At 40.9% G+C, this 238,315-nt stretch overlaps 7 protein-coding genes and 3 long non-coding RNA genes across 11 annotated transcripts; 1 reads left to right on the plus strand and 9 right to left on the minus strand.

The window, feature by feature from the left end:
- Nucleotides 1-68,884: 68,884 nt before the first annotated feature.
- rbl1 (retinoblastoma-like 1 (p107)) lies at nucleotides 68,885-92,627 on the minus strand (the record flags this gene model as incomplete). Its single annotated transcript, XM_079579230.1, has 22 exons — nucleotides 92,371-92,627; nucleotides 85,445-85,578; nucleotides 85,119-85,322; nucleotides 83,504-83,568; nucleotides 83,251-83,379; nucleotides 82,227-82,387; nucleotides 81,696-81,760; nucleotides 81,427-81,586; nucleotides 80,814-80,980; nucleotides 79,684-79,796; nucleotides 79,502-79,605; nucleotides 77,248-77,385; nucleotides 76,935-77,099; nucleotides 76,686-76,848; nucleotides 75,436-75,648; nucleotides 73,344-73,537; nucleotides 73,046-73,222; nucleotides 71,772-71,843; nucleotides 71,603-71,690; nucleotides 70,991-71,130; nucleotides 69,185-69,349; nucleotides 68,885-69,079 (listed from the first exon to the last, which is right to left on the minus strand). Exons 1-22 carry the CDS (start codon nucleotides 92,560-92,562, stop codon nucleotides 68,885-68,887), a joined length of 3,204 nt encoding a protein of 1,067 aa, XP_079435356.1. The 5' UTR covers nucleotides 92,563-92,627.
- A 3,176-nt stretch (nucleotides 92,628-95,803) lies between these two features.
- Nucleotides 95,804-128,917, minus strand: LOC306980076 (intermediate filament protein ON3-like). 2 transcript variants are annotated; one of them, XM_079579314.1, is made up of 10 exons: nucleotides 128,591-128,917; nucleotides 108,293-108,501; nucleotides 105,167-105,227; nucleotides 102,836-102,931; nucleotides 102,588-102,752; nucleotides 100,810-100,935; nucleotides 98,281-98,424; nucleotides 98,033-98,109; nucleotides 96,152-96,198; nucleotides 95,804-95,924 (listed from the first exon to the last, which is right to left on the minus strand). In XM_079579314.1, exons 1-10 carry the CDS (start codon nucleotides 128,891-128,893, stop codon nucleotides 95,815-95,817), a joined length of 1,338 nt encoding a protein of 445 aa, XP_079435440.1. In that variant the 5' UTR covers nucleotides 128,894-128,917; the 3' UTR covers nucleotides 95,804-95,814. The 2 variants fall into 2 exon arrangements, with proteins under 2 accessions (XP_079435440.1, XP_079435439.1); XM_079579313.1 differs by having other exon boundaries at nucleotides 98,024-98,109.
- Nucleotides 128,918-130,724: 1,807 nt separating this feature from the next.
- Nucleotides 130,725-138,131, minus strand: LOC306979441 (deoxyribonuclease-1-like; the record flags this gene model as incomplete). The annotated part of the gene is made up of 9 exons (XM_079578392.1): nucleotides 130,725-130,825; nucleotides 130,913-131,021; nucleotides 131,955-132,051; nucleotides 132,308-132,462; nucleotides 134,743-134,855; nucleotides 136,306-136,418; nucleotides 136,498-136,584; nucleotides 137,887-137,981; nucleotides 138,051-138,131. The coding sequence occupies 9 exons, from the start codon at nucleotides 138,129-138,131 to the stop codon at nucleotides 130,725-130,727; spliced, it is 951 nt and encodes a 316-aa protein (XP_079434518.1).
- A 3,512-nt stretch (nucleotides 138,132-141,643) lies between these two features.
- Nucleotides 141,644-150,285, minus strand: LOC306979442 (deoxyribonuclease-1-like; the record flags this gene model as incomplete). Its single annotated transcript, XM_079578393.1, has 9 exons — nucleotides 141,644-141,744; nucleotides 141,831-141,939; nucleotides 144,264-144,360; nucleotides 144,617-144,771; nucleotides 147,031-147,143; nucleotides 148,601-148,713; nucleotides 148,793-148,879; nucleotides 150,041-150,135; nucleotides 150,205-150,285. The coding sequence occupies 9 exons, from the start codon at nucleotides 150,283-150,285 to the stop codon at nucleotides 141,644-141,646; spliced, it is 951 nt and encodes a 316-aa protein (XP_079434519.1).
- Nucleotides 150,286-155,299: 5,014 nt separating this feature from the next.
- Nucleotides 155,300-164,601, minus strand: sec13 (SEC13 homolog, nuclear pore and COPII coat complex component). Its single transcript, XM_079579332.1, has 9 exons — nucleotides 164,465-164,601; nucleotides 164,212-164,256; nucleotides 163,538-163,653; nucleotides 160,743-160,894; nucleotides 160,496-160,629; nucleotides 159,407-159,540; nucleotides 159,212-159,332; nucleotides 157,153-157,299; nucleotides 155,300-155,490 (listed from the first exon to the last, which is right to left on the minus strand). Exons 1-9 carry the CDS (start codon nucleotides 164,465-164,467, stop codon nucleotides 155,380-155,382), a joined length of 963 nt encoding a protein of 320 aa, XP_079435458.1. The 5' UTR covers nucleotides 164,468-164,601; the 3' UTR covers nucleotides 155,300-155,379.
- A 465-nt stretch (nucleotides 164,602-165,066) lies between these two features.
- On the plus strand, nucleotides 165,067-187,427 carry cand2 (cullin-associated and neddylation-dissociated 2 (putative)). The gene is made up of 24 exons (XM_079579224.1): nucleotides 165,067-165,193; nucleotides 167,703-167,846; nucleotides 167,936-168,090; nucleotides 169,866-169,989; nucleotides 171,651-171,708; nucleotides 171,803-172,001; nucleotides 173,743-173,848; nucleotides 173,938-174,077; nucleotides 174,186-174,487; nucleotides 176,551-176,692; nucleotides 176,974-177,092; nucleotides 177,906-178,058; nucleotides 178,852-179,073; nucleotides 180,182-180,388; nucleotides 180,485-180,672; nucleotides 180,877-181,033; nucleotides 181,213-181,353; nucleotides 182,299-182,438; nucleotides 183,663-183,838; nucleotides 183,909-184,004; nucleotides 184,081-184,250; nucleotides 185,783-185,947; nucleotides 186,048-186,155; nucleotides 187,065-187,427. The coding sequence occupies exons 1-24, from the start codon at nucleotides 165,126-165,128 to the stop codon at nucleotides 187,293-187,295; spliced, it is 3,711 nt and encodes a 1,236-aa protein (XP_079435350.1). The 5' UTR covers nucleotides 165,067-165,125; the 3' UTR covers nucleotides 187,296-187,427.
- A 1,340-nt stretch (nucleotides 187,428-188,767) lies between these two features.
- Nucleotides 188,768-189,435, minus strand: LOC306980137. Its single transcript, XR_013794000.1, has 3 exons — nucleotides 189,343-189,435; nucleotides 188,952-188,992; nucleotides 188,768-188,882 (listed from the first exon to the last, which is right to left on the minus strand). It is a non-coding gene; the product is annotated as an uncharacterized lncRNA (long non-coding RNA).
- Nucleotides 189,436-189,954: 519 nt separating this feature from the next.
- Nucleotides 189,955-215,979, minus strand: LOC306980133. The gene is made up of 4 exons (XR_013793996.1): nucleotides 215,823-215,979; nucleotides 215,441-215,749; nucleotides 213,585-213,893; nucleotides 189,955-190,024 (listed from the first exon to the last, which is right to left on the minus strand). It is a non-coding gene; the product is annotated as an uncharacterized lncRNA (long non-coding RNA).
- LOC306979721 lies at nucleotides 191,668-192,583 on the minus strand. The gene is made up of 3 exons (XR_013793957.1): nucleotides 192,515-192,583; nucleotides 191,849-192,034; nucleotides 191,668-191,780 (listed from the first exon to the last, which is right to left on the minus strand). It is a non-coding gene; the product is annotated as an uncharacterized lncRNA (long non-coding RNA).
- On the minus strand, nucleotides 195,693-223,177 carry LOC306979444 (uncharacterized protein; the record flags this gene model as incomplete). Its single annotated transcript, XM_079578396.1, has 5 exons — nucleotides 223,079-223,177; nucleotides 212,806-212,850; nucleotides 198,296-198,385; nucleotides 196,021-196,061; nucleotides 195,693-195,950 (listed from the first exon to the last, which is right to left on the minus strand). The coding sequence occupies exons 3-5, from the start codon at nucleotides 198,342-198,344 to the stop codon at nucleotides 195,693-195,695; spliced, it is 348 nt and encodes a 115-aa protein (XP_079434522.1). The 5' UTR covers nucleotides 198,345-198,385; nucleotides 212,806-212,850; nucleotides 223,079-223,177.
- Nucleotides 223,178-238,315: the final 15,138 nt, after the last annotated feature.

Raw genomic sequence — 238,315 nt, forward strand, 5'->3', positions numbered from 1 at the left:
TTTTGTCACTTTCTGTCATTTTTTTTGGTCATTTTTTTGTCAATTGTTTTGTCAATTTTTGTCACATTTTTGTCACATTTTTGTCAATTTTTTGTACATTTTTTGTGACATTTTTGCCATTTTTTCATACTTTTTTTGTTCATTTTTTTTCCATTTTTTGTCACATCTTCATCATTGTTTTCGTCTCAGTTCTGTCGCTATTTTGGATTGGGGTAAAGCCAAACTGGAGAAAATGTGCTCGGTTCAGGTGGGAGTTAAGGGGTTAATATTCGAGGTTTCTAAAATGTATCTTACGAAAACCTTTTACCTTTAATTGTACTGAACTCGGCGTTATCACTGGAGGAATTGGTAGCTGTAGAAAGTTTTTAAAAAATTAGGCACCAGGATTTACAGTTGTCTAAAATGTGTCGTGAAAACTAGCTTGTTCTGCTGCCCCTATATGGAGGTATTACAGCAATGGAGGGAAATGGAGGGCAATGGTGGCCCCTATCATTGCGGTGATGAAGCAGAGCAACCAGCGGCCACTGATTTGTATCTATTGCCATCCTGTTTGCTCGTGTCATCAGGGAAGAAGAAGAAATCCACGGAATAACCTGGTCATTCAGGTCGTCGGCTGATCTCGTTCTTCGGTGTCGCTGAGCCGAGACCTGACCCACTGCAGCTACCCCAGATCATAACAACGTGTTAAATCGAGGTGGCCAATTTGTCTTTGGTCAGAAAGTGCACAATGGACTTTTAATCCTTGCTTAAAACAGTTGCAACAAAGCCCATTCTGCGACTCGCTGCTAATAACCCATTAAAAAGCTGTTACCCTGGTTCGTGCTGATTGGGTGAAAGGAGGAGAACAGTGAGGGCTGAGAAACCGCTGCCGTTCTGTATTTTCACGCTCCATTTGTCTGAAGAGAGTAATGAACGGCCCACAGTTGTCAACATCCATTTGATATAATTGAGTCTTTAATGCACTCCGAAATCACCAGTTTCGTGCGAGCGCTTTGAGCGATGGAGATGTAATTATCCGCAATTAGGCTCCAATTAGACACACTTTGAGTTTTAACATTTTTCAGATTTGGATATCCCCTCATTTTGACTCTTTTCTGAGTTTTTTCCCCCCATGAAATGTGGAGTCATTCATGGTAAGAATTGGATCTTTTGGGGTTTTTTGTTCTTCACAATTACAAAAGTTTAAGTTTAATGGTTTTCTATAGCCCAATATCACAACAGAAGTCGCCTCACAGCTGCACCAAACATTAAGGCAATAAAACAGAGCAATAAATATGACAATTCAAAGTTCAGGTGAATCCAGGCAAATATAATGTCCAATAGGAGGTAGCGACGAGCGGCGTGGGCGTCCCCCGTCCTTAGACTCTCCAGCACGGTGAGGAAAAACTCAAAAACCCGGCAGGAGGAAAGAGAAACCTTGGGGAGAACCACAGAAGGAGAGATCCACTCCCATGGACGGACAGGCTATAGAGACCCAGGGCCGAAGGATCCCTCAGCAGACGGGCCAAGATCACAGACCGTCCAGTCCTCAGATTCCAGAATGCAGGTTCCTCCGTTCGATCTAGACAGGCACTCCCGAGGGGGGGGGGGCAGGAGACACCATGTGAATAGTGATGAACAGACTACAGATAAATTAAATATTGTATCATAATAAGACAATGCTTCTGCTGGATGTAACAAAGTAAGAAGAAGAGGATAGCGCTCACACTGCAAAAAGTAATTAACTAGACTAGTATAAACATCTCAATTTGAGCACAATAATCCAATTTTTTGTTGTTTTGACTGATTAAGATGTTGTTGGGCATCTGTCCTTGATTATTTCACTTGTTCTGAGATGTTTCTGACTCATTTCAATACATTTCGTTGTAGCATGTGGGTGACCTATTGCCCTCTTCACCGTGGTTACCGCATTCCAGAGATAACCAAAACCCCCACTTCAAGACGCGTCTTCACTCTTGTGAATGGCCTACCAGATTGAACACAGTTCGGGACAAGAAAAAGACTGTGACGATCTTTCCTTTAGACTTCACAACCAGACGAGAACTCTTTATTGACCTTCGAATTGGACTAAAGACTGAATCTCAAACATCCGATTTGAGTAATAAGCCAATTCTTTAATTCACGGACAGTGAGAATGAACTCAACCAATCTGTTCTAATGATGAATTCTTCCCCAGGTCAACAAAGACGCAATGTACAAACATACTGTCGAAATGTTGTTTGGAAAGTTGTGAAGTTGTTAATGTGTTTATCGCAATAGAAATGTATTTCTTGAATTCTCTCCCAAAGACATTCCCACTTGGGATCGTCATATCGAGTTACGGACTGAATTCGACCGATTGGTCGAATCCACGGAGAAAAAGGGGCCGCCCCCTTGGTATAAAGGAAGGAGAAATAGCCAGAAACTCCCCTTACCCTTACCCTTGCTCTTCTTTTCTGAAACCGCTTCTGAGTTGGAAGGAGGAGGAGAAAGAGACGGCAGGATGAGCACATGGCTAACATCCCCCGCTGAACTCTGACCTCTCCTTTGTCTCAGATGGACCACAAGAACTTTAAGTTTGAGCCCGTCGTTTGACGTGATTTGTAACTATCTGTTACTTCTTTTAAGAACATTTGCATTTTTCCTACAAGACAACAACATTTTTGATCGCTGAGCTTTCAGCGAAACCAATTTGAGTCTAGCTGGTCAATCCAAACCCCAAGGCCCCGAGGAGCTGGAGAGAGACCCCCCGCCTCGCCTGCATCAGCTGAGATAGCCATCCGAGAGAAACCACAGGACGTCGGTCACCAGGACTTTGGAAGCCGGACCACAGTTGGAGTGGAAAGCCTTTCTCTCACGGTCGTAAGCTCATAGACCTAGCTCAATAAGACTCACATAACCTCTAACCACCTTACTGACTCTCAGATACAATTTTAGAACATTTTATCTGATTATTCATCCTGTTAGCCTTCTAGGTTATTCTGTTTGCACTTTAATATTTAATGCCGTCTGTTAATTGATTTTGATCATTAAACCTCCATAAACCACAGTTTGCTTTGGTAATGTCTATGTTTATTATTCCAGAATAAGGGTCCATGTGTACGTCCAAGACCTCATTTCCTTCAGATAAATCTGTAGTTTAGCCTCCTATTCTTACTTTATTTTGTTCGCTTTTAGAACTGGTGCCCCGTTAAATTTTAAGGCTAATCTACAACCTATTAATTAATTAATATACAAATTAATTGATTAATAAACCCTCATACCCTACATCTATTTGGCGCCCCCGTGTGAGCCGTCATAAACTCTATCTGTTATTAATGATCACTGATCATTCCAAAGCAAACTTTGAGGTTCAATCTTATCAAAAAGTTGTTGAAAAAGAAAGAAAAATGCATTTTAAAGGTGTCCATTGAAAACAAAACTCTCTGCGCAACTCTCTCTCAATGCTACCGTTTATAGGTTGCAGCACATTATTTTAAATGTGACTTTCAAACATGCATGTTCTCTTTGTGCTATCAAAAGCACAATTCTCAAAGGCCTTAAGGTAACCAAATTTTAATAGCTGCGAATTTTCCAGTATTAAAAATTACCTGTATGTTGCAGTAAGTAATATAATTTGTCTGCGAGTTTTCCAGAAATTGTAACTTTACACTGCATTGGTGTTAAAACTGTTCTCCCCTCCTGCAGGAGCTCAGATAACACCCCTAAGACCCCCCTCCTTACAGCTCTGGTCAAGAGGAGATGCCTCCACTGGCAGCTTTTGGCGCCAAATGAGTCAATCATTCCCCAGAGTGGGCCGGTCTTAATGACATCACTTCCTTAGAGCCCGCCTACCGAAGGCTGTGCCACTATCTCTGCCCCCTACCGTGAAGGAGGAGACAGAGGCAGAAGTGATTTTTAAGTGAGCTTTGATCACAACGCTCTCTTCCAAGTAAGTAAGCTTTACTTGAGTAACTTAGACAAGAAAACTTAAACTATAAACACATTCAGTTGTACCTTAGTTTACTGTTGTTTTATTGAAAATAAAGCCAAAACATTGTCCTTTTCCATCTTTAACAGTTACTGTACTGTTCTTCCTTCTCAAGACTAACACTTGTCTTCGGCTTTAACTGGTCTTTTCTGATTGAGTCTAACTTAATGACTTGTTTTGTGGCCACACTACAAGCTCTTATTTGCCTTTATCTAGACCAATGCTCAGCCTTGCAATTTAAATTGCAATCTCAAATTGTAACGCATACAATTTTACAATTTTTAAGCTAAAGGGCTCAATTCAAATTTACCCTCTCTAAGTAAAACTTAGTGAATTTTCATCCACCTCTTGAAATCAATTTTAACTGACTGACTGCTGGACAGTCACCAATCAGTTAAGTCAAATTTTGATATTGAATTTAATTAATTAATTTGATTTTAATTCAATAATCACTCTCCATGTCCATGTCCTTTCTTCTCATTCATTTTTGTCTCATTCCCCTTTCATGTCTTGCTTCATTCCATCTATCAACCCTGGTTTTAGTTAAGCACAATTAAAACTGGTTTGTTTCATTGTGACCCACAGAAGGTCAAGTCAGACTTTAAAGTTGTCAGACCTTTGATAAAGCAACATGCCTCCTGGAAACTTAAAGAACCTGTCTACAGCCGCTGTCTACAGACCAGGCCAGGGAGACGTCCTTGACTGTGTAGACAAAATGCAGGGAACAGATCCCTCTGAACTTGAATCCATAATTACATCTTTAGTAAGTATAACATCACTTACAGGAAAACAAGAGGAGAATCTGACATTGTTAGCTAAAATGGCAGTTGCAATGCATTTACAACTTAAACAAACACAAGAAGCATTGACAGACACAAGGAGACAAAATGATGAACTTGCATCACAAAATGCCTCTCTCCAAGAAGAGAATGCAAAGCTTATGAATGACAAAGAAACTAAACATCTAGAAAACCAACAGCAAGAGGTAGGACAAAAACTCTTCGAGCAAGAGCAAGAACTGAAATTTGCAGATTCAGAACTTGACAAAACTAGCAGAACGCTCTCGGAACGAGAAGTGGAGCTAGTGACAGCCCATGCTGAGCTAGACAGGACGACTCAGAACCTTAACAGGTCTGAGTGCCTTCTCAATAAAGCCACCCTAGAGGTAAGAGATTTAAAATCGGAAATTTTGATTCTCCAAGAAAACCAAGAAAAGGACAAAACAAAACAAACTCACATTCAGAGCCAGCTTACAGCAGCTCAGATTAAAATAGATCACACGACGCTACAGCGCACGATCAGTGAGGAAGAAAAGAGCTTTAAAAGAGAGCAAGAAGATCCTCCTGAAAAAGGAGTAAGATCTCAAGTGTATCCCCCGGGAACACTTCAGGAGAAAACAAATAAGTTCTTCAGGGACTTTTCTCCCCCACCTGCTTTAACATTGAACCCCAAGCCACCGCACCTGCAGCGGTTGGACAGGCTCATCCCTGAGCCACCTGATCAATGTTATGCTTCACAGGAAACAAACGATCCCGTCAAGATCTCCACTGGTGAGTTTGAGCGTGGATATCGTGTTCCAATCAAAGATCTTGACAGAATTGCACAACATGTCATTCGCTTTGATCCCAAGTCTGATGGTGCTAACGACACAAGCACCTACTTAAATGACATTGACTTTTACCTGCGTAGATTTCCAGACTCTACGGCAGAAGATAGAATTTACCTAATCAGGTTTACTTCAAGTAGAAATGTGGGAAGTTTCATTGATAGACAGGCGCGTCACACAAAGGCAGACTATGGTCGCCTTTGCCAAGCTCTCACAAAAGAGTTCTCAAACTGCCTGACTACTGGCCTAACTGCAGCCTTAAATGTGAAGCAGACTCGACAAGAGTCTCCACAGGCTTATTACTGCAGACTGCGCGATGCCTACTTTAGTTCAAATGAACTTGAGATGGAGGAAGATCTCCACTTTAAAACACTTTTTGTTCTAAATCTTCATCCCACAACAAAGTACCACCTTGGCATCACCGCAGATCCCGCTACTCAAACGAGCTACCAGCTTCGTGAACTAGCGATGCGTGCTTTCATGAAACACAAACAATCGATGATAAAACATCCAGAACCTTCCCCAGTTCTTAATCTCGAGTTAAAGAACTCACAACAGATAAGAACACAAAACTGCAAGTCAAGCAGTTCAAACATGCGTTCTTCTCCAGAAAAGAAACGCAGAAGTGAAGTAAAACCGGCTCAATGTCAACAGACAAATGAGAAGCATAAGCAAACGCTGCTCTCCAGCCCTGAACTTGAGTGTAGGCAAAACCCCGCCTATGGCAAACAGTGCCAAACAAAGCAGCATCTCCAACAGGGGGGTCATTACACTCATCACAGTAAGAACAGAGAAAATCGGGATAGCACAAAGCATCTCCGAATACACAAAAATTCTCAATTCTTCTCGTCAGGAGAACCTGAAAGAAATCAGAATCATGGCTGTCAAAACCAAGTCAGTGAACTTGACAGCTCAGCTGATCTGACTCACTTCAGTGATGAAAATGACACTTTTATTGAACAGACTCCAGACAATGATGGTAAAGCTGAGCTATCCTCATTAGCCTCTTTAATCCATCAGAGCTGTGATAAAATGTCAATTAAACAACCTTTCAAACGTTTTCTGTGTAATCTCACTGAAAAAGGTTTGGCTGAAAAATTTTACATGCCAACCACTATTGAGAATGCTCTCCAAGAGGAAGCAATGCTTGACACAGGTGCTGACGTCAGCATAATGTCAACCTCTCTTTTTAGTGAAATTCAGGAAGCACTACAACATAAAAGAAGAAAAATAAATCTTCACTCTTGCTTCCTTGAAATCCAGCCATATGCAGACATTCAAACTGCATTCACAGAAATGGCGTACATTCGCTTGACAATTGGACCGATGACAGTGGTCCATCCATTCTTTGTGTCTCCACTTGATATGATGCCTCTCCTTATCGGAAAGGATCTCCTCAATCGATTTGAGCCTCTTATTGATTTCAAAGAATCAATACTCTATGCACAGGTGCTGAAACCTTGGCCTTTCTCACATCCAAGAAACTATGGTGAGATCTTTCAGTGTGCCACTCTAACACATACACCTGTCTCAAAACATAGGGACTACAACCACAAGAAGTCAGGTTCTGACCCAACTCAGTCTCAGAACAGCCTCTGGAGATCCCAAACCAACTTCTTGTGCAGGGACACAGCTCTACCTGAGCTGAACTGTCCACAAATGCACCCAGAGAAGACTCAAGGTCACCTTTGTGACCCCAGACAAAACAATGAACTTCAAAGGTCATTGAAGATCTTATCCAAGCAGGCAGTCATTGATGACAACGCTGTAAAGGCTAGCCTTGAACCCCAGCTCACCCAGCCAGGTTCTGTTCAGCCTTTTCCCACCCTTCCCACCCTATCTTCTATTGTGGCCCCTCACGCTGCCTCATTGAACACCTCAACCCCCTCCTCCACCCTTTCTGAGCTTCCCTGCTCACACTTATCAGACCTTGCCTCACCTCGGTCTGATGCCTTCTCCAATGTCGTCCCTAACACAGACGCTGCTTGTGAACGATCCTTACCTCATGTTTTCGGCCTTTGGTCCCGCCAACGGATCCAGCCTGGCCCGGACACACTCACTTCTCTTATGCTCATGGTGCACCCGAACCACAGGGGGGTAGCGCTGGCTCAAGCACATAAATCCTCTCTGTCGGCCCACAAAGGCACTCAGACAATGCGAGAAATAAGGCAAAAGGAATCCTGCTGCCCACATGCATGTACAAATGCATATGATAAAGGCACGATTAACAGGTCAACCTGCAGCCAATGTCAGACATCAGGTCTGAAGAAATGGGTAAAGCCCACAAACCAAATGTTTGGAGACAAACAGAACGATCTCCAAAAACAGAGACACTTAACACCTGCCATTACCAAACCAGTATGGCATGGTAAGTTATCAGGGAACAAGGTAAGTTATCGCAACTGCCTCCAAGCTCTGAAACAAAACATCTAGTCCACTGGACAGATGAACTTGGTGCTCCAGATGCACACTTGTAAATAAACAGGAAACACAGCTCCTGTTTGTAAATAGACACTAGCCAGTCTATTCAGTGTCAATAGCAATCACTAAAGTTTTTCAATAGCAATTCCTTCTCTAACCAAAGGGGGGAGCTACTTTAAACTTTTCACTAACCTCTGCTATCCTCTATGCATGCTGTCATAACTATTGAGGCTTTGTTTTCAGTTTGATTGCAGTTAAACTCTGGACAACAGAATACAATTCAATCAGCAGTCAGTTGTCAATGCTCAAGTATTGCTTAAGACTCTCCAATCCATTGTGCAAAATCTTTTGTTGTAAAGAAAATCTTGGTGAACTCGCAGCCTTAGATATCAGCAACTCTAGAGACTTTGTTTTCAATGGACCGCCTCAGTAAATTTAGCGCTTCTACCGCTTTTCCAAATTTAGGTGTCAAACCTGAACCCTTAGGACTTAAGTCGTGCATAGTTGCACACAATGCAACACATATAGCCTTTAGCTAACATTGTAGCCACAGCAACAAACACGTAAGGCTAAACCTAGTCTGTAAATAGACTAGCCTATTGCTACACACATTTAGCCTAATATTGCCACACGGTTAGCAAACTCCTGAGCCAACTCTGTGTCAATGGACATCGGGCATCGTCTTCAGTCAACGGCCATCCCATCACATCACGGAAATGGCGTGCCAACCTCCGCCGTAGGGTGGAGCCTGCCACGAAGGGGGGACTGTAGCATGTGGGTGACCTATTGCCCTCTTCACCGTGGTTACCGCATTCCAGAGATAACCAAAACCCCCACTTCAAGACGCGTCTTCACTCTTGTGAATGGCCTACCAGATTGAACACAGTTCGGGACAAGAAAAAGACTGTGACGATCTTTCCTTTAGACTTCACAACCAGACGAGAACTCTTTATTGACCTTCGAATTGGACTAAAGACTGAATCTCAAACATCCGATTTGAGTAATAAGCCAATTCTTTAATTCACGGACAGTGAGAATGAACTCAACCAATCTGTTCTAATGATGAATTCTTCCCCAGGTCAACAAAGACGCAATGTACAAACATACTGTCGAAATGTTGTTTGGAAAGTTGTGAAGTTGTTAATGTGTTTATCGCAATAGAAATGTATTTCTTGAATTCTCTCCCAAAGACATTCCCACTTGGGATCGTCATATCGAGTTACGGACTGAATTCGACCGATTGGTCGAATCCACGGAGAAAAAGGGGCCGCCCCCTTGGTATAAAGGAAGGAGAAATAGCCAGAAACTCCCCTTACCCTTACCCTTGCTCTTCTTTTCTGAAACCGCTTCTGAGTTGGAAGGAGGAGGAGAAAGAGACGGCAGGATGAGCACATGGCTAACATCCCCCGCTGAACTCTGACCTCTCCTTTGTCTCAGATGGACCACAAGAACTTTAAGTTTGAGCCCGTCGTTTGACGTGATTTGTAACTATCTGTTACTTCTTTTAAGAACATTTGCATTTTTCCTACAAGACAACAACATTTTTGATCGCTGAGCTTTCAGCGAAACCAATTTGAGTCTAGCTGGTCAATCCAAACCCCAAGGCCCCGAGGAGCTGGAGAGAGACCCCCCGCCTCGCCTGCATCAGCTGAGATAGCCATCCGAGAGAAACCACAGGACGTCGGTCACCAGGACTTTGGAAGCCGGACCACAGTTGGAGTGGAAAGCCTTTCTCTCACGGTCGTAAGCTCATAGACCTAGCTCAATAAGACTCACATAACCTCTAACCACCTTACTGACTCTCAGATACAATTTTAGAACATTTTATCTGATTATTCATCCTGTTAGCCTTCTAGGTTATTCTGTTTGCACTTTAATATTTAATGCCGTCTGTTAATTGATTTTGATCATTAAACCTCCATAAACCACAGTTTGCTTTGGTAATGTCTATGTTTATTATTCCAGAATAAGGGTCCATGTGTACGTCCAAGACCTCATTTCCTTCAGATAAATCTGTAGTTTAGCCTCCTATTCTTACTTTATTTTGTTCGCTTTTAGAACTGGTGCCCCGTTAAATTTTAAGGCTAATCTACAACCTATTAATTAATTAATATACAAATTAATTGATTAATAAACCCTCATACCCTATATCGTCCTTATTTCAGGTCATTTTCTTTTCTTATCTCATTGGCAATATTACTTTCTTCTTATTATTATTATTATTTCAAGCGAGATTTACCCTAGAACTGGTCTGAAATGTCCTCAAACAAGCAAAGGAAACTTGGTCCGATCAGGAAAAGTGTCTAAATGAGCGAAAACCGCTCAAAACAAGAAACATTTCCTCAATTCCAGTCATTTAAGCCAATGCTTGATATTTACTTTTTGCAGTGCAGTGGACCATACTTCCCGCAGCATTCAGGAAAACAGGAAAAGCGTTCCTTATGCTGTTTAAAAGTTTACTTGAGATAATTGTCCCACCGGGGAGGCGCTGTGGGTCCCGCACTTTGGCTTGACAGAACCAGTCTGGCTTCTAAAGATTCTGAGCATGTGGTTTTGCACTGTGCTGGTCAAAGGTTTCAAAACACTTTTCACGTATTGGCTTTTCTTTATTTTTGGCACTTATTTCTTGTGTGTGTTTCTCATTGAAGACACTAAACTGAACAATGTAGGAAACAAAAGGGTTGAGAATGTGATTTATATTCAAAATTCTTGCCATTTTCTCAATGAGCTTCATAAGGTCGTCGCCTGAAATGGTTAAACAGTGAAGTCAAAACAGTTTTCTATATTGTGAAGCCCGATGAGAAAATGTCAAAAGTGCAAAGCAAAGTGAATCTATTTGGCTTTTTATTGCGTAAAATTCCATATGTGCTGAACCATAAATTAAAGCCTTCGTTGAGAATCTGCAATGTGTAGCCTTGAAATGAAAGAAAAAGCAAAACATGAAATAGCGTTTTCGAGCTTTTGACTGGTCCTGTATGTCCTCAAACTTGTGCTTTCATTTGAACTTGTACATTAATGCCAGAGGTTTCCCAAAGAAAGAAATGTTTTCAATTTTAATCCCCGGCTTCACAGCATCATTTAGTTCTCAAAACAAACATTAATGGCTAAATCTGTGAGTCAACCTGTTGCTCGCCCCTGATCAGAGAGTTAGGATTCGGGTGAGGTTTAGGGCTATGATTAGTGTTAAAGTTGTGTTTCACTCACACGGATCTTACACATAGTTTTAGAAACGAGAATGTCTTGGCTTTTGAATGAAGCATCGCTCTGGCAGATGGGATGTAAACTCTCCTGTCAATGAGCTTTGAGATTTTGTGAGATTTTGTTCCGAAATGTACAGGATTTAATTGATCAGAAACTGTCATATCGGCTGCGGAGGAGTTGCAGAGTTATGCAGTAGCTACAAGAAAACTGTAGCGTTTTGGAACATTTGCGCTACAGCTGCAGGATTCTTGGAGCGTCTGAATTGGAAAAAAAAAGTTGCTCTGCGCCCTGTGAAATGTGCTTCTTTCTTTTGGACTGAGCTGTGGCGACACAAGGAGCATCATCAGGAGGTAAAGACTGACACACGATGGAAATGTCTCCTTAAAACTCAGATCAGACCTGGTGTTGGCGGCATGTGTGGTTTATTTATGGAAAACTGTTGTTGTTTTGGGGTTCGGGGTGTGCACTGCAAAAAGTGAATATCAAGCATTGGCTTAAATGACTTGAATTGAGGAAATGTATCTTATTTTGAGCGGTTTTCACTCATTTAGACACTTTTCCTGATCGGACCGAGTTCACTTTGCTTGTTTGAGGACATTTCAGACCAGTTCTAGGGTAAATCTCGCTTGAAATAAGAAAGTCAAATTGCCAATGAGACAAGACCAATTTTCTTACCCCATTGGCAAAGAAAATGACCTGAAATGAGGACGAAATGTATTGAAACGAGTCAGAAACATCTCAGAACAAGTGAAATAATCTAGGACAAATGCCCAACAACTTCTTAACTAGTCAAAACAGCTCAAATTTGGATTATTATGCTCAAATTGAGATGTTTATACTGATCTAGTTAATTACTTTTTGCAGTGTGCGCGTTGATCTATCAAAGTAAACCCGTGCGTAACCGACGCTCAAACAGACTTTTCAAGGCAATTTCGCTTTTGTTTTCAATTTGACGTCGATTCTAGGGAAGAAGACAAGGCAGAGCGATGTAAAGAGGAACATAATGTGACGATTGCCATAGAAGAGCAGCGCGAGTGCTGCTTGTAATGAACCACGTCTCAGGCCGACTGAGATATCAAATGTAGAGATATCAATTTGAAGATCCCGCGTGATTAGAGTGAACCTGGCCCCCCATCATACTCAAATTTAAATGAAAAACATGTCAGTCGTTTGTGCTACGTTTGTGCTGTTTTGTGCTGTAAAAATGTTCGTTTGTGCTGTTACGTTTTTTGAGATATTGATGATTGTTTTATTGGTCAGATCTGAGGTCACCCTGCTCGTTAAAAAGCTCCAAAACGGGTCAAAAAGGCGTCACCGCTTCCTCTACATCTGTGCCGTTTTGTGCTGTAAAGATTTCCATTTGTGCTGGTTCGGTTTTTAAACTACTACAAACTTTAGAGCCTTGAGGCGTTCACCCTCGTCCTCCTCCACGGCAACACACACTGCATGCAAAAAACGATCATCAATATCTCAAAAACGATATAACAGCACAAACAAAGATTTTTACAGCACAACACAGCACAAACGTAGCACAAACGATTGACGTATTTTTCATTTAAATTTGAGTATGATGGGGGGCCAGGTTCACTCTAATTCCCGCATGTGCTATGTTGCGTTTAGAGTTGCGCACGGACTGATCCAGTCACAAGATCTGGCCCATTGTGAGTTATCTTACACAAAAAATGTGTTATATTTAGATGCAGATAAAGTGTGGCGGTGTGTTATTTTTTTCATTCTTTTTTCCATTCACAGCCCCCTCTGTTTCTACTATTGTAGTAAAAAATATGGCTGCTTTATTCACTTCTGTCGTGGGGGAATTCAGAACAATGGAGCAGAGCAAACTTCCCTCGACCTGCGCCCGCTGTCCTCGTGTCCCGCGGTGTTCAGTGCAATGTGATAAAGCAGCACGCGCCCGTATTTTAATGAGGTCTTCTCCCACGGGACGCCGAGCCCCTCCCTCCCCCTCTGCGTGGCGGAGCAGGCGTGTTCCTGGTCGTGGGTAAGATACGGCGGTAGGTCTCATTATAGTTTGACTGTGGATCTCTGCTCTGCACTGAGCTGTCAGTCACAGGCCGCAGGCAGTGAATGGAGACATCAGCTCCTGGCTACACTTTTCACCGCTGTGTTTTTGAGCAGACGCTTTCAAATCTTTGTGAAGAAAAAAAAAAGTCATACTTGACGACATTATTAAGTTTTGTGCGCAGTGCAAAGTAAAAATAAAAAGCTCTATTTTTAAGCATTTTAAACAGGATTCTGATGGTGGAGAGAGAGGACTGAAACTACAGCTGCCAGTTATTAGCAAGAAGTAGTTCATGAAGAAATGTGGGGTCGGCAATGTCAGGCCCAGGAGCAAAATACATCCATCGAGCAGAGAACCTTCTTAAACCCTAGAGACCCCTGATCAGGGGGCAGTTTTTGTCTGGGCACTTGGACACAAGGGGGCGCCCTTCCAACCTTCTTAATGTAAATATGAGTTGACTTTCTTCAGAGTGAGACTTTAGGTCACACACCATGAGTGACAGTAACATGAGGCTAAATACAGTGAGCTCTTTGTTTGCAGCAAAAAGTCTGAGGCCTCGTTGCTCTTCAGTCACAGACTGAGAAGTGAAGAAGGAAGTCATGGAGCTTCTGCTTTAGACAGAACTTCAGACTCCTGCTGGATATAAGAGTTATATCATATTCTGAAACTCAAATATGTAGTAAAAACATATAATATATGGAAAATCATGTATATAATTAAAAAAATAATTATTTCCTCTCAATATAAAAAAAAAAAGATGTCATCTGTATCTGATGTAGAGTCATGTTTGTCCCAGTTCCCCTGAGTCGTGGTGGGTCCTGGTGGACCATGACAGATGTGGACAGGACTGTGGTAGATCTACTTTTACTTTGGAGAAAATAGTTACTATAGTAACTGTTGAAGAAATGAACCTCACGAGCTTCTTCTGTAACATCTGTCCACATCAGTCCTGCTGCACCTCGAGGAACTGGGACAAACATGACTCTACAGCAGATACAAATGACAAGTTTTTTGTTGTTGTCATATTTTAATTATATACAGAATTTTCCACACTTATAACAAAGGAACACTTGAATTTCAATATTTTATTGCTACATCCAGCAGAAGCATGAAAGTTCTGACTAAAGCAAATTCTCCATGACTTCCTTCTTCACTTCTTGGTTTGTGACTGAAGAGCAATGAGGCCTCAGCCTTGTTACTGGTGTCTGACCTACAGTGTAACTCTGCAGCCAATCAGATCACAGAGAATCACAGTGGGTTGGGCTGAAATGTGACCAAACGCCAAGATCCAAGATCTGAGACTAAAACAATGAAACCCAGGACTTAACAGGTTAAATTAATAAATAGAAATAATGCGCATGTCAGAGATCAAATACCTGTCAAAGTTATCTAAAAATGCTAAATCATTCCCCTTCAAACCCTCTGTTAGGTCATACATGATGTGAACCATTAGCCTCGCTAACGCCAGACTAAAATCACAAGTGATATTTAGTCTGGGGACGCCAATTCATTTCCTCGTAGGACAGGTGTGGTTTACGATCGTCCAGAGCCGTTTATTGGGCGATACGAATGTCTGTCATGCGTCTGCACGAGGCCACAGCCAATCGTATCATCGTATGAGATGACGTATGACGCACTCGCTGTAAACTTTTGAGCTGAAACTATTTCGAACACAGTCTAAAGCTCGATCAAAAAATAGCGTCGCATCTGCTGCTGTCATGTTTGATCCGTAAATAAACTTTCTTTTTTTAAATCCGTAAATAAACTACAAGCTTCCGTATATCGAATAGCGCGTCATCATCTTGCCGTCCCTCCTCGTTCTGTGATTAGTTCCCAAATCCATGCGATAATTTCGGCCATGGTCCCCAGGCTCAGTTCCAAATGATTCGAGCGCACACAGCGGTCTGGGGTTAGCCAGGTTAGTGAACCATCGGGATTTTCAAAAAATGGAGCATTACTTTAAGTGACAATTGACAGGTTTGGCCCCTGGACTTGCAAACCTTCCTTCCCCGGCTTTAGGAACTGTCGATTTCCGCAGTAAAACATGTCCACACATTTGGCTCACGTGCCCAGGGGCTGCAGACACAGACGGCATTTTTGGAATCGCCCGTGGTCATGTTCGAAGCAGTCAGAGGAAAAGAAAGGAAGAAACAAACTAACTTTCTGTCATTTCTCCATCATGATGCAACTTTATATGCAAAACAAAAGTTGATATTTGTGCGTGTTTGACCTTGTAGTGACCCCGCCGCTGCATGAGTGGACATGGCGCCTTTACTTTCGGGGGCGCTCCAGGATCAGTTGTTTTCACTGCTCTCACCTGAAAACCAACAACTTTATCAACTTTTTCCACATAAAAAGTTGCAGAATGTAGCTACCTTTAACAAACACTGAATTACGAACATATTTCCTACTAAATGAAGATACAGAGACATAGAGAGGAGAGAAGTGGTTCAACAGCCCGTAAATACCAGGAAGATAATGTTAGCTTCATGCTACGTGTTGGCATATAAATACAGAAGTACCAATTGAAATCACCGTAGTTAAAGTTTTGATAAAAATAATGTTTAAAACAATAAGTATCGTGTTTCTGGCTACAGACCGGATGCCCATATATAGAACTTCCGGACAGATGGCGCCTCCGGGACGTCCAGGGTAGTGACATCAGCCTTAGCCTCAAGACAAAAACATCCACCGTTATGAACACAGAGGTTTCCCCCAGTGAAGTTGTTTCTTCTCACGTGATATTTTTAATGTGCTCCAGTCACATCTGAACTTTTACTCACTGTCCTTTACGAAATCAGGAGCTATCGCTTCATTTCTGTGGGACCTGCTCATTTTTAAAGGAACAGGCCACCGTTTTTACATACTGAGATATGTTCTTACCTTAGCTTTGACGAGTTCTTTAGGACCTGTCTGATCTTCTCCCGTGCCTTCAGTCACGTAAACACAGCGCAGACGGCGTTAGCATTTAGCCTCTCCCTCTCTCCTCTACAGCTCCAAAACAGGTCAAGATAGAAGCTACCAAGCTCTTCCACGTTTTCCCTATTTAAATATGGTTACGTGAAGTGTTCCACTACAAAGTATAATTACACAAAATTAAACAATATGGATTTTCTAAGCGGATAAAAGGGGGAACTATATTGTAAGGCGTAATAATACCAGGAGTAATTTGGCATCCGCACAGTAAAGTGAAGATTACTGCGCGGATTTCAAACTACTCCTGGTATTATTACGCCTTACAATATATTTGTAAGAAAATCCACATTGTTTAACTTTGTGTAATTATACTTTGTAGTGTAACACTTCACGTAACCATATTTAAATAGGGAAAACGTGGAAGAGCTTGGTAGCTTCTATCTTGACCTGCTTTGGAGCTATAGAGGAGAGAGGGAGAGGCTAAATGCTAACGCCGTCTGCGCTGTGTTTACGTGACTGAAGGCACGGGGGAAGATCAGACAGGCCCTAAAGAACTCGTCAAAGCTAAGGTAAGAACATATCTCAGTATGTAAAAACGGTGGCCTATTCCTTTAATGGGAAGCGATAGCGGACGGGAAGGACAGCGCTGGGGTTGCTGTCCAGGCGGAAATTCCCTGCTGTATATCGGCCGTTAGTCAGGTTCGCTATGTGGTTTCGCTGGATTTATGTGGAAAATACCAAAACTATACATTTTTTTAAAACTTTATTAAATAAGCTATGAGAAAAACATCAAAACAAACAAAAAAAAGTGCGACAATGGCGATAATAAATTAAAACAAACATTTAAATGAAGAGTAAAAAACGTGGTTTAGCAGAAATTTACGAAATCTGGCAGAAAATTACATTTAAAAGAGTCAATGAAACCCTGTGTCATATGTTTTATGGCGTTGCCGTAGCGATGACCAGAACTCTCAATTTACTCTAGTGGGAAAATGATATAATTGCACAATTTTACTAGCCTGGCAAACGCCAGACTAAAATCACAAGTGATATTTAGTCTGGGGACGCCAATTCATTTTCTCGTAGGAGAGGTGTGGTTTACGATCGTCCATAGTCGTTTATTGGCCGATACGAATGTCTGTCATGCGTCTGTACGAGGCCACAGCCAATCGTATCATCGTATGAGATGACGTATGACGTACCCGCTGTAAACTTTCGAGCTAAACTAGTCAGAACAAGGTCTATGGCTTGATCGAAAAATACCCTCGTGTCTGCTGCTGTCATGTTGGATCCGTAAATAAACCTTTTTTTTAAAATCCGGAAATAAACTTCAACTTCCGTATATGGAATAGCTCGTCATCATCTTGCCGTCCCTCCTCGTTCTGTGATTGGTTCCAAATCCATGCGATGATTTCGGCCATGGTCGAGGCTGCTGTGCAGTTCCAAATGATTCGAGCGCACACAGCAGCATGGGGTTAGCCAGGTTACAATTTTACCAAATGACAAGGGCAGATGGAAACATTGTTTTTTCTCATTTCTTGTACCATAAGGTAGTTTTCATCCTCTCCATGAACAGTGGAAATCTAAACACAGTGAACCGGACTGTGCCCACTCAAACCGCAGGGAGTTTTTTTAATCATTTGTTTTTGTGTGGCCACTTTAAGATCTTTGGGGCCCACCAGACAAAACTTCTGGGATGCGATGAAGTCATTAATAATAACCTTCTAGTCCACGGCAACTCAAATAAGGAAACTGCCTTGTTTGTCCAAAAGTGGTGACATAAGTTTTGTTTTGAAAATGTGTCTTCACAATTCTGACTGAAAATCTGACTTTAAAACAGCCCAGGTTGTTTTAAAGTCCTGTCCATCACAGTTTTACTCGATGGCACTCCTACGTTCAGCTGTGAGCTGTCCATCAGTTTTCTGTTCAGTCCAAACCACAGCAGCTCCTGGAGCAGCTCAGGGCGGGCAATGGAGCAATGTCTCCCCCTATTGGTGAGAGGCGGAAACGGCAGATGAGCGCGAGGCTTCTAGTATATTTAGTCTTTTTAACCTCTTAACTCCCGCCTGAACCGAGAGCATTTTCTCCAGTTCAGCTTTACCCAAATCCTGTAGGCCAGTGTAACACCTCATTTGAAAGCTAAGACCTACAAAACTCATCTAAATGGATTTTTTTTCCTCACGTGATCAGATTTTTCCCCATAATTTTTTGGAGGGGTTTTCAACTAAACTTTTTTGTAATTTTTTTGTCAAATAGTAAATTTTTGGTCACATGTTCATAATTTTTTCAAATTTTTTGTCCTTTTTTGCCACTTTTTCATCATTTTTTCATCATTTTTTCGTCATTTTTTTGTAAATTTTTCGTCATTTTTTATAATTTTTTTGTCAATTTTTTGTCAATTTTGTGTCCTTTTATTGTTCTTTTTTGTGACATTTTTGCCACTTTTTCATCATTTTTTGTCAATTTTTTGTTAATTTTTTGTCCGTTTTTTGTCCATTTTTTGTCATTTTTTGTCCGTTTTTTGTTTAAGTTTTCTCACTTTTTTGTCACATCTTCATCATTGTTTTCGTCTCAGTTCTGTCGCTATTTTCTCACCTTTTTTCTAGAAGCTTTTGGATTGGGGCAGAGCCAAACTAGAGACGGAAGTGAGCGGGGAAGTCTTTAGGAGTTACTGCGCGGACGTTTTGCTCCTCGTATCATTACGCCTCACAATATAGTCCCCCTTTTTATCTGCTTATAAAATCGACATGCTACATTTCTGTGTAAATATACTTCGCATGAAAACACTTCACGTAACTTTATTTAAATAGGGAACACGTGGAAGAGCTTGGTAGCTTCTATCGTGAGCTTTTTTGGAGCTGTATGACATGTGGGAGAGGCTGCGTATGTGCTCCGTTTGCCTGGCAGAGCGCACGGACAAAGACCAGACGGGGATATATTAACTCGTCTAAAGTGAGGTTAGAACATATCTCAGTATGTAAAAACGGTGGCCTGTTCCTTTAATGTACCCGCCCCTGGAGATACTCAGTTTGAACATGATATATAAAAACACGGCACATTTTTTGATCATTCCCCATTAAAAAGTACAAAGTAGTTTAACCCCTTAACTCCCACCTGAACCGAGCACATTTTCTCCAGTTTGGCTTTGCCCCAGTCCAAAAGCTTCTGGAAAAAAGGTGAGAAAATAGCAAACAGAACTGAGACGAAAACAATGATGGAAATGTGACAAAAAAGTGAGAAAACATTGACAAAAAAGTGATGAAAAATTGACGAAAAAAGGTCAAAAAATGGGACAAAAATGTGAGAAAAAATTGACCAAAAAAATTACAAAAAATGTGACAAAAAATGACAAAAATGTGATAAAAAATTGACTAAAAAATTACCAAAAAATGACCCCAAAAAAAGACCAAAAAAAGACAAAAATGTGACGAAAATGACAAAAAAAATGGCACAAGAAATTGAAAACAAATTGAAGAAAAAATGTAAAAAATGTGACAAAAAAATGACAAAAATGGGACAAAAATGTGATAAATATTTGACAAAAAAATTACAAAAATGTGACAAAAAATTACAAAAATGTGATTAAAATTTGACCAAAAAATGACAGAAAAATGACACACAAAAAAAGACAAAAATTTGACAAAAATGACAAAAAATATGACAAAAAAGTTACAAAAATTAGTTGAAAAATGATGACGTGAGGAAAAAGATCCTCTCGGTTCAGGCGGGAGTTAAGAGGTTAAGAGTCAGAACAGTATTTAAAGAGAAAAATGCTGAACTTGTTATAGCTGTTATTCATATCATTATTACTTGATGCAGTTCATCATTGTATTTCACATTCACACGGGGACTGCTGAAGTGCACGCGTGTTTGTTATTCAGGACAGGTCTTTCAAAAGAACCACTGAAACTGGGGGAAGAGGAATCTGAAATGAAAATGATCAGCACATCCCAAAACCACCAGGTGTGTTGCGCCATCAAATATTAATCTGAGCATAAATATTTCATGTTGGAAATCCAAATTCTGTCTCTGTGCTGCGGCTGCATGTGTCAGGAAGAGGTTACACACAGAATACTTCCTCAACGCCTTCATATTGTTGGGGTGTTTTTTATGTTTTTGCTCGCGGGACTATTTCTCTCGAGGGTGGACCGTCGCAGTCCCAAAGTTTGATCGTGATACCAAACAAATGAGCTACGGAGCTGGTGAAATCTTACTAACTTATTTCATAAACCTTAGTGTGGTGTTATTCATGATGAGCAACATTAGCATCAAAGTAAAGAATGTGTTTTTTTAACCACAGACGATGCACAGGAGCAGGTTCACACGTCGCGGACAGGCAGCGGCGGAAAACTCGAGGGTAAAGTTCACATTCACTGTAAAAATATAGTACGAAGTTGTTGTTTTTCCAACTTGGAGGTCAGGTCATGTTCCATATACAGGCTGGAAATCTGACCTGTCCACTCTGCCATCGAGGACTTGCCAGAGATCTTCTTTTTTTTTTACAAACTTCAGCAGCTCGAGTCCTGACGAAGACCAGGAGGCGGGACCACATTACACCAGGTTTAGAATCGCTGCATTGGCCCCGTGTGTTTCAGGATCGATTTTAAAGTTATTTTAATGTTTTTTAAATGTCTTAATGGTCTTGATCCTTCGGTAACACTTTACATTACGGGCCGGTAAGTCCTTGGTACTTACAGTGGTATATACTAGTAATAATATTGGTACTTCTAGATACTTATTGTGGTACTTACAGTGGAAATTCTAGGTACTTGTGGTGGTACTTAAAGAATACTATAGTGAGAATTACAAGGTGTGTACTAGAAACAGTGGTAACTCTTAGTAAAGGTTGTACTTCTTGTTTTCCCTGTCACACAATCTTAGAAATTACTTCTGTTTGCAGAAGTACCTCATTTACTACCTATGAATTGCTGCTGTAGCATCCTTGAATTACCAGTAAGTACCCTAGTAAATAGAAGTACAACCTTCATTCCTAAGAGTTACCCCTGTATCTCTTAGTGATGAGAGATACAGTGGTAACTCTGTGACTCCCAAACCCTAACCCCAATTACTAGTAATTACCACTTTTAGTGCCACAATAAGTACCACTGTCATAACTAGTAATTACCACTGTAAGTACCATGGACTAACCGGCCTGTAATGTAAAGTGTTACCGGTCCTTCTTATCTTTCAGAACTGCTTTTACCTTCTGAACCTTCACGGCCCCTTCGCTCCTCCTCAGGGGCCTCCTAGTTATTCCTAAAGTCAACAAAAAAACTCAATATTACGGCCCTCGCCTCTGGAACCACCTGAGGAGGAGCTCAGGGCTGAGGAGAACGTTCATGTTTTTAAGAGCAGCTCAAGACCCACCTTTTTAGCTTAGCTTTTAACTGACTAATCTATTTATTTAGGCCTAATATATAAAATATATATATGGGAGGTTGTCCCAGGCGCATTGTTTTAAATGTTGTAATCTGTAAAGCACTTTGTGATACCTTTCGGTATGAAAAGCGCTTTATAAATAAAGTTTGATTGATTGAAGAGGTAAGAAAAGCACTTCCTGGTTACATAGGGCCACAGGAGGAGCTTGGGGTACAGCTCATGAGACCCAAAACGAGACCAGCCCAGTGTTAATTTTGACAACATATTTAGGCCCGAGCAACGGACACGCAGTGTCCCGCGAGGGACTAATTAAAACCGTTAACGGGGGACGAAAACGCAAGAATTCACGTAGCAAACGTGAACCGATTCGCAAGTAACAGGGGTCAAAACGTAGTGCTCCGCAAGCTCTAATTTTGGGTGGGGTTCGCGAGAGAGAATAATAAAAGATGGCTCTGTGGCGCCCCCTCAAACAGGCAGTTTACATTGACCCAATGGAGGAGGTGTCGAAAAAAAAATCATCGTACAAAAGTGACATTGGCCAAGGACATAGACCACGTCAGGACATGTCAAAAATGATATTATGACCCCGCCCTAAATGCTACAGGAAGTCGGCCATCTTGGCCCGAACCTCAAACCTTCAAAATCGTACCTCTTGAACTTCTGGCCCCTGATCCCCGAGCTTTCGATGGAAAGCCTCCAATTTTGGCCAACGTGTCCCAAACCCATGTGGCTTTCAAAATCATCAATTACATTTTTTTTAAACTATTGGGCGTGGTCATGACAAGGCCGCAACTGAGAGGCCATTTTCAGCAAATTTCAAAGCCTCATATCTTTCACAGACTTGGCCGGATTGGAACGGACCCAATCCGGCGCACGTGCACATTCCCCACCTGGACCTAATGCTGTGCACACGCAGCCGCTAGCGCCAAAAATGACCCACTGGCGCCCCCTCAAAGTTTTGACTTTAAAAATTCATATAAAAAAAACGGGATGGTATGGAGGTGTGGAAAAAAATCATACAGACCTTGTCTGTGATGGGGAACAACATATCCAAACCACGGCTCTCTGAGTAATGTCTTTGTGGGAGAAAAATAATGGCCGAAAAATCGTTTCCATTATTATTATTATTATTATTATTATTACGTCTTTGATCTCAATTTTGACCCCCTGAACATTAACGAAAAGTCAATTTTTTTTGACCAAAGGTTCAAGGTTGGTGTAAAATTAATTATTTTGATATTCGCAAGACAACACTTTTACCAATGCCTCAGTGGCGCCCCCACAAGCATGCCCCCAATTCATTTGGAAGCATGCATTTTTTGGCCTAAACCTTTGTCTTTGAGTACAGTGATAGAGCACATCAAGACAAACTTAAAACATCATTATAACTCCGCCCTCTGACAAACAGGAAGTCGGCCATATTGCATTGAAAATTGTAACCGGAATTTCTTAACCTGATATTTTGTCAAGTCACTCGAAGGGTTTTGGACCAAATGACATCCAACTTGGTGAGTGCAATCTAGAGGTGTAGAGCTACAATAATCGAGCTCTTTTGTTCGGATATCTGTTACGGTTTGTCTCTACCGCTCTGCCAAAAATCCTGCTTTTTTCCCGCCTCTTTGATGACAACTCACAAGGGCATGCAAATTCCAATCACCCTCTTATTTGGACCACATAAGCCCCTCTGTGGATCGTACTGATTACCCTTGATAATTGTACAATTTTCACAAAAATAGCGCCCCCTACCTATACCTTCAAAATTACACTTGCACGAAAGTGAAAACAAAGGTGATATTCTGATTCAGCATGTCACACTGATCAAAAAAGTCTATTACAACATGCCTCTATCTCGCTTACTTTTTTATATAATTAGGCCCGAGCAACGGACACGCAGTGTCCCGCGAGGGACTAATTAAAACCGTTAACGGGGGACGAAAACGCAAGAATTCACGTAGCAAACGTGAACCGATTCGCAAGTAACAGGGGTCAAAACGTAGTGCTCCGCAAGCTCTAATTTTGGGTGGGGTTCGCGAGAGAGAATAATAAAAGATGGCTCTGTGGCGCCCCCTCAAACAGGCAGTTTACATTGACCCAATGGAGGAGGTGTCGAAAAAAAAATCATCGTACAAAAGTGACATTGGCCAAGGACATAGACCACGTCAGGACATGTCAAAAATGATATTATGACCCCGCCCTAAATGCTACAGGAAGTCGGCCATCTTGGCCCGAACCTCAAACCTTCAAAATCGTACCTCTTGAACTTCTGGCCCCTGATCCCCGAGCTTTCGATGGAAAGCCTCCAATTTTGGCCAACGTGTCCCAAACCCATGTGGCTTTCAAAATCATCAATTACATTTTTTTTAAACTATTGGGCGTGGTCATGACAAGGCCGCAACTGAGAGGCCATTTTCAGCAAATTTCAAAGCCTCATATCTTTCACAGACTTGGCCGGATTGGAACGGACCCAATCCGGCGCACGTGCACATTCCCCACCTGGACCTAGTGGTGTGCACACGCAGCCGCTAGCGCCAAAAATGCCTTTAATTGGCTTTTAAGTGGCTTGTAAGTGGCCCGCCCATCCTCCGTGAGGATCGCCAGAGGTCTTAGCCTGGCACCATGATGGCCTCTGTCAGAGGTTTCTCCTGAAATTCGCCAGTTTTCCAAATTTCCCCCTTTCTTCACAAAAACTACACTTTTGGACTCGTATATACTTAAATTAACCCTCTGTCACAGACAGAAGCTTTAATTTGGACGTTTTTGCCTCCAAATTCACTTTTTTCTCAACTGTACAATCACAGGAAGTTCAATTTCACTGTTTCCTGTCCGTCTCTCTGTGTGTTCCTCATAATATATGGGTCTCACCAAATAATTGCTTCAATATCGAGGGTGCTGCAGGGCTGAAACCCCCTCTCAACGTTTCTTTGGGCAGCCAGGAATTTACCCCAATTACAAAATGATACAATATATTATTTTCTAAACTGTTAATACGTTTCCTGCAAACACATAAGTGCGGAGTCTCTCATGACATTTATTTCACATCCGCTGTTTTTTTTTCAGCTGAAGTAGCTCCATTGGTAGAGAGCTGGGTTAGTGTACAAGAGGTTGCTGGATCAAATCCCGACCTTGACTCTTTTTCATTTCTTTTTCTTTTGGACTCAGCACTTTCTGAGAAGAACATGCATTGTCACCAATGGTTCCACACTCATTAAAAACAGGGAAATGACCCCTCAAGTGTGTTGCTGGGATCAAATTTCAGCCTGTGAATTTAGAAAACCCAAGCAGTCATCAGGCCCATGTTTGCATGGAATTACAGTTCAGTTATAGCATGGTTGTCTCAAGTGAAGGAGGTAGCTAGTCCAAACACAACCTTGACACTTTAATATTGCCTTCACCTTTTCCATTGCCCGCTGCACACATTGTCACAGCCTAAAACACATGATTGCGGGACGTTTCCTAGAAGTTCCTGTGCCTGTGTGACGTCGTAGCTTGAGTGTTGGATTCCCAACCATTATGTTGCTGGATCAAATCTGACTTTAACTTTTTTTTTTTCTTTTTTTTTACTGCGCTTATGGTCCCACCCTCATGAAAAACGCTGTCAAAATATGCGTCACTAAAGAGAAAGAAATGTGGGGATAGTAGGGAGACAATTGAGGCAACACTGGGGAAAATGTCCAAAACAATCAGGGAAGTGTCGGGGGGTGTGGGGTGGGGGGTTGGGGGTGGGGGGTGGGGACATGACCTGAAAAATTCTAAACTGTAAATCCGTTTCTTGCTAGCACTCAAGTACGGGATCTCTCATGACATTAATTTTACATCTGCTTATTCATTCATTCAACCTCAGTAGCTCCATTGGTAGAGTGCCGAGCTAGTGTGCAGGAGGTTGCTGGATTAAATCCCAACCTAAGCGGTTTTTATTTCCTTTTTCTTTTGGACTCAGCACCTTCCGGTAAGAACATGCATCATTGCCTATGGTCCCACACTCATTAAAAACGGGGGAAAAAACCTCTCCTCCAGTGTGTTGCTGGTACAAAATTGCAGCCTGGGAATTTAAAAAAGCCAAGCTGTCAACAGGCCCATGTTTCAAGTGAAGGAGGTTGCTAGTCCAAACACAGCCTTGACACTTTTCTATTGCTTTCACCTTTTACATGGGCCACTGCACACATTGTCACATGAGTACAGCACGTTTCATAAGATTTGCTGTGCCTGTGTAGCGTTATTGCTTGTGCATTGGGTTTCCAACCATGAGTTTGCTGGGTCAATTTTGACCTTTGCTCTTTTTTTTTTTTTTTACCGCACCTACGGTCCCATTCTCATGAAAAAATGCTTTCATATGCGTCACTAAAGAGCTAGAAATGGGGGGATCGTAGGAAAACAATTGAGGCAACACTAGGGAAAATGTCGAAAACAATCGAGGAAATGTATGGGGGGGGCATGACTTGAAATTGCCTCTCTCCTCCAGTGGGATGCTGGGAACTAACTTCTGCTCGATAACTTAGACAAAAGTAGCGCACATCAGGATGAAACTACTATGGAGCTACAGCTCAGTGATAGTGTGCTTGTCTGTGGTGTAGGAGGTTGCTGGTTCAAATATGGCTGTGACACTTTTCTAATGCTTTCTCTTTTCTTGCCAACATTTTAATAGGATTATAATACAGTGAAGTCTGTCTGTGATTTTAACAGTTTATACAGTGTTAAGAGTTTCTACAATTTCGACAGTTTTTACAGTTTCTGCAACAAAATAGGGATTTTTGCAATTACAACACAATTATGCCACTACATAGGGATTTTCACAATAGCACTATAATGCAATTAAAGGGACTTTCGCATATAATGCACTGTAATGCAACTTAAAGGGACTTTCGCATATAATAAACTGTAATGCAACTTAAAGGGACTTTCGCATATAATGGACTGTAATGCAACTTAAAGGGACTTTCACATATAAAGAACTGTAATGCAACTTAAAGGGACTTTCGCATATAATGGACTGTAATGCAACTTAAAGGGACTTTCACATATAAAGAACTGTAATGCAACTTAAAGGGACTTTCGCATATAATGGACTGTAATGCAACTTAAAGGGACTTTCGCATATAATGGACTTTAATGCAACTTAAAGGGACTTTCGCATATAATAAACTGTAATGCAACTTAAAGGGACTTTCGCATATAATAAACTGTAATGCAACTTAAAGGGACTTTCGCATATAATAAACTGTAATGCAATTAAAGGGACTTTCGCATATAATGGACTGTAATGCAACTTAAAGGGACTTTCGCATATAATGGACTGTAATGCAACTTAAAGGGACTTTCGCATATAATAAACTGTAATGCAACTTTAAGGGACTTTCGCATATAATGGACTGTAATGCAACTTAAAGGGACTTTCGCATATAATAAACTGTAATGCAACTTAAAGGGACTTTCGCATATAATAAACTGTAATGCAACTTAAAGGGACTTTCGCATATAATGGACTGTAATGCAACTTAAAGGGACTTTCCCATATAAAGAACTGTAATGCAACTTAAAGGGACTTTCGCATATAATAAACTGTAATGCAACTTTAAGGGACTTTCGCATATAATGGACTGTAATGCAACTTAAAGGGACTTTCGCATATAATAAACTGTAATGCAACTTAAAGGGACTTTCGCATATAATAAACTGTAATGCAACTTTAAGGGACTTTCGCATATAATGGACTGTAATGCAACTTAAAGGGACTTTCGCATATAATAAACTGTAATGCAACTTAAAGGGACTTTCGCATATAATAAACTGTAATGCAACTTAAAGGGACTTTCCCATATAAAGAACTGTAATGCAACTTAAAGGGACTTTCGCATATAATGTACTATAATGCAACTTAATAGGGATTTTCGCGTCAAAATGAGCGAGTTCAATCATGGGGCTCGCAAGGACCTAGTGTGATGAAGAGGGAGGGGAAGAAGGGAAGGGAAGAGAGCGGAGGTGGTAGCAAGGTATGACAGCGAGCGAAGGGGGTCGCAAGGGACGAGAGCGAGCGGGGTGGTCGCAAGGGACGAGAGCGAGCGGGGTGGTCGCAAGGGACGAGAGCGAGCGGGGTGGTCGCAAGGGACGAGAGCGAGCGGGGTGGTCGCAAGGGACGAGAGCGAGCGGGGTGGTCGCAAGGGGGGAGTGCGCCAGGGGCGAGGGCCTTTATCGCCGCGCGCGGCTTTAATTTAATTTACTTTTAATCTTTTGACAAAAAGGTAATTCGATTTTAGTCTAGTTTTAGTCGACTAAAATTGCAAGTAAATTTAGTTGACTAAAATTAAGACAAATTTAGTCGACTTTGCATTAGTAATGTTCATTATAATCATATTTAATCTTGTTCCTCTGCTTCATGGAGCTGCTCCACATGAACAAAGCTCAGAGCTGCTCCTTTGGCAGAGAATTTACATGATCTGAGGCTCTTTCAGACGCTCAATAGAAGTTTGGATGATTTTAGTCTCTCCTTTTCATTTTTATTTAGTCTTATTTTAGTCGACTAAAATATCTGGACATTTTAGTCGACTAAAATATCTGGACATTTTAGTCACAGTTTTAGTCTCATGAAAAACTTTTAATTTAGTTTTAGTCCAATTTTAGTCGTCAAAAATATCACTTTGACTAAAATTAAGACTAAATATTTAAGTCGACGACATTAACACTGGACCAGCCGTCTGGGTCGGTCGCTGCAGTTCCCCATGAAGGTGAACACCCACCTCTCAGCGGTTCACGCACATGTGATTGGGTTTGAGTCTGCTGTGAGCAGAAACATGCTGGTTTCGCCCCTGGTCCTCACTCAGCTGTGACCAGGGGCGTGCTGGGACCTCATCTCGGCCCGGGAATTTGGAGAAGATCGGCCCAGAATTATAGCTCAGTAATGGTGCGCTGGTCTCTAGTAAAAGAGGTTAACGGATCAAATACCACTTGGACAATTTTCTAACAATCTATCTTCTCACATGGGCAGCTGCACACACAGTCTGAGCTGGTCCAATCACGCACCAAGAGTCGGAAGCCGTCACCTGTCACCACCACGCACTCTTCCAAAACATTAAATATGGCGGCACGGCGACCAATACGCTGTTTTCTTTATTTGGAAAATATTAAATCCCTAAAACCAGAGCAAGAAACAGCGTTGGAAGCGTGAAAAGGGACGTTTATGGAAAGGCTTCCTGCCACTTGTTACTGCGATGTATCTAGCTCTAATTGGTTGATGCCGTCTGTCAATCACACCCACCAGGAAATCGTTGAGATCATGCTTACTCCCAGCCTGATACAACCCCACAATCAGCACCAACCCAGCCAGCAAAACAATCTGCATGGGTTTGCTCACCTGGGTTATAATATATGTGGGTTGTCCGCAGTTTCCATGTGGGCCCCATGTGTTGGCCCATGTCAGACTTAACCCTTGACCCGAAAGTCACTGAAGATTTTTGTAAAAAGAAGCAGAAAAAAATATGAATGTGTGGTTATTTTAAGGCTCTTTTTTGGAGTGTACATTTTTTGACATTAGGGTCTTGAAAGGGTGCAAAATCAAGGGCCACACGAGGGATAAGTGTGTAAAGGTCCAGCCCATATGCCCCTGAGAAGAGTCAAAGCAATTCAAAGTTTACTGAAACATACAAACAAAAACTAACCCAAGTATATTTTGGATCAATGAAAATGAAAATGTGATTTTGTTGCTTATAAACTAAAACGAAATATCTAATATAAAGACTTACTCCACACTGATCAAACAGGACGTCTGCTTCTATTTATCTGTGGAAAAACTACATAAATAATAAATTAGAGATGTCACGGTTACCGGTGTGGCGGTAAACCCCGATAAGAATGTTGACGATAATAATTACCGTCTTGTTTTTGAAAAAATATGTTACCGCGGTGAATTACGGCGCCCGCGGTTTAGGCAAAGTGAGCCTCATGAGGCGCCGTCTCATCTGCTGAAGCTGCCGCAGGCGACTCTGTAGCTACAACCAAAACTGAACTTTCTCGAAGCTGGAATCATGTCCGACACGACAGCGCAGGATCAGCCTCAGAGACCGAGCCTGAAGTCTGGACATGTTTTGTGTGTTTTAAGAAGCTGAAGGACAGTTGATAGAGGCAGTTTCACTGTTTGCGGAACGTGCAGGAAAAAGTGTCTCTAAAGCAGCAAGACATCGAACCTCTGACTCTCCTGCGTGACCGTCACAGCTCTATAGCAGTAAGCTAACGTTAGCGTGACCGTCTCCCTCTATAGCAGGAAGCTAACGTTAGAGTTTTAGCTGAAATGCTGATGTGGGACTTTGGGTTGAGGGAGAATGTAACGAGTCGCCCCATAATGCGGCTGCAGCGCCACCGCCAGCATAAGCCGTGTCCGGATACCTCCGCACAATGACACAACGGGGCTCCCAGTGGCAGATTCACTCTCGCCGCAGTTTTATGAATTTAATAATGATCACTGTCTGAGGCATTTTCCAAAATCTGCAAAGCGAAAGCTCACTGGAAGAACACAAACTGAGAACAATATTCCTGATATAGACGGTTTATCGAGTTTAAAAATATTCTTCGTTTCTGGCGCTATAAATAGTCCATGTAACACCCTCGAAACGATCAACAACTCATCGTTATAGTTCCTTTACTTTGATGTGAAAAGTTGCACTTTTGATAAGGCTTTGTCTGTATTTTTTTTATGTAACATGCACTGTTAAACTTTTTTGAAACTATTTCAGTTTGTTTAGGACGATCAATGCTTTCTGAACATATTAACACACATTAAAAAAAATACCGCAATAATACCGAAAACCGTGATAATTTTGGTCACAATAACCGTGAGGTGAAATTTTCATACCGTGACAGCCCTATAATAAATATGTTATATATTTTTTTACATATACCCACAATTGTTTCGATTGTTTTTTTTTTCAAATTGAATAAAGTAATAAGTAAAAGTCAGTGATTTAAAAATGTCAGCAGATTCATGGACATTCATGGAATCTGCTTGATAGTGTTGCTTTAAGGCAATGAGAATCACGACGGCTCATCCTGAAATATGTGACTTTTTTTTCCTCCCAGTTAAAAACAAATTCACCTCCGTGAACAGATGTGGAAATTCTCAGCACTTCCATCCCCGTTTGCTTAAAGCCAATCCAACTCCACAAACGGCTGTGCCAACCCTCGCCGCTCAGAGCGAGAGCGGCTAATCTGGCCCTCGCTGTCAGCAGACGCCGCCACAGCCAAGTTGGATATTTCTGAAAGTCGCTCTCGTGCGCGGCGGGGAAAACTCATCTGGAGGTTTTGAAGAACGTCGCTGAGAAGTCCGGACCTCGTCTCTGCCAATCTGCCTACAGAAAAGTCTAATCTCCAAGAACGTGACGGACCGGGCTATCTTCAAACTGCAGGAGGCATAAGCCGGGAAAGGACAGCGTGTGGACAGATAAGAACATCATGTGACCGTCCATGTATAGGGTTTGTTTGTTTTTGGACAGGTGGGCGGTGATGTCGTAATAAACATAACATGGAGTTGTGTTATGAGCCAATCGAGTTGCAGGGTCTCACGTGCCAAACTCGCCCCCCAAAATGTAAAAAAAGAAAAAAAAAAGACACTTTACCTTTTGTGCAACGTCCTGCCACGCCGACACACACATGGGCCGACGAGAACATGACCCAAATACAATTCATGTCCAATAAAACTTTCCTAACGCCACTCTGTTTCTGTGAGTCTCATACCTCAATGAACACAGAGGTTTCCTTTTTAACATGTAGTTTTTAAATAAGTACTAAGTAACTTGTTTTTCCATAGTCCCTCTGGGGAAAACACAAGTGTTAATGGAATAGGCCACCGTTTTTACATACTGAGATATGTTCTTACCTTAGCTTTGACGAGTTCTTTAGGACCTGTCTGATCTTCCCCCGTGCCTTCAGTCGCGTAAACACAGCGCAGACGGCGTTAGCATTTAGCCTCTCCCTCTCTCCTCTATAGCTCCAAAACAGGTCAAGATAGAAGCTACCAAGCTCTTCCACGTTTTCCCTATTTAAATATGGTTACGTGAAGTGTTCCACTACAAAGTATAATTACACAAAATTAAACAATGTGGATTTTCTAAGCGGATAAAAGGGGGGACTATATTGTAAGGCGTAATAATACCAGGAGTAGTTTGGCATCCGCACAGTAAAGTGAAGATTACTGCGCAGTAAAGTTTTTTGTCATGTTTTTGTTGTTTTTTCCACCGCTTTTTTCATTGCTTTGTCGTCACGTTTTCGTCACATTTTGTTGTGTTTTTGTCACTTTTTTGTTGCTTTTCCAGCACATTTTTGTTTTTGGATGCTTTTCTTTTTAGCTTTTAGATTTGGGTAAAGCTCGGTTTCGCCCGGGGGTGAGGGTAAGGTAAAGTGAGACGCCGGACCGGTGGCCCCAGAGCCAGTGGCCCTTCGGTGCCCCTGCATGACGCTCATGTGCATAAAGCCCATTGTCCAAATGTCAGAAAGCCACAGAGCCCTGTTTGCATTGCCAGATTCAATGACTACCAGCTCGTAACTACTTGAAATATTTGAAGCAAGTAAAGAAAACCCAGCGGGTCTTCATTGTTAATAATAATAGTAAAAATGTCCAACACTTAGGCAAGGCAAGTTCATTTGTAGAGCACAATTCATACACAAGGCCATTCAAAGTGCTTCACAGTTGCATAAATACAAGAAAACAAATAGAATCAACAAAAACATCAACATAAAATTAATCAATTACAGTAAAAGGCGAGAGTGCAGATAAAATACTTTCAGTCATATGCACGGGCAAAAAGAACTGTTTTCAGCCTGGATTTGAACATTGTCAGAGTTGAGGCCTGTGTCACATCCTCATGAAGACTGTTCCAGATTTTAGCTGCATGAAACTGAAACGCAGCCTCACCGTGTTTTGTCCTGACTCTGGAACCACCAGGAGGCCCCTCCCTGAAGTTCTCAGGGCCCGAGATGGTTCATACGGCTCTAACATGTCAGAGATGGACTTTGGAGCTAAACCATGGAAACACTTGTAACAAGCAGAGCTGTTTTAAAGTCTTTTCTCTGAGTGACAGGAAGCCAGTGCAGAGACCGGAGCACTGGACTAATGTGGTCGTATTTCCTGGTTCTTGTCAGGACTCGAGCAGCAGCGTTCTGGATGTTCTGCAGCTCTGACAGCTCGTTTAGAGAGGCCAGTGAGCAGCCGGTACAGTCGTCTAACCTGCTGGAGACAAACACATGGATAAGTCTCTCTAAGTCCGGTTTTGACACTATTCCTCTGATCTGAGCCATATTTTTCAGATGGTAAAAAGCTGCTGATGTTATTGCTTTGATGTGGCTGTTTAAGTTCAGGTCTGAGTCCATGATCACTCCTAGATTTCTAACCTGATTTTTTGGTTTTAGAGAGAGAGACTCGAGGTGACTGAAAACACTTTGTCTTTGTGCCTAAAAAACAATGATCTCAGTTTAGAGTTTAGAGTTTAGTTGGAGAAAGTTGTTTTGCCTCCACACACTGATCTGTTGGATGCAGTAACAGAGAGTATCTACAGGCCCATGTTCACCTGTATCAGTGACACGTACAGTACAGTATATCCTACAGAATCGTGAGTTTCTCAAGCGTTACACTGTAGTCATTATTCATCCGCTCAAAAAAAAGTCTTCAAAAACTCCAGTATATTCAGAACGCCGCGGCCAGGATCCTGACGAGGACGCCTAAGCACCAGCACATCAGCCCAGCCCTCCGTGACCTCCACTGGCTCCCGATCGGTCAACGCATCAAATACAAAGTCTGCCTGCTCACCTACCAATGCATCCATGGACACGCCCCGGACGATCTCACTGAACTCCTCACCCCTCCGCCCCAGAGCTGTGGGAAGATATTTTAGTTAGGGGGCGCTGAGGGACAAAATTTACCCCCAAAATACTTTTTCTGTGCATGAATCCTATTTATTAAGCTCTTAACTCCCGCCTGAACCGAGAGCATTTTCTCCAGTTCAGCTTTACCCAAACCCTGTAGGCCAGTGTAACGCCTCATTTGAAAGACCTACAAAACTATATTGATCTTTTTCCTCATGTCAGATTTTTTTTCACTTCTTTTGGCAGTCGTGTCATTCTTGTCAAATTTTAGTGACTTTTTTTTGTCACTTTTTCGTCAAATTATTCGCAATTTTTTTGTCCATTTTTTGTCCTTTTTTTCACAGTTTTTAGTCAAATTTTTAGTCAAATTTTTCTCACTTTTTTGTCATTTTTTGTCACTTTTTTGTCACTTTTTTGTCATTTTTTGTCAATTTTTTGTCAATTTTTTGTCACTTTTTTGTCACTTTTTTGTCACTTTTTTGTCACTTTTTTGTCACTTTTTTGTCACTTTTTTGTACATTTTTTTGTCACTTTTTTGTCACTTTTTTGTACATTTTTTGTACATTTTTTGTACATTTTTTGTCCATTTTTTGTCCATTTTTTGTCACTTTTTTGTCACTTTTTTGTCCATTTTTTGTCACTTTTTTGTCCATTTTTTGTCACTTTTTTGTCCATTTTTTGTCCATTTTTTGTCACTTTTTTGTCACTTTTTTGTCACTTTTTTGTACATTTTTTGTCACATTTTTTTTCATTTTTTCGTCAAATTATTCGCATTTTTTTGTCAAATTCTTATCACTTTTTCGTCCATTTTTTCTCAATTTTTCTCACTTTTTGTCAAATTTGTGTCCGTTTTTCATCAATGTTTTCTCACTTTTTTCACATTTTCATCCCTGTTTTCGTCTCAGTTTTGTCACTCTCTTCACACCTTTTTTCCAGAAGCTTTTGGACTGGGGTAAAGCTGGAGAAAATGTGCTCGGTTCAGGTTTTGTGTGCTTTTATTATTGAAAATAATTATTCAAAAGTTTAACAGCAGTAATTAACGTTTATTCCCAACCACAGAGCTGCCCCCCGCTGCCCCCCACTGGTCCATCAACCTGTTTTTTTTTTTTTTACAGCTACAATTAAACATTATTTGAAAGATGTGGAAGCAGCAGATAAAGCTTTTTCCGCGACTGTACGTCTGTCGTCGGCGGCGCAGACGTGATGTTGCCAGCTCCCTCGACTGTTTCTCTCTTTGATGTCTTTATACCGTCTTTATGCGACAGCTTGAGGGATTAGCTCCGGCTGCGGCGCGCGGGGGAAATCTCTGAGGGACTGGGGGGGCTCGAGTCGGAGGAGTGGACCGGAGCGGCGAGGGAGTGCTTAAACGGTGAGTGTGAACGTGCGAGAGAGAAACGGCGGGATTAAAAAGGCAGAATTTATGACAAAGTAAGGATGTGGCGCCGCTGGAGAAAGGCGGCGAGCAAAAATGTCAGGAGAAAAGGAAAAAAAGAAACACCGCACATACAACAAAAGCTTATCTCACGTCAGCCGAGTAACAGCCCGATGACTCCTGAAGACTTTTGGAGGAACGTTCTGTGGACTGAGTTTGAGTTTTGGGAGAAAGTGTGGCGTATTGTGATGGGATGCTTTGCTGAACAGTTTGTTGTGACTCTATCAGGGAACGTCCTGCCAACAGTCTGTGCCGTCAAGCTTAAGCGCTCCTGGGTTATGGAGCAGGACAAAAATCCCCAAGCAAACAAGTAAGTCCCCCCTCGGAATGGCTCAAACACAGCAAGATGTTGGAGAAGCCAAGTCAAAGTCTGGTCTTAAATCCAATCGATGTGCTGCATGTGGTGTGACCTTAAACTGGAGCTTCATGCACAAAAGAGAGAGTGGGCCAAACTTCCTCCACGATGAAAACACAAGTGGAAAAAGTCATCACTGGTTTTCACAAATGCTTGATTTCAGTTAATGCTGCCGGTTATGAAGGTCCCGAACCGTCACACTGGACCTGGACACTCCCTCTTTCAACCACAGGTACTGTTGCCTTGGCACATTCACGTATTTTTGAGTAATCTGTAAGAACTCTGATGGCGGCCATTTTAGGGATAGGTTTGCCTGAGTCCTCCTAGGAACGCCCCCACCTCCTGGAGACGCCTCCGAGCTTTCGTCACCGGCCGAGTAACCGACCACTGCTCCTCAGCAGAACCCCCTCCCCACTGATGCCACAGACAGGGTGTGGAGGGGGCGTGTCGGAAAGGGTCAGAGGTTCTTAAAGAGACAGAGGCCTATTTCAAGACATTCACTACAGCCATTTTGAGAGAGACATTTTATACAAGGCAGTTATTCTGATTTACTGCATTTACAGACCAGCAGAAGGTTTGCTCATCATTGTAGTGTGATATAGACTGGTGCTATGGGACTGATAAAAGCATAATACCCCCTCTTTAACACTTTATTTTACACTACCCTTGACACATTGTACCTGCCACATTTTGTACAAGGTAATGTTCAATGTAACAATGTGCAATAACATGTACCTGCTACATGCTCAAGCAGGGGCGGACTGGGACTGAAAAACAGCCCTGGACTCTGGTCAGCCTGGTCCAAATTAGCGTAAATGCGACACTTCCACAAAGTCCAGTTCAGCTTTACCCAAATCTAAAGGCTTCTTGATTGGAGAGCAATTGAAAGCTAAAATCTAGAAAAGTGACGGTAACTTTTTGTCATGTTGTCGCTGCATTTTTGTCATGTTTTAGTTGCTTTTTCAACACCTTTTTGTGGCTTTTTGGCCTGTTTTCGTCACTTTTTCGTCACTTTTTCGTCACTTTTTTGTCACTTTTTCGTTGTGTTTTCGTCTCTTGTTTTTGTTGTTTTTTCATCGCTTTTTTAATTGCTTTGTCGTCATTTTTCGTCACATTTTGTTGTGTTTTTGTTGCTTTTCCAGCACATTTTTGTTTTTGGATGCTTTTCTTTTATGCTTTTAGATTTGGGTAAAGCTCGGTTACGCCCCAAGCTCTTCCACGTTTTCCCTATTTAAATATGGTTACGTGAAGTGTTCCACTACAAAGTATAATTACACAAAATTAAACAATGTGGATTTTCTAAGCGGATAAAAGGGGGAACTATATTGTAAGGCGTAATAATACCAGGAGTAATTTGGCATCCGCGCAGTAAAATGAAGATTACTGCGCGGATTTCGAACTACTCCCGGTATTATTACGCCTTACAATATAGTTCCCCCTTTTACCCAAACCTAAAGGTCTTAATACATTATGAACCTCCAAAGTGCAAATACACATTATCCCATTGTGTACGTATAGGTACAAGTTACTACATTGTTGCAGAGCAGATTTCATTGCGCTAAATTTAGTTTGGTACGATGTATGAAGGTAAAGTAAAGTGTGACCTTTTTCTTCTATTTTTCGGTCGAATGTTTGTAAAACGTTTGGGATTTGCTGTGCGTGAAAACAGAAATCATTGGGTAACTTTATGAACAAAACATCCATCCTGTTAAGTCGGCTACTGCTTGTTCAAACTAAAATGAATTCTCCCAATATTCTACTAAATAAATACTCATCTAATTTGGACCATAGACATTGAGTAAACAAGAAGCTGAATAACCAATGAATGAGAACAAATGAACAAGGACACAGGAACCTTCGCACTGACTGCTCTTAGCTTTCATCACAGCCGGATTTAATTAACACTATCTTAATTGAAAGCACACACCATTCGGAGAAAAAGGCAACAGGCTGGAAAAGACGGAGAGGGAGAGAATGGGCAGAGGACGAATCTCATCTGAAGAGGCTTTAATTAAACGGCCTTGTTTTTGTTTCTGGGTGAATTTGTATGAAGCTCGTGTTATTGCCACGGCAGGAGGACGCAGACTGCAGGCATGTCGTCCCGGGTTCTGAAGGCGGAGGTCACTTTCGCTTAGATTTGCTGATAAAGTGATGCTTTTTGTTGTAATGAAGTCACTTGCGCTGAATCTGATAACCAGACTTTTAATTTGCCAAATGCAGCGGGGCTTTATTCACGGTATGAAAACTCATTAGGCCGCCACAAAGATTCAGAGCAATCGAAACAGAGAATAAAGATATCAGTTTAATATGTGTATTAGGTTGGCAACGACTCTGCAGACCATGGTGTCTCTCTGACAAGTAGAATCCATTCAAAAGGGGAAGCTGTGAAACACACACAAAATAGATGAATATATACTGTAGACCAGGGGGAGGCAGGTTTGTTTGGTGGAGGGCGATTTGCTTCATGGCTAAAACGCCAATGGGCCCAAAGTAAAACACATTTTTTTTCTACAAATATAAGTTTTGCAAATCATGTATTATCCAATGGGGTGTTTTGCCAGGAAATATGAAAATATTGACAGTATTTTTCACGAGTCCTGCATCACATAGTTGGTCTCTAATTTATGAATAAATGTTCTTTCAAAATTCCCCTCCTGGAAGCGCCACCTAAACGTGGTGGAGGGGTTTGAGCACCCGAATGATGGGGGCTCTGTTGTCTGGTAGGGTCTCCCGGGGCAAACAGGTCCTGGGTGACGGGTCAGACAAAGAGCGGTTCAGAAGCCCCTTATGAGAGACCAACAGGCCCGGTTAGAACCATGAGGCCGTCCTTCTGTGGACCCATTACCTGCAGGAGGAGCCATAAGTGGCTGGGCGGCTCCGGCGGCAACGGACAAGTGAAGGAAAATGGATGGATGGATGTTCTTTCAAAATTCTCTTGGGAGACAATTTTATGCTGGAGGGCCGAATCTTAAAGAGTCTGAAAATGTAAATGTTTTTTTTTAAGTAAAGTAAGTAATAATATATCCCTATAGATACAGACGGCATCTCTGGAGTCGCCCATATATGGTCATGTTTGAAAACAGTTAAGGGGGAAACAATTTGGAGAAAAATCTAAACTTTGTCTAATTATTCAAAAACTACTTTAACAAATGCTGAATTATGAATATAGTTTCTACTAAATAAAGATACAAAGACATGGGGAGGAGCAAAGTGGTTCAACAGCCCATAAATACATAAGTAATGGAGAATGCTAATATGAGCTTCATGTTAGCATCATGCTAATGCTAACGCTAGCTAGCGCTTGCTATGACTGCCGTTTTTTCACTTCAACAGAACAATCTGCTGTGAAAAAAAAAACATCCATATGGGCCCGATTTACACTGAACTTTATTTGTATCTGAGAAATAAGTTTATATTTTGCCAGAAAATGGCAAAAAAGATTGAAAAATTGTGTTTCCCTAAAGATTCTATTTTCCCCCTTCACGAGGCCACGCCCCCTTCTATGATGAGATGCCGTCTGTATCTATGGAAATAGACCGGAATCTAGTAATCTTTGAAAAGAAGCATACGATAGTCCAAACGTGAATATATAAAGACATACATTATACATTTTCTAGATTCATTAGTGTAAAAATCCTCATTTACATTTCAAGTTTGAAGTATTTCTTTCACAGTATCTTTCGACTGTGAGTAAATCTCTAAGTGAAAAAAGCTTCTTGTAAATTCATTTTCCTATATTTGTTTCTAATTGTGGGGTATGTTCTTTTGAAATGAGAGCACATGAATTCTAAATATTGAAAAGAACCCCCTGCAGTAGGTTTTTGCCTCCCCAGGACATTCCCTGCACCTTTGGTTGAAAAACATCAACATTGCTGCTAAGTTCTGTCTCTGAAATTAGCAGAGGTGGGGGTAAGTCACTAAATGCAAGTCTCGAGTCAAGTCCAAGCCGTGAAGGTCAAAGTCCCAAGTAAGTCCAAGTCAATCGGTCATGGGCTCAAGTCAAATCAAGTCAAGTCAAGTCATAGCTTTTGTCAAGTCAAGTCAAGTCTTGCTTTAGCCGTCAAGTCCCCTCAAGTCACAAACGCCAGCGTGTCTACTTTTCATGTGTTTAATCTTGAAAATAACAAGTGCTTTCTCAAGATACCGTAATTTTGAAAATTTAGGCTAAAATCAAACTTTTAAAAACTCATGGATTTGAATTTAAAGTCTAATTAATATTTAAACACCACAACATTCAAAATATATGTATTATAAATAAACAGTCTATGTACAAAATTACTGGGACAGCATTTTAAGGAAGGGGGCCCGGGGGGGGGCGACTTAAAAAATATGAAATGTAGTATTTTAAACATGAGAATATTTTTATTTTTGTTAGTTTCTGGCAGTTCTTCTGTCAGTGGTTCCCCTGTAATGCCCCAGCCCCTGTATACTCGGATTCGCCCCTGCTCAAAATAGATTCCGTGTAGCCTTCAGTCCCGCTGTCACTGGGCTGTGCGGATGCGTAAAATAGTCACTAAATGCTGTAAACTTTGTGTGAACGAATTAAAACATTGAAAAGCCCCAAGATTCCTGCTGATTAATCAGCTCTTACTTATCGTCGTTCTGGAGGCTCCGTCTGCGCTGTAGGTCCAGCCCATTGTTTCAAACGTTTTCCTGTCCGTAAATCTCCTCCTCTTCACTGTCTTTAGAAAACTTTTAATGCATCCAAAGAAATATTTCCTCCTGCCTTTTCCCGCTGTATTGATTAGAAGCCTGTGTTGGGAAACCGAACACGCATGTGGCTAATGACCATAATGTAAACAAAGATGCGCCACTTTTACGAAACGAATCCTGATCTTTCGACAGTTTCACTCAAATAAATAAAACTATAAAGTCACAGCGAGTCATTGAGAGTCATTGGCCTCAAGTCCAAGTCAAGTCTCGAGTCACAAACAGCGAGTCCCAAGTCAAGTCAAGTCTTTTCGGAGCTTTGGTCAAGTAAGTCTCAAGTCCCGAAAATTTAGTCTGTCTCCCACCTCTGGAAATTAGCGATTAGGCCACAACTTTTTGTTTTGTCCCCACAAGTAAACAAACATCCAGCTGTAACTTCTGTTCAGACCAATAACATCCTGCACAGCCGAGCCTGTTTAAATCACTGTAAAATATAGAGAACCAGCTCCGCAAACAGGCCATGAAAGTGCCTGTGGTCGATGTACGAGTCCACACACGGCTCGATGACAGAATGAGAATAAGTGCTGGACCCAAAGGTGGCCCGGCTGTCCCTGTGTTATATATCACTGTCGACACGGTTTAGCCTCGAGCGTGCCCCGATATGCCAGTCCCATCACAGAGCGGGACATCTCCACAGCGGTCGGGGAGCAGGGGGGGCAAGTGTGAGATGTTTAGCCCGCGGTAATAAGGCTCGTCCCAAGGTGTAAAGGCGAGGTGTCGGTGGCAGTTCACTTCAACAGGGCACATTATTATGACTATTACATTTTCTTTGGGCGCTTACCCTCACTTGCTTTGTAGTAGTAGGAGAACAGGTGACGGGTCGGACGAAAGGCGGCTCAGAAGCCCCTGTGATGAGTGCCCGGCAATGGATACGTGAGATGTATGGATGGATTTGTTATTTCTATTTGTGCTTTTTCATAAAGATGGAGGGACACACATGGGAGGGACACACTGGGACACACATGACTGAACCTACTTATTTCTCAGACTCATTAGCCAAAAATGCCGCACCTACTGCTAATAAAGTATTATTGTCGGTACTTCCGGGGTTGGGTTAGTGTAGCTGCTGCGCCATTTGCAGTTTTTTGTAGTTTCTCACACATCTACGACCCCGGAAGTAGAGCTGTGACATCACCACTTAAGACAATAAAAATAATAAACCCAGAGTAGAAAGGGTCCATTAAATGACACATGACGCCGCTCATTAATATGAATGACGTCATCAAAAGTATCGATTTGGAATAATCGGAATAAAAAGTATCGGTATCGTCCCGTTAAACATCGCGATATATCGGAAAATTGATACATTGTCACACTCCTAAAATCATTCCCTTAGTCACTAAACTGGTTTCCAAAAAGTCCTTTTTAGAAAGACCACAACCAGCTTTTTCTATTTAAAAAAAAATTCCAAGCCAGGGTTTAATTAGTTTTATACCATTGTCTGGGTGAATACTGGATTCTGGCTGGTGCATTATTTTGGTATAACCGCACACGTAGTCCGGTAGTTAAATCACTGGGATATCACTCCGCTGTGGCATCGCCATAGCAACGCATGACACAGCTGAATCAGATAAAGGCGTAATTAGTGACTGACAGGAACGTATGAGATGGATTTTGTGTTAATTTCAACGTTTTTGGCCAAAACAAAATGTTTGCTAAATGTTTGTAGAGGAGAGTGAGCAGCTAGGTTAGCTACTGTTAATAACATATGAGCTTTACATTTCTATTGAAAACGGTTAAGGCTATTCATCATTTTCAGGCGTACATAAAATGATCCTGCATTGAAGCATATTTGTCTGGATTAGTAAAGTCAAACATAAAAGTTTGAGTTGGGGGGGCCCAGGTGTGAGCGACTCCACCGCAGCTGTTTCCATAAACAGTTGAGCTGGTTGAGCTAGCTAGCTTTAGCTTCAGGTTAAACAGCGTAAAAGTGAAATAACTCCTGCCCACGAGTGCCGCATATCGGTGTTTACTTCCAGGGAAAAGTGTTTCCGGGTTAGTCCTGTTGTGTTGTGATTCTGTGCTGATGTTGTGTCGTTGAGCCTGACTGAGATCCTCGTAATAGCTGCGGAGAATGACTCGCTCTGAGACCAGCCTGACCGGCTAATAACACACAGAAAATAGTCCCGTAGTCTGGCAGATTTAGTGACTTTAGTCAATGAAAAAAACATTTATTATAAATGTTACGTTTGTGGGACTCTGGTATAAGCGGATTAAACAACGAGGAGCCGCGTTAGACGTTATAATGCAGGAGGAACAACACTTCACTGCGCGTCGTGGTGTTCTTGACTCCGCGTCGTGCATTATAACCGTCTAATGCACAGCTCCTCGTTGTTCAATCCCTACTTTTTCAGCCCCACAAAAAAAGGCTAAAACTTAGTTGCTAAAAGTAAAAACACATGTTACAACGTCTCCCACAATGACAAGGACGCAGCTGCTCAAACATATTTACCTTGCTTAAGTGGTTAGAAAAAAACACAAAATCATAAAGAATGGGCTAATTCAACTTTATTTCATAATTTAAGAGCTCCAGTTAATTGCTCTGGCGCGCATTTGAAATAAATCACAGCCGTATTTTACGCCGTAGAAGGAATAACGCCTCAGCCCTTATGTTCGCGCTGTATCTCCTCTCCGTCCGAGGTCGTCCTCTTTGGCGCGCTGCCTGCAGACGACCGACACCTCATCGTCGGCCAAATCCCTGTCACTCCCAATGCGGAGGGTCCCAGTCACATGACCTCGCCCCATCCATCTTCACCGACGACCTCCTCCTGTAATGTTGTTGCTAATGTTTCACTCCGCAGCTCCTCACAGCCCCATTAGGACTCCATGAAGCGCCGTGTTCAGGAAGATGGATGCCGTGGCAGCTGTTGGGCTAATGTGCATGCTCCCTGATTACAAATAGGCCGTTTTAGCACAAGTAATGGCTTCTTTCCTATAATTGCTTGTAGTTTATTTCGGCGCTATTAGTCAAACTGAAACGCAGATTCAATATTAACACAAGGCTAAGTGGGTTTGGTTAGTTTTTGTTTTTTTTTGCTGAATAGCCTGTAAAAAGTGGTCATTTGTGCTCACAGTGTAATATGCAGATAAAATGATGGAAGTTGCTCGCAGAATAAGTAGCCCTTTTTGTGGTTAATCTTAGACGAGGTGCGCTCTGAATCAGCCTGAATGCACCGTCAGGAGGAATCACTGCTGAAGAATTCACTCTAAGACTTCACGGGACAAAGGGTGAGATATGCTCAGGGGAAAAGTTCTACAATTTAAGTCCAAGAAAGACGTCGCCTTCATGCCGGGGCGGACTGGCCATGTGTCCGTTCTGGAAGAGCACAGAAGGGCCACTACTGGCTCTAGGGCCACCGGTCCCGCCTTAACCGAGCCTTACCCAAATCTAAAAGCTGAAAAGGAAAGCATCAAAATAGCGAGAAAAAAGAGGATGAAAAGAAAACAAAAATGTGCCGGAAAAGCGACAAAAAAAGTGACAAAAAATGTGATGAAAAGTCAACAAAAACACGATGACAAAGCAACGAAAAGGCCACAAAAGCATGACAAAAACACAACAGAAAATGATAGAAAAAATGTGACAAAAACAGACCAAAAAGCCACAAAAAAGTAATGAAAAAACAACAAAAATATGACAAAAAATGCGGCGACTTGACAAAAAGCTACAATCACTTTTGTCGGTCTCAGCTTTCAAATGAGGTGTTACACTGTTGCTCTCCAGTCGAGAAGCTTTTGGATTTGGGTAAAGCCAAACTGGAAAAAATGTGCTCCGTCAAAGAGGGGGTATTCTGCTTTTTTCAGTCACATAGCACCAGTCTATATCACACTACAATGATGACAAACCTTCTGTTGGTCTGTAAATGCAGTAAATTAGAATAACTGCCTTGTATAAAATGTCTCTCTCAAAATGGCTGTAGTGAATGTCTTGAAATAGGCCTCTGTCTCTTTAAGAACCTCTGACCCTTTCCGACCCGCCCCCTCCACACGCTGTCTGTGGCATCAGTGGGGAGGGGGTTCTGCTGAGGAGCAGTGGTTGGTTACTCGGCTGCATTGCTGCAAAGCATTGCAAATGAAAATTTAGAGTGAATGTAATATGTCTAAAAGAGACTTGTAGTCTAGTGATGCGCGGGTCAGGGTTTTTTTCAACCCGCGGGTCCCGCATTTGGAGCAGGTTCTAACCCGCCCCAGCCCACCCCGCAACGTTGTTCTATTTTTACAACCCGCCCCGCCCCGCACCCGCAACCATTAAATATTACTCGTTACAAATATGATCCGTATGAACAGCACCGGCGTGTCATCGCGCTCGCTCTCGCTTTCTCTCTCCCTCCGAAGAGCGCTGGGCCAGAGGGAGAGAGGAAGAGAGCAGAGGTCGGCCTAATGCGAAGAAGTCACACACAGTCGCACATACGGTGGACAACAGGAGACATGAGCTCCACAAAAGCGTTCTCTGGATCACAAGCACACTGCTTGTTTTATGAAAATCTGACGTATATTTACGCCAAAAACTTGCTGTAAAGACGACGGAATAAGTTGTGACTGAATTCAATGAATGCGCGTACGGAGGCATAGTGTGCCCGCGACCGGCATTTTTTGACCCGCCCCAACCCGCCCCGCGATCAAAGGAGAATTCACGACCCGACCCGAACCGCGGGCAGACCGCGGGGCCCGCGGTGGAACCCGCAACCCGCGCATCACTAATGTAGTCGGCTCTACAGCAGGTTCAAATCAGCTAAATCCCATCATAATGAATAGGGACAAAGTTCCTTTGAATCTGGAAGAAGAGCGATTGCATCATCACTTAACAAACGTATGGCACGTTTCCCGACTGCACAAAGGTCGAGTCTCCAGTCTGTGTTTGGAAACACAGGATCGGGCACCTGAAGTGGGGCTGTGCAAAAGTACCTCATGTCACAGTCAAAATGGGGATGGGACCTAAATCCTTGAGCGGAAATGGAACTGAAAACATAAAGAAACTATTTCAACGACAGACAGGGCTGGACTGGCAGGAAAAATCGGCCTGGGACTTGTGGGTCAAGACTGGCCCTAAAAAAAAAAAACAAACAGTCATATTCAATGCAATAGTTGACGTGATGAGAAAAACAAAAAGCCCTTGAACTAAAACAGTATGAGCTACGAATCGAGGACAATCGCTGCATGTTGTTTCTGCTGAATTCAAGCTGAACCCTCATAGCATCAACACTTTAATCTTGTTGTTTACAACTTGATGGAACTTTTGTAAAATTGCTTAACAATCTTAAAATGTGCGTTGCGTTAATGAGGTCACAATAAACTATTTCCTCTTATATTCGCAATGTGAGGGGCATGAGTGTTATGTTCCAGAGGCCCATCGCTCATTATACGAGATTATCTGGGAACCATAACTCAAGAAAGCGCCACCAGAGGGGTATAAGATGCGTCACATCCCTCTAGTGGAGGAATTGTGTAATTGCATCTATGTAATGATAGAAATTCCAATAGCTTTTGGCGCTAATTGTGGGCCAGTGTCAGGTATTGCGGGGCTTATCTCTCGATCTGACCGGCCCAACCGGCCCAAAAGTACGTCGGCCCACCGGGAAAACTCCCGGTTCTCCCCAGGGGCGGACTGGCCATATGTCCATTCTGGAAGAGCACAGAAGGGCCACTGGCTCTAGGGCCACCGGTCCGGCCTCTCACTTTACCTTACCCTCTACCCCCGGGCGAAACCGAGCTTTACCCAAATCTAAAAGCTTAAAAGAAAAGCATCCAAAAACAAAAATGTGCTGGAAAAGCAACAATAACACAACAAAATGTGACGAAAAAATGACGACAAAGCAACGAAAAAACAACAAAAACATCCACCTTCAAGTTCCTTCAACCAAACGCCGAACCATGGGGGACAGAGCCTTTTGTTCTGCTGCCCCAAGGCTTTGGAACAGCCTCCCCGTGGAGTTGAGGAAAACAAAAAACCTGGACTTTTTTAAAGCTAAATTGAAAACTTTCCTTTTTAAGAAAGCCTATAATTGTTGATGTTTTTAATGGGTGTGTTATCTTATTGCACTCTGAGATTTTCTGAATGAAAAGTGCGTTACAAATAAAATGTATTATTATTATTATTATTAAAAAAACAACGAAAAACAAGAGACGAAAACACAACAAAAAAGTGACGAAAACACAACAAAAAAGTGACGAAAACACAACGAAAAAGTGACAAAAGTGACGAAAACACACCAAAAAGTAATGAAAAAGCAGCCAAAAGCAACTAAAACATGACAACAATGCAGCGTCAACGTGACAAAAAGTTACCGTCACTTTTCGAGATTTTAGCTTTTAGCTTACAGTGTTGCTCTCCAGTCAAGAAGGTTTTAGATTTGGGTAAAGCCGAACTGGAGAAAATGCTCTCCGTTAAGGCGGGGGGGTATGGTTTTTATTTTTTGTAGACAGGGACAGTGCACAATTTAACATTGACCAAAAGGAAAGATGCTTTGTGCCAGGTTATAGCAAAGATGCTAATTTCCACCTGTCGTCCCTGGGCAGGTTGATGCTACAATACGAAACTGGGTAAGAGGTTTTAACATATGTATTTGTGGAAGTGTCGCATTTACACACAGTCCAGGTCTGTTTTTCAGTCCCAGTCCGCCCCTGGTTCTCCCGATGGCCAGTCCAGCCCTGACGACAGACGCCATTTCAAAGATCTAGACTAGGGATAATTTGCATCAAGGTGTAAAAGGTTTAAACGTAAGATTTTTGTTTTCCTACTAAATTATTCTCATATTCACTGAGCCAATATTCCCCCCCGCCCTCCATCTGAAATTATAACATTAAATTGAAGAATATCGTGAATGCATCCTCTCGTCATCATCGTTATCCGGGCTCTGAGCGGAGGAGGAGGATCGTTAGAGGAAGCGGAAACGAGAGAAGCCCACAGACCTCATCATCAGCGCACACATCCACTGTTTGTTCCTGTGGCGCTGTGAGTGGGAGCCCCTGGGCACTCGCTGCACGGGCTAAAGCAGGTTAAAATGGTCTTCAGCACCGCAGATTGCTTTGGGAGGATGTTCGACTCCGGGGAAGCAACACATTTCTGTCAAAGGAAAATGAACTGGCGCAGGCTGTTCTCGTAATAGCCCGACGCTGCAGGAGAAACGGTTACGGGGACAGTAGAGGGGCTGTTGTTACTGTACCATTTCATTGTATAGATAGATCCTGTTTTAAATGACGAAGCCAGATTAGGAGGACCTTATTTATATGTTTTACTTTATTCATTCTGGGGTAGAATTGTGTTATTCCTATAAGCGTCGTCACATCTCCCTCCCACTCAAAGGTTTCTATTCTCTTCACATGAATCCTCGGCCTCCCACACAGCTCTCTACGGATATTATCAAAATGTCACCTGCATTCAGGGTTAAAGACTGTCAGGAGCCGAGGGGATTATCCTCTGAGAAGATGAGGCGAGGGTGGTCCAAGTGTGCAGTGTTTTTGAAATGTACTTATTTAGACTGGGATAAAGCCAACACAACAGCGCTTTGGCATCAATGCTTTTGCAAAGACAAGACGATGGCTCAATTGTTGAAACAAAAAGGCGCACAAAAAGGTACACAGGTATACAACTCAAGAACACAATAATGCTGTATTTGTATTTTTGAGATATTGCCAGGTTACCTCACTGTGTGCTGCTTCACTTCCTAATAATAATAATAATAATACATTTTATTTGTCGGCGCCTGTCAAAACACCCAAGGTCACCTTACATGAGCTACAATGATCAAATCATAACAAAATAAAACACATCAAAGTAAGTAGCTAACTTTCAATAGGTGGGTTTTGAGGCAAGATTTAAAAAGGGGAAGAGAGGTCGTTTGTCGGAGTTCAGCGGGGAGTGAGTTCCAGAGGTTTGGGGCTGAGCGGCTAAAAGCTGGAGCACCCATGGTGGCTAAGTGGGCAGTGGGTGCAGACAACTGAGGGTGCAGGAGGGAGGAGGCACATGAAGGAGCTCAGTGAGATCAGGAGGGGCCAGGTTATTGAGAGATTTGAAGGTGAGGAGAAGGATCTGATGTTTGATGTGGAGCCAGTGGAGCTGCTGAAGAACTGGGCTGATGTGATGAGTGGATGGAGTTCTGGTGATTATTCGGGCGGCGGAGTTTCGGCAGAGCTGGAGTCTGTGGAGTGAGTTTTGGGGGAGACCGGAGAGGAGTGAGTTACAGTGATCTAACCGGGATGTGACAAGACTGTGGACCAGAATGGCGGCTGTACTGGGGATGAGGGAGGGGCGGAGGCGGGTGATGTTCCGGAGATGGAAACATGCAGAACGGGTGATGTTGCTGATATGGGCCTGGAAGGAGAGAGTGCTGTCCAGGATGACACCCAGACTCTTAACCTGAGGGGAGGGCTGTTGAGTTGTCAATGTTGACGGAGACGCTGTCAGTTCTGGATAAGAGGAGGACCTCGGTTTTACCGCCCACAGCGCTGACCGAGCCACGCGAGCTCCTGTTGCGCGCATGGTTTTGTGTGTGGGGGAGTTTGCAGGCGAGAGAGCCCGGTGGTTAACTGGTGGAGGGGTTGGTGAAAGCAGACTGTGTCATGTCTGGTGTTTAAGTTCTTGTTTTGTTATTTAGTCATTCTGTTTTATTTTGAAATCGTACTTTTTGTTTCTCGTGTCAGACTTCCTTCCTGCCCTTCCCTGTTTCCCCGCCTGTGTGATTACCTGCCTCCCCCCTAATGTGTTACACCTGTTGTCTTTGCCCTCCCCGCCCCTTTAGTATATATTGTCAGAGTCTTTCCCTTTGTCTTTGTCAGATTGTCTTTGTCCTTATGCAGGTTATCATGTCATTTTGTTCTCGTATGTTTTAAGTTTTTGACACTTGTGTTTCTTTGTCCTTGTGCAGCTCCTGTGGGAATTCTTTGTTTGCTTCCTTGTTTTTGACCACGGCAATAAAAGATTTTGAGCCACGCATTTGGGTCTCTGTGCTAAACGTGATAGACTGGGCTTTATTCATTGAAGTTTTCATTTTGGCTTCAGTCCCACAGCCTTATAGTCGAGCTACAGCCTTTGAATTTCAAGAATATCAAGAATATCCTATATCCTATAGGTCTATTGCTTGTTATTTCAGTAACATTTATATTCACAGTTTGGTTTATAATCTATTTAATTCTCTGATACATTTAATAATAGTAATCGTATGTGACGGGCTATTTTTTTCAGCGCATGTAATTGGCTATTCCCCACACCTGCTAAAAAAATACAGTAAACCCACTAGAAAATTGAAGACTACACCACTGTCTCCCTGGACACCAACACAAACATCCATGATCAAATAAATGGTGTGTTTTCTTCTCTTTGTTGGGTCTGGTGTCTGGTTATAAGGGTAAAACACCAATGATCTCCAGAAGTATTTCAAAGCCCTGATAACTGCGCAGAAGGAGCTTTAAGAAAAACCAAACCGGTCCGTGTGTCGCAGCCCCCTGCCCGCACAGCCAGACCCTCTGTGCCCTTTTGAACGTGAACAAAAGAGGAAGAAAGTGGCGCCCGAATCTCCCCGAGTGAACAGATGTCTGGACCGCTCGCTCGGCCTTGCACTGTCTGAGCTGCTTTTTTTTTTTTGGACAGATTTAGTGAAAGCTGTTACGAAGTGTCCCTGAGCGCCTCGGGCATCAACACCTGCTGCGACGCGTTCAGGTGCCTCCGGAGACGTGCGGATGTTCGAGCACAAAGCCCCGTGTGATGTGAGGCTAAGTCGACAAGAGGCAGTTTCAGGTTAGGGGCAAATGAATGGAGTCAAGAAGAGTAAATGTGTTTAACCGGGAAAACAATCAAAACAAATAAACATGAAGTAGGAAACGGCAGCACGGCCCTGTCGCCGCCCACTGCTCCTTTACGAGTTGCCCCAGCGAGGTCGAAGGATGGGTCAAATGCGGAGGACAAATTTCCCTATACGGGGACAATAAAGTAAACCTTAAAGGGATATTTCAGGAATTTTGACATAGGGCCTCATTTCCTAGTTACCCAGAGTGTTGCTGATTTCTGGAGATATTTGTTTTTCTAATTCATGCAGTTCTTATATTTGAAGGGTTTCGTGGCGCTAGGCTAATGCAAGGCTAGCGCATTTCTATGGTATCAGCTAGCCTGCATTAAAAACAGTGTGACCCGCTCCACAGAGCACCTGAGGCCAATCACTTATAACACCAGACTAACCATATAAATGTCTGTGTCGATAGAACAATTTTTGGAATATAACTGACCTGCATCACATGAATGATCACATTTTGAGGGACTATTTTCTAGCAGATCACTCCGCCGCTGCGTAGCTTATACAACCACGAAGCTGATGCTGCTCAAATGTAAGTTATTTTAAATGCAAAATGGTTGACATTATTCTATCGACACCTGTGTTAATTTCGTCGACTAAAATATTTAGTCTTAATTTTAGTCAAAGTGATATTTTTGACGACTAAAATAAGACTAAATAAAAATGAAAAGGAGAGACTAAAATCATCCAAACTTCTATTGACCGTCTGAAAGAGCCTCATATCAGGTAAATTCTCTGCCAAAGGATCAGCTCTGAGCTTTGTTCATGTGGAGCAGCTCCATGAAGCAGAGGAACAACATTAAATATGATTATCATGAATATTATAAATATAAGTCGACTAAATTACTCTTCATTTTAGTCGACTAAAACTAGACTAAAATTTTTTACTAGGCAAGGCAACTTTATTTATACCGCGCATTTCGTACACAAGGCCACTCAATGCGCCTTTGGTGTAGGTCTTCCACTGCCAGTAACGCCGTAAGTAAACAGCAGACCTAGATTACAGAGGCATTTTAGTGCAGTGACAAAAGAAGATTAAAAGGTAGAGAAAAGGGCTGCAGGACAACTCCATCACAACTGGTAACAGGGTCTAAACGGGTCAAGTCAAATCAAATGCATTTCAATGACTAAGCATGTATTTATGTATCATTTCGAAAAAGTCTGCATCCATTCCAGTAAACCAGTGGACAAAAATGTATGTGCAAATGAATGTGTTTGACCTTTTCACATCGAACTGTGAAATAAGAATCATGTAAAAGAAAAGTCTTAATCTTGACTAAAATTAAATTTTAGTCATTACATTTAGATGAGGATCAGCACCTCCAAATCTGAGGCCATGGTTCTCCACCCGGAAAAAAGGTGCTTCCCCTCTACAGGTCTGTGGGGAGTCCTTACCTCAAGTGGAGGAGTTCAAGTATCTCGGGGTCTTGTTCACGAGTGGGGGACGGATGGAGCGTGAGATGGATAGACGGATCGGTGCGGCGTCAGCAGTGATGCGGTCGCTGTATCGGTCTGTCGTGGTGAAGAGGGAGCTGAGTCGGGGCAAAGCTCTCGATTTACCGATCGATCTACGTTCCCGCCCTCACCTATGGTCATGTGATTTGGGTAATGACCGAAAGGACAAGATCGCGAATACAAGCGGCCGAAATAAGTTTCCTTCGCAGGGTGGCTGGGGGTGAGGAGCTCAGTTACCCGGGAGGAGCTCGGAGTAGAGTCGCTGCTCCTTCACGTCGAAAGGAGCAGCTGAGGTGGCTCGGGCATCTGTTCCGGATGGCTCCTGGTCGCCTCCCGCGGGAGGTGTTTCAGGCATGTCCTAGTGGCACAAGGTCCAGAACAGCTGGAGGAGGTGTGTGTGGACCGGGAAGTTTGGGCATCTCTGCTGAGACTGCTGCCCCCGCGACCCGGCCCCGGATAAAGCGGAAGAAAATGGATGGATTGGATGGTTACATTTTAGTCAAAAGACTAAGACTAAATTAAAATATGTTGTCAAAGTTAACACTGATCGACACAGACATTTATATGGTTAGTCCGGCGTTATAAGGGATTTGCCTCAGATGCTCTGTGGAGCGGTGTATTGATGTATTAATATGAACTTTTTTTTTTTTTTACATAAAAAGTTGCTTAGTGCACCTTGAAAGCAGTACTAAGTAACGTGTTTACCTTAATAAATCCTTTTCTAGTCCCTGTGGGGGTAATACAAGTGTTTATGGGATGATTGGAGGGTCTTTCATCTCCCCCTGGTGTCTCTGGACAGAAAAGCATGTTTGCAACTTCACTGCCACCGGTCCGGAGAAAGCAATACACACTAATGGAATCACGAAGAAGAAGCTAACATGCTAATGGGCAAAGCTAACTGCGGGCTAAAGTCACTTTAAACAGTATTTACAGCCAGGTTTGAGTGAAAAAAAAAAAATTCCGTTGTGTAATTGGATGCACAGTGACCCTCTCCTCCTTCGCCTTTCCTGTCAGCGTAGTATTTACTCTCCAAGACAATTTGTTAAGTTAAAAAATCGTAACTTGCTACTACACCTGCAGTTGCGCTTATGGCCTCTACGGGGAAGAGTTACTTAGTACTGCTTTAACGACCACAAATAATGTACCTGAATTATTACTCTAGTTACTTGTATATTACAGATTATAATATCACTCAGTAAAAAGCAGGGTACTGTGTGATAAAGCCACTACAGTCACTTAAAAAACAAATGTCTAGTTGTACTACTCACAATCAATCAAAGGATCAACAGACTCTATAAAACTATAAACCGCAGCTTCCATATATTGCAAATCTGCGACAAACCCCGAGTCTCTACAATTCCAGTCCCCAAATCCACATCGCTTTGAACCTCATCTAACTGTGTGTATTTTCCTGCACAAGGGCACAGCAGGTCCAGATAATACGATGTGTGTCAGAGAGGTTACAAACTGCAATACTGCCCCCTGCTGGCCCCGCGCCGTGACCCCTGAGTGAGGTCTGCGCACAGAGGGGGCAGTAATGTGCGAGCGCCCCGCGGGGGAAACAGTCAAGGCTGAAATGGAACAGAAGAGAGGAATAAAGGGACGACGGAGAGGAACAAGTGCCACATAGGAAGTCCGCCATTTGGGTTAACAGTTTGCTTGGACTCGTTTGAATAGTACAAACACATACATATGGCTTTTTTTAACCTGTTAAGGACCACCTATTTTGATGTACTCTCGCCTGGCTAAATTAAACAGTTAAAACAACATACTTTGTCCAAATTGCTTATGTGAACCATCATAGGAATCAGGACAAGAAGTAGCTTCTTTGTACATTGAGAAGGACATTGTGACAAAAACATGTAAAAAGGTTCATTAGTTATAAAATTAATAAAAATATAGCTTTTTTATATATCGAAAATTACACATAAACTGAAATGTCTTTCCTGAAAATATACTTCATAGCACACACTCCAAATTGAGCACAGTGTTAACCTTACTGGTGCTCAGCATGTGTGCAAAATTTCAGAAGTCTAGGTCCAAGTATGTTGGATTTGTAAACTTTTCAATGTTTTGGTGCTATATCTCATTAGCATTGCGCACAAACCTCTCCAAAGTGCCAAATGTTATAAAAGCAAAAATATTTTCACAAATGTGTCAAACAAAGTAACAACAAACCTCCCAAAAATGGACTAAATCAAAGCAAAATGAAGTGGGTGATTTCTTTTCCATATTTATCTCAGTGCACAAAGGTGCGTCAGTCACAGCTTCCCCCGAAACAAAATGGCCGCCTTGTTTATTCAGAAAAGAGCTTTTACACGTCTTCATTCACTGTTGATCTGGACTATGGCAGATTGTTGGACAGAGACAATGGACGTCTACACAGATGTACCACTGTCCACTGTGAAATCAATGGCCCTGTGGACATTTTAGACAAGTTTGTGCCTAAATGCTAATATAACGTGTGGCTAACATGTGGCTAACATGTGCTTCTGGCACCCACTGAGTACTGCCAGCACAAATATCAATGTATTTCTTTGGGAAATGGCTCATTTTGAAGAGAATAGTCGTTAGGATTAAGGGAACAGAACTGGAATTGCCAAAATGTTTGTTTCCAAGAAGATTTTCTCATTTGTGGTATTTGAGTATTTTGTTGAAATTTTTGTTGAATTATATTTTACTTGAGTATTTTGGACCAAAAAATCCAGTCAACCTATGATTGGACCACAAATAATTTAATATGGATAAGAAATGCTTAATTTCAATGCCAGATTTTCATGTTTTTTTTAATTTTTCTGTCCTTAATTAATGTTTTGATTTAAGTGATGGTGTTCCATGACTGGAATAGATGTTTTCAGGACACTTGACTGTTTAAAAATCTGTGCCACATGTCTATATTGGCCGAAATATAATTTCACCATCATGTAAAATTTAAAATACAGCCTTCCAATAAGTCTGATTTTATCATATGATTAGTCGAAATAATAGCTGATTTTGGGGTAAATGTGTTGAAAAGCGAAACTGATGCAGATCCTTTTGTCCGATCTTATTTTCCTCTTCAGAAGTGCGAGTGGAGCCGCAGTGAGGACCCACAGAGTCTGGGATTGAGAGCGGGAGGGGGCCACGTCCAAATACTGCAATTACAACAACGGGTCAGAACTGCAGGGTCAAACGTCACACCCACAGCAGCAAGGTCAGGCAACAATTTCACTGTTCCCCCCCAGGGCGTCTGCAGAGGGCGGGCTCCCGGCCTGGATGCCCTGGGTTAAACTGCCCTCTACTGGTGGAAAATGATCAACTGATTTTTAGTTACTAATCTATTCTGGCAACAGGTTGTGCTTTCTTACAAGGAAAGGCAGATTTATTTATACACATTTCATATGAAACAGCAGCTCGATGTTCCTTACAATGCACTGATACACAATCTGGAATAACTAAACAGTAAAAGTAGAAAAACAGAAGTAAACAAGATCAGGTGTTTCCAAACTTTTCAGGCCACGTCCCGCAAAATCACAGGACCCTCCGATGTAAAGTGTGTTACGATGAGTTCAGGTGCACAACATTTAAAATCCGGTTTTGATCGTATGTTTTGGTATTGGGCTTGACATGCTGTTTTCAATCACATTATGAATGATTGTCTTTCCTGTGAACCGGCCCGTCAGGTCCAATCAGGAGGCAGGGGCGGGACTTAAATGTTTACTTTTGAAATCTCTCACTCTTCGTTTTGAAATCTCGCTGCATGGATCTCCAACCAGTTGCTCGTGAGCGACCACAGCTCTCCAGTCCTTTTTTGGAGCTCACCAAATGTTTTCTACCTTTTGATGCGCACTTGGTAAGCTGCACTTCAGATGTATTTTCTTTTTGATCTCAACATTTTGAACCAAATCTGAAAACATTTGTTTTTAAAGTCAAGCATAAGGAAAAAGTTTGACAAAAGGAGCTGAACAGGTTAAAATGTTTGGAGACCCCGTCACTTTAAATGAAGTTTATGTTTTACTCAAATGTATTGATACTTCAAAATAGTGAATAAATGAAAAACTTTACTGTCATTTTACAATTGTACAACAAACTTGTACAGATCAGATGTTGGGTTAGTCCTGAGATGCTGCGACTCCAGTGTGGGCCAACCTGACCAGCATGTTTTTAGGGAAACGGGAGCAGACATGAGGAGAACAAACTTCAAGATCTCACAGCTTGACACAGCGATGAAGCTACAGCTTATAAGATCCTTTTCACCACTTGTGTGGTCTAGCTGTGAGTCTTGCCCGGATACCTCCTCGTTTCCTGTAGTGACACCAAGTGTCTTCTCTTCAGTGTGGACTGTGGAGCTGTAGGTCTCAAATGCAGCTCTCAAACAACATTTCCAGAAGTATGTCTGTGGAGGCTCTCAGTCGTACAGGCGTTGTCCATCTTCAGTGAAGGTTCTTGAGTCGTCTTCTGTAGTTGAAGAGTCGAATGTTTCGCCTCTCATCCAAAAGGCTTCGTCAGCACACTAAGGTTCAGTTCAGCTCTCAGCTCAGATAAAGTTTGTAAAGAAGAAGAACCCCTCCATGAACAGGAATGGAGGACTCTGGTTTCATCTTCCTCCAGGGTACAGAAAGCTCTTAAGGCCCATACACTTCGAGGGCCCTGTCATGCTAAAGAGGCTGAAACTCAGCCCAGGACGGATCAATAGGCCGGTAATTAGCAGTGATCAGCTGAGATGAGGGTCGTTCAGACTGAAACATACGTGTGATTTAGGGCGTTAGGACCTACAGACCTAAGACTCAAAGACCGTTAAAAGACGTGAGGGAATAAGCCGAGCTGAACTCCTCCCTGTGGTCTTTATCTGGGCTGCGGGCTGAGCTGAACCGTAAGTGCGTTGATGAAGCCTTTTGGATGAGAGGCGAAACGTTTGACACTTAAACTACAGAAGATGACTCAAGAACCTTCATTGTAGATTTCAAGAAGTAAAACGTATAAAACTATTTCTAGAAGTATAATTTCTCAAATAGTTTCTTATGGACATGTGCTGTAAATGCAGCTGTTTACAACCTCTGTGTGTGGTCAAAGCTGCCACACAAATCTCATATTTGTAAAAGCTTTCAAATAAAGACTAAAGAATAGTCTATGTCTACTCCAGTGTAAAAAACAGACTGGAGTTACTTTAGCTTATTTGACAGCCGTTATATGAAGAAGGATGACGGCTGCTTCACTGCTCCACTTCCTCTCACTTTTTCAATTGGAGTTTCCGCTGCTCTCAACTTTGAAATGAAAAAGGAAGACCTTAATCCTCCAGGTGATTCCTATTTCGTTTTTCAATTACCAAAATTCTGCCAATTTTTCCCGGAGGCTTTTGCTTTGCGGTCTCCATCGAAGGCTCTCTGTGGCCAGTGCTAAACAAACTAGGGCCTTAGGCGTCTTTCCCAAAGAGGAAACAACAGTCTGTGGATTTGTCAGGACAGCGACGCGGCCCCGGATAAAGCAGAGGAAACTGGATGGATGGCAACAACAGTCTGTCGTGGTCCAGAGTGATCCAACCAGAAGCTGTGGACTGTCAATTTGCCTCAAATTGAAAAGTTTGATTTTAAGAGAAGTTGTACAAGTGCAATGACAAACCAACACACCTGCACGATTACACTTATTAGGCAACGAAATCCAGAGAAAACAAATCTTAGTGTTGAAGAATGTTCTAATAATAATGATCATAATAATGGTCATTGGTTTTATAGAGCGCTTTTCTGGACACTCAAAGACGCTTTACATTGCATTATTTATTCACTCCATACTGGTGGTGAGCTACTATTGTAGCCACAGCTGCCCTGGGGTAGACTGACGGAAGCGAGGCAACCAGTCTGCGCCATCGGCCCCTCCGACCACAACCAACCACTCACTACATTCGTGCTACTACACAGTCTTCCATCCATCCAAGCACCAACCCTTCCCTGCTTAGCCTCCAAGGTCTGACAGGATTGGGCATAGGCAAAGGCGGCGTGGCGTGGTTCCTTTTGTAGGACAGAAGGTTTGTTTTACTAGTTTCGACCACTTCCTTTGATCTTCCTCAGAAGAGCTTGCAATTTTTCTTTTTCCCAAGATGTGAAAGGCCACATTTGCACATCGACTCCCTGATTGGTCAGATTCGTACTAACACCTGAAAGACACCTTTTGTAAACTTAACTATCCTAAATCTTAGGATTAGGGTATAAGGTTAGTTTGGATTAGTTTAAAGGTACACTGCGTAACATTTTGGGCTATACTGGTGCTGGAGACGTACCCGCTCCCGGCAAAGTTTACAGTCATATCTTCAGAGGGGTGAGCCTCATAAATGTTTGTTTGTGCATTTATGAGGTATTTTTGTGTGTGTTGTACGCACAGTAAAGTGAAGATTACTGCGCAGTAAAGTGAAGATTACTGCGCAGTAAAGTGAAGATTACTGTGCGGATGCCAAACTACTCCTGGTGTTATTACGCCTTACAATATAGTTCCCCCTTTTATCCGCTTAGAAAATCCACATTGTTTAATTTTGTGTAAGAAGAAGAAGAAGATCTTTATTTATATAGCGCCTTTCACAGACATATAGTCACAAAGCGCTTTACATGAGACAATTGTACATTCCCTCCGTATTCGGTGATGGTAAACTACGTTTGTAGCTTCAGTTTCCCCTTGGGGAGACTGTCAGAGGCGCTTTCGCGACTACACACGTCTGCGCCAACGGACCCTCTGACACCACCATACATTCACTCACACACATCATTCATCCTGGCCTATTGTGCATGTTTTTAGTGGTAGGGGAAACCGGAGTACCCGGAGGAAACCTACACAGACACGGGGAGAACATTCAAACTCCACACAGAAAGGCCCCGTCCAGGTGGGAATCGAACCCGGACCTTCTAGCAGTGAAGCGAGAGCACTAACCGCTGTGCTACCGTGCCGTAATTATACTTTGTGTGGAACACTTCACGTAACCATATTTAAATAGGGAAAACGTGGAAGAGCTTGGTAGCTTCTATCTTGACCTGTTTTGGAGCTATAGAGGAGAGAGGGAGAGGCTAAATGCTAACGCCGTCTGCGCTGTGTTTACGTGACTGAAGGCACGGGGGAAGATCAGACAGGTCCTAAAGAACTCGTCAAAGCTAAGGTAAGAACATATCTCAGTATGTAAAAACGGAGGCCTATTCCTTTAACCCTTCCTCATATCAACATGATGCTGCTGCTTCTTCCCCTCTTTCCTCAAATTAAAAGCAAAAGTAAAGTATCACCAAACTGGCTTTAGCTCATGCTCCGGTCCCATATTTAATTAAATTCCCCCAAAACCATTAATCAAATACTGTAGCGTTCTCCTCACGGGGAAAACGTGTGAACAGATCCAGGAAGAAATTAGACCGTGAGCCGTTGTTTCACAGCGGATGTCAAATTTCCGAGATTAAGGTCGCACGTGAGTAATTTGTCTGGTGGAATAAGTTGCGGGGCTGATAACTCTGGTGATTACATGTGCAAATTAAATCTTGTAAGTGCAAACAAAGATGGATGATGAACGAGGGAGGCCGAGGACTGAGAGCCTTAATGACTGCATGACCTCCACGACCTTCTCCGTATGCAGGCTCCAGCAACAATTAAAACAATTATTACATTTGAATAGCTTTTATTAGGATTGTATTGTCTCACAATTCCCATTTATTTCATTCTAAACTACTATTCAGCTTATTCTGGAAGTTCGCCATGAATCTCCTATTAGTTAAATCAGTTACTACATGAATAGAGTTCGGGAATGTGATGTCATATCGCTAAGCATCATGGGATTAGCAGCAATTGTAAAGAGATTTTCAAAGTTAAAATACTGGAGTTATTGTTCACATTGAAACACTTGGACACCACAGTGAGTTACATGAATTTACCAGCAGCTGTTCCACTGCTTTTTTTCTTCACTTTTTATACTGTTTTTATCTAATGTTAGTCTATAGATAATGTATGCTACCAGCTGCAAACATGGCGGATCTCCATGGTAACTGGGGATTTTACCGTGCACAGAAACACTGCAGTGTTGACGTGTCGGTGCAAAAGAATATCGGACATTTTACACAAATCAATCTACTGAACATCAGATTATAGCGACAAGGTTCAACAGCCCATATTAGAATTTAAGCCGCAAGCGGCATCGAACGGCCCTCGTGGGCCGTGCCTCCTTTAGCGCCTCTATTGCCGCGCCATAACCCTACCAAGGGCGCCAGTGTGGCCACACTGCATTTTATTGCCCTGATGTGCCATTAATCTTTGCGAGTAAACATCTAAGCTACACTTTTAGCCTCTCCATATGAATAACCTTTTCAATTTCATAACTAGCATCAGACGGCCCTAAAGGCCGTATTTCCATGACCACTGTCCACAAGCTAGGTCCTAAAGAACTCGTCAAAGCTAAGGTAAGAACATATCTCCGTATGTAAAAACGGTGGCCTATTCCTTTAAACAGAAAATAAAAATGCACCAACATATTTCAGCGAGAACAGGTCTTCCTACATTCTCTGGTTTGCAAATTGCTCCAGTATGAGTTGCACTTGCTTTAGCTACATTTCCAGTTCCTCGGGACCAAGAAGTTGCTCCCCACATGTCGACAGCCACATTTTAGATGCCATTTATTTTTATTCTGAACGTGTCGAACATAATCTGCAAACATCCATGTAAATATAGAAGGAAACAAGTCATTTTCTAAACTATGAAATGTCTTGGCAACTCACTTTCCACCCAAGTCGCTGCTCCACAAGTAACGAGTTAATTTACAAAAACAGCCTAAAAGTGCCATTGGAGGGAAAAAAGAAAATCAAAGCTTGTACTTTTCTCTTAGTGAAGAAGTGTCTTATATTGACCGGAGCTAATTTAGAGCCATAAACATAATATTAAGTCACTTGTTCTTTATCAAATCCGCAGTTTGTTTCTCAAGGGCCACCATTTTTATCAATGGTCTGTCAATGGTAAAAGCTCAGCTACATTTACTCAAGTACAAGTGCTTGAGATAATAGTAGTAGTTGCATAATTTGGTACTTTTTAACTTCTATCCATCCATCCATCCATTTTCTTCCGCTTTATCCGGGGCCGGGTCGCGGGGGCAGCAGTCTCAGCAGAGATGCCCAAACTTCCCGATCCACACACACCTCCTCCAGCTGTTCTGGGGGGACCCCGAGGCGACACCAGGCCAGCTCGGAGACATAGTCCCACCACCGTGTCCTGGGCCTTCCACGAGGCCTTGTCCCACTAGGACATGCCTGGAACACCTCCCGCGGGAGGCGACCAGGAGGCATCCGAAACAGATGCCCGAGCCACCTCAGCTGGCTCCTTTCGACGTGAAGGAGCAGCGACTCTACTCCGAGCTCCTCCCGGGTAACTGAGTTCCTCACCCGATCTCGGAGGGTGCGCCCAGCCACCCTGCGAAGGAAACTCATTTCGGCCGCTTGTATTCGCGATCTTGTCCTTTCGGTCATGACCCAAATCTCATGACCATAGGTGAGGGTGGGAACGTAGATCGATCGGTAAATCGAGAGCTTTGCCCTCCGACTCAGCTCCCTCTTCACCACGACAGACCGATACAGCGACCGCATCACTGCTGACGCCGCACCGATCCGTCTATCGATCTCACGCTCCATCCGTCCCCCACTCGTGAACAAGACCCCGAGATACTTGAACTCCTCCACTTGAGGCAAGGACTCCCCACCGACCTGAAGAGGGGAAGCCACCTTTTTCCGGTGGAGAACCATGGCCTCGGATTTGGAGGTGCTGATCCTCATCCCGGCCGCTACACACTCGGCTGCAAACCGCCCCAGTGCGTGCTGAAGGTCCTGGTTCGTTGAAGCCATCAGAACAACATCGTCCGCAAACAGCAGAGATGAGACTCTGAGGCTCCCAAACCGGACACCCTCCGGCCCCTGGCTGCGCCTAGAAATTCTGTCCATAAAAGTAATGAACAGAACCGGTGACAAAGGGCAGCCCTGGCGGAGACCAACACGCACCGGGAACAGGTCTGACTTACTGCCGGCAATGCGAACCAAGCTCCTGCTGCGGTCATACAGGGAACGGACAGCCCTTAGCAGAGGGCCCCGGACCCCATACTCCCGGAGCACCCCCCACAGGGCACCACGAGGGACGCGGTCGAACGCTTTCTCCAGATCCACAAAACACATGTGGACTGGTTGGGCGAACTCCCACGAACCCTCGAGTACCCGATGAAGGGTATAGAGTTGGTCCAGTGTGCCACGACCAGGACGAAAACCGCATTGTTCCTCCTGGATCCGAGGTTCAACTATCGGCCGGATCCTCCTCTCCAGCACCCCGGAATAGACCTTACCGGGGAGGCTAAGGAGGGTGATTCCTCTGTAATTGGAACACACCCTCCGATCCCCCTTCTTAAAGAGAGGGACCACCACCCCGGTCTGCCAATCCAGGGGCACTGTCCCCGACCGCCACGCGATGTTGCAGAGACGTGTCAGCCAAGACAGTCCTACAACATCCAGAGACTTAAGGTACTCAGGGCGAATCTCATCCACCCCCGGAGCCTTGCCACCAAGGAGCTTTCTCACCACCTTGGTGACTTCAGCCCCGGTGATGGGCGAGCCCACCTCCGAGTCCTCAGCCTCTGCTTCCTCATTGGAAGACGTGACGACGGGATTGAGGAGGTCCTCGAAGTACTCCTTCCACCGCCCGACGACATCCCCAGTCGAGGTCAGCAGCCCCCCACCCGCACTGTAAACAGTGTTGGTGAAGCACTGCTTCCCCCTCCTGAGGCGCCGGATGGTTTGCCAGAATCTCTTCGAGGCCGACCGATAGTCTTCCTCCATGGCCTCCCCGAACTCCTCCCAGACCCGAGTTTTAGCCTCCGCGACCGCCCGAGCCGCAGCACGCTTGGCCTGCCGGTACCTCTCAGCTGCCTCAGGAGTCCCACAAGCCAACAAGGCCAGGTAGGACTCCTTCTTCAGCTTGACGGCATCCCTTACTTCCGGGCGCCACCACCGGGTTCGGGGATTGCCGCCGCGACAGGCACCAGAGACCTTACGGCCACAACTACGAGCAGCCGCATCGACAATGGAGGAGGAGAACAGAGTCCACTCTGACTCCATGTCCCCCGCCTCCCCCGGAATCTGGGTGAAGCTCTTCCGGAGGTGGGAGTTGAAGACCCCACTGACAGAGGGATCCGCCAGACGTTCCCAGCAGACCCTCACAACACGCTTGGGCCTGCCAGGTCTGACCGGCTTCCTCCCCTGCCAGCGGATCCAGCTCACCACCAGGTGGTGATCAGTTGACAGCTCAGCCCCTCTCTTCACCCGAGTGTCCGAGACACGCGGCCGGAGGTCAGATGACACAACTACAAAGTCGATCATCGACCTCCTGCCTAGGGTGTCCTGGTGCCACGTGCACTTATGGACACCCTTGTGCTCGAACATGGTGTTCGTTATGGACAAACTGTGACTAGCACAGAAGTCCAATAACAGAACACCACTCGGGTTCAGATCGGGGAGGCCGTTCTTCCCAATCACCCCCTCCCAGGTCTCACTGTCGTTACCCACGTGGGCGTTGAAGTCCCCCAGCAGAACAATGGAGTCCCCAGTCGGAGCACTATCTAGTACCCCTCCCAGGGACTCCAAGAAGGCCGGGTACTCTGCACCGATGTTGGGCCCGTAGGCCGAAACAACGGTGAGAGACCTGTCCCCGACCCGAAGGCGTAGGGACGCGACCCTCTCGTCCACCGGGGTGAACTCCAACACGTGGCGGCTGAGCTGGGGGGATATGAGCAAACCCACCCCAGCCCGCCGCCTCTCCCCGCGGGCAACTCCAGAAAAATGGAGAGTCCAGCCTCTCTCCAGGAGTTGGGATCCGGAACCCAAGCTGTGCGTGGAGGTGAGCCCGACTATATCTAGTCGGTATCTCTCAACCTCCCGCACAAGCTCAGGCTCCTTCCCCCCCAGCGAGGTGACGTTCCATGTCCCGAACGCCAGAAGCTGTGCATGCGGACCAGGTCGTCGAGGCACCTGCCTCTGACTGCCACCCAGTCCTCTCCGCACCCGACCCCTACGGATCCCTCTGCGGGTGGTGGGTCCACAGGAGGGCGGGCCCACGTCGTCCCTTCGGGCTGGGCCCGGCCGGGCCCCGTGGGCAGAGACCCGGCCACCAGACGCTCGCGTTCGGGCCCCAACCCCAGGTCTGGCTCCAGGGTGGGGCCCCGGCTGCGCCATGCCGGGCGACGTCACGGTCCTTGAATATTGTACGTCCATAGAGGTCTTCTGAACTGCTCTTCGTCTGACCCGTCACCTCGGACCTGTTTGCCATGGGAGACCCTACCAGGGGCATAAAGCCCCAGACAACATAGCTCCTCGGATCATTCGGGCACTCAAACAACCCCACCACGTTAAGGTAGCAGTTCATGGGGTTGCTTTTTCATTACTTTGTTTTTTTGTGGCGTGTTTTCGTCACTTTTTAGTCTCTTTTTTTGTCACTTTTTCGTTGTGTTTTCGTCTCTTGTTTTTCGTTGTTTTTTTGTCATGTTTTTGTTGTTTTTTCGTTGCTTTGTCGTCATTTTTTCGTCACATTTTGTTGTGTTTTTGTTGCTTTTCCAGCACATTTTTGTTTTTGGATGCTTTTCTTTTATGCTTTTAGATTTGGGTAAAGCTCGGTTACGGATAAGGGTAAGGTAAAGTGAGAGGCGGGACCGGTGGCCCTTCTATGCTCTTCCAGAATGGACATATGGCCAGTCCGCCCCTGAATGGAGACGAAAAATGAGAAAATGAGGATGTAAATGCAACAAAAAAAAATCAAAAAGTGACCAAAAAAAATGACAAAGAAATCAGCCAAAGAGCAGCAAAAAGAGACAAAAATGTGACAAAAGAGAAATAAAAAAGTTGGGGAAAAAAGTGGCAAAAATTAAAGTAAAAAAAAACTTTCAATGTGTTAGGCTTTACTCAGGCCTATTGGCAAAGAGGAGAGAATGCATTTGGTTTAGGCAGGTGGTAAAAGGTGAAAAACAATACTTGTGCCACTGTGTTTCCATAGGTCCATAGGTCTAGATCTCTCTTTTTTTTAATAGTTTAGATATAGATAGATAAAGATATAGATATAGATAGATAGATAGATAGATATAGAGATAGATATAGAGATAGATCAGTGTTTTTCAACCTTTTTTGAGCCAAGGCACATTTTTTTCATTGAAAAAAATCACGAGGCACACCACCAGCAGAAAATGTTAAAATGTTTAACTCTGTAGCCTATATTCAGTCGTTCTCATCAAAGTGTCTTGAATAGGAACACCGTATTGTCTCGCTCGCCACAGTGTCTCAATGCCTCACTAATTCTCTTGTCTCAAAGAAATTAACTGCCTGATATGGAAGAGTGTTATATGGGTACTCTGCCGATCACTAGACAGCACAGACACTCGAAAACAGTACATTATTTGGGGATGATAATGCATTTGTTTTCAAAAAACCAACTAGGTGAAATTGGATAATTTCCCAAGGCACACCAGACAATATCTCACAGCACAGTGGTTGAAAAACACTGAGATAGATAGATATAGAGATAGATATAGAGATAGACAGATATAGATACAGATATAGATAGATAGATATAGAGATAGAGATAGACAGATATAGATACAGATATAGATAGATAGATATAGAGATAGATAGCTGGATAGATAGCTAGATAGATAGCTAGATAGATAGATAGATAGATAGAGATAGACAGATATAGATACAGATATAGATGGATAGATATAGAGATAGATAGATAGATAGATATAGAGATAGACAGATATAGATACAGATATAGATAGATAGATATAGAGATAGATAGATGGATAGATAGATAGCTGGATAGCTAGATAGATAGATACAGATATAGAGAGATATAATTTGTCATAATGCCCCATACACCATCATTTGATCCATATACATTCATATACAAACAAATAAACACTAAAAATTGCATGAAGGAAATTTATTGCAAAATTAGTTTTACAGAAAATAGTTGTGCTTTTTTGAAACATGAATGTGTAAAGACATTTCTCATTATTGCTGCATCGAGAGAGAAAAAAAAGAAACTATTTACACCGAATAGAAACTCAAACTCCTCCTCCTTATGAAGACATGGATTAGTGGAACAGTCTTAAAAGGTTGTGTAGATGCTACACAAATGCGCTGTCGATCCAGCATCATCGCACACAAGAAACATGACACAGCTCAAACTGGCGGAGAAGTAAAACAGCAAAAATATTAAAAATCACACATTGTCTTGCAGCACAAAGAACTAACAGACATTAAAACTTGATTTGTTCACTTGATAGAGACAACTATTTACAAACATTCTCAGAAATGATCAAAATATCACAGTCCGTCAAACTAGATGCGTTTTTGATATAAAAATATCACAAATTGTAAAATGGTATTGCTGTTAATACTGCACTTATTTTTGGACTTATTACTTGGCGTGAGAAAAGCTAAATAAAACAAAAAACTATTAATAAATTGGGTTTCAAGATGGCTGGATATGTTTCTAATTCTCTTTATGTCATGAAGGAAAGCTCTCATTCTTAACATTTCCACATAAACTCAAATATGATGCGCTTCAAGTCATGTTTATTTGGTGATGATTCTGCATTTTATATCAAACTTTTGATACCTTGAACCTTCGACATTATTACACATATTTTGCATGTTAAGTTGTAAACAGTGTTAGCTTTTTATCCGGCGTTTCTCTAATTATTATTATTAAGTTTCGTGGAAGAATGTTGTTAGAAAGAATCAGGGTTTTACTGTTACTCAAGTGAAGTGGCATTTCTTTGAAGAGAAGTTGAAACGAAACATAAAAGTTGCCATTTTTTATATGTTCTGAAACATAAATGACAAAGGAACCAAGGAAATCACTCATGGCCCTCGTGTACAGTACGGTTGCACGGTGACAGTTATGGATTAGCCTCTTTTCATGTCACATCCAGGGCCCATTTCCAACAAAGAACAATAAAAAAAAAAAAAAAAGAAATATTAGAAAAATACTTTTAAAGGGTCTATCTCACCAGCTTTAGGGCTGCAACTAACGATTCTTTTGTAATCGATTAATCTATTGATTATTTTTTACGATTAATCGCTTGGCTGTGAATGGTGTAGGAAAATTGTATTTATTTACTTATTTTTTATCACATTATAGCTTAAGTGGCGCTGTTTGAGGATGTGTTGATGGAGTAAACTAAAGGGAAATGTTTTTTGAAGGCTCTATTAGTGAAATTTACAATGTTCAAAACACTACAGACCCTTAATATAAAATCAAAGTAGGTTTTTATCAAAAATACTACATTCTTTATGTCATTTTTGCTCCAATTTAGTCTGTGTGAACCAGAAAACGATTAATCGATTACTAAAATAGTTGTCGACTATTTCAATAATCGATTAGTCGTCGATTAATCGATTAGTCGTTTCAGCCCTAACCAGCTTGGAGACTAGTTGGACACTCGAGTTGCCGTTGGTCGTGGTGATGTCTCCGAGACGTCCCCTGAAGCTAAGCCGAGTCTCCAGGTTGTCTCGGTGAAAACAGTCAAGTTCTATTCCACAAAGACTGCATGAAGACTTGGAAAAAGTCTCCATGTTTTCTCTGCATGGTCTCCGAGAGGTCTATGCAAAGAAACTCCATACGTCTCTTTGAGGTCTCCTTGGTGTCCGACAGGTCTCAGAGACATTGCAGGAACTTCACAGAAACGTCTCAGACCTCTCGGAGACCATGCGGAGAAATCAAATATGTTCATTTTCACTGAGACAACCTGGAGACTTGCCTTATCTCCAGACGACCTAGGCGCCAATGCGAGTGTCCAGATAGTCTCGGTGAAAACAAACAAGTTTGATTTCAGTGGAGAGACTTCATGGAGACTTGAAAAAGTGACGCGGACACTTGATAATTAGATGGAGTTTAGAAAAAGCCTCTATGTCTTCTCTGCATGGTTGTCTCCATACGTCTCTTTGAGATCTCCTTGGTATCCGACAGGTCTCGGAGACATTGCAGGGACTTCACAGAAACGTCTCACACAACTGTTTGATATTGCGTAGACCTGTCAGAGACCATGCGGAGACTCTGCTAAAAATCAAACCTGTTCATTTTCACTGAGACAACCTGGAGACTTGCCTTATCTCCAGGCGACATCTCCGTGACCAGCAGCAACTCGAGTCTCCAACCAGTCTTCAGGCCGAGATAGGACCTTTGTATGCGATCAGTTACAGAGAAATGGAGTTTCCGCAACTCTCTCTGGTGAGACAGGCCCTAAAATTCAATGTAAGGGGAACATTTTAAGTAAAATCGTAAAGGCCTTATACCTGAGATTCTGTTCTGTTCAGTAGACTGTATTAAGATGGTCAACCAAATTGTCAATATGTGTCCGAAGTGGAAAAACCTTTTCATTCCAGATTTTAACACCACAGAACAACCACAACCGTAAAAATACCTATTTTCGTCCGATATTTAAGCTAAATGTGACATAATGGTGACGTCCCCTGGAGATAAGGCAAGTCTCCAGATAGTCTCGGTGAAAACAAACAAGTTCTATTTCAGCGCGGACTGCATGGAGACTTGAAAAAGTGACAAGGAGACTTGAAAACAAAGATGTGTTTAGAAAAAGTCTCCATGTTTCCTCTTCATGGTCGCCGGGAAGTCTACACTGAAATTGAACTTCACTGAGACAACCTGGAGACTTGCCTTATCTCCAGGTGACGTCTCTGTGCCAAGCAACAACTCAAGTCTCCAACCAGTCTTCAGGCCGGTGAGACAGGACCTTTGTACGCAGTCAGTCACAGAGTTGTGGAGTCTCCGCAACTCTCTCTGGTGAGACGGGCTCTAAAGTTCAATGTTGTAAGGGCCCTACACCTGACTTCATATCTTAATACAGTCTACTGAACAATAACAGTAAGGTCAACCAAATTGTCAATATGTCCAAAGTGGAAAAACCTTTTCTTTCCAGATTTTAACACCACAGAACGACCGCAACCGTAAAAATACCTTTTATCGTCAGATATTTAAGCTAAAATGTTATGTCATGGTTTGATTTGCTGTTAATAAGTTTGATTTCAGCGGAGACTGCAGTGAGACTTCAAAAAGTCACACTAGAAAACTAGATTTGTCTAGAAAAAGTCTCCACATGGTCCCTGCAAACCTCTTCTTTCCAGATTATAACATCAAAGAACAACCGCAATCATAAAAATACCTTTTGTCGTCAGATGGTGAAGCTAAAATGTGATGGAAAAAGGTAAAAATGAGATATAGGGCCTTTAAATATATCAGTGTATTAGCTGTTCTGGGCCTAATTGGGTCGCTTAACCGGTCACATGCATTTTCATTATCTTTGGTTTGGATTAACAAGGCCATACAAGTTGTCATGTAGGAAAAAAGGGCCAAAAAATTTGAGAAAAAGAAAATTAAAGAAATGACATGTTGTACTGCAGTTACTTCAGATCAATCCAATGCTACTTGGGCCAATCTGATTCCGGAAGTACATTATCCATTCATTTTTCCCACAGATTTCATGTGTAGGAATAACAGAGGCTGATCAGTTATGTGGCATCTACTGCAGTGACATCATCAACCCCAATATTGATCTGAAACTTTATGAAGCAAAGTTATAAAAGCGTTTTCCCGTATTTTTCCTCATTTAAAAATAGTCTCACTAGTGGCTTCGGTCGTTCTTATAAACTTATCTTTCCATTTTCTTGAAGTCTATGGGGAAAATTAATGGGATTTTTACTTAATAGAACCAGAGCGGGCGTAATTGTTGAGCTCCACACCCGAATACAAAATAAATAGATGGAAAAAGTCACAGTGTTTTGCCTCTCAGTGACTCTGCCTCTCCGACACCACGTCCTGGAGCCGCTTCAGCAGGACGTCGGGGCTGCTGCCGTTCTCCGGACACGCCCTCTTACTGGGGGAGTCGCACGTGGACGACATCATGATCTCGCCGTCCACGTCGAAGGCCCGCTTCCGGCTCACGCAGCCCTGGCGGAGCATGCGGTTGATGTCGGACAGCTCCTGGTGGGCAGAGGGCGGGTTTCGTCAGGACAATGTTTCCCACTACCTCAGCGTTCAGTTTTCACGCCTCACGGTTTGCTAAAGCGAGGATTGGCGAGCGTTTACCTTGGAGGGGCTGCTGTTGATGCGGTAGGTGTAGGAGTTGGGGGACAGGCAGCTGGGGGAGTTCTTGTGAGGGGAGACGTACAGCGAGTGTCTTTGGGACACTCTCCGTGGAGACAGCGGCTGGGCCCGGACCGAGGGGAACGGGGAGAGCGGCAGGGCGCCCGACTGAAACGGAGCAAGAGGCGGGAAAATGTGTTAAATCAGAGTTTCTGCTTTGTGAACATTCAGTCAAACAGGGGAATGAGGGGACATTTTTTCGAGGTTGATCGATATGGATTTTTCTCAAGCCGATGCTGGTGCGCACCACTGATATTTATTTATATATCTTGTCTGTTAGGGAGATCGCCGTGTCGTTGAATAGATAATAATAGTTCTATGGTGGGTCAAAACAGCATTGCTTCTGTGAAAAGATCGGCACTGTAAAAGATCTGTGATTTAAATAAACAGCTCTTGAAGTTCGGAAAAATCAGCTGTCTTAATTCTATGCTTATGGCCTGGTTTCAATTTGTAAAACAGCCCGAGGCACTTCCAGGTCCGTGCTGCCCCTGCGGACAAAACAAACACCCCCCCTGGGCGTCTGAACAGACGTCATGTTTGCTCCGAAAGCTGTGAAGAAGGAGCTCTTTCTAACCTACTCTGGACACCTGTTCTTTTTTCTTACCTGATAATGCCACAGAGAAAAGCGCTACAGGACTTTATGTAACTTTAAAAGTACGGTATTCCACTTGATACTGGTGTTAATCGTGGGCCAGCGCCCTCTAGTGGCGTCAAATTCTATAAATGTTGGGGACGACGTGAGCCCGGCGCCATTCTGTCAATGCGCAGCCGAGGTAAGGTCACGATTGTTGGGGTGTCTGTTTAAGTTTTATTTTTACGTTTAATTATCGTTTGTATGATCGCCGTATGATAGTCGCATTATTAAGGACAATTTTTTGTTATATAATTTCTACATTTTTATTTAATGACTTGTTGAAGGACCACTAACGGTTTATAACGTGTACCCCCCCCCCACTAGCTGCTACGAGTGTTGGTGTCCCAGGTTCAAGGCTGACCAGCCGTTTTGTCTGTTGCACAGATCACTAAAGAACCCTTTTAAAACAACCCCGTCTCCTGGCCGTTACTAACTAACACAACGCAGAGTCATCCACGTTACACTTATTCAACCTCCCTAAAGAAGAGGACACTCGCCAGAAGTTGGAATTTCTCTTTGGGATTCAGCGACTATCAGCCAAAATAGTGCTTTTCTGTGACCGTCTCTTGATGAACCTTCGCCAGAATCAAAGTGGATTAACTTTTATAACCAACGCGATTCCCACAATAAAAACACCCGATGGAGCGGCCAGGACAGAGTCAATTAAAACGTGTGTTAGCTTGTGTGTGTTAGCCATTTATGAAGCTGTGTAGCAGATGTCAACTCCGTATAACTGCATCCTGAAGTAATTTCACTTTTTGCTGTGGTATTTATATTTCTACTACGGTAAAGTTGCATGAGCGGAAAGAGGGGGGGATTTTTTTATCACAAAAATTAGTGCCCCATAGTGGTAGTGGTACAATATATCATTTAAATGCCTATACTTTACTTTGGAGTGGCTAAAATAGCATGATACAGATCCTTTAAAGCCCTGACTGAGTTTAGTGGCATTGGAAAATAACCAAATATCGGCCAATATGTGCACAACTCTCACAAACATACTTTCTTAAGAAAATGTGATGGCTTAATCTTAATCCTGGCTAAGTCTTTGCTTTCATCCAGTTCTATGTCCGGTCACTAAAATGATTCAGTTAAAATATGGACTTGAGCTTTACCTTGTTGTTGTCGTGAGTGGCGTATCGCAGCGCAAAGCTCTTCAGCTTCAGCACAAACACGGCGTTGTAAAACTGGATGAGGTCCGCGCGCTCCTCCTCCGCCGGGCCGTTCTCCGAGCCCTGACTGCTCTTCTCTGTGGCTGCAGATAAAAAACACAAACACAAACACATAGAGCCATTATTTGGAAACACTCAGAGGCAACAGCGGTAATGGCAGTCTCTTCTAGTGCTTGTGGGTGTTATTTATCCAATGTTTGCAAGATCTGACATTAGGTCGTCAAAAAGATAATCGGTGTACAGTTTTAATGCCCAAATACCACATTTTAATGTCCAGAATGCTGAAGAAAAAGAATTAGACAAAATGGGAAACCTTTGAGCAATAAATGTGGTCAATATCAGCCAAAACTGCAGCTGAATTATGTTTTAGGTCACATTTTTGGTGAAAAACAGATTTAATGCCAGTTTGACTCCAATGTAATGCTTTTTAATGACTTTCAATAATGAATATTCATGATAAATCTTAAACCTTTAAACTATCATCTATTTAAAACAATATAGAAAGACATGATCATATTAGTGATAGATGGATGAGTATTATGTGGAGTGTCTTACATTCTCCTCCAGAGGTCGGGTCCACCTCCATGTTTTCATCAGTCACCTGCTCTCGAGTCGTTCGGCGAATCAAAACGCTCCTGTAAACCTGCACAACCCGCCGTACAACATCACAACTTTAGAATCAGACCAAAAACTCAGATTAAACAGCTGAAGGTTTGGTGCTTACGTGGCTGTTGGCCTGAGGTTGGCTTCGGTAACACTTCATGATGTCCTGGAAGGTGTTTGCCTCTTTGGTTACCTATCCAATACAAGAAATATAAGTACAAACAACAATATACGAGAGTAAATTGTGAATATGGGAGCTTTCAAAGCAACTTTATTGTCACACATTTTCCTGTACAAGTACAACCTCAGACATTCATTGGCTTTCAAAATACACCATCAAAAATAAATAAAAACTTTGGATTAATTTGCCAGATATTACATAGACCTGGGGTGGGCAATTCATTCTCATAAGGAGCCACACAAGAAGCCTGAGCTGAGTCGGAGCCGCACCAACAATAGCTCAAACTTATTCTGCAACTTTCTCCTATTGTCCATTACACTAACTTGTATATTTCGAATATCTGGTACTGGTATTTATTTTCTGAAAATATTCACTCATATCAAGCCAAGGACACGCATGTATGTGCATCGTTATTTAGCTTATTCAGCTTCTTATACTCGATCCATCTGACGTTTTTCTTACTCTCAGTGTTAGATCTGGATAAAACGTCAACTCTCTGCCTGCATTATGTTTGAATACATTGTTTATAATATGTCGTCTACATTACAATAAATAAATACGTGTGGGAACGTGACGCTCCACCAATCAAAAGCCTCGTAGTAGATCATGGGACTCCCGAGCATCCTGGGTAATGTAGTTCTAGGACGAAGGCTCGCAGTTAAACTAGATGGATCTCATTCATGCTTTTTTCATCTGCGTCTGACTTTGCGGTCGCTTTAGAACCACAGAGCTGGATTTAGCCCGAGCTGACGTAGTTACGGAGTTAAAGACTTTATTCCAAATCAATACGGTCTCAAAGCAAGGGGCGTTTTACTTCCGGACCGGAGAGGAGGCGGGACTGTGGAGCTCTATACAACTCTATGGGAGAAATACAGTTTTTGCAAGAAATCTCCAAAATGAAAATGAACAAATGTTTTTTCTCATCAGTATCTGACAGTGATTGGATTCACAAAACCGCCACATTATTTGTATATCTGAAAGTCTTTTCTATTGGCCAACATCATGCTCCTGTTTTCGAATATTGCCACATCTTTCGGACGCCTTTCAGAGAAAATAATTGGACATATGTGATGATAGAGGAGACGATGAACTTTGATACAGTATTTGTTTCATGTGGATTCCTCCAGTTGTCAGTTGCTCCACCTCAATTTTAAACAATGGGTTCTTCAGAATGTTATGACGTCGCTTATGTCATTAAAGGACTCTGTTCTTACTTTGGAGATGATGTAGATGCTGCAGAGGAGCAGCTGGTCCAAGTGTCTGTCCTTCATCAGCTCCGTGCAGTGGACCAGGACGTGTTCGAAACAAGTCCAGACCTTCCCCCTGAGCTCCGAGGAGATGTCCAGCTTCACGCTCAGGTCCCGCAGGCGCACGCTGGCCAAGTGGTACACCTGCACGAGCGAGGAACGCAAACAACGAGCTCTTAACTTCTGTCCCAAACTCCCGTATGTTTTCGATGAGGATGTAACATTTGAACAGGGTTAAAAGCTCAAAAAGTCGATCTTCCTTTACCTTCCTGAAGAACAGAGCCAGAGAGCCGGTGCGCCGCGGCCGGCCACTCCCCGTCTGGGCGTCGGAGGAGGCGGGGGCGGGGGCGAGGGTGATCCGGCTCGGGGAGGCCGTGAGCAGGAAGTGGGCGGTGACGGTGTTTGTGGGGTTCACCTGCTGCACTGGGATCAGCGTGATGGTCCGGTCTGAGTTCACGCCTGAAGACGATCGAAACAACAACAAGAGATTAAAAAATGGTGCATAAAAACTAGGGCTGTGGAGCTTTTATTTATTCTGATACTTCAACGGTGCTTGGTTTACGATGAAGTTACTTTTCCTGGTACCTACAGAACATCATCCATCATCTAAAGCAGTGGTTCTTAAATGCTGCGTCGTGGGAACGTTTTCAGTAGTGATGTCCAAAAAAACTCAGCGCTCCGGAGCTTCTATTGCTCTTCCTGAAGCAGATTGCTGTGAAACACTGCGTCGTTGCCTTTTTCAGTAACACCTGGTCACGTGACTCGAAAACTGCTTCATTCTGTGAGTCATGTATCGTGTCTTGAAGCGGGTCGTCTGCTCAGAGCGTCTCACTGAGCTGCCTTTAGCGGCGAGGCGCTAAACAACGGAGGTTTCCTTGTCCATATAGTGATGTAAATCATTAGAGCTAGATAAATAAATGTGCTGTATTTCCCCCATTTCCCATTTAACTGCGTTCATGTGGAGAAAGTAGCTCTGAGCCAGCCAGAATACATTTTATATGTTGTACATTTTCTCATTCTTTACAAAGTCCTGCTTTTGAACATACCGTAAATGCTCTAATACTGGCCTGTATTCCATTAGCGGCAAGGTCTCTTAACAGAGGCCGGGTTCGCGGCTGGCGGAGGCACATTAAAGCCGGTCTCTAAAACAGGCCGGGGCTTTTATTAGAAACTATAGCAGTAGAAATATTACCCATGTTAGGAATTTGTCTCATACTGGTGTAAATGAAAACTCACGTGCAGGAAGTAACAAACTGAACCCGGGCCGAGGGGGACGCTGCGGAGGAGCTGATCCGAGCGTAACTTTGACACAGATTTAGCCACTTTTCAAACCTCCTGTGACGATATTTGGAAACAGGGGGAGAGTTGTGTGACCCTCCAGGGTTTTAATAAAGTCTCCATCGCGTCTTCAAAGCACGTCCAGCTGCTCCGTGTGCAGGTCAGTCCCACGCCTCAAAATAACTCCTCCCATCAGCGCGAGCGTCTCGTCTTCTCTCGGGTCAGTCTCATGATCGATCACAAACACAAACGCTCCGTCTAAACTCGCCTTTACACAAGATAACAACAAATAATCCGGTCCGGTAAAAACGAAACAGAAACCTGCAGTGACATTGATGTCAAAGCTCCGCTAACAGCAACGAAACACTTCCTGTTGTCCCGACAAAATAAAAGGCGTCAATGTTCCAGCCGCTGGGAGAGGGTTTGAAATGTTCATTAATGAACCTAATATTTTAGGTGCAAATGGACACAAATCTCGTTTTTCTTCATTTTCCTGGTCGTCCGTTTTGCTCAAATAGAAATAAAGGCCTGTCTCTAATTGTGGCCTGGTTCCAATAAAGGCCTGGTCCTAGATGCCCTAGAGTAAATAAAGGCCCCGGCCTATATTAGAGCATTTACGGTATACTAAAGCAGGCATGGAGCAGATCAGGCGAGGGAAACGTAAGGAGCGCCATCGACAGCAAATAGTGCCAAAATTAGCTCTGACTGAATGAAGTAAAAAGATCGCACATTGATGTCCTGCCTTTGAGCAGTAAAGCCGCAGGGGACTGAGGCCCCGCCCACTGGAGCTCCGTGAAGCACAGACCGCAGAGAAAATTATTCCTATAGTTGCCAGCAGAAGGAGCCCCAGTCAAGATTTTCAGCAGCTCTATTCGCCTGCATTTCATCGTTACCATTTAATACATTTTCAAATTATAAAACGCAAAATATCAAAGCTGAGGACCCCAAAATAGGGTTTTTATTCTTCTATTCTATTCTTAGAGTATTTCATAGTGTATCTGTATTGTTATTTTATTATTCTTGCTCTAATAAAAAACAAACCAGGTCTAGCTCTCGGCCTCACTCGGGTCCGGTCTTACCTTGCAGGACCATGGTTCCCGGTGAGCTCGGGGTGGCGATCTTGAGCGTACTGGTGGTTCCGAACGTTAGCCTCTTAGCGGGAGACGGCATCACGCTCCCGTTGGCCTTCGCCCCCGACGACGGAGGATCATCGCCGAAGAGACGGCGTTTGGCACTTCCTGCGGCGGGAGAGCTGTATCTGTCGTGCACGGTGAGCGGGGAGGCGGGGACGGCTGGAGAAACAAGTCAGAAGACGCAGTGTAGAATGAGAACACCATAGTTTGGGTATTTTAAGGCGAGACACTTTAGGTGAAAGTATTGATTTTTCACAGTGGTCGAAGTGGAGATTTGTATCTATTTTCCTCCCTTTACATCTTAGTTTTCATGTCAGATATAAAAATAACAAAACTCCCCCGCATGATGTTTATTTTATGATGTTTTGTCTGCGAGGTGGGGGCGACCCGGAAGTAGCTGCTGCGCCGCGTAGAAAGGCCGTCTTTCCCGCGGGTTTTCATTCATAAATATTGACAGATTTTACATCCACGTGTCCTGCTAAGGGGCCCCGTGATGACGCTTTCACCCAAATATGGTGTTTTTCCTCCTACGAGACGCTGGAGCGGAAGAGTCGAAGAACGGGCCGAGCATGCGCACTCGCTACAAAACTTCAGGGCTGGTTTTCTCTGAATGAGAGAAGCCGCACTCGGGCAGAGCCTGAGCCCTTATAGAAGCTCCCACAGACTCCACACTTTACAGGCTGAGACCTGACGATATTTTGAAGGTTTTTTCAGAGGGATTTTTTAATATCTAATTCCTAGCCTGATTTATTCAACTTTGAAACCAAAAACCAGGCGGAATTTGAGTTTTTACAGATTTTTTCACTGATGATTAGTTTATTGAAAAACTAAACAAAATATCCAAAATCCCCTCTGAAAAAATCTTAGTTACTAATATGTCAATAAAATAAAACCATAAAATCTAATCTGGCTCAATTCATTATTTTCATTTCGTTGCCCAAAATATAGGCAATTTTGGCCATTTTAATGCTCAAAATGCCTTATTTTTATGTGAAAACATAAAATGACAGAAAAAGTGCAATACATTTTTTTGTCATATTTATATCTGTGATGTTCAGCAAAAGTTTCAAATTGACATCTCTACATTTATTTTTTTTCCCTATTCACCTGCAGTGTCTCGCCTTAAGTAGTGAAAATACTTTAATGCCACTTGGAATCCAATTTAATGCTTTATAATGACGTTTACTGGCTCTTACTTTTGATGGTGCTGCCGATGGTGGTCCTGAACTCTCTGATCCGTGGGTGGATGATGGGGGACAGAGCCATCATGGGGAGGTGCGTTTGTTGCGGTGTTGGGTTTGAGGCTGTGGACCCCGAGGAGGCGGCGGAGCCATTGTCCAGGCTGGAGGAGAAGTTCACCTGAGAGAACACAACAGATATGTATACAGAAAAAGCTTTGCCTCTTGTGATTTTTTTTCCCTTTGGTTTGAGGATCTGCCCCGTACCTCCTCCACGGTGGGGACCTTGTTGCCTGCAGCTTGTAGCGCGGTCCACAGGGCGGAGTCTGAGCTCCAGGCGCGACTCTCCAGGACCTGCTCCTCGATGGAGTTCAAGTGCTTCACCATGTCCCGGGACAGGCCCTCCTCAGCGCGGATGAACACCTCGATCACCTGCAAAAAGAAGATAAGACTAAAACAGCAGCACGACAGCCTTAAAAGAAGTTGTTGGTGGTCTCTGTTTTCATCCTTGTACTCGTATGGGGATAAAGGTAAACACAACCATCACCATCTTACTATTTACAGGAGTATTTTTAATGACCTTGAAGAAGTAGAAGGGCGGTAGTTTGAAGATGTCGATGATCCAGGGGAAGATCCTGGGCGAACTGTAGGCGAACAGCACCACCTCCAGACAGCAGGCCATCAGCGAGCAGTGGAAGATGTCCTGCTCCAGCAAAACCTGCAAAATACACAACGTTAGATGTTTTATCGTCATGGATGTTAAAGTAATAGGGCTGCACAATTATGGAACAACTATCTAACTGCAATTTTCAAGTATATTTGAGGGTTTAGTGCAGAGGCCGTAAAAAACATGCAGCATCACTTTATAAGGTGCGAGAAGCCAAACAGGAAATGGGGGCAGGCACCAGACGTCCCTTACTGTAATGGATATTACATTGAAAACTCGTTTGCCCCTCTAAGTCATTGTCACTCTAAGTGTACTACACTGTACATCATATTTTCGCCCTATTCTGAATGTAGGAACTGGCTCCAAAAACCCAACCAAATTGCTAGCATGAACAAGCTTCATGCTAACAATGGGGAAGCCACCCACACTTATGCTGCGTCCACACCAAACGCGTTTTGGGCGTTAAAAACGCGCCTCAAGCCCGTCGTTGGACGCTTGCGCTTACTAAAGTCAGACGCTTGTCCCGCGTCAGCTCAGAGTCTGTTCGTAGCCATCTTGGAAGTAGCTGTTGCCTGAAATAAACCTGCTAGATCTCATTGTTGATTGAAAGTCTGCAATAAACCACAAATGTGTGAAGGCGGCTCAGTGTGTGATCGTCATAAAGCTGCTCTAGGTCGTTACGGATTCATTGACGTTATTAGTGCTTAATACTTGTTTTCATGGGAGAAAATCGTAGCTCAATGCCAGCTAACTGAGCTAACAAGCTATGGTTTTCTCCCGGAGCTAATTGTAGATGATGTGAGTAATAAACTACAACATCAGCCAGCCCAGCTCAGTGTGTGATCAATGTTCTTTATTGACTTTATTTGTGCATATTTCTTGTTTTCACGTGAGGACCGGAGGTTTAGCTTAGCATTAGCTTTCTCCGGTGCTAATGCTACAACAGGCATCCTCGAGGCCCAAACACATTCCCAGCGCAGATTCAGCCACTGAAATAAGTTTTCTTGTCGCCGCTTTTAATCCTGGTGTTTAGATAAAGAAACACTGATGTGTCTTTGTTAAAGTCCCAGAGCTGCTGTAGCTCCGGTTCACAATGAAGCTAAACGTTCGTGACTTGTGACTTGTTTACATCTGTGGGGCCGGCGTAGAATCTGCCCCGGTGGCTCAACTACAACGTACGTCACTATGGGGAGAAAGCTCCTGATTGGTCGACGCTCGCGAATTTTGCCAGAGTTCAACATTTCCCAACTCGAGCGTCGGCCGCGCTCGACGCCCTGGAGGCGCGTCAAAAGCTTACCAAAACGCGCCGCACCGGAGGCGCGTGAGGCGCTGCGGGACATCTTGACGCCTCCCGGAGGCGCGTCCTCCATGTATTTTAAATGTAAACCTGACGCTTTGGAGGCGCCGGCCGCGTTTGGTGTGGACGCAGCATTAGTCCGTTGATTTTCTACAGTGTATGGTTTAATGTTTTAAAATAAGGATTCATTTCACAGTGTGTGCACGTTTCAACCTCTTAACTCCCGCCTTAACCGAGTGCATTTTCTATAGTTCAGCTTGACCCAAATCCACAAGGTGCACAGCCAATAGGCCAGGGTACGGCCTCATTTGAAAGAAGCTAAGACCTACAAAACTCATCAAAATGGATCTTTTTCCTCACGTTGTCGTCACTTTTTTGTAACCTTTTTTCTCCATTGCTTTTTTCTTGTTTTTTTTTGTTGCTGTTCTTCATCACTTTTTGGTCATGTTTTTTGTCGCCTTTATGTCACTTTTCTGTTGCTCTTTATTGTTGCATTTTCAGCGCTTTTTGGTCTAATTTTTGTTGCTCTTCTGACACTTTTTTCAAGAGGCTCTGAGCTTTGGGTAAACTGCCCGAAACCTGACGTATCCAAAAATCTGCTGTAATTTTATCGATCCAGCAACTCTTTAGACAGAGATGAGCATGTTTTTTGCTCGTCTTATACAATGAGAAGGTCCGCAGATCAATGGTCAATGCAGTGAAAACTTCAACTGGGCGCATCTAGGAGAGGTTTTCCTGTTCCCCAAACCTTTCATTCAGTGCTTTCTTACAATAAAATGTTACTTTTCAAGGTTGAAATTGAGCAGAATGGAACTTGCAGAAGAAAGTACCATCTTTGGCCTAAATAAAAAAGCTTAATAAAACGTTTACACTCATGTCTTTCCCCTGCAGCCGCTTCGACTCCTGAACCATGACGTTTTCCAGGATCTTGTAGTAAAGGATCTCGGCCAGTTTCAGTCGATTTTCTGCAAAGTCTGAAAAGAACAGTTTTATAGATAAACATTCCACAGGTTTTAGGTTTAGAAACATTGCCCCGTGTGTGTGGGCGGTACCTATGTGTGATCCCGGAGTGTCCTCGGAGTCGTTGGTGTAATGCTCTTTGAAAGTTTGTCCCAAACTTTTGACTCGAGACAAAATGGAGTCTGTGGGGTCTCTGGTGCAGGACCTACAACCACAAGACGACATGAACGACTAGAAACCGGGCACAAAATTGGTTTGCTACTTACGACCATTAAAGGTCCTATATCCTGCAAAATCGACTTTTTGGAGCTTTTAGCCATGTTGTTATGCCATTTCCTTATTAAAAACACCCCCAGAGTGGTTTTTGGCCTCATGCACGCAATTCTCAGCAATCCTCCTGAATCCTGCTCCCAGCTGCTAACCCTATCCAAAAACTGCTCCGCCCTCTCCTGGTGAACGACTGACCTGTTCAGTTGTGTCGTAACAGCGGAACGGAAGTGCTCGGCGTCTAATGTAATGTTTTAATTCTATGCTTATGGCCTGATTTTAATTTGTAAAACAGCTTTTTCATTATTTCTCTGGTAAGAAAGAAATAAAGAAAAAAAAAAGGATGTGCCCGAGGTGCTTCCAGGTCAGCTGGGGCCAAAACAAACGCATCCCCTGAGCGTCTGAACAGACGTCAAGATTTTTCTCCGGGATTCGACAACTCTCACCAAAATATTGTTTTTCTGTGACTGTCACTGATGGATGTTTGGTGAAACTTCGCCAGAATCAAAGTGGATTAACTTTTAAAGCCAACGCGAGTCCCATCATGTAAACAGCGATGGACCAGAGCGGTGAGTTTATCAAAGCGCGCGTTAGCTTGTGTGTTAGCATATTAGCTTGTGTGTGCTAGCCATTTATGAAGCTGTGTTGCAGATGTCAACTCCGTATAACTGCATCGTGAAGTAACTTCACTTCTTGCTGTTTATTTATATTACGGTAAAGTTGTATGTGCGGAGAGAGGGGGCGGAGTTAACTGAATCGAAGCGTTGTGTCTTCCGGGTTTGAAAAATACCTCCAGAAAACACTTATATTTATCACAAAAATGAGTTCTTCATAATGGTAGAGGTACAATATATCATATACATGCCTATACTTAACTTTGGAATGGCTAAAATAGCATGATATAGATCCTTTAAAATCTTCTGTCTAATAAGAAAACACAACAATATGAACCAACTTGAATATCTGCACGAGGTTTTCACTGGGAGACGTCCTCAAACGGGCCACCATACTCTGCAGCCGGCTGACGCTCTGAGTGGCGGACGACACGGGCGTGACCAGCAGCTCCTTCTCTTTCAGATAAGCTCGTCCCGTGAGAGGCGTAGAGGGCGCCAGAGAGCCGGACTGTGGTGCAGAGGAGAGGCGTTACAAACATTACTGACTTTGTGAAATCCGCGCAGTAATCTTCACTTTACTGCGCGGATTTCGAACTACTCCTGGTATTATTACGCCTTACAATATAGTTCCCCCTTTAATCCGCTTAAAAAATCCACATTGTTTAATTTTGTGTAATTATACTTTGTAGTGGAACACTTCACGTAACCATATTTAAATGGGGAAAACGTGGAAGAGCTTGGTAGCTTCTATCTTGACCTGTTTTGGAGCTATAGAGGAGAGAGGGAGAGGCTAAATGCTAACGCCGTCTGTGCTGTGTTTACATGACTGAAGGCACGGGTGAAGATCAGACAGGTCCTAAAGAACTCGTCAAAGCTAAGGTAAGAACATATCTCAGTATGGAAAACCGGTGGCCTATTCCTTTAAAACAAGTCTGAGTGAAGTACCTTTCCCACGTGTTGTTGAAGTTGATTGTGCGACGCTGCGTGGACGGATTCATGCACCACTTTTCTGGGCGTCCCGATCTCCTCGTCAGCGTCCGCCCCGAGAAACACTCGCTCATCGAAGTCCCCCACCGTCAGGACGTACTCCTCGTACTCCCGGTTTAAGGCTTTACTGAAAGACAAAGACAATTCCAGTTTATCCACATCCCCCTCGTGCCTTCATCTTATCCAGAAACGAGAAAGCGTGTCCAGAAATAATGTAGTTATAATGTGTGTCTTACTTGTTATCGATAAAGAAATGAGGGTCCAACAGGTCGGTCAAATAGTCCTCGTTTCCTCTCAGAATCTGAAAGAATTAATAAAAAAACAAAGTCAAGGATGGTTTAATTCGTAGTACACAGTGCACCCAAGTGGTCACAAATAGAAACATTCGATTTATGGTTATTTTTACAACCACTAATGGCAGAAAATACATTATTGAGAGAAAAGAGTTTGAGTCTGTGCAGTTTCTCTTGTATTTCTGACAAACGTATGCAGGAAAATAGTCATTATTGTCCAAGAAGCTCAGATTTAATGCCAGCTTGAAGCCAACAGAATGCTTTAAAGGCATTCAAGGTCTTAATTTAACTACTTTTAATGCTTTAAGAAAAAAAAAAAGAAAAAAAAAAATGGTTTCAATGACTCTAATTTCATTTATACCAGAAATAATCCTGATTATTAGTTTTACAATAAAGAGGCGGCCGGGGCGAAGAAGCACAAGTCACTCTCAGACAACATTCTACAAATATTTTCACGCATTGTCCTGTACCTACCCCTTTCTGGAAGAGCTTCTGGACGTAGGGTTTGAAGTAGTGCTGCTTGATGCCTTTGGCCTCCACCACCAGCCCGTCATGAAGCTCACACAGTCTGTCCAGAACACAGGGAGGCGGCTCGTCCAGGATGGGCCCGTCTAGTCTGTACTGGGGCGGGAGACCTGGGAAAACAGCCACAATATGAGGTTTAGTTATAGTTCCTGCCAGTTTATATTATATTACATTTTGTTCTGTTTTTTTCTCTCTACCGTGACTAGTTAAAGGAATAGGCCAGCGTTTTTACATACTGAGATATGTTCTTACCTTAGCTTAGACGAGTTCTTTAGGACCTGTCTGATCTTCCCCCGTGCCTTCAGTCACGTAAACACAGCGCAGACGGCGTTAGCATTTAGCCTCTCCCTCTCTCCTCTATAGCTCCAAAACTGGTCAAGATAGAAGCTACCAAGCTCTTCCACGTTTTCCCTATTTAAATATGGTTACGTGAAGTGTTCCACTACAAAGTATAATTACACTAAATTAAACAATGTGGATTTTCTAAGTGGATAAAAGGGGGAACTATATTGTAAGGCGTATTAATACCAGGAGTAGTTCGAAATCCGCGCAGTAATCTTCACTTTATTGTGCGGATGCCAAATTACTCCTGGTATTATTACGCCTTACAATATAGTTCCCCCTTTTATCCGCTTAGAAAATCCACATTGTTTAATTTTGTGTAATTATACTTTGTAGTGGAACACGTCACGTAACCATATTTAAATAGGGAAAACGTGGAAGAGCTTGGTAGCTTCTATCTTGACCTGTTTTGGAGCTATAGAGGAGAGAGGCAGAGGCTAAATGCTAACGCCGTCTGCGCTGTGTTTACGTGACTGAAGGCACGGGTGAAGATCAGACAGGTCCTAAAGAACTCGTCAAAGCTAAGGTAAGAACATATCTCAGTATGTAAAAACGGTGGCCTGTTCCTTTAAAGGACACTTTTAGACATGTTGCTATTATTTATTTTGCACATACAACTTAACTCGCTGACCTTTGAACGTGGGGTTGATGAGCTCCTTCCTGTTGGAACAAACCAGGACGTTGCCAAAGATCAGGTCCAAGCAGCAGAGCAGCAGGTGATAGGAGTTCACCAGGTCATCGCCGATCATGCGGAAATTACCTACAAACGCCAAAAACAAAACACCAATTAGGGGGGATAAATATTTCAGGAATAACCAAAGAGAATTAAAAGGGAAAAGAAGAGACAAACATTCAGACGTGAAGGACTGTATAATGTTTCATACCTTTGGTGTAAACAAACAACGTCCAGCAGAACTTGAACACATCGCTGATGTGACAGGGCAGCCGTCTGGAAACATAGAAGGTGCTGAATTAGAAATAAAAGAGCAACTCATGTCAACTTTATACATGCCTTTCAGTCATGTGACTTTTGTTGTTATGGCAGCCATTTTGAATACCGAAGTAGAATAATGCAGTTCTACAACAAGTAACAATATCTCTAAGCAGGATGTAAATAAAAGACTGACAAAACTGACTGACTGTGGTATTCTTATTTACTCATAATCATTGCGTAAGAAGAAAAAAGTTAAAACAGGGCCCCAGAGACGCACGTTTATGTGAAGAAACCAGTGAGTCAGTGTTTAAGCTGCTCAAGCTGCTAGCATGCTACCGGTTAGCATTTAGCTTCAACAGCTCAGCTCTGACCTCTCCAAGAGAAAGACCTGAACCACACTCCAAACCCCCAGCTACAACATGTGACAGAGGTCAGAGCTGAGCTGTTACTGTTGTATTTTCTCAGTGTTCATTGATGTGAACCATTGACAGTTGGTTGACAGTTGCTAACCGGTAGCATGCTAACGTCTTGAGAAGCTTAAACACTGACTCAGACTGAGACTCTAAACTGTAAAAATCACAGAGAAAGGTTTTCCGTTTCTCTTTGATGTGTTAATTTAGTCTGAGGAGTGAAGCAGATCTTGAGTAAATCCTGCTGTAGCTCGACAGACTGAGCTGCTACATCTGTGCCATATTTGCTGTTTTCTTCACATAAACGTGCGGCAGTGTTTAACTGTTATCTTGAGCAATGATTACAAGTACATAAAAATGCCACTGTCAATCAGTTGTCTTTCCTTTTCATCCTGAGTATAGATATTGTTACATGTTATAGTACTGCATAATGCTACTTCGATATTCAAAATGGCCGTCAGAACTATGCGTGATGTCACTGGAAACACGTACTGATGTGTGAGGCTCATATTAAAGCCCTGACTGAGCTCCTTCCAGCGCAAAAAACATTTTTAAATACATTTTATGTCTTTTTTTTCTCATTTGTCACATTTTTTTTGTCTTTTTTTAAATACATTTTTTCGTCAATTTTTTTGTAATTTTTTTTGTCACATTTTTATCATATTTTTGTCATTTTTGTCACATTTTTGTCAATTTTTTTTAGCACATTTTTGTCATTTTTTCGTAATTTTTTGGTCCATTTTTTAATCACATTTTTGTCATTTTTTGGTCATTTCTTCTCAATTTTTTGACATTTTTGCCACTTTTTCATAAATTTTTCGTCACTTTTTTTGTCACATTTCCCCCCACATTTTTTGTCTTTTTTAAAATACATTTTTTGTCATTTTTTTAAATACATTTTTTGTCATTTTTTCATCACTTTTTTGTCACATCTACATCATTGTTTTCATCTCAGTTCTGTTGCAATTTTCTCATCTTTTTTCCAGAAGCTTTTGGACTGGGGTAAAGCCAAACTAGAGAAAATGTGCTTGGTTCAGGTGGGAGTTAAGGGGTTAATCCACCCTGATGTTTTATCTCTATTGTTCAATTTCATACAATTTGACCAGTTTTTAGCCTAATCTGCTCCACACTGCGCCCCCTCCGTCAGTGCCTCACCGGTGCTTCCTGCTGCGTGGCTGCCGCGGCGGCTCGGCTCCCTGCGGGTTCTGAAACATGTCCATAAAAATGGGCTCGAACTTCCTGAAGATCACGGTGGAGACCTCAAAGTTCCTCTCCAGGCGGTCCATCCTCAGCCGGAAGTCCTGGGAGAGGTTCGACATGTCCGCCCACTTCTTCATCTTCGAGAAAAACTGGATCAGGCTGAAGAGAAAGAGGGAGGGAGGAGAGGCTTTACAATGGAGGCTTTTTATCAATCGGCTTGTTTGATCGGGATGTTGTTGTTGTGATAAAGCTCTCTTCTTGTTGTCTGAATAGAGACGCACCTGAGTTTGGAGGAGCGCAGGATCCTGGTCAGAGACACGCAGTTTCCCTCCATCAGGCCTTTACCGACGGTGGGAACGGAGCCTTTCCTGCAGGCAGCGTACAGAGAGCAGGCCAGCCAGTGGACCACCTCCCCCTGGAAAGACAACAAATATTCTGAGAACTGGTACGAGAATGGTCTGTATCTTTTCTACACTTTTCCCTCAGCTTCTTGCTTTCGGAGATGGCTGCCCTTTCTGTGATATAAAAATACAGTAACGTTTGCAACAGGGTGGATTCTAGGGCTGTGTTGATCATCAAATGCAACTTGAAATCATGCCTGAAACGATCGCATGTTGTAGCTGCATCTTGGAGCTGTTAAATCCACCAAGAAAGTGAATGGTCGGGCTGTCACAAAAAGTACTACCGTAAATGCTCTAATATAGGCCCGGGCCTTTATTTACTCAAGGGCATCTCGGACCAGGCCTTTATTGGAACCAGGCCACAGTTAGAGACAGGCCTTTATTTCTATTTGAGCAAAACGGACGACCAGGAAAATGAAGAAAAACGAGATTTGTGTCCATTTGCACCTAAAATATTAGGTTCATTTATTAATGAACATTTCAAACCCTCTCCCAGCGGCTGGAACATTGACGCCTTTTATTTTGTCGGGACAACAGGAAGTGTTTCGTTGCTGTTAGCGGAGCTTTGACATCAGTGTCACTGCAGGTTTCTGTTTCGTTTTTACCGCGGACCGGATTATTTGTTGTTATCTTGTGTAAAAGGCGAGTTTAGACGGAGCGTTTGTGTTTGTGATCGATCATGAGACTGACCCGAGAGAAGACGAGACGCTCGCGCTGATGGGAGGAGTTATTTTGAGGCGTGGGACTGACCTGCACACGGAGCAGCTGGACGTGCTTTGAAGACGCGATGGTGACTTTATTAAAACCCTGGAGGGTCACACAACTCTCCCCCCGTTTCCAAATATCGTCACAGGAGGTTTGAAAAGTGGCTAAATGTGTGTCAAAGTTACGCTCGGATCAGCTCCTCCGCAGCGTCCCCCCTCGGCCCGGGTTCCCGTTTGTTACTTCCTGCACGTGAGTTTTCATTTACACCAGTATGAGACAAATTCCAAACATGGGAATATTTCTATGCTATAGTTTCTAATAAAAGCCCCGGCCTGTTTTAGAGACCGGCTTTAATTTGCCTCCGCCAGCCGCGAACCCGGCCTCTGTTAGAGACCCGGCCGCTAATGGAATACAGGCCAGTATTAGAGAATTTACGGTAAGTTAATACGCACTTATTCTGAGATTTCCTGTCTTTTTTTTTTTAAACATAATTCAGTGGCATCAATTAGTCAACATTAATATAATTTAGCCTCAATACATCAAAGTTTAGACTTTCTTATAATTATTTGTACATGTTCATAAATGTTCTTAGTGGGGACCATGCTTATATTATCCAGGGCATAGATAAATTTCCTAAAGCATTTTACAAGGTGATACTTTGTGAGAAGCGTTTGAGAAACAATGTCCGAAGCAACAGTGAAACGTGTTCCTGCAGTTTTTGACAGAAAAGATCTATTTATAGAAGTTACAGAAGTTGACAAACTACACGGTCGCGATGATTCACCCTTATATTCTGACACAAGGTTAATTTAAAAGATCAAAATTCGATGCACTCTTTTCTACTTTGAAAGAGCAGGAAACGGAGACGTCTCTTGACAAAACTACAATGTTATTAAGTGCGGGTCGGTCTGTTCTTATCTGTGACGCAATTGTTCGTGTTGACGACGTCTGACTCACAGAAACAAGTGAGGACGTGTCAGGCCGTGTTCGGAGAGGATGAAAACTGAACATTTCAACAACTAAACGGACAATAGCATTAAAACAGTGTCTTATGTACAGAAAGATGAATGAAAATGTGTCTATCAATGAAACACACTTCATGTTTTTGTCATTTATCTATCGATCTAATCACAAAAAACATCCAATATAAATATAAATAAATATTTTGCTTATGAAAAAGGTTTGTGTTTGTATCAGTTTAACTGTTTAACCCCCTCCTAAACTGAGCACATTTTCTCCAGTTTGGCTTCACCCGAATCTAAAAACTTCTTGAAAAAGGTGGATGGAAAACATGGGTGAAAATGTAACAAAAGAGGAGCAAAAACGTGACGAAAAAGCGATGACACAGTGACAAAAATGTGTGACAAAAACGCAACAAGAAAGCAAAAATGAGCAACAGAAAAGTGCCAAAAATGTGAGGAAAAAAGTGCCAAAAAGCAAGAAAAAAAATGACAAAAAGGTGATGAAAACCCAACAAAAAAGCGATGGAAAAAAAGGGTTAAAAAAGCAAGGGAAAATATCAATTTAGATAAGTTTTGTAGGACTTGGCTTTCAAATGGCCTATAGGCTGTAATCTGACCAGGAGAAAATTAGGGCTGAAACAACTAATCGATTAATCGACAACTAATCGATTACTGAAATAGTTGTCAACTATTCCAGTAATCGATTAATCGTTTTCTAGTAAACACAGACTAAAATTGAGCAAAAAAAGACATGACAATTATGTATTTTGGATGAAAACCTACTTTGTTTTTAAAGTTAGGGTCTGTAGTGTTTTGTACATCTTAAATTTCATAAATATCTGTCTTTGTCTCGTCCAATCAGAAGCAGAATTAGCACAAAGAGCCTCCTACAAACGTTTACTTTAAGTTTACTCCATCCACGTGTCCTCAAGTGGCGTCACTTTAGCTTATGTGATAAAAAAGTTGAAAAAAAATACTATTTCCACGCACCTTTCACAGCCAAGCGATTAATCGATTAATCGTAAAAATAATCGGTCCATTAATCGATTACCAAAATAATCGGTAGTTGCAGCCCTAGAGAAAATACATCTGGTTAACCTGTTCAGGACCACAGCTGGCATTGTTGGGGTCATGTTTTTTTGCCAACAATGTCCCAGACGCCATGAGTGACAGTAACATGACACTAAATACAAGAGCTCTTTGTTTTCAGTAACGAGGCTGAGCTCATTGCTCTTCAGTCACAGACCGACTGGTGTAGAAGGAAGTCCTGGAGAACTTTATACGTGTGCTGTGGGGTGGAATTCTGAATCTAAAATATCAAGCAACAAATTAAATATAGGAAAAATAAATTATGAGATTTTTTTCTTTTTTTAAATCATTGAGGCATAAAAAGGTTCATCAGTCCTGCTGCACCACGACCCAGGAACTGAGACACGCGTGACTCTAAAGCAGATGCACGTTTTTCATGGTAATTAATCTGAGCAATAAGAAAAACTATTTTAGAATAGGGCTGCAACTGACGATTATTTTGGCAATCGATTATTCTACCGATTATTTTTACGATTACTCGATTAATCGCTTGGCTGTAAAAACTGCATGGAAATTGTATTTTTTTCAACTTTTTTATCACATAAGCTAAAGTGGCGCCGCTTAAGGACACGTGGATGGAGTAAACTTAAAGTAAACGTTTGTAGGAGGCTCTTTGTGCTAATTCTGCTTTCTGATTGGACGAGACAAAGACAGATATTTATGAAATTTACAATGTACAAAACACTGCAGACCCTACCTTTAAAAACAAAGTAGGTTTTCAGCCAAAATACATAATTGTCATGTCTTTTTTGCTCTATTTTAGTCTGTGTTTGCTAGAAAACGATTAATCGATTACTGAAATAGTTGACATTGACAACTATTTTAGTAATCGATTAGTTGTCGATTAATCAATTAGTTGTTTCAGCCCTATTTTAGAAAGTGAATTACTCTTATATAGCATCTTTCCATTTCCTTTCACTGTATGAACTCTGAAGTCTCAGTAGTGATTCTTACATCCAGCAGAAGTATGAAAGTTCGGTCTGAAGCAGAATCTCCATGACTTCCTTCTTCACCTGTCGGTCTCTGATAGACTGAGGTGCAATGAGGCCTCAGCCTTTTTACAGAAAACAAAGAGCGGGTCGTATTTAGAGTCATGTTTCTGTCACTCATGGTGTCGGACTGAAGTGTAACTGAATAATTAGCACAATAATGGCTGGAATAGTCCCTGATTAGAGGTTAAAGTGCACCTTATCTACATAAATAATAGGGGTGTAACGGTACGCTAAAATTGTATTCGGTTCGGTTCACGGTTTTGGAGGGTTCGGTTCGGTTAATTTTCGGTACAAATAAATAAGAACTAACAAAATTTTTCTTTTGAAAAGCTGCCAATACACAATAGAATTCTTGCATAAAATAAATAAAAGTGACCCATTTGGGTGATATTTTAAATAAATTGCACTCTTATAATGAGAGTTACTGTAACTCATGAGAACCATGTGGATTCAACTCAACAAAAAGGCCACAGTGAACGGCTTTTTACTCTCGTCTACTCGCCAAACTACTGTCCTGATACTCTAGACTCACCAGACACAGTAAGAAGAGGGTTTAAATGAGAGTGAGGCCCAGAGCTGCAGCCCAGAGTCTGCGCAGAGAAAACATGAGAGCTGCGCCCGGGACACAGGTGACATGATGCAACCGTGGAGGAGCCGCGCATGAGGCGAAGCACCGGGAGACAGACGGCCGAGCGGGACACGAGCGGAGAAGCACTCGCGCTTTGGAAGAGACAGGGGGAAGGTGGTCAGTCTCTCCTGCTCATTCACTTGCAGACTACTCCGTTTTGGTGTTATATGTGGCGAAGTAGGCGGAGGAAGCTGGAAGAGCCTGTCCCCGTAACAACGCGTTGATTAATCAGTGAAGCAACACTACGCACCTTGCGTAGTTTGTGTATAGGAAGAAACGGCTCTGAGCGCTGGCATAACTTTTTGGCTGAAGTGCGGACGTGATGGGATATTGTAGCGAGGCTCAAGACTTTTAATCAAATACTTAAAGCCAGCGCCTTCAACGACTGTAGTTTCTCTCGGCTACTCATGCAGCTTCAATGTACGTCACTCAACAGCGTCCGTGCGGAAACTCGCGTAGGAACTTTGTTCCGCGGCGCTTAATATGACGCTAATAATAAATTTACATTATTTAATGAAAATAATACACCGAAACGGTACGCAAGTGGACCGAACCGAACAGGCCGAACCGAACGGTTCAATACATCCCCGTGAACCGTTACACCCCTAATAAATAAGAACGTGTTTTTCACCCAACAGATTGCTGAGTATATTATGTTACCACTTGGACATAGGGCTGCTCGATTATTGAAAAAATAATAATCACAATTATTTTTGTCATAATTGAAATCATGATTATTCAAACGATTATTTGTTGCCTTTAAAGCAGTACTAAGTAACTCTTCCCCCTAGAGGCCATAAGCGCAACTGCAGGTGTAGTAGCAAGTTACGATTTTTTAACGTATTAATTGTCTTGGAGAGTAAATACTACGCTGACAGGGTTACTGTGCATCCAATTATACAATGGAAATATTTTTTTTTCACTCAAACCTGGCTGTAAATACTGTTTAAAGTGACGTTAGCCCGCAGTTAGCTTTGCCCGTTAGCATGTTAGCTTCTTCTTCGTGACACCATTAGTGTGTATTGGTGACTCCGCACCGGTGGCAGTGAAGTTGCAAACATGGTTTTCTGGCCAGAGACACCAGGGGGAGATGAAAGACCCTCCAATCATCCCATAAACACTTGTATTACCCCCACAGGGACTACGAAAATAATTTATTAAAGTAAACACGTTACTTAGTACTGCTTTAAAAAATAGTCTATCTTTATTTTATTTATTTATTAAACAAAACACTATGATGATATTTTATGTTTTCTGGACCGTCATAAAAGTACAAATGATTTCAAGTACGCCTTGATTAAAGAGAGGTCCCTGTTTCACACCTGCGCAAGTAAACTGAGCAGCGCGGCCTGATGACATCATCACACAGCGCTGTTTGTTTTTATGTCAGACAAAAGCATGAGCCGTGGCACATGAAAAGCGAAGGGAAAATAATCCCAGCGCCATGAAATAACGCAAGTCTGCTTTGCAAAAAAATAAATAAATAAATAAATTGTAATCGATTTTTTGCGATTATGCTAATTTTGTAATTGTTTACTGTTGTAATCGAAATCGTAATCGAATTTCGCTTAACTGCACAGCCCTACTTGGACACTAAAAATCATAACCTTTGTTAAAGCCGCACCGCGTAGAATTTTACCCAAAAAATAAAATTTAAATACAAGCTTCTATTTTATGACAGATATTTTCAGCATTGAAAAATATCTCAAACAAACATGTGATTTTGCTGTGAGCGGCTCAGCTCTCCTAACACATGACATAACTTTACCGGGAGTGGGTACGTCTCCCGCTCGTTTCCATGGAGATGTGACTAAAGTCAGCAGGATTTGAGATTTACACAGGTCTGGTCCTCATCCAAATCCATTCTTTGATCACCCACTGCAGAAATAGCATTTTCTGTGTCGAGCTGATCGTTATAAAAATGTTTTGTACTGATGGCAACAGTATAGTCCAAAATGTTACGCAGTGTGCCTTTAACTTACTATCCATTAAAGTCTGGCGTAATTCTAATATAGAACAAATATAAAGGTCAACAAAGTTCTGATGCCTTTGCAAATCCAGTTATCCGGTTTATAATATGTTTGGCGAGTTGAATCTGGACGTCGCTTGTTTTGACAACCCCGACTCGCGTGTCACGTGCGCATAAAACTACACGTTAACAAAACGTCCAAAATGTTCAGAGAAAGGAGTTCAGATGGAAACACATCTGAAAAGCTGGTACTTCTACATATTTTATAACTCTAAGAAGCTTCATAAAGGTCCAGACTCAAGCCCATCGTTTTGTTGTGTGTGTGAAAGGGAATCTCTGAACAAGCAGCTGATGATGTTGGGACGTCCCTCTCTCGGATCTTGCATTTGCTCTTAAAAATCTGATTTATTTCCCTAACACGTGCAGAAATGAGAGCGGGTGCGGTGTTTGTATGTCCGTACCTCCAGCGTGTACGTATTCCAGATGGTCGAGAAGTTCTCCATGGCCTCGGTCGCCGTCTGTTCGTCCAGGTTTAACTCTTGACAGAGCGCCTCCAAACTGCTCCGGGCCGAGCTCTCCTCCATCCTCCCGCAGTCCGAATCCGACGACTCCTCTCCCCGCATCCGTGCCCCGTCGCCTCCGCCGACTTTCATCAACTTTGAAATCCCCCCGATGTGATAAAAACCCCCGAAAAGAGGCGAACCGAGCGGCCAAAACACACGGGACCCCCTCACGCCAGCGGTATAACAACAACACTGCGTGCACTTCCGCCTACACTACCCACAATGCAGCGCTTTGGCGCGAAAACCGAAGAGCGTCGGCCAATCACGGGCGCCGCTTGCCCCGCTCACTCCTCCCCCTCGTGGGCTCCGGTTCTTCTTCGATTGTTTTTCCCATAAATGCGGTCTCCACAGCGCCCTCTGCTGGATACTGCGGCTAACTACAGTATTACAGACCACGTGGAGAAGAAAAAGTAGACTTACAGGGAGTCTCCAGCTCGTCTCCATGGAGATGTTGACAAAAGGCAGCCAAATATGAGATTTACCATTCTTTGCAACTATTCTTAGCATAGAAATATAGATAGAGTCCAAAATGTTTTACAGAATGGCCACATTTTTGTACTGTTAGCTCTTTTGTTTAAGGCAGTAGTTCCCAAAGTGGGGTCCGGGGGAAATAATTGATTTTGAAAGAAAAAATAAATGTATTTGCAAAAAACAGTATTTATGTATATGTAATTTTAGCAGTAAAATAAAAAGAAATTACTTAAATTATTGTAAATTATAATTATTGGGGGCCTGATACTATTTCTTATCAATAAAGTTCGGGAATGTGCTAAGCAGCAAAAGATACAGACGGCTTCTCTGGAATCGCCCATATATGGTCATTTTTGAAAACAGTTAAGGGGGAAAACAACTTTGAGAAAAATCTAAACTTTCTCTAATTATTCAAAAACTACTGTAACAAATGCTAAATTATGAATATAGTTTCTACTAAATAAAGATACAAAGACATGGAGAGGAGCAAAGTGGTTCAACAGCCCATAAATACATGAATAACGGAGAATGCTAACTTCATGCTACATGTTAGCATCGGGCTAATGCTAACGGTTAGCTAGAGCTTGCTACAACTGCCGTTATTTCACTTCTTGCTGCACAATCTGCTGTGAGAAAATATCCACGTGGGCCCGATTTACACTTGACTTTATTTATGTGATAAATAAGTTCATATTCCACCAGAAAATGGCAAAAAAGAGGGAAAATTGTGTTTCCCTAAAGATTCTATTTTCCCCCTCGGCGAAGCCACGTCCCCTTCTATGACGAGATGCCGTCTGTATCTATCGTAAACTAATGGAGATTTTAAAAGTTAAAATACTGGAGTTATTGTTCACATTAAAATACTTGGGCACCACAGTGAGTTCTATGTATTTACCAGCTGTACCTCAGCAGATAACGGTGGAGCAGAGACAGACTTGAATGGTAAAACAAGCGCTACGTTTCGAGTTCATGTCTCCGGGTCCCGCACCGATGGTAAATAAACTTCTCCTGCATAAGACATCCAGACTCCTGCCTGTTCTTCATCAATCCTCTTGGACGCCATTGTTCAATCTCTGACCAAAGAATAATCTCCAGCGTGTTTTTCACACGAAATGTTTAATATCAACTGTGTATATTTGTGTATGTATGTGTTTGCTTTAGTTTGTGATTTCTAATTTCAGCAAAAAAGGGCTCCATGTAACGGCCGCCCTTGTAAAATTCATAGCTGTGAACGTGTTCATAACAATGGCAATTGCTGGGTTGCAGGTGACATCACAGCGTTCTAAAGGCCAATACTATTATATAGAGGAAAAATTATTTTGTTTTTGAGGAAATTTTTGGTCTTGTACAGAGAGATCATGAACCCAGTGACTGATATTAATGATCATTTTTGTAATTCACAAATTTTCTTTTGAGCTATGACTTGTGAAAGTGTAATGCTGTTAATAGGAACATCTGGCTCCTGCCCTCCGTTGGGTCCTGTGACATCATCATATTCTAGAACCTGCAACCCAGCAATAAAACCTATTCTGATTCTGATTCTGATTCTGATTCTGATTCTGAACACTGTCCAATGTTGACTAAAGGAAACCACTATTAATGCGAAGGCTACTTGACCTTTGAGTGACCCAGCCGCTGTATAGTTGGTGAAACATGAAACATCTGAGTTTTTGTTTAGGTGTCATTAAAAGTTGCATGATGCATCTTTAAAGAGACTAGATGCAAGTTTGTCATTTTATACTCACTACTAAATTAGTGATTATGAACTGTGATACAGTAATATATTGTTTACATTGTTGCGTGGCTTTTGTATGTTAATGTACTTTTCTTTTTCTTTAATGTATTTCTTTTTGTTTTTCTATGTGGACCCCAGGAAGAATAGCGACAGCTCTGCTGTGCTAATGGGGATCCCATCAATAAAATAAAATAAAATAAATACTGCCACCTCAGGTCTTATGTGTAACTGCAGCTTCTATATTAAGCTCGTGCATGACGGCACTTCAGACCAGAAGTAACAGGTCATGGCTGGAACATGTAGGGGGAGGAAAATACATATTTTTTACATTTTTAAACTTTGTATAGACCCATTAAGATAAACATTAAAAATGAGAGATAAAATAACAGTTTAGGGGACAATATTCTTTATGCATGCCCTATAATCGTACATGCCCTTATACATCTAACTTCTGAGTTATATGTTTTATGTTGCACGAGCGCACCGAGAAAAACCTGTTCTCAAACAATGGCAATAAATACAATTCTGATTCTGAATATTTTTGTTTACTTTGATCACTTATGCTCTTGCTCAATAAATAAGTTATGTAACCTGCGTTTTCCTTTTGCAGATTGTATTAGTATAGTGTTATGTTACAGGACTTTGGTCAAATGAGATTGAATAGATTAGGCTAATTATTGTCCATATGTTCAATAAGCCGATTCAAGTCATGTTCTTGTTTGTTAGTTTTCATAAATGTAGAGAAAGTAGCCGACTTAAAGAAAAACAACACAGGCCCAGATACTCAGTTTTATTATATGGTCATCCATTACTACGCAAACATTGGGCTATGGAAAAAAAAGACACCTACTTTCATAACACATAGGCTGTATAGCGCCTTATACAAAAGGTTTACGTCTAATAATACAGTAATAAGAAGTATTCTGTTTATTCTATTGGCCTTGGCTGATATAGTGCAGGCCTCTTTAATAGTTAAACCCTGTTAAGTGACAGCATCAAGCAAGTTTCATCACTAGCGGATAATCTTGTATTGATTTTAGCCTAAATCTGCTTTTACAGAATTTCACATTTTGAAACCTAAATATGCGTTTCTTTAACACAATCGCCCCAAATGTGTGTCTTTCCGTCATTATCTCTCAGTGAAAGCTGAATCTGCTGTTGTCCCTGGTCTCTGTGGTCTTTATGAGCAGCTTGGGCAGAGGGGAGACGCTCTGACTGCTGTAGCCGTTAGAGCTTTTAGCGGGACCTGCACACAGACAGGACAGAGGCCAAGAGGTGGGGTGTGGAGGGAGGAAGAAGGGGGTGGAGAGAGCGAGAACCAAAGAAAAGCCAATCAGTGACAAGCACGCGTCCCAGCACGTAAACATTAGGGGTCGTTTTATGTCTATTCAGATTCACATCAAAGCTATGTTATAGGTGTAAACAGGTGTAGCTCTTTGGTCTCGCTGTGGTCCGTGTCTCCGGGTCACTTACTGTAGCTGGAGACGGACTGGATGTTGAGGATGGACTGCTGGCCCAGCCTAAAACATAGAAGCAACAATGAAAACATTTACGCTGCTTTTAAACTAACCAAAACGCAGCAGAAAATCGCTGATGTGTCTTTAAAGTCCCACTGCGGAACAAAAACCCGAGCAGCCCTGGACTCTGACCAGCCTGGCCCAAATTAGGGTAATTGTGACACTTCCACAAATACATATTTTAACCTCTTACCCCCGCCTTAACCGAATGCATTCTGTCCTCTTTTGACCCACAAAACTGACCTTTTTCCTTGCGCTGTTGCTGTGTTGTGTCACCTTTCGTAATTTTTTTTTTTCCTTTTTCATTTTTGTCACATTTTTGTTGAGTTTTTGTCACTTTTTGTTGCATTTTTGTTACTTTTTGGTTGAGCTTTTTGTCACTTTTTGTTGAGTTTTTGTAACATTTTTGTTGCATTTTTGTTACTTTTTGGTTGAGCTTTTTGTCACATTTTTGTTGAGTTTTTGTCACTTTTTGTTGCATTTTTGTTACTTTTTGGTTGAGCTTTTTGTCACTCGTTGGTTGAGTTTTTGTGACATTTTTGTAGATTTTTTGTTACTTTTTGGTTGAGCTTTTTGTCACTTTTTGTTGAATTTTTGTCATATTTTTGTTGCATTTTTGTCACTAGTTGGTTGAGTTTTTGTGACATTTTTGTTGAATTTTTGTAAATTTTGGTTGAGTTTTTGTAAAGTTTTGTTGAGTTTTTGTGACATTTTTGGTTACGTGAAGTGTTCCACTACAAAGTATAATTACACAAAATTAAACAATGTGGATTTTCTAAGCAGATAAAAGGAGGGACTATATTGTAAGGCATAATAATACCAGGAGTAATTTGGCATCCGCGCAGTAAAGTGAAGATTACTGCGCGGATTTCGAACTACTCCTGGTATTATTACGCCTTACAATATAGTCCCTCCTTTTATCTGCTTAGAAAATCCACATTGTTTAATTGGTGTAATTATACTTTGTAGTGGAACACTTCACGTAACCATATTTAAATAGGGAAAACGTGGAAGAGCTTGGTAGCTTCTATCTTGACCTGTTTTGGAGCTATAGAGGAGAGAGGGAGAGGCTAAATGCTAACGCCGTCTGCGCTGTGTTTACGTGACTGAAGGCACGGGTGAAGATCAGACAGGTCCTAAAGAACTCGTCAAAGCTAAGGTAAGAACATATCTCAGTATGTAAAAATGGTGGCCTTTTCCTTTAAGAAACGTATTCACCTTATTATTTAGAACGTGATTGAACTGTTTTGTAACTGTTGCCGGGCTCGGTGTACGTAATCACTTTTTAACGGACACCCTCCAGCCAATCAGAATCGAGTATTCACCCAGACCATTGTATATCGACTTTTAATGCTTTTAAATACTGCACGGAAACCTTAATAAAAAGTAGATCATGAGAGCTTGTTTAGCAGAAGCAGAATTTTTTCCTTCCTATATATATTACCCTTTCTCGTACTGCACATTGTGTTCTCGATCTTGCGCCTGGGGCAACAACAGCGTTAGTGCAGGCCAGTGTGACAAACATATTGTTTATTTTTAGTCAATGTTTAGTCAAACAATTATTTTCAATTTCTTTCCATTTTCGTCTAGTTTTAGTCGACAAAATTAACACAGACAAGGGTGATATCATTTGTTCATGTGTTGAATGTTTGGACACGAGCTGAAGAAAGCTTCGAGTCCACTCATTAGTTTTTTACGTATTTCTCATTGGGACAAACACCAGTTAAATTGAATAAATGAGCGTATTTTTATCATTTATTGGGCGATATGTTGCGCAGTGTGACTTAACAAGAGAATAATAATGCATTGAAGTAAATGGACGACTGACTGGTTGTACCTGTCCTCTTCACCTTCCAGGAGCTTCCTGTAAGTGGCAATCTCAATGTCCAGAGCCAGCTTTAGATTCATGAGGTCCTGCGGGTCAAAACAAGAACACTGTGGGTAAAAATGCGGCATCAGAAACCAGAGACTAATGTGGCTGATGGAAATAAGTCTATCCTAAACACATTGGAACAGATTTCATGTAAGTTTGGAAACACTTTGAAGCCTGTAGTTGTGGCGCTCGTCTGATGCTGCGTCACACACCTGGTACTCGCGGAGCTGGCGGGCCATGTCCTGCTTGGCCCTCTGCAGAGCGTCCTCCAGGTCTCTGGTCCGAGCTTTGGCCTCCTTCACAGCCAGCTCGCCTCTCTCCTCCGCCTCGGCCAGCTGGTTCTCCAGACCGGCTCGCTGGGGACCACAAGGGGGCAGCAGTGAGTAAGTTACATTTACTTAAAGCTTTTTCAAGATTTTTATGACTCATGGGCTTTATTAGTCAGAACAGTTCAGTGTGAAAGGGGATGAGGAAGGGAAACAACTGTTGGAGCTGGGAGTTGAACTCACAACACTGTAGATGGCACAGTGTCAAGCAGTCATGTGTTGCCCTCAAAATCACTTAAAGGAGTAATTTGTTTATCCCTCTGGGGGTAATACAAGTGTTAATGGGATGATTGGGGGTCTTTCATCTCCCCTGGTGTCTCTGGCCAGAAAACCACAATTGCAACTTGACTGTCTCTGGGTCGGAGTCACCAATACACACTAATGGTGTCACGAAGAAGAAGCTAACAGGCTAACGGGCAAAGCTAGCTGCGGGCTAACTTAAACAATATTTACAGCCAAGTTTGAGTGAGTGAAAAAAATATCTCCATTGTGTAATTGGATGTACAATATCCCTCTCTCCTTTTGTCTTTTCTGTCAGCGTAGGATTTACTCTCACGGACAATTAATGAGTGAAGAACCACAACATGCTACGACACCTGCAGTGGCGCTTATGGCCTCTAGAGCCATGAGTTACACGAGTACTGCTTTAACGAACAACTCAGCACCCCCTTCTGCAAAATACAATTAGCATTTATAATAATTTAAGGTGGAAAACATAAAAAATATGGTTAATTATGTCCAACTTTGGGAACCAGTACAAGCTCCTCCTCCTCCTCACCTACAAATCCCTCCATAACCTGGCCCCGCCCTACCTCACCGAGCTCCAGCAGCAACATCAACGCAGAGGTGGGAGTAAGTCACTAAATGCAAGTCTCGAGTCAAGTCCAAGTCGTGAAGGTCCAAGTCCCAAGTAAGTCCAAGTCAATCGGTCATGGGGTCAAGTCAAGTCAAGTCAAGTCATAGCTTTTGTCAAGTCAAGTCTTGCTTAAGCCGGCAAGTCACCTCAAGTCACAAACGCCAGCGTGTCAACTTTTCATGTGTTTAATCTTGAAAGTGCTTTCTCAAGATATAGCGATTTTAAAAAATTTGGCTATAATCAAACTTTGTAAAATCTCATGGATTTAAAGTTTAATTAATATATAATTACCAAAAAATTCAAACTATATATATTTTAAATAAACAGTCTATGTACAAAATTACCAGGACAGCATTTTAAGGAAGGGGGCCCGGGGGGGGGCGACTTAAAAAAAAAAATGAAACAGAGTCTTTCAAACATGAGCTGCTTTTCCTTGTAGTGTGAAATATAAATATAAAATAATATTTTTATATTTGTTAGTCTCTGGTGGTTTTTCTGTCAGTGGTTCCCCTGTACTGCCCCAGTTCCTGTATACTCGGATTCGCCCCTGTTCAAAATAGATTCTGCGTAGCCTTCAGTCCCGCTGTCACTGGGCTGTGTGCAGATGTGTAAAATAACCTCTAAATGCTTTAAACTTTGTGTGAATGACTTAAAACATTGTAAAGCCCCAAGATTCCTGTTGATTAATCAGCTCTTACATCGTGGTTCTGGAGGCTCCGTCTGCGCTGTAGGTCCAGTCCATTGTTTCAAACGTTTTCCTGTCCGTAAATCTCCTCCTCTTCACTGTCTTTCGAAAACTTTTCATGCATCCAAAGAAATATTTCCTCCTGCCTTTTCGCGCTGTATTGATCAGACGCTCCGTCTGGAAACCGAACACGCATGTGGCTAATCACCATAATGTAAACAAAGATGCGCCGCTTTTACTAAATGAATCCTGATCTTTCGACAGTTTCACTCAAATAAATAATAACTATAAAGTCACAGCGAGTCATTGAGAGTCATTGGCCTCAAGTCCAAGTTAAGTCTCGAGTCACAAACAGCAAGTCCAGAGTCAAGTCAAGTCTTTTTGCAGCTTTGGTCAAGTAAGTCTCAAGTCCCGAAAATTGCGACTCGAGTCTGACTCGGGTCAAGTCATGTGACTCGAGTCTCCCACCTCTGCCACCCGTCGCCTCCGCTCAGCCGACTCCAACCGCATCACTCCCATCGCCCGCACTAACCGCCGGACCTTGGGGGACCGAGCCTTCGCCCTCGCCGCCCCCACTCTCTGGAACTCTCTCCCACAGCCCATTAGAAACTCTGACTCAATACCAACCTTCAAATCAGTGCTCAAAACCCACCTGTTCAAACTAGCTTTTTCCTAAACCCCCTTTTTGTTTTATACCCCATGTAAAGCGTCTTTGAGTGTCCAAAAAAGCGCTCTACAAGTCTGGTTCAGATCATCAATCCTCCCAGTGAAATACCCACCGCTTTTGTGACGACTTTACCTACGTCTGGAAATGAGCCGTCTCTCAAAGAGTAAACTTGTGGACACTTGTAGATCCATTTCCACTTGTTCGTACCTGAGCTTTCACAGCCTCGATCTCGCTCTGCAGGCGGCTGATGAGGCGGTTCACTTCGGCCAGCTCTCCTTTCACGATCCGCAGCTCGTCTCCAAACTGACTGGCCTGCACCGACATCTGGTCAAACTGGAGGAGAAACAAAGAAACACGATGCAGATGGAGGCCATTTTGAGAACTTCTGAAAGGTGTGTCAGCGATGTTTTGTAATGACATTGGACTTAATTTGACATCACTTAAAATCCTTATACCGTATTTTCCGGACTATAAGTCTTCTGTTTTTTTATTCAAATATATCATTTCACATGCCGCTAGAGGGCACTGCAGGCTCATCGAGCAGCAGAAAGAAAGTTTGGAGTGAGCGAGAAGCGGAGGTTACTCTTAGAGAAGAAAACAAAAGAAAGCTAATCACGGGCTAAAAGCTAGAGCCACAGGTAGAGGAACGAGTTCCCCAAATGAGAGCTTGAAAAACATGTTGCCGGGAGAGGCTTGTCAACGGTGCAGTTACGCCTCCGTGTCCAGGTTGTTGCCATGGCGATTGTTCAGAGGATGAAGATTTCAATGGATTTAGTGATTTGGAGTGAGATCGAGAGTTTGGTATGTTCTTGTCTCTCTTCTTCTATGCTATAGTTATCTGAACTGTTTATGTGACACCGATTTAGTTATGCGTCATGTACCATCAATGTGTCAGGTTAGCAGAGACATAGATACAGACGGCATCTCTGGAATTGCCCTGTTAAGGGGGAAAACAATTTTGGAAAAATGTAAACTTTCTCTAATTACTCAAAAACTACTTTAACAAACGCTGAATTATGAATATAGTTTTCTACTAAATAAAGATACAAAGACATGGAGAGGAGCAAAGTGGCTCAACAGCCCATAAATACATAATGCTACATGTTAGCATCGGGCTAATGCAAACGGTTAGCTAGCGCTAGCTAGAACTGACGCTTTCTCACTTCTACAAAACAATCTGCTGTGAAAAATTGTGTTTCCCTAAAGATTCTATTTCCCCCCTCGGCGAGGCCACGCCCCCTTCTATGACGAGATGCCGTCTGTATCTATAGGCGTTTTTTGGCTAGTGCGTCTTACACTCCGGAGCGACTTATTGTGCGGAAAATACGGTACACAGGAGTGAGCGATGAGGACCGGCACATTTTATTCTTTTTGCATGGAGAATATAATTATAGAAATATATGGGCGTGTTCGCAAATACAAACAGACCAAGTAAAGCTTTTGCACAACTTCAATTTGGACACAAAAAACTGACTTAAAGGCACACAGCACAGCATTTTACTTATAAAATTGAAATACTAGCATTTATTTTGTGATAGATCATTTCATCATTGGAAAAATACCTAAGTATGTACAAAACAAACATGTGTTTTTGCTGTGAGCGGCTCAGCTCATCTAAGACATGACTGTCTTTCAGTTCATTTCAGTTCAGTTTATTATGAATATACAGTAAAAACATTTAAATATTCGTTCAAGGAATAATGCATAATCATAAATGGGACTTTACCAGGAGTCGGGACGTCTCCTGCTCGTTTCCATGGAGATGTGACTAAAGTCATTAGAATTTGAGATTAAAACAGGTTAGGTCCTCATCCAAATCAATTTTTTGATTATTCCCTGCAGTAATAGTATTTTTCTGTGTCGAGCTGGTCAATATGAGCATGTTCTGCACTGATGGCAAGAGTATAGTCCAAAATGTTACACAGTGTCCCTTTAAAAGTGCAACATAATGACATTTTAGAACCTAGAACATGTGTTGCCCTTACTTTGGTCTTGTACCAGGCCTCAGCCTCCTCCCTGCTCCGGGCTGCGATCTCCTCGTACTGAGCTTTGACCTCAGACACGATCTGGTCCATGTTGAGGGTGCGGCTGTTGTCCATCTGCACCACCACAGACGTGTCCTTGATACTGGCCTGCAGCTCACGCAGCTCCTACACCCGGGACACGGGGCCAAACACAATCAAACACTGTATATCTTACTTATATTATAGAACACTCTCCGAAATCAGAGCACCTCCTCGTAGACGCTGCGCAGGAAGTTGATCTCATCGGTCATGGCTCCCACTTTGTCCTCCAGGTCTGCCTTCACCAGGTAGGCAGAGTCCACGTCCTGTTTACACATAAACCACTATAAGCATGGACTTTGTTATTCGCCTGCATTTACAGATAAGTGGTAGCATGTCATAATTTCGGAAGGAGGGCAGGTGCCAATATTAATCTATGGGAGAGGCAGATCTTTTGAAAGAAATCTCCAAATAGAAGATCCACAAATATTCAACCTGATCATTGTTTGTGTGGAATTGAGTCCTTAAAGGAATAGGCCACAGTTTTTACATACTGAGATATGTTCTTACCTTAGCTTTGACAAGTTCTATCTAGTTCTAGCATTTAGCCTCTCCCTCTCTCCTCTATAGCTCCAAAACAGGTCAAGATAGAAGCTACCAAGCTCTTCCACGTTTTCCCTATTTAAATATGGTCACGTGAAGTGTTCCACTACAAAGTATAATTACACAAAACTAAACATTGTGGATTTTCTAAGCGGATAAAAGGGGGGACTATATTGTAAGGCGTAATAATACCAGGAGTAGTTCGAAATCCGCGCAGTAATCTTCACTTTACTGTGCGGATGCCAAATTACTCCGAGAAGACAACTGACCTTTTCCAGTTTTTGAGGCGTAATAGGTCGAGTTATATTAGCAATTACACCAAGTAAAAAACCTCAGCATTTTGACGTTGCGCAAAAATATTTCTGTTGCTCTAACAATCTAGACTTTATTTCTTTCCTCTGGACACAGTAGACACACACTTATACTTACTTTTTACCTGTATTTTAAACACATTTCGTCAGACTGTTAGTTGTCGGTATTTGTGTTATTGGAGGAAAGTGCATAAGAGGCGTTAAGTAAGGATTAAACAACGAGGAGCCGCATTAGACGGTTATAATGCACGACGCGGAGTCAAGAACACCAGGACACAGTGGAGTTACTCCTGCATTATAAGCGTCTAATGCGGCTCCTCGATGTTTAATCCGCTTATACCAGGGTCCCACAAACGTAACATTTATAATAAATGTTTTTTTCATTTACTAAACTCACTAAATCTGCCAGACTACGGGACTATTTTGTGTGGGTTATTAGCCGGTCACTGAAGGCTGGTCTCAGAGCGAGTCATTCTCCGCAGCTATTACGAGGATCTCAGTCAGGCTCAACGACACAACATCAGCACAGAATCACAACACAACAGGACTAACCCGGAAACACTTTTCCCTGGAAGTAAACACCGATATGCGGCACTCGTGGGCAGGAGTTATTTCACTTTTACGCTGTTTAACCTGAAGCTAAAGCTAGCTAGCTCAACCAGCTCAACTGTTTATGGAAACAGCTGCGGTGGAGTCGCTCACACCTGGGCCCCCCCAACTGAAACTTTTATGTTTGACTTTACTAATCCAGACAAATATGCTTCAATGCAGGATCATTTTATGTACGCCTGAAAACTATTGAAATCATAATTTTAACATTACTATGTTTAAATTATATTATAGATGAATAAGTATGCCAGTGTGATCTCCATGTATGGGCTTCGTATGTTCAACTTTCAACTCGCATTGGAATGCTTTTACGTCAAGGAGTGTTTTTCCTCTATTAGGGCCCCCACATGTATGTTTATCCTGGACATAGCTGGTCTCTAGCAGCCTCTCTGAGAGAAGCAACCTTATTTAGAAATTTGGACTTGAGCCTATCGTCTTTAAGGAGACGCCCTATACGTAACCTCATTTACATACTATGATATAAACCCATGTCTACCGTTTATTCTTTGTGAAACTGTGTTTATACTCTGCACTTTTCTCCCAGTAAATATCCTCAAAACTTCACTCCACGCACGGGTCTCTTGTCTTCCTTCACGCCATGATTTCAACTATGAATAGTGCCTTAACCGTTTTCAATAGAAATGTAAAGCTCATATGTTATTAACAGTAGCTAACCTAGCTGCTCACTCTCCTCTACAAACATTTAGCAAACGTTTTGTTTTGGCCAAAAACGTTGAAATTAACACAAAATCCATCTCATACGTTCCTGTCAGTCACTAATTACGCCGTTATCTGATTCAGCTGTGTCATGTGTTGCTATGGCGACGCCACAGCGGAGTGATATCCCAGTGATTTAACTACTGGACTACGTGTGCGGTTATACCAAAATAATGCACGCTTGTTAGCACCACCAGCCAATCAGAATCGAGTATTCACCCAGACCATGGTATGAAGGGAGAGAACAATAGTTTGTACAGTGAACCACAATAGGACAGTATCGCGTTGCCGACCACACCTGTGAGAGTCAATGACACTGACCTTCTTCAGGATCACAAAGTCGTTCTCCAGGTTGTTCCTTTTGTTGATCTCGTCTTCGTATCTGGCACAAACACACACAAACACACACAGGGATAAAGGGCAGGTTTTACTAGACATGACAAAAGCGTGACATTTTCAAGAACAGCGTCACAGCGTAAAGTGTAAAACAACTCTTTTTCTTTAAAGCAGTCGGTTTTCTGGATGTTTAGAGTGAGTAGAACAAATAGCTTCTGTCGGTGGTTCTGAAGGAATCTGAGGGCAGCAAGATATGATGAGAAAAACTGTGATGTTGGACTGAACTATCTCGAATACTGTATTATTGCAACATTTTTACTAAACCATTTAAACACAGAAGATTCCATTAGAGGTCGACCGATATGGGTTTGTCTCAGGCTGATGCCGATTTTTGTGGATTTTGAAGGACTGATGTGCACTGCCTATTCAATCAATCAATTATTCAATTCAACTTTATTACGAACTCGAGGTCCAAAGAGACAGAGTGACATCACAAACAAACAACACCAAAAATACACAAAAAAAATGAATCAGTTACTTTAAAAATTCAGCTATACCAGTGCCTCCACATCCTCGACTGATAGCAAAGAGCACTACAGGTGACATCAACCATTGAACTATCGACTGATTCTTGAAAATGTCTTGTTTATAATCTCGTTTATAATCTCGTTTAAGATGCTTCTAAACTGTAAAATGTGTCAGTGTTGATCTGAGACTGCAGGGTCAGCTTTATTAGGGGCACGGGGCTGATTTATTCAGGACATTCATATTCAGGTACTTTAGAAGGAGCTCATTTGAAAGACAAAAATCAGCAGATTTCAAAACAAAAAATGGTGAGTCTCTATCTCTATAAGAAAAAGTCACCAGCATAAAATATCTACAATAGGTGTACAAACATGTAACCGAGTTTCACTGCGATTTTTCTCAGTTCTGGCCGGTGCTGTTGCTGGTTCTGGGCCAGTTCCAGTTTCAGAACCGGTTCTTTCGTTTTCCACTGAAAAAACGCTGGCTCTTGGTTCCAAAATCTGGTGCCGGTTGGGAACAGGTTAAAAGCTGGACAAAGAAACGAGCACCAGTGATGTCAGCAGCTGGGGCAACAAGCAATCTATAGAGTTCGGGAAAGTCTACAGTTACCATGGAGATCGGCCATCTTTGCAGCTGTTAGCATACATTTCCATTGACTAACATTAGCTAAAAGCAGTCTATAAAGTGGAGAAAATAGCCGTGGAGCAGCGCCGTTAGCTGCTGAGTTACTGCTGGTAAATACATCTAACTCACTGTGGTGTACAAGTGTTTTAATGTGAACAATAACTCCAGTATTTTAACTTCTAAAATCTCCATTAGTTTACAATTGCTGCTAATCCCATAATGCTTAGTGATATGACGTCACATTCCCGAACTCTATACGAGTTAGTTTGTGCTTATAACTTCCTGGAGAAGCCAAAACAGTCTCTGTGGAGGAAACTGTTGTTTTGCTTTATGCTCTTTAGCTAAAACAAGAGTTAGAAAGAAGAAATCAAAATGTTAACGGCTGCTGTGACAGGAACATAAACTTATCTGTATTTATAACGAGAAGTGGCTGTAGTAAGATGTTTCTATCCATGTTTTATGTTGACTTCCCAAAGCGTTGCTATGACAATAGGCACAGCTCTCATTTTGGTGGAAAACCAAGTCAGTGTGGAACCAACCCGGCACCAGAACCAGCTCTGAACCAACACCTTGGTGGAAAAGCCCTATGTCTGAGCTCTTTCCAAAGGAAAGTCCCACTTCCGGTTCATGAGATATCGGCTGATTGCTGATATTGTAAAATACCCAAATATCAGACCTCTACATTCCATTAAACTTAAAAAAGTAAATGTTAGCCATTTTTAAAACAAATCATATAAAAGACTGAATCAGGCCAAAACAATGCTAAAATTGAACTTAATTAGGGAAATCATGACTAAAACCAAACTTTTGTCCATTTCTAAGCTCGTATTTTTTTTGTTTTATCTAAAAATGGGTCAATTTCTATCAGATAAAAGAAGAAATTTGCAATATATTGTTGCTTTTTGCAGTGATAATCATTATTTGGCGACATATTGTGGTGCTTTAATGACAGGCTACAACCAAACAATAAATTTCTCAATTTAGTGTTAAGGCTAGTCCAGGTTAAACCACAATTGAATCATGAGCAAGGCCGTGGGAACCCAGGGTGCTGAGGGCGCTGCAGCACCCCCTGGTGGATAGTTTGTGAACTGCAGGCAATATTAACCCCTTAACTCCCACCTGAACCGAGCACATTTTCTCCAGCTTTACCCCAATCCAAGAGCTTCTGGAAAAAAGGTGTGAAAATAGCAACAAAACTGAGACGAAAACAAGGATGAAAATGTGAAAAAAGTGAGAAAACATTGACGAAAAACTGACAAAAAATTACAAAAATGGACAAAAATTTGACAAAAAAGTGAGAAAAAATTTGACGAAAAATGGAGGAAAAAATGGACGAAAAAGTGATACAAATTTGACAAAAAAAATGTGAATAATTTGACGAAAAAGTGACAAAAAAGTCACGAAAATTTGACAAAAATGAGACGACTGCCCACCAAAAAAAGTGATGGAAAAAAATCTGATGTGAGGAAAAAGATCAATTTAGTTTTGTAGGTCTTTCAAATGAGGCGTTACACTGGCCTACAGGATTTGGGTAAAGCTGAACTGGAGAAAATGCTCTCGGTTCAGGCGGGAGTTAAGAGGTTAATAAACAGGATTTATGCACAGAAAAAGTATTTTGGGGGTAAATTTTGTCCCTCGGCAACTAAAATATCTTCCCACGGCTCTGATCATGAGGATGACTGAATAAAAATGAATCATTTTGAATATACAGTAAGGATTAAGCCTTCAATTTCCACACATTAACAGTTTGGGATGTTTGGGTTTCTGAAGAGTAGGGACATTCAGTCAATATCTTCAAGCCAATTGGACAAAGATTAGAGCAGTTTCTAGCGTCGTCATATTTGCTTTGGTCGAGCTGACTAGATACTTGACGAGACACTTTTTTTGAGAGCTTTTGAACTCAGAATCCTTCATCTCTGGAGTAACACAGTTTGATCAGACGTGTTTGTGGTTTTCCTGTACTTGTGCTTGTAGTCCTCCACCAGCCCCTGCATGTTCCGGAGCTCTCCGTCCAGCTTGGTCTTGTCGTTGTTGACCAGGTCCATCTGGCGCCTGAGTCCGGCCATGTACGCCTCGAACAGGGGCTCCACGTTGGAGCGGCCGACCCCGTGGCCCTGCAGCAGCTCCAGCTTCGTCTCCAGCATCTTGTTCTGCTGCTCCAGGAAACGCACCTGTGAAAACACGCACACTTTATAGGCGGGTTCTTAGTTTTTAAAGCAAGCAATTCTATTATGTTCGACTTTATTGTTATGAATCGGTACAGGGCCGTCAGCAGATTAATTGGGGTCTAGGGTGAGAAGAGTTCACAAGCCCCCCCCATTTTATATATTTTTAATAGAAAATGGACTCCTCGCCCTGTCTTAGGTATTTATTAGAAACCCAAAGGCCACGGACCTCACTTCACATGTTTAAAAAAAGGCACGATGCGTTACCAATGGCATTTTTCCGTCACTTGTAACATTCCTTAAGTAAGGATTAAACAACGAGGAGCCGTGCATTAGACGGTTATAATGCACGACGCGGAGTCAAGAACACCACGACGCGCAGCAGAGTAATACCAGGAGTAATTTGGCATCCGCAGAGTAAAGTGAAGATTACTGCGCGGATTTCGAACTACTCCTGGTATTATTACGCCTTACAATATAGTTCCCCCTTTTATCCGCTTAGAAAATCCACATTGTTTAATTTTGTGTAATTATACTTTGTAGTGGAACACTTCATGTAACCATATTTAAATAGGGAAAACGTGGAAGAGCTTGGTAGCTTCTATCTTGACCTGTTTTGGAGCTATAGAGGAGAGAGGGAGAGGCTAAATGCTAACGCCGTCTGCGCTGTGTTTACGTGACTGAAGGCACGGGTGAAGATCAGACAGGTCCTAAAGAACTCGTCAAAGCTAAGGTAAGAACATATCTCAGTATGTAAAAACGGTGGCCTCTGTCTCTTTAAGAACCTCTGAGCCTTTCCGACACGCCCCCTCCACACGTTGTCTGTGGCATCAGTGGGGAGGGGGTTCTGCTGAGGAGCAGTGGTTGGTTACTCGGCTGGTGACAAAATATTGGAGGCGTCTCCAGGAGGTGGGGGCGTTCCTAGGAGGACTCAGGCAAACCTATCCCTAAAATGGCCGCCATCAGAGTTTTTACAGATTACTCAAAAATACGTGAATGTGCCAAGGCAACACTTCAGGCATGTTTTTAATGAGGGAATGACAGAATAACATGATGGAAAGCTTGAAAAAGTCGATTTTGCATAATACCCCCCCTTTAACAGATTCCTGACAGGACATGACAGTTCCCAATGCCCCACAGCTGCCCATAGAAGCCCATAGAAGCCCGTAGCAGTGCAGGACAATATTCGTGACCATGCGTAATAATTCATGCCATAATCAAAACACATGGTAACAGTTTATAACAGTTTGCAACAGTTTGTGACGGCGCATGATCCTCGGTCACGCACGGCGTACATGAATCGTCGTCATTATGTGTGTCATTATTAAACCATTACAAATGTACAGATTTACAATGAAGTGCCAGAACAATAAAATTACTTAATTACTGTACATTTCATTTTGGAATATAACACCGTCAAAGCAACTCCCGTCTCTTTTGATTGTACAGTCATGTCTTTTGTCATTTTGCACATCATTGAGTATAAAATCATCTCCTTCCTGAGCGGCGTCATTGCTCCGCGTTTATCTGGGAGATATTTGTGTCTCACGTTGCCGTCGGTCGATCCCTCCATTATCCCGCCTCCCGCAGCACAAAGCCCCAGTGTTCGGGCCCTTCTCTGAGAGCAGACCTGACCTCTTTATCAGGTTACAGGAGCACAACACTCCCTCAGTGCACCGGCCCGGGACAGCGCGGGGGAGTGGGGGTTTAAACAGGCCTTTGCAGCTCACCGGGCCTGAAAGTCACTGTGATGCTTTTAAAGACCAGAGGAATGTGGCGCAATATCTGCAAATGATCTCAGAAATGTAAATCCAAAATAAAATTCAAAATAAATAAGTGTTTTCAAAGCTCGAGCCACTTTTGTCACTGTTGCTGACAGTGGCTCAGATGGCAGGGCTGTTCCAATGCCAACGCTTAACTTATCTTGTCTATGTAGGGTTTATACAGGAACTTCAGATACAACAACCAAGTTCAAGCAAGGATTAAACAACGAGGAGCCGCATTAGAAGGTTATAATGCACGACACGGAGTCAAGAACACCACGACACAGTGTTGTTCCTCCTGCATTATAACGTCTAACGCGGCTCCTCGTTGTTTAATCCGCTTATACCAGGGTCCCACAAACGTAACATTTATAATAGATGTTTTTTTCATTGACTAAACTCACTAAATCTGCCAGACTACGGGACTATTTTGTGTGGGTTATTAGCCGGTCACTGAAGGCTGGTCTCAGAGCGAGTCATTCTCCGCAGCTATTACGAGGATCTCAGTCAGGCTCAACGACACAACATCAGCACAGAATCACAACACAACAGGACTAACCCGGAAACACTTTTCCCTGGAAGGAAACACCGATATGCGGCACTCGTGGGCAGGAGTTATTTACCTTTAACGCTGTTTAACCTGAAGCTAGCTAGCTAGCTCAACCAGCTCAACTGTTTATGGAAACAGCTGCGGTGGAGTCGCTCACACCTGGGCCCCCCCAACTGAAACTTTTATGTTTGACTTTACTAATCCAGACAAATATGCTTCAATGCAGGATCATTTTATGTACGCCTGAAAATGATGAATAGCCTTAACCGTTTTCAATAGAAATGTAAAGCTCATATGTTATTAACAGTAGCTAACCTAGCTGCTCACTCTCCTCTACAAACATTATTCAAACATTTTGTTTTGGCCAAAAACGTTGAAATTAAACAAAATCCATCTCATACGTTCCTGTCAGTCACTAATTACGCCTTTATCTGATTCAGCTGTGTCAGGCGTTGCTATGGCGACGCCACAGCGGAGTGATATCCCAGTGATTTAACTACCGGACTACGTGTGCGGTTATACCAAAATAATGCACCAGCCAATCAGAATCCAGTATTCACCCAGACCATGGTATAATGCTTTTTAATGCACTTTTAATGCATTAAAACAAATCTGTGCATATTTTATCTCTTGTAGAAAAGCATTATTACAATTAAAATGTCACACTGATGTCTTTTATCACCAGTAACTCCGTATAACAGAATTCATTTGTTTGTTTTTACATTATGAGACAACTGAAAGATGTGGTGAAAAGTATCAGTTTCGGTTGTAGACTAGACACTTCCTTAAGTGCAAATTTTTTTTTGATTGAAAACAGCATATTTTACTGAAATTAATCCAAATATTAATATACAAAATCCCAAACTAACCAGATTTTAAATGTTGTGGACCTTAAATGATTATAAATGCTCATTACGTTTTATAAATGGGGGGATTTTGGGGATCGCGGCTTGAACCGTTTGGGAACCCCTGGACTAGACAAAGCTTTGACACAAATTTTCAATAATATCGCTATAAAATTTCTTTCTCACTTATTTGTTTTCTTTCAAGCGTTGAAAATATTTTGTTGTGTCATCTTTGGTCAAACCCAAGGACCGACCATAAATGGTTCTGCAACCTAGTCCCAGCCCATGCACCATTTGAGAACCATCCATCCATCCATCCAATATTATCCATCCAACCAACCAACCAAGAAGAAGAAGAAGAAGATCTTTATATATAGCGCCTTTCACAGACATGGTCACAAAGCGCTTTACATGAGACAATTGTACGTTCACTCTATACTCAGTGGTGGAAAGCTACGTTTGTAGCTTCAGTTTCCCCTGGGGGAGACTGTCAGAGACGCTTTCGCGACTACACACGTCTGCGCCAACGGACCCTCTGACCACCACCATACATTCACTCACACACATCATTCATCCTGGCCTATTGTGCATGTTTTTAGTGGTAGGGGAAACCGGAGTGCCCGGGGGAAACCTACACAGACACGGGGAGAACATGCAAACTCCACACAGAAAGGCCCCGTCCAGGTGGGAATCGAACCCGGACCTTCTAGCTGTGAAGCGAGAGCACTAACCGCTGCGCTACCGTGCCGACCGACCGACCGACCAACCAACCAACCAACCAACCAACCAACCAACCAACCAACCAACCAACCAACCAACCAACCAACCAACCAACCAACCATCCATCCATCCATCCATCCATCCATCCATCCATTATTATCCAACCAACCAACCAACCATCCATCCATCCATCCATCCATCCATTATTATCCAACCAACCATCCATCCATCCATCCATCCATCCATCCATCCATGCGCTACCGTGCCGACCGACCAACCAACCAACCAACCAACCAACCAACCAACCATCCATCCATCCATCCATCCATCCATCCATCCATCCACCCAATATTATCCATCCAACCAACCAACCAACCAACCAACCAACCAACCATCCATCCATCCATCCATCCATCCATCCATCCAATATTATCCAACCAACCAACCAACCAACCAACCAACCATCCATCCATCCATCCATCCATCCATCCAATGCAGTCAGTCTTATAATATGACACAAATTATTATTATCGTTCATCTCAATATAAAAAGTGCAATGTTTTGTGAATTAAATGTTTTCTCCCATTTCTATTATCTTTAACATTCACCTGTCTCTAACGTCTAGGATAAGATTAAAGTGGACATGTTTTGCAGGATTGCCTTTCTGGAGCTTTAAACTTCATACACGCAGTTTTGAATAATCTAATTTAGCTTGTACTTCCTTTGCAATTGTGTCAATGTTAAAACAACCAAAATGTCCTCCGCATTTTTAAAGCCCATAATCCAACATTATATCGATTCTGAGCCGCTCTGTGTTCAGTGTGTTCATCAGGCCGTGCTGAAACTGTAAACCACGCTGTGAATCGAAACTGAATGTTTGTTTTTGAATAAGTTATTCTTACAGCTGCCAGCAGGAGGAGCCCCAGGCATTCATTTTTACTATTTAATTTTACAGAGACATCATCTAACCTCTTAACTCCCTCCGAGAGGATCTTTTTCCTCACGTCATCAGATTATTTTTCCACCATTTTTTTGTTGGGTGTTCAACTCATTTTTGTAACTTTTTAGTCATTTTTTCATCCATTTTTCATTCACATTTAATCTCCTTTTTGTCAATTTTTTGTTAATTTTTTAATCACATTTTTGTCATTTTTTTAATCAATTTTTTTCAACTTTTTAGTCATTTTTCATCCATTTTTAATCTAATTTTTGTCAATTTTTTGTCAATTTTTTAATCACATTTTTGTCATTTTTTTAATCACATTTTTGCAACTTTTTAGTCATTTTTCATCCATTTTTTAATCACATTTTGTCATTTTTTTGTCAATTTTTTTATCACATTTTTGTCATTTTTTCATCAATTTTGGTCAATTTCTTGTGACATTTTTGCCACTTTTTCATCAATTTTTCAGCACTTTTTTGTCACATTTCCACCATTGTTTTCGTCTCAGTTCTGTCGCTATTTTCACAGCTTTTTTCCAGAAGCTTTTGGACTGGGGTAAAGCCAAACTGGAGAAAATGTGCTCGGTTCAGGTGGGAGTTAAGGGGTTAAAATTACAAAATGTTACCAAAACTGAGACACACAAAGTAATGTCTATTTTGAAGCCCCACATGCAGGATATGTCCAATTTAAAGTACGTTTTCTTGTCAAATCAACATAACAACACAATTGAAATTACTCTCCCGATGAACAAAACTAGGGGGAGGGAGTCTACGCATTTCCTTATTGGATTTGCCCTGGATGACCGCTCCACTGACCTCTCTGCATGAGGGCCTCTGCTCTTAAATGTTTCAGTGTCCCGGGACAGGCCACCTGGGCCGGGGCGATAGGGTTGCACTCAGAGAGGGGCGCATTTTACAGGAGGCAATCAAGCTTTGTTTTGAATAATTCATCAACAAGCAAAAGGTAAAGTCGAATTCATTGAGAGAGAAAAGAGAGAAAAGTTCAACAGTAGTGCGTCGATTTCATAAGATTGATGAGATTTCTGCAAAAAAAATTGACTTAAAATAATAGTTCATTGCGTCAATTTATTGTTGTAGTGGATTTTCTCCCCAAATTATTGATTAAGAGCCACAATCAATTTTGATGAGTGTGTTTGATATGTAAATGAGGATAAAATCAGTATAATCTGGGTCAAAATGAGTAATGACTCCAGATTAGACTTTGTTATAGCACATATTTTTGAACATTGTGCACTGCAAAAAGTAATTAACTAGACTAGTATAAACATCTCAATTTGAGCATAATAATCCAAATTTTGTTGTTTTGACTGGTTAAGAAGTTGTTGGGCATTTGTCTTTGATTATTTCACTTGTTCTGAGATGTTTCTGACTCGTTTCGATACATTTCGTCCTTATTTCAGGTAATTTTCTTTGCCAATGGGGTAAGAAAATTGTTCTTGTCTCATTGGCAATTTTACTTTCTTGTTTCAAGCGAGATTTACCCTAGAACTGGTCTGAAATGTCCTCAAACAAGCAAAGTAAACTTGGTCCGATCAGGAAAAGTGTCTAAATGATCGAAAACCGCTCAAAACAAGATACATTTCCTCAATTCAAGTCATTTAAGCCAATGCTCGATATTTACTTTTTGCAGTGTGACCCCAATTAATACATAAATTAAAAACATAATAAACATTACAATGAGGCGCCTTGTGTTGACATATACTGTATGATCATTTTGTGCCATCCATTGTCCCCTGGTGAGTCTCTGTGCACCTGCGGAGATCCAGTGATGTGAACTGACTACAATGGCGCTATTGTGAGAGTGTCAGAGACGCCGTGAGAAAGACGAGACGTGGCTCCAAACGCAGTATCGCTGACCGACTTTAGCGACCAGCCACGGAGCCCTTTGGACACGAAGAAGCCCCGATTCACTGCGCAACAATCCGGCTGATGTTATGTCCAATTTTGACTTAATGTGAGGATTTCATACTTAATGACGGGCAAGAGACACTGTTCTGTAGTTCTCTCGATCCAAAAGAGAAATATTACCCCGTTATGTCAATGATTTCACCTTGTTGAGCCACTTTAACAAGGAATTATTTTACTTTTCACCATTTAAGGGGAGACACTACAGGCAAAACTCAATTTTTTCAGTTTTCAGGTTTTGGGCCAAATTGGTCTCTGAACATATAAGCTTTCACCTGGAAACAGAAAATATGCCTAATCTTCACAATAACATGTTTAAATATTGCGCTGATTCAATGTTCCCCCATAGACTTATATGGGACAATGCAATTTCAAGGGCCTTTTTCTCAAAACACATTTTTTTGTCATTGTGGCGACACTATGTCCACGTCAGTCGGACCTAAAGACTTTTCCAGCCTTGGACTGAACAATATTTGGAAGATTTTTTCAGAGGGATTTTTTATTATTTAATCCTTAGCCCCATTTATTGAGTTTTGAATGTCAAGAAAATAAGGCGAAAATTACATTTTTATAAATTTTTCCACTAAAAAACAGCTTATTTTAAAACTAAAAAGAAATATCCAAAATCCCCTCTGAGAAAGTCTTGGTAACTCATTCATCAATAAAATGAAACCATAAATTTGAATGTAGCTCTATCCATTATTCAGAATTCGTCGCCGAAAAGATGGGAAATTTGGGGCATTTTTAGGCATAAAACACCTCGTTCTTATATGAAAAGATAAAATGACAGAAAACTTGCAATGTATTTTTTTTCCCCTCACATTTATGCCAGTGATCGACAGCAAAAGTTTCAAATTGATATCTGTAAATATACATTTTTTCCCTATTCACCTGCAGTGTCTCGCCTTAAATATTGAAGGCACATAGAATGCTGTGATCTGCCGTTTCTGTTTGCGTTTCTGTAGTTCACTAGATCCACTTTTGTCATGATCCGATACGTATCACAATACTCAGGGGCCGATCCGATACGTACTACGATACAGTAAGTAATTAGGATAAGTTTTATGTTTATGCCTTAAAATGTGCAAAAAGTCATGTGTCCCAAGTTTATAAACCAAATGTAATTTGACATGTACTGAAGTGTTAAAGGGACTATACGGAGTTTAAAAATGTTAAAATTTATGTATTTTCCTCTCCCTACATTTTCCAGCCATGTCCTAATATGTAGAATGAGCTCAGACCTGTTCACCACAACTGCCTCTAAAACCCTGCACAGTCACTCAAAAAGGTGTTACTTCGGGTCTGAAGTGCCGTCATGCGCGAGCTTAATATAGAAGGTGCAGCTACACATAAGACCTGAGGTGGCAGTAGTGAGCATAAAATGGCAAACTTGCATCTAGGCATCTTTAAGATTGAAAAAATGTATTAACACAAAATGCAAAAAGGTGCCGTGTAATCGCTACTGTCCTATCTCGAGGACAGGACGTACTTTGTTGAAATTGGCAACTGTGTCTCAGACAAAATTGCCATGACCTGTGGAGTCCCCCAGGGGTCAATCTTGGGACCTCTCTTATTCAACATGTACATGCTTCCATTGGGTCAGCTAATAAACAGCAACAACGTGTCGTACCACAACTATGCAGATGACACTCAAATCTACGTGTCACTGACGGCTGGTGAACATGGGCCTGTAGATACACTCTGTCACTGCATCCAACAGATCAGTTTGTGGATGCAAAACAACTTTCTCCAACTAAACTCAGACAAAACTGAGATCATTGTTTTTGGCCCACAGGCACAAAGACAACGTGTTATCAGTCACCTTGAGTCTCTCTCTCTAAAACCAAAAAATCAGGTTAGAAATCTAGGAGTAATCATGGACTCAGACCTGAACTTAAACAGCCACATCAAAGCAATAACATCAGCAGCTTTTTACCATCTGAAAAACATTGCTAAGATCAGAGGAATAGTGTCAAAACCAGACTTAGAGAGACTTATCCATGCATTTGTCTCCAGCAGGTTAGACTACTGTAACGGCCTACTCACTGGCCTCTCTAAACAAGCTATCAGACAGCTACAGTACATCCAGAACGCTGCTGCTCGAGTCCTGACAAGAACCAGGAAATACGACCATATTAGTCCAGTGCTCCGGTCTCTGCACTGGCTTCCTGTCACTCAGAGAATAGACTTTAAAACAGCTCTGCTTGTGTACAAGTCATTTCATGGTTTAGCTCCAAAGTACATCTCTGACATGTTAGAGCCGTATGAACCATCTCGGGCCCTGAGAACCTCAGGGAGGGGCCTCCTGGTGGTTCCCAGAGTCAATAATAAACACGGTGAGGCTGCGTTTCAGTTTCATGCAGCTAAAATCTGGAACAGTCTTCACGAGGATGTGAGACAGGCCTCAACTCTGACAATGTTCAAATCCAGGCTGAAAACAGTTCTGTTTGCCCGTGCATATGACTGAAAGTATTTTATCTGCACTCTCGCCTTTTACTGTAATTGATTAATTTTATATTGATGTCCAGAGGAGAAGGAGCGACAAAAACAGAGGTTAGGTAACTTACTTTTGAACGAGCAAGAAAAATAGTGCTCAAGACAGAGCGAAATAGTGCTCAAGACAGAGCGAAATAGTGCTCAAGACAGAGCGAGTCAAAACAAGACTTAAAAATGGTGCTCAAGACAGAGCAAAATAGTGCTCAAGACAGAGCGAGTCAAAACAAGACTTAAAAATAGTGCTCAAGACAGAGCGAAAGAGTGCTCAAGACAGAGCGAGTCAAAACAAGACTTAAAAATAGTGCTCAAGACAGAGCGAAATAGTGCTCAAGACAGAGCGAGTCAAAACAAGACTTAAAAATAGTGCTCAAGACAGAGCGAAAGAGTGCTCAAGACAGAGCGAGTCAAAACAAGACTTAAAAATAGTGCTCAAGACAGAGCGAATCAAAACAAGACTTAAAAATGCATATAACTGAAAGTATTTTATCTACACTCTTGCCTCTTACTGTAATTGATTAATTCTATGTTGATGTTTTATTGATTGTATTTGTTTTCTTATATTTATGCAACTGTGAAGCACTTTGAATTGCCTTGTGTATGAATTGTGCTCTACAAATAAACTTGCCTTGCCTTGCCTTGCCTTGGAAAACAGATGTATTTTGTGTTTGTTTTCTTGAATCTTCATAATTATTTATTTTTTATGAGTTTTTATGGTATTTTCTTCTTATATATATAAAAATGTTCACATTTTCACATTCACGTCTTGTTTTTCATCATTCATGTTACGACCGACATGAATCAAACAGTTACTCGGTACTCACACTACTCACGTGATATTTTCTGCAAAGTACTTGGTATTTTGGCCACTACGTTTTACATCTATTTGAGTAAAATTATTTTAAAGTAACGTTACTATTGCCTGAGGAGGAACCTGGGTGAACGGAGGAACCTGCATTCTGGAATCTGAGGACTGGACGGTCTGTGATCTTGGCCCGTCTGCTGAGGGATCCTTCGGCCCTGGGTCTCTATAGCCTGTCCGTCCATGGGAGTGGATCTCTCCTTCTGTGGTTCTCCCCAAGGTTTCTCTTTTCTCCTGCCGGGTTTTTGAGTTTTTCCTTCCCGTGCTGGAGAGTCTAAGGACGGGGGACGCTATGGATTAATTAATCTTGTTTCAATTTATAAAACCTTCGCAGAGGTCATAACTTGGACTGACATGTGTTTTCTGTCTTGTCCTCCTTAGGTAAAATGTTTTCGTAAATGTTCTTGTACTTTGGTTCAAATGATTATCTAACCTATAGGGTTAACGATTAATGGTTAAGAAAACATGTTTTGCCCAGTTCTCTACACTTCTCTGTGTTTAAAGTCTGAGAGTTGCGTATTATCTGTGTTCAGGGGTCGAGAGCTGTGTGTCGTTTTGGGACACGACAGCCAAGCCTATATAAACATTGGATGTGCAACTGGTCTTTAGACTTCCGTGTTACGTCCGTAGAAGCATGTTGAGCTTTAACATGTATTCTGTGACATCTGATTGAATAAATGACCTTAAGAAGGAAACCATTCTCCTGAGAGTGATTTCGATGCGGACCGGAGCAGATGGCGAACTTAGTTACGCACCTTTTTAATTCTTAACAATTTGGTGACCGCCGACTTGATATTTTTGTAACAAATCGTCCGTAGACTTTTTATAACGCGAGTCCGACGGAGCAGCCCTCCATCTCCGCTGCTCACACGAAGGTACAGAGGTCCAACAGCGCAGCCCATCCCATCCCCGCGGCTCTCACGAGAAAGTTCCAGAGGTTACCGGAGTCTCCGTAAAGATCCCATCCCACACGACAGGCCGGCAAAAGGAGAAGGTGACGCAGAAACCTATTTGTAAAAAATTCTGTCAATTGGTTTAAAAACAAATTTTGTTGTTGTGGGTTAAAGAGGGGCTTTACGTATACATTTTCGTAAATTAATTAATAGAATAAACTAGTTGTATCTTTTTTTAAGAAAAATAATAAGAAAACACTTGAATACCGTGCTGATTTTTTTAAAGTAGCTACAAGAAAAGAAAGAAACAAGGGCTTTTTGGGGCACGAGAGAAAAATAAACAGGAGAAAAGCAAAGTACCGTGCTGTTTTTAAAATGTTGTTTTTTGGCACGAGAGAGAAAATAACAAAAAAATATTATACAGCTGTATAATTATAACAGACTGTAGGTTTTTTAAGAAAAATAAATAAAAACAATATAAAAATAACTGAACGTTCATTTTTTAAAGAGTATAAGTAAATAAACAGTACAGGGAAAGTGTAGGGACAGATGATAGTAGGCTATAGGCGTTTATTGCAAAAAAACTACATTAAAAGATACCATATGTTTTGTAATAAAAAGTGTAAATAAATAGATAATAAAACAGTGTAAAAATAAATTAGTAATAAGAATAATAAACGTAAAAATAGCATAAAATTAGTAATCAAAATGACCAACAATTAGTCTAAAAATAGCAATAGATTTATTTAAAGAAAAAAATGTGTACATGCTGTTTGTTGCTGTGATTGTGGCTTTGTATGTGTGTATTGAGTTATAGTACGTAAAGCATGTTCAAAGAGGTGTGACAAGAGCCTTGTTATTGAACGCGCCGACGTTTGAGCGTCTGCCTGATAAGAAGGCAAGAGAAAAAACCTAGACGATAAATTTGATCTACATGTCCAATCTAGATATACATGGTTTGAATAATCCAAATAACAAGATATACTGTATAAGCGTGGTTGTGTGGAGGAGAACAGTATTGGGCGAGTGCTTGGAGTTTTGACGATGCATTTCGGTACTGGTGGTTATGGCTTTGAAGCGCTGGGTCTGTGTCGCATGCAGCTGTTCCGGAGGCGTGGCTTGGTTTGCGCTGCTTGGGTTGTCATAGGCTGCGTTTGGCAAAAGGTAAACACATTTGAGTTGCCTTTGGCGGAATGTAGGCTGTGGCTCCTCGTGTGGTGTGACGTGGCTGTGTTTTTGGGGCACTGGTGTGCGATGCTTGCTCGTTGCGTGTTTGGAGCTGTGATAGCTGGTGTAGAAATGTATTGCAATGTTTTTGGATGGCTTGCCCATTGTTGTTCTGACCTACACAATTGCGTAAACTAAAAATATTAAAATAGAAAATAAATTAAAGAGTAGCCTTCCCCATTCTCTTGTATTTTGTAAAAACATATTAAAGTATATATATTAGATAGTTTCCCCTCCCCTCGTCTCCCACAGTGACCATGCTGTGGGGAAAATCATAGCTCCTCCCCTGCTCTGACGAAGCATGTTCCTATAAAGGTCATATGGGCGGGATCTGCAGTGTAGACTCGGCCCTTGTGTGACGTGTACAATGATGACAGTCCGACTTTCAGTAAATGATTGAGACTGGAGGCGATATGGAGTTACTACAACAGTGGCAACCTCTAGTGTTGTGAAAGAAAAAGAAAACAGAGCAGTCAGCGTCAAGTGGTGCAGTGTGTGTTTGATTCAGATTGAGTGCATATAGTTTGAGAATAGCTTGACAATCTTTTCTTTCCTCATTTGCACATAAGGATGTTTTTGTGGCTTGAGTTGCTTGCTTTGTGGTGACTGATGTATTTCCCTATTTAATCTTAATAATATGTATATGCTTTGGATACTAGAATAATCAAGCTTATTACTTTCATACTTAGGTTATAAGTAAAATGAGATAAATTATGATAAAACATATAAACAAAAAACATTATTTTGTTTAATAATAATAATAATAATAATAATAATAACGATAATAATAGTAATGATAAAATTAATATTAATAATTATTAATAAAATAATAACAATGGTTTCAAATTTTATGATCATAAATGTTTTATAATAACGATAAGTAAAACTGACCAGTGCGATTTTCTGTTTCTTTTAGATAAAACGTAGGAGACAAGATAGGGCGAGACTAAAGGACAGCCCATCCATGAATATTCAAACATTCCTGAGGTAAAAATTAACAATAACAAAACAAAATAAGAGATCCAAAATAATTAGCAATCCATTTTTAGCAATCCATTTAATAATTAAAATTGATTAGTTAAGTTATTTGATTGATTGATTGATTGATTGGTTAATCGATTGACTGACTAATTAATATAAAATAAAAACAAACAACAAATTTAAATAAATAAAATAAAATAAAACAAAATACATAGATAAATAAATAAATTAAATTAAATAAAGTAAAATAAAATAAAAACTTAACTTGATTAAAGCTTACATATGTAGTAAAAGATAAAAACATTAGTATAAAGGATGTCTCAAATTACCACACAAAGCCAATTGATATTATTTTGGAACAATAAGATTCTGCAAAATGAACCCGATCCTAAAAAGGCCAAATTCAATCGCTCTATTATACAAGATCTACTGAAAAAATACGCCCAAAAAGGCTTGATCCACAGAGGAAAGAATGTGATTGCACCAACAGAAGACCAATGGAGAAGTATCATGCAATACCACGAAGGAAAAGTCCTTCACTACAAGACCCATTCCATCCGTACCTTCCGGGGAAGAAGACTGAATGAACTAAAACTCAAAGACCATCAGAAGAAACAAGCCCAAGCTCGGAGGATGCAAAAATGGGCGAAGGAAATGCTGGAAAGGCAAGAATTAAGAGACTTGTCATCAATCCTTGTAATGAAGCCGACGGATGAAGATAAAAAAGTGACATTTAAAACAAAGCCTCTCCCGAAGAAGATTTTGAAGACACCCTCAACAACCGTTTACACAGTGGAAGGAGACAAAGGACACGGATACAACACACGCTCACAACAATCTCCAACACGGCCAACCTCTCCAATAAGACATGAACATGATGATTATGCATCCGGGGAAGATGAGAAAGGTGAAGTGGAAACTGAAAGAAAACGCCGTGGATTAACCCCACGACAAGAAGATGCAAAAGCAGAACCACGATCAACAGACTCTGCTACAGTCTACCCATTAAGAACAACAGACAATCGACAAGTGCTGTATCAACCATTTACACTTAAAGATTGGAGTGCCTTGATGCTGATGTTGCCAAAACTAACAAAGGGCGGAGTCCCATGGCTGAGAGCACTTCTTAAACATACCGCAGGAGACATATTATGTTGGAGTGACGTGCACGCTGCTTTGACAAAAGCTGCAGATGAAACAGTCGCACATAACGTCAAACGTGCAGTGGAAATTAAAGTGCGCATGAACTTGCAGAAAACTGTTTCCATGCACATGTTTCGAAACGCACTAGAAGAAGAATTAAAAACAAGATTCCCGTGCATCATGACTGATGAACTTATGTCACTGCAGATGAAAGATGATGAAGATTACTACAGCTACAAACAACGTGCTAAAGCCCTGTATCATGATGCAACAGGAGAGCCAATCCAACCAGGAACTGGCATAACAGTCATGTTCTATTCCACCTTGGTCAAGGGAATGCCAAAATCAGTGCAGAATGCATTGAGTGATGTGATTGGCTTATATACTAAGACTGAAGAAGAATTTGATGCACATTGCAACCACAACGTCACCAAGTGGTTGAACAACAACAAAGAAACTGACTCTAAGAAGAAAGAACTTGAGTTAGCAGCAATAAAACTACAATTGCAAAAATTGCAAACACAGTCTGAAGACATGAAGAAAGAAAAGACGTCTAATGTTATGACAGTCAAACAAGATCTCACTGAAGGAGATGCGCCAATAACAACTGAGCAATTGGCAACTGCCATCAAGATGGTGATGCAAGCACAAGGGACACTGTACAACACTGTACAACAAAACCAGCCTATCTATTACACCGCCCCATTTGTTAACACTCGAGAAGAAGAAGAACAGGAACAGGAAGAGGGCGAAGCAGCTTTGGACGAGGACAATATCCATTGCTGGTTGGATGAGAAATGGTTGCAAAATGACAACTGGTCTTACCATCAAACATGAGCCACTGAAAACAGTGAGGTTGGCTGTGCAACGCTTGACAAATGCTGATAAGAATCACCATTCAAGAAGTTCTACCCCTGGGGTTCCAGGGGAAGAAGAGAGGGAAGAAGAGAGGAAAATACAGAGAAGAGAGGAGAAATAAAAACAAGAAAAAGATATAAAACTTAATGGGGAAATAGAAACAAGAAAAGATATATAAAAATAATCATTAAAATTTTGATTTTTAACTTTTTGCCTTATCTATCCTTATACCTCTAACACTTTTTGAATACATTCATTAGGATCAAAATTCAAAACCATATATACACAGAAGTTTGAATCATTATAGTATTCACTATAATTTTGCAGTACGTTAAATTAATATTTTTTGGATGTAAAACAAAGCATATTTGAATAATACTCTTGAAAAATAAAATGGGGTGCAAAAGAAGATCTTACATACTTAAGGCTGAGCTAAAAGACATTGTTGCATATAATTAAATATCAGATGAACTGCCGGATGAATCTCTTCCATTACAGGACAAGGACGCACCTGTAATTGGAGAGGCTGGAACTTGGTAAGGACTGTTGAAAAGAGACTGGTCATTACCTAAGAAAGAGATCTATGACTGTATCTCTCCCACAAGCTGAACCAAAGGTACTGTAATTCACAAAAACACCATCCAAGTACAGGAAAAGACACTTTTAGAACCAAGTAAAAGAGCATGTGCTAGTAACCTCTGCTCTAGGGAACACAGAAGACCGAAGCTACGTCAGATTAAGGAGTAAGTGCTTGTAACCTCTACTCCAGGTACACAGATGATCGTGGTCACATCTTACATCTTACACGTGACCAGAAGAAGCTGTTTCCATCATGAACATTATAAAAGTAAATCCACTTAAGATGAGTCGCTCTCAATGTATGGTGATATGTCTTAATGATATCAAATGTGTTTGTGTTTAGCCTATTGATGTTGTTTAGAGAACGATTGGAAATGAGTCCTGAAAATTTTACCAAAAGTTTATTTGTCTTATAGCTTTATCCATCCATCTTGGCATCAGCAAAACATTGACTGAAGGCGACATGTCAATTCCATTTGAGACACCGGAAGCCCTTCTAAAAAACGTAGAATGCAATGCCCAATTAGATCTATTAACATGGCCATAACGAAAATGATGATGACTCAAATTGAATTTCAAAATTGATAAAATGCTTTGGTTTTAATCCAATTATTTGAACATCACTACTGAAGATGGGTGTATAATTCTATAATTTTAAAAGAGAGATAGCAATTTGCGTCTCAATGTCAAGTGCATCAAGATGTTATGAATGTTTTATTTTTTAGTGATTACCTGTATTCAGGTAATCAAGAGAGGAAATTATGGATTAATTAATCTTGTTTCAATTTATAAAACCTTCGCAGAGGTCATAACTTGGACTGACATGTGTTTTCTGTCTTGTCCTCCTTAGGTAAAATGTTTTCGTAAATGTTCTTGTACTTTGGTTCAAATGATTATCTAACCTATAGGGTTAACGATTAATGGTTAAGAAAACATGTTTTGCCCAGTTCTCTACACTTCTCTGTGTTTAAAGTCTGAGAGTTGCGTATTATCTGTGTTCAGGGGTCGAGAGCTGTGTGTCGTTTTGGGACACGACAGCCAAGCCTATATAAACATTGGATGTGCAACTGGTCTTTAGACTTCCGTGTTACGTCCGTAGAAGCATGTTGAGCTTTAACATGTATTCTGTGACATCTGATTGAATAAATGACCTTAAGAAGGAAACCATTCTCCTGAGAGTGATTTCGATGCGGACCGGAGCAGATGGCGAACTTAGTTACGCACCTTTTTAATTCTTAACAACGCCCACGCCGCTCGTCGCTACCTCCTATTGGACATTATATTTTCCTGGATTCACCTGAACTTTAAATTGTCATATTTATTGCTCTGTCTTATTGCCTTAATGTTTGCTGTGAGGCGACTTCTGTTGTGATATTGGGCTATACTAAACCATTAAACTTGAAACTTGAAACCTGAGTAAACATTTTTGCTACTCTACCACTTATAGCAGGGGTTCCAGCAGCTGTAGTTGTTTTCTTTTGTTTGTTCGAAAACAACAATGGATGAATTTTGGCATCAACAGAAAAGAATTTACAAGCAAAAGGATCTCTCTCAAAATCTCTCTTATTTGTTTTATTTGTTTTATTTCACATGTTTGAAACTTAACACTAGTGTAACAGTGTTTTCTTGTTTTTTTTGTGTGTGTCTTTTCTGTGACATAGGAAGCGCCCAGTTCCAGTTCCACCCTCTCAGCCCAGAGCGGATCTGACTGTGGTTTTGCCCCATCGAGGCTGATACTGACACCACATAGTGACGCATTAAGGATTCCAGCCTAACCTCACTTTCGGACATCGGCAGAGACTTGTTTGATCTGGTATCACTGGTTAAGCTTTCACTGTTTTGTTGTGCTTAAAGTTTTACTGAATTGAATGGACGGCACCTTTTGCACCTCTGAAAATAGAACATATATTCAATATTTCTTTCACAAATTGATTGCCTTTTGTTTTGGCATAACTGGTGCCAGATGGGTCCTTGCTTAATCCAGGTTTATGAACTTCTTCTACATAATTCCTAGTCAGAATCCTGTCTTATATCTGCCCTTTACTTGACATTTGTCTTGAACGATTTTGGTAAAAGGGCAATCAAATTCCAACTTGACTCTAAATAGAACATGCATTTGAAACCCCAAAACACATGTGAAAGACCGAGCTTAGACTAAATTGCGTCTAAACAGGGAGAAAACTTTTCTAAACCAGAAAAAAACACACAATCTAAATGCATTACTAAAGCATAAATTATATTATGTCTATTTTAAAGGGGGGGTATTATGCAAAATTGACTTTTTCAAGCTTTACATCATGTTATTATGTCACTCCCTCATTAAAAACATGCCTGAAGTGTTGCCTTGGCACATTCACGGATTTTTGAGTAATCTGTAAAAACTCTGATGGCGGCCATTTTAGGGATAGGTTTGCCTGAGTCCTCCTAGGAACGCCCCCACCTCCTGGAGACGCCTCCGAGCTTTCGTCACCAGCCGAGTAACCAACCACTGCTCCTCAGCAGAACCCCCTCCCCACTGATGCCACAGACAGCGTGTGGAGGGGGCGTGTCGGAAAGGGTCAAGAGGTTCTTAAAGAGACAGAGGCCTATTTCAAGACATTCACTACAGCCATTTTGAAAGAGCAATTTTATACAAGGCAGTTATTCTAATTTACTGCATTTACAGACCAACAGATATAGACTGGTGCTATGGGATTGAAAAAAGCAGAATACCCCCTCTTTAAATGACTATGAGGGAAAAATTGCGGATAACTCTTTGAACCCCTGAAGAAGCCAGTTTCCCATCCAGGGGTACGGGGACCCCCGGGCACTTAGTATGAGGTACTTGGAATTAGTGCAGGTTAATATGAATTTTGAAATGAAACCTATTTACGTGATATTTTGCAGTAAAATAGATTTATTACTGATTAGACATAGTTATTACTAAAAATGAGAGTTTTGGTTGGTCATTAGACATAGGTACTTAAAATATAAAATAAAGGTCCAATGATCACTTGAGACAAAAGAGGTTGGGAACAACTGGTCCATGTCATGAGATGTCAATTTGAAACTTGTGCTGTAGATGACTAGCATAAAAATGAGGAAAAAAATGTATTGCAAGTTTTCTGTCATTTTATGTTTTCACATAAAAATAAAGCGTTTGATGCCTATAAACTGCGTAACTATACTGTTGCCGGCAAAACAAAACATGCTCCTAATGTCCAGCTCAACACAGAAAATGCTGTTACTGCAATGTGTAATAAAAGAGTGGATTTGGATGAGAACCTAACCTGTTTAAATCTCAAATCCTACTGCCTTTCGTCACATCTCCGTGGAAACGAGCTGGAGACGTACCCACTCCTGGTAAAGTTTACAGTCATATCTTAAATGTTTGTTTATACATTTATGAGGTATTTTTCAATGATGAAAATATCTGTCATGAAATAAATGCTTGTATTTCAATTTATTTATTGGGCAAAATTCTACGCGGTGTGGCTTTAAATGTATGGTTTTATTTTGTTGACATATTAGTTACAAGTTTCAGAGGGTGACTTTGGATATCTCGTTTAGTCTTAAAATAAGCAGTATATTTGTGGAAAAAATGGTAAAAACATTGAAACATCACCTTGTTTTTGAAATTCAAAACTCAATAAATCAGACTGGGACATTAAAAAATCCCTCTGGAAAAACACATCACTATATTGTTCGGTCCAAGGCTGGAAAGTGTGAAATCTGTGCTACTTCTGTGGAGATAATATTGTTGCACTAATGTGACTAACTAAACACACTTTTTTTTTTGTTTCCAGGTGAAAGTTTATATGTTATGAGACCAAATTGGCCTGTAGTGTCTCCACTTACCAGGAGTAATTCGAAATCCGCGCAGTAATCTTCACTTTACTGTGCGGATGCCAAATATAGTCATGCAATATAGTCCCCCCTTTTATCCGCTTAGAAAATCCACATTGTTTAATTTTGTGTAATTATACTTTGTAGTGGAACACTTCACGTAACCATATTTAAATAGGGAAAACGTGGAAGAGCTTGGTAGCTTCTATCTGGACCTGTTTTGGAGCTATAGAGGAGAGAGGGAGAGGCTAAATGCTAACGCCGTCTGCGCTGTGTTTACGTGACTGAAGGCACGGGGGAAGATCAGACAGGTCCTAAAGAACTCGTCAAATCTAAGGTAAGAACATATCTCAGTATGTAAAAACGGTGGCCTATTCCTTTAAAGCCTGAGTACCTGATTTTTTATGTTCAAACAACAAGCTTAAATCCCAAACATTGTTACTGCAACATCCAGCACCCGCCCTCCTTCCTGACCCCCTCGCACGCACCTTATCGATGAAGGAGGCGAAGCGGTTGTTGAGGCTCTTGATCTGCTCCTTCTCGTGGGCGCGGCTCATGGACAGGTTGGGGTCTATCTCCAGGTTCAGCGGGGCCAGCAGGCTCTTGTTCACCGACAGCGTGGCCAGCGTGGCGCCCAGCCCGTGGTGGCCGTTGGCGTACAGCGAGCTGGAGCTGAGGGACACCCCGCTGAAGCCGCCGGCCCCCGACCCGAAGCCGCTGACCCTCCTGTTGCTGCCGCTGCTGCGGACGGAGGCGCTGGAGCTGATGCGCTTGGTGCGGCTGAGGCTCATGGTGGAGAGAAAGGGGAGAATGGTTAAAAAAGTGTGGAAAGTAAAAGTCACTTCTCACCGGGAAAAGAGCAGGCAGGACTGTGAGGTGGACAGTGTGAAGGGCTCAGGTGTCCCCCGTCGGTTTTAAAGCCGGGATCGTGGGTGGAGTCAGGCCGGTGTCAAATGAACGGGTCATTGCAGACACCGTGGAGGAGGGACAGTATTGTGTTGCGAGATAGAGGTGGGAGTAGAGTCAACCAATTCTGGAGGAAAATAAAGCTACGACGGGAGATTGAGACACTGCACAGATATGGCAACAAATATCCATATGTGGACAATAAAGTTAAACCTTCTTCATCTTCACTTCATCTCAAACCCGATGAAGTGACTTGGTTTGGTCACAAATCGCCTGCTTTTGTTTAGTCTGGCTGTTTGAATTTGACTTTTATTTTTGACCGGCCTGGATGCTTTAGTGTTTAGTTGGTTAACCTGTTAAAGCGCTGAAATCATTTTTAGTCTCAGTTCTTGGATCTTGGCGTTTGGTCACATTTGAGCCCAACCCACTCTGAGTCTCTGTGATCTGATTGGCTTCAGAGTTACACTGTAGGTCAGACACCGTGAGTCACAGTAACATGATGCTAAATCTCTTTATTTCTGTAAAAAAGCTGAGGCCTCATTGCTCTTCAGTCACAGACTGAGAAGTGAAGAAGTCACTCATGGAGATTCTGTTATAGAACACTTCTACACTTCTGCTGGATGTAACAATAAAAGATTGAACTTCAAGTATTCCTTCGTAATAAGTGTGAAAAATCCAATATATATATAATATATATATTGGTTAATTATTAATGACTCTCATTCTACAGAAACAAACCCAGGTCATTTGTATCTGCTGTAGAGTCATGTTTGTCCCAGTTCCTCTGAGTCGTGGTGCAGCAGGACTGATGTGGACAGATGTTACAGAAGAAGCTCATGAGGTTCATTTCTTCAACAGTTACTATAGTAACTATTTTCTCCAAAGTAAAAGTAGATCTACCACAGTCCTGTCCACATCTGTCATGGTCCACCAGGACCCACCACGACTCAGAGGAACTGGACAAAACATGACTCTACATCAGATAATAAACATGGATTTTTTTAAAACCTGTAAAAGCATCAATTGTGTGATTAAAAATAAAAAATAATCCGAATTCAGAAATAATCAGAGTTGAAATAGAACTGTCATTTTATTCTTTATTGATTCACTACATACTTTAGTTTTACAATTCTCAGAAGAAGTCTGCAGTTCTGTCTAAAGCAGAAGCTCCATGACTTCCTTCTTCAGACACCATGAGTGACAGTAACATGATGCTAAATAGTAGTAAAATCTGGAAAATAAGAACCTTCAGGGCGAAACCTGTCGGTACTTATTTTCCAGATAATGACCAGCGTTCTATTCACCTTATTCCGGACGTTCGTGTGGGCGCCGCCATGAATTGTGCCCGCCCCATTTCTCCTATGTGTTAACACAGGACTGGAGAAGTCCACATAAAATCAGTCACTCCACGAAAACAAAGCCGTTTTCAGGCCGCACAGAGAAACTGCAGTGTCGACATGTCGGTGCAAATGAACATCGGACATTTTACACAAATCAATCGACTAAACATCAGATTTGAGCGGAGAATATTTTCCCTCGTTCTCCGTTAAAATGAACGGGCTTCGCGCTCGACCGGGAGTGTCTGGACAACGAGGTGCCGAGACAACGCAAAAAGTGGCAAAAGTGGGCGGGGCGGAATAAGGTGAACACATTATCCCTTACATAAGGCACGACTCCTCCTTGTTCAATCCTGACTTAATGCTACATCTCAGTCTATCATTTAACACGTCTCCTCTCGGCCGGTGATCCTGCAGAGCACGGTCCTCTCTTCCGCATTGCAGCTTTCTTTTTGGGAGCTGACCGCTTCTTTCTGCCTCCTGAAAAAAAAAACCTGGGCGTTACATTTTGAACATCACATGTGCCTCACGTTGCTTCGTCTACAGTGTCGTGTAAGTGCAGCAAACCTCGACTGTTGTTTATTGCTGGGGTTTTCTTCTTCCAGGGCACGGCGTGTTTTCCTGGGCCAGTTCTCAGCTTCACCTCCACGGGATAATGGTCACTGATGCTGAGAGCCTTTAGGAGAATAAATGTAAATAGTTTTAATTCATGAGAACATCTAATTTCCCTCATCTATTCCTCTCCCAATTTTAACAGCAGAGTGTTGGCAAGGCAACATAAAATTAATCAAATCAAATCAAATCAAATCAAATCATAAAAAGGCCAATAAGCTGGGACTCAAGTCTTTTAATTAACATTGACTTATTGAACTACATTTTCTGCAAATTTTGTGCACTTTTGAGGTCTCCCAGGTTAGAGTGTGGTACAATTGTGGATGGTATTTCACATAAAGTGTTATAGGCTGTTATATAAAGTGAAATCCGCGCAGTAATCTTCCCTTTACTGTGCGGATGCCAAACTACTGGTATTATTACGCCTTATCCGCTTAGAAAATGCACATTGTTTAATTTTGTGTAATTATACTTTGTAGTGGAACACTTCACGTAACCATATTTAAATAGGGAAAACGTGGAAGAGCTTGGTAGCTTCTATCTTGACCTGTTTTGGAGCTATAGAGGAGAGAGGGAGAGGCTAAATGCTAACGCCGTCTGCGCTGTGTTTACGTGACTGAAGGCACGGGGGAAGATCAGACAGGTCCTAAAGAACTCGTCAAAGCTAAGGTAAGAACATATCTCAGTAAGGAAAAACAGTGGCCTATTTCTTTAATACAACATTATAGGCTGGTGTAGCCAATTTCAGATGAAGAAGTTACATTTTCAGCAACCTAATATACAGTCGAGCATAGTAATGTTGACTTTTTGGCTACTTCTCTCCTAAATGACAAATTATTACTATTATTTATAAGAACAAAAACACAGCTCAGTCGTTTCCAAAAGTGCCCTGATGTTCATGGGCCTATGTCAGCCTGGGCCCTTAGAATCTTTCGCACTTTTCACCCCCCTTCGACGCCCCTCGTAAGAAACACAATCAATAAGTCATTTCACGTACTGTGTCATCGTCCAGTTTGAACTCCTTTTGGAAGTTAAAAGTCTTGGCTGAACCTGGTACAACAGCGTTCAGCATCTTCTCTCCATAGACGACAATCCTGTAAAGCAAAGACACACAGCAGTCATTCGGAAAGTATTGAAACTGCGATTAGACGTGTGTTTTTTTTGTGCTTTATTTCGTTTTAGCTCATATTTTAGACACATCCAGAACCGTTAACATGAGAGAGGAGACTCAATTATGAACTGCTAATGCTGAAATCATGACAAGAAAACACTTCAAAATCCAATAGTGATTAATGGAATAGCTTTAATACATGTCCATAACATTGATATAAATGTGTTTTTGTGAATGACCTGTCGTAAGTGTGGTTGTTATGGTTACTGCTCGTGGTGTCCACGTCATCTTGGATCAGCCAATGGTAATCCTCGGAGCGGATTCTGAGCGTTTCAAGTTTCTTTTGGGAGAGATAGCGTCCGTCTGCGTTAAAGTCGCCCAAAATCACTATGTTCTGAAAAGACATCACACAACAATGATGAGATATGAACAGGCCCACCTTAATGTACCCATAGGCCCCGGGGCTTAAAAAGGGGGTATTATGCTTTTTTCAGTCCCATAGCACCAGTCTATATCACACTACAATGATGACCAAACCTTCTGTTGGTCTGTAAAGGCAGTAAATTAGAATAACTGCCTTGTATAAAATGTCTCTCTCAAAATGGCTGTAGTGAATGTCTTGAAATAGGCCTCTGTCTCTTTAAGAACCTCTGAGCCTTTCCGACACGCCCCCTCCACACGCTGTCTGTGGCATCAGTGGGGAGGGGGTTCTGCTGAGGGGCAGTGGTTGGTTACTCGGCTGGTGACGAAAGCTCGGAGGCGTCTCCAGGAGGTGGGGGCGTTCCTAGGAGGACTCAGGCAAACCTATCCCTAAAATGGCCGAGTTTTTACAGATTACTCAAATATATGTGAATGTGCCAAGGCAACACTTCAGGCGTGTTTTTAATGAGGGAATGACATAATAACATGATGGAAAGCTTGAAAAAGTCCATTTTGCATAACACCCCCCCTTTAAACAGAATTGTAGGCCCCCCTCCCCCCCCCCCGATAATATTTTTTTAATCCATGTTGATAATTTCTCGTATTGATACGGTTCTTTATCGTTTCGCTCATCAATTCATTACAAAATAGGCTATGAATTATAATATGTGCTTCTTTTTAATTTAAACATAGTAAATTAACCTTTTCAGACTTAAACTTCCTCAAAGCATTTTTATAAAGCTAGTGAAGAATGGTTATTAAATTAACGTGATTTAAAGCTGTTTCAGTGGCAGACGCTCTATTTTTATGAACGAGGGTCGAAGGATGTTTTCAGTCCTTCAGCGTCGTAGTTTCTGAATGATACGAGCGAGCGGCTAAAGCACGTGTTTCAGCTCGTGTGCTTTGTTTTGGTTCTTAATAACGTAGCAGCTGCTCGTATAAGCGAATATAAAGAGGACAGATTCAGACGGGCTCATTACAAAGTGCAGTGCAATTTTTTTTTTTTTTTCCTGTTTTCTGTGCTCATGTCAGGAAGAAATATTTATGTTGCAAGTCATACGGTCTACACACAAGTTTTTGCCACCCCCCCCCTTTTTCACCCGTTCCCTCCAGCCTGTTTGCCCCCCACCCCATGCCACACGTCTCAAAACCCAGACAAAACCCAGAAAACTAAAAAAAAAAAAATTAATAGATACATCACAGCTATGGCAACAACACTATACAGACAGATTGAAAGATAATAATAATAAAGAAAGAAAAAAGAAAGAAAAAAAGAAAAAAAAAAGTCACGCGGTTCTGATGGATTACTCATCAGAATCGGTTCTCCTTGTAGATATACTCGTTGCTGCTCCAGTGGTGGGACAAGGAGCCACTACAAGGAGGCTGGAGGCTATTCCTCTCCCAATTTTAACACTAAGAAATGTATTTATAGCAGAGTGTTGTAGTTAGACAGCCCATAATACGTATATAATGGCCAATAAACTGGGACACAAGTCTTGTAATAAAGATTGATTATTATTGGAATATATTTTCTTCAAATTTGTAGAGAATTTGTTGCTCCTTGTAGATATACTCGTTGCTGCTCCAGTGGTGGGACAAAGAGCCACTATGAGGAGGCTGGAGAACCACATGCGGCTCCGGAGCCGCGGGTTGCCGACCCCGTGATAGGCCCTTGAGCACGGTAGGCCCCTGGGCTCCAGCCCCTGCTAGCCCGTTGGTTAAAGCGGCTCTGGATATTAGTTGCAAAGCCATGGTAAACCACATTTGTGCTGCAGCCAGTACAAGTTGGAAAGTAACTCGATCAACGTGCACGGCCTGGCCAAAAACAAAAGGCTCACGCTCGTTGAACCACCTTCAGCTTTGATTTCTTTCGCTGTGGTCAATAAGCTACTGCAATGTTGAAAGATCCAGTGTTGCAAAAATGTTCACCAAGATCTTGCATTGATGATGGGAGAGTGTGACCACTGCGCTCCAGCACATCCCAAAGATTCTCAATGGGGTCAGATCCGGACTCCCTGAACCACTTTTTCACAATGTGAGCGCAATCGAATTCTGGCATTGTCATCTTGGAACATGCCCGTGCCATCAGGGAAGAACTTCAGGATGTTCATATCGTCAGCTGATCTCATTCTGAGCACTGACAAACAGCAGCGACCCCAGATCATGAAAGTTAAATTCAGGCAGACACTTTTTCATGGTCAGGCAGTGTGTGTTTCAGTTCAGTGGATTCACTTCCTCTGTGATCCAAACTCACATCGTTTCCCCAGTAGCCTCTGACGGCTTGAACCACGTCGTGCAGCTCGTCCAGCTCCTTCAGGGAGTCCTCTGGTTTTGTGTGGACGGGGATCAAAACGAGGTCTTTCACAGCTAAAGGGAAAAACATGAGACTCAAGATTAGGTCAAGATTCTAGACATAGACATAGATCTATCTGACTTTTTTTTTTTTTTTAGCTTTTTTTCAAAAATCTTGCACTTTGTACCTACACCTGCTGGAGTCTGCCTCCACTAGAAAGCATTTTTGTTCATTTGAACTATAGTGCTTCCTGCATTTGTTCGCATCATAGATATAATATAATAAACATGAGTGGGTCCCATTCTGCCCCAGTCATTGAAAAAGGTCCCCGAGTCCTGTGTGAACCTTAATGGCCGCTCTGCCTCCTCCCACGCAAAAAAGGCGGGAAGCCCTGCACTCACGGGGCGGGCGGAGCCTCCACAGAGCTCCAGAGCTCGATTGACAGGCTCTGGAGCCAGTCAATGCGCTGAAAATGCTTCCAAATTTCGACTCTTTGGAGCCCGGCTTTTAAAGGAATAGGCCACCGTTTTTCCATACTGAGATATGTTCTTAGCTTAGCTTTGACGAGTTCTTTAGGACCTGTCTGATCTTCCCCCGTGCCTTCAGTCACGTAAACACAGCGCAGACGGCGTTAGCATTTAGCCTCTCCCTCTCTCCTCTATAGCTCCAAAACAGGTCAAGATAGAAGCTACCAAGCTCTTCCACGTTTTCCCTATTTAAATATGGTTACGTGAAGTGTTCCACTACAAAGTATAATTACACAAAATTAAACAATGTGGATTTTCTAAGCGGATAAAAGGGAGGACTATATTGTAAGTCGTAATAATACCAGGAGTAGTTTGGCATCCGCACAGTAAAGTGAAGATTACTGCGCGGATTTCGAACTACTCCTGGTATTACTACGCCTTACAATATAGTTCCCCCTTTTATCCGCTTAGAAAATACACATTGTTTAATTTTGTGTGTGTTGTGTGTGAGGGGGAGAGGCTAAATGCTAACGCCGTCTGCGCTGTGTTTACGTGACTGAAGGCACGGGTGAAGATCAGACAGGTCCTAAAGAACTCGTCAAAGCTAAGGTAAGAACATATCTCAGTGTGTAAAAACGGTGGCCTATTCCTTTAAGCCGTTCTTGGGAAGTTTGAAGTCCCATTATAGAATCAATGCTCCCAATTGTCACTTGGAGTCGGCCCTAACCACAAGGGGGCGGTATTACAGCGATGTCAGCTCCCCGCCATAAGGACCATACAGAAGCAGCTCCTCGCCCATAATATTATGTGTACTGTACACCTTTTGATTCATTGCATCCATGTTTTAAACTGATATTTGAGCCCCAGGAAGACTGTAGAAGATAACGTGGTTCCAAATAAAGAAAGAAAACATAGAAAGAAGAATATTACTGAAAGATATTGTTTTAAATACCTGTTTTGCATACGCACTAATAATATATAAGTTCTAAAACGCAAAATACAAAAGCAAGTGTCCCAAAGTCTGCTAAAAGCCAGATGAACGTAGACTTGTTTGAACTTGCTTTGGGACAGCTGAAGTGCAGAGCAAACGGTTCTCGGGCGAAAGCATCTTTATCTCCAGGCTGATCATCCGCGTACTGGTAACACGCCTTCAGAGCCGCCTCATCCTCTCTGAGACACACACAGACAAATACACCGTCAGACCTCCCTCTCCCCAGACACTTCCTCTACACCTCAATAATACAGTCACCTGTAGAAGCAGACAAACTGCTCCTTGTAGGTGCTGCGTCCTAAAGGGCGACTGGACACCATCGAATAGGGACGACTCTTGCTCGAGCTACAGATACATGAAGACAAAACAGTTACATGATCCAATGATTTTCTACTTAGAATTTTACTTTTCCTAGTTTCAACTATTGTGCATTGCTTGAGCTAGTTAGTTAGTTAGTTAGTTAGTTAGTTAGCTAGTTAGTTAGTTAGTTAGTTAGTTAGTTAGTTAGTTAGTTTAAGGCCTATGGTGAATGTTTGCTGTATCAAAAAGAAGCATGTTATGTGCACAGTCATTATTTCCGTAATAAAAAACAAACAAATAGAATTTAAAAGCAAATACACATTATAATAACGAAACCTGTTTTAGCCTTAAAAAATGACACTTAACTCATCAGGAACAATTCATTGGTTAAAGGGACAACACGGAGTTTAAAAATTTAAAAAATATGTGTTTTCCTTCCCCTACATGTTCCAGCCATGTCCTAATGTGTAGAATGAGCTCAGACCTGTTCACCACAACTGCCTCTAAAATCCTGCGCTGTCACTCAAAAATGTCTCACTTCGGCCCGAATTGCCGTCATGCACGAGCTTAATATAGAAGGTGCAGTTACACATATGGCCTGAGGTGGCAGTAGTGAGTATAAAATGACGAACTTGCTTCCAGCCCCTTTAAAGAAGGGGTATTCTGCTTTTTTCACTCACATAGCACCAGTCTATATCACACTACAATGATGACCAAACCTTCTGCTGGTCTGTAAATGCAGTAAATTAGAATAACAGCCTTGTATAAAATGTCTCTCAAAATGGCTGTAGTGAATGTCTTGAAATAGGCCTCTGTCTCTTTAAGAACCTCTGAGCCTTTAGACACGCCCCCTCCACACGCTGTCTGTGGCATCAGTGGGGAGGGGGTTCTGCTGAGGAGCAGTGGTTGGTTACTCGGCTGGTGACCAAAGCTCGGAGGCGTCTCCAGGAGGTGGGGGCGTTCCTAGGAGGACTCGGGCAAACCTATCCCTAAAATGGCCGCCATCAGAGTTTTTACAGATTACTCAAAAATACGTGAATGTGCCAAGGCAACACTTCAGGCATGTTTTTAATGAGGGAGTGACATAATAACATGATGGAAAGCTTGAAAAAGTCGATTTTGCATAATACCCCCCCCTTAAACTCCCTATAGTCCCATTTATTATTAAGTGTTACCGAAATTCCAAACAATTATAATACATGCTTCAAAGTAATTTTAATTTTCAATCAATCAATTAATTTTCATTTTACACTGCAGTATATACTTCTTTAATGTCAGTATGGCTGATAGTGTGACAGGTTTACTGCATCTGAAAACCTCGTCACCTTGATGATGTTGTGCACTCACCGGAGGCTGTTGAGCTTCTCGAGCAGCGTCTTCATGGCCTCTCCACTTTTATCGACCACCTCCAGGACGACCACCACACTGTACCGACTCAGGACCTGCACCCACGAACCCCAAGCAGACTTTCACTTTGTGCCACTTTGGGCTAAAGTGATAAATAAAGTTACCTTGGTCAAATACCGGAGCACTGTTTTGTCCGTGACTTTCTTGATTCCCAGGTTCCTGACATTGAAGGCAGCAATCTTCATTTTGACTAGAAGTTGAACATCAGAATGCAAGCAGCCAGCATGAAAGTGTATGGAAATGAAGGATACATGAACAACAAAGTAAATACAGAAACACAGGGGCGGACTGGCCATATGTCCGTTCAGGAAGAGCACAGAGGGGCCACTGGCTCTTGGGCTACCGGTCCCGCCTTAACCAAGCTTTACCCAAATCTAAAAGCTAAAAAGATTTTGATGCTTTATCAAAATAGCGAGAAAAAGAGGATGAAAAGTCAACCAAAACATGAGAAAAACATATAAAAAAATCATTAATAACACAACAAAAATACGACAAAAATGTGGCAACGTGACGAAAGGTTTCCGTCACTTTTGTAGGTCTTAGCTTTCAAATGAGGCGTTACATTGTTGCTCTCCAGTCGAGAAGCTTTTAGATTTGGGTAAAGCCCAGTATAAAAAAACATGAATCTAAAAGGAATTCCGTGGAGTATGGTGTGCCACAAGGTTCAATTTTGGGACCATTATTATTTATTATTTACATTAATGATTTTGCTTCTGTTTCTACGACCACCTTTCCTGTTCTTTTTGCTGATGATGCCGATCAAAAAAATAATAATAAAAAGGCGAACTGGGGAAAATGCACTCGTTAATGTTAAGGCGGGTGGCTTTACCCAAATCAAAAAGATTCTTGGGAAAAAAGCACCAAAAATGTGACAAAAACTCAACAAAAATGTAACAAAAACTCAACAAAGATTCTACAAAAATTCTACAAAAATTCTACAAAAATTCTACAAAAATTCAACAAAAATGTAACAAAAACTCAACAAAAATGTGACAAAAATTCAACAAAAATGCAACGAAAATGTGACAAAAATTCAACAAAAACTCAACAAAAATTTAACAAAAATTCAACAAAAATTCAACAAAAATTCAACAAAAATTCAACAAAAATTCAACAAAAATATGACAAAAACTCAACAAAAATGTGACAAAAACTCAACAAAAATGTGACAAAAATTTAACAAAAATGTGACAAAAATTCAACAAAAATGTCACAAAAAAGAAAAAAAGAAGGTCAGTTTTGTGGGTCTTAGCCTTCAAATGTGTTACACAGCCAACAGAGGACAGAATGCATTTGGTTAAGGCGGGTGGTAAGAGGTTAAAATATGTATTTGTGGAAGTGTCACAATTACGCTAATTTGGGCCAGGCTGGTCAGAGTCCAGGGCTGTTTTTCAGTCCCAGTCCGCCCCTGCAGAAACATAACTACATTGAAAAATATGCAAATATGTTATCTCAAAATGTGTTTAGAGAGTCATCAACACACTAAGCAAAATCTCATCTTTCAAAACATACATTCAACAAGTTCCCACTGCCATTTACTCCAAGTTAACTGTACTCATAATTTGATCCTCTTAGTTCATAAACATAGCAGTGATTATTATAGACACAGATAATCGAAATGACTCACCAAAAGTGTTCGAATGTGATGTTAGAAACAAACTGAGCAGTTCTTGTGTAGAGAAGTAAAACGGTGAGAGAAAAAATATGTATAAACCACAAAGAGGAAGCGTCTCTGTCTCTGTCTGCTCATCATCGCTTCCTGAGTGCATTAAAGCTCATGCTGTGTTTTCATGCTAACGCCCGGGACAGAGTTTGGCAATATATGCATGTAATCACAATGTGGTAAAAGTAAAACAGTGCTTGGAGAAAATGTTACTGACGCCATAAATTGTGTGAAGCCAAACATAAAATCATGTGATGTGATAATCGTGATATTTACAAAGAAAATTCCAGGAAAATGGCATGAAAATACAGAATAACAAAAGTAATTCTAAAGAACAAGGAGCTCCAGATGGTCTACTTCTATTTTACAGATCGAAATGAAGCATTTGCCGCTTATACACTGCGTTCCAAATTATTATGCAAATTGGATTTTTGTGTCAAAAAGGTAAAAAAAAAAGCAATAATAATGAAACTCATGGATGGTATCGTGTCTTGGGGCTCTATGAATCACTGACATTAATCTCAGAGACCTGGGATTATTAGTTGTCAGGTTAAGCCCAGTTAAGGGAAAAACTACTGAAAAAGGGTGTTCCACTTTATTATGCAGATCATCATTTTCAAGCAATATGGTAAAGAAAAAGGGACTTTCTGCTGATGAAAAGTGTGAAATAGTTGAATGCCTTGGTCTAGGTATGAAAACCTTTGATATTTCATGAAAGATTAAGCTTAATCATCATACAGATAAGAGATTTGTGGATGATTCAGAGCACACTCCGTTTGTGCCGATAAAGGCACAATATGGACGGTTTCTGCCAGACAAACACATCAGATTAGGAGAACAGATGCTACAAAGCAGCATACAGGTATTTGAAGCTGCTGGTGCCTCTGGAGTCCCCCAAACATCAAGGTGTAGGACCCTCCAGAGGCTGCAGTTGTCCATAAACCTTCTATCCGGGCCTCCCCTAAACTGTTAATTGAAGCTGATGAACAGAAACGGCTGCAGTGGCTCAGAAATACATGAGGACTCATTTTCAAACAGTCTTGTTCACTGATGAGTGCCGTGTAACCCTGGATGGTCAACTCAATGGAGTAGTGAATGGTTGGTGAATGACCACAATGTCCCAACAAGGCTGTGACGTCAGTAAAGAGGTGGCGGAGTCATGTTTTGGGTCAGAATCATGGTGAGAGAGCTGGTCGGCCCCTTTAGGCCCTTTTAGGCTCCCTGAAGGTGTGAAAATGACCTTTGAAAAATATGTGGAGTTTTTGACTGACAACTGTCTTCTATGCTACAAAATGAAGAGCCGTGCTTTCCCGAACAAAATCCTCTTCATGCATGACAACGCACCATGTCCTGCTGTAAAGAATACCTCTGCATCACTGGCTGCTATGGGCAAAAAAGGAGAGAAACTCATGATGTGGACCCCCTCGTTCCCTGACCTCAACCCTGTTGAGAACATTTGGAGCCTCAACAAAAAAAACTTCTATGAGGGTGGGAGGCAGTTTTCATCCAAACGGCAGCTCTGGGAGGTTATTCTGACATCCTCCAAACAAATCCAAGCAGAAACTGTCCAAAAACGTACAATTTTAATGGATTTAAGCATTTTAAAGCTGCTATCACACAAGGGCTCCTATGTTAAAATATAACTTGACCTGTTAATATTTTTTTGATTGAAATAGCTTTTGATTTCAGTAAATATGACCTCCTAATGCTACAAATACAACAAATGACCATTTTCAGTTAACTACAAGCTTTAAAATGTATTGAAACGATGAGTTGCATAATAACTTGGAACAGTGGATTTTGAGGTTTTTACTATATTTATTTTTGAAAAAAATACTGTTATCACTAGGAAATTTTTTCCACCACATTTAAATGATCCTCTACCAGGTAAAGACTTAAAAATTATGCTGACTCTCATTTGAGTTGACAATTTAGAAAATCTTAGAAAAATGTCATTTGCATAATAATTTGGAACGCAGTGTAACGCACGGCTCCTCCTTGTTCAATCCTGACTTAATGCTACATCTCAGTCTATCATTTAGCACATCTCCTCTTGGCCGGTGATCCTGCAGAGCACGGTCCTCTCTTCCGCATTGCAGCTTTCTTTTTGGGAGCTGACCGCTTCTTTCCGCCTCCTGAAAAAAAAACACGGGCGTTACATTTTGAACATCACATGTGCCTCACGTTGCTTCGTCTACAGTGTTGTGTAAGTGCAGCAAACCTCGACTGTTGTTTATTGCTGGGGTTTTCTTCTTCCAGGGCACGGCGTGTTTTCGTGGGCCAGTTCTCAGCTTCACCTCCACGGGATAATGGTCACTGATGCTGAGAGCCTTCAGGAGGATAAATGTAAATAGTTTTACCTCATGAGAACATGTTTTTTATTTATTTATTTATTTGATAGGGACAATGCATATTGATGAACAGTTGCACATGAGCACTGTAAATATGCCAGATTATAGTGGGGATGCTAGTTTCCATCTGTCGTCCCGAGGCAGGAAACACATACACAATTTACAATTTACAAAATGTGACAACAATAAATGCAGTAACAACTAAACGTGTTCACAGGCCTGGTTTTCCTTTAGCCACAGTTTAAAACGTGCTTTAAAAGTGGCCAGAGTTGGAGTCTCTCTGACTGATAAAGGGAGACTATTCCAGAACCTGGTGCCTTTTACAGAGGGCACAGTCTGTCCAGAGGAAGTTCTCCTGTGTGGAACCTCACAGAGAGCACAGTCTGTCCAGAGGAGGTTCTCCTGTGTGGAGCCTCACAGAGAGCACAGTCTCTCCAGAGGAGGTTCTCCTGTGTGGAACCTCACAGGGAGCACAGTCTCTCCAGAGGAGGTTCTCCTGTGTGGAGCCTCACAGAGAGCACAGTCTGTCCAGAGGAGGTTCTCCTGTGTGGAACCTCACAGAGAACACAGTCTGTCCAGAGGAGGTTCTCCTGTGTGGAACCTGACAGTCTGTCCAGAGGAGGTTCTCCTGTGTGGAACCTCACAGAGAGCACAGTCTGTCCAGAGGAGGTTCTCCTGTGTGGAACCTCACAGTCTCCTCCAGCTGATGCCCTGGTGCCCGTGATCCCACTAACAGACTTTGGTTTGATGTAATCCTGCAATGGAGGTGGAGCAAGTCCATGCAATACTTTATATACAAGGCAACCATATTTAAAATTAATGAAGTTTTCAAAATGGAGTAAATGATGCTTCTCTAAAACAGTGCAGTGGTGAAAGGAGAACGGTTTCTTGTCCAAGATTTTTATGGCTTTTTTAAAAAGAGACTCTGTTGGTTTGAGTGTTGAGTGTACCAGCAGCAGTGACCATGTGGTTATACAATACTCTACATGAGACAGAATCATGGAGTGTAAAAACATTCGGGCCGCAGACAGAGACATAAAGGGTCTCACCTGTCTAAAATTTGCTACATTAAAATGAACAGTTTTAGTGACCGTTTAACATGTTTCTTAAATGTCAGGGTTGGGTCCATTGTCAGTCCCAGGTGTTTGAACTCAGTGACGAGGCTGCAAAAATATCAAGCATTGGCTTAAATGACTTGAATTGAGGAAATGTTTTGAGCGGTTTTCACTCATTTAGACACTTTTCCTGATCGGACCAAGTTCACTTTGCTTGTTTGAGGACATTTCAGACCAGTTCTAAAGGTAAATCTCGCTTGAAATAAGAAAATAAAATTGCTAATGAGATCAGAACAATTTTCTTACCCCAGTGGCAAAGAAAATGACCTGAAATAAGGACGAAATGTATCGAAACGAGTCAGAAACATCTCAGAACAAGTGAAATAATCTAGGATAAATGCCCAACAACATCTTAACTAATCAAAACAACAAAAAATTGGATTATTATGCTCAAATTAAGATATTTATACTAGTCTCTACTCCATCCAGGAAAACATTGGACTGTTTTAAATCAGTTGCTTTTTTACTGAACATCATACAGACTGTTTTCTTTTTAAGTTGTGAACATGATTCCTTGACCCACTTTTGGACATCGGTCATGGCAGATGTTAACAATTTTGAAACTTCTTGTGTAGATTTTGCTTGCACGAAAATTACAGCATCGCCTGCGTAGAGCTGGACATTGACATTGATCTAATTCCCCTCATCTATTCCTCTCCCAATTTTAACACTAAGAAATGTATTTATAGCAGAGTGTTGTAGTTAGACAGCCCATAATACGTATATAAAGGCCAATAAACTGGGACACAAGTCTTTTAATAAAGATAGATTATTATTGGAATATATTTTCTTCAAATTTGGTGCACTTTTGAGGTCTCCCAGGTTAAGGTGTGGTACAATTGCGGATGGTATTTCACATAAAGTGTTATAGCCCATCTTAATACAACATTCTAGGCTGGTGTAGCCAATTTCAGATGAAGAAGTTACATTTTCAGCAACCTAATATACAGTCGAGCATAGTAATGTTGACTTTTTGGCTACTTCTCTCCTAAATGACAAATTATTACTATTATTTATAAGAACAAAAACACAGCTCAGTCGTTTCCAGTGGGATCTACAATATGTAGTAATTAAAATATGCATCAGCAGAAAAGTGCCCTGATGTTCATGGGCCTATGTCAGCCTGGGCCTTTTCACCCCCTTCGACGCCCCTGGTAAGAAACACAATCAATAAGTCATTTCACGTACTGTGTCATCGTCCAGTTTGAACTCCTTTTGGAAATTAAAAGTCTTGGCTGAACCTGGTACAACAGCGTTCAGCATCTTCTCTCCATAGACGACAATTCTGTAAAGCAAAGACACACAGCAGTCATTCGGAAAGTATTGAAACTGCGATTAGACGTGTGTTTTTTTTGTGCTTTATTTCGTTTTAGCTCATATTTTAGACACATCCAGAACCGTTAACATGAGAGAGGAGACTCAATTATGAACTGCTAATGCTGAAATCATGACAAGAAAACACTTCAAAATCCAATAGTGATTAATGGAATAGCTTTAATACATGTCCATAACATTGATATAAATGTGTTTTTGTGAATGACCTGTCGTAAGTGTGGTTGTTATGGTTGCTGCTCGTGGTGTCCACGTCATCTTGGATCAGCCAATGGTAATCCTCGGAGCGGATTCTCAGCGTTTCAAGTTTCTTTTGGGAGAGATAGCGTCCGTCTGCGTTGAAGTCGCCCAAAATCACTATGTTCTGAAAAGACATCACACAACAATGATGAAATATGAACAGGGCCACCTTAATGTACCCATAGGCCCCGGGGCTTAACAAGGGGGTATTCTGCTTTTTTCAATCACATAGCACCAGTCTATATCACACTACAATGATGACCAAACCTTCTGTTGGTCTGTAAATGCAGTAACTTAGAATAACTGCCTTGTATAAAATGTCTCTCTCAAAATGGCTGTAGTGAATGTCTTGAAATAGGCCTCTGTCTCTTTAAGAACCTCTGAGCCTTTCCGACACGCCCCCTCCACACGCTGTCTGTGGCATCAGTGGGGAGGGGGTTCTGCTGAGGAGCAGTGGTTGGTTACTCGGCTGGTGACGAAAGCTCGGAGGCGTCTCCAGGAGGTGGGGGCGTTCCTAGGAGGACTCAGGCAAACCTATCCCTAAAATGGCCGCCATCAGAGTTTTTACAGATTACTCAAAAATACGTGAATGTGCCAAGGCAACACTTCAGCCATGTTTTTAATGAGGGAATGACAGAATAACATGATGGAAAGCTTGAAAAAGTCCATTTTGCATAACACCCCCCCTTTAAACAGAATTGTAGGCCCCCCTCCATGTTGATAATTTCTCTTATTGATACGGTTCTTTATCGTTTTGCTCATCAATTCATTACAAAATAGGCTATGAATTATAATATGTGCTTCTTTTTAATTTAAACAGAGTAAATTAACCTTTTTAGACATAAACTTCCTCAAAGCATTTTTATAAAGCTAATGAAGAATGGTTATTAAATTAACGTGATTTAAAGCTGTTTCAGGGGCAGACACTCTATTTTTATGAACAAGGGTCGAAGGACATTCTCAGCGTCGTAGTTTCTGAATGATACGAGCGAGCGGCAAAAGCACATGTTTCAGCTCGTGAGCTTTGTTTTGTTTCTTAATAAAGAAGCAGCTGCTCGTATAAGCGAATATAAAGAGGACAGATTCAGACGGGCTCATTACAAAGTGCAGCGCGGATTTTTTTTTTTTTTTTTCTTTTCTGTTTTCTGTGCTCATGTCAGAAAGAAATATTTATGTTGCAAGTCATATGGTCTACACACAAGTTTTTGCCTCCCCCCCCTTTTCACCCGTTCCCTCCACCCACCACCCCCATGCCACACGTCTCAAAACCCAGACAAAACACAGAAAACTAAAAAAAAAAAAATTAATAGATACATCACAGCTATGGCAACAACACTATACAGACAGATTGAAAGATAATAATAATAAAGAAAGAAAAAAGAAAGAAAAAAAGAAAAAAAAAAGTCACGCGGTTCTGATGGATTACTCATCAGAACCGGTTCTCCTTGTAGATATACTCGTTGCTGCTCCAGTGGTGGGACAAGGAGCCACTACAAGGAGGCTGGAGGCTATTCCTCTCCCAATTTTAACACTAAGAAATGTATTTATAGCAGAGTGTTGTAGTTAGACAGCCCATAATACGTATATAAAGGCCAATAAACTGGGACACAAGTCTTGTAATAAAGATTGATTATTATTGGAATATATTTTCTTCAAATTTGTAGAGAATTTGTTGCTCCTTGTAGATATACTCGTTGCTGCTCCAGTGGTGGGACAAGGAGCCACTACGAGGAGGCTGGAGAACCATATGCAGCTCCGGAGCCGCGGGTTGCCGACCCCGTGATAGGCCCTTGAGCACGGTAGGCGGCCCCTGGGCTCCAGCCCCTGCTAGCCCGTTGGTTAAAGCGGCTCTGGATATTAATTGTAAAGCCATGGTAAACCACATTTGTGCTGCAGCCAGTACAAGTTGGAAAGTAACTCGATCAACGTGCACGGCCTGGCCAAAAACAAAAGGCTCACGCTCGTTGAACCGCCTTCAGCTTGGATTTCTTCCGCTGTGGTCAATAAGCTACTGCAATGTTGAAAGATCCAGTGTTGCAAAAATGTTCACCAAGATCTTGCATTGATGATGGGAGAGTGTGACCACTGCGCAAAGCCGGCTCCAGCACATCCCAAAGATTCTCAATGGGGTCAGATCTGGACTCCCTGAACCAATTTTTCACAATGTGAGCGGAATTAATTCTGGCATTATCACCTCGGAACATGCCCGTGCCAACTTCAGGATGTTCATATCGTCAGCTGATCTCATTCTGAGCACTGACAAACAGCAGCGACACCAGATCATGAAAGTTAAATTCAGGCAGACACTTTTTCATGGTCAGGTGTGTGTGTTTCAGTACAGTGGATTCAGGACGTTCTCACTTCCTCTGTGATCCAAACTCACATCGTTTCCCCAGTAGCCTCTGACGGCTTGAACCACGTCGTGCAGCTCGTCCAGCTCCTTCAGGGAGTCCTCTGGTTTTGTGTGGACGGGGATCAAAACGAGGTCTTTCACAGCTAAAGGGAAAAACATGAGACTCAAGATTAGGTCAAGATTCTAGACATAGAAATAGATCTATCTGACTTTTTTTTTTTTAGCTTTTTTTCAACAATCGTGCACACTGTACCTACACCTGCTGGAGTCTGCCTCCACTAGAAAGCATTTTTTGTTCATTTGAACTATAGTGCTTCCTGCATTTGTTCGCATCATAGATATAATATAATAAACATGAGTGGGTCCCATTCTGCCCCATTCATTGAAAAAGGTCCCCGAGTCCTGTGTGAACCTTAATGGCCGCTCTGCCTCCTCCCACGCAAAAAAGGCGGGAAGCCCTGCACTCACGGGGCGGGCGGAGCCTCCACAGAGCTCCAGAGCTTGATTGACAGGCTCTGGAGCCAGTCAATGCACTGAAAATGCTTCCAAATTTCGGGATGATAAACTCTTTGGAGCCCGGCTTTTAAAGGAATAGGCCACCGTTTTTACACACTGAGATATGTTCTTACCTTAGCTTTGACGAGTTCTTTAGGACCTGTCTGATCTTCACCCGTGCCTTCAGTCACGTAAACACAGCGCAGACGGCGTTAGCATTTAGCCTCTCCCTCTCTCCTCTATAGCTCCAAAACAGGTCAAGATAGAAGCTACCAAGCTCTTCCACGTTTTCCCTATTTAAATATGGTTACGTGAAGTGTTCCACTACAAAGTATAATTACACAAAATTAAACAATGTGGATTCTCTAAGCGGATAAAACGGGGAACTATATTGTAAGTCGTAATAATACCAGGAGTAATTTGGCATCCGCACAGTAAAGTGAAGATTACTGCGCAGATTTCGAACTACTCCTGGTATTATTACGCCTTACAATATAGTTCCCCCTTTTATCCGCTTAGAAAATCCACATTGTTTAATTTTGTGTGTGTTGTGTGTGAGGGGGAGAGGCTAAATGCTAACGCCGTCTGCGCTGTGTTTACGTGACTGAAGGCACGGGTGAAGATCAGACAGGTCCTAAAGAACTCGTCAAAGCTAAGGTAAGAACATATCTCAGTATGGAAAAACGGTGGCCTACTCCTTTAAGCCGTTCTTGGGAAGTTTGATGTCCCATTCGAATCAATGCTCCCAATTGTCACTTGGAGTCGGCCCTGACCACAAGGGGGCGGTATTACAGCGATGTCAGCTCCCCGCCATGAGGACCATACAGAAGCAGCTCCTCGCCCATAATATTATGTGTACGTACACCTTTTGATTCATTGCATCCATGTTTTAAAATGATATATGGGCCCCAGGAAGACTGTAGAAGACAACGTGGTTCCAAATAAAGAAAGAAAACAAGAATATTACTGAAAGATATTGTTTTAAATACCTGTTTTGCATACACACTAATAATACATAAGTTCTATATAAGTTCTAAAATGCAAAATACAAAAGCAAATGTCCCAAAGTCTGCTAAAAGCCAGATGAACGTAGACTTGTTTGAACCTGCTTTGGGACAGCTGAAGTGCAGTGCAAACGGTTCTCGGGCGAAAGCGTCTTTATCTCCAGGCTGATCATCCGCGTACTGGTAACACGCCTTCAGAGCCGCCTCATCCTCTCTGAGACACACACAGACAAACACACTGTCAGACCTCCCTCTCCCCAGACACTTCCGCTACATCTCAATAATACAGTCACCTGTAGAAGCAGACAAACTGCTCCTTGTAGGTGCTGCGTCCTAAAGGGCGACTGGACACCATCGAATAGGGACGAATCTTGCTCGAGCTACAGATACATGAATACAAAACAGTTACATGATCCAATGATTTTCTACTTTTCCTAGTTTCAACTGGTGTGCATTGCTTGAGCTAATTAGTTAGTTAGTTAGTTAGTTGGTTGGTTGGTTGGTTAAAGGCCTATGATGGATGTTTGCTGTATCAACAAGAAGCATGTTATGTGCACAGTCATTATTTCTGTAATAAAAAACAAACAAATAGTATTTAAAAGCAAATACGGTAACACATTATAATAACGAAAGCTGTTTTAGCCTTAAAAAAATGACACTTAACTCATCAGGAACAATTCATTAGTTAAAGGGACTATACGGAGTTTAAAAATTTAAAAAAATATGTATTTTCCTCCGCCTACATGTTCCAGCCATGTCCTAATGTGTAGAATGAGCTCAGACCTGTTCACCACAACTGCCTCTAAAATCCTGCACTGTCACTCAAAAATGTCTCACTTCGGCCCGAATTGCCGTCATGCACGAGCTTAATATAGAAGGTGCAGTTACACATATGGCCTGAGATGGCAGTAGTGAGTATAAAATGACGAACTTGCTTCCAGCCCCTTTAAAGAGGGGGGATTCTGCTTTTTTCAATCCCATAGTCTATATCACACTACAATGATGACCAAACCTTCTGCTGGTCTGTAAATGCAGTAAATTAGAATAACAGCCTTGTATAAAATGTCTCTCAAAATGGCTGTAGTGAATGTCTTGAAATAGGCTTCTGTCTCTTTAAGAACCTTTGAGCCTTTCCGACACGCCCCCCTGGTGACGAAAGCTCGGAGGCGTCTCCAGGAGGTGGGGGCGTTCCTAGGAGGACTCAGGCAAACCTATCCCTAAAATGGCCGCCATCAGAGTTTTTACAGATTACTCAAAAATACTTGAATGTGCCAAGGCAACACTTCAGGCATGTTTTTAATGAGGGAATGACATAATAACATGATGTAAAGCTTGAAAAAGTCAATTTTGCATAATACCCCCCCTTTAAACTCCCTATAGTCCCCTTTATTATTAAGTGTTACCGAAAATACAAATCAATTATAATACATGCTTTTCATTTTACACTGCAGTATATACTTCTTTAATGTCAGTATGGCTGATAGTGTGACAGGTTTACTGCATCTGAACACCTCGTCACCTTGATGACGTTGTGCACTCACCGGAGGCTGTTGAGCTTCTCGAGCAGCGTCTTCATGGCCTCTCCACTTTTATCGACCACCTCCAGGACGACCACCACACTGTACCGACTCAGGACCTGCATCCACGAACCACAAGCAGACTTTCACTTTGTGCCACTTTGGGCTAAAGTGATTAATAAAGTTACCTTGGTCAAATACCGGAGCACTGTTTTGTCCGTGACTTTCTTGATTCCCAGGTTCCTGACATTGAAGGCAGCAATCTTCATTTTGACTAGAAGTTGAACATCAGAATGCAAGCAACCAGCATGAAAGTGTATGGAAGTGAAGGATACATGAACAACAAAGTAAATACAGAAACACAGGGGCGGACTGGCCATATGTCCGTTCTGGAAGAGCACAGAAGGGCCACTGGCTCTAGGGCCACCGGTCCCGCCTCAACCAAGCTTTACCCAAATCTAAAAGCTAAAAGAAAAGCATCAAAATAGCGACAAAAAGAGGATGAAAAGTCAACAAAAACATGAGAAAAACACTGACAAAAAAAACTACAAAAACGTGACAAAAACACAACAGAAAATAATTAATAAAACAACAAAAATATGACAAAAATGTGGCAACGTGACGAAAAGTTTCCATCACTTTTGTAGGTCTTAGCTTTCACATGAGGCGTTACATTGTTGATCTCCAATCGAGAAGCTTTTAGATTTGGGTAAAGCCCAGTATAAAAAAACATGAATCTAAAAGGAATTCCGTGGAGTATGGTGTGCCACAAGGTTCAATTTTGGGACCATTATTATTTATTATTTATATTAATGATTTTGCTTCTGTTTCTACGACCGCCTTTCCAGTTCTTTTTGCTGATGACACCGATCAAAAAAATAATAATAAAAAGCCGAACTGGGGAAAATGCACTCGTTATTGTTAGGGCGGGTGGCTTTACCCTAATCAAAAAGATTCTTGGGAAAAAAGCACCAAAAATGTGACAAAAATTCAACAAAAATGTAACAAAAACTCAACAAAAATGAAACAAAAACTCAACAAAAACTCAACAAAAATGTAACAAAAACTCAACAAAAATGTAACAAAAACTCAACAAAAATGTGACAAAAATGTGACAAAAATTCAACAAAAATGTGACAAAAACTCAACAAAAACTCAACAAAAATGTGACAAAAATTCTACAAAAACTCAACAAAAATGTGACAAAAATTCAACAAAAATTCAACAAAAATTCAACAAAAATGTGACAAAACTCAACAAAAATGTGACAAAAATGTGACAAAAATTCAACAAAAAGTGACAAAAATTCAACAAAAATGTCACAAAAAAGAAAAAAACTAAAAAAAAAACATACAAAAGGTGACACAACACAGCAATAACGTGAGGAAAAAGGTCAGTTTTGTGGGTCTTAGCTTTCAAATGTGTTACACAGCCAAAAGAGGACAGAATGCATTTGGTTTAGGCGGGTGGCAAGAGGTTAAAATATGTATTTGTGGAAGTGTCACAATCACGCTAATTTGGGCCAGGCTGGTCCGAGTCCAGGACTGTTTTTCAGTCCCAGTCCACCCCTGCAGAAACATAACTACATTGAAAAATATGCAAATATGTGATCTCAAAATGTGTTTAGAGAGTCATCAACACACTAAGCAACATCTCATCTTTCAAAACATACATTCAACAAGTTCCCACTGCCATTTACTCCAAGTTAACTGTACTCATAACTTGATCCTCTTAGTTCATAAACATAGCAGTGATTATTATAGACACAGATAAGCAAAATGACTCACCGAAAGTGTTCGAATGTGATGTTAGAAACAAACTGAGCAGTTCTTGTGTAGAGAAGTAAAACGGTGAGAGAAAAAATATGTATAAACCACAAAGAGGAAGCGTCTCTGTCTCTGTCTGCTCATCACCCGCCTCAAAACAATCCGCTTCCTGAGTGCGTTAAAGCTCATGCTGTGTTTTCATGCAAACGCCCGGGACAGAGTTTGGCAATACATGCATGTAATCACAATGTGGTAAAAGTAAAACAGTGCTTGGAGAAAATGTTACTGACGCCATAAATTGTGTGAAGCCAAACATAAAATCATGTGATGTGATAATCGTGATATTTACAAAGAAAATTCCAGGAAAATGGCATGAAAATACAGAATAACAAAAGTAATTCTAAAGAACAAGGAGCTCCAGATGGTCTACTTCTATTTTACAGATCGAAATGAAGCATTTGCCGCTTATATATTTACGCAGAGTGGAAAAGGTAACAATTATTTTGCTCAAGAGCCCAGATACAAGTAGAAGTAAAAAGTATTGTATGATATAAGTACAACTACTTCAAAAAGTTACTCAAGTACATGTACTTTAGTGAAAGTTACTGAGTACTACCCACCTCCAGTGTTAATTTTGACAACACATTTTATTTTTGTTTTAGTCTTAGTCTTTTGACTAAAATGTAATTTAATTTTAGTCGAGATTTAGTCAAAAAAGCTTTTCAATTTTAGTCTAGTTTTAGTCGACTAAAATTGCATTGATAATATTCATTATAATCATATTTAATCTTGTTCCTCTGCTTCATGGAGCTGCTCCACATGAACAAAGCTCAGAGCTGATCCTTTGGCAGAGAATTTACATGATCTGAGGCTCTTTCAGACGCTCAATAGAAGTTTGGATGATTTTAGTCTCTCCCTTTCATTTTTATTTAGTCTTATTTTAGTCGACTAAAATATCTGGACATTTGAGTCACAGTTTTAGTCTCATGAGAAACTTTTAATTTAGTTTTAGTCCAATTTTAGTCACAAAAATATCACCTTGACTAAAATTAAGACTAAATATTTTAGTCGACGAAATTAACCCTGCCTGCCTCTGGTTTTTAAAGGAAAACCCCTGCTTGAGATCTGCAGAGCGATCAAAAAATACATGCAGTGTAACTAACATTTCCAATGTATTTAAAAGTGATAGTCTGTAAGATTGCAAAGTGATGAGCGCGTGAGAGTAAAATTTGCAAGTAAACAATCAAGTTCCTCCCATTCCTGGACAAACGTTAAAAAGTAAAGGATCAATATCCCTCCCCTTTGCTCCTGATTGGACCTGATGGGCTCGTCTCATTGGTCAAAGTGAAAGCCCGGGGATTCTGATTAGTTGCTGAAATCAGCAAAGAAAGGGATTTAGATATTTATTACATTACGTTAAAGCAGTACTATATAACTTGTTTACCTTAATAAATCCTTTTCGTAGTCCCTCTGGGGGAAATGCAAGTGTTAAGGGATGATTGGGGGGTCTTTCATCTCCCCCTGGTGTCTCTGGCCAGAAAACCGCAATTGCAACTTGGCTGCCACCGGGTCGGAGTCTAACTGTGGGATAGCACCACTTAAACAGTATTTACAGGCAAGTTTGAGTGAAAAAAATTATCTCCATTGTGTAATTGGATGTAAAATATCCCTCTGTCCCTTTGTCTTTTCTGTCAGCGTAGTATTTACTCTCCAAGACAATTAATGAGTAAAATAATCACAACTTGCTATGACACCTGCAGTGGCACTTATGGCCTCTAGGGGCAAGAGTTACTTAATACTGCTTTAAATCGCAGGGCCAGCCGGTCCATTATACACAATCTATTGAAGGACATTTAAACTTACAGACTATCACTTTAAGAGCTCCTGTGTTCCTAACTTAAAGGAACAGGCCACCGTTTTTTCATACTGAGATATGTTCTTACCTGAGCTTAGACGAGTTCATGCTTACCTGTCTGGTCTTTGTGTGTGCGCTCAGTCACGCAAAACGACCAAAGCTGTTAGAATTTGGCCTCTCCCAATATGTTCCTATAGCTCCAAACAAAGGTTAAGTTGGAAGCTGCCACCCTCTTCCACGAGCACAAAGACCTGACAAGTATGTATCAACTCATCTAAGCTCAGGTAAGAACATATCTCAGTATGGAAGAACGTTGGCCTGTTCTTTAAAAAAAACTGTTCTGATTTTATCAATATGAATTTTTTTTCTTCTTTTTCATAGAAAACGGCATCAAGACCCACCTTTTTAGCTTAGCTTCTAACTGACTAATCCATTTATTTAATCCAAATATATAAATACATATATGGGAGGTTGTGCCAGGCGTATTGTTTTAAATCTGTAAAGCGCTTTGTGATACCTTTCAATATGAAAAGCGCTTTATAAACAAGGTTTGATTGATTGATGGTCAAAACCTGTGGACTACTTTCTTCACCCGCAGCAAGGCTTAAAAAAAAAGGCTGATATGTTGCATACATTAATGAGAGGGTTCGAGGTTGATATTCTCTAAAGCCAAATGTTACATAGAAAGAACCACCCCAATACCTATGGCTCCATCTAGTGGCCCAAAATTATGAACATTAGTCAGGATACAGTGGGGGGTCAAAGTATTTGGCCAAAATCCAATAGAAAGTCTATGAGGAACAGACATAATACTTTTTTCCCCACTTTAGTTATATTGGAGTAAGTTGGACTGACCAAAAGTAAAATACCTCTGACAGAAATCAAGCATCTCCAAATTGCATTAGAAAAGATAAAGCGTGTGAGAAACCTTCAAGCCACGGCGCAAGAATAAAACTTGGGTTAAAGACACACTACACTGTATAACATTATCAAATATTTAATTACAAACAAATATGAAAAACATCCCTGGCTTTTATTTTGCATTTGAAAACATCAGCGTCAAATGAAATTTCCACCAGAGACATAAAAATACACATCATCATCCGCACACATTGTTCCGTCTGTTTATTACATTTATTGCGTTTTTAATGATGTTGTGGTCTCCTTTCCTTTATTAGTTTTATACTTAATTCGGTGAAGGATCTTGAGAGCGAATATCTGTGGAGGGCTCACAAAAAAACCTACTTACTTACATTACATTCACAACATCTTTGAAAAACGCCTCCTTTCTTTAACAATGTCACCAATGTTTCAATATCTAAGGTTTTTCTGAGCAGTAAGTGAAGATTTGGCAAGTTAAATATACTATATTTGGGGTATATTCATTAAAAACTGAAGACGAGATAAAAGATGAGCGTAAGGAATGTTTGACACAAGCAAAGCAAGATCTCGGATGGGTCAAAATTTAAAGACACGAGCGATGGGGTCGAGGTCCAGGCAGTGTATTTTTGTATTTATGTAATTGGCTGCATCAGGAAGGACATGTGATAATCTGAGCAGAATTATTTAGACAATTTATTGACATGCGCTTGCCCTGTGTATCATGGAGTGCGTCTGATAAAACCATGCCTCGGTATTTCTGTCAAAAAGATGATCAATCAAGTTTGTTTTGATGTACAGGAGGGTGTTCAGTCCCAGAGTCCAGTTCAGATCGATTTGAAAGTAAAGGCCCCGTTTTATTGTCACTGCTCGTTTTGCTGCGTGTCTGCGATGGTGGACACGGCGCCCTGGCCTTTGCTGACGTCGCTGATGCAGGCCCACTGACCGTCCATGGATTCTTTCCAAAGAGTCACCTTGAAAAAAAACAAAAAAGAAAAAAAAATAGACAAAATTAGCCACAATGTGTCAGTATAAAACAAAAAAGGAATCTGCTTTAAAGAGGGGGTATTCTGCTTTTTTCAATCACATAGCACCAGTCTATATCACACTACAATGATGACCAAACCTTCTGTTGGTCTGTAAATGCAGTAAATTAGAACAACTGCCTTGTATAAAATGTCTCTCTCAAAATGGCTGTAGTGAATGTCTTGAAATAGGCCTCTGTCTCTTTAAGCCCTTAACTCCCACCTGGACCCAGCACATTTTCTCCAGCTTTACCCCAGTCCAAAAGCTTCTGGAAAAAAGGTGTGAAAATAGCAACAAAACTGAGATGAAAACAAGGATGAAAATTGACAAAAAATTGACAAAAAATGTACCAAAAAATTGACAAAAAATTGACAAAAAATTTACCAAAAAATGACAAAAATTTGACAAAAAAATTGAGAAAAATTTGACGAAAAATTAAGGAAAAAATGGACGAAAAAGTAACAAAAAATGTACCAAAAAATGACAAAAATTTACGAAAAATTTACAAAAAATGACAAAAAATTTACAAAAAATTTACAAAAAATGACAAAAAATGGAGAAAAAATTGACGAAAAATTGAGAAAAAATTGACCAAAAAATTCAAAAAAAATTTACGCAAAAGTGACAAAAAAGTCAAAAATGAGATGACTGCCCAACAAAAAAAGTGATGAAAAAAAATCTGATGATGTGAGGAAAAAGATCAATGTAGTTTTGTAGGTCTTAGCTTTCAAATGAGGCGTTACACTGGCCTACGGGATTTTGGTAAAGCTGAACTGGAGAAAATGCTCTCGGTTCAGGCGGGAGTTAAGAGGTGGTCTGTAAATGCAGTAAATTAGAATAACTGCCTTGTATAAAATGTCTCTCTCAAAATGGCTGTAGTGAATGTCTTGAAATAGGCCTCTGTCTCTTTAAGAACCTCTGAGCCTTTAGACACGCCCCCTCCACACGCTGTCTGTGGCATCAGTGGGGAGGGGGTTAGTGGTTGGTTACTCGGCTGGTGACGAAAGCTCGGAGGCGTCTCCAGGAGGTGGGGGCGTTCCTAGGAGGACTCAGGCAAACCTATCCCTAAAATGGCCGCCATCAGAGTTTTTACAGATGACTCAAAAATACGTGAATGTGCCAAGGCAACACTTCAGCCATGTTTTTAATGAGGGAGTGACAGAATAACATGATGGAAAGCTTGAAAAAGTCAATTTTGCATAATACCCCCCCCCTTTAATTTAATACATGCACCAAGGCCTAAATGTTTTGCAGGTTTTCTTCAATCATTTCATACACAAAGAGAAAATGCATCTATAAATGTGACTTGGTTCGCCAAAAGAGTAAACTAATGTGATGGTAGACATGAACAGCACCTTTGGGAAGATACTGTAGGAGGCCCAAAATGGACAAGGATTAAACGACATCAAACAAAGTCTCATGACATTGAGGACTTTCTCCAATATCCCATACAATCCCCTGAGCCTTTTTGATTTTGTTTTTGCAAAGAAAAACAATGAGCTTTTTATGCATCCCAGTAGCATTTCTACGATACAGCAAAGACCCCCCACGTCACTATAAAAACATCAAACAAAGATAACACATCCCTTTAGTCTGTTTTCTGATATTACCTTATTATCTCCTCCGGACACAGCCAGGATGTTGCCCGTGATGGACCAGCTCACGTGCCACACCACGTCATTGAACTTGTGCAGCAGTTTGGCCGTCCACGTGTTTCCTGCTGGGTCGTCACAAGTCCAAATGAACACGCGGCCGTCCTGGAAACAAAGCAGAGCAAATGTATTTATTTATGTTATTATGGATATATATATTTCACTAACAGCGTGAGTTCGTTAACAAACATACTATAGTGTTTGTTTTAGCAGCTTTGACTGACGGAAGTTACTCATGAACTTAATTTAAATAAGTCATGGATTTTGTCCAAATTATAAATGCTGGAATATCATTTAGAACCAAGCGGAAAGCCCAAACATTACACATTAAAGGTGCATAATGCAACTAAAAAAAAGTTGACATTAGTGTGTATTTGACCTTGTTGTGACCTAGCGGCTCTACAACGCTCCAGGATCAAAGGTTTTCTGGTGAGCGGCTCCTTCAGCAGTAAAAACCTTCCAAACTACTGATCCTGGAGCGTCATAGAGACCACTGAGGCGCCATGCTGACCACTCACATAGCCATGGCTCACAACAAGGTCAAATACGTACAAACATACCCTTTGTTTTTCCCAACTTTAACACATTGACACTAGACACTCTAACACACCTTACGTGTGGTTTTGGTAGCTCTGTGATGAACAGAACTGAAATAAATGACCAAAAACGTGTGAAATGTCACGATCTGGGCCTTTAATCACAACACGGCATTCGAATGTTATTTCTGCATTTGTGTCCAATCGTACACTTTCGCGGGTATGCCATTAGGTGGCAGTCTCTGAAGTTTCATGTCTGGAAGGGAAAATGAAAACGGGGATGAGTCCACCTTATTAAAGGTGGACTCATCCCCGACGCCTGTTTCACACCGCACGCGGATTCGTCAACGAATTGACGAGCGAACCAGCCTGCGCTAGCATTCGCGAGCCGCGCTTCAAGTCGCGCCCTGTTGTTCAGATGGGAAATCTCTTGTGTGTACAGACAGCACGCCGAGGCGGTGCCGAGGGAAGCGGCTCGGGACGCTGCCGCCTCCGCTCCCAAAACCAACAATGGAACTCGAGCGCATTTCTTTCGCGTGTGGGCTGCGCAGCGAAGTGGCTTTCAACACCAAAATGAGCAAAATACACTTTATACGGCAATTTCACGTCTATCCAATCATGTACTTGTAATACATAAGGAAATACACTTCAATATAACTTTAGGCATATTAATAACATAATTTTCCATGCCTACTTTTTTAAATTCTTTTTTTTATTTGATTTTTTTTTTTAAAACACATTTTGCACGTTCAGGAGACATATCAGTTGTATTCCTATCTTATAATTATTATAGTGTTGCTTCAGAATAAACCACGAGACGTTGTTTTGAGTCCAATGCTACTCTAGGCGCTTTGCCCCCGCTCCGTGGCGGTATGATACACGCCGCTCGCCGCGAGGTAGTTCTGCCGCAAAGGGCGCTCGGCTCTGAGCTCGGCGTGCGGTGTGAAACAGGCCTGACTCGGATCATCATGAAAATCAGGGGAGGCCACACGCCAGGCCAAAAACATAATGAGGATAAAGCTCCATCTCCACCACGGGCCAGGCCGAGCGTACTGTTGGTGGTACTGTAAAACTATATGTACTTCACACAAGTCCTTTGAACCGGAAATACAAGTATCAGAATCTCAAATGGTGCATTTTTCATAAAACACATACATATCTCCATTTCTAATTTAAAAAAAAAGCCTCTGTTTAGCTTTTGAATTCTCAGGAACTAAGGCACGTAGAATTAAAGGGTCTTCACCTACTGAGAGCTTAAGAGTCTCATCTTTCAAACGAGCCATGGCATCTGCCCATAGCTATAACATGGAATATGCTGTGGTGCTACAAATATCATGATAAATGGTCTGGGTCTATCTTATGCTTGAGAAAAGCTGTCATTAACAATCTACAGTTTAAATTATGGGCTACTTTAAACAACACCCACACACAGAACAGTAATGAAGGTGGACTGTTTAAAAATCGTACTAGTTAAATCATACCTGGGAGCAGCTGGCGATGGTGCTGGTGGGCAGGCCAATGGAGGGAGCCCAGCCCACATCTCTGACCCAGTCACTGTGGGCCTCCAGCTTCTGATCCTCCTTCCACTGACCGTCCTCCTCCCTAAAGGCCATTACAGGTAAACAGCACAGTGCAAATATCCTGCATGTTCTGAACTCCAAATACACAACACTTACTTCCAGAGTTTGACAAGGTTGTCGCAGCCACCGGAGACGAAGCGCTTGACGTAATTTGGTTTCTGTCCCGTCGGTTGGTCGATGAGGCTGCCGGGGACCACAGCGGGAGCCCAACTCACTGCATTACAACCGATCTGTAAGAAATGAGAACAAACTAAATGAGAACAAACTAAACTAAATCAGCCACTTAAAGGAATAGGCCACCGTTTTTACATACTGAGATATGTTCTTACCTGAGCTTTGACGAGTTCTTTAGGACCTGTCTGATCTTCCCCCGTGCCTTCAGTCACGTAAACACAGCGCAGACGGCGTTAGCATTTAGCCTCTCCCTCTCTCCTCTATAGCTCCAAAACAGGTCAAGATAGAAGCTACCAAGCTCTTCCACGTTTTCCCTATTTAAATATGGTTACGTGAAGTGTTCCACTACAAAGTATAATTACACAAAATTAAACAATGTGGATTTTCTAAGCGGATAAAAGGGGGAACTATATTGTAAGGCGTAATAATACCAGGAGTAATTCGAAATCCGCGCAGTAATCTTCACTTTACTGCGCAGTAATCTTTACTTTACTGTGCGGATGCCAAACTACTCCTGGTATTATTATTATTATTTATCCACTTAGAAAATCCACATTGTTTAATTTTGTGTAATTATACTTTGTAGTGGAACACTTCACGTAACCATATTTAAATAGGGAAAACGTGGAAGAGCTTGGTAGCTTCTATCTTGACCTGTTTTGGAGCTATAGAGGAGAGAGGGAGAGGCTAAATGCTAACGCCGTCTGCGCTGTGTTTACATGACTGAAGGCACGGGGGAAGATCAGACAGGTCCTAAAGAACTCGTCAAAGCTAAGGTAAGAACATATCTCAGTATGTAAAAACGGTGGCCTATTCCTTTAATGGTCTTTACAAACAATGCAAGGTCAACAGTGAGTCTATTAAATAAGAAATGTGCCAGACTGAAGAAAAATGGTCAATATCCGAATCACAAACTTGTAAATATGCAGCAATATCTTGATGTATTAAATGTACTTTTACTTTATTACCGCTATCTCAAGCACAAACTGTAACATCCTATACAAAACTTACAGTGTGTGCATTGGGGATCTTCTTTATGTCCCACTGCTGTTCCCCAGTAAAAGTGAGAAGAGAAATGGCTCCGTCTGAACTGCCACAAGCCAAGATTAGACCAAATTCATAAGGACCCCAGCAAACGGAATTCACTGCAGAAACAAAAGTCAAAAAAAGTCAAAATTAAAAACATTAACGCACATTTCTAAGTAAAACAGGTTGGATTCTGATTTGACCGTATATCTCAACCATTAATAAAACCAACCTGACGATTCGTGCCCCGTGTACTCGTACATCTTATCCCACGTGCCGTTCTCCTCTTTCCATATGATAACTTTTCGGTCGTAGGAGCAGGAGGCTAAAACGTTTCCGAACATCGGGTGAGCCCAGGCTACTTGCCACACTGGACCCTCGTGGCTGCAGGAAAAAAAGCATATGCAATTAATACGATACTGGAAGCAAGACATATATACTGATTATGGGGCTGGGTAATGCTCAGCTTTCCCACGGTAAAGCTACACAAAATACAGCACAAGATTGCAAACTCTACTCACTTGTTTAACCAGGTGTAGTTTGCAATAAGACTTAAAGCGAGACACTGCAGGTGAATAGGGAAAAAAAAAAAATGTAGAGATATCAATTTGAAACTTTTGCTGAACATCACAGATATAAATATGAGAAAAAATGTATTGCATTTTTTCTGTCATTTTATGTTTTCACATAAAAATAAGGCATTTTGAGCATTAAAATGGCCAACATTGCCTATATTTTGGGCAACGAAATCAAAATAATGAATTGAGCCAGATTAAATTTTATGGTTTTATTTTATTGACATATTAGCAACTAAGATTTTTTCAGAGGGGATTTTGGATATTTTGTTTTTTGAAAAAATCTGTAAAAACTCAAATTTTGCCTGTTTTTTTGGTTTCAAAGTTGAATAAATCAGGCTAGGAATTAGATATTAAAAAATCCCTCTGAAAAAACCTTCAAAATATTGTCAAGTCTCAGACTGTAAAGTTTGGAGTCTGTGGGAGCTTCTATAAGGGCTCAGGCTCTGCTCGAGTGCGGCTTCTCTCATTCAGAGAAAACCAGCCCTGAAGTTTTGTAGCGAGTGCGCATGCTCGGCCCGTTCTTCCACTTTCCCGCTCCAGCGTCTCGTAGGAGGAAAAACACCATATTTGGGTGAAAGCGTCATCACGGGGCCCCTTAGCAGGACACGTGGATGTAAAATCTGTCAATATTTATGAATGAAAACCCGCGGGAAAGACGGCCTTTCTACGCGGCGCAGCAGCTACTTCCGGGTCGCCCCCACCTCACAGACAAAACATCATAAAATAAACATCATGCGGGTGAGTTTTGTCATTTTTATGTCTGACATGAAAACTAAGATGTAAAGGGAGGAAAATAGATAAAAATCTCCACTTCGACCACTGAGTGAAAAATCAATACTTTCACCTGCCGTGTCTCGCCTTAAAGGAACAGGCCACCGTTTTTTTACATGACGACATATGTTCTTACCTGAGCGTAGATGAGTTGATGCGTAACGGTCTGGTCTTTGTGCGTGCGCTCAGTCACGCAAATAGACAAAAGACATTGCTAGCATTTAGCCTCTCCCTGCATATTCCAAGTAACTCTTGCCCCAGAGGCCGTAAGCGCCAATGCAGGTGTCGGGGCATGTTGCGTTTGTTTACTTATTAATTGTCCGTGAGAGTAAATACTACACTGACAGAAGACTTGTTGCACGGTATGGCTATGCTAGTTCCTCTGACCTGAAGTGGTGAGCGCCAGTACTTCCTGTCTGTATTCTTTTCCTGTAGAGATTAGCTCCGACCTGCTGGAATAATAATCATATTTTCTAAGGATTACGTGGTTAGCAGTGAGTTCCTGGTAGATCATATATCATTTACTGTGTGTTCAAACCTTGATGTAGGTTGCAACGAGTTCAGAGGAGACACCTGTGATCATAAAGGATTGATAGTTTGTCTTGAAGCTAAAGGCTAACATGCTATTATTTAAAAATAAATAAAAATACAGATAAAAATGATGGTTTATATACACTATTTCAAATTGTATAATGCATGAAATTAATGTTAGCCTTTAGCTTCAAGACAAACTCACTGATCCTTATAAACATGGACGTCTCCTCCGCTGAAAAAATTACACTGTACAGCAACTTGTTTACCTGCAGGAAGTGATCATCTACCAGGAACTCACTGTCCACCACAGAATCTTTAGGAAATACGATGATTTGAACGGGTCTAAGCTCATCTTAATGGAAATTAATACAGACAGGAAGCGCCCACAACTTCAGCTCAGAGGAACTAGCGTAGCCACATTGTGCAAAAAGCCAATTGTACATCCAACTACACAATGGAGATGCATCTTTTTTCACTCAAACGAGGCTGTAAATACTGTTTAAAGCTTGGCTGAGCTTTGTTCCTGTGGAGCAGCTCCATGAAGCAGAGGAACCAGATTAAATATGATTATAATGAATATTATCAGCAAAAATTTACAAATAAATTTGTCTTAAATTTAGTCGACTAAATTTACTTGCAATTTTAGTCGACTAAAACTAGACTAAAATTGAAGATATTTTCGTCAAAAGACTAAGACTAAAACTAAATATGTTTTATTATTAAATTAACACTGCTTTAAATACAGATACGTGAAAAGTTACACAATCAAAGTCTAATTACACAAAATGCAACATGTCCATATTCTAAGCGGATAAAAAGGGGTACTTCTAAGGTATAATTACGCCTTACAATATAGCGCCCCTTTTAATCCGCTTAGAAAATTCAAGTTTCATTTTGTGCAACTTTCACGTAACTGTATTTAAACAGTGAAAACGAGGAACAGCTTGGCTTCTAACTTCGCCCAGTTTGGAGCTGGGCGAAGTTATAGGAATATGCTGGGAGAGGCTAAATGCTAACAAAGTCTTTGGTCTTTTTGCAAACAGTTATGCATCAACTTGTCTCAGCTCGGGTAAGAACATATCTCAGTATGTAAACACGGTGGCCAATTCCTTTAAGATCAAAACTGTTTTCTGTTTATACTTACCCTCTGAGGTCTGCGACCAATATCTGCCCTCCATTCCTGACGTCAAAAATCTTAACAGTTCGGTCGGAGGAGCAGGTGGCCAGCCGCGTCCCGTAGTAGTCCATTTGGGCATCATGCTGAAATGACACAAGTTACCAGTCACTCTATAGCGTATATACACAACATTTTAATCTAAAGCAGAAACTCCAAATGTCCTAGATTGATTATCAAATAAAGTATAAATCAATAACAGTGCAGAATTGTGAAGTGGAGGGATTAACCTTGTAACCCCTGCTTTAAACAAGTGCATTTTCTCCAGTTCAGCTTTACCCATTGCTTTTGTGATGCGTTTGTGACATTGTGCCATATTTTCATCACATTTTTGTCACTTTTCTGCTGCTTTTTTTGTTGCATTTTCATACTCGTTTCATCTCATGTTGCTAGTTTGACACTTTGCTCGATTCGGGTCGGGGTTCAGAGGTTAAATCACTTTTATAAGCAAAGTAAATAAAAAAAATACACGTAACAAGTCATGAAGTGGTGACAATGTAAAGGGAAAAAACATCTTATCAAAGAGAAGCAGCAAATAATCATGGATACGATCTGCTTAACTGTGGATGAGGATTATTTATCAGCTCTATTGATTGTGCCTGCCAAGTTTGTTGTGTTTGCTGTAGTTCAGTAGCAAAACTTACGATCATGTCCTCGTGGGATGTATCCACCGTGTTAATTACGGACACCTGGAATGAAAAATGCACACACATGAGGAAATGTGCTCGCTAAATAAACACCAAGCCTACAGAGTTAGGTTTTTAACTACAGTTTAGCCGGGATGCTAACCGGCTAATGCTAACTACAACGTCAGCATCTGAGCGGAGGAGGCTACTAACGGCAACGCTGATCAGACGTCTCCGTGTTAAACATTTAAAAGATAACTTGACTCCTTACCATAGCTGATTAAGGTCCAAAACGCACGCAGGTAAAACTGTTTTATTTGTATTGAATGAATAGGTGGTCCCCCTTCAAATTCCGACGTGGCATCAAGCCGCTGTGCCCAACACGTCCGTCCCGCATTAAGCTCCGACAGGAAACAAAGACGAAACGGGAAAAGAGGTTCTGCACAATGGCTTCTGCGAAAAGGCGACGGACAATTACCTTGTAAATATGTATTACGTTTTAATTCAGCACACACCTTAAGCTTATCTGTTCGGTTTTCTACGTAAAAAAAAAAAGTAAATGAAAGTTAATTACAAAGTTATGACTGTTGCCTTTGTGTTTGTGTGTCTGTTGACCGTTAGCTTGATAATAACGTTCGGTAGGCCATGAAACGTAGCAATATCAACACACAAAATAGCTTTATAATAACAACGAATAAATGCATTTATAATTTTGTTTTCCATCCTTTATTCATTCCGTATGTGAGTGGCCATTTCGCCCACACGATGGCGACATTACACCGGGGCTTTTTCCAGTCTATTTTTAACTGCGCCCACTACCAAGTGTCAAGTTCCCCCTCACTGCTTGCTGGAGTACTCTACCTCGCCATGTTTTTAGGTTAAATCTCTTTTTTTTTTCGTTTTCTCTCAGGGGTGGTGACAGCTGCCGAAACATGTCGAATGTAACCTACCACATCTCCAACTTACTGGAGAAAATGACATCCACTGACAAAGATTTTAGGTAAGGGGGTATAACTTTGCCTGCCCCAGCTGACTGTGTGTGTATGTGCTCACAATGAGATGACACTTTTGGTGCTACATGGTGGGGTTTTGTAAGACATGTGTTGTGGTTTGTTGTAAATCTTAACTTTTTTATTGAGGTCCCCAAAGTGCCCAGTTTATACACTTTACAAAACATACGATGATTGGGTGAGAGTGGTTCAGTTGAAAGGTCAGGGGTTCGAATCCCCGCTCATAATGGTGCAGGCTGTTGTTGTGTCCTTGAGCTAGACACTTCGCCCACTTCGCCTACTGCCACATTGAGTGAATAATGACTAGTGTGCTGCAATGTAGTGCTTTGAGGGACTTGTACACTCAAGCATGTGAAGCACAAACCGTTGTTCTGTGTTGTCTTTCCTTTGCAAAAAGTGCAAAAAGTGGATTCTAAGCAAGTAAAAAATGTCTTACTTTAAGAAATAAGTTCTTATTTTTTCCCTAAAAAGTAATAATGTTTTGCCGAGCAAATTTTTCTTGAGAAAATTTTAGGAAATAAAATCTAGCCATTTCTTGTTCAGATATATTTGCTACAAAACATGCTAATTTTTCTTGTAACAAGAAATAAAGACTTTTTGAATCTTCTTCAGCTTTAGACAAAGAATATTTTTTCTTATTTTAAGACAAAATAAGATCACAACAACACTTAATTTAAGAACTGATTCTCACAGATAATACATTCCATTCTTTAAAGTGGGCGGCTTGGTGGCACAGCGGTTAGAGCCTCAGCTTCACAGCTCACAGGTCCTGGCTTCGATTCCCACCAGGACGGGGCCTTTCCGTGTGGAGCATGTTCTCCCTGTGTCTGTGTACATTTCCCCTACCACTAAAAACATGTACAATAGGTGAATCCTACAGCCATCTGGCTCCACATCATGGAGATAGTATTTATTAACAACATTTTGCTCAAAAATGTGTGTAATTTAGAACATTTTACTTAAATCAAGCAACATTTAAGTAAAATACCTACATTTTTCACTAAATAAGAATGTTTTCCTTAAATTATTCCATTTTCTGAGGACATTTTGCTTAATTCTAGCTATTTATTTGCTTAAATTTAGTGTTTCTTTCTTGTTTTATGATAAGAAAAATATTCTAGAAATAAGAATTCTTAGCAAGAAAAAAATGCTGACCCATTGGCAGAATTTTTTCCTTAAAACAAGACAAAATGTCTTATTTTAAGATTTTTGTCCTTGTTTTTAGTAGGTTACTTTTTGCAGTGCAGGCATTACCCAAATCTAAAAGCGTCCTGAAAAAGAAGCGGCAAAACAGAGGCAAAAATGACTGAAATGAAGCTGAAAAAGAACAAAGAAAAACACACACTGCAAAAACTAATGAACTAGATTAGTATAAAAGTCTCAATTTGAGCATAATGATCCGAATTTCAGATGTTTTGACAAGGAAAGATATACTAGGGCTTTTGATACAGATTATTTTACTTGCTTTGAGATGTTTCTTGACTCGTTTCGATACATTTTGTCCTTGTTTCAAGCAATTTTCTTTGCCAATGGGGTAAGAACATGGGACTTATCTCATCGGCAGTTTTACTTTCTTATTTCCAGCGAGATTTACCTCAGAACTAGTCGTAAACGTCCTCAAAAGAGCAAAGTAAACTTGGTCAGATCAGGAAAAAAGTCTAAATGAGTGAAAACTGCTCCAAACAAGTAACATTTTCTCAATTCAAGACATTTAAGCCAATGCTTGATATTTACTGTTTGCAGTGCAACAAATATGTGACAAAAATGTGACAAAAAAAAGTGACGACAACTCGGCAACGATGCTTGGAAACACGAGGAAAAATCGTGGATATGTTTTGTAGGTCTTTCAAATGAGGCGTTACCAAGGCCTGTGGACTTTAAGAAGGTTTCAGATTTGGGTAAAGCCGAACCGGAGAAAAAGCCGAACCGGAGAAAATGGGCTCAGTTAAAGTGTGGGTTTACACTACAAAAAGTTAAAAAGTTAAATGACTTGAATTGAGGAAATGTATCTTGTTTTGAGTGGTTTTCACTCATTTAGACACTATTCCTGATCGGACCAAGTTTACTTTGCTTGTTTGAGGACATTAAAGACCAGTTCTAGGGTAAATCTCGCTTGAAATAAGAAAGTAAAATTGCCAATGAGATAAGACCAATTTTCTTACCCTATTGGCAAAGAAAATGACCTGAAATAAGGACGAAATGTATCGAAACGAGTCAGAAACATCTCAGAACAAGTGAAATAATCTAGGACAAATGCCCAACAACTTCTTACCTAGTCAAAACAACTAAAATTTGGATTATTATGCTCAAATTGAGATGTTTATACTGATCTAGTTAAATACTTTTTGCAGTGTAGAGAAATGCTTTTGAAATACTTTGATTAAAGTGCATTATTATCTCACATTTTCTAACTCAAATGAATGCATGGAAAACGTGAGAAAGATAAACAGGCTTGTCGTCTTGTGTGTATTTTTTTTTTTTGTCGTCCAAAATGCGTAGGTTCATGGCCACGAATGACTTGATGCTGGAGCTGCAGAAGGACAGCATTAAACTGGATGAGGACAGCGAGAGGAAGGTGGTGTCGATGTTGCTGAGGCTGCTCGAAGACAAGAATGGAGAGGTGCAGAACTTAGCTGTGAAATGGTAAAGACAAGAAACTTACATACTCTCTAGAATTAGGAGCAATTAGATATGTCTGAAGTCACCGAATGCTGTTTCTTTTTTACCTTCAGCCTTGCTCCTCTGGTGAGTAAAGTGAAGGAGCCCCAGGTGGAGATAATGGTGGATACGCTTTGTTCAAACATGATGTCGGACAAAGAGCAGCTTAGAGACATCTCCAGCATGGGCCTGAAGACTGTCATCGCGGAGCTGCCCCTATCCACAACAGGTCAGGCTTATTATGACCTTTACTAACCCATTTTGTTTGTTTATTTATTGATTGACTGCAGAATTCTTCCGCAGTCAATTATTGGTTTTCATGTTCTTTATTATTATTCCTCTTCCATCTTTTCCCGATTTTCTAGAGCTTTCAGCACCTTCATGCTTTGTGCAATTTATGCAAGTTATGCATCAAAATGTTCCGCATGTTGAGGAGAAGGTGCTATTACTTTTGGGACTTCTGCAACTTACGGTTTTTCCGCAATCAGCCGAAATGTCGGAGATTTTTCCCATTGACTTATAATGGGGCTGCCGCAAATCCATGCTTTTCTGCACTTTTTTCTGCATTGTATGCAATTTCTGCACTTTGTGCATGTTCAGCTTCTGCAACTTGTGGGTTTTGAGAAAAAAATGGCCTTCTGCAGTTTTCCAGTTTTTTTATACAGGAGTTTGCCATTTTTGCATTGGTGTGTATGTGGACCTGTCGCATTAGTGTGTATGGGGGAATCCAGCCAATGGGGAGACTCCAGGACTTTCAGCCATTTGTGCAGCTTCTGCCAATCAAGCACTTTCAACAGTTTGACCAGTTTATGGAATTTAAAAGTTTATGCAATATTAATAATTTATGCAAAGTAACCACTTATGGGATTTAACCAGTTAATGCATTTTAAAGCGTTTATGCAACTTAAGAGTTTATGCCATTTAGGATTTATGAATTTAAAGAGTTTATGCAATTTACATAATTTATGCAAATTAACCCATTCGTGCATTTTACCACTTTATGCAGTTTATACAGTTTATGCAACATGACATTTTATGCATTTTACCAGTTTATGCAAATAAGGTTATGCAAATTAAGCAATTTATGCAGTTTGAACAGTTTATGCAATTTCTGCATTCGCTTCCCGCAATTCCGCAGTCAATCGCAATGGTGCAGCCATTGCATTTCTAGTTTATGTTATTATTGATTGACTGCGGAATTCTTCCGCAGTCAATTATTGGTTTTCATGTTCTTTATTATTATTCCTCTTCCATCTTTTTCCCGATTTTCTAGAGCTTTCAGCACCTTCATGCTTTGTGCAATTTATGCAAGTTATGCATCAAAACGTTCCGCATGTTGAGGAGAAGGGTGCTATTACTTTTGGGACTTCTGCAACTTACGTTTTTTCCGCAATCGGCCAAAATGTCGGAGATTTTTCCCATTGACTTATAATGGGGCTGCCGCAAATCCATGCTTTTCTGCACTTTTTTCTGCATTTTATGCAATTTCTGCACTTTGTGCATGTTCAGCTTATGCAACTTGTGGGTTTTGAGAAAAAATTGGCCTTCTGCAGTTTTCCAGTTTTTTTATATGAGAGTTTGAAATTTTTGCATTGGTGTGTATGGGGGAATCCAGCCAATGGGGAGACTCCGCCTTTCAGCCATTTGTGCAGCTTCTGCTAATCAAGCACTGAGGCCATTTTAACAGTTTGACCAGTTTATGGAATATGAAAGTTTATGCAACATTAATAATTTATGCAAAGTAACCACTTTATGGGATTTAACCAGTTAATGCATTTTAAACCGTTTATGCAACTTAAGAGTTTATGCCATTTAGGATTTATGAATTTTATGCAGTTTATACAGTTTATGCAAATTAGATTATGCAAATTAAACAATTTATGCAATTTGAACAGTTTATGCAATTTCTGCATTCGCTTCCCACAATTCCGCAGTCAATCGCAATGGCGCAGCCATTGCATTTCTAGTTATGTATTGATCTTTGTTTCACTTTCCCATCTTCAGGTGTGAGTCTCACTGTTGGAGTGTGCAAGAAAATCACCACTCAGTTGATTGGGGCCATGGGGAAACAGGATGACGTGTCAATTCAGTTGGAGGCTCTGGACATACTCTCAGACATGTTGGGAAGGTAATATTTCGACTTTATATTATAGTAGACATATTGAAATGTGCTTATTTTGAGCCCTATTTTCTGGAGGATCTACTGAGCGACCTAGTCTATGTATAAACAGTTTATCCTTGCAGTCCATCTTGGGTCACCTGGAGACTTACCTGTTCCCTTTTAGCAGAACAGGAACACATGGATGCCTTCTGTTGAAGTCAAGCTGTTATAGGTTCAAAAGAGGAGATTTGAGGGTGATCCTGTTTTCCTTTTTTCTCCTTTCTGAAGATGAGTTGTTTTATTGAAGGTGCATTATGCCACTTTTATGTGGAAAATAAAGGTTGACCTTGTAGTGACCCAGCGGCTGGGTGGTCAGCATGGCTTTACTTACCATCACAGTGGTTTCCAGGACGCTCCAGGATCTATTGCTTGGAAGGTTTTCACTGCTGACGGACCTTCTCCCCAGAAAACCTTCAAAACAATTGCTCCTGGAGTGTTGTAGAGACCATTATGATCGAAAGCAAAGGCACCATGCTGACTAACTCATACAGCTGCTTGGTCACTTCAAGGTCAAATACACACAAATATCAACTTTTTTTGTATAACCATATAAAAATATCCTTACAATACATTGATATTGATACTTTTCTCTTATTAGCATATCTTCTGTCAACACTAGGAGGATTACCCAGTTCCCTGATTAGTTTATAGTTATTGATAAGGTAAGATGAGATAAGCCTTTATTGACCTCACAATGGAGAAATTCACTTGTTACATTCAGCTATCAGAAACACTCAGGGTGTGCAGAATAGACAGGAAATGTGCAAACAATTAAATAATAAAAAGAGGTATCTATATGCAATGACTACCAAAAGCTTTAAAGGAACAGGCCACTGCTTTTCCATACTGAGATATGTTTTTACCTGAGCTTAGACGAGGTGATACGTACCTGTCTGGTCTTTGTGCCCGTGGAAGAGCGTGGTCGCTTCTAACTCCCCGTTTGGAGCTATAGAAACACATTGGGAGAGGCCAAATGCTATCAACATCTTTGGTCGTTTTGCGTGACTGAGGGCACGCACAAAGACCAGACAGGTGCGCATCAACTCATCTAAGCTCAGGTAAGAACATATCTCAGTATGGAATAACGGTGGCCTGTTTCTTTGAGGGGGCAAAAAGTATAAACAATAAAAAGTAGAAATAAACAGACTATAATAAAAAATGTCAGTACTAGCAGTGCAGGTTTACAGTCATAATGCAAGTGGTTGATAAGTGACGCCGATAAAGTGACGTATATACTGTATATTATAGAATGAAAATAAATGCCATTCGGTTTCAGTGTTTACTTAGTAGCGTTGAAAGCAGTGGACAGTATCAGCACTTTGACAAAATGTATCCCGAGTACTTTCCTTCCTTTCAGTGGCTGCATTTTTTGCCATCTGGAATTGTGACCCATTAAAGGATGTTGACATTGATTTTGACATCAGTTTCAACATATGAGTGTGGATGACTGTTCCCCCTGCTCTTCACTCTGATTGAAATCGGGACGGGGCTGACCTGATGTAAACTCTTTATGATTTGTAGGTGCCTGTTTTGCGTGCCATACCTCTGGAAAATGGGTTCCTCTCAACTCTGTGATAATTTGCTTTTACCAATCAGAATTTTGAGGTTTATTGTATTTTATTTCACAGGTTAAGTGGTGCACTGGTCAGTTTCCACGGATCTTTGTTGTCCAGCCTGCTGCCTCAGGTAAGGGCTAATTCTAAAATCCTGTAAAGATAGTTTTGAAATGACATCCCTATACATCAGCCATGAATAAAAAAAATATTTTGCCCACTTATAGTTAACTAGTTCAAGGATGGCAGTGAGGAAGCGCTCCATCTTGGCTCTGGGTTACCTGGTGCCCAGCTGTAGCCCCGCCCTCTTCTCTCAGCTGACCGAACACCTGATGACAGAGCTGGCCAAGGCTCCGCCCAGCTCGCTGTCCCGAACGTACATCCAGTGTCTGGCCACAATAAGCCGCCAGGGAGGACATCGAGTAGGTAAGAAACTTCACGCCAGATATAGTTTGGCCTTGTTTCTTAGAACAGTGCTTCCCAATCAGAGGTACGGGGACCCACAGGGGTAACGAGAGCATTTAGGCCTGTCACCAAAACAAGTTGAAGTTTGATATATTGAGGTGGGAAAGTATCGCGATAAACAATATTAAAAAAAAAACAGAAGAAAACAAAAAACAAAAAACTAAACAAAAATAACAACAAAAAGGAAAAAAATCAAATAGTAATAAAAAATATATATATATTTTTATTTTTTATTTTTTATTTTTATTTTTTTATTTTTTGTCGCACATTCTTTTTGACACGTGCGGTCGTTTTGTGGCCCTTTTTTTATTTTTTTATTTTTTTGGGGGATGGTGTCCCTGCCTAAGGGGGAGGTCGAGAGGTTACTGTTCTGTTTTTGTTTTGTTTTAAAAAATATATATATTTTTCTTATTCTTTTATTTTATTTATTTATTTTTTCCTTTATGTATTGTTTCATCTTATTTATTTCATCTATCTCTGTTTTTATCTTTGCAGCATCAATTGTATGAATGGGGGGAGGGAGGGGTGGGATGGGTGGATGGGGTGGATGGGGTGGGATGGGTGGATAGGGTGGGAGGGGAGGGAGGGGAGGGGGGAGGTTTGTTTTGTTTTTTATGGTTTGCACCTCAATCTGTGACTTGTACGATTTATGTGATGCCTTGATTGAATTTTGACCTCACGGTCATATTGGTATAAAGAAAAAATCAATAAAAATATAAATCACAAAAATAGTCGACAACTATTTTAGTAATCGATTAATCGTTTTCTGGTTCACACAGACTAAAATGGAGCAAAAATGACATAAAAAATGTAAGAATTTTGATGAAATCCTACTTTGATTTGGGTCTGTAGTGTTTTGTACATTGTACATTTCATGAATAGAGCCTTCAAAAAACATTTCCCTTTAGTTTACTCCATCAACACATCCTCACACAGCCCACTTAAAGGGACTATACGGCGTTTAACCTCTTAACTCCTGCCTGAACCGAGGATCTTTTTCCTCACGTCATCAGATTTTTTTTCCATCATCATTTTTTGTCACTTTTTTTTTTTGTACTTTTTTCGTCAATTTTTTGTATTTTTTTATGTAAAACTTTTATCACATTTTTGTAATTTTTTGGTAATTTTTTGTCATATTTTTGTCATTTTTTCGTCAATTTTTTATAAATTTTTTGTCATTTTTTTGTCACATTTTTGTCATTTTTTCATCAATTTTTCATCGCTTCTTGGTCAATGTTTTCTCACTTTTTTGTCACATTTCCGTCATTGTTTTCGTCTCAGTTTTGTCGCTATTTTCACAGCTTTTTTTTCAGAAGCTTTTGGACTGGGGTAGAGCCAAACTGGAGAAAATGTGCTCGGTTCCGGTGGGAGTTAAGGGGTTAAGAATTTTAAAATTAAGTATTTTCCTCCCCCTACATGTATCAACAATGTGATATATGTGCATCTTTAAGCTATAATGTGATGAACAAAATTGAAAAAAAAATAAAATTCCTACACCATTTACAGCCGAGCGATTAATTGATTCATCGAAAAAATAATTGATTGCAAAATAATCGTTAGTTGCAGCCCTGTTATTGACTCTAAAGATACTGTCAACTGTCAGGCATAAAAATGACAGTAAACCTTGTTCTAAAAGTGCCTAATCATAGAATGTGATGTTCTGCTGGCGACTAAAACGCTTTCATCTTTGTGTTTGCTGCAGGCGAACATTTGGAGAAGCTGATTCCCATGGTAGTGAAGCTGACGAGTGTGGAGGACGATGAGCTCAGAGAGTACTGCTTCCAAGCCTTTGAAGCTTTCATAAGGAGGTTAGTCACATACCACATATTCCAAAATACAAAACAATCATAGTATTTCAATGAATATGTGACTGACTAAATGATTGCTTTTTGGTCAGGTGTCCCAAAGAAATGTCGCCCCACATTTCCACAGTGACCCAGCTGTGTCTTAAGTTCATGACCTACGACCCCAACTATAACTACGACAATGAAGAGGAGGACGAGGACAGTATGGACATAGAGGATGGATTTGGTGAAGGTACTGTTGCAATATAAGACAAATGAGACACGATACATATGGCAAAACTGATATATGTCCCAGCCTTGATTATAAATAACTTGACCGTTTGAAAACCTCACCTTCCAGAGTCAGACGACGAGTACAGTGACGATGACGACATGAGCTGGAAAGTGCGGCGTTCGTCCATTAAATGTCTGGAGGCTCTGATCCACACTCGGCGGGACCTGCTCCTGTCGTTCTACACCTCTCTCTGCCCCGGCCTGCTCGCCCGCTTCAGGGAGAGGGAGGAGAACGTCAGGGCGGATGTGTTCGCCGCCTTCTCCACGCTCCTCAGACAAACCCGAGTGGGCAGCGGCCACGTCGGGCTTATGTCTGAGCACGGGGCCGCGAGAGAGGAGGAGCCATCGGTCGCCATGTTGAACAAACAGGTTTGAAGTGTTAGTCGTGGAACAACTGACCTTTCGCAAAAGCCGGGCCCTGAACTGTTAATTAGCTCTGGCGAGAAGTGGAGTTTAGAACAAGTACGTGTTAGTGACTCTTTTTGGTGCAATACCAGCGCAATATCCTCCGGATCGAGGCAAAATGGGGCGCAATATGCAGTGGGGGAATATATTTAAAAGATGCAACGATGGGAAACTATTGAGGCCAAAACACCAAAATAGGAAAACATCCCTGGAGCTACCTTAAATGCAACACAGTTATGGTAAATATTGACACCATATCAAATAAAATCCGGAGAGAAGTTGTCGTGAGTCAAGCGTGCCGATTTATTGGACATGTGCACATGGAGACACATCAAGTACCTGGATACAAGATGCTCTGAAGAACAGTTCACAGCTCACAGTATTTATACACAAAGACAGCACAATGATCACACGATTATGGAATGCCCCAATGGTGTAATGGGTCAGATTGACCTAAGACATTCAGAGACACTGACGAAATGTATTAGACAAACGTCGCCACACAAGAACACAAACACCCTGTCTCCAATTCTAGATAAGATGTCCTGACCCGGGCCGAGCAGGTGTCCTTTAGCTGTAAACAGGTTACACTGCATACTTGTCAGTCGCTCATAAAACATAAGTAATGTGATTACAATAAACATATAATAATATACAGTTGGATTTCCATAATTTCCATAACAACTGTTGTGTGGACTAGTCATGCTCTTGATTCAGATTCATCAGATTAATTTATTGGCCATTTGCAGTTTGAAAAACCACATTGGAATTTTTTTTTGCAAAGAGCTCAAAGTGCGATATGTAAAACACGTAAAAAGACACAATATAAAAAACAGAACAAACAAACACTGCCACATTAAAAGCCTAAGGGCAAAATATTGTACAATAAAAGTCCACACAGATAAATATAATAGAAGTGCCTTGTTTAAAGTGATCACAGCTTGAGGAAAGAAACTGTTAATATGTCGATCAGTAGAACATATGATGGAGCGATACCTTCTCCCTGAAGGAAGCATCTCAAAAAAGGCCATAGCAGGTCGGCCTGAGGCATCATTTGCGAGTTTTAAAGCTCGATTCAGTAGTTGAGCTTTATATGTGGCCTCCAGGAGCGGCAAAGTGCAGCCAATGGTCCTGAGGCTGAGAGAACCACTTTGTTCAAAGCCTTCTTCTCTTTCAGAGTGAGATTACCAAACCACACTGTAATACAACTGGTCAGGACACTCTCAATTACACAATAATAAAAGTTCAAAAGAATCCTAGTAGTCTTGCACTACTAATTCATGTTAATCTAGTATTGAAAGATATCAGTGATATTAAATTAACTAATACTGGAGCCAGGTGGTGCACAGACCCCTCGAGCTACAGAGTCTCCCTCACGGCTGTGGTTGTTCAGCGAGATAGCATAATAGTCATGATCCTCTAGCCGCAATGTCTTGTGGGCAAACAGCACTGGCAACAAAACTAAACCACCCGGGGCTGAAATATCAACGTTAGAAAGTGTGCCGGATATTCCAGCAGCAGAAATAGCTTTTTTTGACAATGTCCAGCAACGACAGCTCATGAAACTTTTGGCAAGCAACGAGACAGATCGTAAACGAGTCTTAACTTGGCTTACAAGTGAACAGGCACTGTTTTAATTATTTTTTTGTCAGCTTTGAAAGAGGATAAACACACACAGCGCTGCACTATTTTCTCAGGCAGGAAATCCAGAGAATGTCTGGTAGCAACGGTTGCTATGATGTATGATTGGGGCAGGGGTTTTGCAGAAGGTCAATTGGTTCAGAGAATGTGTGTTTTTTTTCTACTTTTATTGTATTAGTACATAGGGTAACCAGTGTAAAAGTTTTAACACAAGAAAATAATAATAAAAAGTATTTCAAAAAATGTCTGAAAACCCACTGTCTATGCTAAAGTGCAAGCTTCAAATAGCCACTTGTTAATTTCCATGTTGTTCGCTTAAGGTTGAGAGTATCAAAATTGAACTCAACGTGAGTCCAGTTCTTGATGGAAAGTTTTGGCTGTTGCAGGTGCCTGTGATAGTGAAGGCTCTGCACAAACAGCTGAAGGACAAGAGCGTTAAATCTCGACAGGGCTGTTTCTCTGTCCTCACTGAACTGGCCCACACCGTCCCGGGAGCTCTGGAGGAACACGTCCCCGCACTTATACCTGGTAACTCACCGTGTTCCAGTACAGATATCACCGTCACAAGTGGGAAATGTTGTTCTGAAAAAGCTTTTAGTTCAAAGTGTTGAAATACGATCAATACCAATATGTCTCTGCCTCTAATTGTTTTTTCCTCTGCATTACTACTTCTCTCATTCGTTTACAAACCTGTCTGGAATTTTGCAAAACACCGCACATCGTGTCATTTGTCCACATTTTAACATCCTGACACCGCATTGGCTTTTAACTCCACTGCATATAACTTTCCTTGTTCCTACTTTCTTCAGGCATAGTCTTCTCCCTGACGGACAAATCCACCTCCTCCACAATGAGAATCGATGCTCTGTCGTTCTTCCACGTGCTTCTGCTGTCCCACCCTCCGCAAGCCTTTCAACCACACATGCAGGTTTCTACTCTGACTATTGCTTTGCATTAACTGCAACAGTGCCAAACATAGAATAGAATAAAACATCTTTCTACTTATCCCCATGTTGTTTCATTTATAGATTTTTAAGAGGTTTTACTTCTGTAACTAAAGGTCAATATGAAATAATTGTATGAGATCAGATTTTTAACATACAATCATCACATAAAGGTTGCCAACTAACTGCATAATTTTCTTGTTTGACAATTGACCAATGTACTGTAATAATCAGATCTGTCATGGGTTTGTATATTAAAGGAATAGGCCACCGTTTTTACATACTGAAACATGTTCTTACCTTAGCTTTGACGAGTTCTTTAGGATCTGTCTGATCTTCACCCGTGCCTTCAGTCACGTAAACACGGCGCAGACGGCGTTAGCATTTAGCCTCTTCTGCTCTCCACTATAGCTCCAAAACAGGTCAAGATAGAAGCTACCAAGCTCTTCCACGTTTTCCCTATTTAAATATGGTTACGTGAAGTGTTCCACTACAAAGTATAATACACAAAATTAAACAATGTGGATTTTCTAAGCGGATAAAAACTATATTGTAAGGCGTAATAATACCAGGAGTAGTAATCTTCACTTTACTGTTCGGATGCCAAATTACTCCTGGTATTATTACGGGAGAGGCTAAATGCTAACGCCGTCTGCGCTGTGTTTACGTGACTGAAGGCACGGGGGAAGATCAGACAGGTCCTAAAGAACTCGTCAAAGCTAAGGTAAGAACATATCTCAGTATGTAAAAACGGTAGCCTATTCCTTTAATGCTTCCTAATGTTGTACCTATTGCAGGTGCTGCTGCCTCCCGTAGTGGCCTGCATTGAAGACTCCTTTTATAAAATCACGTCCGAGGCTCTGCTGGTCACTCAGCAGCTGGTCAAAATCATGAGACCTCTGGACCAGACCACGGCCGGGGGATTTAACCCGAAACCTTTCATCAAAGAGGTACGAGATCGTTTGAACCCAAATCTTTGGGGGAAAAAAAGCAAATACACAAATTAAAACACAACCAAAATTAATAATAGATACATAATTCTCCAAAACATAATGTGATATATATCATAGCAGTACAAACATTTGTATTAATGTTGCATGGAAAACCACAGCCAAAAAAAAAAGTAATACAGGGTTTCCGCAGGGCATTAAAAATATTAAAGCAGTACTAAGTAACTTGTTTACCATAATAAATCCTTTTCGTAGTCCTTGTATTAAGGGATGAGTGGGGGGTCTTTCATCTCCCCCTTGTGTCTCTGGCCAAAAAAACACAATTGCAACTTTGCCTGCACCGGGTCAGAGCCACCAATACACACTAATGGAATCACGAAGAAGAAGCTAACTGTGGGCTAGCGCCACTTAAACAGTATTTACAGGCACGTTTGACTGAAACAAATTCTCCATTGTGTGATTGGATGTACAATATCCCTCTCTCCCTTTGTCTTTTCTGTCAGCGTAGTATTTACTCTCACGGACAATTAATGAGTAAAAAACGCAACATGCTACGACACTCGCAGTGGCACTTAAGGACTCTAGGGGCATGAGTTACTTAGTACTGCTTTAAAAGTCCTTAAATGAACTGTGCCAAAATTAAGGCCTTAAATGTCATTAAAAAGGCATTACATTTGGCTTCCTGCAACCTGTATAAACCCTGTAATAGTTGCTGTATTCAATCCAAATCTCATTTATTCCAGTAATATTTGTTCTGTGTATTTTCAGTTACATTTCTACTTTTCTCTCAAAGGTTTTCTCCTCAACGCTGAAGAGATTAAAAGCTACAGACATCGACCAGGAAGTCAAAGAGCGCGCGATTTCCTGCATGGGTCAAATGATTTGTCACCTCAGCGACCACCTGGGGGCGGAGTTAAAGGTTGTCCTCAGCATCTTTTTGGAGAGGTTGAAGAATGAGATCACGCGGCTAACGACAGTGCGGACCATCACCCTGATCACCGCTTCTCCACTGAAGGTTCACTCAAAACGGTTAATCCAGTTGGTGCTGTTCATGCTGTTGAAGGCCAGTGGGATGTTTAGGTCAGATAAGCCATTCTTATCTGTATAGCACATTTTAAAGACAAAAAGAAGCACAGATTCATTGAAAATACCAATTTTTTTCCATAAACGTAGAATTAAATAGTTGCATAAATAATAATTAGGTGTAATGTACAAAATATGCATGTATTAAATGAGTTTCTAAACACCCCTCGTCTAGTGTAGAGTAGTGAGTAGAGTTGCCAAAATATTTACTAAAAGTACAAACCCAGCCAGTTGGCTCTGCATGGGTTTGCCCATGGGTTATAAGTTTGACTTGTGAAGGTCCAGCCCAGATGGGCCAACACACATGGGGCCCTCATGGAAACAGCGGACAAGTCCACTTATTACCCAGGCGGGCAAATCCAAGCAGAGGCCACATTGTTTTGCTGGCTGGGAAAATACTTTGAGAAAAATGTGCTTGAGTAACTGTGTAACTGCAAAACATGAAATAATGAGAATCCCATAAAGACATATACAATAATTTTGAAGATTTTAAAATACTTTTTTTTTTTTACTGAAAGATATACTCACTGTGTCTATTTTATTTTAGTCAAGTAAGAAACAGATACTTTTTGTTTTAATATTACTGAAGTAGAAGTAAAAAGTTCTGTATAAAAAAAACTACTTGCAAAAGTACATTTACTTCAAAAACTTACTCAAGTACATGTACTTAAGTGACTGAGTACTGCCCACCTCTGGTCTTATATTATATGATGTGTCTCATATCAGGACTAAACCGATTTAAAAAGGGCCTAAATAGTGTAAACATCTAAATAATATCTGTACTGGGTGTAAACCATGTTTTAAGCCAGAACAATTGACTTTAATACATTACTAAAGCAAAAATGATATTGTATTTGATTAAATTAATAATATCTAAAATAGCAGATGATCTGTGTGTACACCCAAGCATCACCAGTTGTAAACATATGTTAGTCGTCGGCATGTCCCAACAAAAAGAAGAAGGCATCCTGCCTAAGATAATCATCACATAACAATCTCTTGCTACATCATTTATTTTAATTCATCATCTTTATTCCCAGATTGACTTGTCATCCATTTTGCCCGAGTCGCTGTCAGTCCTGGGCTCTTTCTTGCGTAAAAACCAGAGAGCTCTGAAGTTGGGGACACTGACGTGTTTAACAGCGCTGGTCACACATCAGGCCTCCAGCATCAAACCTGCAGCTCTGGAGCCTGTGCTGAGTGAACTACCCCCTCTAGTGGACGAGAGCGACATGCACGTGTCACAGGTATTCCCTTTCTCATAATCAACAATAATGCATTTTATTGTAAATGGAAAATTCCATAATTCCATAATGCAACATATCTGATATCTCTCTGTTCAGCTGTCCATCACTTTGCTGACCTGTATAGCCACAGCCTGCCCTTCATCTCTGACAAAGATCATCTCCTCTGTGCTCCCGGGAGTTCTCAAACTGGTTCACTCGCCGCTGCTCCAAGGAGGAGCACTAGCTGCCATTTTGGATTTCCTGCAGGCTCTGGTCCTCTCCAAAACAAGTAACCTCGGCTATAGGTAAGAGGTGTGTGAGGTGATCGGTACAAAGTTATTTCAATATGGTAGAAATTGTAATATTTTTGTAATATATATTTTGCTCAATATTACCTTATAAAATTCTTATTATATGTGTAGTAGGCGAAGGAAAAAGTTCAAACTAAATACAATGATAGCTACCTGAACACACGCCTCTGCTGAATGACTTCTTTTTCCTTTCTCCAGTCAGCTGCTGAAGTCTCTGATGGGGCCCTTCCACAGCACGCAGTGTCTGGCGGACATCCACAGACAGTCGTACCACTCTGTCGCCCGCTGTGTGGCCGCTCTGTGCTCCATCTGCCCCAAAGAGACTCCTGGGACAGTGTCCAGCCTCATACAGGAGGTTAGACCCTTCAGTACCACACACGCTAATGTATTCAAAAATAGCCTTCCCAATCCAACTTTTAACTTGTCATCCCGGAAAGCAGGAAAACTACCAAGTATTTGCATATAGAATTACTAATATGGACTGACTAATATGGACTGATGACCTCCGGTCGTTTGTGTGACTGTTGTGTCCAGGTGAAGAGCCACAGTTCCCCAGAGTCGGCGCGGGTCCTGGCCCTGTTGTGTTTGGGGGAGGTGGGGAGGAGCGGCAGCCTGGGAGGCAGCAAAGAGGTTCAGGCTGTGATCCTTGAGGCCTTTTCCTCCTCCAGTGAAGAGGTAACCAAAACTATTCATCAGCCGGAAAGAAAACAGTCATGCAGAATGTTGACGAGGACTTTGCTTACTGTACCAATTTTGCATCTGCTGTAGGACTTACACGAACTTTGAAAGCTTTTCTCTTACACTTTTTAGTTTAACCATATGTATTGTTTTATTATGTGCATCAAGTTCAGTTAAGACTTTGATTGGACTAAACTAGGGGTTTGCGTCGTGGAGGCCGATTTGCATCATTGCGAAAACACCCAAGGGCTGAACCTCAACATTGTAGCCTAAAGTAAAGAACTATTTTCTGCAAATGCCCATGTTTTACTTTGGCTTTGGGACCCAAATTAAACTGTAATTTGTCATATACCGTATAAAATGTTTTCCACACAAGTTTTTGTTGAGCAAACAGTAGATATCCCAATAAGAATTATGATCAAAACAACCCAATAACATTCATTTTAACAGACACAGTTGATGCTTCCATGCAGTTTCAGTAGGAAAATATTGAATACAAGTTCCCTATAGAGTCGCGACCCACTGAAAATGGTTCCGTGACCACGCGGGATGTTCTGACAGGACATTTTAAAATACTTACACAATTTCTCACATTTTTAGAGCGCTTTAAGTGGTATTTGATCTCTAATTTGCATAATAACATTTCTAAAAATCATCTTGGGGGCCAGAATTTTACTGGAGGGCCGGATTTGGCCCCTGGGCCTGACATTGCCTACCCCTGAACTCTAAAGTTACGCAAACTTTTCGTTGATCCAATTACAAACAGAACCAAATTGAAAACATCATAAAGATCTTGTCAACTTTCGAGTTTAGAGTTGATTGCATTATGGATCATTACAAACAAGTACTGTACGAACACTATTGGGCACAGAACAAATGACTTGAGTATATTTTTAAAAATATACAACATTTACCAGTGACAAGCACTCACTTCTTTTCCAGATAAAGACAGCGGCATCCAGCGCTCTGGGCAGCATGGCGGTGGGCAGCTTGAATGACTATCTCCCCTTCATATTAAAAGAGATCTCTTCCCAGGCAAAGAGGCAGTATCTGCTTTTGCACTCGCTCAAAGAGGTCATCAGGTCTGTTCTCTCGTGTCATATCTCACAACTCATATTTAAAGTGAGCAATGTTCATTCTGTCCCCTATGACAGATGTGCAATGTTCTTTAAGTCACACGCCTTGTTTACCTTCATTATACTGTATTACCGTAAATTCTCTAATACTGGCCTGTATTCCATTAGCGGCCGGGTCTGTAACAGAGGCCGGGTTAAAACCAGGTTAAAAGGATAAAAGTATTTAATGTAGTTGAGTTAAAAGCACGGTTAACAGAGGCCGGGTTCGCGGCTGGCGGAGGCAAATTAAAGCCAGGAGACAAATAAGCCGGCTTTTATTAGAAACTATTGCGGTAGAAATATTCCCCATGTTAGGAATTTGTCTCATACTGGAGTAAATGAAAACTCACATGCAGGAAGTAACAAACGGGAACCCGGGCGTAACTTTGACACAGATTTAGCCACTTTTCAAACCTCCACAGACTATATTTGGAAACAGGGCAAACAACAAATGTTGTGTGACCCTCCAGGGTTTTAATAAAGTCACCATCGCGTCTTCAAAGCACGTCCAGCTGCTCCGTGTGCAGGTCAGTCCCATGCCTCAAAATAACTCCTCCCATCAGCGCGAGCGTCTCGTCTTCTCTCGGGTCAGTCTCATGATCGATCACAAACACAAACGCTCCGTCTAAACTCGCCTTTACACAAGATAACAACAAATAATCCGGTCTGCGGTAAAAACGAAAACCTGCAGTGACATTGAAGTCAATGCTCCGCTAACAGCAACGAAACACTTCCTGTTGTCCCGACAAAATAAAAGGCGTCAATGTTCCAGCCGCTGGGAGAGGGTTTGAAATGTTAATTAATAAATGAACCTAATATTTTAGGTTCAAATGGACACAAATGTTGTTTTTCTTCGTTTTCCTGGTCGTCCGTTTTGCTCAAATAGAAATAAAGGCCTGTCTCTAATTGTGGCCTGATTCCAATAAAGGCCTGGTCCTAGATGCCCTTGAGTAAATAAAGGTCCCGGCCTATATTAGAGCATTTACGGTATGCAGCTTTAAGCGCTTCTGACAGTCTCCCCCAGGAGAAACTGAAGCTACAAACGTAGTATACCATCACCGAGTGTGGAGTGAATGTACAATTGTCTCATGTAAAGAGCTTTGTGACTATATGTCTGTGAAAGGCAGATCTTCTTCTTCTTCTTATGAATGCTACAACACTAAAGTACTCTCTTCTGGTCTTTTTGTGAAGTGCGTGTCCAGCCTCCAGCCTCTCCCCACACCTCGAGTCCATCTGGGCCCTGCTGTTTCAGAACTGCCAGTGTCCAGAGGAGGGCACCAGGAACCTAGTGGCCGAGTGTTTGGGAAAACTCACGTTGGTCAACCCCGATCAGCTGCTGCCGAGACTGAAGCAGCAGCTCAAAGGAGGTACAGACACGCCTGCATTTTTAATTTTGTTACACGGTTTTACTTTGTTGTTGACTTGTTTGTTTCTTAGGATCTGCTCTGGCCCGTAGCACAGTGGTGACAGCGGTCAAGTTCACCATCATTGACCACCCCGCTCCCATTGATGCACTTCTGAGGGACTGCATTGGTAAAGCCATCTGCAGCTGTACAGTATTAATAAGCTTTGCAAGTGACACACAAACGTTTATGTGTCTTTGCAACAGGTGATTTTTTGTCCACGCTCCAAGACCAGGACATTAATGTGCGTCGCGTCGCTTTGGTCATGTTCAACTCGGCGGCTCATAACAAACCGTCACTCATTCGGGGACTCCTTCCAAAAGTCCTGCCACATCTGTACCAGGAGACCCAGATCAGAAAGGACCTCATCAGAGAGGTGGGATTTTAATCATTTATCTTACATTAGTAACCACAGGGCAGACTGGGCTAACATACACTCAACCAAAATGTAAACGCTTTTGTTTTTGCTCTCATTTTCCATGTGGTGACCTCAAAGACATAAAACATTTTTGTATAAACACATTAGACCCATTTCTCCCAAAATATTGTTCACAAAATCTGTCAAAATGTCCTAATGTGTAGAATGAGCTCAGACCTCAAAAGCAACAAAACTGAGACGAAAACAATGATGGAAATGTGACAAAAAAATTACAAAAATATGACAAAAATGTGATAAAAAATGGACCAAAAAAATATAAAAATGTGACCAAAAAATGACAAAAAATGTGACAAAAATGTGATACAAAAATGGAAGAAAAAATGTCAAAAGTGTGACAAAAATGACAAAAAAAATTACAAAAAAGTTATAAAAATCAGTTGAATACAAAAAAATGATGGGAAAAAAATTCTGATGACGTGAGGAAAAAGATCCTCTCGGTTCAGGCGGGAGTTAAGAGGTTAATGCATCATATCAGTCGTAACGGTAGCAGTGTTTCTTTCCTCATATAAAATAAAAAGAGGGCTCTTTCTTCAAGCAGGAAATTTAGCCAGCTGGTAAAAAGTCAGCAGACAAAAGGCAAATTATTGTTCAATCATGTAGAATTAAAATTGTGAAACACATGTTATGTGATTTCAATACCATTAACCTACTTGAAACATGTAATTACCCCTTGTAGAGGCAAATGAGGCCTAACATGGCGTCATATGAAACATTAAACACAATGGTTGCTAAAACATAACACAATTATAGATTTATTTACCCAGTTTGACATTTTTTATGATGTTTATTGTTTCACATTTTTAAATGTTTAAATAGCACCCATGTTATAGATACAGTCGGCTTTGTGTCGTATAAGGGGGCGCGGCCTCGCCGAGGGGGTCGGAAGTACAATGTTTCACTCTTTTCAGTTGTTTTCTGGTGGAATATAAAGCTACTTATCGCACAAAAATAAGGACAAGTATAAATCAGGCCCGTGTGTATGTTTTTTCACAGAAGATTATTCAGCAGAAGCGAAAAACGGCAGTCGTAGCTAGCGTTAGCATGTAGCATGATGCTAGCTTGAAGCATCTCCGTTATTTATGTATTTATGGGCTGTTGAACCACTTTGCTCCTCTCCATGTCTTTGTATCTTTATCGAGTAGAAAACTATATTTATAATTCAGCATTTGTTCAAGTATTTTTGGAGTAATTATAGAAAGTTTACATGTTTCTCTTTTTTGTTTTCCCCTCAACTGCATCAAACATGACCATGTACATAATGAGTAATTCCAGAGATTCCGTCTGCATCTATATCAATGAGAGAATGAGAAAATCAAAATTCTATAGAATGTAATAAAAATAGCTTTTCTTCCCAACGTTTCTTCATTAAATTGTTGCTTCACTGAAATAAAACTTTTTTAATAATTATATTCAACAGATCCATGCAACTAGGTCACAATTATAAAAAGGATTCAAACTTGTTGCTTCAGGTGGAGATGGGCCCGTTCAAGCACACAGTGGACGACGGTTTGGACATGCGTAAGGCAGCGTTCGAGTGCATGTACACGCTGTTGGACAGCTGCCTGGAGGGACTGGACGTTCTGCAGTTCCTTGATCATGTCGAGGACGGACTCAAAGACCACTACGACATCAGGGTCAGGCTTTTGTCAAGCACTTTATAACCCACATTAGTTCTCCTAATACCAAATACACAAGTGGATGCTATTTATTTCACATCACATTTGATATCTTTAGATGCTGACCTTCTTGATGTTGACCAGACTGGCTTCTCTGTGTCCTGCGGCTGTTTTACAAAGAATCGACCAGCTGGTGGAGCCACTCAAGGCAACGTGCACAGCCAAGGTACTAAATACTGTAAATACGTCCTGCAGATTGGCAGTGTCGTTTCTACTAGTCTGCCCACGAGCAGATTATTCTTACCCCCACCACCGAGTGTGGGCAGTACATGAAACGTTCTCATTTGTGTGGTGCTTCTCTGCTTCCATGGGCCTTATAAGTACTTTACATCAAGAAACACTGGAGTAAAGTTCGAGTATTTTGCCCAAGGACACGACAACAGTATGGAATTGATGAGATGGAGAGATTGACTTCAAAAGCTTCAAAACATATGGTCTCCTTTTAACCAAAATAGATTAATTTAGTGATTTAGTCAGAATTAAAGGGGGGCAGGACAGGGCAATGCAGTGAGAAAGTATAAGAAAGATTCTAGGGGTTGAAATAAACTAACAAAAATCTAAATAAGAATTATAAATCAAAGGGAGGGAGTGCTGATTGTTCTCTCACAATGCGGGGCACGCAAGGCAGAGTTGTGTGGCATAAACAAGGAAGAAGAATGTTTTTGTTTGGACACAAGTGCGGGTTGAAGCAAAAAGCAAAATATTGTTTTTATTAAGGGGAATTAAAAATTGTGCAGACATAAATTGTAAAGCGACAACCCATAGAGCCTGGAAATACAGTTAATTACTATTAATATAATTTAGCCATTCCAGATTCAGATTAATTAATTGATTTGACAGATAAAGAGAGGAAATATTTATACATGTAGTCGGAAATGGAATATTGTGCGTATTCCATTACTCTATGACAACTGCGTACAGTTCAACAAACTATGTATTTTGGGTATTATGCAGGCCAGGGACTTTGCAATGAAATAACTAAATGGGTTTCTGAGGTCATGTACTTCAGGCTTCTTGCCACAGACTCGTTTCCGGCCCCGCGTTTGTAGCTTCTTGACGTTTCGTTTGTCCACAGGTGAAAAGTGGTTTGGTGAAGCAGGAGTACGAGAAGCACGAGGAGCTGAGGCGGTCTGCCATGCGCGCTGTCGCCGCCCTGCTGGCCGTGCCCGAGGTGGAGAGGAGCCCCAGCATGGCGGAGTTCGCCAACATGATCCGCTCCAACGTCGACATGGCCTCCATTTACCAGAGCGTGCAGGGAGGGGACGGGGCGGGGCTCGGCCCAGCGGAGGGCATGGATCTCAGCTAGGTGTTGCGGAGGTCTGGTGTTCACTCGGCTTCAACTGAATAGAACTGCAGGCACATTATTAAACAGGGGGAGGGATTTAACAGATTTTTTTATGAATGTTTTGGTTGTAGCTTTTCTCCCCAGTGCAAACGTGTTTTCATGAAATAAAGCAAACGGCGTAAAAGTAACATGTTTGGAAACAGTAAGAAGTTTGCTCTTTTGTATCAGTGCAGCAATAGTGTATCTCTGTAGCAACATATTTTTTAAATTCTTACACAAAGGGCAGCTTGTGAGTCTTTGCAGCCACTTTTTTAAGCCTATAATGTAAAAGGTGTCTTGTTATCATACAACTGAAAGACAAGTCCACTCACTTTGTTCTTGTCATTGTTAGATAACTCGGGGCGCACCTTCGCTCAATTAAAAAAGTTATTGGGTTTTGCAAATATATCAGCGCATCGCCGCCATCTTGCCTCGTGCCTCACCGGAAGTCTCCCGTCCACTCACTGTGTTGAAAGTAATATTTATTTAAAGAAAACTTGACATTAGACATTATGTTCTTATTGCAAAACATTTTATTCAACAACTCAACTTTACAATTCCACAAAAAAAAAAACACAAAGAACAAAACTAAAATAGACTAAATAAGAACTATTTAAAACAAAGCATTTGTCTTACATTATTATGGCATTAGCGAATGCATTAGCAAATTGTAATGATTGCAATTATGCAGGGTTTCCGTGGGGTATTAAAAAGCATTAAGAGACATTAAATGTTCAAATCAAACTGGCATAAAATCTGCTCAACAATTTTTTTTTGTTTTTTATTGCTCAAAAGGTGCCCGTGTTGTCCAGAAATTAAATATATACAGATTTTTTTTCAGCGTTTGTGGCATTGAAATTTACTCTCTGGGCATTAAAAATGGGGCTGAACAATTTTGCCCAAAATCAATATTGTGATTTTTTTTTTTAGATCAATCTTGCAATGTCGTTTTTATTTCGATTTTTCTTCCCCCATGTGCCACATGTAACGAAAATAGAGACTATAGCACAAGGCTCACCTTCAGCTCTGTGGAGGCAGAAACAGGTGAGGGAGTTTCTGTGATCAGTGCCTCAGAGCGTGAAGCAGCGACGGACTCTGAATGGAGTGATTAACTTTAATTACACCATCTACCACGATCTACATCACCGCCGTCTCTCACCGCTACATTCACTTCTATGGGCCAAAACCGTGTACACGTAAACCGTAAATTTATAATTCAAAGTATTCTGTCTCAATGGAGCCTTATTATGTACAAAAACTGTATTTTAAGTATTTTTCACAAAGTCCTGCAAACAATATGTATGGCATGTTTTACTTGCATCAGTACTTTGTGTTAACGTTGCAGTACAGGGGCTCCTCAGACGGGGCCTCCTGGATGGTGCATGTGTCTGCTCCCTTATTGAACACAGTGCTGTACAGACAGTGAGAGGAGCTGGGTTTGGGCTCAGAGGGCTCAAAATCACCGGTCATGACGTGAAGTGAGTCCTGACAGGGATCGGCGGTGGCGTAGACCGTGGTCACTGCCCTCCTCGCGGTCGGCGACTGCACCTCCTCATAGACGCACTCCTCCTTTAGACCAAATCATGAGACTTTAACTTTTTATTGTTATTATTCATGAACGGACCAAGTTGTACAAACCTGTCTGTTATTCTGTGGTGGCGCGTCATTTCTTCTTTTGCCTGAAGAAATTCACAATAAGAAAACAGTAAATACATTGAAAAGGTTTGATATACAGCAGTACAGCATGTGCACAGTCCAAAACAATAGTTTAGCCTCAAACCAGACCCTCAAAGTGACGCACTGAGTGTCACTAACCGGCCAACAACACCTCCTCTCACTCCTTTTCAAATATGTAAAAGAAAGAGAATAAAAGTGTTTGCATTCATGTGACACAAAGAGGTGGAAAAAGTAACGTGTCAAACAAGGAGGCAGGACCGAGGGGGAAGAAAACCTCTCATGGGAATCACAATTTCTAGCCGTTTTCTGGCAGCATGTTGAATGAATATAAATCAGCTGTTGGAAAACTCACCTTTTTTAATGAGGACGATGACGACCACGAGCAGCACCAGCACAGCCACGCAGACACACAGGATGGCGATGAAGAGATAAGAATGAGCCCCTGCAAAAAAGTCCTGATCAGTTTGGATCACTTCAATTTAGAGCCTAAGGGTTCACAAACTTTACAGGTCGCGACCCCCAAAACTGGAGACCTCCAGCTCCGCTATTTAATCTAATTTATTTTAGCTTATGATTTCATTTATGTAAATACACTGAAAATGATTCTCTCTAATAATCTCACATCCTCACGACGCCCCTGAGAGTCACGACCCACACTTTGTGAAGCCCTGGCCACTGTCGGATGATAAATTGTGCTCTATCTATAAACAGGTTCTTACCAGAATACAGGTCGTTCGGCTTCAGATCTGAGAAATCTGTAGAAACATTTAGAAAAGAAGTCTGAGACAATTTTAGCCAATAACAGTTCGATCTTTACAAAATGTTGATTTGTTTCCGTCATGTTAGTGAATGAATAAATGATCTAATGGCCCAAAAGCAAAACATGGATCAAAAGGTAAACTCAGTGCCCCACCCCCCCCCCCTCCTGACGGCCATTATCTGTTAACGCTTTAGTCTCGTCTCCAGTTTGGCGTCGTTCAGTCAGTGAGTCATGACGTTATGTGAAGTTAAGCGATAGAAGAAACACCACTCACCTAAGGTCAGCTCCAGTCGACAGATGATCTTGGGCTCAAGCTCGTTTCTATGTTCTGTGTCATTCCCACTTCCAAACCAGTAAGTTCCTCCATCCTCTGCTGTTATGTTGAGTATTGTTACATTGAGCCTGTTTTCCGAGTCTTCAAGCCTAAACTTCCCAGGGTTTAGATCTGGCCTTGAACTGGTCACCAAACGTTCGCATTTATGGGGATCTTGCCCTTTACAAAAGAATTTATTCTCTTGGCCTCCCATTGGATATTCACATGAAACTTCGATGTTTTCTCCAATACGTCCTTCCTTCTGATGATCAGAAAAGTCTAGAAAGAATGAAATGCAACATTGTCTTTATACATGTTTATTTCCTCTCTTTATACCAGCTAATATTTGCGTTTTTGTTATTTTTATGATTGATACTAAATGGATTGTTACTATTTATTTGATTGTGATCATGTATTAATATCCCTCATATCCACTGTCTCTGTCTGTGCTGTCCAGTATTTAAGGTTTTGCCAAAAATATTACCAAGTTTTCTTTAAATTGATGATTTTTGTGATGTTCATAGTTTCACTTCCTTATTAGACACTGAAGAGGAAGTGACACAGCGGCAAACGATTTTAAACGGTTCCCATGCCAACCATATCATGTCAATACGTTTGCTAAGTGTGACGTCACACACAATAATAAGCTACTTCCGGGTTGAAATATCAACACTTTATCAACAGATTACACCTAATTACAATAATATATGTCACCATTTCTCCAGGCAAAATGAAGATATTTTGTTTTCAAAATAAGCCTTCATTGTGTATGAACAAAATAGTCGATCATTAATGTCAGAAAAGCATTACTAAAGAAAATCCAGAGTAAATCAGATGTTTAAAAAGAGTCTCGGCTCTATAGCAGGTTCAAATCAGCTAAATCCCATTAGAGTGAACAGGGATAAAGTTCTGCTGCGATGACATCACCACTAAACAAACTTTATCGATGTCATTTCCTGTCAGAGGCTTAAACAACTTCAAATAATAATAACTTAAACTCAAACTAGCAAAACTACTGGTTCACTGAAATAAAAATGATAATTATTATTTACAACAGATGTTTTATGTACTTTAAATCTCAGTTGTGACCACATCAGCAATTTCAACCAAAAGCAGTTGCAGTAAGTGAATATTGTCAATTAAAAAATGTGTTGAAATCAAGGCTAAAAGACTCAAATCCATACTTTTTATTGCATAATATGAAACTGCATTTCTTTGAAAACAACATGAAATAATTCTAAGTACACTCTGATTAGTGCTTGCGAACCCCCAGGGGTCCCCACCCCTCTGTTTGGGAAACACTGTAGTAGAAGAATTAAAAAGTAATTTCAGCAACATGCATGATTTCTATCGGAGTATTTTAGTGACTTCTCTTTGTAGCGACATATGAGACGTTTTGTTTGGCACTTACCGGAGCGAACAGTGATGTCGACTCTTCTGTACGACCAGTCAGAGAGATGCTTATGCTCTGCACACCAGTAAATGCCCTGGTCTCCTGGAGTGATGTCGGTAATTGTCACACGTAGACCATGTCGCTGTGACAACAAGTACTTTCCATTTGGGTTCAATAATGAGACGTCTTTACAATCAAAATCACCAGTTTCTTTGCAGAAATACAACTGTCCATGTTGGTCACTTGATTCGGGGCGACCACATCTAATTTTAGCCTGGGCTTCGTTGTAGACAGTGCGGTTCATCTCAGGTTTTGTGCAATTCACTGGAAGCAATTTCATTACAATTTAGCTAAACCTACATCATCATTCAAACAAAAGTGATTTCTCTTACCGATTCTAAACTCTACTCTCTCTGGAGTCGGACAGAGGGTTCCATTGTCTTCTCGCTGTAGATTTCTCACCACAACAGTGTTATTGATGATCCTGGTTCTGCTCATTGGGAGGGTATTGTTGTCCGGGCTTTCACAGGTGAAGTTGACCCATCCTCCTTCACATCCAACCCCTGTCTCTGCCCGCACTGTGAGTAGAAAATACACACATTTTACAGGTAATTTACTTGTTACAATTTTGCTCTAGTTTGAGAAATGTTGTGACGTGTGAAGTTACCAACAAATGTGTCAAATCTGTGCAGGTTAAACTCGACAGCTGTACTTTACTTTTACTTATATTAGCGTAATATGTGACCAGTAGTATTCTTTTACCTAATTAATGAAGCAAAGTACTGCATTGCTGCCCATACGGTGCAACACAAAACATGTGAGAGTTGCTCAATCAACTCAACAGACGTCAGTCCCCTCGGTTTTCTTTGTAACTTTGTAAATCCTCTACGCCATAATATCATCCATCTTGCACATGTGAAAAGGTACATTTGATTCTAATTTCAATAAAAAAAACGGTTTCCATTTTGACATCCGTGAGTTGTATTTCACACAGGTGATTACTGGAAATACCCGCTTTGAACACATTATGATATGGTAAACATATAACATATTTTTACCTGTAGCCACTGAAAAAGCAAGAAGAAGAAAGATGATCATGTTGCCGTGTGTCTTCGCCTCGTTCATGATGGAAATGTTTGTCTGTTTCTGTCACCTCTCTTGTCTAGATCGAATCTTATCTTTTGCTCTTTTTCCGTTTTCCTGTGGTTAAAACACTGACGCACCTTCACTCTGCCTCATCTACACACTACACGGTGCTATGAAAACATTGATTCAGCTTTAGCATAACATAGTTTATTCTAAGAGACTTTAAAGCCGGCCGAGTTCGCCTACATGATCCGCTCCAGCGCCAACATGAGCTGCGTCTGAAACCATCAAATTCCAGCCTCTAAGTACTAACACGAGCAACTAATCCTTAACCTTTCATGGGGTCGACTGTTAGATCTATGCAGTTAGTGAACTAGAGCTTCAGCAGCATTTGCACAATTCGACCGTCCTTACCCAGGGGAAGGGGAAGTGACATCACTGACAGCTGCTGTTCTCCTTCTTTAAAGGAACAGGCCACCGTTTTTACATACTGAGATATGTTCTTACCTGAGCTTTGATGAGTTCTTTAGGACCTGTCTGATCTTCCCCCGTGCCTTCAGTCACGTAAACACAGTGCAGACGGCGTTAGCATTTAGCCTCTCCCCTCTCCTCTATAGCTCCAAAACAGGTCAAGATAGAAGCTACCAAGCTCTTCCACGTTTTCCCTATTTAAATATGGTTACGTGAAGTGTTCCACTACAAAGTATAATTACACAAAATTAAACAATGTGGATTTTCTAAGCGGATAAAAGGGGGGACTATACTGTAAGGCGTAATAATACCAGGAGTAATTTGGCATCCGCACAATAAAGTGAAGATTACTGCGCGGATTTCGACATAAAGTGAAGTCTGTCATTCTATCATGTAAAAGGTGTCTTGTTATTGTACAACTGAAAGAGTAGTCCACTCACAAAGTTAAAAATAATATTTATTTAGAGGAAACATCTTGACATTACATACATGTACGTTTACTGCAAAAGATTTTTATTCAACAAGTCAACTTTACATTTCCATAAAACTAAAATAGACTAAATAAGAACTATTTAATAAAAGCATTCGTCTTACAGTGTTGTGGCATTAGCAAATGTATCAGCAAATTGCAAAGAGAGCAACTATGCAGGGTTTCCGTGGGGTTTTAAAAAGCATTAAGAGGGCCTTCAATGTTTAACCTCTTATCTCCCGCCTGAACCGAGAGATCTTTTTCCTCACGTCATCAGATTTTTTTTCCAGCATTTTTTTTTTCATTTTTTGGTCCATTTTTTGTCCATTTTTTATCACATTTTTGTCATTTTTTTGTCATTTTTTCGTCAATTTTTTGTAATTTTCTTGTCAAATTTTTAATCACATTTTTGTGACATTTTCATCATTGTTTTCGTCTCAGTTTTGTTGCTATTTTCACACCGTTTTTTCCAGAAGCTTTTGGATTGGGGTAAAGCCAAACTGGAGAAAATGTTCAGGTGGGAGTTAAGGGGTTGAAAAGCATTAAATGGAGATATTTATATTACATATATATATATTTATGGAGTATTAATAATTATCTGAGGTTCGGGAGCAGGAACACACCTCCCGGCCGCCGGCCTCTTCAAACCCCCCGTCTCCTAACCTTGTCCTCTCGTTCGTGGTTTCCGGCATCAATAAACGTTATTGTTCAGCGTATCTGAGCTTATGATCCGTGTGAGTGAAATGAGATTTAAACTGGCATCAAATCTAAATTTATTGGAAAATCAACAATAGGTTCACCGAATAAAACAAAAATGATGGTCTAAAACACATTCAGTTGTATGTCTGTGTGGGCTCTCAGTCGTGCAGGAGTTGTCCATCTTCTATGATTGTTCTTGAGTCGTCTTCTGTGTTTTGCAGTTGAAGTGTCCAATGTTTCGCCTCTCAGCCACAAGGCTTCGTCAGAGCACTCAAGTTCAGTTAAGCCCGCAACCCAGATAAAGACCATGGGGAGAGGTTTCGCTATTAGTCCCTCCCAGGGCCGTGGGAAGATATTTTGGCTATAGGGGGTGCTGAGAGACAAGATTGCCCCCCAAAACGCTATTTATTCAACCCCTTAACTCCCACCTGAACCGAGCACATTTTCTCCAGTTTGGCTTTACCCCAATCCAAAAGCTTCTGGAAAAAAGGTGTGAGAATAGCGACAGAGCTGAGACGAAAACAATGATGAAGATGTGACAAAAAATGCCATAAAAGACAAAAAAAGACAAAAAAAATGGACCAAAAAATGTAACAAAAAATGCCAAAAAATGCCAAAAAAAGGTGACAAAAAAAGACAAAAAATGACAAAAAAAATTGACAAAAAAGTGACAAAAAATGTGACAAAAAAGACAAAAAATGACAAAAAAATGACAAAAAATGTGACAAAAAATGTGGCAAAAAATGACAAAAAATGACAAAAAATGTGACAATAAAAGACAAAAAATGACAAAAAATGTGACAAAAAATGTGACAAAAAATGACAAAAAAAATGACCAAAAATGACGAAAAATGTGGCAAAAAAAATGACAAAAAATGTGACAAAAAAGAAAAATGAAAAAAATTAAAATGAAAAAAAAAAAAGTGACAAAAAATGACAATAGATTTACAAAAAATGAGTTGAAAACCCCCCTCAAAAAAATTGAAAAAATCTGATGATGTGAGGGAAAAGATCCATTTAGATGAGTTTTGTAGACCTTAGCTTTCAAATGAGGTGCTACACTGGCCTACAGGATTTGGGTAAAGCTGAACTGGAGAAAATGCTCTCGGTTCAGGCGGGAGTTAAGAGGTCAACATTCCTTGTAATGCATAGACGATCCACCAGGGGGTGCTGTAGCGCCCTCAGCACCCTGGGTTCCCACGGCCTTGGTCCCTCCCCTTTGACAGCTACTCCTACCTCGGTAAACATCTTTGTAGTTTAAGATTGTTTGTTGTTCGACCTGACACAGGAGCTTCAGTCTGAACAGTCCTAATCTCAGCCGATCACTGCCAACTACCCGCCTACTGATCTGTCCAGGGTCTAGTTTAGTGCACTGACGAAGCCTTTTGGATGCGAGGCGAAACGTTCGACGCTTCAACTACAGAGTACAGAAAACGACACAAGAACCTTAATGAAGATATTCCTGCAAACAATATTTACTTTACTCTACCCCGAAAACACTCCCCATTGCATCAGTACTTTGTGTTAACGTTGCAGTACAGGGGCTCCTCAGACGGGGCCTCTTGGATGGTGCATGTGTCTGCTCCCTTATTGAACACAGTGCTGTATTGACAGTGAGAGGAGCTGGGTTTGGGCTCAGAGGTGTTTCCCCTTGATTGATCAACGGCCTCATAGTGAAGTGACGTCTTACAGGGATCGGCTGTGGCGTAGACCGTGGTCACTGCCTTCCTTACGGTCGGCGACTGCACCTCCTCATAGACGCACTCCTCCTTTAGACCAAATCACCAGACTTTAACTTTTACATCTTTGTTATTCATGAACGGACCAAGTTGTACAAACCTGTCTGTTATTCTGAGGCGGCGCATCATTTCTTCTTTTGCCTGAAGAAATTCACAATAAGAAAACAGTAAACACATTGAAAAACCCTCAAAGGGACGCACTGAGTGTCACTAACAGGCCAACAACACCTCTCATGTGACACAATATGAAGGTGGGAAACGCGTCATACAAGGAGGCAGGACCGAGCCAGGGGGGAAGAAAACCTCTCATGGCATCTTTCTCTCTGGCGTTTTCTACTATAAGCATATTTATCAGGTAAAAACAAAGTCAAGCTAAAATCGGGTCCATATGGATGTTGTAGCGGCCAGCGGCCCTACACCACTGGCTACTATGGCTCGCAAAGTAACAAGGTGTTTAGCAGGCGTGAAAGAGCCACTTACTCCTGTGTTAAGTGAAGAATCCTTTTTATTTCCATGTAGTTCAACAGCTTAAAGGAACAGGCCACCGTTTTTACATACTGAGATATGTTCTTACCTTAGCTTTGACGAGTTCTTTAGGACCTGTCTGATCTTCCCCCGTGCCTTCAGTCACGTAAACACAGCGCAGACGGCGTTAGCATTTAGCCTCTCCCTCTCTCCTCTATAGCTCCAAAACAGGTCAAGTTAGAAGCTACCAAGCTCTTCCATGTTTTCCCTATTTAAATATGGTTACGTGAAGTGTTACACTACAAAGTATGATTACACAAAATTAAACAATGTGGATTTTCTAAGCGGATAAAAGGGGGAACTATATTGTAAGGCGTAATAATACCAGGAGTAGTTTGGCATCCGCACAGTAAAGTGAAGATTACTGCGCTTAGAAAATCCACATTGTTTCATTTTGTGTAATTATACTTTGTAGTGGAACACTTCATGTAACCATATTTAAATAGGGAAAACGTGGAAGAGCTTGGTAGCTTCTATCTTGACCAGTTTTGGAGCTATAGAGGAGAGAGGGAGAGGCTAAATGCTAACGCGGGTGAAGACCAGACAGGTCCTAAAGAACTCGTCAAAGCTAAGGTAAGAACATATCTCAGTATGTAAAAATGGTGGCCTATTCCTTTAACACCACGGTCAAAAACTGTATGCCTTTACTCTGCCGCAATGAGCCCACTCCCTTCAGCCCTTAAATAGGCTCACCTGGACACACAAACAGGAAGTGCAGTGCCACCTAGTGGCTGGTGGTACACAGACATAAAGGGCCCCTAAATTGGCTCTTACAGATGTGTTTCCACAGCAAACTGTTCAGAAGAAGCGAAAAAAGGGCAGTCATAGCTAACGTTAGCATATGTAGCTTTCTGGTTAGCATTGTCCGTTTTTGAAGCATTTATAGGCTGGTGAACCACTTTTCTCCACTCCACGTCTGCATCTTTTTTTTGTTAAAAAAATATATTACTATTTCAGTAATTGGTGAAGTAATGGTGGAGATGTGAGAAAGTTTGTTCCTCACTTTGTTCCCCTCTGGTGAAGGGTCTGGATGCCACAGATGGAGTGATCAGTGCAGCTCCACTGAAGGACAACGCTAGCTTAAAGGGACTAGTTGGAAGTTATTATTTTTATACTCGACACTGCCACCTCAGGTCTTACACGCAACTGCAGTCTCTACATTAAACTCTTGCATGATGGTACTTCGGACCCGAAGTAAAAAGCTTCTGAGTGAACGTGCAGGATTCTTGAGGCAGTTGTGGTGAACAGGTCTGGGCTCATTCTACACATTAGGACATGGCTGGAGCACGTAGGGGGTAGAAAATACACAGTTTTAACATTTTTAAACTCCATCTAGTCCCTTTAAACCAGGGATAGGCGACGTCAGGCCTGGGGGCCAAATTCGGCCCTACAGGATAAAACTTTTGGCCCCAAGAGAATTTTGAAGAAACATGTATTCATAAATCAGAGACGTGAAAAGTACTCTAAAATGTGGAAAATACTGTCAATATTTTCACATTTCCCAGCAAAACACCCCATTAGGTCATATATTATGTGCAAAACTTATATTTGTAGAAAAAAGATGCTTTACTTTGGGCTAAATTTGTGTGTTTCGGCCCCTGGTGCTTTGGTAATAAAGAAAATCTTCCCTTCATGACATGAGCTTGCTACCCCTGCTTTAAACTCATCCAAACTAACCCTAATCATCAGCTTAAGGATAGTGGAGTTTACGAAAAGCTTTTTATTGAGATGAACTGAAATTAAACATGCCGTCTGTATCTATATCGAGACCATAAACCCTGAACGCAAACGTTTAGTCACTCCGTGTTGTGTTTGTGTGTATTTGAAGCAAGATGAATATAAATACTCACTATTTCTAATGAGAACGAGGACGGCCACCAGCAGCACCAGCACAGCCATGCAGACACACAGGATGGCGATGAAGAGATAAGTCAGAGCCTCTGCAAAAAGAGATGATGATGAGTTTAGAGCCTCAGGGTTCACAAACTTTCCAGGCCTCGACCCCCAAAACAGCAACGTGAACAACTGCACAAAAAAACTACTCCACAGTAACATGTGACTAGTGCTTGCTTGTTTCAAGGATTCTATTTAATCCAATTTATTTTAGCTAATAATTCATTGTATGTAAAATGAACAGGGTCATATTTTATTTTATTATTATTATTTTCTTTTTATATTGTCTTTTTTTTTAAATTTATCTTCTATTTTTTTCTCTTGTTTTCATTTCTGTTTGTTCTGTTTTGATCTTTCTTTAAGGAATTGCCTTCAGTGCATCTGTTTATGGTATCATTTGATGATATGATAATGGGTTGCCCCCGTGGCATCGAAGGATGGGTTAAATGCAGAGGACAAATTTCCCCACGGGGACAATAAAGAAAACAAACAAACAAACAAACAAACATGATGCTCATCTCAAGGGGGATTGGGGAAAAGAAATGGGGGGGGGAAGTGCTATGCCTGTGTACTGATAAAACTGTAAATGCAATAATGGCATCACACCAATAAAAAGTTGATTAAAAAAAAGTAAATATACTTTAAATTACAAATGCAATTTTCTTGTTTTTGAAAATTATTCCCTCCAATAATCTCACATCCTCACGACGCCCCTGAGAGTCATGAAGCCCTGGCCTCTGTCAGATGCTACTGTGCTCTATCTGTAAACAGGTTCTTACCAGGAGGCGGGTCAGTCGGCTCCTGATCTGGGAAATCTGTGGAAACATTAAGAAAAGAAGTTCAAGTTTGTGACAATTGTTTCAGAGGGTTTTTTGCCAATAACGGTTCTACCTTCACCAAATGTTGATTTGTTTACCTCAGGTTAGCAAATAAATAAATAAGATAAGTATGAACTGAATGAATGATGACAAACCTTCTGTTGGTCTGTAAATGCAGTAAATTAGAATAACTGCCTTGTATAAAATTGCTCTCTCAAAATGGCTGTAGCGAATGTCTTGAAATAGGCCTCTGTCTCTACTACAATTAGTTTTGGTTAAAGCTTCACTGTTGATTTAACTACAACATAGTGGTGCCGTGGGACGTAACCTGGTCATTTCTCTGTGACGGTCGTGATTGGTTCGGCCTCAGACGCCAATCAGTCACTTGTTTACCGTGTATGTCCAGACCCTCCTTCTTTTGCGCAGAAAAGAAGTGGGTGTGGTTTATCAGGCTACTCCTGACGGGCGTTATTTGTTAACACTTTAGTCTCGTCTCCACTATGGCTTTGTTCAGTCAGCGGGTCATGACGTTATGTGAAGTTAAGCGACAGAAGAAACACCAATCACCTACAGTCAGCTCCAGACGACAGAAGATCTCAAGCTCGGTTCTATGTTCTGTGTCATTCGCACTTCCAAACCAGTAAGTTCCTCCATCCTCTGCTGTTATGTCGAGTATTGTTACATTGAGCCCGTCTTCTGAGTCTTCAGATACCTTAATCTTCTTAGGGTATCGATCTGGAATTGAAGTGGTAAACAAATGTCCGCATTTATGGGGATCTTCCCCTTTACAGAATAATTTACTGTCTTGGCCTTCCTTTGGATATTCACATGAAACTTCAATGTTTTCTCCAATGCGTCCTTCCCTCTGAAGCTCAGAAAAGTCTAGAAAGAATGAAAAGCAACATTGTCTTTATACATATTTATTTCCTCTCTTTATACCAGCTAATATTTGTGTTTGGGGTATTTTTATGATTTATACTAAAGGGGTTCTTGCTATTAGTGATAATGTATTAATATCTCTCATATCCACTGTCTCTGTCACAATCTTTCTTCAATCAACTTGTTCTGTCCAATATTTAAAGCAGTACTAAGTAAATCTTGCCCCTAGAGGCCATAAGCACAACTGCAGGTGTCGTAGCAAGTTGAGATCTTTTTACTTATTAATTGTCTCGGAGAGTAAATACTACAGTGACAGAAAAGGCAAAGGTAGAGAGGGATATTATACATCCAATTACACCATGGAGATAATTTTTTTTCACTCAAACTTGGCTGTAAATATTGTTTAAGTGGCGCTAGCCCGCAGCTAGCTTTGCCCGTTAGCTAGTTTTTTTTTTTAGTTTAGTTAATTTATTTTCTTCGGTCATTATGAACATTTAAATCACATGTCACATGTTTTCCAAAGATCTTAGACATTATACAATAAGAAAACACATACATTAAGATTTTAATCTAAATGATGCCCGACCGAAGGGGTTTAGGCTGAAGCCAAGACTTATTCTGCCTAAACCCCTTTTACAACTGTGACTCTGTGTCCAAAGATGACACATTATACACTTTTTTTAATACCAACGATGGTAACACTTAAGCACAAAACTTAAACTTCAACAAACAAAAATTATGCTATGTGTCCTCGATCGACTTCTCTTCTAATGGTTTTCATTCAAGTGTTCTATACTTCTCTATCATGTTTGACTTATACATTTTCTTAAATGCTTTAATAGTTTTGGAGCCTTAAGTTGAATAGATAAACCGTTCCATAGATCAACGCCTTTAACTGATAAACACCTCCTCTTAGTATTCCTGTGCGCCAGAGGTTTCTGTAGCAGATCAGTTCCTCTAAGGTTGTATCTAGATTCTCTAGTTTGAAACATCTCCTGTAGACTCTGAGGGAGCCTGAGATTGTGAGCTTTGTACATCACAACTGCTGTGTAAACATCAACAAGATCATGCAATTTTAGGATATTTAGTCTGATAAAAAGGGGATTTGTTGGAGCCAAGTATTCTGCATGGCTGATCACTCTAACTGCTTTCTTTTGCAATAAAAAGAGAGGTTGTATGTTAGTTTTATAGGTATTCCCCCATATTTCCACACAATAGCTAAGGTATGGAAGGATGAGGGAATTGTACAGTATATATAATGCATTTTGATTGACAGAGGTTTTAATTTTACATAGTATGGCAATAATTTTAGAAATTTTAGTCTTTAGTGTATTTATGTGCGCTTACCAATTTAACTTATCATCAATATTGATTCCCAAAAACTTTGTTACATACACCCTTTCGATTTCTACATCCCCAATTTTGAGTTGACACGGTTTATTTACTTCCTTGTTTCCAAATACAATATATTTAGTTTTAGGCATATTTATGGAAAGCTTATTTATATCAAACCATTTTTTTAGTATCTTAAGCTCAGTTCCTACTGTATTTAAGAGCAGCTCGAGATCTTTTCCAGAACAGAACAGACTGGTATCATCAGCAAATAGGATACATTGTAATTTGTTGAGGACTTCAGTGATTTCATTAATGTACATGATACATAATTTAGGTCCCAAAACGGAGCCCTGAGGAACACCGTGGGTTATTTTTTCCTCCTTTGAGTTGATGTTATTAATATGTACGTACTGATTTCGATCACTTAGATAACTTTTTAGCCAAGTGTGAGCTCGGCCCCTGACACCAAACCCTTCAAGTTTATTTAAAAGCAATGAATGGTCTATTGCGTCAAAGGCCTTGCTGAGGTCAATAAAGACTCCAACAGCATACTCCTTGTTCTCAATAGATGTTGATATCTTTTCTACTAGTTCGGTGACTGCCATTGAAGTGGACCTATTGGATCTAAAACCGTACTGATGTTCACTTAACAGGTTATGCTTGTCTACAAAGCTATCAAGTCGTCTGACAAATAGCTTTTCTAATATTTTTGAAAACTGCGAAAGTAATGAGATCGGTCTGTAATTGGTAAACTGTTGCTTTTCCCCACTTTTAAAAATAGGTATTACTTTGGCGGTTTTCATTTTACTTGGGAAGATACCGGTTATAAAAGACTGATTACATATATGCATGAAAGGAGTGACAATAAAATCAATAATTTCTTTCACGAGGACCATATCTATGTCAGATCCATCTGCTGATCTCTTAGCTTTGAAGGAATGTACAATTTCAATGATTTCGCTCTCACTAACACTTTTAATGAAAAGTGAGCTAGGATTATTTTTTACATTTCTTTCTTCAAATTCTTTTGCCTGTTTGCTTCTCCTTCGTGATTCCATTAGTGTGTATTGGTGACTCCGACCCGGTGCCAGTTAAGTTGCAGTTGTGGTTTTCTGGTCAGAGACACCAGGCGGAGATGAAAGACCCTCCAATCATTCCATGAACACTTGTATTACCGCCAGTTGGTAAAAATATAAGTACTTCCACCCCACCAGCCCTTCAGAATCCTCCCCCTCAGCAGATCCTCCCTTTTTGTTTTGTGATGCTACTTCGTTTACCCCTGAAGTGTGTTCCATTAGCAGGTCTTTTTGGACCAAGGCAGGACACTCGCCTTGGACTGGAAGGAAGTGAGTTTGGAGGCACTGCCTTCAACACCAAGGCAAGGCAAGGTACCTCGGCTTTGGGAAACAGCCAATGAGTCAAACTGCTGTGGAACTTTATGTCATTTCCTGTCAGAGACTTAAAAAAAAAAAATCAAATAAAAATCATTTTTTTAATAATAATAATTATTTACAACAGATGTCATATGTACTTTAAATCTCAGTTGTGACCACATCAGCAATTTCAACTATACAGCAGTTGTAGTAAGTGAATATTGCCTACGGTCATGTGACTCCAAGCACAGGCCGGCCTAAAACTAGCAGTTGTGCAGTGCAGTGTTTTTCAACCACAGTGCCGTTGTCTGGTGTGCCTTGGGAAATCATCCAATTTCACCTTTTTTTCAAAAAAAAATTTTAAGCAATATATTGTAATACTCTTCCATATCAGTAAGTGGCCACAGGTCGCTCATTTCTTTTAGACAAGAGAATTAGTGATGCATGGATGTGGCTCGTGAGACTATACGGTGTTCCTAAGACACTGGGTCTGGGACTTGGCTCAAAAAAAGTTGAAAAACAGTGGTGTAGTGGTTCCCAACCTTTGTTGTGTCACGTACGTTTCTTTAAAACTTTAAGAGATTAACACTTTGAGATTGTGGCAATTATTAAAAAAAATTAATTGATTCTGATTCTGTTTAAATCGAGGCTAAAAGTCTCAAATCCACACTTTTTATTGCATTGTATAATTGTAATTGACAATAACATGAAATAATTAAGAAGTAAAGTACACTCTGATGAGTGCTTGCGAATCCCCAGGGGTCCCCAAACCGAGGGGCTGTTTGGGAAACACTGTATTTAATTCAAAGCAATTTCAGCAACATGCATCATTTCTATTGGAGTGTTTTGTATCACTGAGTGACTTCTCTTTGTAGCAACATATGAGAACTTTTGTTTGGCACTTACCGGAGCGAACAGTGATGTCGACTCTTCTGTACGACCAGTCAGAGAGATGCTTATGCTCTGCACACCAGTAAATGCCCTGGTCTTCTGGAGTGATGTCGTTAATTGTCACATGTAGATTTTTTCCCTGTGACATCGAGTACTTTCCGTATGGGTTCAATAATGAGACGTCTTCACAATCAAAATCAACAGTTTCTTTGCAGAAATACAACTGTCCATGTAGTTGGTCACTGGATTCGGGGCGACCGCATCTAATTATAGTTTGGGCTTTGTTGTAGACAGTGCGCTTCATCTTAGATTTTGTGCAATTCACTGGAAGCAATTGAATTACAATTTAGCTAAACCTACATTATTATTCGAAAACAAAAGTGATTTCTCTTACCGATTCTAAACTCTACTCTCTCTGGAGTCGGACAGAGGGTTCCATTGTCTTCTCGCTGTAGATTTCTCACCACAACTTTGTCATTGATGATCCTGGTTCTGTTCATTGGGAGGCTCTTGTTGTCCGGGCTTTCACAGGTGAAGTTGACCCATCCTCCTTCACATCCAACCCCTGTCTCTGCCCGCACTGTGAATAGAAAATACACACATTTTACAGGTAATTTACTTGTTACTATTTTGCTCTAGTTTGGGGAATGTTGTGATGTGTGAAGTTACCACTGAATGTGTTAAATCTGTCCAGGTTAAACTCGACAGCTGTACTTTTAGAACTCTTTTACTTATGTTAGTGTAATATTTGACCAGCAGTATTCTTTTACCTAATGAATGAAGCAAAGTACTGCATTGCTGCCCATACGGTGCAACATAAAACATGTGAGAGTTGCTCAACAGACGTCAGTCCCCTCTGTTTTCTTTGTAACTCAGAGGAAATTATCTTCTACGACAGAGCCCTTTGTATCTGAACAAACTGTCCCAGACTTTGATCCATAATATCATCAGTTTTGTCACTATGTGCATGTGAAAAGGTCCATTGATTTGAATTTCAATACAAAAATACAGCTTCCATTTTGACGTCCGTGAGTTATATTTCACACAGTTGATTACCAGAAACACCCTGAGAATGTTAACTTTGAACACTTTTAAGTTATAATTTATACATATATATTTAAAAACATAATATTTTTACCTGTAGCCCCTGAAAAAGCAAGAAGAAGAAAGATGATCATGTTGCCGTGTGTCTTCGCCTCGTTCATGATGGAAATGTTTGTCTTTTCCTGTCCAGATCGAATCATGTCTTTTGCTCTTTTTCCGTTTGCCTGTGGTTAAAACCCTGACGCTTGTTCACTCGGCCTCATCTACGCACTACACGGCTCTAGAGGCTTTAAATATGGACCAGATTATAGGAGTCCAGTACTTTATTCACTTATTTATTTGATGAGGACGATGCACATTAATGAACATCTGCATTGAAACAACAAAAACAAGAACAGACCGATTATAGACACAACACAGAAAAACACAGAAAATAAAACAAACAATGTGACAGAAATTAAAAAGTATGAGAAATGTAAAAGAGTCACTTAATGTTCATAAGACCGGTTTAAGTAACTTTGAGTTTACTTTTAAACATAGGAAATGTGGGACATTCCTTAAAGGGATATTTCAGGATTTTTGACATAGGGCCTCATTTCCTAGTTATCCAGAGTGTTGCTGATTTCTGGAGATATTTGTTTTTCTAATTCATGCAGTTCTTATGTTTGAAGAGTTTCGTGGCACTAAGCTAGTGCAAGGCTAGTGCATTTCTATGCTAGCCTGCATTAAAAACAGTGTGACCCGCTCCACAGAGCACCTGAGGCAAATCACTTATAACACCAGACTAACCATATAAATGTCTGTGTCGATAGAATAATTTTTGGAATATAACTGACCTGCATCACATGAATGATCGCATTTTGAGGGACTATTTTCTAGCAGATCACTCCGCCGCTGCGTAGCTTATACAAACACGAAGCTGATGCTGCTCAAATATAAGTTATTTTAAATGCAAAGTGTTGAAATTACTCTATCGACACAGACATTTATATGGTTAGTCTGGAGTTATAAGTGATTTGCCTCAGGTGCTCTGTGGAGCGGGTCAGACTGTTTTTAATGCAGGCTAGCTGATGCCATAGGAATGCGCTAGCCTTGCACTAGCCTAGCGCCACGAAACTCTTCATACAAAAGAACTGCATGAATTACAAAAAAACTATAAGAGTAAATTATCTGAGACTGGCTTGTAGAACAACTTGTGCTAAAGTAGTGAAAGCAGTCAAAAAAGCAAAAATAAAGTCCGAGGCACTCAAGTCATATAGCAAAAATAAAAGTCCTTCATCAGGGCAGAACCTGTGTGGTCGAAACGCGTAGGCTGGTCCATACTTAATAAAGGACTTTTATTTTTGCTATATGACTTGAGTGCCTCAGACTTTATTTAGCTTTTTTGACTGCTTTCGCTACTTACCACAAGCTTTTTTCTACAAGCCAGTCTCAGCTAATTTACTCTTATGTAAGCTCAGCCCAGTCTGTGAAGAGCACCGGTGATGCCTTCTCACTTCATCCCATTGATGCACTCGCCCTCATCTATTTTCATTTGCAAAAAAAATATCTCCAGAAATCCGCAACGCTCTGGATAACTAGGAAATGAGGCCCTATGTCAAAAATCCTGAAATATCCCTTTAACAGGAATGTCCCACAGAGGAGAGACTGTTCCATAACTTCACAGAACATTTCTCTGCATCTCTTTGACGTCCAACTTATTAAACAATATTCAATATCTGATAAGATCTTAGAATTTAAAAACATTTTGGCTGCCCCCAAATGACGAATTTGATAACATTTCGTAGCTTAAATTTGACTGGATTCCATATTCTGTCTTATATATTCTTTTTCATATGTTTTCTAAAACGTAGAGCAACAAAAATGTCAGAAAGCAACTCACTAAACTTGCTCTTCTCCGCTCACTCCTTCAGGCCGGGCAACTTTGTCCAGACGAACGAGACAAACTTTATTCATCCATGAGGGAAATTGCATTGTCACAGTCGCTCAATAATAGAATCTTACAAACAATATAGATTAGATTGGTTTATTTGAAACGGGACAGTGCTATTTTTTATTCATTCCAATACAAGCATAATAATACATTTAGAAGTAAAATTAGTAGCAATATAAATGACAATGAAAACTAGCTAAAGGCACACACTTGTTACAATATTAAAACACACAAAAAAACACTAAAGAAAAGGCTAATTTATCCAAATATACAATTCAGCACAGCAGGTTTGATTCTTAGGGCCAGATCTTGTGACTGTCGCAGTCCGTGCGCAACTCTAAACGCAACGTGGTGCACGCGCGATCTTGCATGTTGCGCTAAAGGCTGCGCCACTGGGGAGAGGGCGTTATTTAAGAAAAAGAGGCCGACTGAGGCTGGTTCATTACAAGCAGCACTTGGAGCCGCTCTTCTGTGGCAACGTTCACATTATGTTCCTCTTTACATCACTCTGCCTTTTCTTCCTTAGAATCGACGTCAAATTGAAAACAAAAGGGAAATTGCCTTGAAAAGTCTGTCTGAGCGTAGGTTACGCAGGCTTACTTTGATACAGTAGATCAACGCGCACACGCCTAACACCAAAACAACAAGTTTTCCATAAGTAAACCACACATGCCTCAAGTGCCACAACACCAGGTCTAATCTGCGTTTTAAGGGGACATTTCCATCGTGTGTCAGTCTTTACCTCCTGATGATGCTCCTTGTGTGGCCACAGCTCAGTCCAAGAAAGAAGCACATTTCACAGGGCGCAGAGCAACTTTTTTTTTCTTACCAATTCAGCCACTCCAAAAATCCTGATGCAGTTTTCTTGCAACTACTGCATAACTCTGCAACTCCTCCACAGCCGATATGACAGTTTATGATCCTGTATATTTCGTAACCTTTCGTATACGAACGGTGTCCAACACGATCTACATTCTTTAATCTTTATTAAACATTGCGCTGCATCATCCATGTTACGCGTGTACAAGAGAACCCCCCCTCCCGACCCACCGCCTTCCGCAGGTCTGGGGAAAGCATGGGGAGGGGGCGGCACCACAACATCACAATGCGAGTCTGTCCCCCCCCCTCCTGTCCTGCCCACTTTTTGCGCCAGGTATGACAATGAAGATTGCAAGGAGCGCCACCGTCTGCGCAGTCGTCTTCTCTACAGCCTGCGCTACGAACTACAAGATCTGGCCCTTAATGTTGGTTGATGCACATGTTAATGAGCTATATTAAAAAAAATGGTAAAGGCCTTGTAAGTGCTGAGCTGTTTAACCTCCTCAGGTATTGAGTTCCACTCAGCGGCGCCCCTCACTGACCAGGCCGAGCCACTGAAAGCTCTTCTGTGCAGAGGGATGACACAGTCGCCTCTTACGGAGCCTCGAGTGACGCGCTCAGAGCTGTTTCTTTCATGTACGTCAGTATCGAAACACTCAGTGCTCTTTGACATAGTTTCAAATGGTAAATGGTCTCAATTTATACAACACTTTTCTACCTTCATTAGGCCCAAAGCTCTTTACAGCAAGGAACCAGTCACCCATTCATACACCAATGTACGCAGACACTGGAGGTCTTGCCCAAGGACACAACGACAGTGGGCGCCTGCAGGAGCTGGGATTCAAACCCCCGACCCACTCCACCATCTGTGTCCTTTTAGTTCAACACTGGTACATTTCTTTCTTAAAGCAATCTCAAAATCTGAATTTTGTTTTAGCAAGTAGCAGTTTCCTCTGGCTTTCTGTAGAAACACGCCCAGACTTCCTCTTGATTAAAGATCTGACGTCATGTCAGTGTTAGAAATGTGGTTTAAGTTGGTGAATCATGTAAGTCATGATATTAAAACATATTTGAGCATTAAAAATAATTCAAATTGACTTTCTTCTTCCAGTATAAACCCTGTTATCCAAAATATTATGTCTCAGTGGAGCCTTATTATGTAAAGACAGCTCAGTGTTTTTCACAAAGTCCTGCAAACCATATATAGAGCACACATGTTTTACTATACCCCATAAAACACTCCCCATTGCATTAGTACTTTCTGTTAACGTTGCAGTACTGGGGCTCCTCTTGGATGGTGCATGTGTCTGCTCTCTTATTGAACACTGTGCTGTATTGACAGTGAGAGGAGCTGGGTTTGGGCTCAGAGGTGTTTCCCCTTGATTGATCAACGGCCTCATAGTGAAGTGAGTCCTGACAGGGATCGGCTGCCCTCCTCGCGGTCGGCGGCTGCACCTCCTCACAGTCGTACTCCTCCTTTAGACCAAATCATGAGACTTTAACTTTTTTTTAATGTTATTATTCATGAACGGACCAAGTTGTACAAACCTGTGTGTTATTCTGTGGTGGCGCGTCATTTCTTCTTTTGCCTGACGAAAATCACAAAAAGAAAACAGTAAATACATTGGAAAAGTGTGACATATCGTGAGTACAGCATGTGCCCAGTCCAAAACAATACTTTGGCCTTAAAGGTGCATTATGCAACTTTTATGTGGGAAAAAAGAGGTAAAGGCATTTACAACTTGTTTAATAAAAACCTGTGTAGGAAATACAATGCAATATAAAATATATGATGAAAAATGTCACAGTTTCAACAGAAAAAATAATGGACTTAAAGATGAAAACTTTTACATTTCTAAGAGCATTGGCTGCATGTGTCCGGATCCTGGACATGATGCCAAAAGGGTAATGGTGGGTCCTGAAGCTGCACCATTCAAGAACCACTGGTTAATATGAGAAACCCGATCATAATCAGACTAATGCAATAATGTCTATCTAGGACTGTGCAATTAATCGAAATTCGATTACGATTTCGATTACAACAGTAAATGATTACAAAATTAGCATAATCGCAAAAAATCGCTTATAATTTTTTTGTTCAATTTTTTTTTTTCAAATTTGTTTTTTTTTACATTTTTTTCCTAATTTTTAATTTTTGGATTTTTGTCACTTTTTTGATGGATTTTTGTCACTTTTTTGATGGATTTTTGTCACTTTTTTGATGGATTTTTGTCACTTTTTTGATGGATTTTTGTCACTTTTTTGATGGATTTTTGTCATTTTTTTGATGGATTTTTGTCACTTTTTTGATGGATTTTTGTCATTTTTTTGATGGATTTTTGTCACTTTTTTGATGGATTTTTGTCTTTTTTCAGCTGGATTTTTTGTCTTTTTTTTGCTGGATTTTTGTCACTTTTTTAATGGATTTTTGTCATTTTTTGGATGGATTTTTGTCATTTTTTTATGGATTTTTGTCTTTTTTTTTGATGGATTTTTGTCTTTTTTTTGATGGATTTTTGTCACTTTTTGATGGATTTTTTGTCTTTTTTTGATGGATTTTTGTCATTTTTCGATGAATTTTTGTCATTTTTTTGATGGATTTTTGTCACTTTTTTGATGGATTTTTGTCATTTTTTTGATGGATTTTTGTCACGTTTTTGATGGATTTTTGTCATTTTTTTGATGGATTTTTGTCACTTTTTTGATGGATTTTTGTCTTTTTTCTGCTGGATTTTTTGTCTTTTTTTGCTGGATTTTTGTCACTTTTTTAATGGATTTTTGTCTTTTTTCTGCTGGACTTTTTGTCTTTTTTTGCTGGATTTTTGTCACTTTTTTAATGGATTTTTGTCATTTTTTGGATGGATTTTTGTCTTTTTTTAATGGATTTTTGTCACTTTTTTGATGGATTTTTGTCACTTTTTTGATGGATTTTTTTAAAGGCAACAAATAATCGTTTGAATAATCGTGATTTCAATTATGACAAAAATAATCGTGATTATTATGTTTTCAATAATCGAGCAGCCCTATGTCTATCTATTATTATCTATTTTAATGTCTAATCTATTATGTAAACTGGCTAATCTGATAAATTAATCCGATAACTAGCATTATGTGAAGTCGACACAAAACCCCAAATTCTCCAGCTGCACCTGGGCATGAGGGAAAGGCCACAAAGTCCTCAATCACGTGCATTCTACTGTGTTTAGTCCTGACTCTGGGACCAGGAGACCACGCCCTGACGTAAAGAATGAAAGGAGAGATGGAATAAAAAGAATCAAAATCAAATAAATAATGGTGAATGGGCTCAACTTCTACAGCGCCTTTATCTTCATCAGGCCCAAAGCGCTTTAAAGGAAGGGAACCGGTCACCCATTCACTCTCTCATTCATACACCAATGAGCGCAGACACTGGAGGCAAGGGGGGGGAAGTGTCTTGCCCAAGGACACGACGACAGTGTGCACCTGCGGGAATTGGGATTTGAACCCCCGACTTTCCAACCACGAGACGACCCGCTGTGCCACCTGCACTACTGTCGCCCCAAACGAAAACAAAGAAAGAAGGAAAAAATAAGGAAGAAAAGAAAGAAAGAAAGAAAGAAAGAAAGAAAGAAAGAAAGAAAGAAAGAAAGAAAGAAAGAAAGAAAGAAAGAAAGAAAGAAAGAAAGAAAGAAAAGAGTGATGCAGTTGGTAGTGTGGGTCGTCTCATGATCGTTGGGTTGGGGGTTCATCCCGCCTCCTGAAGATGCACGCTGTCGTTGTGTCCTTGGGCAAGACACTTCACCCACCTGGCCTCCAGTGTCTGTCGGTTCATTTCCTACTCCCTTATTACTGCAAAAATGTACTTCTGACGTCATGGAAGGACCAGCGGTACCGACGGACAAAATGGGGCTTCGAGATCTGTCTAATACTTTACATTGGAAAAAATGAGATATTTGCTGAAGGATAATCTCTCAGGTTTTTATAATCCTGGGCGCACCCTTCGAGATCGGGTGAGGAGCTCAGTTACCCGAGGGGAGCTCGGAGTAGAGTCGCTGCTCCTCCACGTCGAAAGGAGCAGCTGAGGTGGCTCGGGCATCTGTTCCGGATGCCTCCTGGTCGTCTCCCGCGGGAGGTGTTCCAGGCATGTCCTAGTGGGACGAGGCCTCGTGGAAGACCCAGGACACGGTGGTGGGACTATGTCTCCGAGCTGGCCTGGTGTCGCCTAGGGGTCCCCCCAGAACAGCTGGTGTGTGTGGACCGGGAAGTTTGGGCATCTCTGCTGAGACTGCTGCCCCCGCGACCCGGCCCCGGATAAAGCGGAAGAAAATGGATGGATGGATGGATGGATGGCTTTTTTATAATATTTGGCAACCCTTCATAGATTTCTTACAATCAGTATCTGTATAAAAACATATTTTATTTCATTTTATTTGTATAAACTTTTATTTTACTTCTTGCTACAACATTGTACTCCATTCCCGCTCTATCTTTGTTTTGCTTTTTTGTTCCTTTTGTTTTGGTTTGGTTTATTTGCACATATACAAAAATATATATATAGATAAGATAAGATAAGATAAGATAAGATAAGATAAGATAAGATAAGATAAGATAAGATAAGATAAGATAAGATAAGATAAGATAAGATAAGACAAGATAATCCTTAATTGATCTCACAATGGAGAAATTCATTTGTTACAGTCGGCGTTCAAGAAGATCACTCAGAGTTGTGCAAAAACAGACAAGAAAATGTGCAACCAGTTAAATAGAACAAAAAGGAGGTATCCCATGTACAACAAGCAAAGCAGAAATACAACAATAGGTGAACAACAACAATAAAAATAGGATAAAAAACTAGAACAGGTCATATAAGCAAAATGTGCTCAATAAAATACTTTACAAAAAACATATACTGAGACAATGAACCGTTGCCTTTGAGTGTTTTGCATATTTGAAACAAAATGAACATAAATCCAACCAACTGCTGGAAAACTCACCTTTTTTAATCAGGACGATGACGACGACCAGCAGCACCAGCACAGCCACGCAGACACACAGGGAGACGATGGACAGATAAGAATGAGGATCTGCAAAAAAGTCCTGATCAGTTTGGATCACGAACAAATGGAGACCTCCAGAGTACTTGTACTTGTTTTAAGGATTCTGTTTAATCTATTTTATTTTAGCTCATGATCAATTTATGCAAATATCTATATATGCTTTAAATTACAAAATACATAACTCAATTATCTTTTTTTTAAATTATACAACCAAATAATCTCCCATCCTCACAACGCCCCGGGAGTCACGACCCACACTTTGTGAAGCCCTGGCCTCTAGGATGCTTTGTAATGTGAGCTGTTTCCTAAGTTGTGCTCTATCTGTAAACAAGTTCTCACCAGGAAGCGGGTCGGTCGGCCCCGGATCTGAGAAACCTGGAGAAACTTTAGAAAAAGAAGTTCAGGTTTGTGACAATTCTTGGGGTTTCAGCCGGTTACGGTTCTACCTTTACAAAATGTTGATTTGTTTACCAAATAAATAAATAATCCAGCCGCCCCCAAAAATGTATCTAAAGGTAAACCAATCAGTGCCCCTCCCCTTCTGACGGCCATTATGTGTTAACATCGTCTTGTCTCCAGTATGTTCAGTCAGTGGGCGTGACGTTATGTGAAGTTAAAGGGGGGGTATTATGCAAAATGGACTTTTTCAAGCTTTCCAGCATGTTATTATGTCATTCCCTCATTAAAAACATGCCTGAAGTGTTGCCTTGGCACATTCACATATTTTTGAGTAATCTGTGAAAACTCTGATGGCGGCCATTTTAGGGATAGGTTTGCCTGAGTCCTCCTAGGAACGCCCCCACCTCCTGGAGACGCCTCCGAGCTTTCGTCACCAGCCGAGTAACCGACCACTGCTCCTCAGCAGAACCCCCTCCCCACTGATGCCACAGACAGCGTGTGGAGGGGGCGTGTCGGAAAGGCTCAGAGGTTCTTAAAGAGACAGAGGCCTATTACAAGACATTCACTACAGCCATTTTATACAAGGCTGTTATTCTAATTTACTGCATTTACAGACCAACAGAAGGTTTGTCATCATTGTAGTGTGATATAGACTGGTGCTATGGGACTGAAAAAAGCAGAATACCCCCTCTTTAAGCGGTAGAAGAAACACCACTCACCGATCGTCAGCTCCAGCCGACAGAATATCTCGAGTCCATGTTCTGTGGCTTTCTCACATCCAAACCAGTAAGTTCCTTGATCTCCTGCTGTTACGTTGAGAATTGTTACATTGAGCCTGTCTTCCGGGTCTTCAAACTGAGTAAACTTCTCAGGGTTTAGATCTGGCATTGAGCTGGTCACCAAATGTTCACAGGTGTCTGGATCTTCTCCTTTACAGAAGAATTTATTCTCTTGGCCTCCCTTTGGATATTCACATGACAGTTCAACGTCTTCTCCAATATGTCCATTCTCCTGATGATCAGCAAAGTCTAGAAAGAATGAAATGTCTTAATTTGGAAAATTAGAATATCGTTAAAAAATGGCATTTATTTATGTTGTTCAACTTAAGATGTGAAACTAATTTATGATCGACTTTTGCAAAGTGAGATCTGTAGCCTTTGTTTGTTATCATTTTGATTATTATGGCTCACCTTGTAAAAACCCCAAATTAAAAATCTCAGAAAATAAGAATATTTTGAAAATGGCCTGAGCCAAAATCATCAAATATTTAACAAATAAAGGCTTGACATTTGTCACTTTACATGTAATGAGTCTATATCATATATTAGTTTCACATTTTAAGCTGAATTACAGAAATAAATGAACTTTTGAACGATATTCAAATATTCCGAGTTTCACTTGTATTTGTGTTTTTTTTAATGACTTATTATGCATGTGTTTACTATTTATTTGATTGCGTGTCCTATTGAAATAAACACACAGACAATATAGTAGTATCACTTCTAGGGTTCATTTGGTCAGACACTAGTTGTAACTGTCCCTCACATTAAGTCTTATTTTTGTCCATATCTTTCGCTCCTACGCCCTCTAGTGGTAAGGTAGACGGAACAATTATTTAATTTTTTGGTTCCGCCCGACCTTAATTGATTGCGCACTCAGCCAAGCCATGCTACAGCAGCAGCTACGTTTCAGGTAAAATAAATAAGAAGAAAACAAGGAGAAAGATATTGGAGGTTTGTTTAATTTGTTTATTTTAGTTAAATCGCCCAATTCGTATTTTAATGTTAATGTTATTTTTTAGAAGACAAATTAAGAGCTCATGGACATTTAGCCCCTCGTGGAGGTCAGCTCACGAGGTTTGTCTTTAAGTTTTACATATTTGTGATATTGTCAATTTCATGTTAATATTTGTTTGTTTTTCTTTTTTGTGCCCAGTTCTCACGGGTTGCCAAGGTTGTCAAGCCAATAAACCCTGTTTTTTTGTGCCTATGCTAAATCCATGAGGGTGCTACACTAGTGTTCTAGTGCAAATGCTGCTTTAAGACATGCCTGGAGTCTCATGGCTTACATGTCCATAGATCACATGTGCCAAACACAGGGCCCGCGGGCCAAATCCGGCCTTTGAGATGATTTAATCTGGCCCCACTCCATGAGCGGAAGAAATAACCAGACTGCTCCAGCCACTAGAGGGCAACTTAAATTAATAAAAAGAAAAGGAAAGAATTGTACATATGACATAATAAGAGACCAGGATATAAACCACACTTGTGACACAGGCTTGGAAAGCGCAATACAAGTGAAAGCCGTTATTTTTCTTCGAGGGAGCTGAATTTCAGCCCAAGACCCAAATGAGTTCGACGCCTTGCCATAGATGATCAACTTGTGTAATGTGACTTTAACAGCAATTATTTAAAAAATGATCAACTAAAGCTCAGATTCTGCTCAAATCAAGGCTAAGTCAAAATAATGAGTTCAAAGTAATTTCAGCAACATGCATCATTTCTATTGGAGTATTTTGTGTCACTGAGTGACTTCTCTTTGTAGCAACATATGAGACGTTTTGTTTGGCACTTACCGGAGCAAACAGTGATGTCGACTCTTCTGTACGACCAGTCAGAGAGATGCTTATGCTCTGCACACCAGTAAATGCCCTGGTCTTCTGGAGTGATGTCGGTAATTGTCACACGTAGACCAAGTCTTCGCTGTGACATCGAGTACTTTCCATTTGGGTTCAATAATGAGACGTCTTTACAATCAAAATCACCAGTTTCTTTGCAGAAATACAACTGTCCATGTTGGTCACTGGAGTCGGGGCGACCACATCTAATTGTAGTTTGGGCTTTGTTGTAGACAGTGCGGTTTATCTGAGGGTTTGTGCAATTCACTGGAAGCAAGAGTTTTGTATTACAATTTAGCTAAACCTACATCATCATTCAAACAAAAGTGATTTCTCTTACCGATTCTAAATTCTACTCTCTCTGGAGTCGGACAGAGAGTTCCATTGTCTTCTTGCTGTAGATTTCTCACCACAACTTTGTTATTGATGATCCTGGTTCTGTTCATTGGGAGGCTCTTGTTGTCCGGGCTTTCACAGGTGAAGTTGACCCATCCTCCTTCACATCCAACCCCTGTCTCTGCCCGCACTGTGAATGGAAAATACACACATTTTACAGGTAATTTACTTATTACTATTTTGCTCTAGTTTGGGGAATGTTATGACGTGTGAAGTTACCACTAAATCTGTCAAATCTGTGAAGAATTTACTTTTACTTCAGCAATAATTTGACAAAGCAAATGTTGCCTCTATTAGAATATTCTTTTACCTCATTAATGAAGCCAAGTACTGCATTGCTGCCCATACGGTGCAACATAAAACATGTGAGAGTTGCTCAATCAACTCAACTGAGGAGCAATGACAGTATTTACTTTCTGCCGAATCATAGTCGAAATATATACATAATTCTCACAACACAGACCCTGAAAATGTTACCTTTAAACGCTGTGGTTATGTTACAACATGGTATTAAATAAAAATGCATTTTTACCTGTAGCCGCTGGAATAACAAGAAGAAGAAAGATGATCATGTTGCCGTGTGTCCTCGCCTCGTTCATGATAGAAATGTTTGTTCTGCTTCTGTCACTTTTCTTGTCTAGATCGAATCATATCTTTTGCCCTATTTCCGTTTGCCTGTGGTTAAAATGTCAATGCACCTTCACTCTGCCTCAAACACACACTACACGGCTTCATGAAAACATGAATTCAGCTCTAACATAGTTTACTCTCAGTCGACTCGTCGACTGGACCAGATCATCATCAGAGTCCACAGGCCCTCTTTTATGGATCCTCAACTCAGTCCAGTCTATTAAAATCTCTACTACTTTCAAATACAATCAAATGTATTAAAGTACAATTAAAAACATCTTGTGTTGACCAAAGACCAAAGTGATTTATCTATGGCTTTTTTGACATAGGGCTTCATTTCCTAGTTATCCAGAGTGTTGTTGATTTTTGGAGATTCTTTTTGTAATTCATGCAGTTCTTCTATTTGAAGAGTTTCGTGGCGCTAGGCTAGTGCAAGGCTAGTGCATTTCTATGGTATCAGCTAGCCTGCATTAAAAACAGTCTGACCCGCTCCACAGAGCACCTGAGGCAAATCACTGATAACACCAGACTAACCGTATAAATGTCTGTGTCCATAGGATCATGTTTGGAATATAACTGACTTTGTATCACATGAATGATCACATTTTGAGGGACTATTTTCTAGCAAATCACGAAGCTGATGCTGCTCAAATATAAGTTATTTTAAATGCAAAGTGTTGAAATTACTCTATCGACACAGACATTTATATGGTTAGTCTGGTGTTATAAGTGATTTGCCTCAGGTGCTCTGTGGAGCGGATCACACTGTTTTTAATGCAGGCTAGCTGATACCATAGAAATCCACTAGCCTTGCACTAGCCTAGCGCCACGAAACTCTTCAAATATAAGAACTGCATGAATTACAAACAAAAACATCTCCAGAAATCAGCAACACTCCGGATGACTAGGAAAGGAGGCCCTATGTCAAAAATCCTGAAATATTCCTTTAATGGGATGATTGGAGGGTCTTTCATGTATGTATTGACATAATAGGCTTTTTCTTCTGGTGCTAAATTCTTATTAGTTGTGGATACAGTCCTCACATATTACTGTGAAATGCAAATGTTTATTATGTTGAATGTGGGGGAGGCGCTCATAAGCTTCTTGAGTCGGCCTATCTGTGACTGTTTAATGTGTATTTTGTTAATTAGGAAAAAGTAAGCTGCTCATACAAACTAAACAACACTCGCAAATACTTTTATTGGTGTGAAAGAATTTCAGGAAAATACAGACATTTTCATCTTGTGAGTAAATAATCGTGTGATGCTGCTTTAACCCCTTAACTCCCACCTGAACCGAGCACATTTTCTCCAGTTTGGCTTTGCCCCAATCCAAAAGCTTCTGGAAAAAAGCTGTGAGAATAGCAACAAAACTGAGATGAAAACAGTGATGGAAATGTGACAAAAAGTGAGAAAACCTTGACAAAAAAGTGATGAAAAATGTATGAAAAAGTGGCAAAAATGTGACAAAAAATGACGAAAATGTGACAAAAAATGACAAAAATGTGACAAAAATGTGACAAAAAAATAACAAAAATGTGATAAAATTTGACCAAAAAAAATACTAAAATGTGACAAAAAAATGATAAAAATGTGACAAAAAAATTACAAAAATGTGATAAAAACTCGACAAAAAATGACAAAAAAGCTACAAAAATGATGGAAAAAAATCTGATGACGTGAGGAAAAAGATCCTCTCGGTTCAGGCGGGAGTTAAGAGGTTAATCACATGCTGCAAGTTGTATGAACTGGGGCTGCACGTTAGCGCAACAAAATGTCCGAATGTGCTGCACAAAACGTGCACTTCAGACAGTCGCCGCTCGAACTAGAACAACTGGGAAACTCCATTGTCACAGTCGCTCAATAATAGAATCGTACAAACAATTAACAGCAATACCGCTAATAAAGGATAAAATGAACTTAAAATAAAGCAATATGTACACATTTACAAGTAAACAAACTTTAAAACATGAACTGAGGAGCGGATGAGAGCCGTCCCCAAAGATCGTTTGCAGATTTCATCGTCTGCTCAAAGCACAGGGGGCGGAGCTCTGACAGGGCAACCAATCATTTTAGAGCAGACGTTGAAAGTGTTCATGACGATTACAGTCCTGGATGTTCACGGAGAAGAACCAGCAAACAAAGAAAAAGGTTTTGATGCAGTAAACTCTCAATGAAAGAGTAATATGTTGTTAGGATTATAACACAAACACTAAATGATTTCAGCTTTCTTAGAAGAATTTTACCCAAGGACTGAAATTGAAATTCAAGCATTTGAGCCTTTGAGTCCGGCTGACTCAATATTGACACAACTTGTACCATGTTTTGAGTTATTGCAATATGACTCTGCTGTTGTATAATTACGTTTAAGCTCTGTGAAGCGCTTTGTGACTCTGTGTCTGTGAAAGGCGCGACACAAATACAGTTTAAACTTACTTACTTTACGACAGATATTTTCATCATTGGTAATGACTTCATGAATGTACAAACCAACACGTGCCTTTGCTCCTAAGACATGACTGTGACTTCACCGGGAGTGGGTACGTCTCCAGCTCGTCTCCATGGGGATGTGACTAAAGTCAGCAGGATTTGAGATTTAAAAGGTTATGTTTTCAACCAAATCCATTCTTTTATTACCCACTACAATAATAGCATTTTCTGTGTCAAGCTGGTCATCAGGAGCGTGTTGTGAACTGATGGCAACAGTACAAAATGTTACACAGTGTCCCTTTAACAGAGAGAGAAAAAAAATAATGCATCCGTCTTACTAACAATTTTGTGCATTGGTCGTGGCTCAACAACATCTCCTGTCTGCTTGAGATTTACAAAACCGGCAAACCTTGTAGTTTACACACTACAAACATGTTCCGAAGTGCACCAGAATCTTGTTTTCATTTAACAATTCATACTTCTAATCCCAAATCTGAAAGTTTTTTTTTTAAGTGCAGCCGATATAGCCTAGTGGTTAAGCTGCTGCACGTCTGGTATAACACGGTTCTGTCCTCAGCGTGGGGGGTTCGAGTTCTGGCTCCAGTTTGCTGAGTGTGTCTCTGCAGCCAAATCCTTAACCTCTGAACTCCCGCCTGAACCCAGAGGATCTTTTTCCTCACGTCATCACATTTTTTTTCCAGCATTTTTTTTGTTGGGTATTCAACTCATTTTTGTAACTTTTTTTGTAACTTTTTTTGTCACATTTTTTGTCACATTTTTTGTCACATTTTTGTCATTTTTTCGTCAATTTTTTCCATAAATTTATTGTCATTTTTTTGTCACATTTTTGTCATTTTTTGTCAATTTTTTGTCATTTTTTTGTCCATTTTTTGTGACATTTTTGTCTTTTTTCTTTTGGAGAAAAAGGACAAAAAAAAATGGTCACATTTTGTCTTTTTGTCATTTTTTTTTTTTTCGTTAATTTATCAACTTTTTTATCAATTTTTTGACATTTTTGTCACATTTTTTTGTCAATTTTTTATCAAATTTTTGTCATTTTTTTGGTCACATTTTTTGACACATATTTGTGAATATATTGTCATCTTTCCCTCTACTACATGAACCTATTCAATCCTAAAAATATTTCACTCTGCTTTCCCCCAAACTCTACCCATTGCTTTACTTCTTTGTGCCCACATTGACGTACACGGCGCCCACATTGTCGTACAGGGCGTCCCCGGATGGTGCTGTGTGGACGGTGCAGGCGTCTTCTCTCTTATTGAACAAAGTGCCGTATTCACAACGATCTGGCGTCTGTAATTCCTCATAGACGGGCTCCTCCTATTGACAAAACCGTCAGACTTTAACTGTTTTATGATTGTTTGAACAAAACAAGCACAAACCTGTCTGTTGTTCTGTTGTGGAGCTTCATTTCTTCTTTTATCTGAAGGAAATTCACAACAAGAAAACTGTTGTTAGCTCTGACATTTTGTATCTGACTTTTTTGTGGCTTAAACCGTTTTTTTGTTGAGAGTTTTTTGTTTTGTTTTGTGTATCTTGGCTGCAGAGGTGGGCAGAACAGCTAAAATATTTACTCAAGTAAGAGTAACGATAAGTGAACAGTCGGGTAACACTTTATTACACTGCCCCGATACAGTTTAGAAAATGCAATGTTCCATAACAATGTGTAATAACTTGTACCTAATACTACCAAGTAAATAATATGGATTTATAGTTTGGAGGTACATAATGTAATAACACATAAGACCCAAACTCTAACCCGAACTTAAGCCCTAAGGGTCTTATGTGTTATTCAATTATGTACTTCCAAAGTACTCATTCACATTATTCCCTCGTGTATAAACTTCATAGGTACAAGTTATTACAGGTCAAATAAAGTTCTTTTTAAGTTCTGTGAACCTTCTCCTTCTGAGTGTGCACATTCTCTCCCTTTCCTGTGAAAACATCTGTTGTCTGTTTTCTTTGTTTGCTGCTCAAATAAACCAATAGTGACCAAAATAACTAGTCAAGAGTAAAAAAGTACCTGTGGAGAAAGCTACTTGAGTAGTGTGAGTACTGAGTAACTGTGAGCGTAAAAGTTTGATTCATGATTTGTTATTGATGTAAATTATGAGAAGCAAAATATGAAACGATGTAAAAATAATTGTGTTTCCAAAGAAAAAAAAATATATATATATTTTTAAAAGAATAAAGTACATGAAACACAAACTACTTTTGTCACTTTAAGATTTACTCTGTGGAACCTGCACCTATTTGTTTATTTTACTTAAGTAAGATTACAGGTACTTCGTTATAATATTACTCAAGTAGAAGCAAAAAGTGCCATACGGCAAAAGGATTTTAAGAAGTACTTCAAAAAGTTACTGAAGTACATGTACTGAGTACTACCCGCCTCTGCTTGGCTGTGAGCTCTCGTTGTTGATTGGTGGACGGCCTTCAGCCTGCTGCTGCTTGTCTGCGCCTGATTGGTGGAGGTTCTTTAACACCGGGCCAATCATTGGACAGCTGATGCAGCCACGCCCACATTCACCTCATATACTGGCCCCGCCTACTTTCTGCGAGTGAGGATTTCAATACGAGCGATCGCTGTTATTGTTTTACTTCTACAATGTTGGCCGGATGTTTGGTGGGCAGCTGATGCAGACAGGCGTCTAACTCGGTTTTATAAAATGATAGATCTGTTACAGCACAAGAGAAGCAATGCCCTGTTTATGGACATTGTTTTTGCCGATTATAGGATTTTAATAAAATGTTTATCAAATATGAAAATGTCAAATGCCTACCACGGCCAACGGATGTGACGACGTCGCGATCGCTCGTGTCGTTGTCGATCTGCTTTTGCAACTGAACTCTTCATACATACCGGTTTGTACCTTGTTCCAGTGGCGAGAAAAAGTAAGTCCACCATTTGGAATTTCTCACATTTAAATTGCTCACTAAATGTGGTCTGATCTTCATCCAAATCACAGGAATGATGAAACAGTGTCTGATTAGACTATTACCACCCAAACATTTACATTTGATCATACTTTTATTGGCCACCACATGTAAACGTTCTCAGGACAGTGTGGAATAAGTAAGTACACCCCCTGAATCTCACTGAACTGCAGCAGTTTTGTAAAGAGGAATGGTCCGAGATTCATCCTGATGGTTGTGAGCGTCTACCATATAACCATAAACTGCGTGGGCAATTCTAAACATTCCAAACATGTATCTATAAACCATGAACGCGAACATTTGAATTTTGATTTTGGTCGCTTTGTGTTGTTTGAGTGTTTTGCATATTTGAAACAAAATGAACATAAATCCTGTCAACTTTTGGAAAACTCACCTTTTATATTCAGAACGATGAAGGCCACCAGCAGCACCAGCAGCCCCAGCCCAGGCACGCCGACAAACAGGGAGTGGATGACGCGATAAAAATAATAGTCCTCTGCAAAAAAGTTCTGATCAGTTTGGATCACTTCAATTTAGAGCCTAAGGGTTCACAAAGTTTACAGGTCGCGACCCCCAAATAATGAACAACTGCAGACCTCGACAATGAACTGTAACTGGTGCTTGCACTCGTTTCAAGGATTTAAAATCAGTTTGATCTAATTGATTTTAGTTTATTGCTGTATATACACTGTTTTAAATGATAAAATACTCTCACACAATTTTTTATTTTTGAAAATTATTCTCTCAATCTCACATCCTCACGACGCCCCTGGGAGTCACGACCCACACTTTGTGAAGCCCTGGCCTCTGTAGGATGATTATTGTAATGTGAGCTGTATCCTACGTTGTGCTCTATCTGTAAACAAGTTCTTACCTTGAAGCGGGTTGGTCGGCGACAGACCTGACAAAGAAGAAGTTCAAGTTTGTGACAATTGTTTCAGAGGGTTTTAACCAATAAAGGTTCTACCTTTGCAAAATGTTAGCAAATAAATAAATTATTCAACCGCCCAAAAGCAAAAATAGATCAAAAGGTAAAGGAATCAGTGGCGTGCACAGACATTCTGAAGGCCCTCCTCCTCCTGGCGGCCATTATCTGTTAACACTTTAGTCTCGTCTCCAGTTTTGCGTCGTTCAGTCAGTGAGTCATGACGTTATGTGAAGTGATAGAAGTGACACCACTCACCTAAAGTCACCTCCAGTCGACAGAAGATCTCGAGCTCGTTTCCATGTTCTGTGTCAGTCCCACTTCCAAGCCAGTAAGTTCCTCCATCCTCTGCTGTTATGTTGAATATTGTTACACTGAGCCCGTTTTCTGAGTCTTCAAACCTAAACTTCTCAGGGTTTGGATCTGGCCTTGAACTGTTGATTTGTCTGCAGGTATGTGGATCTTCCCCTTTACAAAAGAATTTATTCGCACGATGTTTCTTTGGATATTCACATAACAGTTCGAGGTTTTCTCCAATACGTCCTTTCTTCTGATGATCTGAAAAGTCTAGACAAAATAAAAACCATTAGTGTCTGTCTACATCTTTATATTCTGCCAGTATTTTTGTATCTTCTCCGGTTTCAGCACTTTTCTTAGCAGCAACAGCAGTTTATGAGAAGAGCTTCTGTGTTGCACTTACTGGAGAGAACAGTGATGTTGACTCTTTGGTACGACCAGTCAAAGAAATGCGTATGCTCTGCACACCAGTAAATGCCCTGGTCTTCTGGAGTGATGTCGGTAATTGTTGCATTTAGACCATGTGGGTTCAATAATGAGACGTCTTCACAATCAAAATCACCAGTTTCTTTGCATAAATACAACAGTCCATGTAAGGAGCTGGAGTCGGGGGGACCACAATTAATTGTAGCCTGAGCTTTGTTGTAGACAGTGCGGTTTATCTGAGGTATTTTTCTGCAATTCACTGGAAGCAAAGATTTAATAATACAATTTTGCTAAACCTACATTATTATTCAAACAAAAGTGATTTCTCTTACCGATTCTAATTTCTTTTCTGTTTGGAGTCGGACAGAGGATTACATCTTCTTGCTGTAGATTTCTCACCACAACAGTGTTATTGATGATCCTGGTTCTGGTCATTGGGAGGCTCTTGATGTCCGGGCTTTCACAGGTGAAGTTGACCCATCCTCCTTCACATCCAACCCCTGTCACTGCCCGCACTGTGAATGGAAAATACACAGGTAATTTACTATTTTGCTCTAGTTTTGGTCTCGTATTGAGAATGTTGTTGTGAAGTTACATAAACTCACAAGAACATAAAACAGTCAGTCCCCTCTTTAGAGTCTTTTCCTTGTAACTCTCAGAGGAAGTTAGTTTTCTTATAAGACAGAGCCCTTTGCAGCTAAACAAACTCTCTCAGACTTTGAATCAATAATATCGTCCGTCTTTTGCCCGTAAGAAAGTCTTTAATCGTCTGATTTGATGATAAAGATGATGGTCATTGTGCACATGGGAATTGGTACATTTGTATCTGTTACATTTGATTTGAGTTTAAATTAAAATACAGCTTCCATTTTGACGTCTGTTTGTTAGAATTTCTACAACTGCTTCAATTGAGAAAACAACGACTTTGACTGAATCATCGTGGGAGCATTGACAGAATTTTTGTCATTGTACTTTCTGTCGAAATATGAATTATTATTACAACACAGGCTGTGAAAACACTGTGGTTAAGTTACACTAAGGTAATACATATAAAAATTGCATTTTTACCTTTAGCCACTGAAAAAGCAAGAAGAAGAAAGATGATCATGTTGCCGTGTGTCTTCACCTCGACATGTTTGTTGCTTCTGTCACTTTTCCTGTCGAGATCGAATCATGTCTTTTGCTCTTTTTCCGTTGCCAGTGGTTAAAACACGCATGTTCACTCTGCCTTATCTACACACGATCCTTCAAAAACATTCAGCTTCAACATGGCTCATACTGAATGTAACCAAAATGTGTAAATATCTGTGTGTGTGAGGGAGTGAATGAACATTGCTTTTGCAGGTCGGTGTCAGGGTTTGAGACACATTTAGACTGAGGGTGAATGAATAAATAAGTGTGAAGTTGTGTGTTATAAATAAATTGTGCAGAGATTGAGCGATAAAGCCTTTGTGCATCACATCAGCTGCAAACTCTGCTTTCGAACTATGTCTCATTGCATTTTCAGTCAAATAGAAAACAAAAATCAGCACAGAAAATACTTTTATTCAATATCAATGTAACAAATGCAGGATTCTGCCAAAATACAGACATATGTGTTAAGATGTACAGCACTGGAAAATGTCATAAAGCTACTTATTTATTTACTTTTATTTCACTTCATTCATTCATTCATTTGAATAAGACAATGCATATTAATGAACAGACAAACAAGATAATAATATGCTGGATTTAGCTCAGAGCTCATTTCCATCCACAGTCCCATGGGGGAAAAACAAACCACCAACACAGAACATACATGAGTACAAAACACAGCACACATGACAGCACAATATACATAAAACTAATGCTGAATTACTAAAACGGTGCCTTATCACACAAACCAAATATTACACCTCCTCCCCATGTTTTAAGTGGGACAATGTACATTAATAAACATTAAGACGGTAATAAAGTACTGGAGTTAGACCCACCCCCAGATCTCATAAAGCAGGGGAAGGCAAGTTTTCTTGTAAATAGATCGAGGGCCGAAGCCGATTATTATTAGCCCAAAGTAAAGCACAACACTGGAAAAATGACCATATTAAATGAGATAAATGACTTAAAATTGCTCGAATAAAAGTTCTTCTATGTTGAATTTGAGTCGGTTTGAACTAATCCAAGACACAAATGCTAAAACCAATGGAACAAGAATAAAACCCACTTCAAATCAGACAATTGTTTTTCACTTGAAATGACACAAGATTATCTGAATTAAGAGAATATCTAATACTAGAGGTTTTATCTCATCCAAGACTAGACCAAATCTACTCAATCCTTAGATTTATTCTTTTAATTCAAATAGATTTATGTCATTTCTAGATTTCTACACTTTTCTGTCAATGTTTCTCACTTTTTTGTCAATGTTTTCTCACTTTTTTGTCACATTTCCATCATTGTTTTCGTCTCAGTTTTGTTCCTATTTTCACAGCTTTTCTCCAGAAGCTTTTGGACTGGGGTAAAGCCAAACTGGAGAAAATGTGCTCCGTTCAGGTGGGAGTTAAGGGGTTAAATACTAACTGACTGAGGAGCGGATGAGAGCCGTCCACAAAGATCGTTTGCAGATTTCATCGTCTGCTCAAAGCACAGGGGGCGGAGCTCTGACAGGGCAACCAATCATTTTAGAGCAGACGTTGAAAGTGTTCATGACGATTACAGTCCTGGATGTTCACGCAGAAGAACCAGCAAACAAAGAAAAAGGTTTTGATGCAGTAAACTCTCAATGAAAGTGTAATATGTTGCCAAGATTATGATTTCAGCTTTCTCAGAAGGTAATCTTCAGTCTAATCTCAAACTGAAATGTGCAGCCGATATAGCCTAGTGGTTAAGCTGCTGCACGTCTCTTATGACACTGTTCTGTCTTCAATGTTGGGGGTTTGAGTTCTGGCTCAATTTGCTGAATGTCTCTCTTCGCTCTTCACCCCCTTTCACCCTGAGCTGTCAAGCAAAAGAAAACCTGCAGCCAAATCCTTAAATAGGTAAATATTTGTGAATATATTGTTTTCTTTCCCTCTACTATATGAACTCTTCAATCCAAAAAATATAGCACTCTCCTTTCCCCCAAACTCTGCCCATTGCTTTACTTCTTTGTGCCCACATTGTCGTACAGGGCGTCCCCGGATGGTGCTGTGTGGACGGCGTCTTCTCTCATATTGAGCAAAGTGCCGTATTCACAACGATCTGGCGTCTGTAATTCCTCATAGACGCGCTCCTCCTATTGACAAAACCGTCAGACTTTAACTGTTTTATGATTATTTGAACAAAAAAAGCACAAACCTGTCTGTTGTTCTCTTGTGGAGCTTCATTTCTTCTTTTACCTGAAGGAAATTCACAACAAGAAAATTGTTGTTAGCTCTGACATTTTGCATCTGACTTTTTTGTGGCTTAAACCGTTTTTTCGTTGAGAGTTTTTTGTTTAGTTTTGTGTATCTTGGCTGCAGAGGTGGGCAGAACAGCTAAAATATTTACTCAAGTAAGAGTAACGATAAGTGAACAGTCGGGTAACACTTTATTACACCGCCCCGATACATTGCACCGACCAAGTTTAGAAAATGCAATGTTCCATAACAATGTGTAATAACTTGTACCTAATACTACCAAGTACATAATGTGGATTTATAGTTTGGAGGTACATAATGTAATAAGACATAAGACCCAAACTCTAACCCGAACTTAAGCCCTGAGGGTCTTATGTGTTATTCAATTATGTACTTCCAAAGTATTCACATTATTCCCTCGTGTATAAACTTCATAGGTACAAGTTATTACAGGTCAAATAAAGTTCTTTTTAAGTTCTGTGAACCTTCTCCTTCTGAGTGTGCGCATTCTCTCCCTTTCCTGTGGTAACATCTGTTGTCTGTTATCTTTGTTTGCTGCTCAAATAAACCAATAGTGACCAAAATAACTAGTCAAGAGTAAAAAAGTACCTGTGGAGAAAGCTACTTGAGTAGTGTGAGTACTGAGTAACTGTGAGCGTAAAAGTTTGATTCATGATTTGTTATTGATGTAAATTATGAGAAGCAAAATATGAAACGATGTAAAAATCATGTGTTTCCAAAGAAAAAAAATTATATATATATTTTTAAAAGAATAAAGTACATGAAACACAAACTACTTTTGTCACTTTAAGATTTACTCTGTGGAACCTGCACCTATTTGTTTATTTTACTTAAGTAAGATTACAGGTACTTCGTTATAATATTACTCAAGTAGAAGTAAAAAGTGCCATACGGCAAAAGGATTTTAAGAAGTACTTCAAAAAGTTACTGAAGTACATGTACTGAGTACTACCCGCCTCTGCTTGGCTGTGAGCTCTCGTTGTTGATTGGTGGACGGCCTTCAGCCTGCTGCTGCTTGTCTGCGCCTGATTGGTGGAGGTTCTTTAACACCGGGCCAATCATGGGACAGCTGATGCAGCCACGCCCACATTCACCTCATATACTGGCCCCGCCTACTTTCTGTGAGTGAGGATTTCAATACGAGCGATCGCTGTTATTGTTTTACTTCTACAATGTTGGCCGGATGTTTGGTGGGCAGCTGATGCAGACAGGCGTCTAACTCGGTTTTATAAAATGATAGATCTGTTACAGCACAAGAGAAGCAATGCCCTGTTTATGGACATTGTTTTTGCCGATTATAGGATTTTAATAAAATGTTTATCAAATATGAAAATGTCAAATGCCTACCACGGCCAACGGATGTGACGACATCGCGATCGCTCGTATTGTTGTCGATCTGCTTTTGCACCTGAACTCTTCATATATACCGGTTTGTACCTTGTTCCAGTGGCGAGAAAAAGTAAGTCCACCATTTGGAATTTCTCACATTTCTGCCTAAATTGGTCACTAAATGTGGTCTGATCTTCATCCAAATCACAGGAATGATGAAACAGTGTCTGATTAGACTATTACCACCCAAACATTTGCATTTGATCATACTTTTATTGGCCACCACATGTAAACATTCTCAGGACAGTGTGGAATAAGTAAGTGCACCCCCTGAATCTCACTGAACTGCAGCAGTTTTGTAAAGAGGAATGGTCCAAGATTCATCCTGATGGTTGTGAGCGTCTACCATATAACCATAAACTGCGTGGGCAATTCTAAACATTCCAAACATGTATCTATAAACCATGAAAGTGAACATTTGAATTTTGATTTTAGTCGCTTTGTGTTGTTTAAGTGTTTTGCATATTTGAAACAAAATGAACATAAATCCTGTCAACTTTTGGAAAACTCACCTTTTATATTCAGAACGATGAAGACCACCAGCAGCACCAGCAGCACCAGCACAGCCACGCCGACACACAGGGAGACGATGGAGAGATAAGAAGAAGCCTCTGCAAAAAAGTTCTGATCAGTTTGGATCACTTCAATTTAGAGCCTAAGGGTTCACAAAGTTTACAGGTCGCGACCCCCAAATAATGAACAACTGCAGACCTTGACAATGAACTGTAACTGGTGCTCGCACTCGTTTCAAGGATTTAAAATCAGTTTGATCTAATTGATTTTAGTTTTTTTGTCTGTATATACACTGTTTTAAATGATAAAATACTCTCACACAATTTTTTATTTTGAAAATTATTCTCTCAATCTCACATCCTCACGGCGCCCTGGGAGTCACGACCCACACTTTGTGAAGCCCTGGCCTCTAGGATGCTTTGTAATGTGAGCTGTATCCTAAGTTGTGCTCTATCTGTAAACAAGTTCTTACCAGGAAGCGGGTCGGCCGGCCACAGATCTGACAAAGAAGAAGTTCAAGTTTGTGACAATTGTTTCAGAGGGTTTTAACCAATAAAGGCTCTACCTTTACAAAATGTTAGCAAGTAAATAAGTTATTCAACCGCCCAAAAGCAAAAATAGATCAAAAGGTAAAGGAATCAGTGGCGTGCACAGACATTCTGCAGGCCCTCCTCCTACTGGCAGCCATTATCTGTTAACACTTTAGTCTCGTCTCCAGTTTGGCGTCGTTCAGTCAGTGAGTCATGACGTTATGTGAAGTTAAGCGACAGAAATAACACCACTCACCTAAAGTCACCTCCAGTCGACAGAAGATCTCGAGCTCGTTTCCATGTTCTGTGTCAGTCCCACTTCCAAACCAGTAAGTTCCTTCATCCTCTGCTGATATGTTGAATATTGTTACACTGAGCCCGTTTTCTGAGTCTTCAAACCTAAACTTCTCAGGGTTTAGATCTGGCCTTGAACTGTTGGTTTGTCTGCAGGTATGTGGATCTTCCCCTTTACAAAAGAATTTTTTCGCACGATGTTTCTTTGGATATTCACATGACAGTTCGAGGTCTTCTCCAAAACGTCTTCTCTCCTGATGATCAGAAAAGTCTGGACAAAATAAAAACCATTAGTGACTGTCTACATCTTTATGTTCTGCCAGTATTTTTGTATCTTCTCCGGTTTCAGCACTTTTCTGAGCAGCAACAGCAGTTTATGAGAAGAACTTTTGTGTGGCACTTACTGGAGAGAACAGTGATGTTGACTCTTTGGTACGACCGGTCATAGAAATACGTATGCTCTGCACACCAGTAAATGCCCTGGTCTTCTGGAGTGATGTCGGTAATTGTTGCATTTCGACCATGTGGGGTCAATGATGAGACTTTTACACAATCAAAATCACCAGTTTCTTTGCATAAATACAACAGTCCATGTTTGTCACTGAAGCCGGGGTGACCACATTTAATTGTAGCCTGGGCTTTGTTGTAGACAGTGCGGTTTATCTGAGGGTTTTTTCTGCAATCCACTGGAAGCAAAGATTTAATAATACAATTTTGCTAAACCTACATTATTATTCAAACAAAAGTGATTTCTCTTACCGATTCTAATTTCTTTTCTGTTTGTCGGACAGAGGATTACATCTTCTTGCTGTAGATTTCTCACCACAACAGTGTTATTGATGATCCTGGTTCTGTTCACTGGGAGGCTCTTGATGTCCGGGCTTTCACAGGTGAACTTGACCCATCCTCCTTCACATCCAACCCCTGTCACTGCCCGCACTGTGAATGGAAAATACACAGGGTAATTTACTATGTTGCTCTAGTTTTGGTCTCGTATTGAGAATGTTGTTGTGAAGTTACATAAACTCACAAGAACATAAAACAGTCAGTCCCCTCTTTAGAGTCTTTTCCTTGTAACTCAGAGGGAGTTAGTTTTCTTATAAGACAGAGCCCTTTGCAGCTAAACAAACTCTCTCAGACTTTGAATCAATAATATAATCCGTCTTTTGCCCATTAAAGTCTTTAATCGTCTGATTTGATGATAAAGATGATGGTCATTGTGCACATGGGAAAAGGTACATTTGTATCTGTTACATTTGATTTGAGTTTAAATTAAAATACAGCTTCCATTTTGACGTCTGTTTGTTATAATTTCTACAACTGCTTCAATTGAGAAAACAACGACTTTGACTGAATCATCGTGGGAGCTTTGACAGTATTTTTGTCATCGTACTTTCTGTCAATATATGAATTATTATTATTACAACACAGGCTATGAAAACGCTGTGGTTAAGTTACACCAAGGTAATACATATAAAAAAAGCATTTTTACCTTTAGCCACTGAAAAAGCAAGAAGAAGAAAGATGATCATGTTGCCGTGTGTCTTCACCTCGACATGTTTGTTTGCTTCTGTCACTTTTCCTGTCGAGATCGAATCATGTCTTTTGCTCTTTTTCCGTTGCCAGTGGTTAAAACACTCTCGCATGTTCACTCTGCCTTATCTACACACGATCCTTCAAAAACATTCAGCTTCAACATGGCTCATACTGAATGTAACCAAAATGTGTAAATATCTGTGTGTGTGAGGGAGTGAATGAACATTGCTTTTGCAGGTCGGTGTCAGGGTTTGAGACACATTTAGACTGAAAGTGAATGAATAAATAAGTGTGAAGTTGTGTATTATAAATAAATTGTTCAGAGATTCAGCAATAAAGCCTTTGTGCATCACATCAGCTGCAAACTCTGCATTTGAACTATGTCTCATTGCATTTTCAATCAAATAGAAAAAAAAATCAGCACAGAAAATACTTTTATTATATATTAATGTAACAAATGCAGGCTGTATTGTGTACAGCACTGGAAAATGTCATAAAGCTACTTATTTATTTACTTTTATTTCAATACATTCATTCATTCATTTGAATAGGACAATGCATATTAATGAACAGACTAACAGGATAATAATATGCTGGATTTAGCTCAGAGCTCATTTCCATCCACAGTCCCATGGGGGAAAAACAAACCGCCAACACAGAACATACATGAGTACAAAACACAGCACACATGAAAGCACAACATACATAAAACTAATGCTAAATTACTAAAACGGCGCCTTATCACACAAACCAAATATTACACCTCCTCCCCATGTTTTAAGTGGGACAATGTACATTAATAAACATTAAGACGGTAATAAAGTACTGGAGTTAGACCCACCCCCAGATCTCATAAAGCAGGGGGAGGCAAGTTTTCTTGTAAATAGATCGAGGGCCGAAGCCGCTGATTATTATTAGCCCAAAGTAAAGCACAACACTGGAAAAATGACCATCTTAAATGAGATAAATGACTTGAAATTGCTCGAATAAAAGTTCTTCTATGTTGAATTTGAGTCGGTTTGAACTAATCCAAGACACAAATGCTAAAACCAATGGAACAAGAATAAAACCCACTTCAAATCAGACGATTGTTTTTCACTTGAAATGACACAAGATTATCTGAATTAAGAGAATATCTAATACTAGAGGTTTTATCTCATCCAAGACCAGACCAAATCTACTCAATCCTTAGATTTATTCTGTTAATTCAAATAGATTTATGTCATTTCTAGATTTCTACACTTTTCTGTCAATGTTTTCTCACTTTTTTGTCAATGTTTTCTCACTTTTTTGTCACATTTCCATCATTGTTTTCGTCTCAGTTTTGTTCCTATTTTCACAGCTTTTTCTCCAGAAGCTTTTGGACTGGGGTGAAGCCAAACTGGAGAAAATGTGCTCCGTTCAGGTGGGAGTTAAGGGGTTAAATACTAACTGACTGAGGAGCGGATGAGAGCCGTCCACAAAGATCGTTTGCAGATTTCATCTTCTGCTCAAAGCACAGGGGGCGGAGCTCTGACAGGGCAACCAATCATTTTAGAGCAGACGTTGAAAGTGTTCATGACGATTACAGTCCTGGATGTTCACGGAGAAGAACCAGCAAACAAAGAAAAAGGTTTTGATACAGTAAACTCTCAATGAAAGTGTAATATGTTGCCAAGATTATGATTTCAGCTTTCTCAGAAGGTAATCTTCAGTCTAATCTCAAACTGAAATGTGCAGCCGATATAGCCTAGTGGTTAAGCTGCTGCACGTCTCTTATGACTCTGTTCTGTCTTCAGTGTTGTGGGTTTGAGTTCTGGCTCAATTTGCTGAATGTCTCTCTTCGCTCTTCACGCCCTTTCACCCTGAGCTGTCGTGTCAAGCAAAATAAAGCCTGCAGCCAAATCCTTGAATAAGTAAATATTTGTGAATAAATTGTTTTCTTTCCCTCTACTATATGAACTCTTCAATCCAAAAAATATAGCACTCTGCTTTCCCCCAAACTCTGCCCATTGCTTTACTTCTTTGTGCCCACATTGTCGTACAGGGCGTCCCCGGATGGTGCTGTGTGGACGGTGCAGGCGTCTTCTCTCATATTGAGCAAAGTGCCGTATTCACAACGATCTGCCATCTGTAATTCCTCATAGACGCGCTCCTCCTATTGACAAAACCGTCAGACTTGAACTGTTTTATGATTATTTGAACAAAACAAGCACAAACCTGTCTGTTGTTCTCTTGTGGAGCTTCATTTCTTCTTTTACCTGAAGGAAATTCACAACAAGAAAACTGTTGTTAGCTCTGACATTTTGCATCGGACTTTTTTGTGGCTTAAACCGTTTTTTCGTTGAGAGTTTTTTGTTTTGTTTTGTGTATCTTGGCTGCAGAGGTGGGCAGAACAGCTCAAATATTTACTCAAGTAAGAGTAACGATGAGTGAACAGTCGGGTAACACTTTATTACACCGCCCCGATACAGTTTAGAAAATGCAATGTTCCATAACAATGTGTAATAACTTGTACCTAATACTACCAAGTACATAATGTGGATTTATAGTTTGGAGGTACATAATGTAATAAGACATAAGACCCAAACTCTAACCCGAACTTAAGCCCTAAGGGTCTTATGTGTTATTCAATTATGTACTTCCAAAGTACTAATTCACATTATTCCCTCATGTATAAACTTCATAGGTACAAGTTATTACAGGTCAAATAAAGTTCTTTTTAAGTTCTGTGAACCTTCTCCTTCTGAGTGTGCGCATTCTCTCCCTTTCCTGTGAAAACATCTGTTGTCTGTTTTCTTTGTTTGCTGCTCAAATAAACCAATAGTGACCAAAATAACTAGTCAAGAGTAAAAAAGTACCTGTGGAGAAAGCTACTTGAGTAGTGTGAGTACTGAGTAACTGTGAGCGTAAAAGTTTGATTCATGATTTGTTATTGATGTAAATTATGAGAAGCAAAATATGAAACGATGTAAAAATCATCAAGAAAAAAAAAATATATTTTTTTAAAGAATAAAGTACATGAAACACAAACTACTTTTGTCCCTTTAAGATTTACTCTGTGGAACCTGCACCTATTTGTTTCTTTTACTTAAGTAAGATACAGGTACTTCGTTATAATATTACTCAAGTAGAAGCAAAAAGTGCCATACGGCAAAAGGACTTTAAGAAGTACTTCAAAAAGTTACTGAAGTACACGTACTGAGTACTACCCGCCTCTGCTTGGCTGTGAGCGCTCGTTGTTGATTGGTGGACGGCCTTCAGCCTGCTGCTGCTTGTCTGCGCCTGATTGGTGTAGGTTCTTTAACACCGGGCCAATCATTTGGACAGCTGATGCAGCCACGCCCACATTCACCTCATATACTGGCCCCGCCTACTTTCTGTGAGTGAAGATTTCAATACGAGCGATCGCTGTTATTGTTTTACTTCCGCAATGTTGGCCGGATGTTTGGTGGGCAGCTGATGCAGACAGGCGTCTAACTCGGTTTTATAAAATGATAGATCTGTTACAGCACAAGAGAAGCAATGCCCTGTTTATGGACATTGTTTTTGCCGATTATAGGATTTTAATAAAATGTTTATCAAATATGAAAATGTCAAATGCCTACCACGGCCAACGGATGTGACGACATCGCGATCGCTCGTATCGTTGTCAATCTGCTTTTGCAACTGAACTCTTCATACATACCGGTTTGTACCTTGTTCCAGTGGCGAGAAAAAGTAAGTCCACCATTTGGAATTTCTCACATTTCTGCCTAAATTGGTCACTAAATGTGGTCTGATCTTCATCAAAATCACAGGAATGATGAAACAGTGTCTGATTAGACTATGACCACCCAAACATTTACATTTGATCATACTTTTATTGGCCACCACATGTAAACGTTCTCAGGACAGTGTGGAATAAGTAAGTACACCCCCTGAATCTCACTGAACTGCAGCAGTTTTGTAAAGAGGAATGGTCCAAGATTCATCCTGGTGGATGTGAGCGTCTCCCATATGACCATAAACTGCGTGGGCAATTCTAAACATTCCAAACATGTATCTATAAACCATGAAAGCGAACATTTGAATTTTGATTTTGGTCGCTTTGTGTTGTTTGAGTGTTTTGCATATTTGAAACAAAATGAACAAAAATCCTGTCAACTTTTGGAAAACTCACCTTTTCTAATCAGGACGATGAAGACCACCAGCAGCACCAGCAGCACCAGCACAGCCACGCCGACACCCAGGGAGACGATGGAGAGATAAGAAGATTCCTCTGCAAAAAAGTCCTGATCAGTTTGGATCACTTCAATTTAGAGCCTAAGGGTTCACAAAGTTTACAGGTCGCGACCCCCAAATAATGAACAACTGCAGACCTCGACAATGAACTGTAACTGGTGCTCGCACTCGTTTCAAGGATTTAAAATCAGTTTGATCTAATTGATTTTAGTTTATTGCTGTATATACACTGTTTTAAATGATAAAATACTCTCACACAATTTTTTATTTTTGAAAATTATTCTCTCAATCTCACATCCTCACGACGCCCCTGGGAGTCACGACCCACACTTTGTGAAGCCCTGGCCTCTGTAGGATGATTATTGTAATGTGAGCTGTGTCCTACGTTGTGCTCTATCTGTAAACAAGTTCTTACCTTGAAGCGGGTTGGTCGGCGACAGACCTGACAAAGAAGAAGTTCAAGTTTGTGACAATTGTTTCAGAGGGTTTTAACCAATAAAGGCTCTACCTTTACAAAATGTTAGCAAATAAATAAATTATTCAACCGCCCAAAAGTCTCGTCTCCAGTTTGGCGTCGTTCAGTCAGTGAGTCATGATGTTATGTGAAGTTAAGCGACAGAAATAACACCACTCACCTAAAGTCAGCTCCAGTCCTCTATTCACCTCCAGTCGACAGAAGATCTCGAGATCGTTTCCATGTTCTGTGTCAGTCCCACTTCCAAACCAGTAAGTTCCTCCGTCCTCTGCTGTTATGTTGAATATTGTTACATTGAGCCCGTTTTCTGAGTCTTCAGACCTAAACTTCTGAAGGTTTAGATCTGGCGTTGAACTGTTGGTTTGTCTGCAGGTATGTGGATCTTCCCCTTTACAAAAGAATTTTTTCGCACAATGTTTCTTTGGATATTCACATGACAGTTCGAGGTTTTCTCCAAAACCTCCTTCCTTCTGATGATCAGAAAAGTCTGGACAAAATAAAAACCATTAGTGACTGTCTACATCTTTATGTTCTGCCAGTATTTTTGTGTCTTCTCTGGTTTCAGCACTTTTCTTAGCAGCAACAGCAGTTTATGAGAAGAACTTTTGTGTGGCACTTACTGGAGAGAACAGTGATGTTGACTCTTCTGTACGACCGGTCATAGAAATGCGTATGCTCTGCACACCAGTAAATGCCCTGGTATTTTGGAGTGATGTCGGTAATTGTCGCATTTAGACCATGTGGGGTCAATAATGAGACGTCTTTACAATCAAAATCACCAGTTTCTTTGCGTAAATACAACGGTCCATGTAAGGAGCTGGAGTCGGGGCGACCACATTTAATTGTAGCCTGGGCTTTGTTGTAGACAGTGCGGTTTATCTGAGGTTTTTTTCTGCAATCCACTGGAAGCAAAGGTTTAATAATACAATTTTGCTAAACCTACATTATTATTCAAACAAAAGTGATTTCTCTTACCGATTCTAAACTCTACTCTCTCTGGAGTCGGACAGAGGATTACATCTTCTTGCTGTAGATTTTTAACCACAACTTTGTTTTTGATGATCCTGGTTCTGGTCATTGGGAGGCTCTTGATGTCCGGGCTTTCACAGGTGAAGGTGACCCATCCTCCTTCACATCCAACCCCTGTCACTGCCCGCACTGTGAATAGAAAATACACAGTTGATTTACTATGTTGCTCTAGTTTTGGTCTCGTATTGAGAATGTTGTTGTGAAGTTACATAAAGTCACAAGAACATAAAACAGTCAGTCCCCTCTTTAGAGTCTTTTCCTTGTAACTCAGAGGAAGTTACTTATCTTATAAGACAGAGCCCTTTGCAGCTAAACAAACTTTCTCAGACTTTGAATCAATAATATCGTCCGTCTTTTGCCCGTAAGAAAGTGTTTAATCGTCTGATTTGATGATAAAGATGGGGATGGTCATTGTGCACATGGGAAAAGGTACACTTTCATCTGTTACATTTGATTTGAGTTTAAATTAAAATACAGCTTCCATTTTGACGTCTGTTTGTTATAATTTCTACAACTGCTTCAATTGAGAAAACAACGACTTTGACTGAATCATCGTGGGAGCTTTGACAGTGTTTTTGTCATTGTACTTTCTGTCGAAATATGAATTATTATTATTACAACACAGGCCATGAAAACGCTGTGGTTAAGCTACACCAAGGTAATACATATAAAAAAAAGCATTTTTACCTTTAGCCACTGAAAAAGCAAGAAGCAGAAAGATGATCATGTTGCCGTGTGTCTTCGCCTCGTTCATGATAGAAATGTTTGCCTGTATCTGACACTTTTCCTCTATATAGATCCAATCATGTCTTTTGCTCTTTTTCCGTTGCCAGTGGTTAAAACACTCATGTTCACTCTGCCTTATCTACACACTAGACCTCAAAAACATTAAGCTTCAACGTGGCTCATACTGAATGTAACCAAAATGTGTAAATATCTGTGTGTGTGAGGGAATGAATTAACATTGCTTTTGCAGGTAGACTGAGGGTGAATGAATAAATAAGTGTGAAGTTGTGTGTTATAAATAAATTGTTCAGAGATTCAGCGATAAAGCCTTTGTGCATCACATCAGCTGCAAACTCTGCATTTGAACTATGTCTCATTGCATTTTCAGTCAAATAGAAAACAAAGATCAGCATAGAAAATACTTTTATTCAGTATTAATGTAACAAATGCAGGATTCTGCCAAAATACAGACATATGTGGTAAGATGTACAGCACTGGAAAATGTCATAAAGCTACTTATTTATTTACTTTTATTTCACTTCATTCATTCATTCATTTGAATAAGACAATGCATATTAATGAACAAACAAACAGGATAATAATATGATGGATTTAGCTCAGAGCTCAGTTCCATCCACAGTCCCATGGGGGAAAAACAAACCGCCAACACAGAACATACATGAGTACAAAACACAGCACA

Source organism: Gobius niger (genome assembly GCF_951799975.1).
Source record: "Gobius niger genome assembly, chromosome: 20".
Taxonomy (NCBI): domain Eukaryota; kingdom Metazoa; phylum Chordata; class Actinopteri; order Gobiiformes; family Gobiidae; genus Gobius; species Gobius niger.

Coding starts and splice junctions, on each gene's coding strand:
- LOC306980076 (XM_079579313.1), bottom strand. CDS start 128,893: ATGAGCCTCAGCCGCACCAAGCGCATCAGCTCCAGCGCCTCCGTCCGC. Junction 102,932..105,166: donor ACTTTGTGATCCTGAAGAAG/GTCAGTGTCATT, acceptor ATGTGTAAACAG/GACGTGGACTCTGCCTACCT. Junction 102,753..102,835: donor TGCGCAGCGTCTACGAGGAG/GTGCTCTGATTT, acceptor TCCCGGGTGTAG/GAGCTGCGTGAGCTGCAGGC.
- cand2 (XM_079579224.1), top strand. CDS start 165,126: ATGTCGAATGTAACCTACCACATCTCCAACTTACTGGAGAAAATGACA. Junction 181,354..182,298: donor TTTCCTCCTCCAGTGAAGAG/GTAACCAAAACT, acceptor CTTCTTTTCCAG/ATAAAGACAGCGGCATCCAG. Junction 186,156..187,064: donor AGGCAACGTGCACAGCCAAG/GTACTAAATACT, acceptor GTTTGTCCACAG/GTGAAAAGTGGTTTGGTGAA.
- sec13 (XM_079579332.1), bottom strand. Junction 163,654..164,211: donor CATCCCACGAGGACATGATC/GTAAGTTTTGCT, acceptor GTGTCATTTCAG/CATGATGCCCAAATGGACTA. Junction 160,630..160,742: donor CACGGGGCACGAATCGTCAG/GTTGGTTTTATT, acceptor TTGTTTCTGCAG/TGAATTCCGTTTGCTGGGGT.